Source organism: Lagenorhynchus albirostris, chromosome 11, assembly GCF_949774975.1.
Source record: "Lagenorhynchus albirostris chromosome 11, mLagAlb1.1, whole genome shotgun sequence".
Taxonomy (NCBI): domain Eukaryota; kingdom Metazoa; phylum Chordata; class Mammalia; order Artiodactyla; family Delphinidae; genus Lagenorhynchus; species Lagenorhynchus albirostris.
Genome location: NC_083105.1, coordinates 590078 through 863532, shown reverse-complemented (window position 1 = coordinate 863532; position 273455 = coordinate 590078). Strand labels below are relative to the sequence as shown.

General features: G+C 54.7%; 16 protein-coding genes, 1 long non-coding RNA gene, 1 other non-coding gene and 1 pseudogene across 67 annotated transcripts; 9 read left to right on the top strand and 10 right to left on the bottom strand.

Annotated features, from left to right (window-relative positions):
- Positions 1–1240: 1240 nt before the first annotated feature.
- On the bottom strand, positions 1241–7578 carry MAPK11 (mitogen-activated protein kinase 11). 4 transcript variants are annotated; one of them, XM_060164559.1, is made up of 12 exons: positions 7427–7578; positions 5035–5176; positions 4901–4959; positions 4719–4830; positions 4615–4644; positions 4481–4528; positions 4281–4395; positions 3887–3958; positions 3567–3646; positions 3041–3119; positions 2908–2954; positions 1241–2524 (listed from the first exon to the last, which is right to left on the bottom strand). In XM_060164559.1, exons 1-12 carry the CDS (start codon positions 7540–7542, stop codon positions 2246–2248), a joined length of 1179 nt encoding a protein of 392 aa, XP_060020542.1. In that variant the 5' UTR covers positions 7543–7578; the 3' UTR covers positions 1241–2245. The 4 variants fall into 4 exon arrangements, with proteins under 4 accessions (XP_060020542.1, XP_060020543.1, XP_060020544.1 ...); XM_060164560.1 differs by having other exon boundaries at positions 5035–5164; XM_060164561.1 differs by having other exon boundaries at positions 2310–2524; positions 2781–2954.
- Positions 7579–12028: 4450 nt separating this feature from the next.
- PLXNB2 (plexin B2) lies at positions 12029–41520 on the bottom strand. Of its 6 annotated transcripts, none has more exons than XM_060165061.1 (39): positions 41404–41520; positions 29875–29927; positions 27737–27888; positions 24728–25814; positions 24172–24354; positions 23949–24077; positions 23307–23407; positions 23087–23213; positions 22480–22633; positions 21940–22054; positions 21761–21869; positions 21584–21685; positions 21036–21128; positions 20618–20699; positions 20375–20535; positions 20111–20259; positions 19845–19953; positions 19494–19630; positions 19131–19301; positions 18537–18666; positions 18224–18451; positions 17913–18089; positions 17678–17817; positions 17484–17584; positions 17141–17370; positions 16875–17056; positions 16407–16473; positions 16100–16246; positions 15367–15523; positions 15129–15229; positions 14965–15049; positions 14653–14807; positions 14413–14573; positions 14183–14330; positions 13719–13783; positions 13429–13504; positions 12994–13068; positions 12768–12906; positions 12029–12589 (listed from the first exon to the last, which is right to left on the bottom strand). In XM_060165061.1, exons 4-38 carry the CDS (start codon positions 25799–25801, stop codon positions 12802–12804), a joined length of 5526 nt encoding a protein of 1841 aa, XP_060021044.1. In that variant the 5' UTR covers positions 25802–25814; positions 27737–27888; positions 29875–29927; positions 41404–41520; the 3' UTR covers positions 12029–12589; positions 12768–12801. The 6 variants fall into 6 exon arrangements, with proteins under 6 accessions (XP_060021044.1, XP_060021045.1, XP_060021040.1 ...); XM_060165062.1 differs by having other exon boundaries at positions 12029–12553; XM_060165057.1 differs by having other exon boundaries at positions 12029–12906.
- On the top strand, positions 33549–44816 carry LOC132529230 (basic salivary proline-rich protein 2-like). Its single transcript, XM_060165533.1, has 6 exons — positions 33549–33778; positions 34962–35130; positions 35625–35722; positions 41165–41386; positions 41705–42643; positions 42729–44816. Exons 1-6 carry the CDS (start codon positions 33549–33551, stop codon positions 42748–42750), a joined length of 1680 nt encoding a protein of 559 aa, XP_060021516.1. The 3' UTR covers positions 42751–44816.
- Positions 42662–55701, bottom strand: DENND6B (DENN domain containing 6B). Of its 5 annotated transcripts, XM_060165064.1 has the most exons (20): positions 55442–55701; positions 50428–50466; positions 50314–50356; positions 49598–49710; positions 49078–49158; positions 48424–48529; positions 48223–48302; positions 48072–48134; positions 47752–47807; positions 47113–47235; positions 46935–47030; positions 46748–46842; positions 46569–46634; positions 46371–46435; positions 46183–46272; positions 46036–46089; positions 45586–45695; positions 45378–45480; positions 45162–45236; positions 42663–45058 (listed from the first exon to the last, which is right to left on the bottom strand). In XM_060165064.1, the coding sequence occupies exons 1-20, from the start codon at positions 55601–55603 to the stop codon at positions 44936–44938; spliced, it is 1743 nt and encodes a 580-aa protein (XP_060021047.1). In that variant the 5' UTR covers positions 55604–55701; the 3' UTR covers positions 42663–44935. The 5 variants fall into 5 exon arrangements, with proteins under 5 accessions (XP_060021046.1, XP_060021047.1, XP_060021048.1 ...); XM_060165063.1 differs by having other exon boundaries at positions 42662–45058; positions 49078–49120; positions 50314–50466; XM_060165067.1 differs by lacking the exon at positions 55442–55701 and having other exon boundaries at positions 42667–45058; positions 49078–49120; positions 50428–50458.
- LOC132528902 (uncharacterized) lies at positions 45089–52955 on the top strand. 10 transcript variants are annotated; one of them, XR_009543328.1, is made up of 7 exons: positions 45089–45621; positions 46149–46409; positions 46688–47463; positions 47672–47778; positions 48302–51500; positions 51997–52652; positions 52749–52955. It is a non-coding gene; the product is annotated as an uncharacterized LOC132528902 (long non-coding RNA). The 10 variants fall into 10 exon arrangements; XR_009543331.1 differs by having other exon boundaries at positions 47672–48547; positions 50368–51500; XR_009543332.1 differs by having other exon boundaries at positions 47672–50526; positions 50612–51500.
- Positions 55702–68076: 12375 nt separating the features above from the next.
- On the top strand, positions 68077–152413 carry PPP6R2 (protein phosphatase 6 regulatory subunit 2). Of its 8 annotated transcripts, XM_060164541.1 has the most exons (27): positions 68077–68279; positions 85145–85271; positions 89207–89320; positions 112053–112295; positions 119987–120173; positions 125205–125342; positions 126522–126587; positions 128284–128396; positions 128706–128819; positions 129710–129844; positions 129942–130068; positions 130942–131094; positions 141817–142020; positions 143355–143419; positions 144970–145085; positions 146470–146555; positions 146742–146822; positions 147163–147260; positions 147629–147686; positions 147761–147876; positions 147976–148133; positions 148465–148636; positions 148724–148812; positions 149427–149589; positions 151255–151491; positions 151564–151662; positions 152295–152413. In XM_060164541.1, exons 4-26 carry the CDS (start codon positions 112069–112071, stop codon positions 151613–151615), a joined length of 2955 nt encoding a protein of 984 aa, XP_060020524.1. In that variant the 5' UTR covers positions 68077–68279; positions 85145–85271; positions 89207–89320; positions 112053–112068; the 3' UTR covers positions 151616–151662; positions 152295–152413. The 8 variants fall into 8 exon arrangements, with proteins under 8 accessions (XP_060020524.1, XP_060020525.1, XP_060020522.1 ...); XM_060164542.1 differs by having other exon boundaries at positions 148468–148636; positions 151564–152413; XM_060164539.1 differs by having other exon boundaries at positions 151564–152413.
- LOC132528615 (ATP synthase subunit g, mitochondrial-like) lies at positions 75141–75892 on the bottom strand (annotated as a pseudogene).
- An 863-nt stretch (positions 152414–153276) lies between the features above and the next one.
- On the bottom strand, positions 153277–181535 carry SBF1 (SET binding factor 1). 6 transcript variants are annotated; one of them, XM_060164536.1, is made up of 41 exons: positions 181330–181535; positions 174544–174629; positions 173978–174115; positions 173618–173776; positions 173423–173533; positions 172688–172793; positions 172424–172556; positions 172226–172334; positions 172006–172119; positions 171798–171875; positions 171444–171557; positions 171243–171371; positions 171059–171157; positions 170778–170982; positions 170585–170697; positions 169585–169734; positions 169200–169268; positions 168966–169124; positions 168628–168893; positions 168370–168542; positions 168219–168292; positions 167949–168144; positions 167574–167701; positions 166776–166954; positions 166521–166657; positions 166204–166411; positions 165900–166096; positions 165655–165792; positions 162989–163066; positions 162561–162733; positions 162305–162484; positions 161678–161779; positions 161410–161595; positions 161215–161341; positions 160997–161127; positions 160697–160927; positions 155098–155205; positions 154791–155002; positions 154010–154097; positions 153807–153938; positions 153277–153713 (listed from the first exon to the last, which is right to left on the bottom strand). In XM_060164536.1, exons 1-41 carry the CDS (start codon positions 181382–181384, stop codon positions 153615–153617), a joined length of 5670 nt encoding a protein of 1889 aa, XP_060020519.1. In that variant the 5' UTR covers positions 181385–181535; the 3' UTR covers positions 153277–153614. The 6 variants fall into 6 exon arrangements, 5 of the variants coding, with proteins under 5 accessions (XP_060020519.1, XP_060020517.1, XP_060020518.1 ...); XM_060164534.1 differs by having other exon boundaries at positions 168628–169124; XM_060164535.1 differs by having other exon boundaries at positions 153277–153674; positions 168628–169124.
- A 4171-nt stretch (positions 181536–185706) lies between these two features.
- On the top strand, positions 185707–187047 carry ADM2 (adrenomedullin 2). The gene is made up of 2 exons (XM_060164753.1): positions 185707–185986; positions 186564–187047. The coding sequence occupies exons 1-2, from the start codon at positions 185877–185879 to the stop codon at positions 186880–186882; spliced, it is 429 nt and encodes a 142-aa protein (XP_060020736.1). The 5' UTR covers positions 185707–185876; the 3' UTR covers positions 186883–187047.
- Positions 187048–190563: 3516 nt separating this feature from the next.
- On the top strand, positions 190564–192508 carry MIOX (myo-inositol oxygenase; the record flags this gene model as incomplete). The annotated part of the gene is made up of 9 exons (XM_060165532.1): positions 190564–190671; positions 190865–190945; positions 191023–191185; positions 191339–191406; positions 191535–191644; positions 191722–191789; positions 191877–191926; positions 192071–192183; positions 192260–192508. Coding segments are annotated over 9 exons (870 nt in total), but the record flags the coding sequence as incomplete, so codon positions are not given.
- An 8696-nt stretch (positions 192509–201204) lies between these two features.
- LMF2 (lipase maturation factor 2) lies at positions 201205–209089 on the bottom strand. 3 transcript variants are annotated; one of them, XM_060165625.1, is made up of 15 exons: positions 208945–209089; positions 208146–208399; positions 207966–207994; positions 207609–207823; positions 207356–207534; positions 206735–206876; positions 206456–206581; positions 203228–203333; positions 203058–203154; positions 202794–202976; positions 202489–202657; positions 202218–202329; positions 202049–202145; positions 201722–201973; positions 201205–201360 (listed from the first exon to the last, which is right to left on the bottom strand). In XM_060165625.1, the coding sequence occupies exons 1-15, from the start codon at positions 209036–209038 to the stop codon at positions 201226–201228; spliced, it is 2190 nt and encodes a 729-aa protein (XP_060021608.1). In that variant the 5' UTR covers positions 209039–209089; the 3' UTR covers positions 201205–201225. The 3 variants fall into 3 exon arrangements, with proteins under 3 accessions (XP_060021608.1, XP_060021610.1, XP_060021609.1); XM_060165627.1 differs by lacking the exon at positions 201722–201973; XM_060165626.1 differs by lacking the exon at positions 201205–201360 and having other exon boundaries at positions 201398–201973.
- A 158-nt stretch (positions 209090–209247) lies between these two features.
- Positions 209248–219659, top strand: NCAPH2 (non-SMC condensin II complex subunit H2). Of its 12 annotated transcripts, none has more exons than XM_060165631.1 (19): positions 209249–209472; positions 212753–212854; positions 215198–215253; positions 215336–215420; positions 215496–215564; positions 215664–215743; positions 215825–215958; positions 216050–216136; positions 216596–216726; positions 217464–217535; positions 217737–217803; positions 217946–218053; positions 218143–218196; positions 218347–218592; positions 218679–218750; positions 218848–218903; positions 218982–219083; positions 219178–219327; positions 219393–219659. In XM_060165631.1, exons 1-19 carry the CDS (start codon positions 209365–209367, stop codon positions 219531–219533), a joined length of 1920 nt encoding a protein of 639 aa, XP_060021614.1. In that variant the 5' UTR covers positions 209249–209364; the 3' UTR covers positions 219534–219659. The 12 variants fall into 12 exon arrangements, 10 of the variants coding, with proteins under 10 accessions (XP_060021618.1, XP_060021617.1, XP_060021616.1 ...); XM_060165638.1 differs by having other exon boundaries at positions 209250–209472; positions 218682–218750; XM_060165630.1 differs by having other exon boundaries at positions 216608–216726; positions 217464–217803.
- Positions 219660–219803: 144 nt separating this feature from the next.
- On the bottom strand, positions 219804–221828 carry LOC132529301 (protein SCO2 homolog, mitochondrial). Of its 2 annotated transcripts, none has more exons than XM_060165639.1 (2): positions 221438–221828; positions 219804–220643 (listed from the first exon to the last, which is right to left on the bottom strand). In XM_060165639.1, exon 2 carries the CDS (start codon positions 220629–220631, stop codon positions 219831–219833), a length of 801 nt encoding a protein of 266 aa, XP_060021622.1. In that variant the 5' UTR covers positions 220632–220643; positions 221438–221828; the 3' UTR covers positions 219804–219830. The 2 variants fall into 2 exon arrangements, with proteins under 2 accessions (XP_060021622.1, XP_060021623.1); XM_060165640.1 differs by lacking the exon at positions 221438–221828 and adding an exon at positions 221282–221422.
- A 1241-nt stretch (positions 221829–223069) lies between these two features.
- Positions 223070–224812, bottom strand: TYMP (thymidine phosphorylase). The gene is given in 8 exon segments (XM_060165530.1): positions 223070–223289; positions 223684–223743; positions 223745–223786; positions 224236–224278; positions 224280–224403; positions 224573–224596; positions 224599–224670; positions 224728–224812. Coding segments are annotated over 8 exon segments (633 nt in total). The 3' UTR covers positions 223070–223106.
- A 473-nt stretch (positions 224813–225285) lies between these two features.
- CIMAP1B (ciliary microtubule associated protein 1B) lies at positions 225286–226705 on the bottom strand. Its single transcript, XM_060165644.1, has 6 exons — positions 226597–226705; positions 226318–226521; positions 225948–226052; positions 225741–225862; positions 225485–225649; positions 225286–225366 (listed from the first exon to the last, which is right to left on the bottom strand). Exons 1-6 carry the CDS (start codon positions 226703–226705, stop codon positions 225286–225288), a joined length of 786 nt encoding a protein of 261 aa, XP_060021627.1.
- An 11182-nt stretch (positions 226706–237887) lies between these two features.
- LOC132529227 (spidroin-2-like) lies at positions 237888–239833 on the top strand. The gene is made up of 2 exons (XM_060165529.1): positions 237888–239439; positions 239804–239833. The coding sequence occupies exons 1-2, from the start codon at positions 238375–238377 to the stop codon at positions 239831–239833; spliced, it is 1095 nt and encodes a 364-aa protein (XP_060021512.1). The 5' UTR covers positions 237888–238374.
- Positions 239834–240646: 813 nt separating this feature from the next.
- On the top strand, positions 240647–242780 carry LOC132528897 (kelch domain-containing protein 7B-like). Its single transcript, XM_060165055.1, has one exon. The coding sequence runs from the start codon at positions 240739–240741 to the stop codon at positions 242554–242556; it is 1818 nt and encodes a 605-aa protein (XP_060021038.1). The 5' UTR covers positions 240647–240738; the 3' UTR covers positions 242557–242780.
- A 430-nt stretch (positions 242781–243210) lies between these two features.
- Positions 243211–271424, bottom strand: SYCE3 (synaptonemal complex central element protein 3). Of its 3 annotated transcripts, XM_060165641.1 has the most exons (4): positions 271325–271404; positions 269983–270076; positions 264761–264869; positions 243211–244092 (listed from the first exon to the last, which is right to left on the bottom strand). In XM_060165641.1, exons 3-4 carry the CDS (start codon positions 264867–264869, stop codon positions 243893–243895), a joined length of 309 nt encoding a protein of 102 aa, XP_060021624.1. In that variant the 5' UTR covers positions 269983–270076; positions 271325–271404; the 3' UTR covers positions 243211–243892. The 3 variants fall into 3 exon arrangements, with proteins under 3 accessions (XP_060021624.1, XP_060021625.1, XP_060021626.1); XM_060165642.1 differs by lacking the exon at positions 269983–270076 and having other exon boundaries at positions 271325–271424; XM_060165643.1 differs by lacking the exons at positions 269983–270076; positions 271325–271404 and adding an exon at positions 268623–268671.
- LOC132530176 (U6 spliceosomal RNA) lies at positions 260056–260162 on the top strand. The gene has a single exon (XR_009543727.1). It is a non-coding gene; the product is annotated as a U6 spliceosomal RNA (small nuclear RNA).
- Positions 271425–273455: the final 2031 nt, after the last annotated feature.

Below are 273455 nucleotides of genomic sequence, written 5' to 3'. Positions count from 1 at the left end.
GCTCTTCCTCACTGCACGTCTGGGTGGAGACTGCTCCAGAGATTTGCACGTCCCTCTGCCTGTCCCACCCCTGCTCAGCTGAGGCCCTCAGGCTTGCTCTTCAAAGCCCAGCTCGAACCTCTCCACTCTCTCCAGGGAGATGTGCCTGACCCCAGGGCTGAAGGGGGTCCCTACTGGGGCTCGCTCGGTGGGTGCCCCCTTACCCTTAGGTGGGGACATCATTTCAGGGGTCTGGCTCCATCCTGGACCAGATGCTGCTGGACGACAGAGCCCCCAGCCCTGTGACCCAGACCTGAGAGTGGGGTAATAAGATCCCCAGGGCCCCCTGCCCCGCCCTCTGTGCCTTGCGCCATGAATCAGCAGCTCAGCAGCTCCGGCCTGGCCAGAGCAGCTTTACAGCCGGGGTGCGCGGTGACCTGATCGGGGTGCTCAGGAATTGCAGGCTTGTCAGTGGGGGCAGCCTGCTGTCACTGCAGCCACAACCGCCCATCCCCGTGCCCTTCATGCCCTGGGCCGCCTGTGGCACTCCACCTGCCTCCTCCAGGAAGCCGCCAGCTGGCCCCCTTACTCCCTGTGATGGGGCCCAGAGGTCCAGAAAGGTCGTGCATCAGGCCAGACTCCCAGATGCGTCATGTCCCAGTTGTGCTCCCATCCGCCACCACCCCCCCACAGGACTTGGCCCAGCCAGGTCTCCAGGGGTTCTCCAAGACCTGAGGGCCAGCACCCACACTGACCAGGCCTCTGCAGGCCCAGCTCCCAGATGATCCCCACCCCCACCCCCAGGGCCTAGGGCAAAGGCATAGAAGGTCCCCATCCTGGGGATACCCTGCTTTCCCAGCCTGAGCTGCAGTGAGCGGCAGGGGCTGGTAGCTCAGTGTGTGTCCCGAGGCGAAGCAGCCCTCTTTCCCCTTAACCAGGAGGGAAAGGAAAGCTGCCTCCCTGACCCTGGGGAAGGGCAGGCCTTTGCTCCCAGAGACCTCAACACCCCCGACCCGCGTCCTCGCTGACCACTGAGTGAAGGGGCAGGTCTGGGTCTGGGCCAGATCCCGCCCAATGAAACTCTGAGGGCAGCGGGTTGACTGCTGGTGGCCATCATGCCCTGTCCACCTCAGCCCCCACTGGCCCTCAGGGAGCAGGGAGGGTGAAGGTGGCTGCTCTGACCAGGGACCAGCGGAATATGGCCGCCCTCTCCAGGCGGTGGGGGCAGCGCGGGAGCAGAGCCTAGAGCTGGAGACACGAGCCGGGTGAGAGGGGAACTTTATTGCAAAACCCTGGGGCAGGCACTTAGCATTCAGACCTCCCTGGTCCTGCGAGGTGAGAGGTCACCACCTGACAGACGCCCCTTGACGGAGGACCCACACCTCCCACACGCCTGGAGCAGGGCCCTGTCCCAGAGGTCGCTAGGTCAACTCCACTCCGGAAGGCGGGAAGAGGACAAGGGCTGACCCACAGACTTGAGTGCCCCAGCGCCCGGCCGCAGGGCCAGAGGGTGGGCAGAGGTAGAGTGGGCATAGGTTTCTTCCTCAGCTCTGGGCCAAGGTCCAGGATCCGGGTCCACATCGGCATGTGTGTCCTCAAGGCCGGAGGCCCCCGTGCCTGCCAGCCCCCCGGCTGACACAGTGCCCTCATGCCTCAGAGCCCTGCTGCAGCCCTCACACCCAAGGAGCAGGGGCTTTTGCTCACATGGCTGCCCACGGCCGCCCGAGCCCCTTGCATGCTGCCCAGCAGGATCTCAGCAATGCCCCCTCCCCACCCACACCAGCAACTGAGGGGAGGGGAGGCAACAGTAAAGCCACCCCAACTTGGGCCTCCTGCTGGCCATGGCCACTGGCCCTCAGGGGCCCTCAGGTTCACACGCGTCTGCATCTACTTAGACATGTGAATTCCAGGAGCACATATGTGCCACACAGCATAGGTGAACACACGGCTCCAGGCAGCTGTCCCCACTCTGCCACACCCACGGAAGATCCTTTGAGCCTCAGCACTTTCCAGGGTAGCCCCCCACTTCCAGGCTGAGCAGCTCTGACCATCGAGACCCCTTCCTTTGTCTCCAGGAGGCTCCGGCCCCAAGGCACTGCCCCCCACAGACAGCCCTCTGCGACCCAGGAGATCTGGAAACAGACACCCCCCCCAGGGGGGAGCTCTTACGGCACCCAGGTCCCCCATAGCGAGGTCCCAAAGGAGACCCAGGTTGCTGGGAGGGGGTAGGAGGACCAAGGAAGTCCAGCATGCTCTATCCAGACTCCTACACCCGTGGCTCACACACGTGCAGGCTTCCCACAAGGCGCGGCGTGTAGACAAGGGTCCCAGGCCAGGGGTGTGCGCTGCTGGCCGCAGTGGTGTTGGGAGGTGCCCCTCGTGGGAGTCTGGCGGGCCGAGGCGGGAGGGCAGGCAGGCTCAGGCCCCTCCTCGGGTCCGAGTGCGGCTGGCGAGCCGCGTTCCCCTCACTGCTTAACGTCCAGGCTGCCAGGCGGCTGCGGTGGCTCTGGGGGCTTGAAGCTGAGGACTTCCTGGTAGGTGAGCTCTGCGAGGGGAGGAGGAAGGGTGAGCTCAGGCCTTCAGCAGCCCAGGCCCACCACCCTCCGAGAGCAGCCTTGGCCCATGGGCCCCTTCCCGGGCCTGCCCCGTGCTGCCCCCAAGCCTCTGCTGGACACACCCAACCCCAGCTCTACCTGACCCCCTAGAGTGGGGCTGGGGGGCCGTGTCGTGGCCTCGCTCAGACCACTCTCAAGAGAAACAGGCAGCGCTCAGCCTCTGGGGGACGCAGCCCTCAGGCCCACCCTTCCACTCCTCCACCGTGCGCTCCTTGGCCTCAACGCTTTCGTCGTAGGGCTCGGCCTCGGGCTCATCCTCGGGGTCGTGGTACTGGCTGAAGTAGGCATGGGCCAGGGCCTCGGCTGCACTGACCCTCTGGTCACTGTCCAGCACCAGCATCCGTCCCAGGAGGTCCACAGCTGCAGAGGGGCGGGGTGCAGGGCTGGTCATCTCCACAGCCAGGGCTAGACATGGAGCCCAGCCCGGACCCAGGGCCCATCCTCACCCAGGGGGTTGGCTCCATGGAAGATGCTCCTGAGGTCCTTCTGGGGCATGTGGGGCAGGGACTGGATGTAGGTCCGGGCCTAGGAGCACAGGGGAAGGGCCTGAAGGGCTGCTCGACGCCTGCCTAAGCCAGGCAGAGGCCTGCTGGGAGAAGCCCCCAGACTCAGTCTCTCCAGCAGGCCTGGCAAGGGCATACGCGGACCAGAGACCTCCCCGCTTTGGAGCTGGTGGCTACAGCACCTTGCCTGGCCCTACGTGCCTGCAGGTCCCGGGCCTGGTGCCGCTCCACTGTCCACGGCCAGGACACTGCAGGTGCCGAGGTTTTACCCTCAGTGTCCCTCACGCCTGGAATGTCTCCCCGGTTCACCTGTTTCCCCCTGAAGGGGTCAGCGCCTGCCTTGGGGTCTATTCCACTGTGACCCATGCTCCCCCCGTGGTGCCCCATCTATCCCCACAGCGCCCCCTCCTCCAGAGTGCGGGCGGGGGAGTGGCGGGTCAGCAGAGGGGGCTGGTGGCGGATGACTCACATGTTCCGACGATATCTTTGCCAGAACCTCAGGGCTGGGTGTGCCCACCACCTCCATGATGCGCTTCAGCTGGTCGATGTCTGCCTGGCTCAGGAAGTGCCCAACGGCCAAGCACGGACTCCCCCCGGGACCCCAAACCCCAGACCTTGGGTCACTGCCCAGAACATGCTCTCCTGCCGCTGAGGACGGCAGTGAGCCCAAGGTGGCACGGTGTGGGGCAGAGGGGGCAAGACTGGCCAGAAAGGGCCAGAGCCCACCCCCCTCGACCCCCGCCCCACAGCAGGAGACCCTGGCTCACCCCTAACCTGCACCAAGGATACAGTCATTTCCTGGGAAAAGGGCCTTTCCCTGGAGCAGCTCGGCCATGATGCAGCCCACAGACCAGATGTCCACTGTGGGAGGAGGCGTCTCCATCAGTCTGCCCACCCCAAGTGCCTCCTCAGAGAGCTGGGGGCTGGCTGCACTGCACCAGCTCAGCGGCCCCGCGCTCACGCTCAGGCCCAAAGCCAGCAGCCCCTCCTCTCTAGACACAACCCTGGGCAGGGGGAAGCGTCAGCCCAGGACCCACCGTGCTCTGCCTTTCTGAAGGTCTGTTTGTGGACGCAGGTCCCCCACCTGGCCTGTCCCCCAAGGTCCTTGGCCTCTGGGTCCCAGCCCCACCCCCTCCCCAGGCCCACCGGCCCCAAGGGGCTGCCCCACACGGGCTGACGTCACCTGTCTGGTTGTAGTGCATCCAGTTCAGCATGATCTCAGGGGCCCGGTACCAGCGCGTGGCCACGTAGCCAGTCATCTCCTCGTCCGCCTGGCGCGCGAGCCCGAAGTCCAGGATCTAGAGGCACCGCCAGGCTTGTCAGCGCCTCCAGGTCTCTGCCTCCCGGCCGGCCGACCCGCCAGCCCCTCCCCCAGCGGCTCACCCGCAGCTCGCAGTCCTCGTTCACAGCCAGGTTGCTGGGCTTCAGGTCCTGCAGGGCGGGCGCGGCGTGAGCGCAGGCAAAGCCGCCGCCGCCGCCGCAGGAGCCCCACGCCCCCCGTCGCGCGCGGCACCTACCCGGTGGATGATCCCCGCCGAGTGGATGTACTGCGAGGGGGAGACGGCGGGGGCGTCAGGTTCTGCCCCCTGCGCCCCCGCCCGCCCCCCGCTTCCGCGCCCACCTTCAGCCCGCGCAGCAGCTGGTACACGAGGAACTGAACGTGCTCGTCGCTCAGCGCCTGGCACTTGACGATGTTGTTCAGGTCGGCGCCCATCAGCGTGGTCACCAGGTACCTGGGTAGCGGCAGGGATGAGCACAGAGTCCCCACCCCGACCCCGCGCCCTCCCCGCCACGGCCGCTCACACTTCGCTGAAGTCCTCGAGGGAGGTGGCCGGCGTGAACACGTCCAGCAGCCCGATGACCTGGGTGCAGAGGGCAGTCAGGGCTCGGCGGCCCGCGGGCGCCCCCCTCCCCCGGCCCGGCCGCCCCCAGCTCACGTTCTCGTGCTTCAGGTGCTTGAGCAGCCGCAGCTCGCGGTACGTCCTCCGCGCATGGATGAGCGACTGGAAGGGGCGCGACAGCTTCTTCACCGCCACCCTCTGGCGCAGCCGCGTGTCGTAGGCTGAGCTGCAAGGCGGCCTGTGAGGCCCAGCCTCGGTCGCGAGGTCCCCACAGGCCAGAAGGCCTCCGGCACCAGGAGGCGGTCTGAACACTCCCTCCAAGCCTCTCCCCTCCCTCCTGGAGTCCTGCACCTTCCTCCAGAGTCAGTTCACCCTCCACCCCACCCTCTGACCCCCAGCCTTCCCAGCCCACCTGGGAGCCCAGGGCAGGACCTGGATTTCTCCTGTCTCCTGGGCCCAGTGACTCTTGCCCCCAGCTCAGGGTGGAAATAACAGGCCAGGGAAACAGCCAGTGGCAGACAGCAGGCAGCACCCCCAGCTCCCCCATAGGCCAGGGGGTCTGGGGGGCCCCCTGAGGGGGTTCCAGAGTCACCTCCAAAGCCCCCAAATATCCAAAATATGGAGAAAAACCTGACCAAAGGGGTTTATTGCATCGTTATCTTTCACAGTGAGAAACTGGACAGCAGGAAATACCTAGCAGAGGGTGGTGCCTGGACCCACAGAATATTTCCCCTCGTGCAACCCCACTCCCCTGAGGTCTAGACCCTCAAGCCCCACACCCAGCTACTCTTCACAGGAGATGCCACACTCACGGGCATCATCCTCAAACACAAGTGGCCTGGTCGTCCAGTGGCCCCACTGCCCCTCGGGAAGGGATGCCTTCGCCCAGTGTTCCCTCTGGCTGCTGCCCCCCGCTTCCCTCCCACTTCATCTCCAGGATCCAGCCTCCCTCCAGAGTGAGTGGAGCCTCAGCCCACCTCCCATGCCCACGCAGCCCAGGGAGCAGCTCCTGCAGGACCTGGGGTGCTCATGGGCCCAGGCAGTGGTGGAGGAAAGTCCCTCCCCCATCCAAGTCACTGCTGGGGTGGGAAGTAGGGGAGTGGCTCTTCACGGGGTGCGTGTGCACGCTCGTGTGTGTGTGTGTGTGTGTGTGTGTGTGCGCGTGCGCGCGCAGCAGATCCTTTTGTGTCTGTACAGTCAACAAAGGACTGTGGGAATTGGCACCGGGTCACCAGCTTCCTCAGACATCAGAGGAGGGAGGGAGCCCATCACCGGCATGGGGGCCCTGCAGAGCTAAGTGGTGGAGAGAGACCTCCCCTGGGGAGCCTGACTGTCCCTACGAGTTCCCAGAAGGCACTTCCAGCAAGGGCCCTGTCAGATCCCCCAGGGACCACTCACACATTGGCCCACACCCTCTTCCTGCCCTTGTGGTCTTTGACATGAAGATAGAGGCCTGTGGCTGGAATGGCTGGGATGGCCTGAGGTTCCTGATGGCTGGCCAGTGGCAGAGTGAGATCTGAGGCCCAGGGGACCCCAAACGTCTGCTCCAGGCTCCAGTGCTGGGCCTCGCTCGTAAGGGGGTCTGAGAAGTCCCACTCCCAACCTTCTGCAGGATCCTGGAGCAACACCCTGCCCCCAGGGGCCCTGCCTCCCCACACCCATGACCCCCCGCAGTCACCCCGCATTTCACAGGTTCTGGGTTCTGGGGGGACACCTCTCAACGTCCACACCCACAGTCAGGCTCACTGTCAACACCGCAACTGCAGCCTGGACTGTCCGCAAGCAAGCCCCTTGCCACCCAAAGCCCCCTCCGGCCTCCACCCCACCAGGTCCAGAGGCCTCCCCCGGCCCCACCCTCCCTCCTGTCTGGGCTCCAGGGCCTAACTGCAGGCTGCGTGTGAGCTCTCTTGGTTGGGGCAAAAATGGGGTGGGGTGTAGACGCCCCCTGGGGGGGATGGTAGGCGTCTCTGATCAGGCCTAAGCCCCATTCGGAGCCTGAGATCCCTTGGAAAATGGGGCAGTGGACTGGACCCACGGGGGAGCTTGAGGTCGTTCTTAGGTGAGGGGTCTTGCCCCCCAGCCCCCAATCTGGGCTCTTCCTTTTCAAACAGAGCTACCCACCCTGGGCTGGGGGTACCTGCCGGAGCCCAGGGCTGCCTGGCCCTTGACCGGGGGCACCCCCGATGCATGCTCTGACATCAAGGGTCCCGGGGGACCTGTCCGCCCTTTCGCCAGCTGTGACGCCGCAGGATTCGGGCCCGGAGGGGGACGCTCCGGGTTGGAGGGGCGGGAGGACGACCCCTCTCCCGCCGGGGAGAGGCTCGGGTAGGAAAGTTTCCCTCACGCCCCCACCCCCCATTCATTCCTCGGATCTGCGTAAGGCCCGGGGGCGGAGGCAGGGCGAGCCCCTCCCCACGCCGGGAACCCCGCACGGGCGGGGAGGGGGCGCGCGCTCAATCCCCCCGCCCTTGCCCCGTCCCGCCCCTACCAGACGGAGCCGTAGGCGCCCGAGCCCACCGGGCGCAGCCCTTGCAGCCGCTGCGGCACCTCCCACACCGTCTTGTTCAGCTCCTGCCGATAGAAGCCGGCGCGCGGGCCCGACATGTCCAGAGCGGCCGCAGCTCGGCCCGCGCCCCGCCCCGCGCCCCCCGCCCCGCGGAGCCCGAGCCGGAGGCCGGAGGCGGAGCGGAGCGGGGCGGAGCCGGGGAGGGGGTTCCCGCAGACGAACGCGCGGCTTCCTGCCCCTCCGAGGCGGCGGTCGAGCGGAAACCGGCCTTCCCGGGGCGGGGTGGGGAGGTGGGGGGAAGGGGATGCCGTGGAACGACTTACCGCCCACCTCCCGGGGTCCACGCACTTCCCCAATGTCCGCCGCGTGGGTCCTCGGCGCGGCACCGCCCGGACCAGGCCGCCACCACCTCTCAGGACTCAGCTCCCCGCACCCTCCCCTGCCGGCACAAACGCCGGCACCGCCCCGCTGTCCACCTCCCGTCCCCGCATCCCGCCATCCGCCTAGTCCGGGTCCTGCGGTTAACGCGCCTTCAACCTGCTCTGGTCCGTGCATCCCTACTCTCCTCTCACCTGCACCGCACCTCTCCCCCCAGCGTGCTCCCACAGAAATGAAGGTAGAATCCTCTAAATCAAAGAAGCCAGGGACAAGCCGTGGGAGGTATTTTTTATCAGAATAGAAAATGCCCCCGAATAAAAGCTAGGCATTTGCTTGCATAGGGCCCGTCCGCCGCGGGCAGATGTAAGTGCCTTGGATCCTGGGTCAGCCTGCCTTCCCTCCCCCGTGGAGGCCATCCGGCCTTGGCGGTGTGCTTCGCTTCCCAGTAACCCTTCCACGGTGTGCTGTGGCGTCCTGCACGGGCTGGCTCCGGGGCTGGGCCCTGCTGCCCCTTGGGAGAAGCGTGACTGCCGGGCCAGGCCCGGAGACCAGCCCTCAGGACCAGGGACAGCGGCGGCACCAGGGGCCTTTGGGGTGTTGGGCCCATAAGAAGCTCTCCCCAGATGGGTCCTCTTTGGGGCCTGGTACCTTTCCTCCTTCTGAAACAGCTCCCTCGGCTGTCAACTCTTCGAGGAAGCCCACCCTGACTTTCCTAGGTCCTGCGGGGCTCCCCTAGTTGGAAACCACCGTTCCCCGAGATCGGTGAACTCTGCCCAGCACCGCACATTTCCTCTCTCCACCTGGAAGGTGTAGTTCGCACAGGCGGCAGAAACTGTGAAGGGGCCTGTTCCCTAGTTCAGCATCTGTCTAGAGCTCTAGGTCAGAGTGATTATTCCTACTTCCCACTTAAAGTGACAGTGGTTCGGAGAGAACATTGCCTGGGATATAAATACCTCCTGACCCTCCACCCTGCAGAAGCAGTGGGTAGAGGTTGGGCTGCCCCCTCCCAGGAGAGGGGGAAATCAGGCTGAGGTCCCAACCTTCCACTTTTCTGAAACAAACTAAAACCTGAGTTTTTATGTGAAATCTCCTGATACTCAAATATTGATAACCAAATTAAAATAAAACATGTCAACACAGTACCAGGCAAACGGACACTTCTGCCTGGCAAATCCGGACCCTGGGGGGAGCCCAAAAGTGAGAAAGGAAGCAGGGTCCCAGTCCCAGCTGCTCCGGCCTCAGTTCCCTCTCTGGGAGCCAGCAGAGGTCGGCGGGGATGGGGTGAGGACGCCGGTGTCCCTTCCCCCAGCCGCCCCACCCGGGGCCTCCTCGGGGCCTCACGCTAGGGGCACTTTCCCGGCAGCCCGCCGGGCGAAGCAGCCGAGGTTTTGTGCGGAGTTAATGGAGCTTCAGCTAAAGCAGGGGAAGAGGAGGCGGGAGGGAGCACCGGGCCGTGGGAACCGGCCGCGCCGCAGGGAGGGGCGGCCTTTGTCCCTCTCCCCCACGGGGGCAGGGGTGTCTGTCGACCCGGAATCCCAGCTGCGAGTGGTCAGCGCTGACCAGAGGGGAGCGGCCTCACTGCCCGGCTCAGCGGTCACACACCGCACTGAGACCCTCCCTCAGCGTTCAGCAAACCTGCCCTGGGCACAGGGGCGCCCGCAGTGTGCCCCGCTGCCCCGGCAGATCAGTCTCGGCCAAGTTGCCCTCTGGAGGGGAGGGGGCTGTGATACTGCAGGGGAATGACCAGGGAGGATTCCCCGTGGTGGTGGGGTGGCAGGGGGAGCACAGTCAGAGCCCCCAGAGGTGACAGCAGTGATGCTGGGCCAGCTTCCAGACGGTCCTGCCTCTCAGGACTTAGCCTGACTTGAAGACCAGAATGGAGAGTGGCGGCCATGGGTGCAGGGCCGTGGCAGGCTGGGCAGCGAGCACCGACAGGATTTCAGATTTTTATTCGCACTGTGCTGTGTTTTCACAGCGTTATCCCGGCCGGCAGGTCGAGGACTGAGCCTGGAGGGAGGGTGGTGTGGATGGAGGGCAGCCAGGAGTGGCAGGCCTTGCCAGTGGGTGTGCAGATGGGGCACGGATGGGGCGGCACGGAATAGCCTCCTGTGAGCCCTGGGTCCCCGGAACCCCCCCCCCGCCTCCTTCCACTCTCTACTGCGATTCACAGCTACCCCTAAGTACCGAGATGCCCCCACCGTCCGTGTCCACTGTCCCCTCTCCACAGGTCCGGGCCATCCCCTCTTCAGCCCCACACTGGTCTCCTGGCTGCACTTCTCCCTGAGGTCAGAACAAGCTTCCTAAAATGCTATCTGGCCCTGGCACAGGGGCCCCATGATTTAGGTGAGGTCTCCTGCTCTTAACAAGCAAGCAGGGTGTGGTCCTGGGCTGTTTTCTGCAATTTGGAAGGAAAGGTCATCGAGGTCGCTGGTCACCTCCATCCCTGCATCTCCCCACTCCCACTGCATTGGGAGGAAAGTGGGAAGTGGAAAGTGAAGAAGGCTGGGTCACCCCTTGGTCTGCCAGCCTCCTGCCCACCCCCGTGCACCCAACATCCATGCCCAGTTTCTTCACTGGCCCCATGAAAGCATGGCCCCTGGATCCCTTCACACTCCTGTCCTCCGAGGGGGAAGGGAACCCCACCTGTTAGACCCGCAGCAGAAGGTGGGCTCACTGACTCTTCTCCATCTCATGCCTGGCCGAGGAGCAAGTGGCCCACAGGGGTCCAGTCTAGAAGCCAGGCCTCCAGGTTCCTGCTCCCCCTGCCCCCGCTCCCCCCAGGGTGAACACTCCCAGACCATGCCACCCCTGCTCTGGTTTAGAAGTACCTTGTTCAGATCTCCTGCCCATCTGGGTTTCTGGTCCTGACCATAGCACACTGTCATTTCAGGGTCCCTGGGGTGGGGGACGTCAGCTGTTTGCCTAGTACCCCTTCCACGTGGGAGGGGTGTTCCACGTGGCTCAAAACGGGCTGTCCCTGTACAGAAGTGGCTTATGATCGAGGCCGAGCCCATTGAGACTTCTCAGCCACAATGGTGTGCCCCAAGTGGAGGAGACACAGGCTGGGGTGCCCTGCCACCAGCGTCCCAGGTGTCTGAGAATAAAGGAGCACGTGTTGGGGAGAAGTTCAGATAGATGGAACCCAAAGACATGTGAGCACCTGGATCCAGCCATATCTGAAGCTGGACCCGTTCGCTTGCCTTTACGGAGCCACTAAATCCCTTTTCTGCTAGGGTTGGTATTCTTGGAACACAAGGGCTCCCTCAAGGAAGGCCCTCTCTGCCGCCTTTACTGCTGTGTCCCTAGTGCCCAGGACCACGCGTGTTGAGTGAACGAGTGAGGGGCCCAACGCGCTGGTGCTGCGTGTGCATGCACACGCGCACGCCCGTGTGGTCACGGTACGTGTGCCTGACTGGCCACAGAGGAGCGCATCTCACGGCTCCTGCCCTGTGTGCAACACGGGGGTTGGGAGCAGTCTGCCTCCCCACATGGCCTGCCTCTGGGAGAAGCCCCTCCTTCCTACAACAAAGGTGCCTCTTGCTCTCAGGTGCCTGGGACCCCAGGAGGAGCTGACCCTAATGGCCCCACAGCCTCGAGCAGGGGGACACAGGGCCTCCCTCCAGGAACCACCGTGTCCAGTGGGGTCTGCACCCAGTAGGGCCTTACTAAATGTGTGCTGGGTGGACCACACCTGTGAGGCACCGCACCTCAGGAAGGAGAAAACAGGTCCCCGAGAGCTCGCGCCACGCCCACCCCTGCCACCAGGTGGCGCCCAAGCGGGCCCAATCCCGCACCGTGGGGGGCGGGGCCGCCGCCCTGTGCCCTTGGAACCCCCACCTGCTTCAGGATCACTTTCAGTGCTGGGGTGCACCAGGATGTGCCTCTGGGACAGGTTTGCACCCCAGCGCTCACCTCCCAGCCCTGACCACCATCCTGTCCTGCTGGGGCAGCAGGAAGGCGTGGACTCGGCCGAGCTGGTGGCCGTGGACGGGCTGCCTCAGCACACCCAGCAGGCCTGGCCCAGGGGAGCCAGGGACTGTGGGGTGGGTGCGCGAGGCCACACGGGCCCACCTTCAGGTGAGCATCTGGGGCCAGGAGTGCACAGGAAGGGAGGCCGTGGGCAGGACAGGCCCGGTACCAAAACGGGGCAGGTGTGTAGGGACGGCGGGTCGGCAGCCCCGGGAAGAACCCAGCCAACCAGCAGAGTGAAAAAGACAGCTGTATTTGATTGACAATTAACAAGATTTACAAAAAGGGTTGCGGGTGTCCTGGCGGAGCTGCTCCCGGCCCCCCGGACCTGGGCAGGGCCTCCAGGTCAGCCTGTCTGACAGGCTGGGACCCTGATCCCCAGTCTGCTGGGTCCCTTCTGGCCGCCTGGGCCTCGACGTCTGACGTCCAGCTTGACCTTTGAGGTGGGGCCTGCAGCACGGAGTCCCCCGGGAGTGCCAGTGCCCCGCAGGGCAGGCCAGCGAGGTCAGGAAGGCATCGTACCACTTTTCTGCCCCAGTCCAGGTAGGGCAGACGGACAGAGTCTGGGCACTAGGTCCTGGGGGCCGAGGGCACTCAGACCTCACCCCAAAAGGCCCAACCCAGGTATCTGAGGCGGCTGCTGGTGCCTGGGGAGGGGGGCTGAGGCCCGACTGCCCCCAGCAACCCAGCGTGGCGCCGGGGACATAAGGCACGTTTTCGAATCACTCAGGAGGCTTGAAGGAGACACCCCCGATGCTGGTTCTGCAGGAGGGAACTGGTGCTGGTGGGCGCCCGGCACTATTGCTCAGGAGAAGGGTGCTATGAGGCTACAAATGCTGAGGTGGGGGCCCCCCTGCCACGCACACACTCGGAAGCCCGGGGGCTCTTCCTCTGCCAGAGAGAGAAGGGCTGAGTCCTGCCCGCTTGGCCGTGCTCCCCCGGGGCCGCCCAGCGCCCGGCAGTGGGTGTCACACACCTGTGTCCCGAGACCATGACGGTGGAGGTCGCAGTCAGAGGTCCGTGACCTTGTTCTCAAGCGCAGCCGCGATCTGCTGCAGGCGGAAGGCCAGCTGCATCTTCTGGGCGGCGGGATCCTCCTCCAGGGCGTTGATGATCTGAGGAGGGGTCACGTCAGAGCACAGGCCAGGGTCAGGGTCAGGGTTAGGGTGAGCACGGCCGTCCTGGAAGGACCGGACCCCTACCTCGTCGTAGTACTTCTGCGTGTACTGGTAGAGCTGGTGCAGGGCCACGAGGGTGTTCAGGGAGTCCGTGTGCGCCTGGGAGGGTGGCGGAAGGGCTGCGTGACCCAGGGACAGGAGGCTGTCTCCCAGTGGAGCAGGCAGACGCGAAGGGTCCCCCCGGCAGTCGTGACACGCACAGCCACGGCACACCGCGGACAGAGAGTCTCCCACCCATGCAGACCCACGGCAGGCGGGGCTGGCTCAGAGCTGCTCGCGAGCCCCGCCGCCCCCCAAGCCCCCTCGTCTGCGCCTCTCCTTTCCCCGCCGTGGGCACAACTTTGCCCGCCCCCCGTGCAGTCTCCTGGCCCGCGCAGCAGGGCCTTCCGGGGGGGCGGGGGTGGTGGAGGGCTAATCCTGGGGGGGGCTCAGCTTGTGGGTCCCCTGTGCCACCCTTACCCGGGAAATCTCTGCCAGGTGTGTGTTCATGTCCTGGTCGCTGACCTGCACCATCTGTCTGATCCCCTTGTAGTAGCTGTGAGGGGAGGGGGAGTTACACAGGGTGGGCCGCAGGGGGCGGGTACCGGAACGGTGGGGTGGGGGGCGGTGGCTCCCGGACACTGGACCCGAAGCTACCCACGGGCCCCACCTCCTGATCACAGGCCTGCACCGCCCGGGGGCCCTGCTGGGTGGGGGCTGAGGGTGGGCAGCCAGGCTCTGGCCTCGTTGGGGGGTGGGGGGGGACTCACTCCTCCACCATCTTCTTATAGGTGGAGATCTCCTTGGCGTAGAGTAGCTTGTTGCTGGGAGAGTCCTGTGGGGGTCAGAGCCAAGTGACACCCAGGCCGAGACACCTGCACGCGCTCAGGATACCCAGAGAAAGAGGGGTGTGCGGGGGATGGGGGTCCAACAGCGGTAGCTGCCCTACCTATCCACAGACCTGACAGTGTTTTCGTCATTTTGTGATTAATAGTAAAACTCACTTTTTCTCTCTCACGGAAGGGAAGGAGCTCGGGGTCCCAGGCTGCCACAGGTCCACTGCCCAGGGGGCCTCCCTCTGCCCCAGGTACCCTGCACCTGTCTTTCTACTGAGCTCCAGCCCCCGCTGTGCAAATCCACGCCCCAAAGCGACCTCCTCACCTGCACCACAGCCCCCTCCCCTGATGCTTCGCGCTGCCAGGAAGCGGGCTGGGCCGCCCGCAGCTGCACTTACGCGGCTCAGCTTGTGCTCTGTGCGTGTGCAGGCGTCCATGAAGGTCTGTGCGATGACCGACAGGGAGGCGTCCACCACCTCGTGGACGTGCACGTCGAAGATGAAATGGGGGTTCTTGAGGATGTTCACCCAGAACCGGAGAGGTAAACTGAGGCGGGACGACAGGGTGTGAGGGGCCGCCAAGGCCTGGAGCAGGGCGGGCGGGGTGGGTGGAGGCACGGAGCCCACACCTGTTGGTCTTCCAGATGTGGATGGTGTCCTCGTCCTTGATGTCGTGCTTTTCTGCCTGCTCGTCCAGGAAGTCGAAGAAGTACTTGACTGCGGGCGGCACCGCGTGGCCAGGCGCCAGCACGCTCTGGAAGAAGTTGTCCACGAACTGCTGCAGCGTGCCCTGCGGGACGGGAGCGGGGCTCAGCGCGTCCCACTGGCGCCGTCCCAGGTCTGCCTCCCACACGCCCTCCGCGGCCCACCTTGACCGAGAGCAGGCGGGTCAGGTAGATCTCGGTGATGGCCTTGGTGCGCTCCTTTTCCTTCATGCTGCCACGCTTGGACTTGCCTTCGTCCACCTCGTCCGTTGGCCGCACCAGGTGCCACACCCGGTTCTCCTCCTCCAGGAGGGCGTGGCCTGTGGGGGAGGGGGGTGCTGAAGGACGAGGACCGGGGCCCGGGGCCTGGGTCCCACGCCGGGCTCACAGCTCCCCCGAGACGGCGGCATGGGGCGGACGCTGGCTCACGATGACCTCCAGAGGCCAGAGGGGCCCGGACAAGGGGAAGGGACTCACGCTCCCCAGGCAGGTCCTGCTGGCTGTCCTCAGGCTGCTGGGAGACCCCCACCTTCGACAGGATAAGAGTGGCCCCATCCCGGACCTGGGGAACAGAGTCATGAGGGCGGCCCGCCTGCCCCGCTCTCAGCAGGGGCTTCGGCCCGCCCGGCCGCCACACTCACGTTGTAGTGCATCAGCGTGTTGACGCGCTTCCACCGGCCCTCCCGCTGAGAGGTCAGGTCCAGGTCTGACAGGATCTGGGCTGTGGACCCAGGACGCCACTCTGTGGGAGGACACAGCCCAGCTTCTGGAACCCGGCCACAGCCCACCCTGTCCGGGCCTCCTCTCGCTATCCCCCACCCGACCTGGCCGACTGGGCTTCCACGGGCACAGAGCCAGGCACACGAGGGTGGTGCTCACCGAGGACCACACTGTCAGCCTTGGGCCAGCGGGAGCAAGGCTGCGTGCGGTACACCTGGTCAATGATCTTCTCCTTGACCTGGGAGATGGTGTCACAGTTGAGGACCTTGACAGGGATGGCGTCGACCCCTTCGTCCTGGACGATCACGCTCACCATCTGCCAGGGGACACAGAACGAAGGGCCAGTTGGGGAGGGGCCCTCGCCCTCGCTCGCCCCAAACCGGGGGCAGTCTTGGGGCTCCCCCCGAGTGGCGACACCCTCGGGGGTGGAGGAGTGGTGGTGGGGATCCGGAGCCCCTTCAGCACCCAGGCCTCACCCTTTCCTGCGTGCCATGGCTCAGCAGGACAGAGGGCAGAGGACTGCTCACTTCTAGGTATCACGCAACACACAGGCGTCACGGGGGCACACACCACGTACCACCTCCACACGCGCACGAGTTTACCACCACTCACTTGGTGTGCCCAGGCCCCTCAAATGCCTGCAGCAGGCCCGGGCACCCAGGAGGCAGCTGGCTTGGGGTCATGACACTTAGAGCCTCTCTCCAGTGACCCACGAGCCTGCTGGAGACCCATGACCCAGGCCCCTCCCTGAGCACGGGTGGGCCCAGCACGGGGAATGGGTTCTAATGCAAGTCCACGAAGGAGGCGAGTGGCATCAGCTTCTGGTCCTGAGGCTGGCCTGGAACCCGGCCCCTGAGGTCTCCCAGCAGCCCGCCCAGCCCCAGGGGCTCACCAGGGGTGCATACTCCACATCGTCCCCCAGCAGCCCTGTGTCGTTGAGGGTGTATTTGGCTTTCTTCTGCACAGCATCCACCGGTCCCTTCTCCACCTGATGCTTGATGGCCTTGAAGAGCTTGTACAGCGGCTCCCCTGCGCTGTCCTACAGCAACACGGGGCGGCTGAGCCACGGTGGGACTGATCGTGCCAGGGTGGGAAGCAAACCCGTCCAGGTGGAGCTGGGCCGCAGGGAGGTGGGCATTCGGGGGGTACAGCACCACCTCGTCCCTCCCCACCCCCTGGCAGGGCTGTGTGGGGCCCACCTTGAGATACTGGTACAGGCAGATGGACATCCAATTAGACAGCATCCTCTCCACCACTGTCTCAGACCTGGAGATGCAGAAAGGCCTTGTGTTGAGGGGCCCTTTAGTGCCCCTAGGATCAGCTGGCTCTTCCAAGTACCCAGACCACCCTCAGAGCAGCCCAGCCTCCACCCAGGCCAGAGTCTCCGTCAGTCTGTACATTTACTGCCTGCAGTGACCAATCTCCCAGCCCCCTCAGGGTGGGCCTTTCATCTTCCACCCCATCCTACAAAGGGCTGATGAGAAGGGGGAGCAGATAAGTGGCCAGCACAGACCACATGCCAGCAGCGATGCCCCCCCGCCATCCCTCTGCCCTACTCACTGGCACTGGCTGTACTTGCTGGCAAACCAGGTGCCCCGACAAGCCTGTGCTGCCCCACTGCCACCCCCTACCACCCCCCACCGCGGCCTCTGCCCTTCCCCACACACCTGCGCAGCATCAGCTTGGGGTTCTTGGCCACCACATACTGCTCCATGAGCTCCAGGAAGAGCGTGCGCATGATGTCCGTGTAGTACTCCAGCTTCCCGTGCAGCGCCACCGTCAGCAGCGACGCAAAGTAGACCTTGGCGCGGGCCGAGAACTCCCGCTGGTTCTCCAAGGTGTGGATGAACTGTGGGGGAGGCCAGTCAGAGCCCCGCCCCGCCCCGCCCCCTCGCTCCAGAGGCCCCGCCCCTCACGGCCCCGCCCCGCTCACGTTGATGAGGAAGCACTTGCTGTTGAGCAGGTTGGAGAACTGGTAGAGCGCCTGCTCCACCAAGGGCCGCCGTGACTCAGGGATGTCCAGCTTGCCCGTGATCATCACGTCCTTGTCGCCGTCCTTGGAGGGCAGGAAGAAGACGCGGTCGGTGTAGGTCTTATAGTCCAGCACGGGGATGCCTGCCTCGTGCACGTCGTTGGTCTGGTCCTCCATCTCAATCATCAGGTCTGCAGGGAGGTCGTGGTGAGGCATTCGCCCGCCGGCAGCCCCCCTCCTCCGTCCCTCGCAATGCCGCCTCTTCCGAGCCCTCCTTCCCCGGGACCTGCAGGGCGGCCCCGACCTGTGAACTCCTTCTTGCAGCGGTCACGCACGCTCTCCTCCAAGCCCTCCAGCTGGGACTTGATCTTCTCGTACTCGCGCTCTGCCTGTTGGCTCTTCCTCCTGGGGGCACAGGGAAGCTCCTGGGACCTGGCCTGGATTGTGCTGGCCGGTGGGTGTGGCCAAGGGGCTGAGGCTGCCGGGGGAGAGGCTCACCAGTAGCAGTAGACAGACACGGCGATGACGGCCACCATGGGCACGATGACCAGCGGCAGGATGAGGCTGAGTGGCACGTCACTCACACGCGTGTCATACTCCACGCGGCCCAGCACCCACTCCCGGGAGCCAAACTTCACCTGCGTGGAGAGGCGGAGTCAGCAAGGACAGGTGCGTGGCCGAGACCACGAGAGCCCGGTGCCCTGTCCCCTCCCTGCCCCCACCCTACACGCACAATGAACTCAGGCAGGTTGTGGGTCGTGTCCCGCTTCTGCCGCCGCTTGGGAGGGGGCTGCACCTCTGGGGGCTCACAGTACAGATCGGTCTCCGTCAGTGTCTTCATGACGCACCGCTCGGCACCCACGAAGGCCTCGGCCTCGTGAATCGTCATCGCCTTGTTCAGATTGGTGCCCTGGGGGGCGGGGGATGGGGCCACAGTGCCCAGGAGGGGTTCAGGGATGCCCCGACCAGCTCAGCCCAGACCTTGGGCTGCTCCCCTACACGCACCCGCTCAGGACCTGACCCCGGGGCTGCACTGGTCCTCACCCGCGCGTGAATGAGCTTGTTGACCTGCTTCTTGACGCCCCCTGTGAAGTTCTCGAAGGTGGGGTCAGCAACGTACTCAAAGGCACCAGCCTCAGTCCTGAGCAGGGCTTGGTGCCCATCCATCTGAATGAGCGCTGTGAGGTTGTAGGCCTCGGGCTCCTCGGGGACAGCCGGGGACAAGAACACGACCTTGGAGTCACTGCAGAACACGTACTCCCTGCCCACGACCTAAGAGCCGAGGCAGGACCGTTAGGCCACTTGGCACAGGCTGCATCCTGCCCTGGCGTGTCCCCAGCAGCGGGCGCCGACTGACCGTCACGGGCTGCAGGGCTCCGGCCTCCCGCCGCCGCCTCCAGGACTGCAGGGGCTCGGCTATGACCACCATGGCGAATTTCTGGATCAGGCTGAAGCCCTGTCCTGTGACGTTGATGCTCCGGCCACCACTGGGGGGCAGGGAGGGGGATGGTGCCTGAGTGGGCACACCTGGGCAAGGGAGGTGCCCAGCCAGCTCCAGAGCAGGTGGCCTGCAAGGCTGTGTCCCCGCCCCCACCCTGCTTTTGGATACCCTTGCAGGTGTGTGCAAGCCCAGACCTGCTGCAACGGCAGGGGCGGGGGGTGGGGTGGGGTGTGTGTGCTCAGAGCACGTGACTGAGCACCGCCACCCTGGACTGTCAGAAGCAGGGCTGGGCTGGGTGGCGGGGGGAGGTGGAGGCGGGATGTCGGGCCTGCCCGACCTGGGGGTACAGTGGGGATTTTTGGAGGCCTCCTCCTGTCACCCAGACCAGCTCTGCCATATCCTCACAAGCCCAGTGAGCAGAGGGCACCTGGGAAATAGCTAGATGGGGTGGGTGTGGCCAGCAGTGTGGGAGTGGGGGGCACCTGCCACGGAGGGGGGAAGAGGTCTCACCTGACAAAGCTTCGCAGCGGCTCGAAGGCCCGCAGGACTGGGTTCTCACGGTAGGTGAAGGTGACGCCAGGGCTGGGCACTTCGGAGCCCCCATAGTAAATCTTTAAGGGCAGCTCTCCCGGAGCCGCCTGGGGGCCGGTGACACACTGAAGCTGTGCCCCAAACTGCGTCCTGGGGGTGGGGATCGCCAGTCAATGCCAGCCCCACCCTGGGACCGCCCGCAGCCCCAGGCCAGTGGGTCAGTGGGTCTGGTTGGTTCCACTGCCCCCTCCAGGATAGACACAGGGTCACGGCCAGAGGGCCCTCACCCTGTCCCCAGGACCAGGGCAGACCAGGATTTGGCGGCCTGTGGGTGACACCCACACTTTACAAGGGATGTCATTGAGGGTCACCCGCATGTCTTCCTCAGAGCCTGTGTCCAGGTGGGTACCATTGATGGTCAACATGGTGCCGCCCGCCTGTGGCCCCTGCTTTGGCTCCACACTGAGGGGCTGGGGCTGCTAGAAGAGAAAAGCAGGGACATTTGACTCAGGGCTGGGGCGGCAGGGCTGGGGCGGCAGGGCTGCGGCCCTCCCTCCCGGGCCTCGACTGGGCCATGACCGTTGTCAGAAAGAGGCAGGGGCACAGCCTCGCCTCACCCCGAGTCAGCGCATGGCCCCCCAGATCCCACCCACATTTGTCCTGACCTGCAAGAGCCACCTGCCGGGCGCTTACCTGATAGGTGAATTGGACATGGGGAGGCGAATGGCCGAGCTTCCCGCTGATGTCCACCTCGACGCCCCCCGTGAAGGGCGCCTCTGCAGCCTCGATGGTGCACACGATCCTGCATGGGTGGCAGGCAGGTGGGCACACTCTGTGTGTGTGCAAGCCCTGGGCACCCACGCATACCTGCACCGTGTCCTTCCTCTCCATCCCCCCAGTCCCCCGGCCCCCCAGGGTAGGGCCTGGCCCAGCTCGGAGGGCCCAGGTTGCCCACTCACCGGGTGGACACGGAGTAGCGTTCTGGCTCAAAGGCACAGTTCCGGCCAGCCACGGTGACCCTCTTCACGTCGTCTGCTCTGACCCCCAGATTTGACCCAAGGATGGTGACGCGAATGCCTCCGCCGAGCGGACCGGTCTCAGGCTGGATCTGAAATTGGCAGAGCCCGGCTGACCTGGTGGCTGGGACAGGCCAGGCTGCGCAGCTGGTCCCGGGCCGGGCTGGAGTCCCTCCTGCCAGGGAGGTCAGGGGTAAGGGGGCTTACCCTGGTGATGACGGGCGGTGGGCACTCGGAGGTGGCGTTACCACACAGGGCCGCGTACACACACCTGTTCTGCCCGCTGCACCACACACACCTGTAGACAGGGTCAGCGGCCAGGCACAGGCTGCAGTCGCTGCGGCCGAAGGAGCAGTTGTAGAGGGTCACTGCGGAGGGAGAAGCTGGCCGTCAGCAGGGCCGCCCTGCTGCCCTTGCCCGCCCACCAGCCCAGCTGCCCACCCCACCCACCTTGGAGCCGGCTGTCAATATTCTTGCCGTAGGACTTGACATACAGATGCAGGGGCAGCGTCTCGTTGGCATCGTGGGAGAGCTGGGGGCACACAGGGACACGCTGCACCCCCGCCTCCCACCCGAGCCCCCGAGAGTGACCACCGTGTGTCCCCTCACAGCTGACGGGCAGCAAGGGGAGGCCTCCAGGTGGCTAGAAGCTGGAGGCTCAGAGACTGAGGATGACTTGGATTCCAGGGAGACGGGAGGCCCAGGGATGCTCTGAGGCCACACCTGCCTGCCGGCCCCGCTTCCCCAGAAGGGCAGCTGGTGAGCCTGCCCCCGCCCCACCCCTCAAGCCCCGGAGGTAACTGGGCAGCCCCCGCAGGGCCAGCCCTCGGGGTCCACCAGCCTGGCCCACCCACCCCGGGAGGCGTACCTTTGGGGTCCGAAAGGAGAAGGTTCCTTGCTCCTGTGTGCTGACTGGCTCCTCAAACTTGAGCAGGTCACTGCCCACGCGCAGGGAGGAGCTCTGCCAGACAGGCCAGTCAGGATACCCGAGGCGGGCCAGCGCGTCTCACATGCCCGCCCTGGGCCCCGGGGCCTGCCGTGCCCCACACAGCTCCCGGGCCAGCTTGGGCGCCCCCATCCCGACTGACACCCAGCCGCTCACAGGCCCCGCCACGGTCAACACCCAGACTCACCGCCCTGCTCCCTCCTGAGTGGCACTTGGCTGCCCAGCCCCTGCACGCCCTAAACCCTCGAGGCCCGTCCAGATGTCCCCACGTCCACCCTCTGACCCCTCTGCCTCCCTCACGTGCTGGGCCCTGAGCCGCAGAAGGCTGGATGGGCCCCGGCGCTTAGCTTCTGGTCTGCAGGAGGACGGCTCTGAACAAGCCTGTGCCTCCCCACCAGCCATCACGGCCCCTGCTGGGACCCCCAGGCCTGGCCTCACTGGTTAGCCAGGGCCCCACAAGCCCCCCGCACCTTCACCGTGTCCAGGTTCTTGCCCTGGAAGGTCACCGCCGTCTCGTGGTTCATGGGAATGACCAGCGGGCTGGGGTTCAAGAACTGGGGGCAGTCGTCCTCCTGGGGGGCAGGGCTGGTCAGGTGCTGCTGGCGTCGGCCGAGCAGCCTGGCCCACGTGCCCTCGCGGCCCCTCACCATGTGGGCACGGACGATGCCATCCTCAGGGTTGGGCGAGGCCTCCCGACACTCGTGGTAGCGCAGGTCCCACTGGCAGGTCCAGCGGTTGCTAGCACAGGAGATGCACCTGGAGGAGAGGGTGGTGAGAAGTGTGCGGTCCGCAGCGGGGGCTGGGAGGGGCAGGCAGGGGCACTCACGGCAGGTTCTCCTCCAGGCTCATGGCCACTCGGCAGTCGTAGAAGGGGTACAGGTGGGAGGTCAGGAAGACGTTGCCGCGTTTGAAGAGAAGCTGGATGGTCACAGCCACGTGATCTGTGGACAGCAGGTGGGGCCAGCGTCAGGCGGGGCCGCAGGGGGAGGCGGGCTTGGGCTGGGGGGAACAGGAAGCCGGAACTGGGCCCCCCCGGCCCCAACTCCTCCTTCCATCAGAGCTCCCCACAGGCGACCCAGCAGAGAACGGGAGGCCGCGTGTGGAGACCCTGGTCTGAGTGGGGCCCCGCAGGGCTCAGCAGGACCCGCCGCCGCTATCAGATCTCGGCTCGTGTGTCGCTCCCCAGGGCTCTGCGCTGCTGGGCCCTCGCTCTGTCCCTGCAGGCACCGAGGGCCGTGGTTCCTGGGCATCTGGGGCAGAGCGCCTGCCAGGTCCCAGCCATGTCACCGCGTGGCCCCCATCTTCACCAGTGAGCCGTCCTCCGCTGCCCCAAATGCTCAGGGGACAGGCTCGGGCGGGGCCTCACCCTGGCCAGGCGGCGTGCTGGGGATGCTGCTCGGGGAGTTGCAGACCACGGCGCCCCCCTGCATGCTCGCCACGTGTGGCGGTGATTCACCGAAGAGGCACAGCAGCTTGTCCTCCTCGCTCAGGGCTGGGAGGGGACTGACGGTCAGGTGCACCTGCGGAAGGGCCACTCAGCTCACAGCAGGACTCCTCTGCCCAGCCTCAGGGTGCAGGCAACCTCCCGCCCCCGCCCTGAGCCCCTGGCCTCTGGCCATTCTCCGGCCGCCCTCCTGTATGTGTACACCTGCCCCCTGGAGAACCCTCTAGAACCTGGCTCCATTTCATCTGAATGGGCCCCTCTGTGGTCACCTAAGCCACTCCTGGGACAGGGCCTGGGTCTGCCCTGGATTCTCAGAAGCCCCTCGGGTCAAAGGGGCCAGGGGACCCAACAAAGGATGGGGTCCCTGTCCCCAGGCTCAGCACCGCCGTCCAGGCCAGGAGCGAGATACTACGCGGGTCTCCTGCCGTCCCCACAGCCCCAGGCCAGCAGCGCCCCTGCCTCCACCCCCACCGCACACCTCTCCCTGCGCCCGGCCAGCAGCGCCCCTGCCTCCACCCCCACCGCACACCTCTCCCTGCGCCCGGCGGCTCATGTTCTGCGGCTGGGTCTCGGTGACGGCCACGCAGGCCTCACTGCGGCTCCACAGCCAGTGGCTACTCTCTTCAGCCCGCGGGCACTCAGCCCTCCTGGTGCATCTGCGGGGGCAGGGGGCACCCGTGAGCCCTCAGGGTGGGGCGGCACCCCCGGACCCAGGCTGGGCCGAGCACCCCAGACTCCCGGATGCTCACCGTCCCTCGACGACACACCAGCCGCAGTAGGGGTCCTGTGAGCTGCGGCACTGGGCGCAGGTGGAAAAGCTCTCACACTCCTGCACGGGGAGCCGGAACACCTGGGGGCACCGGGGCGGTGAGCGGGACTACGGCCGCCGCAGGTGTCGGGCCAGCAGCCACGAAGGACCTCGCTCAGACGCCAGACTTTCCCGGGACCACCAGCTTGATCCCACCTTTACCGCTAAGGCTTAGAAGCCTCGACACGACTCAAGGCTGGGCAGTGAGGGCTCCAGGCAGCAGCTGCTGTCCAGGTTGTGTGGGACCCGGCCGGGAGGCTGGACCTGACCCAGGATCGGGTGGCGCAGGAGCCCGGGGCCCATGTCCCCCACCGTCTGAGCTCACAGAAGCTGCCTGGGGCCCTGCGCCTCCCTGTTTGCACTTGGGGAAGGCCCACTTAGAGCACTGATCCTCTGGTCAGGAAGGGCCCAAGGCCGGGCCGGAGATACAGAACAGCGAGAAACGGTTTCAAAGACGGGAAAGGTGCTTGAGAGACACTGTCAGGACCCAGGGAGATGACAGTTGGGCCCCCTCCCAGCATGCTCTGCGTGTCTCTAGGGGCTGGACCACCAAGGCCCCTCCTCCCAGGCTCCACAGGCCAACCTTGTCCTGGGTCATGGCGTACAGACTGGCCAGGTCTGCGGCCAGCACCAGGTCCTTCTTGATTCTCTTGTTGATCTCCACAAGGACAGAGCCATACTCCGCGGAGCTGCCATCTGGAGCGAGGTACACCTGTGGGCACGAGAGCAGGTGCACGGTGAGGGCTGGGGGCCTCGTGCACTGAGGACCCCTCCGGAAACCACCCTGCCCCAGCCCTGGGCCTCACCTTGAGGACCCGGCCGTCCGAGGTGCCCAGGAAGGCGATGGTGTGGCCATTCTCGGTCGTCACTGTCACAGCTGTCAGGTTCAGGCCTCCACGGTGCAGCACGGCTACGGCTGAGAGTCCGTCTCGGCTGCCCAGCGGGTAGGGCAGGTGCTCTGAGCCACACGGGAAACTCTCACTGGCACCCTATGGACCATGGCGTCAACGGTGGGTGCAGACCCCCGCCCGAGGCCTCTCCCCACCACGACTCCCAGCACTCGCGGCCCTGCACACGTCCCCCAGGACCGGCCCAGGCAGGCAGGGCCCCTACCCACGTGCTCACTGCTCCAAAACCCAATGCCCAGCATGGCTGACACCTGGGAGAAGTGGCACCTACATCTCACGCTCACCTGTCCGCAGGGACACACACGTACACGCGCACACACACACACACACACACGCGCACACACACACACCGGCCTTCACAAGCATGTGGGACGTGGACACGGCAAGCAGTGCCACGCGCAGAACCACACGCGCGTGGTCTAAGCCCGTGGGAGAACGTGCTGAGGCCACATACCGACCCGTGGCCACCACACTGGATCTCGCCGTGGAAGGGCTTGTAGAAGGTGTCCCGGCCCGCCTCCCGGGTGCCCGTGTAGCAGGCGTCGCGGCTGGTCTCCATCTTGCTGTGGACCTCGTCCAGTGGGAACAGGCAGAGGCCCGCCCGTGGCCCCCCGCCACCCCGGCCATCTGTGCTGAAGACAGTGTAGAGCACCCCAGTGGCGCCTGGCCGGGCCACGGAGGCCGCCAGGCAGGTGCCGAAGGCGGGGACCCGGGTGTCGTCGGGGCCCAGGCAGCGCAGGTCCACCTCCAGGTAGGAGTAGTAGAACGGGTCGTACTTGCACATACGCGCCAGCAGCGTGCGGTTCCGGGCCGGGTGCTTGTCCTGCTGGTTGAAGACGAAGAAGACGTAGTGGCCATCCTCGAAGGCAGCCACGAACTGCTGTGTGTTTGTGGACAGGTAGCCGGCCTTGTAGGTGGCGTGGTCCGTGTAGGCCTCAAAGGCCTCCCTGCCCTCCGTCCGGTCCAGCAGGCGCGTGCTCACAATGATGCCGTTGTCGTGGGGCCCGTTGCCCTTGCCCACAAAGAGCACATGCTCGCCGCTTGGGCCCGTTGTGCTCACCAGCCCCACGGTGGCCACGCTCTCGTCGTTGCTGGCCACGAAGGACTTCTCGCCACTGCCATCCTCGTAGAAGAGGAGCGAGGAGATGTTGCTCAGGGAACGCAGGGCGCAAATGCCCTTGAAGAGGCTGCCGCACTCGATGAGGCGGTTCCGGGAGGGGTCGAGCAGCAGGAGCTGGTTGACGTTGTCAGTCTGCACGGCCTCGTGGCACTGGCTCGCCTCGATGGGCGGCGTGCACTTCTTGTTGTCCAGGGCCGGGCCCGTGGCCGCCCGCTGCTCCAGCTGCAGGTCGGCACTCAGCTGGTAGAGCGCGTTCACCGCCCCCACGTACACCACGCCCGACACCTCGTCCACCACCAGGTGGTTCAGCTCTGTCTCGCTGCGGAAGAAGTCCAGCTTGCGGGACCGCAGGCTTGCACTTGTGCCCGCCAGGCCCAGGAGGGTCAGGGTCCAGAGCTGCAGCGCCATTGCCCCTGGCACCCTGTGGGAAGGGAGGAGGGTCAGGGGAGCCCCAGCCTGGAGGACCCACCCCACCCCACAGGAAGCCCCCGGTGCCTGACCCTGCCCAGCCCGCAGCCCGCCCGAGCCCACGATCCCTTCCCTGCCTTCCCACCCATCTGGCCAGACACACGCACTCTCATCTCTAAGGAGATCATCTCCCAGCCCTCCTCAAGAAGGAACACCTGTAACCTAACCGCTGAGGGGCCAGGCCACCAGCACTGCAGCTCCAGGCCTGGGTGCAGCCGCCCCCGGAGGACTGCACCCTGTCCTCTGCCCCCAGGTTCGCAAAGCACCTTCAGGCCCACCTCCAAGGCAAAAGAGCACCTCCTCCAGAAAGTCTCCCAGACACTCACTCATGTGCCCACCCTCGCACCCCATGACCCCAAGAGCCCCAGGTGCTCCACACTGTCCAGAGCACAGACCCAAGCTGACCGACAGGCCCTGAACATGCAAACAGGTGGGCCACACACCTGCTCTATGCCTGACTCTCGGCACACACGGTGTAATCTGACAGGCAGCAGCAGAGCCACTGGTGGGCCTGCCTCCCCACCCTCTCACCAAGCCTTCCAGGCCCTGCCTCCAACCCCGCTTCCCCTGATGAACCAGCAGGAGGGCCCCAGCAATCCACCCGCCCTGCCTGTGCCCTGCCCAGGGCAGACCCTCAGACGCAGGCACGCCGGACGCAGGTCCTGGGAGGGTGTTCTGGGGTGAACCAGGTCTCTGAGGGGGGACCCCGGAGGCCGCGGGGGGTGCTGCGTGCAGGGCCGGGGCAGGCCACATCAGGGTGCGGGTGTCCATCCGAGCACACACACGGCCCTGCGTATGTGCGCGCGCCCGTGCGTGTCTCTGGATGTATGGGGGCGAGCTACTAAGGCCAAGGGTGGGCTCAGAGTCCCCAGCATGGAGGCCCCTCCCACCTTGGGGTGGTCCAGCACGATCGCCGCCCTCGGTACCCTGATCAGAATCCCCTAAAGTGGTCTTGGCCGCCACCCCCACCGGCCACCCTCTCACAATCTGTGCGTGAGCCCTCACTCCTGGACCCGCCGGAACCTTCCCTGAGGGGGCCTGTGCCCGGCAGGACATTTAGGGCAGCTGTCCATGCCGCGTGGAGACTGACCCCAACGGCAGAGGGTCATGAGGGGCTCAGGCACAGATTGTGAGAGGGTGGCCGGTGGCGGTGGCCTCCCAGACTCCCCCCACGGCTGCTGCACCTCTACAGAGGAGCTGACACGCCCCCTACGGCCCCCTCAAACACCACCGCCCTGGAAACGCGCTCATTCCCTCAAGAAACAATTACTTTTTTCCCCCCCTTTGACAGCCTGCCCTGCCCCGCCCTGAGTCCTCCTCCTCCAGGAAGGCAGAAGGCTGTCTGCTCTGCTCCATGGCCAGGGGAGACATTTCTTTGGGGGCACTGGCTTTGGGCAAAGCTGTGCTGACTGGAATAGGATGGACCCTGTGATTCTCACATCAAGCCAGCTTCCTTCTTTGCCCGAGCCACTAGGAAGCCCCCCGGCCAGGCTGTGGCTGTTTTCTATCCCCCACTGCATCCCTCTGTTCTGAGTCTCCACAACATTCCTCAAGCCCCTGGAGGAAGCATAACCAAGAAGCAACCAAGGGACAAAGCCCAGTGACAAAGCCAGAACAAGTGTCACAAAGCCAGTGACAAAGCACCCCAGAATCACCACCGGGCACTGACAGGCTGGGGAAGGCGCCCCTCAGCTGTGCACTGAAGCCCCTTGCTCTGGAGTGCTCAGTTCCTGCCGGGCCCCTGGGGACCCCACAGGCCTCCGCACGAGCTGCTGGCTTGACAGTGTCCAGGAGGCAGCGGGGACCTGGGAAGGAGCTGAAAATGGCCTAAGAGAAGGCGGTGGGATGAGGAGACAGGGTGACCCCAGGCCGCACCAAGACGAGGTGATCAGGTCGGGGAGGAGATGGTGCCTTTGGTCAAAGACAGGAAGAGTTCACAGGACCGCGCGCAGACTGTGCAGATCCTGGGCGGAGGCGGGCCTCTGCCACCGCAGACTCCGCTCGTCTCCGCGGGCAACTGAGGCCGTCTAGGGGAGAGGAGGGTGCAGTTCAGAAAATCCCCAGGCGGGAGCCGGGACGCCCGCGACGCCAGGACTGCACAGAACCAGGCGCGCCAGGAGAGGCCCCGGGCGCTCACGCACCCTCTGGTACCTTCGCTCAGGGCCCGGGGAGCGGGGGCGGGGAAGGGCAAGGCGGCAGGGCCCCGCCCCCCGCCGCCCCTCCCCCGCCGCCCCAGCTTCCCTGCCGCCCCGCCCCCGCGCTCGCTGGCTCGCCCGCCGCGGCGCAAAGTCCGCTCCCCGGCGCCGCGGAGGCGGGGGGCGTCCAGGCCCCTCGGCCTCGAGCCCAGGCTGGCCCTACCCACCCCGCCCCGGCCCCGCTCACCCGAGTCCCCGCCGCGACTCTGGTCCCGCTCGGCTTTGGCGGCGGCTGCGGCTCCAGCCACGGGCCGCCGCGGCAAGCGGGGAATGAATGGAATGTTCCCGGAGCCCAGGGAGGGAGCGGGCGGGCGGGGGCGGACCTGCGGGTGCGGACGGACGGGCGGGGGCGGAGCCGCGGCCGGAGCTGGAGCCGCCCGAGCCCAGGCCACCCATGGAAGCAGGCCCCCTGGTCCCCGATGGACCCGTGTCCAGGCCCCTCTGCCGGCCGGCAGCGCGCCTAGGACTTGAACCCAGAACCGACCAAGCGGGGAAACTCCTGCCCCCCGCCTTCTGAAAGAGCTCTGCTGTGACCCTGAGCCCTGCCTCAGTCCTGGTAGCTCACAGACGTGGCAGGACCCAGGAGATGGAAGGGTCACAGTGCATAAAAAAGAATGCTCTGGGGCTTCCCTGGTGGCGCAGTGGTTGAGAGTCCGCCTGCCGATGCAGGGGACGCGGGTCCGTGCCCCGGTCCGGGAAGATCCCACACGCCGCGGAGCGGCTGGGCCCGTGAGCCATGGCCGCTGGGCCTGCGCGTCCGGAGCCTGTGCTCCGCAACGGGAGAGGCCCCAGCAGTGAGAGGCCCGCGTACCGCAAAAAAAAAAAAAAGAATGCTCTGGCCTCCCTCTGGTTGACGCCCACTTGACTGAGCCCTGGGGCAGAAGCCCAGCCTGTCCTTGGCCCCAGGGGCCCCCAGGGCTGGCAGACCACAGGTGCCCTGTGAAAGCCATGTGTGTGGCCACGGAGCGGGGCCAGGTCTTGCTGCTGACAGTAACACTGGCCCGGACTGTGCGGCTGCCCCCGCCCCACCCCCTCAAGCAGGCCAGGGCCAGACCTGGGCTCCCTGGCCCAGGACCCCTCTTGGTGGTGGGCAGAGTGAGCCTCAAGTCCAGGGGTTCCAAGGGCCCCTCACGCTGAGCCCAGGTCACACAGTCTGGCAGGAGGGACTCGGGTGACAATGATAGGCAGCAGCTCCCTCCACTTCGGGACAAACAAAGCCTCAGGTGACCTGCCTGGCCAGGCCCACGGGAGCAAAGGGTGAACCACCTGACCAGAGGCAGCGCTCAGGCCGTCCTTGCGGGAGGTGCCGGGCACAGCCCGGCAGAGCTTCCTGCGGCTGGCGTTCCTGGAACGGGCGCTTCCTGTTTTGAAGGCAGCCTGGGACCCTCCGCTTGCTCACCGGGCCAGCGGGGATTTCCTCAGGGGCATCAGACGCCTCTTCCTGGCCGAAGCCCGGAGGTGCACTTCCAAGAAGTCGCACAGACTCCAGCCTGCTGCTGGCCAGGAAGGCGTCTGGCCAGGCGCCCCCTCCCCCAGCCCAAATTCCCAGCCCTAACGTTCCAGATTCCAGCACTGCAGCCAGCGCCCAAACACACCGCCCCAGCCTTGCAGCAGAGCCCACCCCTCCCAAGCAAATCCTGGCCCCCCCATCAGAGAATTGGGGGGCCTGGCAGCGGCCCCCACAGCTAGGGCACCTGGGTTTGGGCAGACGTTTGCACACCGGGCCCGACCGGACCAGAGCCTCAGGGACACCAGACGCCTTCACTGCGTGGCTGTAGCCCCCCTGCCTTCCCCAGGTGGTGCCCAGCCGTCACTCACCCAGGCTCCAGAAGTCCAGCTCAGTCTCTGCTCCAGGCCAGCATGGAGATCCTCTAGGAAGCAAAGGAGAGACAGTGGTCTCACCACAAGCCTGGCCCCTACCGCCTCATCTCTCCTCTGCTCCACATCTGGGGGGGGCGAGGAACAGCCCATGGGACCCCAGCTGGCCTCTGCCACCCTGGAGCAGGAGAACCTCAACTCCAGCCTCCTCCACCCGGCCCTCACGTCCCCCCCTCAGACACTGGCCTCCCACCCCCTAGCCCAGCACCCCAGTGCACACATGCCCACTTGGTGTGTATGCCTGACACCGCCCTTCTTGCCTCTGCTCAAAAAAGGCAGAGGGAATTCCCTGGGGGTCCAGTGGTTAGGACTCTGCGCTTTCACTGCTGAGGGCCTGGGTTCAATTCTTGGTCAGGGAACTAAGATTCTGCAAGCTGCGCTGAAGAGGAGGAAGAAAAAAAAAAAGGAAGAAAAAAAAGCGGAAGAAAAGGGCAGGGAACAGCTTCTCGTTAAGTCTCTCGGTACTGTCTGCTTATTAAACCAAGACGTTAAAATTAAACTTGCTTTCTGAAGAACATGCATACACACGAGCCCGCAATTCTACTTACTAGCTGTGTGACCTTGGGCAAATTATTTAACTTCTCTGAGCCTCATTTCCCCATCTGTGAAGTGGAGACAGTCATAGTGAGCTCCCCCAGGGGTTTGTAAGAACTAAATTATTCCAGCCAGAAAAGCCTCCGGAGAGCCTGTTACACTGTAGCACTCAGCAACGCTTGCTATTGTATCCTCTCCTGGATAAACACCCATGTGTACCCACAGGGAGAACTAGTCCAAGGATACTTCTCAGCATGGTTCATTATAGTGAAAATTTGGCAACCACCCAGCATGCAACCAGAGGACCCTGAAAAACCATGGTGCTGATGAAGGTGGGTGGGCCATGCCGACCCAACGGAGCCCAGACCTGTTGGGGACGGCTGTGGAGCAGAACTCCAGGTATCACCACACGTGGGTGTCGATACAGACACACATGGTTTAACTGAGAAGTTCTAGAAGCCTTCATCCAAGTTGAAAGTCAAGGTGAAGCCGGTGGGGGGGGGGCAGGGAGGAGGGGACTGGGACAGCAAAGCAACTTCATTTGCCAGTTTTGGAAGAAAAATTGAGAAGGATATATTTACATACTACTTGTCTAAATAAAAAGAGGTCTGTGTAATAATAATAATCAGACCCCCTCCAGCCCCACTCTGCCTCAGGACACGGCTTTCCAGGCACTCAGTGACCACACCCCAGCCATCTCTCCGGGCCTATCCCAGGTCTCCTCCCCAGGTCTCCTCGGCCATGGCCCACTGGCTCCCTGCCTGGCTGCCCTCCCCAGCAGCGCTCCCCCAACACCTCCTCCACCAGGGTCAGGCCCTGCTCCCCCCGTACCCCCCCAGGCACTCTCCCAACGTGGGGAACGACATTGCGAGTAGGGCCCAGGCCTGGGAGGCCCCACGGCCGGTCCAAAGGAGACCAGCAGGGGCAAGGCCTGCGGGGAGGTGGGTGCCACACTTGCGCACATAGGCAGGAAAGCCCTCTGGTGCCCGCAGCCCCTGGCTGAGCAGTGAAGGGTTAACCCAGGAAGAGGGGCTCAGGGCTCCAGGTGTGAGGGGGAGGGGTGTGTTTTGCCCTAGGCACTCAACAACACAGCCTTTGTGAAAGGGGCAAACTCAGGTGCCAAACCACAGGGTGTCAGGATGATGGAGCCGCATGAGAAATCTGGACCAGGCCTGGCCTCGAGGCTGCATCCAGTCCAGGTGGAGGCTGAGCTCGGGGTCCACAGCACACGAGGGCACAGGGCATGCAGACCTGCCACCCTGAAGGGACATCACTCTGGCCTCCGTGTGCCCTGTGCACCGCCCTCCACTGGCCCAGGCCCCTCCCTGGCCGGGGGTGTGCGTGCTGCAGGTGTCGCCAAGGGAGGCTAGCCTCTTCCAAGGGACACCCTCTTCATGAGCCCACACACCCAGCCTCCACAGCCACCACCTCACCCCTCGACAGACCTGCCCCAAGTGACCCACTGGGGTGGACCCACCTCTCAGACCCTCCAATTTCTCCTCCCAGCATCAGGCTCCTCCAGCCAGCACTTCCTCCAGAAGGAAGCTTGACCCCCTCCCCTTCCCCTCTCCTAACCCGGCCTCAGCCACCCTGTCCTGGCCCCCAGCTGCCCCAGCGTGGCCATCCTGCCTCTGCTCTGGAGGGTCACTCCTTCTATCTCAGATGAAGGCCACTGTCCTGAACACCCACAGGCCCCTGAGGCCATGGGGTCCCCCCACCCCACAACCACACCCCCAGTGCTGCTGCCCAGAGGGGCCTCAGGGGCTGCACTCTGGAGCCATATTATGGGGTTCAAACCCCAGGTCTGTCTCCTCCTACCTGGCTTATGTGGGCTCTTTACAAACTTACACTGTGCCTCAGTTTCCCGGGTGTGACATGGGGGGTAATAACAGCACCAACCCAAGTGGGCTGCCGCGAGGTGTAAGTGAATCCGTGTGCAGAAATCCTTCGGTTGTCCCCTCAGTGGAGGAGGAACTCAGGGTGACGCCATGATGTCGCCATGTCTCTGCTTTTGCTGTTCCCCCTGGGAAACTCCTGCCCATCCGTCAGAAGCCTGAGACACCCATCCTGACCTGGCCCTGCAGGACTGTCACTCCTCCGCTGTGGTCTGCGGTCTTCACTGGTGAGCAAGATCTGAACACAGGATTTGAGGCCCTAGGTGGGTCTCAGCCCAGTGAACCGGCAAGGGGGTGACACACAGCAGAGGAAGCTGAAAGTACATGTGCCCCTACAGCTGGCCCCTCAGCCTCACGCACACAGTGGTCTGTCCTCCCCCAGCCAGGGCGCTGACGGGCACCGGGCTGCAGGCGGCCCAGGCCTCTCCTCGCACGTCCACAGGAGTGGGAAGCAATGGGAAGGAGCCTCGGCCACTGGGTCCCCTGAGGCTCCCCCTCCTCGGGTTCCTTTCTTCTAAGCAGTAGCTGCCCCACACACCCGGAAAAGGTAAACAGGAGGCGCCCACTGGGGAAGGGCAGGGTCCTCAGGCCAGGCCAGGGCTGTCAGGGTCCCCCTCCGGTCTTGGCCCCCCGGGGAAGAAGGCCCTGGGGTGCCGGCTAGACCTCCCTGTCGCTAGCGTCAGGCAAACACAGATTGAACAACTTCTTAAAGCTGAAGGCAAAGCAGTGCACAGCACCCAGGGCTGTGGAGGCCCCTGGCAGCCTGTGGGCTCGGGAAGGGGACCCAGAGGCAGACAAGGAGAAACCCACGATTCAGGCTAAGGCTCGAGTCCAAGGCAGGGATACCCTGTGATGGGAGTGGGGGGAGTCTTCGCACCTTGTGGAGGGCACTACGGACCCCCAACGCGGGGGTGGGGTAACCTACACCCGGCGGACAGGGTGGGGGCCGCGTCGCCCCGGGGCCAGGCCAGGAGGCAGCGAGGGTGGCTGTCCCGCCTCGGGCGCCGCCCCTCCCCCGCCCCGCAGCTGGCTGCAGGGGACCGGCCTCTGCTGCGTCCTCGAGGCGAAAATGCAAATCTGCAATTAGCCGGGAGCGCGAAACAAATCAGAGAAAACTAAACAGGCGAGACGCCGGCAAATCCGAGCCTCCGCCGTTTTCAAAACAAGTGCGAGGGAGGGGCGCGAATGGGGCCGGGGGGAGCGTCGGGGCCCCCGGGCCAGGGCGAGAGGGAGCCCCGCGGTCCTACCGCGCCCGCCTGGGGCCCCGGGTCTGAGTTCAGCCCGGGAGGTGGGGCGGTCCCCAGACGGGGAGGACCGGCCTGGCCTCGTAACCCCAGGCGACCAGGTGGCGGCGCGGCCCCGGGGGACGACCCCTCGGAAGCCCCGCCCGCACCCCGCGGCCCCGGGGGGAACAAGTGGGCCTCTGAGGAGCCTCCCAGGGGACCCAGGGCGCACGGTCGGCGGGAGCCTGACCTCCGGTCGCCGTGACGGCGGCGGCCACGTGGGCCCAGGGACCCGTCCCCAAGGAGCCTCGCGGGGCGTCAGGCTGTCCTCTGGCCGAGAAGGGCGCGGTGGCCAGGCCCCCCGCTCCGCGGTCGGCCAGTGATCCGCCGAGGCCCCAGCCGCAGCCGGCATGGCTCCCAACCCCCCTCCTGCCAGACTCACCGGGCAAAGGCCGAGCTCCCCGCACAGCCACCTAGGAGCAGGCGCGGGTGGGGCCAGGCTCTAGGGACAGCCTGACGTCTAGCCTGAGCCTTGCGTCAGCGCTGGGAGAGCCTCCCACAGGACCCCTCCCAGGTGTATAGGGTGTCACCTCCCCACCAGCCCGGCCCACAGCCCGGTTCCTCCGTCAACTGGCAGAGGCCGTGGGCCAGAGCCCATCCCCGCCAGGGCTGCGGAGGCTAATCAGCCTCCCCCTGCAGCCTGGGCTCTGGGCCCCAGCATGAAAATCACCCCTGCCTGGTGGCCCAAGACCCCGGGCCAAGGGGGAGTGGGCGCAGAGAAACCAACCCCAGGGCTTTCTCTGCCACCTGCCTTTGGGGTCTCCGGGCCTGCTCCCCCGACCCCATGGGCCTCCCCCCAGCCAAGTCCATAGCCTCCCACTCCTTCCTGCCCTGTGCTCCCAGGCCGCCTCTCAGCCCCTCCGTCTGATACCCGAGGTCACCGTGACCAGTGTCTCTGCGTCCAGCCCTCACCCTCAGGCGTCGCAGGGGCTCACCCGGCAAAGCCCTAGGGTGTGTGCTGCAGCTGCAGCCGCCCACGCCCCCGTGACTGCAGACCCTGCAGTGTGGGCGCTGACCCAGACTGGGATCCCAGTCACTGCCTCACCATGCGGTGCCTAACCTCGTGGAGAGACGGCTTAGGACGACTTGGTTTCAATCGATTACTGTCCTTCAAGAATACCTGCCTGGGCGCTGCCAGCAGCCTCCTGGGCCTCCCAGACCCTCAGGACACAAGGTGGGATTCAGTAGGTTCTGGTGCCCAGACGCCCCACCATGATGCAAGACCCACCTCTCCTCCTGGCCGCCCCCCTGAGTCCCAGCCACCATTGTGTCCCACCTGGACTCGGTTTGGGCCCCATTTCTGATTCCCCCCCAGGCTCGTCCAGGTCCCTCCTCTGCAGAGCAGTCCTTCCCGTCAGAACACCCTGCAGCTTAACGCCTCCATCGACTTCCCCATGCTCGTGGGGACCCCCCAAATGGGCCCGCTGACCTGCCCCATCTGCTCAGCCCGAAGCCCCCAAGCGCTTCCTGTGTGCCACACGACGGTGCTGTGTGCTGGGGAGAGGGACAGGTCTCTACCCTCCAGGGTCCGGGAGCCCCCGTGGAGCTCCCAGCACTTGTCGGCCCTGGCACACAGCGGCCACAGTCGACACCCAGTGAACAGATGAACGGGGCCGGCACTCAGGCAAGTGCGGACATCCTCCAGAGACCACCTCTCCAGTGGACAGCCTGTCAGGGTCAGGCTGAGAGGGACAGGAAGACGGGGTGAGATACTGGGAGAAGCCAGATGTGGGCTGGGGCCGGCTGAGAGAGGGTGGGCACTGCAGGGCATCGGGAGCACAGATGAGGCCAACGGGAGCGCCCAGCCGCCCAAGCATCGGAGGGGCTCCTGGATGAGGAGCTGCGCCCCCGTTCCGCAGTCCCAGCCGGGAGACTGGGGACATCGGGCTCCACGCAGGCAGGAGCCACTGGTTCTGAGGTCTGCCCCCACCTGCCAGCACCCACCGCTGAGCTGCCCGCACTCACCTCCCCTTTCCAGGCTCACCTCCCACAGCTGGCTGGATGCTGCCCGCCCGGAGCCCCCTTCCTTTCCCAGGCCGTGCGCAAGAGGCAGGAGTGGGACATGGGGGCGGACGGGTGAGGGCCCGAGCGAGCAAGGAGCCAGCCAGGCCTGTAATCTCCCAGTCAGCCTGTCGGCGCCCCAGCGGTCACCCCGAGCCCCCTCCTCCATCACAGCCGAACCCCACAATTAGCCTGCGGCGCTGTGCCCAGCGGGCATGCCAGCCACCGCTCACGCACACGTGAGCACACATGTGCATGCACACACGCCTGCCCCAGACCCGAGCACCTGGGCTGGGTGAGCCTCGGGCAGCCCCAGCACTGCGTCCGCCCAGCACACCCAGAAGGGCCGAGGGGCCTGGAGGAGCTGGGCAGGCCTGGAGCTGGCCTCGCGGGACCCGTGTGGGAAAGGTGGGCCAGGGCCATCTGCGTGGGGGGACGGCTCCAGGCCGCTGGCCCGCTCTCTGTCCAGGTGGGGTCGGGCCCTGGTGAGGTGCAGGGTGCTTGCGGGGCTGGGTAGGGTCTGGAGTCCAGGCTCAGGGTGGGGCGGTGGTCCGGGTTAGGGTTAGGCTTTGGAAGGGCAGAGGGACCGGGAGTTTCCAGCGAGGAAATACCCCAGCTCAGGGGAAGGCAGAGTGGTGAATGGGACAATGGTGCAGGGGTCGGGGGCAGCGAGGTGGCCGGGACTGCATGGGGGGAGGCGGGCACCCGGCCTCCCTGGGACCACACACCCAGGAAGTAGCCCACAGGTCCCTGGGGCCAGGCCCAGCACCCACCCCCTCGGCGGCTCACTCAGTTCAGCAAGGAGCTGTCACACACAGGGGTAGGGCCAGGGGCCACCTGCAGGAAGCGTGGCTGGGTCTCCTGCCCCTCACGTCCCCCGGCCCGTCTGCGGGAGCAACTCCAAGGCTGAGAGGGAGCAGGTGGGCTGTGCTGGGGCCTCTCCTTCCTACCACCTGCTCTCAGCCCCGCCAACTCACCCAGCTCTGGTCCTACCACTGGGTGCAAGTGGGACAGCGGCCACCTTCCCTGGGGAGGGCAGCAGCCGCGCCACGGCAGTGTCCTGGGCCCTGGCCCTCCTCCAAAGTAGGCCCCCCCGCTCTGAGGATGCCCTGGGCTGGGGCTGGGGGCTAGAAGCCACATTCAGGCCCAGAGCCCACACCTCCCATGGCCGGGTCCACACCCCCTGGCCACCCCAATCCTGCCGCTCGTGCCACAGGCCCCCTTGTACCCCAAGACAGACCCATGCTCCCTAACCTATCAGGGCTGTCCCTAGACCCCTTCAGCACCCCTCCCTCCAGCACTCAAGGACCCAGGTGGGCACCAAGCCAGTCACCCTCTTCCCACTGTCACCCATGCTGCACGTCTGGCTGTGGCCGAGGAGCCCTGGAGCCGCCTCAGCCTTCAGCCACCAGCTTGGCGCCGGGCAGGGTGCCTGGAGGGGAGCTGACGGCGCCCCCCAGAGAAGTCCAAATCAGCGCAGGGCCCATGGCCTGCACAGGTGGCATGCTGGCTCAGGGGGCCCAGATCGGAGCAGAAGGCCAGCAGCCGGAAGTGTCCCTGCCTCGGGAGCAGACGCCCCTGCCCTGACTCTGTTCATACAGGTGGCCTTCTGCAAGGCTGACATCAAACCTTTTCCCTTTCTTGCTCTTCCTGAGGAGGGGGTCCAGCGGGGGCTGCGTCACAGAGGTCTGAGCTCGAGATCTGAGCTCGACACGGTGCCCCTCCTCCCAGAACCCCCCATGGGAACTGCCGGCCAACTGCACCGAGGGCTCTGGTCTCCACATCCGGAAGGGACGAGTGCAGGGCGGGGGTGACGCCAGCACTGGGGTCAGGATCCAGGCTGCACCCACAGGCCGCACTTCTGCTCCCACGGTCCCCAGGCCAGGACTCCCCTGGCACCAGGATGGAGAACTGCCAGGTTTCAGAAATCACGTGATCTTAGGGGCTGAGGACGGGGGCACCAAGCTGAGCCCTCTTCCCAGATGCCCCATCCCCAGCCCAGGAGAGCACCTCCTCTGCCTAGCGCACAGGGGAACCAGGCACTCGGGTGGGCCAGTGGCCAGCCCACAGGGTGGAAAGCTGCCAGCCACGGTGGGAGCAGTGCTGGGGGAGACACTCTCCGTGTGAAGGGGGCGCTGAGCTGCAGATGGGGGACCAAAGGGTGACAAAGGGTGGGAAATAGGACCCCAGCTCCAGGGGGGGCCAGCCCTGGGCTCCTCCCTGTGACTGGAGGGGCAGACCGACAGGTGTGCCCCTGGCCACCCTGGGCTCCGTCTGGGGTTCTGGGTCCAGTCACTGTCACAGGTTCGTGAATACCACAGGGGTAGGCACTGGGGGCAGGAGAGCAGAGGCCCTGCCCCGCCCTTCAGAAGCCCCGCCGGATGGGAGGGAAGGGCTGGGAGCAGCTGTGCCCCGGTCTGGCTCGGGGGGGCCCAGGAAAGGGCAGGATTCTTGCCTGGTCAGCAGAGGGAACGAGGTCCTCAAAGCCCCAGGGGCAGAGGGAAGCAGGAGCCCATCAGAGGATGTGAAATCACAGAAGGGAAAACCATGAAGGGACCACACGTGGCCTGGAGAGAAAAAGGGAAGCAACAGTGCTTCCCCCAGCCCCCATGCACCCCAGTGCCCCCCACCAATTACAGGCCACCAACCGCCGATCCAGCCTGTAATCTGAGACCAAAGACATGTAGAGGCCCCATCCACCCCACCCCACCCCAAACACACATAGCCATTAGCCTCGGGTGGGGGGGGGACTCTGCCCAGCCCCCACTGCCAACTAGGGACTGGCCCCCAGTGAACCCGTATCCAGCTCAGCTGGGAGACCAGCCTGGGTTGAGTTCTGGCAGGTCTGATCGCTCACCTCCTCCCCTGGCTGCTTTCCCGACACCCTGGTCCAGGGCAGGCTCTGGGCCCAAGAGGCTCTTCAGCAGGGAAGAAAAGCTTATTCCCCCCACCCAGGAAGCCAAGGCAGGAGGCTGGTGTCTGTTGCTGCAGCAGAAAGGACTGAGGCCTGACGGGAGTAAGAAGGACACAGAAGGAGGACCAGAGGACCTGGCGCCTCAGCGCGGATCTGCCCAGACCGGAGAAGGGGCCATGTGGGAGAGCACTGAAGCCACAGCCTGTCCCCACCAGTTCACTCCCCTGGTCCCAGGGCTTCACCAGCTCCGGCCCCCAGGAAGCGGGTTCAAGGCAGGGAACAGGAGGTTCCCAGAATGGCCCAGGTCCTGAGACAGCTCAAGTGCCCGCAACCAAGCTGTCCTGGGGGAGACGGGCACACGCCATATGGATCCCTCCCCAGGCTGCCGGCCCACCCCAGTGCCTTCCAGTCCAATCTCTTCTGCTCCACTCACCTGGGCTGAGGCCAGGCCCCTGGGTTTACTGCACGCTGCCCCAGCTGCCAGCTCTGCCTCACAGCGTGGTCCCTACAGGGGCCACTGCGTGGGTGGCTGCACACATGCCCACACGGACCTTGGGAGCCCAAGCGGCAGAGGCAGCATCCCAGTCGGCTCCTTGCATCTCTGGCCTTGGGCTCCTCACCTGTGGGACCCCTCCCCTACGGGATCCTTCACCTGTGGGGTGGGGACGTGGGGGTGGGAGCTGGGCTGTCCGAGGGGCTTGGAGGGAAGTGGTGCATCCGTCAGCTGCTGGTTAGTGAGTCAGTCAAGAGGCAGGAGAATGGCCAGAGATTCGGCCCGAGGGAGATCCCAGTGCCCCACCACGCTAAGCAGCCTGAGTCACGGCCCTACCTGCCCCGCCACCCCAGGGAAGCGCCACACAGGTGTAAGTAACCAGCCCAAGGTGTGTCCCTGAACCCAGAGCTGGAGGGCAGCCACACAGGACACCCTGGGTCCCGAGAAAGGAGTCTAGGACTCCTCCGGCCCCACGGCCTCCCCCAGGGGGCCTGGGCCCACGCCAGGCTCACTGGGCGGGGCCTGCTGGGGCCGATCTTGGGCGTTCTCCATCTCAAGGGTGACGCATCCCCTCCCACCCCACCCCTGACCGGTCTGAGCAGCCATGGGAGGTGGTGGAGCTGCCCAGACTTGCCCGTCCCTCCCTTCTGGGGCTCTCAACCCACGGCCCCGGAAGTGGATCTCTCTCCCACGGCTGTAGCCTCCCCCAGCTCTAGCCTCCCCGCCCCCCTTGGGTGACTGGACACGGCTGGATAATCCAAAATAATTCCTTCTTGGCAGGCGGCCGGCGGGGGAGGGGGGACTTGCATTCCAAACCCTTGTTTTTCTCTGTAACTTCCCTCCCCTCCTGGGGCAAGGAGCCCCTGGCCAGACCTCAAGCCTCCCCCTACCCGGCAGACGGAGGTGGGCCCCCTATAGGTACGGCGGCAAAAGGTGACAGGCCCAGATCTGCCGAGACCACCTGCTCGTCCTCAGTCTTCTCTGGGGATCCCTAAAAGCTGACACGCCATAAAAAAACACCCAACAGGCTCAGCCAGGCCGATGCTGACCCTGCCCTCCCAGGACCCTCACCTCAGAGCAGAAGAACGCCTCCCCCACACATACCCCCTGGCAGCTGTCCAGCTCTCAGACTCTCCCCTCTGTGCCCGGGGAACATCCCGAACGGGGTCAGGCTGAGAGCTCCCACCCCTGGGGGCCGTGCTCTCCCATCTCCACGGGGCCCCGCCAGGGTGTGTGTGTGGCACACAGGGGCTGCAGTTAGACATGACAGGGGCTCCCCAGGGCAGGCACGGAGAGCCCTCCGAGCTCCAGAACACTCACTCCACTGGCTTCGGGGGTCAAGCCTCACCCCTAGTCTTGACCCCCACCACAGGCCCAGGGCACGGATAGAGCCCTTCCTTTCTTTTCCAAGTTGCTAGGAAGAGGAGGCCAGTGAAGTGGCAGGAAGCTCCGAGGCTCTTGGGCTCAGGGACCCCCCTCATACCTGCCAAGCACTGAGCACAGATGGGGGGGACGGGCCCATCTAGGAGGGCTTCCTCCGGGAGGCTGCACGCAGAGGGGCAGGGTCCTGGCAGTGAGTAGAGACTTCCTGTACTCACTTCCTGGGTCCCAGAGTGTCCACCCAAACACCGCACCAACAAACACTGGGAACTGTGGGTGCTGGCTCTGTGGCGAAGCAGGCCCAGGGCCACCAGGACTTGCCAGGTGCTGGTGCTGCTGCCAAGCCACCCCTAGTCCCAAGCGGGAGCCCTGCACCCGCCTTCCAGCCTGGCCAGGTGCAGACCAGGGGCTCCCAGGGTGGTCCTGGCTTATGCCCGCCTCACAAGTCCCCAAGGGGTTTAGGGGCTGCCAAGGGCTGACCGCGAGCCCAGCTTCCTGGGGAAAGCCGGGGCTCGGCCACCCCAGGAACCAAGGCTGGGTGGGCGCGGGCCTGGAGCTCTTGTACAACAGGGCCGATCCCCGCCCTGTGCACGGATCTCGGTGGCTGGAGGGGCAGCGGGCATGAGTAGGGAGGGAGGATCGGGAACGAGAAGCGGTCCGAGCGGCTCCGGAGGGACGCGGGCGGCGGGAGAGGGCGCGGCGCCCAGCTAGGGACCTTCTGCTGGGCCAGGCCCGCTGCCCTCGGCGCCGCGGGCCTCGCCCGCCACCTGGAAGAGCGCGAGGTGGGAGCGGCCCGGCCCCGGCCGGCCGGACGCACGGACGGCGGCCGCAGCCCGAGTTTTCCTCCGCCGGGCGGCAGTCGCCCGAGTCCCCGCGTCCCGATCGCCGCAGGCCAGGACGGAGCGGCGCTGACGGCGAAGCCCCCCACTGGCGCGGCCGCCCCGCGGGCCCCGTACCCCATTCCCGTACCTGCTTGTCTGCCGCCGAGGCTCGATGGCGCCCGTGCCGCGATCGGCGCTGCGCTGAGGCCAGCGCGGCTGCCATGGAGACGGGCCTTTGTGTGGCCGCGGAGGGGCCGGAGCGCGCGGGAGCAGCGGCCCCGCCCCCGGCGGGGGAAAGGGGGAGGAGAGGGAGAGGGAGACGGGGAGGAGAGGGAGAGGGAGAGGAGAGAGCGGGGGTGGGGAGGGAGAGAAGGGGGGCCCGCCTGGCGGAGCGCTCCCCGCGCGCCCCCCGCGCGCCCCCCCGCGTCCCCGGCGCCTGGCGGCCGCAGTGGGCGGGTGCGCCGCGTCGCCGGGGAGGTTCGGCCCGGTTCGCGTCCAGGTTCGCGCCAGAGGAGCCCAAGTCTGGGCTCTAGGGGAGAACGCCTGCAAGACCGAGGTCCCCGGCACCCCGACCCTCCGACTGGGGAACATGCCGGCCACACTCCTACCCTTTGGGCGGTTGGGGGCTGCTGCGCCTTGTCCCTCAACTTCCAAGGGGAAGAGGACGCCTGCCCTGGGGCCCCTCGCAACCCGTCCTTGGCCTCCAGCGCCCTCCTTCCCCCGCCTCCCTTCCACCTCCCTCCACCCACACCCAGGACCCGTCAACCCCTGCTGAAGTGCTTGGAGGTGGGTGGTGAGACCGAGCCTCTCCCTGGGGCATCCACCTCTGGACTAGAGCTTGCCCCACTTCTGGGCGCTGCAGCCCCCATCAACCCTGGTCCTGATGCCCCTGGCCACTCCCACCACAACTTGAGCAGAGTTGGGGACCCCTGTGGGGCCAGCTCTCCTGTGTGTCCTGCTCCCCTCAGGACGGTCTGCAGTCACAAGCCCCGCTGTGCTGAGCAGCAGCTGGGGACCCAGGGAGGACGTGGGGCCAGCCCTAACCTGTACTCCCACACTGGGACCCCCCTTCCTTGGGCACCTGCCCTCCACCCAGACGTTCCGTTCCCGGCAGATAGCCCACTCGTTCCTGCCCACCCCACCCAACCCGGGCCTGGGACCTGCCCCCGATGCTCAGGAACGCCCAGCTCAGATGAAGCCACTGGAGAGGGTCAACTCACTAGTTCTTTCTGCTACCCCCCTACCCCCAACCAGCCAGGCCACACCTTCACCCCTTTAGCCCTGAACCCGTCCACAGCAAGGCCCACCCAACGCCCCACCAAGAGGACCCTAAAGTTACCAGGCTCTGATAGGGATGCCAACTTTTTATCAGAAAAGGAAGTTAAAAGGCAAGTATCGTGTCACAGAAGGACATTTTAATACCAAAGATGTGGGAAGTCCACCATCGCAGACTAAAACGGAGTCTTTAAATAGAGTGCAGGAAGCTTGGGGGTGAAGACTGTCCTTCCTGTCCCTGGATCAGCCCACTGCCCTCCCACCCCCATCCCGGCCACCACACCAGGCCCACACACGATCCCCAAAAGCAGGCGGCTTCACATACTGGCCGCCGACCACAGCGCCCTCTTGGACCCCTGGTTCCTGTCCGCCCAGGCCTCCTGTCCACGGGGCTCTAGTAGGTGGTGGGTCTGCCTCTTTTGATCTTCCTGCCCCTTCCTCCCTCCTCACTGCCTGTCCCCAGCCTGGTGGGGGGACAGAGGCTCAGCCCAGCCGGAGCTGACCTGATCCTGAGAGGGAACCCGGGGTCTTATGGGGGAGACGATGGAGTTGGCAGGACTCCACCCCCAGCCCGCACCCTCAGGCCCCTGTCTGGGCAGGGGGGTCAGGCTGTGAGGAGGAGGCCCCCCCCACAGCCGCAGGCACTCCAGGGGAGGGACCTCCTCCCACCTGTACCCTTCAGCTTTGGATTCCACCCTGGGCAGTGTTGCCCACGCTGCCAGGCGTCCCTCCCCCGACATCCCGCTGCACCAGTGTTCCTGAGGACAAGCCGCTGTGAGGGGCTGCTGCGTGGACTCAAGCAGTCCTCGAGGGAGCATGCAAGGATTCGGGGGAATCAGGTTGTGCCTTCCTGGGTCGATGGAGGCAAAAGTCCCTGAGGGCTTTGCGGAGGCCCCCTTGCAGCCGCTCCCCTGCAGCCCTCCATCACCCGCAGTCACCCTCAGAAAGCCAAGGGAAGGGACCGTGCAATGTGCCGGGGCACACCCCTCACGGCCAGACAGCAGGGCAGACTTTCCAAAGTGGCACTGGGGCCACAAAGTCCTTCCTCACTTGAGGGCCTCCAGCTCGCCTCTCCCTCTGCTGCCTCGATTCTGTCCTCTGACTGCGGTCGCACACCAGGCCGAGCTCAGCTGTCTGCAGGCTGCGGACGCGCCGGGCTGTCCTAGGCAGTGGTCAGGGCCAGACAAGACGACGCTGGCAGCTCTGAGGCCAGCGCCTCTGTCATCTGGCAGCTCCACCGAACTCCGCCTGGGAGGAGTGGCTGCGTCACTGCTCCATCCCAGGACACGGACTGTGGGGAATCAGGAGAGAAGGGAAAGCCCCCCGCTCGGCCTGCCTCCCGCACCCCATCGCTCAGCCAGGACTCAGCTCAGGTTGCCTCCAAGGCCCACGCGGGCATCTACGAGGCCTTGTGCCTCAGGTGAGGCATCTGGGGTTGGGTTCGGTGGGACTTACCCAAAGGCCTGCAGCTCTGGGTCCGCGCCTCCCCCCTGCCCTGCCCCCCACCAGCTGCCACTGTGCGCTGAGCTGTGATGGTGCCTTTGACAGCACGTGACTGCTTGGCCCAGTGCTCCAAGGTGTCATATGGGGGCGTGGATCCCTTCTGAGGGGCTTTCACTCCTCGCCGAGGAGCATGGTGCCCCAAGGCCGCGGGCCTGGTCAGGCTAGAGTCCAAGCCCCTCACTGCCTGTGGGGCTGCATGGACACGGGGGTGACTCGAGGGCCTGCCAGCCGACGAGCAGCAGCGCAGGGCAGAGTGAACGGAGAAGGTGCCCAGTGGGGTGTCCCTGGAGTGGAACAAAGACAATGCCCTGGACCCGCCTGGCAGCCACGCGGGTCCTGGCGGCATCCCAGCGAACCACAGGGCACAGCTCTTCTCCGGGCAAAGCGGCTTCTCCCCTCCCAAGTGATGACCGCAGGCGAGGTTCCCCCCTCAGCCCCCAGGCAAGACAGGCGGGGGGCGGGCTGTGTGAGGAGAGGGGTCTGCCTGTCAGCCGCCTCCTTCCGTCCTGAGCTGGGCAGCCTGGTGGGTCTAAAGGACGCATCAGATGCAACGCTTGGGCCTGCAGGGCTTGGGCAGATGGGCTCCTGGAGGGGTGTGTGGCCTTGGCCCAGATCAGATCAGCAGGGCTCACAGCCTGCCCCCCACCCCTGCCTAAGACCCTGGAGAGGACAGGTGGGGCCCAGGGGGAGGGGAGGCTCTGCAGCACGTGATCCGCCAACAGTCAGGGGCCAGGCTGTAGTTCCAAATGCCACCTTGTCTGCTGGGATGATGGTGGTGCCAGGTGGGGGACCAGGGGCAACCGGAAGCTTGGGTGGGGGATCTCATGCTTGACTGGGGGGAGGGAATCTCGGCCAGACCCAGGCCCCGAGGGGCAGCCAGGCCCCGGGCCATGGGCCCCATCCTAGGGAGGGCACAGGACGACCTGCAGGTCCTTGGGCAGGGAGCCGACGACTGTCTCGATGTACAGCCGCGCCCGCTTCAGCGTCGCCTCCTTCACGGGGAGCTGGTGGCCCTGTGCCCGAACCTGCAGGGGCAGCGGTGGTCAGGGGCAGGGGCAGCGGTGGTCAGGGGCAGGCGACCTTCACATCTGGCTGGCCGAGGTGGGGCAGGGCTGGGAGGCATCTCACCAGCCTCTCCCGAAGTTTCAGGACCAGATCCACGACCTCCACCTCGGACTTGTCCTGCATCCAGATCTCGAGGTTCTGCGGGGACAAGATGGGACCTTCCATCGCCGAGGCTCTCGCCCAGCTCTGGGCCTGTGTCCGCCCCCCCTGCACTCTCCTCCGGCCCCTGTGTGGGGCTCGCACCCCTCTGTGCTCTCCCGCAGCCATCGCCCCCCTCACCGCCTCACAGATGGCCTCGAGGTGCAGGGCCTCCAGCTTCTGGGCCATCTCTTTGTGCCGCTGTCGGTACCAGCCATCAAAATGGGGGGACTTGAAAAACCGCCTGTGGGGGGCAAGGGGCAGCAGGTGTGGGCTGACGCTGTGTGTTGAGGGATGGGCACGGCCACCAGCAGCAGGGGCCCCAGGACCCTACCTACTGTCCACCCACCTGTAGAGGCCCAGCCAGTCGCCCTTGAGGAGGCAGGTGAGCTGGGGCCCCGAGCGCTCCAGGCTACGCAGGAAGTCGTCCTGGCGGAAGGGGTGGATCTGGGGAGGGGTCTGAGACAGGGGCTGGGTGAGCCTGGGTGCTGGGGGCAGGCACGGCCTCGCAGGTCCCGCACCTTGGCTGGTCAGGACCTTCCCCAGGGCACTTGGCAGACGGGCCCCTTGTGTGTCCCCCAGCCCCCACCCCGCAGGGACAGATCCCAGGGTGACCCTTCCCAGAGAAGAGGGCCTCGAACCCCTCCCCCATCCGTGTGGCCCGCATTTCTCTTCCCTGTGAGGGCCACCTGCGGGTGTGGGGATGGGCTGGCCCCAGGGGCTCCTGCACACCCACGAGACACCCCCCCCCAAAGGATCGGCATAGGGCCCATCCTCCCAGCCCCTCCCTGGACCACACCTTCCAGGGCGTGATGCTCTTCTGCAGGGGCATGAGGCTGGCCATGTAGTGCTCCTGGGGGGGAAGGGGAGTGAGTCTGAGTCTGGGCCACAGCCTGCTGCCTGCCCCTCCAGCCCGGCGCCCTCCTCCCCGCCGGCCAGGCCCCACCAGAGGGATGATGAAGCTCTGCGTGAGCTCCAGGAGGTGCTGCCTCAGCACTGCAGTCTGCACGTCCGACGGCCGCTTCCTCTGCAGGCCCTGGGGGGCGGGGCGAGGGCTGAGCCACAGCAGGCCGGCTGCGCCCCCTTCACACACCGAGCCCAGCTTCCCCGCCCCGGAGCACCCCCCAGCGGTACCTTAAGCAGTCGTCTGAGCAGGGCCTTGTCTCGGTGGAGGTAGGTCGTGTACGCGGTGTAGAGGCCTGGGGAGGAGGGCAGAATGGCGGCGCGCTCCCCGGGGGCGGGGCACCCCTTCAGCCATGCCAGCACCTCTGCCCGCCCCACCCCGCCCCAAGGCGTGTCTCTGGGTCCCGGGAGGAGAGGAGGGGCACAGACCTGGCTTGGTGTCCAGGGTCTTCAGCCTTGAGGGCTTTTTCAGTTTGATCTGCTTGGGAAGGTCCCCTACGAGACACGCCCCATGGCCGGGCCTCAGGGTCTTGGTTCCGCCTCCGCAGGTGCAGACCCGGAGAGGCCCCGCGTTCCCAGCACCCTTGGGTGGAGGCCGGGGACCTCACCTGGCATCTTGGGCTCCCCGATGCGGAGAACGTGGGGCCAGTGCTGGAGCGTTTTGATAAAGAAAGGGTTTGTGACTCCCAGGACCACGCTTGGTCTAGAGAGAGAGAGAGAGAGAGAGAGAGGGAGGGAGGAGAGGCAGACGCAGGCGGAGGGCGCAGGGCGCAGGGCGGGCAGGGCGGCACTTACGGGGCCTGCGTGCGCGTCGTGAACTCCTTGAACTCGCTATCGTGGACGGTGAAGTAGGGGCGGTAGTCGCAGCAGAACTTGAGGGGCTGCAGGCAGCTGTGGGGAGGGACCCGCAGGGACAGTCAGTTCGCAGGGCTGGTCCGGGGCCCCCGGCCCCTCGCGTTGCCGCCCGACCCACCTGGTCAAGGCCAGCACCATCTCCGAGGACACTGCGGGCGAGGGCGCCAGGACCAGCAGGGGCTCCCCAAGAAGCATGAGCTCCCACAGCAGCTGCACGTGGGCCAGCACGGGCCGGAAGCACCTGGGCCGGCGGGGGCGTTGGGGAGGCCGGTGGGAGGCTCCCCAGCCCTTGCCCACCTGCCCCGACCCAGGCCCAGGCAGGCCCTGTCTGGGTGAAGGCTGGGCCTCACTCCAGAGGAAGGCGGCCGTGAGGCCTTGTGAAGATGCCTGGCCTCGCGCCCCCGCCATGCCTGAAACCAACAGCCCTGGCTCCCGCTGGGCCCAGCACAGAGCCAGAGGGTCTCCAAAGGTGGGGTCCTCTCCTGGCCCCCCAGAGAGGGCCCCTCTGGCAGCATCTCTCACCATAGCTGCTCCCTTCCCTGCTCCTGCCTGCCAGGACCTGACTTCCTGCCCACGGTGCCCACTTCCTCTGGGGGCAGACATCGGGGCACCGGGCTCCTCTTCTGCAGACTCTCCCTCTCAGAACGGGCGGGGGGTTAACTCCTGATGTCCCCCAGCGCCCCCACCCCGATGGGCTGAGCCCCGTGGGATCACTCATCACCTACCGGGGCAGCAGGTGGTGGCCTGCCAGGCTCACCTGAACAGGTCCAGCTCATGGACACTGGTGAGGACGACCGGGGCTGGCAGCAGGTTCTGAGAGGAAGGGGGGTGGGGTCAGGCCGGGGGGAGGATGACGCCTCACAAGCCCCGAGCAGCACAGGTCATCCCGGGAGAGTCCCGGGGGCCGCAGTCCCTACCCACGTGCCTCCCGGCGCCCCACAGCCCTGCACGGAGATGCAGGCCCTGTGTCTGGGGTCTGGCCACCCCCCAGTAGGTGAGGTGGGGAGGCCCAGGCAGGTGGGAGGGTTGAGGGTTGAGGCAGGTATGGGGCCGTCAGCCTGGGAGCAGGGCGCCCACCTTGTGGCTGCACTGCTTTGGAGGACCGGATTCAGGCTTGTCTGCGCTGGATGGGATGTGCACCTATGGGTGAAGGAAGCAGCTGCCAGTGGGGCCGGGTGGCGTGTCGACACGCACTGGGGCCGTCCCACCCCAGCCAGGCAGCCCTCACCTGGAGGACGACTCCCATGACAGGCAGGTTCAAGGTCTGCCCCGGCACAGGGGCCGGCCACTGGTCAATCTCATTGCAGACTGTGAACACAGGTGGCCAGCGTCAGAAGCCTGTCCTGGAGGAAGCTGCCCGCCGGAGCCACCAGGAGCTACAGCTGGGATGATGACGAGGCAGCTCTGGCAGCGCCTGCCGGCCACTCACCCGCTTCCAGGCAGGGCGCCAGCTTGTCGAAGTACTCGGGGGCAACCAGGCTCAGCAGCGCCTGGAACAGCCGGACGAAGGGCAGGCGGGACACCAGCACCAGAGACTGCAGGGCCCAGGGCTGGTGAGATGTCGCCCCAGCCCCTTGGGACCCTGCAGGGACCCCTGAGGCCCAGCTCATCCAGGGTCGCCCAGGGCAGGGTGTCCCATCGACTTCCCAGGAATGGCCTGACCTGGGACTCCAGGCTATTAGAAAACCCCAGGCCTTCAGAGGGAAATGCACGTGGGCCAGGATCGTGGGATGGTCTCCCCGGGGCTCAAGCAGCCTTTGCTTTTGGTGTCTGAATTCAAGACTGAAGTCGTCCTAATCTTGAAAGTGTGACGAGGGCCCCCCTCCTCCCTCAGCGAGGAGCAGGGAGGCCTGGGCTTGAGCCGGGGCTGGGCGAGGGAGGGGCAGCGGAGCCTGTTCTCCAGAGGCCGCCCCCGCCCCCAAGTGGCACGGTGGCCCCCGCCCAGGGCCAAGTGGCTAGGGCTGCCGAGGGGTGGGTGCTCCTGGAGGCTCAGGACCCCCACCCCCCAAGACCATCAGCCTCTCCCGATGGCTGCTGGCCCCCAACTCTCAGTGGGGCTACCCCAGAGCAACCAGCTGCTCACCTTCTGGAAGTAGCCCCTCTTCACAGAGCTGTCCTTCACCTGCCTGAAGTACACGTAGCCAAAGTAGTGTGCGGGCTCCCTCTGGAAGGAGGGGTATCGGCCAGGCCACGCCCACTGCTCACCTCCCACCCGCCCCCTCGGACCCCCACGCAGGCTGCTGCATGCTCTCCCCAGACCGGGATCTGCCTGGGAGTCACGGCCCCGGAAGGCAGGCAACCGCTCTCCAGGGACATCTCCGCAGACACAGTGGTGAGCGGTTCAGGGGCCCAAGAGCACCGGCCTCTGCACACCGAGCCACGCCTGGCGCACACGTGGAGCACAGGAAAAGCCCCAAGGACCCTGGCAAGTCCTCAGAAGCGCTGGCCCACCCCCAGTCGAGGCTGGGGTGCCGGGCCTGGCCTGCGGCAGTTGGAGACCCTGCTGGCTGGGGCTGGCCAGGCGCCTTGAAGGGCCGCTCACACCCGCCTGACCCTGGCCTGCAGGGGCAGGCGAGGAGCGCTGGAGAGGCAGCCCGGCTCACCTGCAGAGACACGGGGGCCCCACTGTCACAGTGCCTGTCATCCGTGTGCCAGGGGCGCCTCTGCCCTCCACACTGACGAATGCGGAAGCAGAACTGAGTATCCCCGAGGCAGCCTGGGGAAGAGGTGGTCCCCTCACTCTGTGTCCGGGTTGGGCTGGAGCCTCTCCTGCCAGCATGTGGGGCGGGGGGCCAGGGAGGGGGCGAAGCCCCTGCCGGGCTGCAAATGCCTCAAAAAAGCCCAGCCCTCCAGTTCTGTGTCTCCCGACAGAGGTCCCCGTGTCTAGATTCCTGCACCTAAGGGTTTAAACTCAGCACACAGAGAAGCACAGCCACAGCCCCGCAGCGCGTGCACTGTGGGCAAGCACGGCCGGGGGCTTGTGTGGCCCGGCGTAGCCTGCCCGGGGAGGAAAACCAGGCCGACCCGGACACCTGAGCCCTGGAGAAGCCGAGGCCAGGACCCAGCTCCTGGTGACCCCTCTGCTGGGGTGAAGGAGACCAGACCCCACTGCCCAGAGACACCTCTTTCCGCGGGAACCGGGGAAACCGGCTGCCGCGGCGTGGGGGCTCTGGCTGTCTCCCCGGAGCGGGAAGGGGGACCGGTGCTTACAGGCTGTGCAGGCCTGGCCGCAGGGGCTCTTGGGCAGCCTCATCTCCCTCCTTCTTCTCCCCACAGCCCCAGAGAGACACCCAGACCGGGGCGGGGCGGGGTGGCCTACCTGAGTGGGAGTCGGGAAAGGACAGGTAGCAGATGCTGCTTTTCTGAAACACAGGAAAGCCAGTGAGGGCCTGCTCCCCGGGTGAGGTCTGCTCCGGAGAGGGCTGGGACCCACCTCCTTGTCCGTGAGCTGGAAGTCGCTGGGGTACACCAGCTGCGGGGGACACAGAGTACTCAGTGACATGGGCTTGGCAGGCTTGGTGCTGGGCTGCAGGTGTGTCCCCCCCACCCCAGCACTGTCAGACCCTCTGGCTCTCCCCCACCTCTGGCTCCCTGCTGACCCCTCCTCCTCTCTTCAGGGCTCCAGCGCCCTGCCCTGCCTCCCCAGGCCCCTCTCGGCCCGAGGCCACTCCTGGCCCCCATCCTTCCCTTTTCTCGGCCAGCGCACAACTGGGTGAGCTCCTGGACTCCCTTCTCACACCCCTCGCCCTCAAGGCCACTCGCCCAGACTGGGCCTCCCTGCCCCACGTCCCGACAGTCTGTCCCCAAAGCCTCCTCTCTCGCCTAGAGCGGATGCAGGGCCCTGCCTCCTGGCCCCCACCTCCTGAACCCTCTCAGCGCTCCGAACCCAACCCCACCCAGCCAGAGGGTCTTAGGCTCTGCGGCTCCTCTGGGCCTGCTCTCCCAGACGGCCTGGCCAGCCTCCCCATCCCGTCTTAACTCAGATGTTGCCTGACACTGGCACCCCTGCCTCTGAGCATCTTCACTCCAACCCCTGCTAGTCAGGGGTCCGGGAGCTTCTGGCCTGCTCCCCGCTTGGAATGTGACCCCTGGAGCACCCAGGCCCCTGGAGTGTATGGTGAGCGTGACCAGCTGGACAGGCTCTACCTGGGAGACAGGCCACACTCTAGGGGAGCCAGTAGCCCTGTACGCAGGCAAATGGCCAGAATGGATTTCTTTGCAGGAAAGGAAAAAGGCAGGGAACCTCCAGAGCCCTCACTCCCTGCAGGCCCCCAAGTGTCTCCTGGGGACCTGGTGCGCCTTGGGCATCACTGCTGCCCTGGCCCGTGCTCAGGTGCAGCAGGACGGCTCTCCCAGGAAGCGGCTATGCCGGGAGCCAGGAGCTGAGGGCCTGCATGCGTGGCCCCCTCCTTACTCTGTCGGCCAAACTCCCACGCGGAGGAGGACTTGGGTTTTGGCTGACATGAGGCTTCCTCTGGGGTGTGCCCCGAACCCCCAGATGGTAAGGTACTGTGCCCTGGGACTTGCACTGTTGTAATAATGTAGCTTCTGTCTTTGTTTGCTCTGGGCTTGCTGCTCTGGGCCTATTACGTCTCCTCCGCTGCCACCAAGTGTCCTAAGGACAGGGACCGTGTCCCACGTACTTCCCAGCCCCTGGCAGGGAGTAGACCCTCACCAGATACTGTACAGTCACACCTCGTTTATCACATTTGCTTTATTGTGCTTCACGGATGTTGCATTGTTTACAAAATAAAGGTTTGTAGCAACCCTACAGGTGCCACTTTTCCAGCAACACTTGCTCACTTTGCATCTCTGCATCATATTCTCGTAATTTTCACAACATCTCAAACTTTTTCACTTTTATATTTGTTACAAGGTATCTACGTTGTTTTTTAAGATATAATGGTGTTTCTTGCATACTTAATAGACTCCAGTCTAGCGTAACCATAACTTTTATATGCGCTGGGAAACCAGCAAATCTGTGTGACTTGCTTTTCTGCAGTGCTCTGGAACCGAACCTGCAACATCTCCAAGGTGTGCCTGTATTTGTGGAGTGCGTGAAAACATGTCTCCAAAGAATAATGGAACAGGTGGGGCATGTGGAAATCTCAAGACGTCAGCTAAGGAGGCGCCAAGAAGGAAGGGCCAAGAGGACGGAGGGGAGCCAGCCAGACAGTATTTGTCTGTGGGGCGGACCCACAGGGCTACCTCGAGATGGCTCCAAGAGAGGAGGGGCCGCAGGACCACTCGGGCCCCTGCGCGTCCTTGCTGGGAAGGGCAGAGGAAAGGCGGGTGCCTGGCAGCTGGCAGGGCCACGATGGGCCCTCGGAGCTGAGGTCAGGGGTCTGAATCTGGTCTGCAGTCACAGGAGTTTTGTAGCATCTGAGCAGGCTCCACAGCCATGCCCAGGGCTCCAAGTTCACTGTTCACAAGCTGGGAGCAGAGATGGAGGGACGGCCCTGCCTGACTGAGGAGAGGAATGGAGCGGACCCTCAGAGAGGGGCAGAGGGCGAGGGTCTGCCGCACGATGAACCCTGTCCCCTGGAACCACAGGGGTCTTGTCCTTTCCACGGGAGCCAGTCTGCAGGGGCTGCAACTCCTGTAACCAAGTCGCCCCTGAGGAAGACAGATGCAGCGAGCCTCGCCTTGCTGGAGAAGGTACGTCTAGGAAAGTGCTTCCTGAAGGGTGGTGTGGGTGCCCTAGGTTCCCAGAGGCCGAAGCTGCCTTTTTCACTCTCTTCTCACTGTGTGCAGTGTGGCTTCCAGAGGCTGTGACACAGGCCGTCAAGGGCAACTGACTGAAGCTGACGTGAAGATACAGCGGCCTTCTATTTGGCCTTTAAAAAGGGACGTAAAAGTGTCAAATAATGCCATTCTCCTCACTGAATTTGTTTCTGAAAATGGTTGTTTTTGTGCAAATATATATATTTTTAAAGTAAGTAAATAAATATTTATTTATTTTCGGCTGCGTTGGGTCTTTGTTGCTGTGTGTGGGCTCTCTAGTTGCGGCAAGTGGGGGCTACTCTTCATTGCAGTGCACAGGCTTCTCATTGCGGTGGCTTCTCTCGTTTACACATGGTATCCGTTGTTTTTTAAAATGGATTAATAAGCATTTTTAATTTTTCTGTTTTAACTTCTAGTATAGGAAACCTCGATAGATACGACGCACATAAAAAGCCCCTTGGGGCCCTCAGTACTTTTGAAGACTAAAAGGGTCCTGAGACTGGGCAGTGCAGGAGCTGCAGCTGGGAGGATGTGGACACCTGGGGGAGGAGGGACCCTCTGGGCCCCGGGCCGCCGTTCACTGCATGGGCTTCTCGGGTCAGCGGGGATACCAAGAGGAGAGTTTCCAAGGGCTGAGGCAGCAGAGCCAGGCCCTTTGCTCAGCTGATGTGCACAGCCTTGCCCACTCTCCCCTCATGTCTGATCCCTGCCTCGCCTGCAGGCTCCAGTGCACCCACGTGGGTGGGACCCCCTCAACATACCTATGCGCTCTAGGGGGTCCTTACCCCTTACTCTCTGTGTCTCTCGCACAGAACGTGAACTCCTGGTGGGCAGGGCCCTGTCATCGCATGCAGCTCTGTGTCCATGTGTCCAGCACCAGTACCGTGGAGCCTGGCTGGTGGCAGTTGCCCAATACTTGATTTATTGAATGAGTGAATGGTTGGCTCCTTGCCTTTGCTTTCGCTGGCTTTTTTGGGGGAGGGGTTACCTGAAACAGCCCCCTCTCCCCTGCCCGGCTGCCTCCTTCTCATCCTCCAAGATATGGCCAAACCCCCATTCCTTCCTCTGAGCTGTATCTGTCCACGGAGTCTCCGTGATCCATGAGCTCCTGGAAGGCAGTCCCTGGGTCTTCCATCATGTCCCAGTGCCAAGCACAGTGCCAGCCAGAGCCTCTGTGGTGCTCGGCCAGGCCAAGCCCGGAATAAGCGAGCGCAGGGCAGATGCTCCATGAGTGATTGTGGACGCAGCTGAAATGACCGCTGACCTTCCTCATGATTTCCAGGGGAGAGGAAGAAAGATAAGATGCAAACCTGATGAGCGTCGTGTGGTTGCACTGCCCGACTCCTGCACAGACTTGATGATTAGTAGGGGCCGTGGGTCCCCCCAACACTCCCTCCCTGAGCTATACAGCCTCAGGAAAGCTCAGAAGCCCAAGCACATGGAGCCTTTAACTAACAAGTTCTTGCCTGAATGGTTAAGTCCTAGAAAATTATACATGAGAATGCCTTAAGGAAACAGACGACTCTCTTGTGATTTTATTGGGAACAATTTGGGCACCAGCAGGAATGTGGGCTCTGTGACGTTAGGCAAATCACCTCACCTCTCTGTGCTCAGGTCCCTGCGTCAAGTTAATTTGGTGCACCACGTGGGGACAGGTGTGGTGGAATGCGGTCTCCACAGCGAGCTGGGCAGTGTCCGCCCTTGCTGTTTGTTAGGACTTGGGCTTCCCACAGCCTCATGGAGTTCAGCAAGGCCTTGGAAAACACCCTCCCCCCCTGACGCTGGCTTTCCAACGATGGCTGCTCAGCCTCATCTCAACCAACTGCAGTCACGGATGCGCCACCTCCTGGGTTCTCAGAAAGTTCCTTCTGACAGCGTGCTGAAGCGTACCTCACAGCCTCCCCTGCCCTGGTCAGCTCCATGGTCTATGTCATGGCCTTCAGGGCCTGGAGAAGACCGTCCCCCCAGGCCTGCATTACTCCAGAAGGCCTTCCTCCCTGAGTCTGTCATGTTTTCATCTACACCCACGCGGGTGGGGGTAGGGAAGAGCCTTGCAGGTAGTGGGGACACCCCAGGCTGGGGGGGCTGGGGGCAGAGTCTGTGAACAGAAAGATGGCTCTTGGGTCTGGTTGTGACCCGCAAAAGGTCTGGATCAGACTCTAAGTGAACAAGGAGGTTTCCAAAGATTTAAGCAAGAGAGCCACAAATATTGGACTTGGGGGTACAGTAGCAGTGGTAATGAATCTGACAGCCCTGCTGTAGGTGGAGCTGTCAGCCTTGTTCCCGGATGGGATGTGGGGTGGAGGGAGGGGAGGAGTCAAGGGTGACCCCTGGGATTTTGGCTGGAGTAAATGAGGGGAGAAGGTATCATAGTGTGGGAAAGGCGGGGGAGAGGAAGGGAGAGGAGACAGCTTTTTACTGGGCGAAAAATCAAGAGTACCACTTTGGGCATCCGAGGTGCAGGGCTCTTCGCTCCTCCACCCCAAAGGGAGGTCTTGGCAACTTAACTTTTTTTCTTCTGCTTGGGAGCGCACCTTTCAGGCAGTGACAGGTGCAGGGTTTCTGAGGAGGAAGAGGCCACCTGGGGGGTCTGTCTGCCCGAGGGTACCTCACCTGCGGAGGGATTCCCGCCGCCCCTCGGCGATGCCTGAGCCACACTAGCCGGCGGCGACAGAGCAGGACCCGCCCTCCCCGGCCTCCCCCCGGCCCGCTGCCCCCCTCACCTCCAGCGCCTGGCCCAGCTCCAGGTCGAAGGTGACCACACACACGCACTCCAGCCAGGCCGAGAAGCGTGCCCAGGGTGCCCCCGGAGCCCGCGCTCCGCAGGACGGCGCGCCGAGGCAGCCGCGAGCCCGGTGGGGCCCGGCGCCCGACCCCTGGTCCATGGCCCCTGCTACTGAGAACGGCCGCGCGTTGCCGGGGGAACGGCCCGAGGCGTTGCCGGGGGAACGGACTGGAGGCGGTGGCCTGGGCGCGCCCGGACGGCTCCGCGGAGCAGTCGAGCGGCCGTCTCAGACCAGAATGGCCCGGACTCGGCCTCGCACGCCCCTGGCGGCCGGAGGACCGCTGTGCGGTGGAGCGGCGCGGAACCCACCAAAGAGAAGGGACCGCGCGGGCCAGAGCGGCCCCAAGCCTGGAGGAGGGACTTCCAGCGGGGCGTGTGAGCCCGGGGGAAGACGGGTTAAGGCGGGGTCGCGGTTCCCGGGGACACCGTGAGGACAGGCGAAGTAGAGACTGGCGGGTCCCTTACCCGGCCAGCTTTCCTAACCGGATTTCGTCGTTACGAGCTCCCATTCTACCAACTATCACACGCAGATTCCAGCGATTCTGGGAGTCCCTCGAGTTTTCTCCTTTGGGTCGCCTCCGGGTGTGGGGTCCTGCAGAGAGCTGTCACGTCCGGGGTTCGTGTCTGACCACTGGGGCATCTTTGTTTCCAATGACTGGTCGTCAGTGCGTGCAGACCCGCCCGCGCCAGTCCCCTCCTCGCTTCTTGCGTCCAGCGCTCTTCCAGATATTTCCGGGCCCCCTCTTGGGCTGCCTTGCACACTGTCCCAGACCTGTCTGTCGAAACCAGACACAGCGTATAACACACATAATTCGAGCCACCTGTGCCGTTTTATTTTCTGCTGCGGCGGCGAAGTGTGGCTGGGGGGGCGGGCAAGCCCCCCTCCCTCTTTGACGTCGCATCTGCCTCCAGCATTCCTCTTGGCAGAGTCAGGCACCAGCCCTTGCTCCTCGAAATGTGGCCGCAGAGTCCCCCCACCCCCCCCCGCAGCATCACACAGCCGATCATGGAAGGGCGACTTTGGCGCTGAGACAATAACTTAACTGACACGCTATATATATTTTACTTTTTTTTTTTTAAACTAAAGCTCCCTACTCCAAAGTTAGGCTAGGCTAGGCTAGGTTGGAGTAACAACCCTCAAGTCTTAAGCAGGTTTTTCACTGTGCATGGACTGGTGGGAGAGTCAGGTGGCTCTCCTTGACTTACCTCTGGAACACATGGCCTCCTAGGTCATTGGCAGTGGAAAAGGGTTTAATGGAGGCCTGCTAGCTATTAATTGCGTTGGCCGACAACTGATATCTACAGCACTTCTGCCTACAGTCCATAGGCCAAAATGAGTCAGAGAAGGCAATGCGATAAGGGAATAAGATAGAGAAACTGGTAGTTGCCACACTGCTGGCTTTGAAGATGGAGGAAGGGACCATGAACCAAGGAATGCAGGCAGCCTCCAGAAGCTAGAACAGGCAAGGAAACGATTCTCCCCTAGAGCCTCCAGAAGGAATGCAGTTCTGCTGACACCTTGATTTAAGCCCCGTAAGACTCATTTCAGATTTCTGACTTCCAGAACTGTAAGATAATAAGTGTGCATTGTTTTAAGCCATTAAGTTTGTGGTAATTGTGCTAATACATACAATATGCAGCCTATTCTGTCTGGTTTCTTGCACTTAGCATAATATATATATATATTTTTTTGCGGTACGCGGGCCTCTCACTGCTGCGGCCCCTCCCGTTGCGGAGCACAGGCTCCAGACGCGCAGGCTCAGTGGCCATGGCTCAGGGGCCCAGCCGCTCCGCGGCACGTGGGATCTTCCCGGACCGGGGCACGAACCCGTGTCCCCTGCATCGGCAGGCGGACTCTCAACCACTGCGCCACCAGGGAAGCCCATTAGCATAATATTTTTGAAGTTTATCCATGTTGTTGTATATAGCAGTAGTTTGTTCCTTTATATGAATCGTAGTTCATTGTCTGGATACGTGACATTTTCTTTAACCTTTCACAGTGGAATTATTTAAAGAAACCTCAGTTGAAGCGGGAGCCAGGACAGGTCGTTAGGGTGTTCTGTCATGCCCACCGTGCATCCGCAATTACCAGAAACAGGAAGACAGGTGCCTCTACTCTCTCTCCAACAGGAGGAAGAAACCCCTCCGGCCCAAGGACATCCCAGCCAATCAGAGACCGTCACAGCCCAAACAATAGGAAGCCTCCAGGCTCCTCCAGCGGCCTCTAGTTAACACAGTACCTCCCAACTGACCCCTTTTCCCTATAAAAGCAAACTCCCTTTTCCTGTTTTTTGGATTTACTTGTAGTCTGCCATAGTTTCCACATCATGAATTACAGTTCCTCTGCTATTCCTGAATAAACTTGCTTTTGCTGGTGAAACAACTGGCTATTATGTTATTAGAGTCAACACACCAATTGATGTTTGGAACGTTTCCAGTTTTTGCCTGTAATAATGCTGCTATGTACATTCCTGTACAAGTCTTTTTGTGGACACCTGTTTTAACTTCTCTTGGGTAAATACCTAGGAGTGAAAGTATTGGGCTGTATGTTCAGTTTATGTTTAACTTTATAAGAAACTGTCAAACTATTTTCCAAAGTGGCTTTACAATTTGACGTTACCACCAGCAATGTATGAAGGTTCCAGTTTTTCTACATCCTTACCAGCATTTGAGGTTGTCAGCCTTTTTAATTGTAGCCATCCAAGGGGTTGTGTAGTGACATGTGGGTAAATTTAGAGTTTCCCTAATGATGACTGATGTTGAGCATCTTTTTTATTTTAATATTAATTATTCGGCTGCACCAGGTCTTAGCTGCAGTACGCAGGATCTTTGTTGTGGCATGTGGGCTCTTAGTTGTGGCATGCGGGCTCTTAGTTGCGGCATGCGAACTCTTAGTTGCGGCATGCCTGTGGGATCTAGTTCGCTGACCAGGGATCGAACCCAGGCCCCCGGCATTGGGAACGCAGAGTGTTAACCACTGGACCACCAGGGAAGTCCCTTGAGCATCTTTTCGTGTGCCCGTAAGTCATTTGTATTACCTTCTTTGGTGAAATGTTTATTTAAATCTTTTGCCTCTTTTTAAATTGGGTCATTTGTCTTATGAGTTGTAAGATTTTTTAAAAATATATATTCTAGAATCAAGTCCTTTATCAGACATACGATTTAAAATTTTTTCCTGGTTTGTGGCTTGTCTTCTATTTTTCTTAATGGCATCTTTTGAAGAGCAAAGGTTTTTTATTTTAATGAAGTCTAAGTTATGAATATTTTTCTTTTTGGTAGTATGTTTATGGTCTCATATCTATAGAGTCTTTTCCTAACCCAAATAATTTCTCCTATGTTTCTTCTAGAAGTATTTCACCTCTCAGATTTAGGGCTGTGATCCATTTTGAACTAATTTTGGTGTATGGTGTGAAGTAACGGTTTAACTTTTTTTTTTTTTGGAATGTGGATAACCAATTTTTCCAATATAATTTTTTAAAAAGATATTGCTTGGGGGACTTCCCTGGTGGTGTAGTGGTTCAGATTCCATGCTCCCAATGCAGGGGGGCCTGGTTCGATCCCCAGTCAGGGAACTAGATCCCACATGCATGCCACAACTAAGAGTTCACGTGCCACAACTAAGGAGCCCGCCTGCCACAACTAAGACCCACTGCAACCAAATAAACAAATAAATAAATAATTTTTAAAAAATCGTTGTAATTCAAAGACTATCTCTTTTAAAAAAAGAAAAGATATTGCTTGGGAGTTCCCTGGTGGCCTAGTGGTTAGGATTCCGGGCTTTCACTGCCACAGCCCGGGTTCAGTCCCTGGTCAAGGAAATGAGAATCCACAAGCCGTGCAGTGTGGTCAAAAAAAAAAAAGATATTGCTTCCCTATTGAATTGACTTAGCACCTTTATAAAAAAAAATCAATTGATCATATTTTTGCTACTCTGTTCTATTGATATATATGCCTATCCTTATGCCAATTCTACTCTGTCTTGATTATTCTAGATTTATAGTACATTTTGAATTCAAGAAGTGTGAGTCCTCTAATTTTCAAAACTGTTTTGGCTACCTCAATCCTTTGCATTTCTGTGTAAATTTTAGTGTTAGCTTGTCAGTTTCTATTAAAAAAAACGACCATCTGCTGAAAAATTCACTGATAATGCACTGAATCTATTGATCAGGTTTGGGGAGAATTGCCATCTTGGCAATACTGAGTCTTTCTTTTTATTTTAAGGAATTTTTTAAAACTAAATTTATTTATTTATTTATTTTTGGATGAGTTGAGTCTTTGTTGCTGCGTGGGGGCTTTTCTCTAATTGCAGCGAGCGGGGGCTACTCTTCGTTGCGGTGCGCGGGCTTCTCATTGCAGTGGCTTCTCTTGTTGCGGAGCACGGGCTCTCGGCGTGCAGGTTTCAGTAGCTGTGGCTCGCGGGCTCTAGAGCACAGGCTCAGTAGTTATGGCGCACGGGCTTAGTTGCTCCGCGGCACGTGGGTTCTTCTCGGACCAGGGCTCAAGCCCGTGTCCCCTGCATTGGCAGGCGGATTCTTAACCACTGTACCACCAGGGAAGCCCAATATTGAGTCTTTTAATCCATGAACATAGCATGTCTCTCCATTTATTTAGGTCTTGTCTGATTTTTCTCAGCAGTGCTTTGTAGTTTTTATTGCAGGGGAGTTGCAAGATCACCCCCAGATTTGATGATTTGTGGGAGGGCTCATAGGACTCAGCATAGAGTCATTTTCATGGCCATGATTTATTACAGGAAAAGGATACAAGGTAAAATCAGCAAAGTGAGAAGGCTCATGCGGCTAAGTTTGGGGGAGACCAGGTGCCAGCTTCCACGGTCATCACGTAGTTACACAGGACAAACTTAATTGTCCCAGGGAGTTGTGACAATGGGTGTGAAATGTTGCCAACCAGGTAAGTTCATCAGAAACTCAGCACCCACGGTTTTATTGGGAACTTATATTTATTTCCTAAGGCTGCTGTAACAAACTGATACAAACCTGGAGACTTCAAACAACAGAAATTTGTTCTCTCACAGTTCAGGAGGCCAGAAGCCTGAAATCAAGGTGTCTGCCTGGTTGGTTCCTTACGGAGGCTCCGAGGGACAATCTATTTCAGGCCTCTATGCTACCTTCTGGTTGCTGCCAGCAATCCTTGTAGGTTTATCACTCCAATTTCTGTCTCTATCTTTACATCGCTTTCTTCCCTGTGTCTTCTCTCCTTTTCTGAGAAGGATACTTGTCATTGGATTTAAGACCCACCCTGATCCAGGATGATCTATCTTGAGATCTTAACTTAATGACATCTGCAAAGACCCTTTTTCCAAAGGTCGCATTCACAGGTTTGGGGTAGATGTATATCTTTCGGGTGGGGCCACTGTTCAATCCATTGCAGGGCTGGCCAGATAGGCAGTCTCTGCCTGGTGCCTAACAAAATTCCAGGAACCCGGAAAGAAAGCAGATTTCAACATAAGTCATATTGTCTGGCTCAAAGAGCCACTCTGATCATTTCCAGGGATGGTGGGAACCTCCCCGAAATCCAGGTTCTCAGATGCCCGTCAAGGGCTAACTGTGTAAGCAGGGGTTTTATTTGCTTGTTTGTTTGGTTTTTTGGTAAGTTGTTAGCCTGCTGCATTGACTCTTTTCTGTATGCACTTCTTTTGTTATATTTATTCCTAAGTATTTTATTCATTTTGATGCAGTTGTAAATGGAATCTTTTTCTCTTCCTTTCCTTTTTTTTTTTTTTTTTTTTTTTTTTGGCCACACCGTGTGGCATGTGGGATCTTAGTTCCCAGACCAGGGATTGAACCCAGGCCCTCGGCAGTGAAAGTGCGGTGTCCTAACCACTGGACCGCCAGGGAATTCCCTGGAATTTTTTTCTTAATTCCATTTTCAGATTGTTTGTTTCTAATTGTAGAAATACAACTGTTGTTTGTATATTGATATTGTATCCTGTGACCTTGTTAAACTAGTTTATTATTTCTAGATTTTTTTGATAGATCCCTTAGGATTTTCTAAATAGATGATCATGTTATCTGTGAATAAAGACAATTTTGCTTCTTCCTTTTAATCTGTATGCCTTTAATTTTTTTCTTGCCTCATTGCACTGACTAGAACCTTTAGTGCAATGTAGAATCATTTCAAATATTTCTTCTGTTTCTTTCTTCTTGTTCTGATATTACCATTATGTGTCTGTTACACCTTTTGTAGAACACAAGTCCTTGGATGTTCTGTTTTGGGTTTTTTTTGCGGTACTCGGGCCTCTCACCGCTGTGGCCTCTCCCATTGCGGAGCACAGGCTCCGGACGCTCAGGCTCAGCAGCCACGGCTCACGGGCCCAGCTGCTCTGCGCCACGTGGGATGCTCCCGGACCGGGGCACGAACCCGCGTCCCCTGCATCGGCAGGCGGACCCTCAACCACTGCGCCACCAGGGAAGCCCGGACGTTCTGTTTTTTTCTGTATTTGTTCTCTTTGTTTTGTTTTTGAAGATTCTATTGAGATATCCTCCAGTTCAGAGATTCTTTCCTCAGTGTTATCCAGTCTGCTAATAAGCCCATCAAAAGCATTCTTCATATCTGTTATGGCGTTTTTTATGTCTAGCATTTCTTTTCGGTTCTTTCTTAGCATTTCCGTCTCTCCGCTTGCATTGCCCATCTGTTCTTACATGTCATCTACTTTATCCATGAGAGCCCTTAGCATATTAATCATAGTTGCTTAAACTCCCGGTCTGATAATTCCAACATCTCTGCCATTTCTGGTTCTGAACCTTGCTCTATCTCTTCAAATTGTGTTTTTTGTCTTTTAACTGTGTAATTTTTTCCTGATAGCCAGACATGATGTACTGGGTGAAAGGAACTGCTATAGATAGGCCTTAATAATGTGGAGGTGAGGTGTGGGAGAGGAGACGCCTTCTACGGTCCTGTGATCGGGCCTCAGTTCTTTTACTGAGCCTGTGCCTCTGGACTGTGAACTTCACAAGTGTTTCTCAGTCCTTTATCTCCCCTTGGTTGGGACGGGCTGCCCAGAGAGGCTGGAGCTGGGCATTTCCCTTCCCCTGGTCAGTTAGGCTCTGATAACACCCCAGCAGGTCAGGCTCTGGTTAACGAGTTTCCCTTGAGCGCAGCCTTGTTAAGGAGAGCAGAGTGCTCTGTCGCGGTAGGAGATGGTTCCTTCCCTCCCCCTGCAGAAAGCTTGAGGGGGCTTTGCTGATATTTACTTGGGAACCTGCTCAGGCTCCAGGGGTAAATCTCACAGTATTGTGTGGGCTCCCTCATGACTGGGTGCCCCGGAATTTTTAACTCTTAACAGTTGCTGACTTTGAACCTCCTGAAATTCATCAATTACAGTTCATCGCCCCCCTTCCCCCGCACACACAGGTTCTCAGGCCGGTTTCTCTCATGAACCTTTGCTCTGGTAAGCTGTGATGACTTGTATTCACCTGCCTGTCTCTCCTACCTTGGGAGCAGTGGTTTGCTCTGTGTCCTCCCTTCTCTCATAGATCCAAGAAGAGTTGCTGATTTTTCAGTCTGTTTAGCCCTTTACTTCTTAGGATGGATTGGTGACTTCCAAGCTCCTTGCATGCAGAATCCTACAGTGTAGAACTGAGGTGGTGAATGCAGACATCCTTGCCTCATTTCCAATCTTTAAAAAGCATTACATCTTTCACCATTAAGTCTGATGTCAGCTACAGACTTTTCCTGGATACCTTTTATGAAGTTGAGGAATTTCCCATCTAGTCCTAATTTGTTGAGTGTATTTATCTTGAACAGGTATTAAATTCAGTCAAATGCCTTTTCTGCAGCTATTGTAACAATCCTGTGGTTTTATCCTCTATCCTATTAATATAGTGTATTACATGATTTGCGTTCTGGATGCTAAACCAACTTTGCATTCTTGGGATAAAGCCCACTGGTCTTAGTAGATAAGCCTTTTACATGTTGCTGAATTTGGTTCTTTGTTCCTGTTGACTTGAGTGAACATCTTATGTCATTTTCTTTCAGCTTGAAGAACTTTCTTTAGTATTTCTGGTAAGGCAAATCTCCTAGCAATACATTTTCTGTTTTGTTTATCTGGCAATGTGTTTATTTCACCTTCATTTTTTCTCCCAGCTTCATTTTTGAAGGATAGTATTGCTGAGTATAGAATTTATTCATTGACAGGTTTGCTTTTTCCTTTAACACTTTGAGTATGGCATTTACGGCCTACAGCCTCCATCATCTCTTGGGAGAAGTCAGCTATTCATTGTATCATTCTTTCCCTTTATGTGATGGGTCACTTTTCTCTTGTGGCTTTCATGGTTTTCTTTGTCTTTGGCATGCAGGAATTTGGTTATGGTGTATATAGGTGTGGACTTCTCTGTGTGTGTGTTTTTTAAATTTATTTTTGGCTGTGTTGGGTCTTCGCTGCTGTGCACAGGCTTTCTCTAGTTGCGGTGAGCGGGGGCTACTCTTCGTTGTGGTGCGCGGGCTTCTCATTGCGGAGCACAGGCTCTAGGTGCACGGGCTTCAGTAGTTGCGGCACGCGGGCTCAGTAGTTGTGGCTTACGGGCTCTAGAGCACAGGCTCAGTAGTTGTGGCGCATGGGCTTAGTTGCTCCGCTGCATGTGGGATCTTCCCGGACCAGGGACCAAACCCATGTCCCCTGCATTGGCAGGCGGATTCTCAACCAGTGCGCCACCAGGGAAGCCCACTTCTCTGTGTTGATCCTACTTGGTTTATGGAGCAGTAGTCTTCTGATGTCCCAGTCTGTGTCCCGCTGCACCGTTGGGGCTCTTGAAGAGAAGAACAGGACAGAACCAGAGTTCCTCCTGTTCTGACTGTGCTCCAGGGGCACACTCATTTTATATCAGAATTTTACATTTTCTAATTGACTGGTGAATAATTTTGCATTTGGTGTTTGTAGTGATAGAATTTATTTTATTTGGTCGTTCTGTGCCTGAAATACTGAATTCAGCCTGCTTTGTTCTAACTGTTCTGTGCACACTATAGGCAGTTTAGAAGAGAACACTGTTAAAGAGCTGTACCTATCAACTACTTCTTGTGACCAATTACAGAGAAAAGGATTGTAGTAGCTTTGCACATTTTCTCTTTGCATATATAATATAGAAACTAACCATTTTGTCCCTTCTGCTTTCCATTTTTTAAAAATATACAAGTTGGGATTGACATATATACACTACTATATATAAAATAACTGAAAACCTACTGTGTAGCACAGGGAACTCTACTCAAGGCTCTGTGGTGACCTAAATGGGAATGAAATCCAAAAAAGAGGGGATATATGTATATGTATGGCTGATTCACTTTGCTGTACAGCAAGAAACTAACACAATATTGTAAAGCAATTATACTCCAATTTTTAAAAAATTTGAGTGAGATGGAATAATATATATTATACTGAATAATAACAAATTTACTTTAAAAATATACAAGTTGTCAGAAGTTAACTTTACTATTTAGTTTTTTTTTTAATTAATTAATTTATTTTTGGCTGCATTGGGTCTTTGTTGCTGCACGTGGGCTTCCTCTAGTTGCGGCGAGCGGGGGCTACTCTTAGTTGCGGTGCGCAGGCTTCTTACTGTGTGGGCTTCTCTTTGCTGTGGAGCATGGGCTCTAGGCACGCGGGCTTCAGTAGTTGTGGCACATGGGCTCAGTAGTTGTGGCGCACAGGCTTAGTTGTTCCGTGGCACGTGGGACCTTCCCGGACCAGGGCTTGAACCCGTGTCCCCTGCATTGGCAGGCGGATTTTTAACCACTGTGCCACCAGGGAAGCCCTACTATTTAGTTTTAAGAGCATAATAGAGTATTCAGTGGGACAGTGACAGAATTTGAGGAGTAATGAATGTAGCCAGTGTCAGATACAATGACTGCTGGGACTGTACATATGCTCATTTGGGGGAAAGTGAGAATTTCTTCACTTGCAATAAGGATGGATGTACCTTGTTAGGTGAAAATATAGCATTGTTTTGTTGTTGTACGGAAGTTCAAATATGCTTGAAAGGCTGCATACAGAAGCTGACTTTCCAGAAGGTCGGACTCTGCCCATTTTCCACTTACTGCCTCAGCTCCAAATCCACTTCTCTTTGCCTGCTCTGCAATAATGGAGCTGGATCCCAGAAGCATTTAGCAGGGAATGTTTTGTCCTTTCTTGAATACAGAGTTCTTTACTCCTTTATAATTAATCCCGTTATTAGTAATTTTAAAAAAATTACTTATTTGGTTGCACCAGGTCTTAGTTGCGGCAGGCAGGCTCCTTAGTTGTGGCATGTGAACTCTAGGTTGTGGCATGCATGTGGGATCTAGTTCCTTGACCAGGGATCGAACCTGGGCCCCCTGCTCTGGGAGCACGGAGTCTTACCCACTGCACCACCAGGGAAGTCCCTCAGTAATCTTTATATCAAACTTGCTCTGAAGTCACTGTGTGCTCTCTGTCCCCTCATTGAACCCTGACTACTGACACAAGGAGGAAAAACCAAACAGGGAAAGGGGCTGTGAGTGTGCCCATGTGCATGCATGTGTGTGCATGTGCGTGTCTGTGCATGCATGTATGTAGGTTTGAGATTTGAAATAGGAAGGCCAGGGAAGTCCTCACGGAGAAGGGGACAATGGAGTAAGATGTAGGAGGTCAGTTTGCATGGGGACAATTAGAGGGTGTGACAGGATGCACATTCAATGGCCTGCGGCAGGAGGGTCTCCTGATTGGAGCTAGATGAACAAGGGGCAGAGCACAAATGAGACCCACCTGTGTAGGACCTGTGGGTGGCAGCAAGGACTGGCTTTCGTGCTGTGTGACATGGGAGCCCCTGGGGAAGGGATGGGATTGGACTTTTTTTTTTTGCGGTACGCGGGCCTCTCACTGCTGTGGCCTCTCCCACTGCGGAGCACAGGCTCCGGATGCGCAGGCCCAGCCGCTCCGCGGCATGTGGGATCCTCCCAGACCGGGGCACGAACCCGCGTCCCCTGCATCGGCAGGCGGACTCCCAACCACTGCGCCACCAGGGAAGCCCTGGACTTCTTTTTACTGGGTGCTCTGCTGACTGCGACAAGCTGGCCTCCAGCAAGTGTGGCAGGATAGAAGCAGGGAGCCTGTTGGGAGGCTGCTGTTGTGAGTCAGGTGAGATAAACCTGGACCAGGGCTGCAGGAGGAGAGCTGGCTGTAGTTAGAAGTTGAGGGACGTGTGGCTGAACCAAGGGTGGGGTGGGAGAGCGGAGGAGCCCTGGCTGACCCCAGAAGAACATCACGATCAGGATGAGGGTTGCAGGCACTCAGAGCAGGACAACGAGTGGGAGCATCTCAAGCACTGGGACTCCTAGCGCTGAGCCCCTGTTCTGCAGCTCTACCCACTGCACCTCCAGCCTTGGGGGTGGGGTCTGCGCTTGCAGGGCTTGTAATCTATTCGCGGTTGAGAGCTTGACGCTTTTTTTTTTTTTTTTTTGCGGTACGCGGGCCTCTCCCGTTGCGGAGCGCAGGCTCAGCGGCCATGGCTCACGGGCCCAGCCGCTCTGCGGCATGTGGGATCTTCCCGGACCAGGGCACGAACCCGTGTCCCCTGCATTGGCAGGCGGACTCTCAACCACTGCGCCACCAGGGAAGCCCCTGACGCTTTTTTTATCCCCACTTCCTGAAAGTTCATCCTACAGAACTTGCCAGAAATCTGCCCTGCCGTTTGCCTGGGGAAGACGTCCAGGGGAAGCTGTCTCCGCAGGAGCCGGACGTGGGGAAGCAGGCGCCTCCCGCCCGCCGAGCAGCCCCGGAGCAAACCTTCTCCCGCAACCTCTCCCGCTCCCTCTGCCGCCAAGGCTCAGCATGGCCAGGGGTCAGATCCGTCTCCGCCACGGACCACGTGCATTGGAAGCTGAGAGGCAGTAAGGGGATGACTGGCAAGAACGTTAGATGTTCCTTACGTGTTCCATTTCTTTTTCCAACGTCTCCCATGGTTCACGCTGCCACCTGAAATAACAATTCTCATTTTAGAGATCAGTTTGATTGAGTCAAACAACTCCGACAAATGCCGAATGGGTACATATTTTAATGTGCAAAATACTACGAGAACCTGGGGGGCACCTGGAAAAACCATGGGTCTGGTGGCTGCTGCTCCGACGCTCCCAGTCCGGGTAGTAGAGAGGACGGAGAGCTGACCACTGCTCACGGTTGCTCTGGCCGTGTCCACGCCACGTGCCCAAGGTGCTCAGGAGACACCCAGCTGCCCCAGTCGCAGAGGCCTTCAGCCTTAGAGGAAGGCTCCCAGGGAGCAGAGATACCCCTGCCCCAGATGTGTGACCCTCAAATCGTTTCAGGCCTCCGGAGGGGTTGTTCTGTTGATGATGTTGTGTTAGAAAATGTATCACCGCAAACGCATTAGCCCATCAAAACTTACTTACGCTCGTGCAGAAATTTTGCGATACCTCAGAAGGACCAGCGGAGGACGAAGCCGCGCCCGCCTCACCCCGCGCGGCCCCGCCCAACATGGGCCCCGCCCACCTATAGGCCCCGCCCCGCTGCGAGCGCGAGCCCCCGCACGAGGCCCCGCCCCCGGCGTGCGCGCGCCCGGCCGCCGCCACCGCCATTTTGGAGTGACCGGAGCGCCGCCCGCGGCCCGAGCCGGTCCCGAGCCGCCGGTCCGCCGGGCTGAGTCTGTAGGCGCCGTATTCGTGGGCGCCTCGCCCGGCCGGGCCCATGTGCGCGCGGCCCGCCCCAGGCCGCCCGGGCTTCGCCTCCGCCCGCGCCCTGGCCTCCACCCGGGCCTCCGAGGAGCCGCCGCGACGCCCGGCCCGCGGGGCAGGTGAGTGCGGCCGCCCCTCAGAGCCGGCGGTACTAGCTGGCCGGGCCCGGAGGGGCCACCCCGTCAGTGTCCTCATGTCGGCGTCCACCCTCTGCCTGTCGCTGCCCCCTCAGTGTCCACCCCTTTGTCAGCGTCCACGCCCCGCCCGTCGCTGCCGCCGTGATGCTCGCCTTGTCGGCGCCCACCCTTGTCAGCGTCCCCCAGGTCAGCGTCCCCCAGGTCAGTGCCCGCCCCGTCAGTGTCCTCTACAACGGCGTCCACCCCTGACAGTGACGTCGTGTCCGTGTCCACCACCAGTGTCTCCCATGACGGTCCACCCGCACCAGTGACCTCCACTCCGTTAGTGCCCCATGTCAGTGCCCTCCCGCCTCCTTTACCCCCTCAGAGTCCCCCAAAGCGGTGTTCACCCCCACCTGTGGTGCCCTTCCAGTCAGTGTCTCCCACATCAGTGACCCCCCCAAGTGCCCTCCTCCCTGTCAGTAACCTCCCCCTAATGTCCTTCCTCCCCCTGTGCTGCCAATGCCCCCAACATCAGTGCCCCCCAGGCGAGATCCCCCATCAGTCCTCCCAAGATTGTCGGTGTGCCCACTCCCCTCCTCACTGCTTCCTCCCTGACGCCTCTCTGTTAGGCACCCTTCCCGGCAGTGCCCTGACCCACCTGCCAGTGCTACGCCTCGCAGTGCCCTCCAGGGCCGGTCTCCTGCCTGTCGATGTGGGACTCTCCGCTGCCCGCTGTCATCAGTCCCCTTATCCACTCACTGGCTCCTCTCCCTGCTACTGTCCCCTTTCCATTACCATGTGAGCTCATGTGTCTCCAGTCACCTACCCCCATTCTGTCACCCCCGTACCCCTCACAGCCCCATTTCTTCCCTCATCTCCATCACCCCTTCCCTTCACACCTGTCACCTTCTCTCATGTACTTTACGGGCCCATTGAATGTCCTCCCACCGTCACCGTGACGTCTTCCACACACCCCCACTTCTGCTTTGTGTCCTTACAGCCTAACTACCTGCATCGTCCACCCACTTGTTACTGACCGCTCCCACTTTGGTACTGGCCCCTGCCCTGTCACCTCCAGCTCATTCAGCCTGTCACTTCCGCTTAGTTCCTGCATTTCACGGTACCCACTCCCCCATTTTGTCCCTGTACCCACCTGTCTTGTCCTTAGGGCCTTTTCCAGCGTGTTACTCTTTCACCACCTGTCACCTCCCCCCATGGCCTCTTCCTGCCATGCCCTTGGCCTCTCAGTGCCCAGGCCCTCACTGGCACTCTCAGCTGTTCACCTCTTCTTCATGTCCCTTCCTTTCTGGCTTCTCTTCCCTTTTGGCATCTCAAACTGTCACGTCAGCTAAGCTCTGGAAGGCAAGAAGCAGCTGGCTATGAGAAGAGTCGGGGACAGAGACTTCTAGACCGAGGGGGCAGCACATGCAAAGGCCCTGAGGTGGACCTCCAGGAACCTAGATAAGACTGATACGTGGCCAGGGTAAGGGGGAGACACACAAGAGCCTTGGTTAGGGCATTGGCCTTCCAATCATGCTGTTCCTTGCAGGCTGTTGAGTCTGAGTTTGAGGGACCCAGGCTGGAGATTGAGTTGGGGAGGGCCATCAACACCTGAATAGGAGGGGGAGAGACGAGGCATTGGGAGTGAGTGTGTTTGTGGTTTAGACCTTGGTGACGACTGAGGGAGTGATTTTGGAGGTAGAGCTATTGGGACGTGCTGATGGATTAGGAGAGGGGTGTGAGGGGAAGAGAGGACTCGGGATGATTTCTGGGCTTATTGATGGTGTACATGGGTGGACTGGGGCACTTTGGATGCGTGGATGGGGAAGCTGGGGGTGGTGGTGGCAGTTGCAGGGGAGTTGTTTTAGGTTGGAGGCGGAAAGTAAGGCTTTCTTGTGGCTGAAAGTAGTGGGAGAAGTCGGACAAGTTAAAGGGCAGTTAGGGAGAAGGAATCTCGCGGAAGAATCTGGAGCCCAGAGGAGAGGTCAGGCTGCAGGTATACGACCTCAGCACAGGATAATGTTTGAACCCTAGGAGATGGCTGTTTGCACACACACGCAGCAGAACACTTTGATCATTTATTGTGTGCTGCTGTCTTAAATGCTTAATATGAATTATTTAATCCTCACAGGAACCCTAGGGTATAGGAACTATTATTTTACTGTTTTATAGATGAAGAAACTAAGATATACAACAAACAAGTGATAGAGCCAGAATTTGCATCCCAGGCTGGCTGATTCAAGCCTCTCCTCCCCTTTTTCTTTTGGTTAAGGAAAAGGCTAACTTTTAAAGTACTGTTTTTACATTTTTGAATAATAACGGTAATCGATTATGTTTTAGGCACTTTGGTGTTCGTGCATGTATGTGTTCCAATAAAACTTCATTTAGAAAAACAAGCCCAGCCACTTTTTAAAGTAGCTCATTAAAAAAAATAAAGTGCCTCATTTAATCTTTATTACTTTTTTTTTTTTTTTTGGCCGCACCGCGCCTTGTGGTATCTTCGTTCCCTGACCAGGGATTGAACCTGGGTCCAGGGCAGTGAAAGTCCAAGTCTTAACCACCGGACAGCCAGGGAATTCCTGATTTTTTTTTTAAGAACAAAGTGCTTTACCTTTTGTTAGCTTTGTATTTTCATGAGACATAACATTTTGACATAAAGTGAGTACGTGACTTGTGCAGAATTTACTATAGACCAGAGAGTGAAAACCAGTGCTAAATTCTATATTTTGACATCTAACCCAGTAATCATTTAATTTTTTTTTTTTTTTTTTTTGGCCATGCCATGCGGCATGTGGGCTCTTAGTTCCCCTACCAGGGATCGAACCTGCGCCTGCTGCATTGGAAGCCCGGAGCCTTAACCACTGGACCGCCAGAGAAGTCCATTTAATTCTTAAAAACAAGTTAATGAGGTCATTACTCTTAATATACCTGTTAATATTCATGTGAGAACACTGAGGCACAAACAAGTAATGTACCCAAGGGTAGCGGTAAATAAATGGGAGAGCCAGGACTCAACTCATGTGGTCAGACTCCAATGGGTGGTTATGCACATGGTAATCTGAACTCAGCATAAAATTCAAAGGACACCAAAATGTGTATCATTCTCACCCTGTCCATCAGCTGTCCTCTTCCTCTTGGAAATCATGTCATGTCCATATACAGCAAGCAGCTCTCTTTTTAACACAGAATGTGCAATCTTTTATTTCTTTAAAAATATTCCACCCTTTAAAAATTATTGAAGCGTATTTTACACCCAATGCAAGGTACAGATCCTAAGTATATAAGTTTGATGAATTTTAACAAATGTATACACCCGTGTGTCCATCACTCATGTCAAGATATAGAACATTTCTGTCACCCCTAAAAGTTTTTCTTTGTGTCCCTTTTCAGGTATTAAAGCCATCCTTCAAAATCGCAAGGCAACAATTGTTCTGATTTCTATTTTTACAGATTCATTTTGCACATCCTTGAACGTCATGTAAATGGAGTCATAAAGTATATGCTCTTTTGTGTCAGTCTTCTTTTACTCAGATAATGTTTTTGAAATTTATTGATTTTGATGCCTGTGTCTATAGTTTTATAGTTTGAGTAGTATTCCTTTGTGTGAAAATATTTTTCTTATTGATAGACATTTGGGTTGCTTTCACTTTTTAGCTGTTGTGAGTAAAGTCACTGAGTTTATTGTACGTTCTTTTGTGGACATATGTTATATCTTTTGAGTAAATATCTAGGAGTGGAATTGCTGGGTCATAGTATAGATATATGTTTAATTTGTTTTTAGAAAATGCCAAACAGGGACTTCCCTGGTGGTACAGTGGTTAAGAATCTGCCTGCCAATGCAGGGGACATGGGTTCGAGCCCTGGTCTGGGAAGATTCCCACATGCCATGGAGCAACTAAGCCCGTGTGCCACTACTAAGCCTGCACTCTAGAGCCCAAGAGCCACAACTGCTGAGCCTGCGTGCCACAACTGCTGAAGCCTGCACACTTAGAGCCCATGCTCCACAACAAGAGAAGCCACCACAATGAGAAGCCTGCACACTGCAATGAAGAGTAGCCCCCACTCACTGCAACTAGAGAAAGCCCATGCACAGCAAGAGACCCGGTGCAACCAAATAAATTTAAAAAACAAAACAAAACAAAAAATGCTAAACAGTTTTCCAAACTGGTACCATTTCATACTCCCATCAGTAATGTATGAGAGTTCTAGTTTCTCCACATGCATACCAACTCTTGATATTGTCAGTCTTTCTAATTTTAATTCAGGTCGTAGTGGTATTTCATTATGGTTTTAATAACAGTGGTGAGCAACTTTTCATACGCTTTTTGACCATTTGTGTATCTCTTGCGAAGCGTCAGGTCTTTTGTCCACTTTTTGTTGGATTGTCTTTATTATTCAGTTTTAGAAATTCAAAAAAATATTCTGGTTGTAAGTCCTTTATGATATTTGTGTGTATGTACATACATACATATACAATGAGGGAGTGGGAGGAGGAGAGGAAGTGAGGGGTGAATGTTGTTTCCTATTTTGTGGTTTGCCTATTTGTTTCTTAATGGTATCCTTTTTTTTTAAAATTTTATTTATTTTTGGCTGTATTGGGTCTTTGTTGCCGTGCACGGGTTTTCTCTAGTTGTGGCGAGTGGGTGCTACTTTTTGTTGCAGTGCATGGGCTTCTCATTGCCTCATTGCGATGGCTTCTTTTGTTGCGGAGCACAGGACCTAGGTGTGCGGGCTTCAGTAGTTGCAGCATGCGGGCTCAGTAGTTGCGGCACATGGGCCCCAGAGTGCATGAGCTTCAGTAGTTGTGGCACGTGGGCTCAGTAGTTGTGACGGGCTATAGAGTGCAAGCTCAGTAGTTGTGGCACACAGGCTTAGTTGCTCCGCAGTATGTGGGATCTTCCTGGACCAGGGATCGAACCTGTGTCCCCAGCATTGGCAAGCGGATTCTTTTTTTTTTTTTTGCGGTACGCGGGCCTCTCACCGTTGTGGCCTCTCCCGTTGCGGAGCACAGGCTCCGGACACGCAGGCTCAGTGGCCGTGGCTCACGGGCCCAGCCGCTCCGCGGCATGTGGGATCTTCCCGGACCGGGGCACGAACCCGTGTCCCCTGCATCGGCAGGCGGACTCACAACCACTGCGCCACCAGGGAAGCCCGGCAGGCGGATTCTTAACCACTGCACCAACAGGGAAGTCCCCCCAATGGTATTTTTTTACGAGCAGAAAATTTTAATTTGGATGAAGTCAAAATTGGTCAATATTTTATTTTTACGTTTTTTATGTGTTGTAAGACAATTGTGCCTGTACCAGAATTGTGAAGATACTGTCCAATGTTTTGTCTTTGTAGAAGCTTTATAGTGGTAGTTTTTGTATTCAGGTTTATGATTCCTCATTTTATTTTTTTAAAAAATATTTACTTATTTATTTTTGTATTTATTTATTTGGCTGCGCCGGGTCTTGTATTTATTTATTTATTTGGCTGCGGCATGTGGGCTCTTAGTTGCGGCATGCAGGATCTAGTTCCCCGACCAGGGATCAAACCCAGGCCCCCTGCATTGGGAGCATGGGGTCTTAACCACTGGACCACCAGGGAAGTCCCGCTCTTTTTCTTTTAAACAGCTTTATTGAGATACGAATGACGTATAATAAACTACACGTTTAAAGTGTAAAATTTTATAACTTTTGACATATGTGTACACCTGTGAAATCATCACCACAGTCAAGATAGGGAATGTATCCATCGTTTCTCAAATTTCCTAATGCCCCTTTGGATCCTTCCTTCCCACTCTTTTTTGCCCCTCCACGTCCAAGCAAATATTGATCTCCTTTATGAATGATCTATCTTGCATGATTTTTTGTGTGAGGTGGAAAAAGTGTACATTTTTTTCCCTGTATGAGTTACACAATCATTCTAGCATCGTTTGTTGAGAACTCTTTTTCCTCCTTTAAATTGCATGGGAGTGTTCGTTATGAATTAATTGAACATGTGTATGCAGGCTTATTTCTGGGCTTTTTGTTATGTTCCATTGGTCTATATTTCTATCCTGTGCCAACACCATGCTGTCTTAATGTCTGTAATTTTATGGTCAGTCTGGAAATCAGGTAGTGTGAGACCTCCACCTTTATTCCTGTGCAAAATTATCTTGCCAGTTTTAGAATAAGCTCTTCAATTTGGATAGGAATTTTTGCTGGAGGTTGGTTGGGATTACTTTTTTTTTTTTTTTAACCAATCACTTGTATTTATTTCAGGACATAATATACTATTTTGACCCATGGACGCTACTAAACGATAATCCTGTTAAATATCTATAGGATATTTTATTTTTGTAAAGATAGGTCTTTAAAAAAAAAGAGATTAATAACATATCAAAATTAGATTGAAAACATAGGTCATTGCTTTCATTCTTTGTCCTAGTGTTAAAGATGTTACAGAGACACACAGAATATCACCTGGCTGGTCTCTTTTGGGGAAGCTATATTCAAATTGACAAAAAGTACCCCTACATTTACAGACACAGCTGTTGTCCAAGGGGTCTTTCTCTGATTTTAGCAAAGAAAAACAGTCCAGGGGCTTCCCTGGTGGCGCAGTGGTTGAGAATCTGTTTGCCGATGCAGGGGACATGGGTTCGAGCCCTGGTCTGGGAAGATCCCACATGCCGCGGAGCGACTGGGCCCGTGAGTCACAATTACTGAGCCTGCGCGTCTGGAGCCTGTGCTCTGCAACAAGAGAGGCCGCGATAGTGAGAGGCCTGCGCATCGCGATGAAGAGTGGCCCCCGTTTGCCACAACTAGAGAAAGCCCTCGCACAGAAACGAAGACCCAACACAGCCATAAATAAATAAATAAAATTTAAAAAAAAAAAAAAAAACAGTCCAGATTGTATTCTTTATACTAGGTGATTTAACTAGTATATACCATGTTTGGCACATGGCATTATTTTTCTCCTACTGGAACAAGTTCTTGTTTTCTCAAAGCCTTTCCCCAACTTCTCTAAAATTAAGCTTAAATGTTCATTTCAAGCCTTCAAAGTAAAATGGTATCCTCATGTATACATGTACCAGGTTGGTATATTCATATCTATCCTTTCCAATAGCAGGCTAAGCAAAGACATGCATTTAGAGCTGTATTAATGTATTAAAGCAAAAGACAACCCAACTTAATATCAAGAAAAATTGTGACCTTCCATGTAGTGCTTGACAGAGAAAACACTGATTTTGGCACATTATCTTATTTTATTCAAGTAGAAGTCTGCTTACACATGGTCCAAGAACACCCAAATAACAAAGCAAAGATTGGTCTTCAAACATAGCCAATGATGCCACGCTTGCCTATGATCTCGCCAACATAAAACCACATCCACATCTCAGTGGCCACCAAACCATTCAATAGAGCTTCCTTAACTGTTAGCTGTTTGAAGCTACCAGTTTGAGCACTATTGATAATTTTTTTCAAGCTTTGAATAGCTGTAGGGATCTCAGCAGGGGTTGGAGGAACCAGCTCAACCTTGGCATAGTGCCAGAATGTGGCCAGTCAAGGCTTCAGAGGCTTCGAGTAAGTCACAGCAGCGCTGACCAGCGCCACGGCTTTCTCCACGAGGTTACGGACAAACTGGGCCATGGTTCCATGATGGAAAGCCCGTCGTGCCGACTGCGGTTGGGATTACATTGAATCTATAGATCACTTTTAGAATTGAGTTATTAACTTTGAGTCTTCTGTGCAAATGGTATATCTCTCCATTCATTTAAATTTTCCTTAATTTTTCTCAGCAACGTTTTGTAATTTTCAGTGTGAAAAGTACACTTTTTTCATTAAGTATGTTTGTAGGTACTTGATATTTTTGATGTTATTTAAAATACTTTTATATTGTTTTTCAACTACTTGTTTTTTTAATAAGTATTTTTAAAAATATTTATTTATTTATTTTATTTTGGCTGCACCGGGTCTTAATTGTGGCACGTGGCATCTTAGTTGCGACATGCGGGATCTTTTAGTTGCAGCATGCGGGCTTCTTAGTTGTGGCATGTGGATTCTTAGTTGTGGCATGCATGAGGGATCTCGTTCCCCGACCAGGGATCAAACCCAGGCCCCCTGCATTGGGAGCTCGGAGTCTTGCCCACTGGACCACCAGGGAAGTCCCTCAACTACTTAATGTACAAAAACACAGTTGGTTTATGTATACTTATCATGTATCTTACAACTTTGCTCAATTCACTTATCAGTTCTCATGGTAGGTTTGTATATTCCTTTGTGTTTTCTGTCTATATAATCATATCATCTGTGAGTGAAGACAGTTTTTCTTTCCAATTATTATGCCTTTTATTTGTTTTTCTTTGTAGTACCAGCTAGAACCTCTAATACAATGTTGAATGGAAGTGGTGATAGTGGGTCTTCATTGGTTGAGGAGGTTGCTTTCTGGTTCTATTTTATGGAAAGTTTTTACCATGAAGCGGTGTTGGAGTTTGTCAAATGCCTTTTCTACATTTGTTGGGATGATTATTTGGTTTCTGTCCTTTATCCTATCAATATGATGTGTTGTATTAATTAATTTTCAGATGTTAAAGCAACTTTGCATTCTTAGGATAAATCCCCTTAGTGTGGGGTGTATAATCCTTTTTAAATGTGGCTGAGGGGGAATTCCCTGGCAGTCCAGTGGTTAGGGCTCCACACTTCCTTTGCAGGGGGCATGGGTTCAATCCCTGGTCAGGGAACTAGGATCCCACATGCCGTGTGCCACAGCCAAAAAACAAAACAAAAAAAAGTGGCTAGGGCTTCCCTGGTGGCGACGTGGTTGAGAGTCCACCTGCCGATGCAGGGGACACGGGTTCGTGCCCCGGTCCGGGAAGATCCCACATGCCGCGGAGCGGCTGGGCCCGTGAGCCATGGCCGCTGAGCCTGGGTGTCCGGAGCCTGTGCTCCGCAACGGGAGAGGCCACAACAGTGAGAGACCCGCATACCGCAAAAAAAAAAAAAAAAGTGGCTAGATTTGGTTTACTAGTGTTTTGTTAAGGATTTTTGCATATATTATATATATTCATGTGATATTTGTATATGACCTTTTTTCCCCGTACGATATCTTTTTTAAAAATTTTTTTTAAATTTATTTTTGGCTGTGTTGGGTCTTTGTTGCTGTGCGCGGGCTTTCTCTAGTTGCGGCGAGTGGGGGCTACTCCTCGTTGCGGTGCATGGGCTTCTCATTGCGGTCGGTGGCTTCTCTTGTTGTGGAGCACAGGCTCTAGGCATGTGGGCTTCAGTAGTTGTGGCACACGAGCTCAGTAGTTGTGGCTTGTGGGCTCTAGAGCACAGGCTCAGTAGTTGTGGCGCATGGGCTTAGCTGCTCCGGGGCATGTGGGATCTTCCCAGACTAGGGCTTGAACCTGTGTTGGCAGGTGGATTCTTAACCACTACGCCACCAGGGAAGTCCCTCCCGTATGATATCTTTTGTTTTGGTATCAGGGTATTACCGGCCCCAGAGAGTGTGAGTTGGGAAGGTCTTCATTTCTTTTTGTAGATTGGATTTCTGTATGGGATCATATTCCTTTGGCTTGAAGCACTTCCTTCAGTATTTTGCATGTTGTGGGTATACTGGGGACAGAATCACTCAACTTTTGTTTGTCTGAAAAAGTCTTCATTTGCCCTTCAGTTTTGAAGGATATTTTTGCTGGATAATTCTAGGTTGACAGCTTTTTTTCCCAGCACTTTGAAAAAGTTGTTCTGTTGTCTTTTAGTTTCTGTTGTTTCTGATGGGGAATCAGCTATCATTCTTACTTTTGTTTACCTGATACACTTTTTCCTGCTGTGTTTAAGATGTATATTTATTTATTTATTTATTTATTTTTATTTTTTTTGCGGTACGCGGGCCTCTCACTGTTGTGGCCTCTCCCGTTGCGGAGCACAGGCTCTGGACGTGCATGCTCAGCGGCCATGGCTCACGGGCCCAGCCGCTCCGCGGTATGTGGGATCTTCCTGGACCGGGGCACGAACCCATGTCCCCTGCTTCGGCAGGCGGACTCTCAACCACTGCGCCACCAGGGAAGCCCCCTGTATATTTATTTTTATTAAATAAATTCTTTATTAAAAACTTTTCAGTTTGGCTATAATCTTCTAGGTATGCTGTTTTTGTGTTTATCTTTCTTGGATCTGTGGGTTGATGTATTTAATCAACTTTGGAAACTTTTTGGCCATTGCCTCTTAAATAATTCTTTTGCCTCATCATCTGTCTTCTCGGGACTCCAATAAAATAAAATATATTTTATTTTAATATTTATTTATTTAGGCTGCTCTGGGTCTTAGTTGCAGCACACAGGATTTTTTTTTTTTTTTTTTTTTAGTTGCAGCCTGTGGACTCTTAGTTGCAGCATTCAAACTCTTAGTTGTGGCGTGCATGTAGGATCTAGTTCCCCAACCAGGGATTGAACCCGGGCCCCCTGCATTAGGCATGTGGAGTCTTACCCACTGGACCACCAGGGAAGTCCCTCCAGTGATATCTATTTTAGATTGTTTGATGTTGTCCCACAGGTTTCGAATGTGTTGGTATTTTCAAAATTCTTCTTTCTCTCTTTGTTTACATTTGTATATTTTCTTTTCATCTGTTTTCAAATCCCCTGCTTTTCTTTGTGCTCATTCGGTTATTTATTCCGTCCAGTGACATTTTAATTTCAGATACTGTATTTATTTATTTATTTATTTTTGCGGTACGCGGGCCCCTCACTGTTGTGGCCTCTCCCGTCGCGGAGCACAGGCTCCAGACGCGCAGGCTCAGCGGCCATGGCTCACGGGCCCAGCCGCTCCGCGGCATGTGGGATCCTCCTGGACCGGGGCACGAACCCGTGTCCCCTGCATCGGCAGGTGGACTCTCAACCACTGCGCCACCAGGGAAGCCCAATCACCATATTCTTATATCCGATCCTCAGACCTTCCTCATCTTATAGCTGAATGTTTGCTCCCTTTTACCAACCTCTCCCTGCACCCTCCTGCCCCCTGGCCTCTTTTCTACTCTCTATTTCTTTGAGTTTGACCTATTTTTCTGCTTGGTTTCTTGGTGTCTCATCCCACCACATGCTGTTTAGGAGTCAGCCAAGGATTTGGGAGGAATTTAATGTAGGTTTGGGGGGGCTCCCTTTTCTGATTTTCCTGTTTGATTTTCAGCCATGCTGGTAGCCCTGAACTCTGGCCTCTTTCCTCCTTGCTCTCCTTCTGACAGAGATCGTGTTCCCTCCAGTTTCTGCATGTTCTTGATTGGTCTCCGGTACCTCCAAATACTTGTTTTTATTTTTTATTTTTTAAAATTAATTAATTTATTTTGGCTGCATCGGGTCTTCGTTGCCACACGCGGGCTTTCTCTAGTTGTGTCGAGCTGGGGCTACTCTTTGTTGTGGTGCACGGGCTTTTCATTGTGGTGGCTTCTCTTGTTGTGGAGCACGGGCTCTAGGCATGTGGGCTTCAGTAGTTGTGGCATGCGGGCTCTGGAGCGCAGGCTCAGTAGTTGTGGCGCACAGGCTTAGTTGCTCCGTGGTGTGTGGGATCTTCCCGGACCAGGGCTCGAACCTGTGTCCCCTGCGTTGGCAGGTGGATTCTTAACTACTGTGCCACCAGGGAGGTCCTAAATATACTCTTAAAATAATGCATTACTTATAGTTATGTAAGTAGTAAAAGAATGAAGTTATGGATACTGCGAATTAATGATTATCTCTGTGGATAAAGGGAGTTGAATAGGTTGTCAATTCTTCAGTGTATTAGAAACAATTTATTTTTTTTAAAGTAGGCGGCATATGTGAGCAAATGGTAACATTTATTAAATCCCAATACATGGATATTTGTTATATTCTTCTCTGGACCTTTTTATATTTTAAATTTTTTCATAATTCAGAATAAATAAAAATATATAAAACTAGATAATTATAGTGTGTTGATTCTCTGGAAGTGCTCTTGTGAGAGCACTGAGAAAGGACTCAGTGACCTGACAGAAGTGGTTTTTGGTGAATTTCGGACTTGAGGAGCAGACAGGAATTTGCCAGGTAGGAAGATGTGACGAAGGGTTTTCCAGGCAGAGGGGACCCAGGTGCCAAGGTGTCAGCTGTATTTAAGAAGCAGCATATTTAAGAAGCAGTGGGTGCTGGTGTGGTTGGGGAGGTGGGTGGGGATGAGGAAAGAGAACTGAGACTGTGTTGAGTGGTGGCCCCACTTAGCGTGGCCTGGTCGAGGCTTGCAGTGTGCCCTCTGTTCCCTTTTCCTCTTTTTCTGCCTTTTTTTGGATTAAGAGTATATTTATGATTCTGTTTGGGTCTTCGTATATCTCTCATGTCTCTAACACGTCTAATATTTCCTCTAGGTTTTTGAACATACGGAGTACGGTTACAACAGCTGCTTAACTGTCCTTGTCTATTAATTTTATCATCTGTGTCTTTTCTAGGTTGATTATGGTTTGTGTTTTCCTGCTTCCTTGCATGTCTGGTCATTTTTGATTGGATGCCAAGACACTGTGACTTTTATCTTGTTGGATGCTGGGTATTTTTGTATTTCTATAAATATTCTTGACCTTTGTTCTGGAATGTTGTTAAATTACTCAGAAACAGTTTGATTCTGTGGGTCTGGCTTTTAGGCTTTGTTAGGTGGGACCAGAGTAATATTGAGTCCAGTGTTGAGTCACTTTGCCCCACCACTGAGGCAAAAGTCTACTGAGTACTTTGTCCAATGCCCCGAAATTAGGAAATTTTCCACTGTGACTGGGAGGAAGAGTAACTCTCCTTGGCCCCGTGTGAAATTGGAGGGTGGTTCCCACTAATCCCTGGCTTGGATGCCTTTCTTACACACTTCTGTTGATCAGTACCTGGCTGGAGCCCGCAGATCCTCAGCGCTGTCTACGACTCTGTCCCTTCCAGTGCTCTGCCTGTGGACTCTAGTGCCTTGGCCTTCCTGGACTCCCAGTGCTGTTTCTTCGCCTCGGGGGACTGCTGGACCCCACCTGGTGTCTCTGCTGTTACCCAGAACTACTTGTCAGGCAGGAGGCTGGGCAGTTAAAGGGCTCCTCTTGTTTCCCTCCTGTCAGGGATCACTGTTCGTCACTGCAGGATAGCCAGTGTCTTGAAAACCATTTCATTTGTAAATCTCGTCCCTGTTATTTCGTCTTGGCCAGAAGCAAAAGTATCAAAAACAGGTATTTGAATGAAGGTATTAGGAAGCATAGAAGATAGTGATGGGACCTATGAGAATGCTGACCCCTTTCTAGTTCGGGATGCCTGGGTGGGAGAGCAGAGGTGGCCTTACCTGGGTGGACATGAAGGGAATTCATGTATTTAGGGAAGGAGGTGGGGATAGGGCTTGGGAGAAAGGTGTCACAGGAGAACCAGGCTACAGAATGAGATCCTGAGGGCCTGCTGAGAAGAAGAACCCGCGGGGTCTGGGCTGGAGGACACTGGTGACAGAACGCTCGTACCTGCAGTGGGAGGACATGGGAGAGGGTGACGCTGCCAGGGAGTGCAAGCACGGGGAGGATGCTCAGAATTCGTGCCCGCTGAGGAGAAGGTGTCACTCATTCCCTGGCTGCGTGTCCGCCGTGATGTCCCGGCTGCTTCGGGTTTCCTCCAGCTCAGACTAAGTAGAATTGGTCAAGAACATGTATGTTATAGAAGCACTGGTTCAAAGTCAGAATGTAGAGGTCTTAGGGCCCTTACAGAGATACTTCCTTATTTTGAAACTGTGTATAAAGTGCTGAAAAGCCAATTTTGAATTATTTAGCTTAATAATTTTGAAATGTTAGATGTGCCAATTTTAAAAGTAAAACAGCCAGTTATTTTACCAGCAAAATGGGTTTCTTTGGGAATAGCAGAGAGTTGCAATTCAGCACAAGCAAGCAATAGCAAAAGCCATAGGCAGGTCTCACGGAACAAAGCAGAGGAAGGTTACTTTGTAGAGAAAAAGGAGGAAGTTGGGAGGGGCTATTTTGAACAAAAGTCCATTGGAGGAAAGTGAGAGTTCAGGGTGGTGATGGTTTCTCACTGGCTGAGTTGCTGGGCAAACGGGAAACCTTCCTCCATGGGGGTCTGTGGTTGAGGCTGAGTAGCAGTGGGTGAGGGCTCCCCTTCTGGCCTCCTGACTCTATTGTAAAGGAAGTTTCCTTTGTTCCGTTTCACAGATGTAAAAAGATTTTCCTATTTTAGGAGATAACACTGATTTATTCCTGGCTTAGTAGCACAACTTCGAGTGCCTTTTTTTTTGCTTGACTTTTATATGAAATTTTAAAATACACAAATGTACAGAAAACATAATGAACACCCACGTACTCATCTCCCAGCTTTATCAGTGATTGGTACTTTGCCAGTTATTATTATTATTTTTTAATCTGTCCCTTTTTCTCTCACACTTTTTTTTTTAATGTTGTGAACTGTCTATTTTTTTAAAAAACATCATTATTGGAGTATAATTGCTTTACAGTGTTGTGTTAGTTTCTGCTGTATAATAAAGTGGATCAGCTATATGCATACGTATATCCCCACATCCCCTCCCTCTTGCGTCATATCCCCACATCCCCTCCCTCTTGCATCTCCCTCTCACCCTCCTTATCCCACCCCTCTAGGTGGTTACAAAGCACTGAGCTTATTATCTCCCCGTGCCATGCAGCTGCTTCCCAGTAGCTATCTATTTTACGTTTGGTAGTGTATATATGTCAGTGCCATTCTCTAACTTCGTCCCAGCTTACCCTTCCCCCTCCCCATATCCTTAAGTCCATTCTCTATGTCTGTGTCTTTATTCCTGCCCTGCCCCTAGGTTCTTCAGAACCATTTTTCTTTTTAGATTCCATATATATGTGTTAGTATGCGGTATTTGTTTTTCTCTTTCTGACTTACTTCACTCTGTATGACAGACTCTAGGTCCATCCACCTCACTACAGATAACTCAATTTCGTTTCTTTTTATGGCTGAGTAATATCTCTCTCACACTTTTAAAATTTGTTTGGTTCTTGTGTTTCGGTGGAGTGTTTTAAAAGTAAATCCAAGAAATAATGTCATTTCATCCATGAATACTTCACTTTTTCTCTCTAACAGATAAGCGAAGTTTTTATTTTTAAAAACATAGTGGTCATGTCACTTTTACAACTAAGAGATTTACAGTAATTCCTTAATACCATCTAATACCAGTCCATATTCAGATTTCCCCAATAGCTTCAAAAATATACTCTTCGAGTTGATTCATTTTAATTGGACCCAAACAAGATCTAAATATTATATTTGATGATTAGGTCTCTTAGGGCTCTTATATTCTAGAACAGTCACCCCTCCTATTGCTAAAGTATAATTTTCAAAAGGTAAAATCATTGGGCTTCCCTGGTGGCACAGTGGTTAAGAATCCACCTGCCAGTGCAGGGGACACGGGTTCGAGCCCTGGTCCGGGAAGATCCCACATGCCACGGAGCAGCTAAGCCCATGCGCCACAACTGCTGAGCCTGCGCTCTAGAGCCTGCAAACCACAACTGCTGAAGCCTGCACGCCTAGAGCCCGTGCTCCGCAACGAGAAGCCAACTGCAATGAGAAGCCCGCGCACCGCAGCGAAGAGTAGCCCCCACTCGCCGCAACTAGAGAAAGCCCGCGCACAGCAACGAAGACCCAACGCAGCCAAAAAAATAAATTAAAAAAAAATTAATTTTTTAGAAAAAGGTAAAATCATGACTTCCATGCAAATACAGAACGAACAGTCCTGTGCTCTGCTGGTCTGTGGTGTTTTTTTTTTTTTTTTTTTTTAAAGCCTATACTCTTTTTTTTTTTTAATATAATAGTGTTTATTTATTTTTACTTGTTGACAGTTTGCTTTATTTATTTATTTATGGCTGTGTTGGGTCTTCGTTTCCGTGCGAGGGCTTTCTCTAGTTGTGGCAAGCGGGGGCCACTCTTCATCGCGGTGCGCGGGCCTCTCACTATCGCGGCCTCTCTTGTTGCAGAGCACAGGCTCCAGACGCGCAGGCTCAGTAATTGTGGCTCACGGGCCCAGTTGCTCCGCGGCATGTGGGATCTTCCCAGACCAGGGCTCGAACCCGTGTCCCCTGCATTGGCAGGCGGACTCTCAACCACTGCGCCACCAGGGAAGCCCTGTGGTGTTTTTTTTTAAAATATATTTATTTTATTTTTTAATTTTTTTGTCTGCGTTGGTTCTTCGTTGCTGCACGCAGGTTTTCTCTAGTTGTGGTGAGCTGGGGCTACTCTTCGTTTTGGCGCATAGGCTTCTCATTGCGGTGGCTTCTCTTGTTGCAGAGCACGGGCTCTAGGCGCGTGGGCTTCAGTAGTTGTGGCGCACGGGCTTAGTTGCTCTGCGGCATGTGGGATCTTCCCGGGCCAGGGCTCGAACCCGTGTCCCCTGCATTGGCAGGCAGATTCTTAACCACTGCGCCATCAGGGAAGCCCCCTGGTCTGTGTTTCTGTTGCATGCCTTGAAGTCAGTCCTTTCGCCAAGGAGTGCTAGTCACGTTATTTGGAAATGGTGTTAGGGATCACACCTGGAGCACTTTGGAGCACTTTTCTTCTAGAAGTTGTGATGGATCATCAGTGAGCCGTCCAGTCATCTTGTGACCGGGATATGTGTCTCTTGATAGTTATAGTGTGTAGGCATGAAACTAGACAACTTCACAGAGGTCCTTCTCATGTCCTTAAATTCCAACCATTGAGTTAGTTAACCAGATTTAAAGTGGGTGTGTATCATTGGTACCAATGTCTGTACAACAGGCATGGACAAGGGAGTTTTTAGATTCTTAATCATGAAATGTTCTGATAATTTAAATACTGAGTAAAGCTAATGATTTTTTTTTCCTTTTCCCTGTCATTTTGGTGAGTTAACTTTACAGAAGTAGAACTTAAAATAAGTTTTTTTCCTCTTATTTTTCAGGTGAAGAGATTATAAGTCTACTGAATGAAAAAATTTTTCTTAAAGTTGCATATACTCCAAGAGAAAATCCCAAATGTTTTTATATTTTGCCTAAATACAAAATTTAAACAAGGAGTTTCCCCAGAAGGTAAGATAATTGTTTTTGATTCTGTCTTATTGTGTAATTTATGCAAATATACTGTATAAGGGGACATTCGAAGATGGATGACAGCACGAATTTTAGTTTTGAAGATGTGCATATAGTGTCCTGACTTTTAGGGATTCTTGACCCTCCTGTGTCTGGTTTTGAGATGCTGTGTTGTGGAAAAGTTACTTGGTCTCTCCAAGCCAAAGGGTAATCCAAATAAAACAGGGACAGTCATGCATATGTAGTGAGGAACATGCCGTGTCTCACCCGTGGGGAATAGGTGAGATAGGCTTATATGTGTCATGGCCGCCATCAGAACACATTCCAAGTAGAAGCTGAAAAGGGGGGGAGGGGCTTGTGCCTCCAGCTGTAGTAGATGCCCCTAAAAGGTTTGCCCATTGCAATCTGATTAGATGCTGGATAAATTACAGTAGGTGCAACTTCCCGGGAGCACTTCGGTGCTTAAAAATTAAGCTAACTCTTCAAAAGCCAAAAGAGAAAAAGAAAAGAAAAGAAACAGTGAGTATTATGATAGCACTCTTTTGCCCCTTGCTGAAGAGAAGATAAATCCTTTTCAGAGCAAAGCATACTCAGTGTAGGCCCTCGGGATTTCTGTAGATTATGTTTAAGCAAGCTTCATTCTATATTCAGGACACACACCATTGTGAGGAGTTGGCAGGTTAGATACCCCAAGGTCTGCAGGTATTGGATAATCAGATGCAGTGTATATAATAATGTATGAAATTTTTGAAGAAATACAAAATAGAATAAAAATTAGTAATGAAAACCAAGGTATCAAAATGATTCCAGGTAGAACTTTCAGAAATGAAAAATAAGTTGAAATTAAAAACAATATATGTGAATTAAATAAATTAAACATGGCTGAAGGCAGAATTAGTGAACTGGAATATATACCTGAAGAACTTATCCAGTGTGCAGCATTGAGAGATGGGAGATGGAAAGTGAGACTAGAGAAGTGGAGGGTAGGATAAAAGTGTGCTGTGACTGTGTAGTTGGAATCCCAGGATGGAAAAGTAGGGAGAAGGAGGAGAGGCGTTATTCAAAGTGTTAATAGTGTTGACTTTTCAGAAACTAATGAGAGAGAAATCTGTAGATTTAGGAAGCACACTATTTCCTAAACAGTATAAGTAAAAGGAAACCCACACCCATACACTGAAATTGTATAACAACAAAGACAAAAAGACCTTAAGCCAGAGGTAAAAGAGAGATTACCTACAAAGGAGTGTCTGTTAGGTTGACAACGGATGTCTCATTAGCATGAATAGAGGCCACTAGAGAGTGGAGTAAGTCCTCAAAGTGATGAGAGAATATAAACTTCAGTATAGAATTGTGTATCAGGTATATTTTACAGAAAAACGTCAGTGTTTTTATGTATTTGGTAATTGTTAGGCTAGATTATTTGGACTACCTGCTATCCTCCCATCCCCCACCCTGTGGAAAACAATTAAAATTGTTGGATTAAAGAAAAAAATCAAGGGCTTCCCTGGTGGCGCAGTGGTTGGGAATCCGCCTACCAATGCAGGGGACACGGGTTTGAGCCCTGGTTTTGGAAGATTCCACATGCCATGGAGCAGCTGAGCCTGGGTGCCGCAACTACTGAGCCTGTGCTCTAGAGCCCGTGAGCTACAAGTATTGAAGCCCCAGCGCCTAGAGCCCGTGCTCCACAACAGGAGAAGCCGCTGCAATAAAAAGCCCGTGCACTGCAACGAAGAGTAGCCCCCGCTCTCCGCAATTAGAGAAAAGCCTGCACGCAGTGACGAAGACCCAGTGCAGGCAAAGAGAAAAAAAAAAAGAAAAGAAAAAAATCAGAAAGACTGACAATATTGCAAGGAAGTTTTAAACCAAAATATAACAAAGGGAGAACCCAGAAAGGTAATTTAAACACCATAGGATGGAATCTGCCTTTGCCTTAAGGACATTTGCTGATTTGGACAAAGTGGGGCTTTGATTTCTGAGTCCTTGCCGGCCTCTGAAGTGAAGTCCTCTCAAGGTAGAGAACCTAAAGGGGGCCCTCCTCATATTAAATGGGCTCTGAAAGTCTGTACCCTCAGAGGCAGGGTGAGCTAGAAGCGTACCTGCCTAACTCCATCTTTGCCCCCAGCTTTTTACTAAATGTAGCAGGAGAAAAGGGGGAGAGTTATGGCTATGGATCGGCCTTTGCGAGGATTTGTAGCCCAGGTTCATATTACTTCGTAGCTCAGGGAAATGAAGCATGAATTTAAGGTTTTCTGGTTTGGTAATGCCTTCAGGCAGCAATGGGACCAAACATAAAACCTCTCTGAAGGAAGTTACCATCATCCTAAAATGCAGAAAACACCTATGACTATTTTTTAAGGATGTTGATTAGCACACAGACAAAACTGGACAAGCACACAAGGGAATAAGGCACCATGCACGAAAACCAGTAGAAAGAACCCTCCCAAGATTTTAGATTTGGGCATTATCAGAAACAGACTATTGGGACTTCCCCGGTGGTCCAGTGGTAGGACTCCACGCTCCCAGTGCAGGGGCGCCCAGGTTCTGATCCCTCGTCGGGGAACTAGATCCCACATGCATGCTGCAAGTAAGAGTTTGCATGCCGCAACTAAGAAGTCTGCGTGCCACAACTAAGAAGTCCGCATGCTGCAACTAAATAGCCCTCGTGCAGCAACTAAGACCCGGCGCAACCAAAAATAAATAGTAAATAAATAAGTATTTTAAAAAAGGACACAGACTATTAAATAAGCATACTCTTTATTTTTATTTACTTATTTTAAATATATTTATTTATTTATTTTTGGCTGCACAGGTCTTCATTGCTGCGCACGGGTTTTCTCTAGTTGCGGAGAGCGGGCGCTACTTTTCGTTGTGGTGTGTGGGCTTCTCATTGCAGTGGCTTCTCTTGTTGCGGAGCACGGGCTCTAGGTGCACAGGCTTCAGTAGTTGTGGCACGTGGGCTCAGTAGTTGTGGCACACGGACTTAGTTGCTCCGCCACGTCCCCTGCATTAGCAGGTGGATTCTTAACCACTGCGCCACCAGGGGCGTCCTGTGGCTATTCTTTTCACTTCTGATTTTAGATTTTTATTCACCTGTTCCTCCCACCCCACCCCCTTCTTTTTGGTCCCCCCCCCCCGCCACCCCCAGTGGACTGTGCCCAGTATAGACATGGTCTTGTTTGTTGTTTGACTGATTGTACAAGTATCTGCTGCTCTCCATGGATTCACATTGTCGCTTTTTTCCAGACCAATAGAATTCCAGTGGTGTGTTGGTAAATGTTTAATATCTGGCTCTCTGGGAGAGTCAAAAACCTCCTGGCCACGGGGCTTCCATGGTGGTGCAGTGGTTAAGAGTCCGCCTGCCAGTGTGGGGGACATGGGTTTTATCCCTGGTCCAGGAAGATCCCACATGCCCCAGAGCAACTAAGCCTGTGAGCCACAACTACTGAGCCTGTGCTCTAGAGCCCGCGTGCCGCAATTACTGAAGCCCACATGCTCTAGTGCTCGAGTGCTGCAACTACTGAGCTCACGTGCTGCAACCACTGAAGCCCACGTGCCTAGAGCCCGTGTTGCACAACAAGAGAAACTACCAGGATGAGAAGCCTGCGCACCGCAATGAAGAGTAGCCCCTGCTCGCTGCAACTGGAGAAAACCTGTGCGCAGAAAGGAAGATCCAATGCAGCCAAAAATAAAAATAATAATAAAAAAATTTTTTTAAAGTCAAAACCAAAAACCAAACAAAAGCACAAAAACCTCCTGGCTTGTAGCATTTGTCGATTTCTACAGTGCTAATGCTTCTGTCATGTCCAACGTGAGCTACCAGTGTGATGCCACTTGAAGGTGGCACCGGGAGAGGCTCACGGTCAGCTCCCATGAGCAAGTGAGCCCATGCTCTGTGGCAAGGTGACCTTGTCTCTGTTTCCTTCTCTCCTTTGCAGTCAGGAGACTGAGGAGAAAGCGTGCCAGCCCCTGTTCTGGGCTCCTCATGGGGTAGCTCAGTTCAGCCTCACAGCAGCTCTACGTGGACGGCGCTCCTGGTCCCCCATTTACAGGTGAGGACGCCAGGACACAAGAGGTCACGTCACACAGCAGAGCCAGGACCTCGGTTGTGAAACTTTTAAAAAGCAATTGGTCAGACAGGTATAGGCTGCATTTCAGATTCTCATTTTCTCTTAGCAACAGTCTCTACTGCAGAATGTTCTTTTCTGGAGGGCTCTGTCCAAGGACCTGCATGATCGTATGGACAGCATTTCTCTGGAAGCTGCCTTGTGTCCGATGGTTATACTAACCAGAAGAAGTAAATGAAGAGGTAGCTCAAGAGGAACTTGAAGTTCCTCTCATTTGGCTGTTGGATAAAAGTCTAGAAGATGCTGGTAATACTTTGCTTGGCATTCCAGACAGACTGTGGAGGCTGTTGTCAGGATGTGATGGAAATCCTTGTGCTGTGTTGCATCTCACATATAACCAGAGACGTCTCAAGTCAACACGCCAGTTCTGTGAGCCAGTAGCTTGTTCTAAAGATGCGCTGTCAGCGGCGGGCCTCTGGGTCATCTAGGGAAGGAAAATTAGCCTTCCTGTAGGTGAGGGCCAATTAAGAGGATGCTAGCATCTTTTTGGAGAGTAGTGCATAGTTGTTGGGATACAAGAAACGTTTGGAAGGGACTTCCCTGGTGGTCCAATGGTTAAGAATCCGCCTTCCAATGCAGGGAACACGGGTTCGATCCCTGGTTGGGGAACTAAGATTCCACATGCTGCGGGGCAACTAAGCCCACACGCCACAACCAGAGTGTAGCCTGCTCGCCGCAACGAAAAGTCCTGAGTGCCGGAACTAAGATCCAACGCAGCTAAAAATGAATGAATGAATGAATAAATAAGTAAATATTAAAAAAGAAAGTAAAGTCATCTTGAAACGTTTGGAAAAGAACTATGCAGTATTACCTGAGTAACAGTTCTAGAACCAGTTTAAACCAGTTCCTTAGGCAGTGAAATTAGCTGCGCCTAAACCAATACCATTGCTATGAACTCTTTAAGGGATGCCACTGATGAGATTACGTATTTCTTAAAATGCACGGAAGCACAGAAATGTTGCTACACAAGAGATTTTTGGTTTAATGGCCTAGGTGTGAGCTAGTGAGGCACACAGTCAATCTAAGTGAATGACTTTGAGAGTAACCTATTTTTATTTCAGGTGTCAATGGTAATGTAAATAGAGGTTCTCAGATGCTGGTCTGTATGTAGTATTGGTGAGATGAGCAAAGGTGAGCTTTTCTTAAAACTGTATTTTTTTAAAGTAAGACATAATCCTCAATCCTGATATTATGGGTTTCTTCTTTTGATATTGGAAAAGCCATTGTTATCTGAATTGAACGTGACTGTAGATGACAGTTTATCCTTTCCTCCTTTTTTTTGGTTTTTTTTTTTTTTTTTTCAGTATGCGGGCCTCTCACTGCTGTGGCCTCTCCCCGCTGCGGAGCACAGGCTCAGCGGCCATGGCTCACGGGCCCAGCCGCTCCGCGGCATGTGGGATCCTCCCGGACCGGGGCACGAACCCGCGTCCCCTGCATCGGCAGGCGGACTCCCAACCACTGCGCCACCAGGGAAGCCCTCCTCCTTTTTTTAAAATATAATTTAATTAATTAATTTATTTTTGGGAAGCCCCTTTGTGTCTGCTTTTCTTTCTCTCTCTTTCCCTCCCTCCCTCCTCCTGGCTTGGGAGAGTGAAAAAGTTGGCAACCCTGTTAGTTTTCTAAATTAAAAGAAAAGAACTTGGGACTTCCTGGTGGCGCAGTGGTTAAGAATCTGCCTGCCAGTGCAAGCGACACGGGTTCAGTCCCTGGTCCGGGAAGATCCCACATGCCATGGAGCAATTAAGCCCGTGTGCCACAACTATTGAAGCCCGCGCACCTAGAGCCTGTGCTCCGCAACAAGAAAAGCCACCGCAATGAGAAGCCTGTGCACTGCAACGAAGAGTAGCCCCCGCTCACCACAACAAGAGAAAGCCTGCGTGCAGCAACAAAGACCCAATGCAGCCAAAGATAAAATAAAAAATAAATAAATTTCTTGGGAAAAAAAAAAAAGAAAAGAACTTAACCAGCCTGTGAAATCCCCGTGTCTTGGAACGTTGAGCTGGGCCGACTTTAGCACACAGGCCCTGGGGTAGATAAGTTGGGGCACCAGATTCTGCAGATGGGATGGGTTCTCAGAGGCCCTTGAGTGTCTTACTCTTTTTTACAGGGTGGAAATCCCGCCTAGACTTTCTCTTTTATGATTTAGGGGTAAATAAGTAGATGTTAACTTAGTTTATTCTTTCAGACTATAAAAGGTATGAATAAGTGAGTAGCATGATGCTGATTATTTGGGTGAAATTTTGGTTTTATTTGTTGGTCAAGATTTGTTCTGTGTGTGCTCTGGTGCTGTCTTGTGGAACACATAAGATGTATGACCATCCCCACCATGAAGGAACCTGCGGCCTGTGGGCTGGTGTGTGCAGACCCAGGCCTGGTGTGCAGTGCTGGCATCACGCAGAGCAGCATAGTGTGGGCGCTCGGCGCATGGAGGCCGCCTCGGTGCTGCTGCGGTGAAACCAACCAGGCTACATGGGGGCCTATCAGTACTTCATTCTTTCTTATTACTGAATAACATTCCATTGTATAGATAGACCACATTTTTTAAAAATTTAATTTATTTTATTATTTTTGTCTACGTTGGGCCTTCGTTGCTGTGTGTGGGCTTTCTCTAGTTGCGGTGAGCGGGGGCCACTCTTTCGTTGCAGTGCGCGTGCTTCTCATTGCGGTGGCTTCTCTTGTGGAGAACAGGCTCTAGACATGCAGGCTTCAGTAGTTGTGGCTCACGGGCTCAGTAGTTGTGGCTTGCAGGCTCTAGAGCACAGGCTCAGTAGTTGTGGCACATGGGCTTAGTTGCTCCGTGGCATATGGGATTTTCCTGGACCAGGGATTGAACCTCTGTCCCCTGCATTGGCAGGTGGATTCTTAACCACTGCACCACCAGGGAAGTCCCTTCATTGTGGTTTTGACTTGCATTTCCCAGATGGCTAATGGTACCGAGCATTTTTTGGTGTGCTTTTTGTCCATTTGGATATTTTCTTTGGAGAAATGTCTATTCAGATCCTTGACTCATTTCTTCCTTAATTAATTAATTTTTGGCTGTGTTGGGTCTTCGTTGCTGTGTGCGGGCTTTTTCTAGTTGCGGTGAGCGGGGGCTACTTTTTGTTGCAGTGTGCGGGCTTCGCATTGTCATGGCTTCTCTTGTTGCAGAGCACGGGCTCTAGGCACGCAGGCTTCCGTAGTTGTGGCACGTGGACTCAGTAGTTGTGGCTTACAGGCTCTAGAGCTCAGGCTTAGTAGTTGTGGCACACGGGCTTAGTTGCTCTGTGGCATGTGGGATCTTCCCAGACCAGGGCTCAAACCCGTGTCCCCTGCATTAGCAGGCAGATTCTTAGCCACTGTGCCCCCAGGGAAGCCCAGATCCTTTACTTGTTCTAAAATTTGTCTTTTTATTATTGAGTTGTAAGAGTTTTTTATATATTCTAGTTACAAGTCCTTTTTTAGATATATGATTTGCAAAAATTTTCTTTTGTGAAAACGTTCTCCCATGGTGTGGGTTGTCTTTACACTTTCTTAAAGGTGTCATTTGAAGTACAAAGCTATTTTTGAGGAAGTCCAAGTTATATTTTCTATTGTTGCTTTTGGTGTCATATCTAAGAAACCATCGGCAAATACATGATTTTTTCTTCTAAGAGTTTTGTAGTTTTAGCACTTAAATTTAGGTCTTTGATCTATGTTGGTAAATCTTTGTATACAGTGTATAAGTAAGGGTCTGCATTTATTCTTTCGCATGCAGATATCTAGTTGTTCCAGCATCATATATTGAAAACACTGTTCTAACCCCCATTGAATTATTTTTTCACCCTTGTCAAAAATCAGTTGACTGTAAATCTGAGTGTTTGTTTATTTATTTTTCAATTAATTAACTTATTTTTGGTTGCATCGGGTCTTCGTTGCTGCGCACGGGCTTTCTCTAGTTGTGGTGAGCGGGGGCTACTCTTCGTTGTGGTGCGCAGGCTTCTCATTGTGGTGGCTTCTCTTGTTGCAGAGCATGGGCTCTAGGGTGCGCGGGTTTCAGTAGTTGTGGCACATGAGCTCAGTAGTTGTGGCTCGTGGGCTCTAGAGCGCAGGTTCAGTATTTGTGACACACGGGCTTAGTGGCTCCGCGGCATGTGGGATCTTCCCGGACCGGGGCTCGAACCCGTGTCTCCTGCACTGGCAGGCGGATTCTTAACCACTGCGCCACCAGGGAAGCCCATGAGTGTTTACTTCTTGTCTCAATTCTATTCCATCAATCTACATGTCGTTCCTTAGGCCTGTACCACATTGTATTGTTTACTGGAACTTCTTAGTAAATTTTGAAATCAGGAAGAATGAGTCCTCCAGCATTGTTCCTTTTCAAGATTGTTTTGTGTGTTCTGGACCACTTGCATTTCCATATGGATTTTAGGATCAGCTTGTCACTGATTTTTAAAAACTATCCTTGATATATTAATTACTATGCTTTATTGTTTGGGGAACACAGTCTGCAAGATAGTGGTCTTTTGGAGTCTGTTGAGGCTTCCTTTATTGGTTTAATATGTGGTTTATATTTTTAAATGTTACATGGTGTTTTCAAAAAGAATTTGTATTCTCTGTCCTTTGGGTGTAGAATTTTGTGTCTCTTTTATAGCTTGAGCTTATTAATATTATTCACCTTTTTAACATTGCAGCTGTAAGAAATAATACAGAGATATCCCTTGTACCCTTTGTCCAGTTTCCCTCAGTGGTAATATTTGGCAGAGTTATAGTAGAAAAATCACAACCAGGAATTGACATTGATACAGTCCGCTGATCTTACTCATACTTCCTGAGTTGTATTTGTATTGTGTGTGCAGGTGTTTAGTTCTATAGTTTGTCATCTGTGTGGCTGTGTATCCACCATCAAAGACAAAATGCTGAACAGTTCCAAAGCCACGAGGATTCTATTGTTGTGCTTTTACGACCACACTAATTTCCCTCTCTCCACCTACCTGCTTCTCATGCCACTAATTTGTCCTCCATTTCTAAAATTTTTCATTTCAAAAATGTTATATATAAATGGAATCATACAGTATGTACTCTTTGGGGATTGGCTTTTTTTAAAAAACAAAAAGTTTATTTATCTATTTTGGCTGTGCCGGGTCTTAGTTGTGACACAAGGGATCTTTGTTGCAGCATGTTTAGTTGAGGCAAGTGGGCTTCTTAGTTGCGGCATGCAGACTTCTTAGTTGCAGCATGTGGACTTCTCAGTTCCGGCGTGCATGCAGGATCTGGTTCCCTGACCAGGGATCAAGCCCATGCCCCCTGCATTGGGAGTGAGGAGTCTTACCCACTGGACCACGACGGAAGTCCCCAGGATTGGCTTTTTTTTGCTCAGCAATAATTCTCTAGAGCAGGGGTCTCCAAACCCCAGGCTGCGGACAGGTACTGGTCCATGGCATGTTAGGAACTGGGCCACACAGCAGGAGGTGAGCGGCAGCGGGCGAGTGAACGAAGCTTCATCTGCTGCTTCCCGCCGCTCCCCATTGCTCGCATTACTGCCTGAACCAACCCCCCCACAATCCGTGGAAAAATTGTCTTCCACGAAACTGGTTCCTGGTGCCAAAAAGGTTGGGGACTGCTGCCGTAGAGACTCATCCAAGTTGTTGCACGTATCAGTAGTTTGTTCCTTTTGGTTGCTGAGTCATATTCCATGGTATGGATGGACCACACTTTAGCGTTCATGTGTCAAGGACCATCTGGACCAATTCCAGTTTTTGACTTTTTATTTCTCTAGAATAAATGCCCAGGGCCAAGGCATTTTTCATATATGGATTTCTCTCAGTTGTTGCAATAAAGTTTATAGAAGTTGAACGATACTATAAAATGCCTCTGTCTTTGTGATGGTTATATATTCTTGTCCTATTGTCCCTTTTACTTGTTTATAACATTCTTTGCATCTCACTTTATCTTAACTTTTAGTTTGTCAGACGTAAAGATTGTGGCTCAAATTTATTTTGGTTCACATTTGCCTTGTGTATGTTTTTCAGTCTTTTCATTTCTACCTTTTTCAGTTTTTTTAAAGTGTGTCTTTTGTTGGATATTGTTTTTTAAAAATTAAATCTGAGAAAACTCTTTTGCATTGATTAGTTTATCCCATATTCAGTTGTTGAAATTATTATTATATTAGTACTAATTTATTTTTTAAAATTTATTTTTATTGAAGTATAGTTGATTTACAGTGTTGTGTATTAGTACTAATTTCTCCATTTTATTTCACATTTTCATTTACTAATACTTTTGCTTTTATTTCTCCTTTCCTGTTTTCCGTTGGATAGATTGTTTTGTTTTTGTTTTACGGCAGATTAAAATTACACATTCTAATTTTTTTGTGTGTGTGTGACCTCCCTGAACTTAAGATCTTTTGTCATGGGTATTTCTTCTTCTCTCTTTTTTTTTTAAATATGTATTTATTTATTTATTTTGGCTGCGTTGTGTCTTAGTTGTGGCACACAGGCGCTTCATGGCGGCATGCGGGATCTTTAGTTGTGGCATGCTGACTTCTTAGTTGTGGCATGCGAACTCTTTTTTTTAATTTTAATAATGGTTATTTATTTATTTATTTTTGTCTGCGTTGGGTCTTTTGTTGCTGTGCGTGGGCTTTCTCTAGTTGCAGCGAGCAGGGGCTACTCTTCGTTGTGGTGCGTGGGCTTCTCATTGCGGTGACTTCTCTTGTTGCGGAGCATGGGCTCTAGGCACGCAGACTTCAGTGGTTGTGGGTGCATGGGCTTAGTTGCTCCGCAGCATGCGGGATCTTCCCGGACCAGGGCTCAAACCCTTGTCCCCTGCATTGGCAGGCAGATTCTTAACCACTGTGCCACCAGGGCAGTTCCACATGCAAACTCTTAGTTGCATCATGCATGTGGAATCTAGTTCCCCAACCAGGGATCGAACCCAGGCTCCCTACATTGGGAGCGCGGAGTCTTACCTACTGGACCACCAGGAAAGTCCCAGGTATTTCTTCTCTGACTTTTCAAGCTTAACAGTATCTCCGCTTTCCTTCAATAAGACAACTACATTAGCATGCTCCTCTCCTGATTGACATGCCACAGAATTCTGACCTCCATTCTGTTTTATTTAAAAATTTGATTAGTGATTTACGGATATATTAGGATTCCTCATCATGTTACTAGATAACACAAAGCTTGTTAATAGCAGTAGAACAGGGATTCTGGATGGGAGTGGTAAGGTGGAGGTTTGCTGCCCCTGTGAGGAAAGCTGGTGGGATATGTGTGAAGACTGAGGTCAGGCTCCTGATGGAGAGGCGGAAGGGGGGCACTGGGCCAGGCTGTTTTTTGTTGATGTTACTGAAATCCTGTAGATTTTAAATTACAGATTATTTTATAATAAGCCTCTCCAATTTATGGATTCTTTCTGAATCTTGCACTTAGCTTCATAGCTTTTCATCAGTAATTATTTAGCCTTAATTATTTGCTCAACTGATTTCTTTCTTTCTGTTGTTATATACAGTATTTTTTTTGTGTTTTTTTTAATAAAGCTTTACTTTAAAAAAAATTATTTATTTATTTTATTTTTGGCTGCGTTAGGTTTTCGTTCCTGCACACAGGCTTTCTCTAGTTGCAGTGAGCGGGGGCCACTTTTCCTTGCAGTGCGCGTGCTTCTCATTGCAGTGGCTTCTCTTGTCATGGAACACGGGCTCTAGGCGCGCGGGCTTCAGTAGTTGCAGGACGCGGGCTCAGTAGTTGTGCCTCACAGGCTGTAGAGCACAGGCTCAGTGGCTGTGGCACACGGGCTTAGTTGCTCCATGGCATGTGGGATCTTCCCGGACCAGGGCTCGAACCCGTGTCCCTGCATTGGCAGGCGGATTCTTTTTTTGTTTGTTTGTTTTTGAACTATTGTTTATTTTCTGGTTTGAATAATGCAAAATGTTTTTATTTTAAAAAATGGGCAAATGCTAAGCAGACAGAACCCCATAGCGTGAAATACATTAGTACATCTAAAGACTGTATTAAATATCTCTTTAAAAGGAGAATCAGCCCCGAATGTATGTACTATATATATATCCTCAAAGCAGATTTTTTTGGAATTTTATTTTATTTATTTTTTTATACAGTAGGTTCTTATTAGTCATCCATTTTATACACATCAGTGTATACATGTCAATCCCAATTTCCCAATTCATCACACCACCACCACGACCACCCTGCCGCTTTCCCCCCTTGGTGTCCATACGTTTGTTCTCTACATCTGTGTCTCTGTTTCTGCCCTGCAGACTGGTTCATCTGTACCATTTTTCTAGGTTCCACATATATGCGTTAATATACAATATTTGTTTATCTCTTTCTGACTTACTTCACTCTGTATGATAGTCTCTAGATTCATCCACGTCTCTACAAAGGACCCAGCTTCGTTCCTTTTTATGGCTGAGTAATATTCCATTGAATATATGTACCACATCTTCTTTATCCATTCGTCTGTCAACGGGCATTTAGGTTGCTTCCGTGACCTGGCAATTGTAAATAGTGCTGCAGTGAACATTGGGGTGCATGTGTCTTTTTGAATTATGATTTTCTCAGGGTATATGCCCAGTAGTGGGATTGCTGGGTCATATGGTAATTCTACTTTTAGTTTTTTAAGGAACCTCCATGCTGTTCTCCATAGCAGCTGTATCAGTTTACATTCCCACCAATAGCACAAGAGGGTTCCCTTTTCTCCACACCCTCTCCAGCATTGGTTGTTTGTAGATTTTCTGGTGATGCCCGTTCTAACTGGTGTGAGGTGATACCTTATTGTAGTTTCGATTTGCATTTCTCTAATAGTGATGTTGAGTAGCTTTTCATGTGCTTCTTGGCCATCTGTATGTCTTCTTTGGAGGAATGTCTATTTAGGTCTTCTGCCCATTTTTGTTTTTGGGTGTTTTTTGTTGTTTTTTTTTAAATTTATTTATTTTTGACTGAGTTGGGTCTTGGTTGCTGCGCGCGGGCTTTCTCTAGTTGCGGCGAGCGGGGGCAACGATGCAGTGTGCAGCCTTCTCACTGTGGTGGCTTCTCTTGTTGCAGAGCATGGGCTCTAGAGCGCAGGCCCAGTAGTTGTGGTACACTGGCTTAGTTGTTCCGCAGCATGTGGGATCTTCCCGGACCAGGACTTGAACCTGTGTCCCCTGCATTGGAAGGTGGATTTTTAACTACTGTGCCACCAGGGAAGTCCCTTCTGCCCATTTTTGGATTGGGTTGTTCGTTTTTTTAATATTGAGCTGCATGAGCTGTTTATATATTTTGGAGATTAATCCTTCGTCTGTTGATTCATTTGCAAATATTTTTTCCCATTCTGAGAGTTGTTTTTTCATCCTGTTTGTAGTTTCCTTTGCTTTGCAAAAGCTTTTAAGTTTCATTAGGTCCCATTTGTTTATTTTTGTTTTCATTTCCATTACTCTAGGAGGTGGATCAAAAAAGATCTTGCTGTGATTTATGTCAAAGAGTGTTCTTCCTGTGTTTTCCTTTAAGAGTTTTATACTGTCCAGTCTTACAGTTAGGTCTCTAATCCGTTTTGAGTTTATTTTTGTGTATGGTGTTAGGGAGTGTTCTAATTTCATTCTTTTACATGTAGCTGTCCAGTTTTCCCAGCACTACTTATTTTTTTTTTATTTTTTGCGGTACGTAGGCCTCTCACTGTTGTGGCCGCTCCCATTGCGGAGCACAGGCTCCGGACATGCAGGCTCAGCGGCCATGGCTCACGGGCCCAGCCGCTCCGCGGCATGTGGGATCTTCCCAGACCAGGGCACGAACCCATGTCCCCTGCATCGGCAGGCAGACTCTCAACCACTGAGCCGCCAGGGAAGCCCCCAGCACTACTTATTGAAGAGACTGTCTTTTCTCCATTGTATATCCTTTCCTCCTTTGTCGTAGGTTAGTTGACCGTAGGTGCGTGGGTTTATCTCTGTTCCATTGATCTATATTTCTGTTTTTGTGCCAGTACCATATTGTCTTGATTACTGTAGCTTTGTAGTATAGTCTGAAGTAAGGGAGTCTGATTCCTCCAGCTCCGTTTTTTTCCCTCAAGACTGCTTTGGCTATTCAGGGTCTTTTGTGTCTCCATACGAATTTTAAGAATTTTTGTTCTAGTTATGTAAAAAATGCCATTGGTAATGTGATAGGGATTGCACTGAATCTGTAGATTGCTTTGGGTAGTGTAGTCATTTTCACAATATTGATTCTTCCAATCCAAGAACATGATATATCTCTCCATCTGTTGGTATCATCTTTATTTTCTTTCATCAGTGTCGTATAGTTTTCTGCATACAGGTCTTTTGTCTCCCTAGGTAGGTTTATTCCTAGGTATTTTATTCTTTTTGTTGCAATGGTAAATGGGAGTGTTTCCTTAATTTCTCTTTCAGATTTTTCATCATTAGTGTATAGGAATGCAAGAGATTTCTGTGCATTAATTTTGTATCCTGCAACTTTACCAAATTCATTGATTAGCTCTAGTAGTTTTCTGGTGGCATCTGTAGGATTCTCTATGTAGAGTATCATGTCATCTGAAAACAGTGGCAGTTTTACTTCTTTTCCAATTTGTATTCCTTTTATTTCTTTTTCTTCTCTGATTGCCGTGGCTAGGACTTGCAAAAGTACGTTGAATAATAGTGGTGAGACTGGGCATGCTTCTCTGGTTTCTGATCTTAGAGGAAATGCTTTCAGTTTTTCACCATTGAGAATGATGTTTGCTGTGGGTTTGTCGTATATGGCCTTTATGATGTTGAGGTAGGTTCCCTCTTTGCCCTCTTTCTGGAGAGTTTTTTTTCATAAATGGGCGTTAAATTTTGTCAAAAGCTTTTTCTGCATCTATTGAGATGATCATATGGTTTTTATTCTTCAATTTGTTATTATGGTGTATCACGTTGATTGATTTGCGTTATATATATATATATATTTTATACGTTATATATATTATATATATAATATATATAATATATATATTATATATATTATATATATTATATATATTTTTTTAATATAAATTTATTTTTTCATTTATTTAATTTTTGGCTGCATTGGGTCTTCGCTGCTGCATGCGGGCTTTCTCTAGTTGCAGTGAGCAGGGGCTACTCTTTGTTGTGGTGCACAGGCTTCTCATTATGGTGGCTTCTCTTGTTGCAGAGCACAGGCTCTAGGCGCGCAGGCTTCAGTAGTTGTGGCACACGGACTTCAGTAGTTGTGGCTCACAGGCTCTAGAGCGCAGGCTCAGTAGTTGTGGCGCATGGTCTTAGTTGCTCTGCGGCATGTGGGATCTTCCCGGACCAGGGACTGAACCTGCGTCCTCTGCATTGGCAGGCAGATACATAACCACTGCACCACCAGCGAAGTCCCTGTTGGAAGATTTTTAATCACAGTTTCAATTTCATTACTTGTGATTGGTCGGTTCCTATTTTCTATTTCTTCCTGGTTCAGTCTTGGAAGGTTATACCTTTCTAAGAATTTGTTCGTTTCTTCCAGGTTGTCCATTTTATTGGCGTACAGTTGTTTGTAGTAATCTCTTATAATCCTTTGTATTTCTGCAGTGTCAGTTGTGATTTCTCCTTTTTCATTTCTAATTTTATTGATTTGAGTCCTCTCCCTCTTTTTCTTGATGAGTCTGGCTAATGGTTTATCAATTTTGTTTATCTTCTCAAAGAACCAGCTTTTAGTTTTATTGATCTTTGCTGTTGTTTTCTTTGTTTTTATTTCATTTATTTCTGCTCTGATCTTTATGATTTCTATCCTTCTGCTAACTTTGGGTTTTGTTTGTTCTTCTTTCTCTAGTTCCTTTAGGTGTAATGTTAGATTGTTTGAGATTTTTCTTGTTTTTTGAGGTAGGCTTGTATAGCTATAAACTTCCCTCTTAGAACTGCTTTTGCTTCATCCTGTAGGTTTTGGGTCGTTGTGTTTTCATTGTAATTTTTCTCTAGGTATTTTGTGATTTCCTTTTTGATTTTTTCAGTGATTTCTTGGTTATTTAGTAACGTATTGTTTAGCCTGCACGTGTTTGTGTTTTTTACATTTTTTTTCCCTGTAATTGATTTCTAACCTATAATGTTGTGGTCAGAAAAGATGCTTGATATGATTTCAATTTTCTTAAATTTACTGAGGCTTGATTTGTGACCCAAGATGTGATCTATTGAGAATGTTCCATGCACACTTGAGAAGAAAGTATAATCTGCGGTTTTTGGATGGGATGTCCTATAAATATCAAATCAAATATTAAATCTATCTGGTCTGTTGTGTCATTTAAAGCTTGTGTTTCCTTATTGATTTTCTGTTTGGATGATCTGTCCATTGGTGTAAGTGAGGTGTTAAAAAGTCCCCCACTATTATTTTGTTACTGTCGATTTCCTCTTTTAGAGCTGTTAGCAATTGCCTTATGTATTGAGGTGCTCCTATGTTGGGTGCATATATATTTATAATTGTTATATCTTCTTCTTGGATTGATTCCTTGATCATTATGTAGTGTCCTTCCTTGTAACATTTTTTATTTTAAAGTCTATTTTATCTGATATGAGTATTGCTACTCCCGCTTTCTTTTGATTTCCATTTGCATGGAATGTCTTTTTCCGTCCCCTCACTTTCAGTCTGAATGTGTCCCTGGGTCTGAAGTGAGTCTCTTTTAGACAGCATATATGTGGGTCTTGTTTTTGTATCCATTCAGCGAGCCTGTGTCTTTTGGTTGGAGCATTTAATCCATTCACGTTTAAGGTACTTATCGATATGTATGTTCCTTTTACCATTTTCTTAATTGTTTTGGGTTTGTTTTTGTAAGTCCTTTTGTTCTCTAGTGTTTCCCACTTAGAGAAGTTCCTTTAGCATTTGTTGTAGAGCTGGTTTGGTGGTGCTGAATTCTCTTAGCTTTTCCTTGTCTGTAAAGCTTTTGATTTCTCCATGGAATCTGAGATCCTTGCCGGGTAGAGTGATCTTGGTTGTAGGTTCCTTCCTTTCATCACTTTAAGTATATCATGCCACTCCCTTCTGGCTTGTAGAGTTTCTGCTGAGAAATCTGCTGTTAACCTTATGGGAGTTCCCTTGTATGCGATTTGTCATTTTTCCCTTGCTGCTTTCAATAATTTTTCTTTGTCTTTAATTTTTGCCAGTTTGATTACTATGTGTCTCGGCGTGTTTCTCCTTGGGTTTATCCTGTATGGGACTCTCTGTGCTTCCTGGACCTGGGTGGCTATTTCCTTTCCCATGTTGGGGAAGTTTTCGACTAAAATCTCTTCAAATATTTTCTCGGGTCCTTTCTCTCTCTCTTCTCCTTCTGGGACCCTATAATGTGAATGTTGTTGCGTTTAACGTTGTCCCAGAGGTCTCCTAGGCTGTCTTCATCTCTTTTTATTCGTTTTTCTTCATTCTGTTCTATGGCAGTGACTTCCACCATTCTGTCTTCCAGCTCACTTATCCGTTTTTCTGCCTCAGTTATTCTGCTATCGAGTCCTTCTAGTGTACTTTTCATTTTAGTTATTGTGTTGTTCATCTGTTTGTTTGTTCTTTAATTTTTCTACATCTTTGTTAAACATTTCTTGCATCTTCTCGATCTTTGCCTCCATTCTTTTTCCGAGGTCCTGGATCATCTTCACTATCATTATTCTGAATTCTTTTTCTGGCAGGTTGCCTATCTCCACTTCATTTAGTTGTTTTTCTGGGGTTTTATCTTGTTCCTTCATCTGGTACATAGCCCTCTGCCTTTTCATCTTGTCTGTCTTTCTGTGAATGTGGTTTTTGTTCACAGTCTGCAGGATTGTAGTTCTTCTTGCTTCTGCTGTCTGCCCTCTGGTGGATGAAGCTATCTGAGAGGCTTACGCAAGTTTCCTGATGGGAGGGACTGGTGGTGGGTAGAGCTGGCTGTTGCTTTGGTCGGCAGAACTCATTAAAACTTTAATCCACTTGTCTGCTGATGGGTGGGGCTGGGTTCCCTCCCTGTTGGTTGTTTGGCCTGAGGCGACCCAACACTGGAGCCTACCTGGGCTCTTTTGTGGGGCTAATGGCAGACTCTGGGAGGTTTCACGCCAAGGAGTACTTCCCAGAACTTCTGCTGCCAGTGTCCTTGTCCTCACAGTGACACACAGCCACCCCCTGCGTCTGCAGGAGAACCTCTAACACTAGCAGGTAGGTCTGGTTCAGTCTCCTATGGGGTCACTGCTCCTTCCCCTGGGTCCCGAGGTGCACACTACTTTGTGTGTGCCCTCCACTAGTGGAGTCTCTGTTTCCCCCAGTCCTGTCAAGGTCCTGCAGTCAAATCCCGCTAGGCTTCAAGGTCTGATTCTCTAGGAATTCCTCCTCCTGTTGCCGGACCCCCAGGTTGGGAAGCGTGACGTGGGGCTCAGAACCTTCACTCCAGTGGGTGGACTTCTGTGGTGTAAATGTTCTCCAGTTTGTGAGTCACCCACCAGCAGTTATGGGATTTGATTTTATTGTGATTGCGCCCCTCCTACCGTCTCATTGTGGCTTCTTCTTTGTCTTTGGATGTAGGGTATCTTTTTTGGTGAGTTCCAGTGTCTTCCTGTTGATGATTGTTCAGCAGTTAGTTGTGATTCTGGTGTTCTTGTAAGAGGGAGTGAGAGCACGTCCTTCTACTCTGCCATCTTGAACCAGTCTCCGGCAGGCGGACTCTTAACCACTGCACCACCAGGGAAGCCCTACAGTATGTTTTTTTTGTTTTGTTTTGTTTTTTTGCGGTACGCGGGCCTCTCACTGTTGTGGCCTCTCCTCTTGCAGAGCACAGGCTCTGGACGCGCAGGCTCTGCGGCCATGGCTCACGGGCCTAGCCGCTCCGTGGCCTGTGGGATCATCCTGGACCGGGGAACGAACCCTTGTCCCTTGCATCAGCAGGCGGACTCTCAACCACTGCACCACCAGGGAAGCCCCCTACAGTATGTTTTTTAAAAAGTAATATTGAGGGACTTCCCTGGCAGTCCAGTGGTTAATAAGGCTCTGCGCTTCCATTGCAGAAGGCACGGGTTCAGTCCCTGGTGGGGGTACTAAGATCCCACATGCTGTGGGAAAAAAATTAAGAATTTTTTTCTTAAAAATTAATTAAATAGAAAAAAAATTAATAATAATAATAATATTGAGGTGTAATTTATATACAATAAATGGACCCATTTTATATTTGTGGTTCTGTGTATTTTGACAAATATACCACCACAATCAAGATTTAGAGCATTTGCATCACCCCCAAAACTCCATCCTGTCACTCCCTCGTGCTGCAGCCCTTGATCCTAAGCAACCACTAGTCTCTTTGTCACCATGGGTTCATTTTGCTTTGTTTAAAATTGCATATAAATGGAATCTTATAGTTTTACTTTTTTGTGTCCAGCTTCTTTTACTTACCACGTTTATTAGATTCATCTGTGTTTACAGATGTGCTTGTTCCTTTTTGCTGAGTGTATTCCATTGTAGGTACACCATCCTTTGTTTATCCTTTCACCTGTTGATGGATATTTGAGCTGTTTCCAGTGTTTGACTATTATGAATAAGGCAGCTGTGAACATTCAATTACAAGGAGTCTTTGTTTAGATTTATGATTTCATTACTCTAGGGTAATACCTCGGACTGGAATTACTGGGTCACACGGTAAGTATGCTTAACTTTATAACAAGCTGGCGAAGTGTTTTCCATCGTGGTCGTGCCATTTTATGGTGCTACTCACAGTGTATGGGAGTTTCAGTTCAGCATCCTCATCAGCACTTGGTATTGATAGCTTTTTAATTTTAGCCCTTCTAGTGGTACCTTATTGTGGTTCTGATTTGCATTTCCTCGATAACAGTGTTGATCATCTTTTCATGTGCTTATTGGCTATTTGTATATCTTCTTTTACGAAGTGTCTGTCCAAATTTTTTGTCCATTTTGTTTAGTTAAGTATTTTTTTTAATTATTGCTTTTTAAAAGCTCATTACACGTTCTTGATAAGAATGCTTTGTCAGAGATAGACAGCAAATACTTTTTTCCTGGTCTGTGACTTATCTGTTTATTTTCTTAATGGTATCATTCAAAATTGAAGTTTTCAGTTTTGATGAAATCCTGTTTATCAGTTTCTTTGTTTGTTTTTAATTTTTATTGGGCTATAGGGGATGGATTGGGAAATACCTCTGCAAGTTGTGCCCCGCTAGAGAAATGTCCCTTCTGATTTTCCTGGGAGGAGCTTTCGGAGCTTTTTCATTTTCTTGGAGCTGCTGCTCTTGCTGGCAGCAGCCTCTTCAGGTCCTCTTTTTCTTGGGGACATTCTTGTTTACTGGCTCTTCAGGGTCACTTACTGGTTCCTCTTTGGGGAAAGATTTCTTCCTTTTGGGAGGACTTCCACTGCCAGCTGTCTCTTCAGGATCACTACTAACCAGCTCCTCTGTGGAAGATTTCTTTTTCTTGGGTTTGGAGAAGGAGACAGATGGGTCTTCCATTCCATTCTCCTGAGGAGCCTCCTGGGGCTTTTGCTTTTGCCTCCTTTTGGGTCTTTCACTTGTCTCCTCACATTCCTCTGGGGTCTTACTGCTGTTCTCTGGAGATGCCAGGGCAATCGCAGCCAGCCGTTTGTTTTCCTTCTTCAAGCATTTCTTCTCCTGTTTCTCCAGCTTCCTAGTAATCCGGCAGCTGCTTCCTCTGCCTGAACTCCTCCTTCATGATATGCAGATTGTTTCGTGGAATCTCTCTAGTCTCACAGAAGGACAGCCACTCCTCAACTTGTTCTCGAAGCTTCTCCCCAAATACACTGGTGGGTACCTCAGAGAAGCAATCAGATTGTGAGGCAATACTGCATTTGCTTGCCAGGTATTAGGAGATGTGGCCAATGAAGGTAGAGTGGAAAATGAGTCCATATTTTGGGGTGTATACCCCTTGTCTTCAGGGCTCTGGAAACTTGATCGCTTTGCTGGGCCCAGAGAATCCCTCAGACACCAGGACTGGCTGTTTATAAGATTTTTTTTTTTAATTTGTCTTTTCTTGTATCTTATGTACCGCAAATTCACAAATCTTATTTTTAATTAAATTAATTAATTTATCTTTTTTTTTTGTGGCTACGTCGGGTCTTAGTTGTGGCACGTGGGATCTTTGTTGAGGCATGCGGGATCTTTCAATTTTTATTTATTTATTTATGACTGTGTTGGGTCTTCGTTTCTGTGCTAGGGCTTTCTCTAGTTGTGGCAAGCGGGGGCCACTCTTCATCGCGGTGCGCGGCCTCTCACTATCACCGCCTCTCTTGTTGTGGAGCACAGGCTGCAGACGCGCAGGCTCAGTAATTGTGGCTCACGGGCCTAGCTGCTCTGCGGCAAGTGGGATCTTCCCAGACCAGGGCTCGAACTCATGTCCCCTATATTGGCAGGCAGATTCTCAACCACTGTGCCACCAGCGAAGCCCCGGGATCTTTCATTGAGGTGCGCGAACCCAATAGTTGTGACGCGTGGGCTTAGTTGCCCCGTGGCATGTGGGATCTTAGTTCCCCGACCAGGGATCGACCCTGTGTCCCCTGCATTGGAAGGTGGGTTCTTTACCCCTGGACTGCCAGGGAAGTCCCCCCACATATTTTTTTCTTAAGTTTTCTTCTAAAAATTTTAGTGTCAGCTTTTATGGTTAAGCCTGTGATCCGTGTATGATGTGAGGTAAGGGTTGAGGTCGTTTTACATATAGATATTCAGTTTTTCAGAATCATTTGTTGAAAAGGATTATACTTTCCCCATCAAACTGCTTAAGTACATTTATTGAAAGTCAGTTGACCATATATGTATTCATCTGTTTCTGGACTTCTCTACTTTGTTCTGTTGAACCACTAGAACCACACTGTCTTGATTAATCTCACCTTACAGTAAGTCTTGAAATAGGTGGTGTTAGCACTCCAAGTTTGTTCTTCCTTTTCAAAATTGCTTTGGCTATTCTAGGTCTTTTTCCATATATATTTTAGTATCAAGTTGTCAATTTCTGTTTTTAAAAATCTGCTAGGATTTATTTGGGGTTGCATTGAATCAGTAGACCAGTTTAATGAAAACTGACATCTTAACAATATTGCATTTTCTCATCCATGAACATAGTATATCTCTCCATTTATTTAAGTCTTCTTTAATTTCTCTCAGCAGCATTTCATAGTTTTCAATGTGCAGATCTCTTTTTAAAAATAAATTTATTTATTTATTTTTGGCTGTGTTGGGTCTTTGTTTCTGTGCTTGGGATTTTTCTAGTTGTGGTGAGTGAGGGCCACTCTTTGTTGTTGCATGGGGGCTTCTCACTGTGGTGGCTTCTCTTGTTGCGGAGCATGGGTTCTAGAGGTGTGCGGGCTTTAGTAGTTGTGGCATGCAGGCTAAGTAGTTGTGGCTTGCGGGCTCTAGAGCACAGGCTCAGTAGTTGTGGCACACGGGCTTAGTTGCTCCACGGCATGTGGGATCTTCCCAAACCAGGTATTGAACTCACGTCCCCTGCATTGGCAGGCAGATTCTTAACCAGTGCGCCACCAGGAAAGTCCCTCAGTGTGCAGATCTTGCGCATATTTTATTAAATTATCCTGAAGTATTTCATGTTTTTGAATGTTGTTAGCAGAAGTTAAATATTTTTTATTTACCAATTTTTATTGCTGGTATATAGAGATACAATTACTTTTTGGATATTGACCTTGTAACTGGTAAGCTAGCTGTTCACTGTCATTAATTCTTGTAGCTCTTTTCCGTATAGATTTCTTAGGCATTTCTGCTTACACAATCATATTATTTGTTAGTAAAGAAAATTTTACTTATTCTTTTTCAATCTGTATGTGTTTTATTTCTTTTTCTTGTCTTATAGTACTACCTGGGACCTTTGCTACAATCTTGAATATAAGTGCTTAGAGTTTGTTGTTCCAATCTTAGGAGGAAAGCATTCAGTCTTTTCACCATTAAGTGTGCTGATAGCTGTAGGTTTTTTAGTAGATACCCTTTATCAGGTTCAGGAAGTTCCCTTCTATTCCTCATTTATTGAGAGTGTCATGAGTGTCCTCATTTATTGAGAGTGTCATGTTGTATTTTTTTCAAATTACTCAAACCCAACCATATTACATGTAAATGATCTAAATATTTTAATTAAAAGGCAGAGAATAACAGACAGAATAGCAAAGCAAGATCTTATCAATCAGTCTTTGCTGTTTAAAAAGAAACACTTTATTTTTTTATTTTTTTTAATTAAGAACTTTATTGAAGTATCATTGACAAATAAAAATTGTACATATTTAAGGTGTACAATATGATGCTTTGATATATATATACATCATGAAATAATTACCACCATTAAGCTACTTAGCATACTGTCTTGATTTTCATTCTATTTGTCTGGCTATTCTTAGTCTGTATTCTTTGCTCAGGACCACTATTAGGCCTTAAAATATTTTAGCTTCACAGATACTATTTTCTTCTCATCCTGTATCTTTTCTCTACAATCTCATGGCTTCATTTATTCTCTGTGGCTTCATTTATTTCTCCACCTCAAACTGTTTCCCTGAGTTTACCATGCATACATCCAATTGCCTACATGCCATATTTTCTTAGATCTTTCAAATGAATATCAAGCTTGTGTACAAAGTCAAAGAAGTTAATGATTTTCACTGCAAACATGTGAATGATGCCTTGTGAAATTGTGCAATGCAATGATCTTTTAAGATTCCTATATCTGTGAACGTCTCCAGCTATGTATGCAGTCAAGAACGAAAATTAATCCTTGACCTTTTTTCTCCCACATCCAGTTAGTCATTGAGTTCTGCCCCTGTATCATATATATACATAGCTCTCTATACCTGTTGTACCTAAAATTTTAAATACTCTATAACTGATTATATATTTGCGTGATTATATCATCATTACGAAACTCCCGTAGTAGGCTGAATTTTCCATGAAGTCATAGACCGTATTTGTTTTGCTCACTGTTATAACCCCTGTATATAATGCAGTTCTGGCTTATAATAGGTGCTAAATACGTGCTTTTCAATGAAGTAACAAAGCATATGAGTAAAATTAAATGTTTTATAAAATATTGTCTCAAGTCTTTTTTAGAATTATGTAACTCTTTTGAGGATCATACTTTTTTTTAAATTGAATTTTATTTATTTTTTTATGCAGCAGGTTCTTATTAGTCATCCACATAATACGCATCAGTGTATACATGTCAATCCGAATCTCCCAATTCATCACACCACTTTAAATATAAAAATACAGGGGGCTTCCCAGGTGGCGCAGTGGTTGAGAGTCTGCCTGCCGATGCAGGGGACACGGGTTCATGCCCCGGTCCAGGAGGATCCCACATGCCGCGGAGCGGCTGGGCCCGTGAGCCATGGCCGCTGAGCCTGCACGTCCAGAGCCTGCGCTCCACAACAGGAGAGGCCACAACAGTGGGAGGCCCGCGTACCGTAAAAAAATATATATATATAAATGTAAATATATATATATATGTATATATAAATACAAATAGTTTGACAGTAAAAGTATGTTAAAGGATATAGCAAATATAAACCACAAGAATGGTATGCTGTAATAGTGTCAGACAAGGCAGACTTCAAGATACCCTATATTCACTTCAAGACACTCACCCACTCTCGCTGAAAACAGGGCGCATAGGAGCCACCTCTAGCTGCCATGTCTGGCAGGTTCTTGTTTGGAAACAAAGCCTTGGCTAGGTGGGGGTCCTCCCTCTGGTTCCCCTCTTTCCCTGGATTGTATGTTAGCCAAGCACATGAGTCATTCTGTAGGGCCTTAGGAGAGAGGGCACCTGATGTGTGTGTGGGGACATCCATCTTTTCCTGAAGGTACATCTAGTAATCGTTATTTCTGGTCCCCCAGAGTCTGTAACTAACACTGGCAAATACCCATATGCACTCCTCAAGAGAGAAATAAGGAAGATATTAGGACCTAGATGGAAACTGAGTGCAGGTCAGCTTGTGGAGTCCCTTGCGCTGCAAGTCCAAGCGGCCCCACCTCTGAGTCTGGTGGAGCAGGTGGGATTTTGTCAGTGAAGGGACTGAGCACAGGAGTGTGTGCAGAAGGGCAAAGGCAGAGAGTGCGGTGTGTGTGAGAAGAGAGACACGGCATCCCTGGGGTCGAGGAGGCAGCGGGAAGTGCCCAGAGGACCTGGAGGCACGTTGGGAGAGGCGGCCTGGTGAGCAGTGGGCATTTGGGGCTAGCACAGGCTTTAAACCACCGTGAGAGGGATGTGAAGACGTGTGTCTGTGTTTTGGGAAAGTGAGTTTGACGCAGCAAAGACAAGAGGCTGTGGAGGCTGTGGCTGGACAGCTGAGGGGCCTGTGTCCGGGACTCCTGGGCAGCTGGGCTTCATGCACAGACACACTGGGGCTCACGTCACGTGAAAAGTCCTTTTCTCTTCTAAATAAAACTATTAGGTAAGTCCCATCTGCTATCACCATGATTTTGCACGTAGTGATCTGTGTAACATTGGAAAGGTAATCTCAAGATACAGGTGTAACTTTGTTGAAGATGCAGGCTTTATGTTTTTCATTTTGTATCCAACAGCGAAAACTTTGTTGCAAACCAACCGAGGCCCACAGACTGACATATGAGACTCACTGAGTGCTTCAGGCCTTGTAGAGTCCAGGCAAAGGCAGCAGGAGCCCGCAGAGGGTGATGTGGGGTGCAGGGGAAGGGGTGGGTGGATCGAGAGTCCTTAAGTGGCGTGACAGGACCTAGGACTCAGTGTGTGCATGTGAGGGAGGTGGGGGCCTCAGGGACAGCCCTGGCTTACTCAGCAAGGTGATGCAAGGAGACGAGGGGCCGAGTAGGTGGGGATGGCAGAGGGGCAGAGGGGCGAGCAGAGGGAGCTGTCCTGAGCGTGGCTTGTTGAGGTTTGTGCTGGGAGCTGCTCTGTGTCCTGTAAGGGATGGCCAGGCGGGTGCGGCCACGAGAGGAGGTGCAGGAGGGACAGGGAGGCAGAGCTCGTTACACTCCCGGGTCCTGGAGGCCGGAGGCACCGACCGCACGAGGGCCACGTGCAGGAAGCCCGAGGGGGGCCAGAGGCAGAAGGGGGAGGAGCCAGGGCAGAGCCGAGGCAGCAGCTTTTATTGGGCTTTCCGCTCCGAAGGCAAGGCTGGACAGGGTGAACAGCCTCGGGTCAGCTTGCTTGGATGATCTCGGTGGGCTCTAAGCCATATGGGTGGCTCCTGGTTGCCTGGCCCCTGGCCCTGGGATAATGAAGGCAGTGGAACGTAGTCCCCTGGGTGTGTGTGGGCCCACAGAGGAGGAGGGCTCCAGGGGGTCAGCCTGCAGGTCACAGGAGTGCTCCTGAGAGCCCTTTGCCATCTCTAGGAGTTGGCCGCCCAGGAGGGGCAGTGTCTCCTCAATCAGAAAGTTTTTTAAAGATGTCAAAACATAATATACAGAAAACTAAAAATATATATGGTACGGAGACGTCTGGGGAGAGATGCCCAGTGTTCACTGAGGAGGGGCTGGACGCTGGGGAGGAGGGTTGTGAGCCTCGCTGTTTGGGTGGAGGGGCATCCCCCGTCAGACATGTGGGCGACCGGCATGTGTTGGCCTCAGAGCCCAGGGGCTAGTGGCGGGAGCCCCGGGGGCCCCCATGGGAGGACAGGAAGCTGAGCTGTCCTGCTGTACATGGGGGAGTGCACCCTGCAGCCCGGGCCCCCTTGTGGGTAGACTTCGGGACCTGGGTGCGGGGGTTGCTGAGGCGGGTTCGCACCTGGTGGCAGCGACCCTCTTGTCTGCTCGCAGCTCTGTGGCCGTCACCATGTTCTGGAAGTTTGACTTGAGCACCACGTCCCACGTCGACAAGCTGCTGGATAAGGAGGACGTGACGCTGCGAGAGTTAATGGATGAAGATGACATCTTGCAGGAGTGCAAGGCCCAGAACCGGAAGCTGCTGGACTTCCTGTGCAGGCAGCAGAGCATGGAGGAGCTGGTGAGCCTCGTCACACAGGACCCGGCCCTGGGCGTGGAAGAGAAGGTCCGCTTCAAGTACGTACCGCGGTGCTGGGTGGCCTGGCGCTGGGCAGCGTGCAGGGTGGCAGCGGGCAGGGCTTGAGGACGGTCAGAGCCGGGCTTTCTGACAGGGTGGCTGACCGTAAACGTTTGCCCCGCCTGACATGCGAGAAGGCCCCTCCGGTGGGCTTTGCTTCTGTGATGTTGAAGATTTGGGGATCTCCTGTGTGTGATTCCTCACTCTGGATTATAGCGAGCTGCACCGTGTTGGAGTGTTTTGGGTGAATATGTGCTGAAGAAAGGCTGAGCTCTGACAGGCCGATGGGTGCAGCCTTGGCCTGACTGGTGAAACAGCCAGTCCCCAGAGACAGGCGGCATCTGACTGCTCGACCGTGGGGTCTTGGGCCTGGAGGACATATTTTGTGTCATTAGTGATCCTGACCGTTCTCAGAGTTTTTCCTAAAATGTTCCATTCAACAGTCTGCTGGGATGTTAGGGGACAACAAAAGGGACAGGGCAAGGACTTAGGACAAGGGTTGGAGTGAGGACAGAGTGTGAATGGGTGGGGCCTCAGGTGACAGGAAGGACAGCAGAGCTGGCCTCTGGCTCTGAGGGTGCCTCTCTGGGCCCGAGCAGGCTCTGGGAAGCGGGGGAGCTGGGGCTAGTGATGCAGAGGGATTCAGGGCAGACAGGGTGCCCTCAGCTGCGCACGTGTCCCACAGGGAGTTGGTGTGTGGTGGTAAAGTCTTAGTTGGGAAACTACGGCCTGAGGTCAGATTCTGTTTTTGTGAGGCCTGCAAGCTGAGAATGGTTTTACATTTTTAAATGGAAAAAATAGAAAAATAATAATATCACATGAAAATGACAAAATTCACATTTCCTTGTCCGTCATTTTCACTGGAAAGTCTTGTTGGACACATCCATGCCCTGTTGGCCGTGACAACATAGGCGTTCTAAAATATTGACTCTCTGGCCCTTTACTTTTTACAGAAAGTCTTTGATGACTTAGGAGGCAAGTAAAGAAGGACGGGGTGATGGGGAGTAGTGCTGCAGTCGTGGTGGTCCACCGCGCCCCTCTGACAGGGAGGCAGCCGGCGCTGGAAGAGGAGAGCTCTGCAAAGAGGCGGGGGCTTGCTTGTTGGGGAGCCAGGGGATTGGGGCCATGGTGATCACCTGTGATAGATCAGAGGCCATCGTCCCTGAGATGTGCCTGGTCAGCGCCTCTTATCTCAGCATCGCCATTAGTGGGCCCCATTCCTTTCACTCTCTCACTCCCAAATGTGTCCTGTTGCTGACCCGTCGAGGGTCTCCCTGTCTGGAGGGTGTTGGCGACAGTGTGACGGGGAGCAGGGCTGGGGCAGCATGTTGTGGTTCTGGGTAGAGGGGTCCCAGCGTGGCATCAGTGAGCCAGGAGAGCTTTATAGTCAGAGTTTGGGAGAGGTTAGCAGTGGGTGAGTACAAACAAAGCAAACAAGGCAGTGAGAATACCTTTAACTCTGAGGGAAGGATGCATGTAAGTAAGCAAATAGAACAGTGTTTGCATGTTCATACAGAGGGCCACACTGGACATGGATTTAACTAATTGTGGTATAATTTTATAGAGAGAGGGGGAAAGGGCAGTGGGGCGGCAGGGCAGGGTGGCGTGAGGTGTGCGAGCTACATCTTCACCTTCCACCATAGGAGGTCAATTTGTAATACCTAAAATTGCTAGATGAAGAAGTGTACTTGTATTTTATTTGGAAACATGGATGTCAGTAATACAGAAAATGCCAGGAGACTGTGGTGACTGTCTCAGGAGTGGGATGTGGGAGTGGGAAAGGAGGGGGGCTGCCCTTCCTCACGAGCCCTGTCATACAGAGTCTTAAAAGCATTTGTGTGTATCACCTGTTTTTGGTTTTTGTTTTGTTTTTTTTAATGTTTATTTATTTACGTGGCTGCTCTGAGTCTTAGTTGTGGCACACAGGATCTAGTTCCCTGACCAGGGATTGAACCCAGGCCCCCTGCATTGGGAGCGTGGAGTCTTAACCACTGGGCCACCAGGGAAGTCCCCATATCACCTGTTAAAAAAAGTAAAAAGCCTTTAATTTAAAAAGTAATTTTAGGGCTTCCCTGGTGGCACAGTGGTTGAGAGTCCGCCTGCCGATGCAGGGGACACGGGTTCGTGCCCCAGTCCGGGAGGATCCCACATGCCGCAGAGTGGCTGGGCGCTTGAGCCATGGCCGCTGAGCCTGCACGTCCGGAGCCTGTGCTCCGCAATGGGAGAGGCCACAGCAGTGAGAGGCCCGCATACCGCAAATAAATAAATAAATAAATAAATAAAATAAAAGGTAATTTTAAAATTAACTTGCTTTTATTAAAAATTTATTTGCTTTTAATTAAAATTAAATCAAAACGTCCTTTTTGAGAAGAAGAATAGGCTGGGTAGATGGATGAGGTAGTAGCTGAAGGAAGAAGTGGAGTCAAGATCATTTTTTTAAAGATGCGAAAGATACAGATAGGCCCTGTTTCAGGCTTTGAGCCGTAGGTCTCCGTCGAGCTGCTCAGCTCAGCCCTCGGAGCGTGTGGCAGCAGCAGGTGACACAGCGGAGAGTGCGGAGCCAGTGCCTGCGCTGCTCTGCCTCTGGATGGCCGCCCCAGGCCACCTGGGCAGGGCGACAGCACCTCCTCCAGCCGCCTTTGTGCCTCTGCAGCCCAGCTGCTGTGGCTTCACCCTCGTGGCTGCAGGCTGGTTACGGAGAGACCCTTCCCGAGAGCAGGGAGTGTGCCCGAGCCACACGGGTCCAGAGGAGCTGCCCTGAGTGGTTAGCTGTTCTGCTAAAGCCAGAAGCTGCTCCATGCAGGTGAGACCTCTGTGGAGCAGCCCTGGGCCGGGAGCTGGCCACCTGGTCCAGCCTGAGAACCCTGAGGATGCTTCTGGCCTCTTTCTTGAGATTCCTGTGCACTTTGCAGAGTTCTGGACCATTTGAGAAATAAGACAGAAAAGCCAGCAGATGGACTCCAAGTTACCACTTCTGTTCCTCATGCTGGTGGTGTGGGGGGATGTTTTAGCTCTGAGTGGAGGGCTTCCTCTTTCCAAATCAGAGTTAGAACTGCTCACCCAGCGGGAAGCAGGGCTAGGTCAGGGCAGGACCCCAGGAAGGACCCCACCCCCACCCCCACCAAATAACCCTGCCTGCCACACTTAGGGGCAGAGCAGAGAGGACAGCTGAGCCCAGTTGCCCAGCTGAGCCCCTGGGGAGCAGCAGGGCAGGGCCCAGAGGGAGGCATGAAGCGGGGGAGAGGGAATGAATCCCTGCCGTTACGGTTCCTGGACTCTCCCATCCTCGCTCTGATAATTCCTGAGTCCACCTTCCGTGCTCCAGGATTTCGTCTTCCTCTTTTTTGTCTCCTTCCCCTGGCAAATCCTATTCTCTGGCAGCATCCTGAGGAGGTCTGCATGGGGGGCAAGGTTGGGGCGCAGCCTGAGTGCATCGTTCTCTTTCCTGCTGGCTCTAAGCTCCCTCTGGTTTCCAGTCAGACTGGACATGCATCTCGTGAAATTTTGAAGATTCCATAGGTGTCTTCGTCAACTGAAAGAAAAAAAAACGCACAGCCTAAAAGCTGAGAATAATGTTTTATTTGGCAGAATTTCTAAGGCTTCAAGCCCTGGAGACAGGACTCTCAGCTCTCTCTGAGGGACAGCTCTAAAGAGTGAGGGAGGGGCCAGGATATATAGGAGTTTTTGCAACAAAGACCAGGTAGTCGGGACTTCAAAAGCTTACTGTTCATTAAAGAAAACCAGACATCTTAAGTTAATTTAGCACTTTTCTGTGTATGGAAAGATGCAAGGGTCTGGGCTCGGGACTTCCCTGGTTGGTGGTGCAGTGGTTAGGAATCTGCCTGCCAATGCAGGGGACACTGGTTTGAGCCCTGGTCCGGGAAGATCCCACATGCCGCGAAGCAACTAAGCCCGTGCGCCACAACTACTGAGCCTGCACTCTAGAGCCCGCAAGCCACAACTACTGAGCCTGCACGCCTAGAGCCCATGCTCCGCGACAAGAGAAGCCACCACAATGAGAAGCCCGCACACCGCAACGAAGAGTAGCCCCCGCTCGCCGCAACTAGAGAAAGCCTGTGCACAGCAACGAAGACCCAACGTAGCCAAAAAAAAAAAGGAGTCTGGGCTCACTGAAATCATTCCTTTGGTCTGCACCTCAGCTGTCTAGGGCCAGGATCCTGTGCTTTTCCCATCCTTGAGGGTGGCTGCTGTGGCTGAGCTGCTTTTCTCTCTCCCGGGTTCTCTCAGGGCTCACGGGGCAGGGCGGCCGGGGAGGCTCTAGTGGCTTGATGGCTGCAGCACCCTTTGTTTACTGACAGGGCAGCAGCATTTTTCGTTCACATCTTCTAGTTCCTAGTTCCAGCCCTGCTGCTGACGCGTCTGATGCCACAGGTGTGCAGCTTTCCTTAGGGGCATTTTAGGGCCTTTTCTAATCCTGTTGCTCTGGAATTTCCCAGTAATGTAACTTTATCCCCTGGGTTAAGGTAGGGGAATCTCAGAAGCAGGGCCAATCATCCAGGAGAGTTTTATAGTCAAAGAGTTTGGGAGAAATTAGTAGTAAATAAGTATAAAACTGAGCAAACAAAACAACCCTCCAGGGCTGACCCTCCACCTGCCTGGTGGGCGCTGTCTCCACCCAGGCCTCTCTGAGTGCTACAGAACGCAAGAGTGTGCCCAAGCACAGTGAGGCCAAGCAAACCGAAACGCCAGAGTTTGGAGCACAGAAAGGTTTTTTGATTGCAGGGACCTGCAGGGAGAATGGTGATTCATGCTCAAAACCCCCAAACTTGGGCTTCCTTGGTGGCGCAGTGGTCGAGAGTCCGCCTGCCGATGCAGGGGACACGGGTTCGTGCCCCGGTCCGGGAGGATCCCACATGCCGCGGAGCGGCTGGGCCCGTGAGCCATGGCCGCTGGGCCTGCGAGTCCGGAGCCTGTGCTCCGCGGTGGGAGGAGCCACAACAGTGAGAGGCCCGCGTACCGCAAACAAACAAACAAAAAACACCCCAAACTCCCCGATTTCAGGGGAGAAGTTTTATAGGGAAAATTTGGGGTGAGGGCTGCGGAGTATGTGGCTGTCTTCTCGTTGGCTGGCAGTCAGGTAACAGAGCAGATGCTCCAGGGATCTTGGGCTCAGCCTGAAGTTACTGTCCTCCTGGATGGAGGCCTTGGTTCTGCTGAAGGGCTCACAGATACTGTTATGTGTATCCCTCGAGGAGGAACCAGGACCTGCACCATTGGTTCTTGGCTGCCCCTCCCTTGTTTCTTCAGCCCTCCCTTCCCTGATTAGTAACTGTTTGAACCTGCCCTTTGGAACGTGCGGAATGTCAGGGAGGCTGAATGAAGCCTATTTCCTACCAACAAGAAATAGTGGACACAGAAAGGCTTTCATGCCCTGGAGGGCTCCACAGGGTCCTTCTGGGTTTCTTGAGCTGTGTGTCTGGTTGCCCACCCTCCTCCCCCAGGACCCTGAGACACAGACCTGCCTCATGCGCCTGGCCTGCTTCCCTCGCCGCCCACCCTCTAGGTTCATTCCGCGGAGTTTCTACCTCTCTTGTCTTTTCTTCTTTGCCTTATGGCCACAAACCTCTATGTTCCGTCTGCCGTGTTTAACTGGGATGGCTATTTCCTGCATAAATTATATAAATTATTAGAGCAGTACCTGTTTTTCTGAAGAGTAATTATAAAATACTGATAGAGATCTCAGTCCCTCCACCTAGATGCAACCTTGTCTAAGTACAACAGCGCCTTGTGGCTCAGCTTGCCACACACGTGCACAATTCGTGTGTGTGCGCGTGCGCACACGCAGAGACTGGATGGGAGCCTTTCCGTGTGCTCTGGAAAAGCTTCTGTGCCTTTCTCTGGGGCATGCTTCTCCCTTGTTGCTTGGTGAGTCTTGTCTTGTTGTTTGGAGTCTGGTGGGCACCTCTCCTCCCGTGTCCTGTGGGGCCTCGTGCCGGCCTTGGATGCTGCACTCCGAGCAGGCTCTCTGGCCTCTGCCCCTTGCGGCCCCGCACTGTCTGCTGTGCTGGTCACTGTGGGCCACGTCCACGGTACGGAGCTGCCCCATCTCATCCTCGCCTCGACCCCATGAGCTGGGCGCTGGCCACACCTCGTCTGGGCCCCTCTGTGTGGATCGGGCGTTCGCTCATACCCGGCTGCCCGCTTGGCTTCAGAAGGCCCTCGTCTCTGGGTGACGGGGAGCACCCACCCCACAGCCAGGCTGAGCTCCTGTCCCCTGCCCTCCATGCTGGGCCGGCCGCCAGGCCCTAGCTGACCGCAGTGACCACCTGGGGTTAGGCCCTTGCTGGGGCCGTGTGGGTGGCTACCTGGAGCCGTAGGGTCACAGTGGCTGACCTTGACCCCGGGCTTACTGTGCGCCAGACGCTGCTGCTCTGCTTTATACGCAGCCTTGTGGGGAAGGCGGACACTCAGACCTCCATGTTCCGAGAAAGCAGCCTAGACACAGAAACGTTAGGTAAGGTGCCTGAGGCTGCACAGCATGTCCCGTGTAGCTTGGTGCCAGGTGTGCTCCAGGGCAGTCAGCCCCACAGGATGCTCCCGCCAGGTTCCTGCCTGCTCTGGCCCTGGGCACCCTCACCTGTGTTCCCAGATGTGCTGAGTGTGGCACCAGGCATTGTCACTGCACTGCTATGGTGGGCTCTGTCCTGGATGCAGCAGGACATTGGGTAGGCCTGTCCCAGGACCACAGCAGTGACCCCACGTCTGTCAGAGGGTCAGGCAGGGAGCATAGTGGTATGGGATTACACGTAATGGGATCAGGATTATTTTGTGTCTGATCTTTTTTTTTTTAAAGTAAATAAATGTATTCATTTATTTATTTATTATTTTTGGCTGCATTGGGTCTTAGTTGCTGCGCGTGGGCTTTCTTTAGTTGCGGCGAGCGGGGACTACTCTTCGTTGCGGTGTGTGGGCTTCTCATTGCGGTGGCTTCTCTTGTTGCCGAGCACGGGCTCTAGGTGCGTGGGCTTCAGTAGTTGTGGCACGTGGGCTCTAGAGCGCAGGCCCAGTAGTTGTGGCGCATGGGCTTAGTTGCTCTGCGGCATGTGGGATCTTCCCGGACCAGGGCTCGAACCAGTGTCCCTTGCATTGGCAGGTGGATTCTTAATCACTGCGCCACCAGGGAAGCCCCTGTCTGATCATTTTTATCAAATGAATAGTACATCGTTTACATATATTGGTATATCTTAATAATAATTTGCCTGCATAACACTTCAGAACTGGTACTGCATTGTAAACTGCTGATGAAGCATCTCTTCAGTGTGGGAACAAGCTAGATCTGTGCTTGTTGACATGTGGGGTCAGGAAAGGCTTGGAGAGGGGAGGACGAACCTGATGGAGGTGAGAGACATGGCAGGTGAGTAGGAGGGCAGAGGAGAAGCCAAAAGATTAGGAAAAGTTCCGTAGAGAATGGAAATAGAGTCAGAAAATGTGGGATGTCAGAGTTTAGGGTATGAGGAGCCAGAAAAAGGTATGATAAAAACATTGAGGTTCTAGTAGTCAAAAATGCCGGTTGGTCACAGAACAATCACATTTTTATTCTGTTCCAAGGTCTAGCCACGTTTGGTTTCTGCCTGTGGATCTGCTTCCTAAGAGGCAGATCATTCAAGTAGCTTCCTGAGTAGTGGGGAAGTCTCATTCACCTCCAGTTGCTTGCACTGTGCCCCTTCAGGTACCCAAACACAGCCTGTGAGCTGCTGACGTGTGACGTGCCGCAGATCAGTGACAGGCTGGGAGGGGACGAGACTTTGCTCAACCTTCTTTACGACTTCTTGAACCGTGAGCCGCCTCTCAATCCTCTCCTCGCCAGTTTTTTCAGCAAGACCATTGGCAGTCTCATCGCCAGAAGAACTGCACAGGTACTCCTCTGCCAAGCCCGCGAGACGTGGGAGGGAGGCGTGGCTGACGCCGTCGCATCTTGCCCTCAGCCACTGCTGTGTGACCTGTGCATCAGGCTGTGGGGGGCAGGCTTCTGACTGTCCTGTGGGACACACGTGGAGCTGTGTGGGCTGCTGCTGTGGGAGCTGGGATTTGATTAAGAAAGTGGCTTCCCAAGAGAGACTTCCTCTGGCCGGCTCTGAAATAAGCAGCACCTCTGCCACCCCTGGGAGCTGCACAGGGCCCCAAACTAGGCCAGCTCGTCCTGTCACTGACCAGTCATGGGTGAGAGATCCAGGACATACCTGCATCATGGCAGGACATTAGGGTGTCTGCTGCTGCATCTGTGTGGGTGGCAGGTGCCTGTATGTCTAGGGCACTTATTGTTTCAAAGCAAATTAAAGGAAATGCCTAGGACTTCCCTGGCCATCCAGCGGTTAGTATTTCGTGCTTCCACTGCAGGAGGTAGGGGTTTGATCCCTGGTCGGGGAACTAAGATCCCACAAGCCGCGTGGTGCAGCCAAAAAAAGAAAAAAGAAAAAAGGAATTGCCTAGTAATATTTTTCTGTAAAGCAGGGAGTGAACTCGTTTCATTCAGCTGGAGCGTGGGCCTCCTGGAGACCACATTTGCTCCACGGTTGTTCCGGCCTTGCATCTGCCCTGGTGTGCCTCAGCACTGCACACCGTAGATGGCACAGGAGGGCCATGAGGTTTGCTGGCGCCTGTGCCTGTTACCTGCTTCAGGAGGCGGCCTTGTCAGTCTTTCACCTTTATCCCTGCTCGCCATCCCCCAGGCACTACTTCAAAACAAACCCCAGACGGCTTGTCGTTTCTTTTGTCAATATTTCAGTGTATCTCTAAAACATAAGGACTTCCTTTTCTCCAGGCATTGTGCCACGTGGTCGTAACTAGGATGTACGTGTGGTCAGCTTGAATGGCTGAAGTGAAAGTGGTTGAGCCAGTTTGCAGTCCCAGCAGCAGAGCATGACAGTTCCTGCTCTTCCACTTCCTCTCCAGCCCTGACTAATATTATCAGTCGGTTTATCTTATCTCTTCTGATGGTGTATATAACAGCATTGTGCTTTTAGTTTGCATCTCCCTGGTGACTAGTGAGGATGAGAACCTTTTCATGTATTAATTGGCCATTTAGATACTTTTTGTGTGAAGTCTCTTGCCCATTTTCTATCAGGCTGTCTCTTCTTTTTTCATTTGTAGGAATTCTATTTCGTGGATACAAGTCCTTTGTTGATTTTTTTTGGGGGGTGGGGGGCGGTGTGCCACGTAGCTTGCGGGATCTTAGTTCCCTGACCCGGTATTGAACCCACGCCCTCGGTAGTGAAAGCCAAGAGTCCCACCCACTGGACTGCCAGGGAATTCCCCCTTTGTTGATTTTGCGTTGCAAACATCTTTTCCCACTCTGCTTGCTAGGTTTGGTTTTGTTTTTTACTCTCTTAATGGTATCTTTTAATGAGCAGAGAGCCTGATTTTCATATAGTCCAAGTCATAACTCTTTTTATTTGTTTGGTTTTTTTTGTTGTTGTTGTTTTGTTAAGAAACTTCTGCTGACTTCGAAATCATAAAGATAATTCTCTTACTACTCTTCTGTGTTATCTTTCAGAAGCTTTATTGTTTTACCTTCATATTCCTACCTACAGTCCACCTGGAATTGATTCTTGTAAATGGTGTCAGACTGAAGTGTTTTTTCATACGATTATTGTCCAGTTGACCCAGCACTGTATTGATAAGGCCGTGCTTTCTCAGTTGCTTCACAGTGTCCCTCTTGTCATAAATCAAGCAATCACGTGTGTATGCATTTCTTTTCTACTGTCCTGTTTGTAATTATGAACACAGCACTATTTAATTACTGTAGCTTTGTAAGTTTTGATGTTCGATAGAATTAGTCCTCTCACTTTGTTTTTCTTCAAGGTTGTTTTTACTATTCTTTGCCTTTTGCATTATTTTAGGATGAGCAAATTTTAGAGTGAGTTTGTCAGTTTCCACATTCTCCCCTGTTCCCCAGAAAAACCTGCTGAAGTTTTGATTAGGCTTGCATTTCCTATAGATTGGGGTTGGCTAATTATGGCCCACAGGCCAAAGCCAGCCCGCCCCTATTTTGTACAAGAAACTTTACTGAAACGCAGCTGCTCCTGTTTACATATTATCTATGGCTGCTTCTGTGCTATAGCAGAAAGCTGAGTAATTAGGGCTTCTTTAATTTCTCTCAGTAACCAAGTTCTTTGAGTAGAGGTCTTACATAGTTCTCGTTATGTTTATCCTTAGGTACTTGATATTTTCATGTTATTCTAAACAGTGTCTTTTTTATTGAAAAATTTTATTGAGATAATTGTAGATTCGCGTGCAGTTTTATGAAAGAACGTAAAGCTACCTTTTGTACACTTTGCCTGGTTTCCTTCAGTGGTGCCATTTTGTAAAATGCTAGCAGAAGATCGCAACCAGGACATTGACATTTCACTTGCAGTCATTTGTGTATGTACGTGTGTTAAGTTCAGTACAATTTATCACTTGTGTAGGTTCGTGTCTCCATCGTCAGTCAACATACTGAACGGTTCTTAAACCATAAGGATCCTTTGTGTTGCCCTTTTATAACTACTCCCACCTTCCTCTGGCCTCTATCCCTTCACCCATCCCTAACCTCTGGCAACCACTAGTCTGTTTCATTTCAGAAATTTTGTTTTCTCAAACTGTTATTTAAATTAAATCATATAACATATAGGCCTTATGGCTTTTTTTTCTAGCATACATCCCTGAAGAGTCATCCAAGTTGTTGTATGTATCAGTAGTATATTCGCTTTTATTGCAGTGTGAGTAGTGTTCCATGGTGTGGATGGAACACAGTTTGTTAAACCATTCACATGTTGAAGGACATCTGGGCTGATTCCAGTTTTTGGAAATATCAATAAAGCTGCTGTTCTAATAATTTATATTCTTTTTACTTTTTTTTTTTTAATTTTTATTTTTAACCATGCCACACGGCATGTGGGATCCTAGTTCCCCACCAGGGATCAAACCCATGCCCCCTGCAGTGGAAGCATGGAGTCATAACCACTGGACTGCCAGCGAATTCCTTATATTCTTTTTTTAAATCTATGTATAAGATCATACCATCTGTGATTAATGACAGTTTTATTTTGTCCTTTATAAATGTTACACTTTTTGTCTCTTTTTCTTGCCTTGTTGCATTGTCTGGAACCTTTAATACATTGTTGAATTGAAGTGGTGATAGTGGGCCTCTGTTTTATTTATTGCCTCTGAGGAAAAGCTTTCAGAACTGTTTTACAATTAAGTATGTTGTTTGTTGTGGAGTTTATTTTGTTTGTTTGTTTTGTTTTTTGGGGTTTTTTTTTGCGGTACGCGGGCCTCTCACTGTTGTGGCCTCTCCCGTTGCGGAGCACAGGCTCCGGACGCGCAGGCTCAGCAGCCATGGCTCACAGGCCCAGCCGCTCCGCGGCGTGTGGGAACTTCCTGGACCGGGGCACGAACCCGTGTCCCCTGCATCGGCAGGCGGACTCTCAACCACTGCTCCACCAGGGAAGCCCCATATTGCTTTCTTTTTAAGAATTTTTGTATCTGTGGCCATCAGTGAGATTGGCTTATAATTTCCTTCCCTTGTTTTTTAATTTTTAATGGGGTATAATTGATTTACAATGTTGTGTTAGTTTCAGGTGTACAGCAAAGTGAATCTATTATACATACACACATATCCACTCTTTTTTAGCTTCTTTTCCCTTATAGGCCATTATAGAGTATTGAGTAGAGTTCCCTGTGCTCTACAGTAGGTCCTTATATAATTTCCTTTTCTTAAAGTGCGCATATCAAGGTTTTGGAATCGAGGTTTTATGTCCTCATACAATGATATGGGGCATCTTCTCTCATTTTATGAGAGAAGGACCCTGGAGGAGTCCTGCATAAGATTGGGGTTATTTTTCTTTAAATTTTGGATAGAATTCACTAGTAAAGCCTTTAGAGCCTGGAGTCTTCTGTATGGGGAGGCTTTTAATTAGAGATTTTGTTTCTTTTGACACTCTAGAACTCCAGATTTTCTCTTTCTTCTTGTCAGTTTATGTAAGTGAGTTTTTCAAAGGAATTTTTCATTTTTCCAAATTTACAGAAATTGGCCTAAACTTGTTCCGGATAACCCCTTGTAATGGTGTTTATATCTGTAGGGTGTGTAGGGATGTTCCCTGGAGCCCTCTCTGCTGTTTTCAGTCTTTCTCTCCAATCACGCTTTTCAAAGAACCCCCGCCCCTGCCCCCCACTCCCCAACCCCCCCGCCCCTGTTGCCTCTCTTCTCTCTCTTCCTCCTCCTTCCCCTCCTTCCCTTCACTTCTGGCATGAGGGTTCTGGCATGAGGGTGGTTGGGATCCCTTGCCTGTTCCGTGTCCCCATTGCCCCCAGTAGAGTCCTGGGTCTGTGCAGTGGCCTGGACTCGCAGGCACCTCGTCTCTGTGGCCAGCTGAGCCGAGCTTGCCAACACGTGTCCAAGAAGGCCTCTGCCTGGGCTTCTCCCGTCCCTCTGCGCTCAGGCACCACACCCTGTGACTGCACACTCAGCCAGCTAGCTGCGTCGTGTCTTGTCGGCTCTGGTTACCAGCCAGCTGCACCCCTCCGCCTCTGCTTTTCTGAAACCTCAGTCCTTTCCCTTCAGCCACCTGTGGGGCCTGTCAGCTTTCCGGGTTTGTGTCCCCCGTCCGGGAGCTGTCAACTCGGGTGCTGGGGCTGCACTTGTGCCCAGTCTCGGTGTGTGGCAAACTCTGCCAGCCCAGGGTCCTCTCAGGCCCCCACCGCCTCGTGGACTCGCCTGTGTTCAGGGCTCTGCCTGTCATTGCTGGGGGGGCGGCGGAGGGGGCTTTCTTACAGCTCTTTCCACGTCTTTCCATTATTTCTGCTCACTGTTGTTGAAAATGAATCTTTCCCATGGCAGTTCTTGGGGGCAGCATCTCCTGGTGGTCAGGGTCTGCCCTGCTCACCTCTCAGGGGCTGTCTGGTTGCAGGTGATTGTGTTCTTGAGGAAGAAGGACAAGTTCATCAGCCTGCTGTTGAAGCACATCGGCACCTCGGCCCTCATGGACCTGCTGCTGCGCCTGGTCAGCTGCGTAGAGCCCGCCGGGCTCCGGCAGGAGGTCCTGCATGTGAGTGTGTGGGCCCCCTCCTCCCTGGAGCCCCTCCCCGTCTGCGCGGGCTCTGCACATTCTCCGAGTGTGGAGTAAGTGCCTCCTGGTATAAGGAGGCTGGAGCTGGTGAAGCAGCACCGGGGTGCCCAGCACCCCAGCTTTCCACCCAGCAGGACCTTCCCCTCCTGATGAGAACCACTCAGGGGTTCTCGTCAAGGCTTGTATTTGAGGCTGGGTCTGGCATCTGCCCCTTTTCTCTTGTCCTGCCTCAGTCCATTCATCAGCAGAGAGCAGAAGTGGGCTTCCTCACTTGTGCCCCACCCCAGGGCTGCTAGGTCTCCATTGGGCGCTGGTCCTGTGCCCGAGTACGTGCCCAAGAGGAAACAGTCGCCGAAGAGGATTCCATGCAGAGACGTTTCGAAGACCAGAGTTGGCCTGTGTCTGTCCTGACAGTATTCACAGCGAGAGGGGCTACCCATAGCTCCCTGAGGGCTTTCCCAGAAGAGGGGAGGGTGCTCAACCCCAAGAAGCCCAGGAAACCAGTGCCGGACAAAGAATCTGCTGCTGTTGGGCAGGTGTTGTTTGTAATGCAGCTTAAGATAGAATAAGTAAACCATTGGTTCTTCTTGACGGTTTTCCAGCTCCTGGAATTAGGTGACAGTTGTCGCTCTCAGATTCATAACCCGCTTCGTTATGGAGCGGCCTCCCACTGAGAGTAAATCATAGTAGCTGATGTGGCACAGTGAGAGCCGCGGGAACGTCAGCCGTTGCTGAACGTTAGTGGGAAGCCTGCCCTGACTACACTGAGCCCATTTTGGGGTAAGGAAGTGCGTAGAGGAGCCGGACTGACCTGGAGCCCGGGCGCTGCAGGGAGCAGCTGGGCTGTGTGCTGGGAGAGCCCCATCGGCGCGGGTGGCTCCAGGCTCCGCTTCGGAGACGTCCTAAAAACAGAGCTCACGTGTGTTTAAGAGTCTGCACCATTAGGGCATGTGGAAGGGGATCCCCTCCTTTACAGTCTTTGGGTCACTCCAGAATTCGGCCACTGCTTGTGCTTTCAGGGTCTGGGTGGACTCACGTGTTGGGTGAAGTATCTCTGTGCTAGAACCTGGCGCGTGGATTTCTGTTGCACTGAAGGACTTTCCTTCCATTTCGTCAGATGTGAGCGGAGTCACTTACAGGCCTCCTTTTCCCTTTCAGTGGCTTAATGAAGAGAAGCTCATCCAGAGGCTCGTGGAATTGATCCACCCGAGTCAGGATGAAGATGTGAGTATGGGCTCGTGGACCCCACCTTTGAGCAGGCGCCCCTCGCTCAGGGCTGGCGGAGAGCGCTCTCCACTGCTGTCTGAGGGGGCAAGTCACTCCTTTCCTCAGATGCTCTTCCTTTAATCAAGCACTGACTTGCAGACTTTTTTTTTCTAAAATATAATACATACATATTATAAAAAAACAGTCTGAATAGAATTGTATGTTATCTATGGCTGAGTAACAGATGACCCCAAAACTTAGTTGCTTATAACAGTAAGTATTTTTTATCTCAGTTTTTATGGGCCAGGGGTCACAGGTCCTCTGCCCAGGGTCTCTCACAAGACTGTGGTCACCTCAGGGCTCAACGAGGGGAGGGTCTGCCCCCAGGGTCACTGGTGGCTTTGCAGGACTCAGTTCCTTATTTTATTTATTTATTTATTTGTTTGTTTATTTTTATTTCTTGGCTGTGTGGCATGTGGGATTTTAGTTCCTTGACCAGGGATCGAACCCACGCCCCCTACCCATACCCCTTGCGTTGGAAACACAGAGTCTTAACCACTGGACCACCAGGGAAGTGCCAGGACTCAGCTTCCTGAGGGCTGCTGGCTGAGGCTACCCTTGGCCCCATGCCCCCCGGGCCTCTCCGCAGGGCAGCTCGCAGCCTGCTGCTGCGTCCTCTGGGGCAGGCACCTGACCTACAGGTGACAGTCCTCGCCGGCGTGCCGCCGCTGTGAGTGCTGGTTCTAGCCTGCGCTCGAGGAGATGGGGTCTACAGGGGCGTGAGCTCCGGAGGGAGCGTGTGGGGTGGCAGTGGGGCTCCTCTCAGCCCCTGCCCGCTCCTTGCGGTATCACAGTTGAGAGTGTGGGGAATATCCCGATAGGCCTTTTCCTACACGTGACAACTGCACACAGCTGCACACGCATGGTCTCCTTAGCACTTTGGAGAGCGGTGGTCCTGACTCATGTCTGAGCCTTTGCTGCTGTCTGGCTGTGCTGTTTGGGGCTCTTTTGGCCCACGGGCCTGGCCAGGCAGCCGGGCAAGGGTGTCTGTGCTCCAGATCTGGGAAGGGAGATGCCCCTCCACCAGTGTGAACGCTGTGAGCTGACTGGCCCTTTCCCAGTCCCCGAGGCAGCTGGGAGGCCGCGGAGGCAACCTGGCTGCTTTCAGTCTTGCCTAAAACAGTCACGAAGCACTTCCTTCAGCTTGGTTTCCCGTGGCGCACACGTGAAGGCTGCTTGTTAGGTGCTCCCTGCGCCGAGCCGGTGGCTGAGTTTCTCTCTGACCCTGTTCATCTGCTCCACAGACTCAGCCCACGTGGCTGGCAAAGGCACCGAATCAGAGGTTCTGAATTTTTATGGGCTTAATGTTTCTCTAGAAAAGTTGAGTCCTTTATTTTCTCTGCAGCAACTGTCCTATTTTCTTGAGCTCACAGGACCCACCCTGTGTGTTAATAGCCACTTGTTGTGTTAGTACCACAGGCACACTCGCGGTGTCTGTCTGAGGGTATAGAACGGTGTCTGCGTGGCGTGCTCGACCGTCAAGGCCCCATGGGAGCTCTTGGGGGGCGGCCAGATCTGCGCCCCACGGTGAGAGGCAGGCCAGGCTGAGACGAGCCGCCTTCGAGTCCAGCGCCTCAGCAGACCTGCCGCAGCAGCCGCTCTGACCGTGCGGCAGGCCGGCCCTGAAGGCGGCTCTTCGTCCCTGTCCTTTCAGAGGCAGTCCAACGCTTCGCAGACGCTCTGCGACATCGTCAGGCTGGGCAGGGAGCAGGGCAGCCCGCTGCAGGAAGCTCCAGAGCCAGACCCCCTCCTCACGGCGCTGGAGTCGTGAGTGTGGGCTGCAGCGCTGGGGGGCCTGGGCTGAGGGCCAGGGACACCGCCACCTCCTCTGATTGTTTCTGAGGAACTCGCCCCGATCCACAGTTAACTTGATGGGCCTCTTTCTCACGGGAGGTGTCTCCTGGCAGGTTCAGAGAATGCGGGCCCCCGGGGCAGCCGTGTCCTAAAAACCCTGGGTGTGTGGCCTGAGCCCCGAGCGGGGCCTCTCTGGGATTCAGGGTGCTGCTCCTTCGGCGGGGGTGGGGGTGGGGTCTGTGCATCCCCCCGCCAGGCAGTGACCTTGCGCGTGTCTGACAGGCAGGACTGCGTGGAACGGCTGCTGAGGAACATGTTTGACGGAGCCCAGACCGAGCTCTGCCTCGTCAGCGGGACCCAGGTGCTACTGACCTTGCTTGAGCCCCGGCGGGCGGGGTGAGTGTCTCCCGAGAAGGAGATGCTGCCATTTCAGTGACGGAGGCCCAGGGGAGTGGCCGGGTGTGCTGTTTGTGCTTTTAATGTTTCTAATGATGCAGGTGATCATGGGGACAGACTGTCCTTGTTGAAAAGATAAACTTGACGCCTGTAAAGTCCCCTTTGACCTTCGCCATCAATCACATCCCCACCTCAGCCCAAAGACACCCCCTGTCGCCAGTTTGCAAAGTGTTTATAGACGTGTGTGCAGAACAGGCACGGCCAGTGGGCTTCCGCAAGGAGTGTCCCGATGAGTACCCCCAGCATGTGTGTGTGTGTGTGTGTGTGTGTCTCTGTGTGTATATGTGTGCATATGTGTATATATGTACGCGCGTGTGTGCGCGAACGCACGTGTGTATGTGTGTTTGCGTGTGCACTTCTGTCTGCTCTGTCCTGTCACGTGCCGTGCTGGTGGTCTGATTCCCAAGGAGACTGCAGTTCCCTCATGTCCTTGCTCTGGAAGGAGCTTCACTGTAGCCCCCAGCACTGATAGCCTGTGCTGTTTTTTTAAAGAAAAGGAACAACCAGAAAATAACAAGAAATTGACTTAATCTCAATGGTGAGATTATTAGCAGTTTCTTTCTTTCCCTCTGGTACCCAATACATATTTATAAGTTTATTACCTAAAAAGAGAATTATGATGTTATCATCGTTTAGTTAGAAACCAGAATATTGCTTATTCATCTTTATGAGCCCAGGAAGGCTGGGCCCTTCCCGCAGGAAGTGGGGACTCTGGTGAGTGCCTCGCCTGCGATGCAGGGACAGTGTGACAATGCAGAAAACAGATGAGCGGTTCATTCTCTCTGCTTTTTTATCCTTTTATGTGGCCTCTTCTATCCTTTTATGGCCAGTCCTGTCTCTCAGCCGAGGAGTGGGGTCGACAGTGAAGGTTTTCAAGGTGGGAGGAGGGAGCAGAGCTGCTTCGAGGGTGTGACGCCCACAGCCCGTCAGGGCCATCACCTGGGCACGGCCCCCACCCCCATACGGTCAGCAGCCTCCCTGGAGACGACAAGTGGGCACTTCGGGAGGGGGTATGGTGTAATGGGACTAGTGTCCCCGTGTCCAGCTGCCTCTGGTCCACAGGATGGAGGGCTTGCTGGACTCCTGCTCTCAGGGACTGGACAGGCTGTGTGCCGTCAGCTCCGGCGTCCTGCGCGGCATCGAGCCACGGCTGAAGGACTTCCACCAGCTTCTGCTCAGCCCACCAAAGGTAGGTGCCCCGAGCAAAGGTCGGGGGCTCTGGAGACCTCGTGGGCTGGGTCGCTTGCAAGGCAAAGACCCCACTCGCCACCCAGGATGACAAGCGCACTCAGACCCCATCTGCGAGTGTCCATCTTCTCTTTGAAGAGTTGGACAGTTCGCCACCCCCCCAGGCAACTCCTGCCTTCTGACGGGGGTGTCCGAGAGCCCGAGTGCACTGGAGACCCGGCCTCTTGAGTTGGGGGCACCCAGCCAAGGAGTGAGGGGGTCCCAGAGGAGACCCTTTGCTCAGCTGAGCAGCGGTGGTCATGGTGAGGAAGACCCAGTCCCTCTGCACCTCAGTGCCCCGGGCACAGCCCCTTTGCCTCTCCTGGTGCCTCTCTTGGGCACCCGCCGTGGTCTACCATACTGTTTCTTACATATATCAGCTTGTGGTCTGCCTTCCCCACTAGAAAGGAGGACTCATGAAGTCAGGGATTCTGGAACATTCTGCTAATGAAAAGGTAGATGCACTGTGCTCCGTGTGTGGGATCACCCCATCTCACGAGGCCACCCTTGTCGTCAGTCTCCTCCGTCTTATACGCTGAGGTCACATCCCTTCGGCTGGCAGGCTGAGACCAGAGTGCCCTAGGCACCCAGGAGCAGCGGCCCACCCTCACTCAGTCTTGTGAGCCCTGAGGGGAGCGGTGGGACTCTTAACCCGACTGACCCCTTGGCTCCTCCTGCAGACCACGTTGCCTTGAGGACCCCTCCCCGGCTGGGCCACGTCATGCAGCAGCGGCCCTGGCGCTTCGACCAGGGTCAGGTCAAAGAGAAGCCCACACATGGGTGGTGATCACACCGGTCACAAGGCTCTAACTGGGCCGTCCTTTTGTGTTTGCAGAAAGCAGCGATCCTGACCACCATTGGCGTGCTGGAGGAGCCCCTGGGTAACGCCCGCCTGCACGGAGCTCGCCTCGTGGCCGCCCTGCTGCACACGAACACGCCCAGCATCAACCAGGAGCTCTGCCGGCTCAATACCATGGGCTTGCTGCTGGTGAGCGGACACCTGCCCCGCCTGGGACCTCAGCGCCCAGGTGAAGGCCTGCCCGAAGGGAGGCTCTGGTTCGGTTCTGGGGCAGGCACAGTCTGTGCAGAGACCGCGTCCTGCCCCCCAGGCTTGAGGCCAGGTCACTGGTGAGGCGCACCGAGTGACGCTGGGACCCGCCTCCGTGTAGGCTCATGCAGGGCTGCCCTGGAAGCAGAGGGAGCCGGTAATATGGTCCCTCCCCTTTCTGATTTCTGCCTTAATAGAGAACTTTGAAGCTCTTCAGCCTAAAACGCCCTAAAGAGCTGCTCCTTGTCCCCACAGTAAAGGCAGAGCCTGTGGGGAGCTCCTCTGGCGGGCACGCCCTGGGGGTCTGAGGGAGGGTCTGCAGGCAGTGACCACAGGGCGCTGCTGACGGGGAGGGGACCTCGCTCAAGCTGTACACGGAGCTCATGCATCCCCAGCCTTCTCCTCAGCCTTGCCCCTGGGCCTCTGCTCCCAGGAAGCTGAAATATCCTTACATTTAAATCTCAATCCCAGAAGGAGCTGCCTTGGACCTGGGCCTGAGACTGCCTGCCTCAGGAGTCCTTCCAGCGTTTGGAAGTCACTGGGCTCTGCTGTGACTGTAGAGCCTGGATGTGGGTCAGAGGGCGACTAGGAAAGACCTCAGTCATTTCTTTTCCTCTCCTCCGAGAAAGTTCTCTCTCTCCCACTCCCCCTTTCTACTTTTCATTTATTGTGGCAAAATATATGTAACATGAAATACACCATTGTAGTAACTTGCAAGCATATGGTTCAACGTTCACGTTGTTGTATAACCATTACCACGATCTCCAGGACTTTCTCATCTTCTCCAGCTCTGAGCATTAAACACTCGGTCCTCATCCCCCCCGCCAGTCCCCAGCCCTGGCACCCACCCTTCTACTTTCTGTCTCTATGGATCCGACTATTCCAGGGATTCCTATGTAAGTGGAATCAAACAGTATATCGCCTTTGCTGTCTGGCTTATTTCACTTAGTATAATGTTCATCCATGTGGTAGCATGTGTCACAATTTCTTTCCTTTTTAAGGCTGAATGATATTTCATTGTATGGATGTACTGCGTTTTGCTTATCCGTTCATATGTTGGTGGACAATTGGGTTGCTTTCACATTTTGGCTATTTTTAATAATGCTGCTATAAACATGGATGTACAAATATCTGTTTCAGCCCTTGCTTTCACTTTTGACTACATACCTAGAAGTGGAATTGATGGGTCATACAGTAATTCTATGTTCAGCTTTTTGAGGCACCCACACACTGTTTTCCCCAGTGGGTACACTGTTTTACATTCACACCAGCAATGTATGAGGGTTCCAATTTCGTCACTAACACGTGTTTTCCATGTTTTTGATAATAGCCATCCAGATGGGTTTGAGGTGGTACCTCACTGTGTTTTGATTTGCGTTTCCTTGGTGATTAGTGATGCTGAGCATTTTTTCATGTGCTTTTGCTGGCCATTTGTGTATCTTCTTTGGAGAACTGTCTGTTCAAGTCCTCTGCCCATTTTTGAATTGGGTTGTTCGTTTTGTTGTTGTTGTTGAATTGAAGGAGTTCTTTATATATTCTGGATATTAAGCGCTTAGATACATGATTTGCAAATATTTTCTCCCATTCTGTGAGTTGTCTTTTTGCCCTCTTGATGGTGTCCTCTGACGCACAAAGGTTTTCATTTTGATGAAGTCCAGTTTATCTGTTTTTTTTCTTTTTTTTAATTAATTATTTTATTTATTTTTGGCTGCGTTGGGTCTTTGTTGCTGTGCGTGGGCTTTCTCTAGTAGCAGTGAGTGGGGGGCTGCTCTTAGTTGTGGTACGTGAGCTTCTCATTGCGGTGGCTTCTTTTGTTGTGGAGCACGGGCTCTAGGCGTGCAGGCTTCAGTAGTTGTGGCTTGTGGGCTCTAGAGTGCAGGTTCAGTAGTTGTGGCACACGGGCTTAGTTGCTCTGCGGCATGTGGGATCTTCCGGACCAGGGCTCGAACCCTTGTCCCCTGCATTGGCAGGCGGATTCTTAACCACTGTGCCACCAGGGAAGTCGCAAGTTTATCTGTTTTTTTCTTTTGTTTCTTGTGCATTTGGTGTCATACCTATACCTAAGAAATCATTGCCAAATCCACTGTCATGCAACTTTCCCCCTGTGTTTTCTTCTAAGTACTTTATAGTTTTAGCTCTTTCGGGTCTTTGGTCCATTTTGAGTTTGTATATCTATGCAGTGTAAGGTAAGGGTCCAGCTTCATTCTTTTGCATGTGGATATCACAGCACCATTTGTTTTGTTTTGTTTTTTGAATGTAAGTTTCATGTGTAGGTTATATTTCTACTTCTTCATACCCTATTGCATGCTCACCACCAAAGATTTAGTTTCCATCTGTCACCATACAGCTGATCCCCTTTACCCATTTCGTCCTCCTCCCTACCCCACCCCTTACCACTGGTAACCACTACTCTCTATCTACATGTTTGTTTTTGTTTGGTTTGTTTATTTTGTTTGTTTTTCATTGATGAAATTATACGGTATTTGTCTTTCTCCATCTGACCTACTTCATTTAGCATAATACCCTCTAGGTCCATCCATGTTGCTGCAAATGGCATTATATCATTCTTTTTTATGGCTGAGTGATACTCCATTGTATATATGTACCACATCTTCTTTATCCATTCATCTGTTTATGGGCATTTAGGTCATTTCCATATCTTGGTTATTGTAAATAATTCTGCAGTGAACATGGAGGGGCATATATCTTTTAAAATTAGTGTTTTTGTATTCTTTGGGTAAACAGGAATGGAATTGTTGGATCATATGATTGTTCTATTTTTAATTTTTTGAGGAACGTCCACACTGTGTTCCACAGTGGTTGCACCAGTTTACATTCCCACCACCAGTGCACAAGGTCCTCTCTTCTCTCCATCCTCGCCAACACTTGTTATTTCTTTCAGCACCTTTTGTTGAAAACACTATCCTTTTCCCACTGAATGATCTTGGCACCCTTGTTGAAAATAAATTGACCATATGTGTGAAGATTTAGTTCTTTGGATTATTTATTGTTAGTGGGAAAAAATGCAACAGAGTTTTGTGTGTTGATCTTTTATCCTGGAACTTGGCTGAATTTGTTTATTTGCTCTAACAGTTTATGTGGAATTTGTACAATTTTCTGCATATAAGATTGTATCATCTGTGAACAGAGATAATTTTATTTCTTTCCAATTTAGATGCCCTTTATTTTTATTTTTTTAAATTTTTAAATTTTATTTTTTATAAGCAGGTTCTTATTAGTTATCCATTTTATACACATCAGTGTACATGTCAATCCCAATCTCCCAATTCATCCCCCACCCCACCCCCCGCCGCTTTCCCCCCTTGGTGTCCATACGCTTGTTCTCTACATCTGTGTCTCTATTTCTGCCCTGCAAACTGGTTCCTCTGTACCATTTTTCTAGGTTCCAATTATATGCATTAATATACAATATTTGTTTTTCTCTTTCTGACTTACTTTACTCTGTATGACAGTCTCTAGATTCATCCACGTCTCTACAAAGGACCCAGCTTCGTTCCTTTTTATGGCTGAGTAATATTCCATTGAATATATGTACCACATCTTCTATATCCATTCGTCTGTCGATGGGCATTTAGGTTGCTTCCGTGACCTGGCAATTGTAAATAGTGCTGCAGTGAACATTGGGGTGCATGTGTCTTTTTGAATTATGATTTTCTCAGGGTATATGCCCAGTAGTGGGATTGCTGGGTCATATGGTAATTCTACTTTTAGTTTTTTAAGGAACCTCCATACTGTTCTCCATAGCGGCTGTATCAATTTATATTCCCACCAACAGTGCAAGAGGGTTCCCTTTTCTCCACACCCTCTCCAGCATTGGTGGTTTGTAGATTTTCTGATGATGCCCGTTCTAACTGATGTGAGGTGATACCTCATTGTAGATTTGATTTGCATTTCTCTAATGATTAGTGATGTTGAGCAGCTTTTCATGTGCTTCTTGGCCATCTGTATGTCCTCTTTGGAGAAATGTCTATTTAGGTCTTCTGCCCATTTTTGGATTGGGTTCTTTGTTATTTTAATATTGAGTTGCATGAGCTGTTTATATATTTTGGAGATTAATCCTTTGTCCGTTGATTCATTTGCAAATATTTTCCCCCATTCTGAGGGTTGTTTTTTTGTCTTGTTTGTAGTTTCCTTTGCTTTGCGAAAGCTTTTAAGTTTCGTTAGGTCCTATTTGTTTATTTTTGTTTTTATTTCCATTCCTCTGGGATGTGGATCAAAAAAGATCTTGCTGTGATTTATGTCAAAGTGTTCTTCCTATGTTTCCCTCTAAGAGTTTTATAGTGTCCAGTCTTATATTTAGGTCTCTAATCCATTTTGAGTTTATTTTTGTGTATGGTGTTAAGGAGTGTACTAATTTCAGTCTTTGACATGTAGTTTCCAGTTTTGCCAGCACCACTTATTGAAGAGACTGTCTTTCTCCATTGTATATCCTTGCCTCCTTTGTCATAGATCAGTTGACCATAGGTGTGTGGGTTTACCTCTGGGCTTTCTATCCTGTTCCATTGATCTGTATTTCTGTTTTTGTGCCAGTATCATACTGCCTTGATTACTGTAGCTTTGTAGTATAGTCTGAAGTCAGGGAGTCTCATTCCTCCGCTCCTTTTTTTTCCCTCAAGACTCCCTTGGCTATTCGGGGTCTTTTGTGTCTCCATACAAATTTTAAGTTTTTTTGTTCTAGTTCTGTAAAAAATGCCATTGGTAATTTGATAGGGATTGCATTGAATCTGTAGATTGCTTATGGTCATTTTCACAGTACTGATTCTTCCAACCCAAGAATGTGGTATATCTCTCCATCAGTTTGTGTCATCTTTGATTTCTTTCACCAGTGTCTTATAGTTTTCTGAGTACAAGTCTTTTACCTTCTCACGTAGGTTTATTCCTAGGTATTTTATTCTTTTTGTTGCAGTGGTGAATGGGATTTACCCTTAATTTCTCTTTCTGACCTTTTGTTGTTAGTGTATAGGGATGCAAGAGATTTCTGTGCATTAATTTTGTATCTTGCAACTTTACCCAATTCATTGATTAGCTCTAGTAGTTTTCTGATGGCATCTTTAGGATTCTGTATGTATAGTATCATGTCATCTGCAAACAGTGACAGTTTTACTTCTTCTTTTCCAATTTGTATTCCTTTTATTTCTTTTTTATCTCTGATTGCCATGGCTAGGACTTCCAAAACCATGTTGAGTAATAGTGGTGAGAGTGGACATCTGTGTCTTGTTCCTGATCTTAGAGGAAATGCTTTCAGTTTTTCACCATTGAGAATGATGTTTGCTGTGGGTTTGTCATATGTGGCCTTTATTATGTTGAGGTAGGTTCCCTCTCTGCCCACTTTCTGGGGAGTTTTTATCATAAATGGGTGCTGAATTTTGTCAAAGCTTTTTCTGCATCTGTTGAGACGATCATACGGTTTTTATTCTTCAGGTTGTTAATATGGTGTATCACGTTGATTGAGTGCATATATCGAAGAATCCTTGCATCCCTGGGATAAATCCCACTTGATCATGGTGTATGATCCTTTTAATGTGTTGTTGGATTCTGTTTGGTAGTATTTTGTTGAGGAGTTTTGCATCTATATTCATCAGTAATGTTGGTCTGTAATTTTCTTTTTTTGTAGTGTCTTTGTTTGGTTTTGGTATCAGGGTGATGGTGGCCTCATAGAATGAGTTTGGGAGTGTTCCTTCCTTTGCAGTTTTTTGGAAGAGTTTGAGATGGATAGGTGTTAGCTCTTCTCTAAATGTTTGATAGAAATTACCTGTGAAGCCATCTGGTCCTGGACTTTTGTTTGCTGGAAGATTTTAAATCACAGTTTCAATTTCACTACTTGAAACGGCAAGTAATTCTGTTCATATTTTCTGTTTCTTCCTGGTTTAGTCTTGGAAGGTTATACCTTCCTAAGAATTTGTCAGTTTCTTCCAGGTTGTCCATTTTATTGGCATAGAGTTGCTTGTAGTAGTCTCTGAGGATGCTTTGTATTTCTGCAGTGTCCGTTGTAACTTCTCGTTTTTCATTTCTAATTTTATTGATTTGAGTCCTCTATCTCTCTTTCTTGATGAGTCTGGCTAATGGTTTATCAATTTTATTTATCTTCTCAGCTTTTAGTTTTATTCATCTTTGCTGTTGTTTTCTTTGTTTCTATTTCATTTATTTCTGCTCTGATCTTTACGATTTCTTTCCTTCTACTAACTTTGGGTTTTGTTTGTTCTTCTTTCTCTAGTTCTTTTAGGTGTAAGGTTAGATTGTTTATTTGAGATGTTTCTTGTTTCTTGAGGTAGGCTTGTATAGCTATAAACTTCCCTCTTAGAACTGCTTTTGCAGCATCCCATAGGTTTTGGATCGTTGTGTTTTCATTGTCATTTGTCTCCAGGTATTTTTTTATTTCCTTTTTGATTTCTTCAGTGATCTCTTGGTTATTTAGTAACGTGTTGTTTAGCCTCAATGTGTTTGTGTTTTTTACGTTTTTTTCCCTGTAATTCATTTCTGATCTTCAGTGTTGTGGTCAGAAAAGATGCTTGATATGATTTCAGTTTTCTTAAATTTACCGAGGCTTGATTTGTGACCCAAGATGTGATCTATCCTGGAGAATGTTCCGTGTGCACTTGAGAAGAAAGTGTGATCTGCTGTTTTGGGGTAGAATGTCCTATAAATATCAATTAAATCTGTCTGATCTATTGTGTCATTTAAAGCTTGTGTTTCCCTGATAATTTTCTGTCTGGATGATCTGTCCATTGGTGTAAGTGAGGTGTTAAAGTCCCCCACTATGATTGTGTACTGTCGATTTCCTCTTTTATAGCTGTTAGCAGTTGCCTTACGTATTGAGGTGCTCCTATGTTGGGTGCATATATATTTATAACTGTTACGTCTTCTTGATCCCTTGATCATCATGTGGTGTCCTTCCTTGTCTCTTGTAACAGTCTTTAAAGTCTGTTTTATCTGATATGAGTATTACTACTCCAGCTTTCTTTTGATTTCCATTTGCATGGAATATCTTTTTCCATCCCCTCACTTTCAGTCTGTATGTGTCTCTAGGTCTGAAGTGGGTCTCTTGTAGACAGCATATATATGGGTCTTGTTTTTGTATCCATTCAGCGAGCCTGTGTCTTTTGGTTGGAGCATTTAATCCATTCACGTTTAAGGTACTTATCGATATGTACCTGTTACCATTTTCTTAATTGTTTTGGGTTTGTTTTTGTAGGTTCTTTTCTTGTCTTGTGTCTCCCACTTAGAGAAGTTCCTTTAGCATTTGTTGTAGAGCTGGTTGGTGGTGCTGAATTCTCTTAGCTTTTCCTTGTCTGTAAAGCTTTTGATTTCTCCCTTGAACCTGAATGAAATCCTTGCCGGGTAGGGTAATCTTGGTTGTAGGTTATTCCCTTTCATCACTTTAAATATATCGTGCCACTCCCTTCTGGCTTTTAGAGTTTCTAAAAAAAAATCAGCTGTTAACAGCTGAGAAATCAGCTGTTAACCTTATAGGAGTTCCCTTGTATGTTATTTGTTGTTTTCAATAATTTTTCTTTGTCTTTAATTTTTGCCAGTTTGATTACTATGTGTCTCGGCGTGTTTCTCCTTGGGTTTATCCTGTATGGGACTCTCTGTGCTTCCTGGACCTGGGTGGCTATTTCCTTTCCCATGTTAGGGAAGTTTTCGACTAAAATCTCTTCAAATATTTTCTCGGGTCCTTTCTCTCTCTCTTCTCCTTCTGGGACCCTATAATGTGAATGTTGTTGCGTTTAACGTTGTCCCAGAGGTCTCCTAGGCTGTCTTCATCTCTTTTCATTCGTTTTTCTTCATTCTGTTCTATGGCAGTGAATTCCACCATTCTGTCTTCCAGCTCACTTATCCGTTTTTCTGCCTCAGTTATTCTGCTATTGATTCCGTCTAGTGTATTTTTCATTTCAGTTATTGTGTTGTTCATCTGTTTGTTTGTTCTTTAATTCTTCTGGGTCTTTGTTAAACATTTCTTGCATCTTCTCGATCTTTGCCTCCATTCTTTTCTGAGGTCTTGGATCATCTTCACTGTCATTATTCTGAATTCTTTTTCTGGAAGGTTGCCTATCTCCACTTCATTTAGTTGTTTTTCTGGGGTTTTATCTTGTTCCTTCATCTGGTACCTATAGCCCTCTGCCTTTCATCTTGTCTTTCTTTCTGTGAATGTGGTTTTCCTTCCACAGGCTGCAGGATTGTAGTTCTTCTTGCTTCTGCTGTCTGCCCTCTGGTGGATGAGGCTATCTGAGAGGCTTACGCAAGTTTCCTGATGGGAGGGACTGGTGGTGGTTAGAGCTGACTGTTGCTCTGGTGGGCAGAGCTCAGTAAAAGTTTAATCCACTTGTCTGCTGATGGGTGGGGCTGGGTTCCCTCCCTGTTGGTTGTTTGGCCTGAGGCGACCCAGCACTGGAGCCTCTGCGGCTCTTTGGTGGCGCTAGTGGTGGACTCCGGGAGGTCTCACGCCAAGGAGTAACTTCCCAGAACTTCTGCTGCCAGTGTCCTTGTCCCCATGGTGAACCACAGCCACCCCCTGCCTCTGCAGGAAACCCTCCAACACCAGCAGGTAGGTCTGGTTCAGTCTCCTTTGGGGTCACTGCTCCTTCCCCTGGGTCCCGAGGTGCACACTACTTTGTGTGTGCCCTCCACTAGTGGAGTCTCTGTTTCCCCCAGTCCTGTCAAAGTCCTGCAGTCAAATCCCGCTAGGCTTCAAAGTCTGATTCTCTAAGAATTCCTCCTCCCGTTGCCGGACCGCCAGGTTGGGAAGCCTGACGTGGGGCTCAGAACCTTCACTCCAGTGGGTGGACTTCTGTGGTATAAATGTTCTCCAGTTTGTGAGTCACCCACCAGCAGTTATGGGATTTGATTATATTGTGATTGCGCCCCTGCTACCGTCTCATTGTGGCTTCTCCTTCGTCTTTGGATGTAGGGTATCTTTTTTGGTGAGTTCCAATGTCTTCCTGTCGAGGATTGTTCAGCAGTTGTGATGCTGGTGCTCTCGCAAGAGGGAGTGAGCGCACGTCCTTCTACTCCGCCATCTTGAACCAGTCTCTGCGGTGGCTTCTCCTGTTGTTTTGATGCTTTTTATTCCTTTTTATTGCCTAATTGCCCTGGCTAGAACTTCGAGTGCAGTGCTGAATACAGGTGGCGAAAGGGGCATCCTTTCTTTGTTTTGGGTCTTAGAAGGAAAGCGTTCAGTCTCTCACCACTGAATATGTTTTCTGTGCTCTTGTCATAGATGCCCTTCACTATGTTGAGGAAGTTTCCTTTATTCCTAGTTTATTAAGTGTTTTTATCAAGAAAATGTGTTGAATTTTGTCAAATGATTTTTCAGTGTCAGTTGAGATGACTGGTTTTTGTCCTTCATTCTTTTAATGTGGTGTATATTACACTGAAGGATTTTCATATGTTGAACCATTCTTGCATTCTGGGAATAAATCCCACTTGGTCATAGTGTATAATTTTCTTCTAATCTGCTGCTGAATTCAGTTTGTTAGTATTTTGTGGAGAATTTTTGCATCAGTGTTCTTAAGGGATGTTGGTCTGTAAATTTCTTTTCTTGTGATGTCTTTGGTGTCAGGGCAGTGCTGGCCTCACAGACTGAATTTGGTAGAAAGTGCTCCCTTTAGTTTTTTTGGGGAGACTTTGAGAAGGATTGGTGTTGTTAATTCTTCTTTAAATGTTTGGTAGAATTCCAGTGAAGCCATCTGGTATGGGCTTTTCTTTATTGGGAGGTGGGTCTGACTGTTGAAGACGAGGAGGCATGGATGAAGCCACCTCCAGTGTCACCCAAAGTCACACAGGCAGGGAAGGTGAAGCCGAGACTGGAGACTGTGTTTCTGTGGGGGAGGAGAGCTGTGTCAGGCAGACGGGCCTCCTTCCTTATCCAGCTCCCCACTCCCTGGTGGGAAAGAAGGGTCCAGACTTACATCCTGGGCTGGAGCCTACACCCCTTTCCCCAGCCCCATCTCCCCATCCTGCGCAGCCCGCTTCCTTCCGTGTAGGCAGCAGAGGGTGTGGGATGCAGGCAGCTGTGGACCCTGCTGGGTGTGAGGTGGCCATGTGGACGTGGCAGGTGTGCCTGTCCCGCCTCCCTGCTGGTGCCGCTCTGCTTGCCTCAGGGGCAGGTCTGGAAAAGGCCATGGCAGAGGGGCTGCAGCTGCCCATTCAGCCTCCTCAGGGGCGTCTGCCTGGGAGCTTCTGTTTGGGCCCCTTGGGGCTCCCTTGGGGAGTGTCCATGTGTGCACCTCCTGATTTCATGGCCCTCCTGGATAGGATCCCCAGGGGTTGGAGAATTGAACACACTCCCAGTAACTTGTGGGTCAAAGATAAAATCATAAAGGAAAGACGATAAAAATACTGCATAGCAAAATGTGTAGAGTGTAGCTGCGGTGGATTTTACAGGGAGGCCTACAGCCTTGTCAGGATGCACTGGAGGAGGAGGGAGGTTGAGGGTCTGCGGGTGCAGCTTCTAACCTAGCACAGAGGATGAGGAAACCACAGGAAGCGGTCACACGAGCAGAGGTTACGGAGCTGGATGGAGATGGAAGGCCCGTGGCCGCCCGGACGTCAGGACACAGCACGGGGAGGTGGGCAGGGCAGCAGGGCCCCTCACGTTCAGCCTGCAGGACACGGGGCTTCCCTCACCCTCTGTCTCCCCAGGACCTGTTTGTTAAGTATGCCTGGAATAACTTCCTGCACTTCCAAGTGGAGCTGTGCATAGCCGCCATCCTGTCCCACTCTGCCCGGGAGGACAGGGCCGTGGCCAGCGGACCTGAGGGCGCGGTGGAGCCTCTGCCTTCCAGCGGGGACCCAGAGACCCCCCAGCCTGCCGCCAGCCGCCCTGAGAGCACAATGGTGACCCACGTAGGTCCAGGCAGCGTCACGCGTGTAGCTGTGTCCTGCATGTCCTGTGTGTCACTGCGTGTCCTGTGCATCCTGTGTATTGCTGCGTGTGCTGAACCCCACCCAGACCATGTGGACATTAACGTTGCTTTGGGCCCTCGTGTGCTTTCTCCTCTAATCCTCCTGTGACACGGGGTGAGCTGCTCTCCTTTCACCCGTGAGACGGGAAATCCCAAAGAAGGTGTCCATGTTTGCCAGGGCCCCAGAGCCGGTGGAGTGGAGGGCCCCGGAGGGGTGTAGAAGCAGCCCCGTTGCTGCCCCCGGGTCAGCTCCTCCAGGCCCTGAGGGCAAGCAGCCCCGTCATGGTGTGAATGCCGTGCCGGGGAGGTGCCGGGGAGGGGGAGCATATCCAGTTCTCACAAGAAGACTTTCTGGGATTTGGAGCCTCTGGAAAGCGTGGCTGCTCTGCACGGCCCGCCTCTTCCCTGACGCTTTCCCGCTCACCCGAGCACACTGTGTGGAGACCCGCTGGGGCCGCCCTTCCCGGGGCCGCAAGCAAGAGCATCCTGAGCGGCCGCGCGCGGGGCTGCAGGGAGTCGGCCTTAGTGGGTGTTCGCTAAGGAAGGAAGGAGGAAGCAGCACGTGGGTGGAGCATGTGGCACAGGCGATCCCCAAGCCGAGGAGCCCACCTCTGCGTGCGGGGCCCTGGGGGTCGGCTCTGCCCCCCACCCCCGGGTGGCTGCAAGGCTCAGACAGGAGGGGCTTGGCAACGGGGCCCCTGACCAGAGACCTGGGAGAGGGTCGAGAAGGGCTGCACCTGCAGGCCTGAGCCGGAACACAGCCAAGGGGGTAAATAGCCAGGAGTGGGCGCTTTCAGTGATGAGAGCCACAGGGGGTGGGTGTGTGCAGCGGCCATGCAGGCCAGCAAGGGACCTCACCCAGATAGTGAGGCCACACGCGGGGTGGGCGTGCGATTTGGGGCCCGGAGCAAACATTCCAGATACGGGAAGCTGCCTGTGTGAGGGCCTGGAAGCAAGTGAGCCCTGGGGCCACCGGCCTCTTCCTCCTGGATGGAGAAGGCAGGAGAGTGGCCCGAGGGGGAGGACACGACCGCCGGGAGGCTGAGGGGACGAGAGTGTCCTGATTCGACCCCCGTCGCCACGTGGACGAGCCTGAGCAGAGCCTCCCTGGGCGTCGGACGGGGACTGCAGGGCTGGGCTGGGATGTTTTCGCCGCCCACAGTGAACTTGGGGCTGACGTGTGCGCCTGCTGCCTGCTAAGCCCACTGAGTCCAGGGCTGGGTGGAGGGGAGCGTGCAGCCCTGCTGGCCCTGACCCGTGCCACCTGTCTGCCAGCTGTTCCAGAAGTGTTGCCTGGTCCAGAGGATCCTGGAGGCCTGGGAAGCCAATGACCACACACAGTAAGGACCACTAGGGCTCTGCGTGGGGCTCCAGGGCTGCCATGGAGGGTTTGTTTTCAAGGAAGGGTCCCACCGCTGTGGGAGCAGCTGCAGTGCTGCTGGTGGGGCCAGGGCGCGGGGCAGGGTAACACGGCCTGCACAGCCCGGCCCCTGGCTCCATGGGCCCCTCACCCTCTTCCTCCCTTGCCCGTCCATCAGCAGAGACCCCAGTCCTGTGCCCGCACTGTGTCCCGAATCCTCCCACGTCCCCATCCCAGCCTCCAGCCACTTCTCTTACTGAAGCCTCAGACCCTTGAAAGAGCATCCGGGCCCCTTTCTGCTTCCCTCTTGCCCCATCTGCTCTCTCGTTGCTGATAAGCTGGGATCTTGCTGAAACCAGCAGGTGGTGTCACTTCCTGCTTGAAAGTCTTGACTGCCCAGGTCCCTGGTGTGACTGCAGGGTCGGGTCCAGTGGGCAGCCCTGTGCCCCCTGTGCTCCTACTCTGCCCCGCCAGGGCTGCTCTGGGCAGGTGGGGAGAGCTCTGCGACCGCACCTAGTTCATCCCTTCTGTCCTGCTGTTACTGAGCCCACAAATCTGCGTCCGCTCCCAAGTAGCAAGAAGCGAGGTGGGGCCGCCCCGCCTTCCGCTGGGCCCGGCGTGCGTAGTGCCCAGGGAGGCCTGTGCTGAGTCTGCTCCTGTATGTGTTTTGTGTGTTGGTGCACAGGTGTGTGCCTGTGTGAGGGGAGGGCTCACTGCTGTCACCGAGGGGTCCTTGGGCCATAGTAAGCCGTGGACGGGCGTGTGAGCCTGGATGCCTGCAGGCCGCGGCCTCAGCGCGGTTCTCCCGCGACCTGGACAGCCGCTCACAGGCCTCCACCCTCAGCCCGGCTTCGCGTCTGGGCCAGTTCTGCCTGCCCAGTCTCTCCTGACCCCCTTCCTCTGCCGGGTGGGCCCACCGATTGGGGACCACCTTCGCTTCCTCTCTGGTTGTCGTCAGGCTCTGAAGAGAGAGAATACTGTTGAAAGCAAGCGCTGTCCACTCTGGGACCCAAGGGCTGTGTTTCTGTAACGGATGCACCAGAGTCTCACAACTGACACCCTTGCTGCTGCATCAGGGATCTGAAGACTTGCTGCTCTGTTGGGTCCTGTGTGGGAGAGATGAGAAGTGGGGGGAGAGCCACGTGTTTGCGGCCGTGCGGGACGCGCAGGTGGACGGGAGCCAGCCCGCTGCCCCTACTGTTCTGCCTACTCCCGGGTCCTGGGTCCACCCTCGGTCTTCTCTGGGGGCTCGGGACGCGCTTGGTCAACACTCACAGCCCCAGCCGGGCGCGGGTCTGGTGGTCTGCGCAGAGTGGGAGCGGCAAATGCCCGCCTCACTTGTAGGCAGGGAGTGGAGCGACGCGGGTGCGGAGCAGGTGCTCCAAAAGTAAGCAGCCTGCAGGCGAGGCCACGAGACGGCTTCGCGGGGCAGTGGGCCCGTGGGGAGGAGGCCGCAGAGCCGAGGCCGGGCCGGCTGGAGGCACCGTGGAGGAGGGCCGGCGGCAGGCCTGATGCCACCCTCTCTTTCAGGGCAGCGGGTGGCATGAGGCGCGGGAACATGGGCCATCTCACCCGGATCGCCAACGCAGTGGTGCAGAGCCTGGAGGGGGGCCCCGTGCAGACCCAGGTCAGCGAGGTCCTCCGAGGTGAGCGCCTCCAGGCCCAGGTGTCGCTGCCCGAGGTGCCCCGCCCCTGACCTTGGCCCATCGGCGGACCGGACCAGCACTGGTGCCACACACTTGGCCCCCCCTTTGCCACGGGGGCTGTCCTGTCAGCTGCGTCTGGGCCTGGGCGGCAGCCTCCTCTGTGCCCTGGGCCGCCCGCGCCGGCCCAAACGCCTGCTCTCCTGCTCCGCCGTCCGGCTCTTCTCTGAGCTCGTGGCTCATCTGGGGAGCGGCCGCAGGGCCTGAGCAGAGGCCATCCTGGCCAGGCTTGCTCTCCCTCATACCCCACGGGCCTCCTCGTCGCGATCCGGGGCCCCGAGCGGGGGGCCGCCGCCCATGCCCCTTGCCAGCCCTCGCACGTTCTGGGCGCCCAGTCTGTAGCTCCCAGGCACTGGGCTTTCTGGCCTGAGCTGGGGAGAGCCCGAGGGATCTTGGTTCAGATGGGAGAAGGCGGGCAGCTTAGAAGGGCCTGTGTGGCCTCTTGGGGAGGAGGACGCCAGGCCAGCCTGAGCAGCACATGGTGACAGGGCTGACAGGGTGACGCAGGGGCGTGCGCTCGGGGCGGCCTGAGGGTGATGGACAGTGACGGCCACAGGGGCTGGGACCCTGAGGGCACTTGGGGGCTCGTGCTGGTTTCACAGCCAAGACAGTTTGTCCCCCGTGCTGTGTAGGGGCCTGAGGACAGGGCTGGCCAGGGGGCAGGGGGACGCGTGTGCTCAGTGAACAGCGAGCGGGAGTGAGCACCGTCTGGGGGGCCCCTGGAGCGCCATGTGTGCTGTCGGGGCGGGTTGATCCCCATCCCTTCTGGGGGCCGTGGTGCCCTGAGTCCGGGGCAGGCAGGGGAGGTGCTGGGTTTGTCCCTGTCCTGGGCTGGGGAAGCTGCCCTGCAGACGTCCAGTTGGTCGTGCAGTGGGCGTGGCCTCCATGGCCCCCCGCCCCCGTGCCCTCGCCTAGTTGCCCCCATGGTGACCTTGGCCATGGCCCCCTGTGGTCCCAGGGCAGCTGTGAGCCAGGAGGCTGGGGGGGGTGGGCGGGGCCCTCTGACACGAGCGGGCTGCTCTCAGTCCGGCCCCCAGCCCGTCAGCACCTGTGACGAGCGTGTGCACCCAGGACGGCCCGGTGTGGGGTTGGGGGCGAGCATGAAGCTCTCTCTTTCTGGACTGTGAACGTCTCTGGGCTCCGACCTCCCCAGAAAAACAGACACACCCAGGCCTGCTGGGTTGGGCCTGTAAGGCCAAGAGGGACGTGCCCGTGCCCCGTGGCTCCTGTGTCCCCGGGGCTCCTCGGTCGGCCTGAGAGCCCTCGCGGGACCAGGATGCAGCTGCTGGCTCCATCCCAAGGGCTCACCGGGCAGCCTTCCCCGCAGGGCTCCCCTCGGATTGCCGCGGGCGCTGGGAGAGCTTTGTGGAGGAGACGCTGACGGAGGCCAACCGCAGGAACGCGGTGGACCTGGTGAGCAGGCCCCAGGCCGGCCGAGAGTGGGGGGCCCTCTGGGCAGAGCGCTGTCCCCACCCTGGTCCCTGCCCGACCTGGGCTTGCGGGACTCCTGGTGCCCGAGGCCCGGCGCACCCTGCAAGGGAGGGTGGGTCGGCACGGCCCCAGACGCTGTCTCATGCCCACCCACCCTGGCCGTTGCAGGTTAGCACGCACCATCTTCACCCCTCGAGTGAGGACGAGGACATGGAGGGCGTTTTCCCTAACGAGCTGTCCCTTCAGCAGGTGCGTGAGGCCAGGCCCCTCGTCCTGAGCTGCTCTCGGCAGCGCTTAGGCCTCGCGAGTGTCCTGCACGCGTCACCAGAGCCTCGGGCGGGGCCGGGGAGGTGCTCATCCCCCCGCTTCTGCAGGGGGTGCAGCCCCACCGTCCTCTACTTAGGGGGCGCCCGCAGGGCCACTTGACATTGATGAGACCCTTGGGGACGTGGTGGGCGAATGGAAAGTCAGAGTCACAGGCTCTTTGGACATGGCTGCCTGTGGGTGCCCAGCCGAGAGGGCAGGACCTGGGAGAAGCCACTGAAGCACCAGGGGGGTTCCTGAGAGCGGCCACGGTCCTGTTGCCCAGGCTTTCTCCGAGTACCAGGTCCAGCAGATGACGGCCACCTTCGTGGACCAGTTTGGCTTCAGCGACGAGGAGTTTGCTGAGCAGGACGACAGCGTCAAGTGAGCCCAGTGGGACGTGCCCACCTGCCCCACCCTCGTGCCTTTGGGAGGGAGCCGGGCTCTGCTCAGTGTGACCAGGTCCCTGACCTGTGGCTCAGCCCTGCCTGGCCTTCAGGGCCATCACACCACTTGCTCAGCTGGAAGCCACATGTGACCCAACGGCCTGGAGACGCCCTCTGGGGCGGCAGAGCAGCCGGGTGGGAGTCACCCCTCGCCGCCCATCCAGAGGTGGGAGGGGAGCCCGTGCACCCACCCGGGCTCGGCCTGCAGCCCTGGCCCCCCGCCCCTGCCTTTGCCTCCCTCGGTGGGCTGCTTCCCCCTTCTCTCCCTCTTGGGGGGACTTGACGGCGTCCCTGTTGTCCTCGCAGCGCCCCATTTGACAGGATAGCGGAGATCAACTTCAGCGTCGACGCTGACGAGGACAGCGTGAGTCCCGTGGATGCCCCTTGGGGGTGGCCGGGCGTGTGGGGGCCATGTGGCCCACGTGTGCTCTCCTGCAGCCCGGTGCCGCTCTGTTTGAGGCCTGCTGCAGTGACCACATCCAGCCTTTTGACGAGGACGACGACCTCTGGGAGGACGAGGAGACACACTGTGTGGCCCGAGTGACCAGAGCCAGGTGGGCCTGGGCGCCACACGGGCACCAGCCCTGTCTCAGCCGTGCCGTGGCACCCTGGGCAGGTGGGAAGGGCTGCTCTGACCGTGGGTCTCCCCCCAGGTTCGGGGGCCCTCACGCTTCAGAGAGCTGCCGGAAGGACGGCCTGGAGCACCGAGGCCAAGGTGGGGAGGAGAGCTCGGAAGCAGACGGGGCTCGGGCGGGCGCCCCTCGGGCTGCCGTCCAGGAGGAAGGTCCTCGTGTTGAGGGTGGCTCAGAAGGTAGATGATGGGGCCACAGGGTGCGGGCCGGGCAAGGGGCTTGGGCGGGAACGTGGGGGACAGGATTTGGTGCCCTGGCCTGTGGGCCTGTGTGTGTGTGTGGCTGGGCTGCTGTGGGCCTGATGCCCACTGACCCCCCGGCACACACTTTCAAACACGCTCATATGCCCTTGGTCTCCCGCCCCGTCACGGTCACTCTTGGCCACGCCGTCACGGCTAGAGGCGGGTGTCCCCCAGTACCGTGGGGGAAGGCACACCCACACCATTGCTGTGGGGCCTCCACCACCGGTCACGTGCTGGTCAAGGGGCCTGGACACCGCGTCTCCCCCAGCAGGCGCCCCCTGGACGGTGTCTGATGAGCCAGTGAATTCCACGGCCTCAGGCCTGGCCCCGGCAGTGGCGATGGACGTGGGTTCCAGTGTGTGGGCGGCCAGCGCGCCCAGCGCCTCGGCTGCGGAGGAGAGAGGCTGGGCCAAGTTTGCCGACTTCCAGCCTTTCTGCTGGTGAGGCGGGGCCGGGGCGGGGGGCGGCCCCGGCTGCCTGGGGGCCGGGTCTCCTGGGCGTGGGCTCAGAGTTGGCCTCGTCTGTAGCTCTGAGTCGGGGCCCAGGTGCAGCTCCCCTGTGGACAGAGGTCACGGCGATGCCCAGGGTGGCCTGAACCGGGGCCCAGAGAGAACCCGTGAGTAGGGGCGGCCCCAGGGGCAGGGGTGTGGGAGGGGGAGGCCAAGACCTCGGGGCCGCTGTATTGCCCTGGTGATGTTGGAGTTTGCGCCACGTGCGGGGACTGGAGTGGGTGTGTGGAGGGGTCAGGACCCCGGCTCCAGGCACAGGACGGCCAGCGAGGCCCTCGGGCTGGCCTCAACGCACAGGTCCGACCAGCCCACACCCGTCTGTGTCGCCAGGACCCCAGCCAGAGCCTGTCTCCCCAGGCCTGGCCGCCTGCTAGGTGTGGATCACACGTGTGCACCACGCCACCCCAGTGCTTGTCCTGGGAGCTGTTCAGGGCCCTGGCCCTGAGCTCCCTGTCAGATGGGCTTGGAAGCCCCCCAGGATATCAGGGCCACACGGGGACGGACTTGGAAGCCAGCCACAAGGCTGAGTGGTGGCCCTCCCTGCAGGGAGGACCGTTCTTCCTGAAGTTCCTGTGAATTCACAGACGCACGTGTGCACGTCACACGCACGCGGCAGTGGGTGTGGGGGACAGGTCTGTCACCAGTTGCAGGCTGAAGTTCCCGCGTGCGCCATACTGGTCGCTCTGTCCTCACCTGGTGTCACCGGCTCCCTGTGTTGCAGCTGGCCCGGCCACTCTGGGTGCCTGGAACGCATGTGTTGCCAGGAAGGCGCCCCTGGTGGCCTCCAGCAGCCGAGAGGACAAGCAGAAGGTGGCTTTGGCCTCGGAGGCTGTGAGGATGGGTCCCGGTCGGGAGGCTCCCCCGCCGCCAGTGTTAGTCCCCAGGTGAGCAGGACAGGCTGGGTGGCGGGCCCCCGGGTGCACACGGAGGTCTGGCTGTCCGCAGCACTCCGCTGGCCCAGGGGCAGGCCGACCCTCCTGTCCTGATGGCCCCGTGACTCCTTGGAGGTCAGCTTTGGACAGGAGGGACACTGCTTTGTCCAGGTGGAAGCTGGGGTGACCGTTGAGACAGCATGGGGCCAGCCCGCCTCAGGCCGCGTCGGAGAGAATGGCCAGGCTTTTGGGGTTCCGGGTGGGCTCTGGAGCTGCCGCTCTCCTGGGGCGGGTGCCTAGTCCCAGACTTGGCGCCCACCTCAGTCGGGCGCCTCGGACACACATGTCCATCACGCTGGACCGGGAGGACGGGGGTGTTTTGGGACTTTGCTTGGGGCCCTGACCTGGGTCGTCCTCCCTGCATGCTTGGCCCGTGCACCCCACCCCTGCGCCCAGGGGGCAGGTCTGGGCCTCTGGGGTCGGCTGGTGGACACATGCCTCCTGGTTGGGCGGGTGGGCAGCGTGAGGAACCGCGTGCGGTGAAGACGGAACGGGGCAGGAGGGCTGGTGGGACGCGAGGGAGAAGGTGGTGCTGGGGTCAAGGCCTGAAGGGGCTGGGGGGGGCCGGGGGGCCAGCCCAGACCCCCACGAGGGGACGAGGAACAGAGACTGACCGTGCTGCTCCCGTGAGGTCCCCACCCAGTGACCCTGGAGCGTCCCTGCTGACGCTGGGGGTCCAGTCTAGCTCCCAGGACCCCAGGGTGCGCCCGTCCCCGCTGGTGCCCTGCACTGGGGCTCGGGGCAGTGGGCACAGCCTGGAGGGAGCAGGGTCAAGCTGCACAGTGCGTGTCGGGGGAGGGGCGGTTCACGCCGCCGCTGCAGGGTGGGGCGAGCTTGACGCCTGGGCCCGGGGGAGAACCTCAGCGCTGGGGTAAAGGTGTACACGCGGCTCCCAAACGGTTTGATTGCTTCTTGAAGCTTCGGGTCATCGAAATTTTTAAAACCTTTTCCTCTTCCTAACTCCCCGTTCCCCCAAAACCCACCCGGCTCCGAGAAGCAGTTGTTGTTCCGAAAGCAAAGCCTTTTGGTCCTCAGGGCGGTCTTCGCGAGCCTTGGCCATTGTGGGGGGACACGCGGGGCTTGTCTCCAGGCTCTGCCCTCACTGGCTCGCGAGGGTCAGTGCCGGGCTGGAGGAGACGTCACACAGCAGAAGCAGGCGCTGGGCAGGTGTGGGCTGGTGGGGGCACCGTGGGCTTGCTCTCTGGGCCCCCAGACCAGAGCTGAGTGCCAGGGCTGGGTGTCCCGAGGCCGCCTGCCTCCCGCACTCAGCCTTTCTAGGTGTGGGCGGCGGGAGTGTTGTGGACAGACGTGGCCTGAGAGGTGTTCCAGGGAAGGGCCTTGGGCCTGTGTGGTCCACAGAGCGGTGAGGGTTGCTGGGAGCACCTAAGGGGCATGTTCCAGACTGGGGTGGGGATGTGGCGAGGGCCGTCTGGAGGGGGCCGAGGGGGACGGGATGCCCGGGATGAGTGCTGCTGGGAAGGAGGCTCAACGCTCTGGTGGACTGACAGGCGGTCTCTGGCGTGTTTGGAACTTGGGGTGGCAGAGGGGCCTGGGCCATCTTGCAGGGTGGAGCCCCAGCGGGGGTGGTCCAGTAACTGGAGCCAGTCTGCCACGCAGGTCTGAGTGCGCCACCAGCACGCCTCCAGACCTGGCCTCCCTTGCGCCTGTGGAAGTGACCTCTGCCCCAGTCGGGGCCGTCCTCCCCGAGGCTGCCGTGGCGGCCACCACAGTACCGGGCAACACCGGCCCCGCCTCAGCCACCCCGGCAGTCTCTCCTGTGCTGGCCGTGGCCGTCACCCCTGCAGCCCCAGCTGTCTCCACCGCGGCCACCCTGGGGACGGTGACAAAGGACAGGTGAGCAGGTCAGACCAGGGGAGGGGCTGGGTGGGGACCCTTGCCCTGAGCGACTCCTACCCACCCCTGCAGGCAGACTGACGGGCCTCCGCCCGCGGGAGCTGCCTTAAATGGCCTCGTGTGATGCTGCCGCCCGCCCAGCCTTGGCGCCCCAACCAAGAAGACTACCTGGTGACGCAGTTTGTCTTTTTTAATTTAACTTAATTTAATTTTAAAATAAATGCTGCATTGGTAAAGCTGGCAGTTGGAACCAGTCAGACGGCCCAGCCTGCATTTCTCCTGCCTGACTCTGGGTGGGCCTTGAGGGTCCAGCCCCACACACAGCAATAAGGCCTCAGACGGGGGCTCTGCCTGCGCCACAGGCTCTGAGCCTGTTTTTATACGTTTTTTAACAAACGCGGAGAGAGCCACGTGTTTGCACTTTTTAATCTAGCGCAGGAGAGGGTCTCCGAGGCTCTGGGGACAAATGTGGGTCTGGAACTGGACTGGCCAGACGGGGTTTTAGCTGCCCGGTGGCCCTGGGAGCTGGCCTTGAGCCAGCCTGCAAACGTGACTGCCTTAAAAAAAACAAGCCCCCCGCGGCCTGGCAGGCTGTCCGCAGTGGGCAGTGGGGGGGGGGGTGCCTGGCAGGAGCTGGCCACGGGCGTGCAGGACGGGGTGCAGAGGGCCCAGCAGTGCCTGGGCATGGGGGGCTACCCTGCGCCTGCCGGGGAGGGCGGGGTATCTCATGTTATTGTTCTGATGATCTGACAGGGCACCCAGACCCCACGACTCCCAATAAAAGTTGTTATTCTCACCGACAGACCCGCGTATTGTTACGCTGCGGGCCCTGGAGCCCCAACCTGGCTGGCAGCGGGGGTCGTCTGCTGCTCCCGGGCCCGTCTTTGAGTCAACTCCTGAGTAAAGACTGAGCTCTTTCTTTTTCCTTTGTGAAACAAGCTCTGCCTGGAGGTTGCGTCTCGGGCAGGGACCCCAGACCCACAGGTTCCTGGGCAACAGGAATGTCAGCCTGACGGCTGTCCGTGGGCCCAGGGAGGACCTGGGTGAGCCCCGCCTTAGCTCCCACTGATGGGTGCCGTTTCCGGCCGGGCCCCCCGCACCACCAGCCCCCCCGACCAGGAGCTGTGGCCGCCACCCTGACCACTCTGGGATGTTCTCCCAGCCTCCGCGGTGCCACATTCCGCCCCACACACCCCACCTGCTGCCCGCCCGGCCCTGCCCTGCCCCTGGTTGGCACCCGTTGCTATTAAGGCCCTAACCTGGGTGGGACTCACGTCTGAATGGGAGAGTGACCTGCGTTACAGCCAAGACTGGGGGGGGGGGGGAGGGGGCGGCGGTGAGGACGGTCAGGACCCCAGGGGAGAGACAGAGACAGGTGTTTGGAGCCAAGTGCCCATAATGGAGGCCGTTGGGTCCCTGTGCCCCACCTCCTCATACATAAGCCCCCCAAGTCAAGTCCTGAAGCACCCTTGCTCTTCAGAGAGCCCACCCTCTTTGGTGTCTCCCCCTCCTCAGGCCCCGTCCCACTCCTCCGTCCATCCCATCCCATCCCATTGACTGACTCTCATCTGACCAGGGAGGGGCCAGCAAGTCTGGACTCCGGACAGCTCCCCTGTACCCCCTTCTTCACAACACACACACCTCTAGGTGGCGTCTTCCACACCAGCCCCAGGATCGCCTCTGAGGCCTGGAGGGATGGGTGGCCGGGCACCAAGCAAAAGCCTGGTGATGCTGGCCCCCGCCGCCCACCCCGGCCCCAGGACACGGAGGAGACGCAGGCGTGCGGCGTGTCCTTAGCGCTCTTTATAGACTCTGGTTCTAGGAACAGGCTGTCTGCGGCTGGCCGGCCGGGGCCAGCATGCTGACAGGGCGGGAGGGGGGATATTTACAGGCCCACCGCGAGGGCTGTACCGTGGCTGCTCCCGGCGGGTGCTCAGCCAGGGCTCCAAAATGAGTTAGAGCTGGCCGGGTGGAGCGGGGGCGGTGGGGGGGGGGCTGTACACACATTTGGGGGCGGGGCCTCAATACTGTCAAGGGCGGGGGCTGTAAACATGGCCGGGGGGCCCTGCCCACCCCTAGTGGTCTGTAACGACTGGACACAGAGCCGCCGAGCAGGGCCGGGCTCAGGCGTCCGACAGGCAGCTCTGGATCTGGTCCACCCACTGCTGGGCTGACGGCACGTCCTGGGCACAGAAGTTGTAAACACGACGCGTCGTCTTCACCTGGGGACGCGGGACACTGACTCCACGGCCCCACGCGGGCCGCCACCCCCCGCGCCGCGCCCCCCATCCCCCGGCGCCCCAGCCGCAGCTCACGTCGAAGAAGGCCTTCTCGTCCACGGTCTTGGGGGCACCCAGAGTGGGAGTGCCAGGCGCCACAGCCTCCACCTCCGCCAGGTCGATGAAGCCCTTGCACTCCGTGTCCACTCGGTGGTCGTAGTAGCGCAGCTGAGCAGGGGCAGGAGGTCAGGGCAGGGCTCCCTCGACTCCCCACCCCAGCCAGCCCGCTGACCACTCACCTGGTGCTTAGTCTTGTCCAGCACAAACCAGCGGGCCTTCCAGGGCTTCATGAAGGCCCCCTTCTTGTACAGGGTGCCCTCATAGGACCTGCGTTTGCAGAAGAACCGGCCAGAACAGCCATCAGGGCCCGGCAACGGCCCCGCCTCCCCGGCCCCGCCAGCCCCAGCAGCAAGACCGAGGCCCCTGTCCCCAAACTGACCCAAGTCCGGAGCACAGGGCAAGGGAACACGAAGAAGCCTGGGGTTGTCCCCGTAAAGGACCCCCTCACGCCCGTCAGAGCACAGACACTTGGGAGGGTCCCACACCAGAGCCTCAGGGTCTCAGGGAAACAGCCCTACATGCAGAGCAGGGGCCCCTGACACGGAGCAGGCAGGTCTGGGGAGGCAACTGTGGCAACGTGACCCCTCCAGGCCCAGAGGGTGGGATGCAGCCTGCCGGGCCCCAGCCTCTACTGGAAGCTGCCCCAACCTCACAGGGCACTTGGCCCACCCTGACAGGTATCCCATGGTCCCTGTCCCTCTCCTCCTCCGCAGCCACCGTGGCCTGGCTGTGGTCGCCAGTTCTATATCCCAAACCCCTTCCAAGCCCACCTGCTTCTCCCCAGCAACGGTCACAGCTTAGGCCACCATCACGGCCTCCCCGGCAAATCAGTCCACCTAAGAAATAACTAGACGCTCCCCAAAGGCACCTGCCCCCACCCATCTGAGAATTGCCTGGGACCCCAGTCGAATCCCCCTAGCTCAGAGGTGTCCGTGGTGCAGAGAGAGCTGCTTCTCACACCTGTTCTCGCTCTCAGCTGTCTGGAACTGGCTGTACAGGGTGCTGGTGCTGCGGCGGGCTGCCTGGCGGGAACCGGACGCACTTGAGCCGCTGCTCTGGTCGCTGTCCAGGCTGAGGCTCAGGGTGGAGCCCACGGGTCCCTCCTGCAGGTACACACCCAGCGAGCGGCGGTGGTGGGGCACACTGGACACCAACAGGGAGCTGGGGGTGCCCTGGGGGCAGGAGGGTGGGCCCGTGTCAGGGGGGTGGCCTCCACCTCCTCCTGGCAGCAAGGCCACCCCAGCCCCCCACACCCACCCCCGCTCACACGTTCGTCTTGCCGGCCTTCAAGGCGCTGGGCAGCTTTCACCCGATCCCAGGCATCCTTCCAACGCTCAGGGGGTCGGCCCAGCTCTGTCTCCAGCCGCTGCAGCTCCTGGAGGAGAATCAGTGAGAGATTACGCAGAAAAAAGTACCCAGACTAGAACACGAAAGGGCAAAAGGATGGAAGACGCAGGACAGGAGACAGGGAAAAGATCTAATGACCGTGTAACTGTCGTCCAAAGGAGGCGGCAAGGGGGAGGGATTGGGCAGAATCAGTATTTGGAGACAACAGTTGAAGAGACATCAAAAATATACTCAAGGGACTTCCCTGCTGTCACAGTGGTTAAGAACCCACCTGCCAGTGCAGGGGACACGGGTTCGAGCCCTGGTCCAGGAAGATCCCACATGCTGCGGAGCAACTAAGCCCGTGCGCCGCAACTACTGAGCCTGCGCTCCAGAGCCTGCAAGCCTAGAGCCTGTGCTCCGCAACAAGAGAAGCCACCGCAATGAGAAGCCCGCGCACTGCGACGAAGAGTAGCCCCCGCTCACCGCAACCAGGGAAAGCCCGTGCGCAGCAACAAAGACCCAACGCAGCCAAAAATAAATAAATTTAATTTAAAAAAATTATTAGGCAAGCAGAATGGCAGGAAAATAAGAAGCATCCTCAGGGGAAAAGTTAAAAGACCCAGAAATGAACTAGACACTCAATTAGCATACAAGAAGTTCAAAACAGTTGTTATAAATACATTTAAGATTTAAAGATAGACATAATGGTTGAGCAGATGGGGAATCTCTACAGAAAAGAAAAACTATAAAGAAAAATGGAAACGCTAGAGCTGAAAAATACAATATCTGAAGTGGAAAATTCATTAAATAGGCTTAAGAGCACATTAAACGTAAGAAAGAAGAGCAGTAGAGTTGAAAACAATGTAACAGGAATCATAAAAATGAACTGCAGAGAGGAAAGATTGGAGGAAAAAACCAAATACAGCCTCAGTGACCTATCGGGCAAAGAAGTCCCAGAGGAAATGAGGGACAAGATTATGCAGAAAAACTTTTTAAAGACATAACGGCCTAGGGACTTCCTTGGTGGTCCAGTGGTTGGGACTCTGCGCTTCAACACAGGGGGCGTGGGTTCGATCCCTGGTCGGGGAACTACGATCCCGCATGCTGCGGGGCACAGACAAAAAAAAAGAAAGAATGGCCTAAAATGTACTAAGTTTGATTAAAACTCTCATCCCATACATCTAAGAAGCTTAAAGAACTCCAAGCAGAACAAACACACACAAAAAACACCATGTGATGGCCAAACTGCCGACACTAAAGATGAAGACAAAACCTTAAAGGCAGGGAAAAAAAGGGTGCTGTTACACACGGTTTACAAGGGTAAGAACGAGCACCAACACTCAGTCAGAAACAATGCAACAAGCAGAAAACACTGGAACGACATCTTTAAACTGCCAAGTATAAAAAGCTGTCAACCTAGCATTCTAAATCCAGAGAAAACACCCTTTAAAAAATAAAGGCATAGATGCGGAGCAACTAAGCTTGTGTGCCACAACTACTGAGCCTGTGCTCCTAGAGCCCGCGAGACACAACTACTGAAACCCGTGCACCTAGAGCCCGTGCTCCACAGCAAGAGAAGCCACCGCAATGAGAAGCCCGTGCACGGCATCAAAGAGTAGCCCCCGCTCGCCGCAACTAAAGAAAGCCCGAGCGCAGCAATGAAGACCCAACGTGGCAATAAATAAATAAATATTCCTTTAAAAAATAAATAAAGGCATAGAAAGAGAAATTAAAGAAACAATCGCATTTACCATTGCATCAGAAAGAATAAAATGCCTAGGAATAAACCTAAGGCGGCAAAAGACCTGTACTCCAAAAACTATAAGATGCTGATGAACAAAACTGAAGATGACACAAACAGATGGAAAGATATACTGTGTTCTTGGATTGGAAGAATCAATACTGTTTAACTGACCACACTACCCAAGACAATCAACAGATTCAATGCAATTCCTATTAAATTACAAATGGCCTTTTTCACAGAACTAAAACAAAAAATTTTAAATTTGTATGGAAACACAAAAGACCCTGAATAGCCAAAACAATCTTGAGAAAGAACAGAGCTGGAGGAACCATGTGCCCTGATTTCAGAATATACTACAAAGCTACAGTAATCAAAACAGTGTGGTACTGGCACAAAAACAGACACAGATCAATAGAACAGGATAGAGAGCCCAGAAATAAACCCATGAGCCTATGGTCAATTAAACTACAACAAAGGAGGCAAGAATATACAATGGAGAAAAAACAGCTTCTTCAATAAGTGGTGCTACGTGCTAAAGAATGAAATCAGAACATTCTCTAACACCATATACAAAAATAAACTCAAAATGGATTAAAGGGAATCCCCTGGCAGTTCAGTGCTTAGGACTCCGCACTTCCACTGCAGGGGGCATAGGTCTGATCCCTGGTCAGGGAACTAAGATCCCACAAGCTGCATGGCACCACCAAAAAAAAACCAAAAGGATTAAAGATCTTAAACGTAAGACCAGATACTATAAAACTCCCAGAGGGAAACATAGGCAGAACACTCTTTGACATAAAGCACAGCAATATTTTTTTGGATCCATCTCCTAGAGTAACAGAAATAATAACAAAAATAAACAAATGGGACCTAATTAAACTTAAAAGCTTTTGCACAGCAGAGGAAACCATAAACAAAATGAAAAGACAGCCTATGGACTGGGAGAAAATATTTGCAAACAATGCTATGGACAAGAGATTAACTTCCAAAATATACAAACAGCTCACACAGCTTAATATCAAAGAAACAAACAACCCAATCAAAAAATGAGAAGACCTAAATAAACATTTCTCCAAAGAAGACATACAGATGTCCAACAGGCACATGAAAAGATGCTCAATATACCTCACACCAGTGAGAAAGTCCACCATTAAAAAGTCTACAGGGGAGGGACTTCCCTGGTGGCAGTGGTTAAGAATCCACCTGCCAAAACAGAGGACAAGGGTTCGATCCCTGGCCCGGGAAGATCCCACATGCCACGGAGCAACTAAGCCCGTGCACCACAACTACTGAGCCTGAGCTCTAGAGCCCGCGAGCCACAACTACTGAAGCCCATGCGCGTAGAGCCCGTGCTCCGCAACAAGAGAAGCCACCGCAAATGAGAAGCCCGCACGCACTAACAGAGAGCAGCCCCCGCTCACCACTAGAGAAAGCCCGTGCACAGCAACAAAGACCCAATGCTGACAAAAATAATAAATAAATAAACGTATATAAAAAAAATGTCTACAAATAACAAATGCTGAGAGGGAGTGGAGAAAAGGGAACCCTCCTACACTGCTGGTGGGAAGGTGAATTGGTGCAGCCACTATGGAAAACAGTATGGAGGTTCCTCAGAAAACTAAAAATAGAACTACCATATGACCCAGCAATTCCACTCCTGGGCATATATCCAGAAAAAACAAAATCTCTAATTCAAAAAGATACATGCACCCCCCCCTCCAATGTTCACAGCAGCAATAGTCACAAAAGCCAAGACACAGAAGCAACAGATGAATGGATAAAGAAGATGTGGCGTATTTATACAATGGAATACTACTCAGCCATAAAAAGAGTGAAATAATGCCATGTGCAGCAACATGGATGGACCTAGAGATTATCATACTAAGTCAGACAGAAAAAGACAAATATATGATATCACGTATGTGGAATCTAAAAATATGATATAAATGAACTTATTTACAAAATGGAAATAAACTCACAGACATAGAAAACAAACTTATGGGGGCTTCCCTGGTGGTCCAGTGGTTAAGAATCCGTCTTCCAATGCAGGGAGCGCAGGTTCGATCCCTGGTCAGGCAACTAAGCCCATGGGCCACAACTAAAGAGCCCACATGCTCTGGATCCCATGTGCTCTGGAGCCCGCGCACCACAACTAGAGAGAAGCCGACGGGCCACAACTAAGACCCGATGCAGCAAATAAATAATAAATAAAAACTTATGGTTACCAAAGGGGATGGCGGGAGGGATAAATTAGGAGTTTGGGATTAACATATACACACTACTATATATAGAACAGATAATCAGCAAGGATCTACTGAATAGCACAGGGTACCATAGTTACATCTTGTAATAATCTATAATGGAAAAGACTATAAAAGGAGATGTGTATATATATATATATATATATATATATATCTGAGTCACTTTGCTGTACACCTGCAACTAACACAACACTGTAAACTATACAATAAGAACAGAAATGGTGAAAATAAAAAAAAGAAAATGAAGACATTTTCAGGTTAAAAAAAAACAAGCTGAGGGAATTTGTCACTAGCAGATTTGGATTACAAGAAACATTAAAAGTTCTTCAGGCTACAGGGAAATGATACAATACCAGATCTACACTGAGAATGAAAAATACTGGGCACAGCAAATAGAAGACGTTTTCCTTGTTTCCTAATTTTTTTAAAACAAAGTGGACCATTTAAAACAACCATAACCCATGCTCTGTGCTGACGTCACAGGTAATAGTAAAAGGGCTGATGACAAAGGCAGAAGGACAGGAGCGGGCAGTTCCCGTGGGGGGTGTGCAATTCAACCCCAGATGCGCTGGGATTGCAGTCACTGACAACCACTACAAATAACACAAACATACAGCTCAAAAACCACACAAAGTAGATAACATGGAAAAGTAATACTCAACTGTCAGGAAAATAACAAACGGAAGAAAGCAGCAAAAAGAAAAGTCCCGTGAAAGACAGAAATGGGTGAGAAGACGCGCTAACCACACGCTGAGCACCAAGCAGAAACTCACCGTTAACTAAAGACACAGACCAGTCAGAAGTGAAAGCACCACAGACAACATCACGCCACACAGACGCTGGCCTAGGGACACCAGCTCCAAGACCACGAGCAGTACCAGAGAGAAGAGGACGGTCCTCTGCCCTCTGTGCTTGTGGATCCCCTTCACCCACAAAACCATGACCCAGGCTCCCCCAAACCCTGCGTGGCCAGTGCCTTCAGCCTGGGCCACTGCTGGGCTGTCAAAACCTTTTCACCTGCTTGTTTACACCTCACCACCTCCCTGAGAGGCAGGAATCAGCCTCCCCACTTTCCCCACAAGGAAGCAGAAGCTCAGGATAGCTTAGATATCCCTCCAAAGACACCCAGCAGCGGGGGTGGGGCGGGCAATGCAAACCTTGCTGTGGTCCGGCCCTGAGGCCCGGGGGAGAACTCCGGCCACTGGACAGCCACCCTCTATGCCATCCCAGCCTCCCCCCAAACCCCAACCCCAAGGGGCTCTCTTCTCTCAATAGGACACGGGGTCCCGTGTCCTATTGAATCCTGATTGCTGAGGCTAAGCAGACACGCCCACTAAGTCTGGCAGAGGGAGTGAGAGAAGCCTGAACGTCAGCCCCAAGCTTCCAGGCCCATCTCTCTCTGAAGGGGGCACCACCAGGCAGGATGGAACCCAGCAGATCACCGTCCACATCGGGGGGCGGGGGGCCGGGGCAGGGCCACCGGACTGACGTGCGCTAGGACCCCCTCTCCCCTTTTCAGGGGCCACACGCACCTCCAGCAGCTGGGAGATGGCGTCGGGCTGGGCTCGGGGGCAGTTGTCGTAGCAGGGCCACACCACCCGGCGCCTGCTCTGGGGGGCACCCCCATCGGGCCGCTCCTCTTCCGGGGGCTCGGGGGGCCCCTGCGCCAGCTCCCAGTCATAGGGGGGGCCCTCGGCCAGCGTCTCCTCGGTGTAGAAGTCCCACACCTTCAGGTTGGACACGTTGCTGTACGGCCGGAGGACCTGGGGGCGGGCCTGGCGTGAGCACCGGGGCGCGGAGGGGCCTGCCCGCCCCGACCAGGCTCTGCTCACCTCCGCGTCCTCGGGCGCGTACAGGTAGTTGTAGAACACCGGCGTCCTCTTGCTCAGCCGCTCCACGTACTCCCACACCGAGCGGCAGGCCGCCTGGCCCCGGCGCTCCCCCTTCTCCTCATACAGCAGCCCTGCAGGGGGCAGCGCTGAGCCCGGCCCCACCCCGGCTGCTGACCCCGCCCCTGTGCCCACCTTCACCGCCCCCGCCCCCACCGTACCCAGCTCGATGCGTTCGTAGTCCGAGTCCAGCAGGAAGGTCCGGAAGCGATGGGACGCGTGATGGTAGCCGAGGAACTTGAGGTAGAATGGGCTGAACTCGAACTCCATGGGGAACTGCAGGTGGACCTGTGGGGCATCAGGAGTCAGCGGCCAGCGGTCAGCACGCACAGCCCCCACCACGGCCGCCCGCTCACCTGGTGCACGCAGTCCAAGAACTGCAAAAAGACTGGCGTGAAGCCGCTGCTTTGCCCGGCCAGGGTGTGGGCCCCGCGGTGGCTGAAGCGATGGCCAAAGGACAGCCACTCCTTCTCCACCAGCAGACGGAAGCCCTCCAGGGTGCGGTAGAAGGGGTCTGAGAGCAGCTGCACCAGGGACACCACCTGCCAGCAGCGCCGTGAGTCAGCAGGGCGTGGGGACTGGGCCCAACACCCGCCCCCGCCCCCACCCCCGGCCACCGCGCACCTGAGTGGTGATGTCCCAGCCGTCCTCCAGGCTCACCAGGACAGAGGAGCCCGAGTCCAGGAGCTCCACCACCAGCACCGACACCTGCAGCAGCTTGTGGATCTGCAGGGACCCGCAGCCCCTCAGCACCTCCCAGAGCCCGTGGCCTAAGACGCCAGCACCCAGCCGGGCCCCCAGGACCCACACATCCACAGGAGCGAGCGGTGGCTGCGCAGGCCCACGCCAGGGGACACCCCGCGAGGCAGCACAGCCTGGATGGACCCGAAATGCTGTGGCGTGCTTCCTCCCACCCGGCCGCCCACCCACCCGCCTATCAGCATCTTCTGGGCCTGAAGAGGCATCCCCTCTCCTTGACGTGCCCAGCCCCACCCTGACAGAGAGCAGAGGGCTCCGACACAGCTGGACCCTGGCCTCCCTCCCCTGTCCATGCACCACCACTGGGAAGTGGCCATCATCCCCTCCCGAAGCCCAATACTATCAAAAGAGCAAGCCCAGACCCCGCCCACCCACGGCTCTAGGTAAGTGGCGGGGCCCGGCACCCAGGTGGGCACCGGATGGCCCCTGCCCATCGCATCTCCTCCCCCCGGGTAGCCCTCCACCACGGTGGGGCAGGGGCAGTGGAGAGACCTGGATCAGCCACTCTGAGTCTTCCAGCGAGCACAGGAAGGAGGCTGAACCGGGCTCGGTGGCAGGATAGCCGGGGACACACGCCTTCAGCAGCTTCTTGAAGCTGCCTTTCACCTGCCGTGTCTCAAATACCTCGATGGGCACCAGCTCCCACTGCTGCAGGGGATCTGGCCGTACACCCTGGAGGAAGCCGGCCGTGGTGAGACGCGCCCAGGCCCCGTGCCCCCACCTGGCCCCAGGACTCTGTCCCAGTCACCTTGAGCTGGGCTTTGTCTCCAATGATGTAGAGGGCTGCACGCTGGGGCCGGAGAAAGCCTGGGTCGGCGGGGGCCCCGTTGGCCTGGGGGGGACCCATGCCTGCTAGCCGGGTGCCTACATCAGTGCTGAGCCCACCGCTGCGCCCACCGGCCCGGACACTGCCCCATTTACCTGCACAGAGAAACCAGGTGAGCACCGGAGCAGGGCCAGGGCACCACTTACCTGGGGCAGAGCTCCCAGGGAGGGCAAGGGTGGGACTCGGGGCGTCAGGCTGTTAGTGGCCGGGGCTGTGGCGAGGGCTGGGTTGCGCTGGTCTGTCACACGGGGCCGTTAGTGCCAGGAGTGGGGGACGTTAGTGCCCTGAGCAGTCACACGGGGCCGTCAGTGCCAGGAGTGGGGAGCCAGCCTGCGCGGTCAGTACGGTACCTCGGGGCGCAGTCCGTCTGGAGGCCAAGGCCGCCATGGGGTTGGACAGCGTGGTGACCCTGGCTCTGGGGCTGGGCACTGGGGGCACAGCAGAGAGAAGGCTCAGGCCTGGCCCCAGGCCCGGGGGTGCGCCCAGCAAGGGCGGAGCTGTGGCCCAAAGGAACTGGGTCCAAGGCTGGGTCACCACCGAACCCCCCGGGGGTCCCAGAGACAGTGAGGATCTGTCAAGGTCCTCTGGGCCCCCAGGGCAAACGAGGGAGCAGAGGACCCGGTGGTGGGTAGGAAGGGTCAGGAGACAGGCAGGACCCTGGGCCGCCTCCTCTGCACCCTCAGCCCCGTGGACCCTGCCTAAGCTGCTCATGACACGCAGCCACCAAGCGGCCCCTGCCCAGCACACAGCAGCAGCAGGAGGTGCCCATGAGGCGCAGCCCAGAGAAGAGGAGGCCCAGCGTGGGAGCTCCCAGCCTGGAACCTCAGAGGGTGGTTCAGTCCAGGACACAGGCAGGCCCAAGCCCCAGCACAGAGCCACCTGTGAGGACCAGGCACGAGGCTTACGGGCTGGGACGGCCCAGCCTGGAGGCACAGGGAGCCCACAGGAGGAGGCCTCTGGATTCCAAAGCCTGCACCTGGCTATGACCCAGGCTCACTCGCCTCTACAGAGAGGGCGCAGGGCACCAGAGGCCAGCACGGCGCCAGCCCACTACGCTGCAGGCAGAAGCATGGTCATCCACAGTGAGGACAGCGTGTCCTCGGGACACAGTCTGGACCGGAACCGGTGTACAGCTGAGGAGAGCCGAGACCTTGTATGCCCCCAGGCAACGAGGGGGAAGGCCCGTGCCCAGAACTCGGGGGACACCCAGAAGCAGCACCAGTGGGCTGTGGGGACATTCAGAGATGCCCAAGCAACACTAGGGAAGACACAGGCACTAGGAGACGAAAGATCCTGCGGGGAGGGTGCTGCCTGCAGGGGCCACTCAGAACCACTGGAGCGGGCAGAAGGCAGGAAGACAGCGCAACCATGAAACACACTTAATGATGGTCTCTGATGTTTGGAAAACTAAAAGCCACTCAAACTAGAGAGCGGTATTCCCAGTAGAGGACCAAGAGAAGTAAGGCCTGTGCCGCTTCAGAAGGTGGCACCGAGCCCAGCGCTTCCTAGGGCAGCATCCCCATTAACCACCGTGAGGACAGCCTGGCCACCCTGTTCCCAGCCCCCCGGCCCCAGGGCCCAGCAAGTGGTAACAACAGCTACAGACGGAGCACTGGACTACAGGCGGCACGGGGACCGGGGGGCTGGTGTGCGCCAGCAGCAGAGGAGGTGCCTGCAGTTGGGGTGCTCCTTAGGCCTCGCTCGGGAGGGGTGAAGGCCCTCCCCTACGGGAACGACTGGCAGCTGCACCAGGCGGCCCTGTGCCACGGGCAGGAGCAGCCTGGGCCAGCGTGGGGCAGCCGGCCATGGGGATGGCTGCAGGCTCGGGTGGTGAACTCAGACTCAGGGTGGGCAGAGAGGGAAGAATCAAGGACGATGCCCGGGCTTCTGGAAGGCTCAGCCCCACAGGTGGCCTGCCAGCCCCCAAGCCCACCCGAGAGCTAGAGCAATGCATCTGCGAGCCAGTGCATCTGGAACCTAGAGCAGCAGCAGAGAAAAACGCAGACAAGTGTGAGGGGAGGGAGGGAATCAGGAAGGCCTGAGCGACAAGTGACCCCTGGTGTGATGGCTGCACAAGCCAGGGTGGGGGAAGGGTCTCACAGAGGGAAGTGACCCTCTTGTGACATCGGCCAACTCTGCACACACAACCGCCAGGACGGCTCCAGGTGTGTACAGATCCCTGGTAGACGCTGTCACCACACCTGCTGAGGTACAGGCAGGGCTTGGCTCAGGCCAGCATCTGGGCAATGGTCAGGCCCAGCGCGGGCAGCCTCCCAGCCCTCGTGCCTCCGGTGGGGTGACGAGACCTCCAAGCACGGACTGAGAGGCAGCTCGCTGATCACCAACGTGAGGACCAACGTGGGCGAGGTGGCAGCTCCGACGAGGCCCAGCAGCTTTCAGGAGGGCCAAGAGGATGAACCGGAAGGGACCAGAGATCAGTGAGGGAGGGTCCAGGAGGGGAGATGAAGGGAGACGCGCAGGTAGGGGAGAGGCTGTCACGGGGGGAGATGAGGGAGATGCGGGGGCAGGATGGGGGCAGCTGGAGGGTAAGCGGGGTGCAGAAGCCATTGCCTTGGAGCAAGGCCCTGGGGTGAGGCTGCCCATCCTGACACAAACCCCCCCCCGCCCCCGCCTGCACGCCCTGGGGCCCTCCTGGGTGTCTCCTGTCTAAAACCCTCTCCCAGCGCCAGGCATCCACATGGCTCACCCTGCCACAACAGGGTCCCCGCCTGTCACCCCAGGAGACCAGACCACCGCTTGTGGACAGCATGCTCTTCTAAGGGTCGCCCTGAACCAGCACCCCGACGGCAAGGGGTAGGGCCCAGGATGGCCCCTGGGCGCATGCCCCAAATTCCTGGGCCTGCTGCCTCCTCTGTAAACCCCCAGAGGAGTGGTCAGAGCTGGGCCTCAGGACACTCACCTGCTCCCACACCCCAAACACTCTGCCCCCTTGTTGGTCTGCTCTCCATAAATGCCATCACTACCCCCCAGGTCCTCCGGCCCCGAGCACCCTCACCGTGACTGCCCATGTGGGCCGAGGAGAAGCCGCTGAGGGTGTTGCGACCGGACGCATCAGCATAGCGCGGCATGGAGCTGACCACGGCCTGCAGGTACTTCTCCTGCTCCAGGCTGCTGGAGTCGGCCTGGGACTGGCCTGCGGGAGGAAGTGGAGCTGGGGGCGGGGCGCCGGGGGCGGGGCGCCGGGGGCGGGGCGCGGGGCGCCGGGGGCGGGGCGGGCTGCAGCGTGAACAGGGAGCCTACCCGGAGAAGGCGCGTTCTGGGCCTTGAAGAGGCCGACGACCCCCTTGCCGTGCAGGCCCCCTGAGCGCAGCAGCACGGCCTTGGAGCGTCCGCTGCGCCAACAGACCACCGGGAAGCGGTTCTGGCGGTAGCAGCGGGAGACGCGCTGCAGGGCGTTGTCCTGGACGCTCTGGGGGACGATTAGCAGCCCCGGATAGCTGCGAGGAGGCGGACGTGAGGCCAAAGGCACTCTGGACCCACAGCCAGGCGCCCCTGGGCCTTCGGCCTCCTGGAGGCCACCAAACCTGCCGCGCTCACTGCTCACCTGCGGCAGATGGCGTACATGCGGTTGACCGGGGAGATCCGGAAGGGCTCGGATTTCGCGCGGCTCAGGCTGCTGCTCAGCGTGCCCAGCCCCAGGCGCTGGTAGTCCCGGCAGCACGCCCGCTCCACCAGGCTACTCATGGTCATGCGGTCCGAGGGCTTCAGGGCCAAGGAAGGGGTCAGCGTGCTGGGCTCCAGCTCCTCTGACACTGGGGCAGGCCAGGCACACGGGGGTCATTACCCAGGGGCTGCCCGGGTCCCTTACCCCTCCACGTGAGGGTCTTCACCCAGACCGCCCACGGCTCCCCACACCCCGACCTGAGATCTCGTCCTCCTGGTCCCCAGGGGGTGGCTGGCCCCGGTGCTCCCAGCTTGGGGGGCTGTACTTCTTCCGGGTGACATACTGCCGCCCGATGGTCCTCTTAGCGTTCTTCATCAAGTTCCGGGACAGGGTCCTGGGGGGGCCCGAGGAGTACAGTTGCAGGGTCAGCAAAGGTGAGGAGATGGACAAGGGGACACACACAGTGGTTCTGCGAAGGGAAGGTGTTCTGGCCTCGGGGCCCAGCTCCCTACCTGAAGGAAGGACCCTTGTCCTTGGTGGCACGGGGCGGCCGGCCGGGTGTGTGGGCAGAGCCCAGGGTGAGCGCGAAGGTGCCCCTGATATCTGGTGGATACCGCAGCTTGTGCAGCTGCTTGCGGAAGAGCTCAGCACTGTCAGACCCCACCTCCTCGTCAAAGACCATCTTCAGCAGCTGTGTCAGACATGAGGCCCTCAGAGGCTGGGAGGCCCGTGGGCCTGAGCCCTGGCCACAAAGGCGGACAGGCCTACGGGACGCCCCGTGCTGCATCACTGGAACTCGGGTGTTTCTAACAGGATGGACGGGTGAGGGCCCTGCGACCAGACGGCCCTGAGAAAGGCGGCTAGGTCTACCGTGGGACTGTGACGGGCCAGTCTCGCCTCTCCATCCGGTGACGGACACGTCCTGAAGGAGCGCCCCAAGGACAGAGGGTGAGCGGAGGGCCTGCTCCCCAGACTGCATGTAGGCGGAGACTCGGGAACCCAGTCTTTGTGTTTCATCTAACCTGTGTAGGTTTCAGCTAGGCCGGGCTCACGCAGCGCGCTGCAGACACGGCCTCTGGGCCCGGGCCTTGCAAGGCAAGCGGGAGAGCCCCAACTGGCACGTGGCGCGGGCAGAGGACCCCAGGCTAAGACACAGCGGCTTCCCCGTCAACTCAGGAGCCACAAGGGCTCGATGCTGGCTCAACCGCCGCGCGTGAGAACAAGGCTAGGGCTCCGACGCTGCATCCTGGAGAGGGCCGCGACTCAGGGGCCCCCAGACCCCACCCAACACAGCCCACACCCCAGCCGACCTGGAAGGTGCAGGAGCGCAGCTGCAGCCCGTCCGGCAGGTACTGGTCACTGGGGGTCTGGATATTAATGCGCTCCTCCTTGGTCAGCGCAGCCACCGGGAAGGAGCGGACCACCACCTGTTCCCCCACTTATAACAAGCCGGGTGCAGAGTCAGGGGGACGGGAGGGGTCGAGGGTCACAGAGTCTCAGGGTCCCAGGGCTATGGGGTAGACCGGGAGGGTGGGGAGGAAAGACAACAGCCTATCTCCCACAGAGACCCTAAACCCCTGAGAAGGGGAGAGGGAGAGGCAGAAGAAGTCCCACTAGCCCAAAGACCTTGGGGGGGGCAGGGGGAGGGGCAAGGGGAGCGGGGGCGGAGGGGTCCAAAGGCTCACCCAGGGGGTCGGTGGGCATCCCCGTGAAGATGACCCGGTACGTGGTAAGGAAGACAGCGCCCTCAGCCGGGAGCAGTGCGGGGCCACCCCTGCTGCCCCCGGCACCCTCCTCACGCCCATCCGGCAGCAGGTAGACACGCAGGCCGTCCAGCACACACTCCTCACCGGGCAGCAGGCGTGGCCGAAGCAGTTTGGGCTGTTTGGGGACAGGAGCAGTGCCTCAGAACATAGCCCAGTCCTGGTGCCCGCCACTCCCCGGCCCCTACTCACCTTCTGGATGGGGGGCAGCCTCTTGCTCTCTCTCTGCACGGCCTCCAGGGTCTCGATGTGCATCTGGACGATGTCTGGGGGAGAGCAGTTCTCATGCTCTGGCCTGCGCCCACCCATCCAAGGGGAGTGTTTCCAAGCCCAGACCCCATACCTGGCACCATGACATGCAGCCCCTTGAGGTGGTCGCTGGTGACCCCACTCTCTGTGCAGACCTTGTCCACGAAGCGGTTGATGAAGCGGACCACGGCCCCGGGCACGTCACAGGTCTCTGCATCCTCGAAGCCGCTCTCTGTGTCATAGCTCTCCGCCACGCTGCCTGCCATGCTGGGCCGGGGAGGGGCACAGTGGGCACAGGCCACACAACCCAAGGCCTGTACTGCTCAGGTCCTGCCCCCAGGCCACACCCCACCTGTTGGTGACCAGGCTGTTGCTGGCGCTCTCCAGGTCGCCCAGCCCTGCGCGCTCCCGGAGCAGCCGACTCTTGCTGCTGTCCAGGGGCAGGAGCAGGTAGCTCATGCGACTGGCGTAGTGGATGGCCTGGCTGAACACCGTGCTCTCCTCCTTCTGCACCAGCTCCTGCTGCTTCTCGCGGCTCAGGGTGGGCCACAGGCGCCTCTGCTCAGATGCCACGTCCAGGGCAGAGCGCTCGTCCTCCTGTGTGAGTGCCTCCCCAACCTGCCCCAGGGGCCGCACGTGAGCCAGAGCCAGGCCAGCCCCATCCCGCGGGCCCAGGGAGTCCCCACACACCTGGGAGGGGTCTCGGTCCTCGGCAGGCTCCAGGTAGAGGGCCCGGATGTGGGTCTGCACATCCCCATAGAACATGGCCTCCCAGAACTGCGGCGTGCTCCACACTACGTGCTCCTGCACGCAGCTGTACGCAAACTGCGTCACCCCTGGGCTCAGCTTCTGCAGAAGCCAAGAGGGTGTCAGCGGGTGCAGCCGGCAGGAGGTTGGGGAGACTCTGTCCGCCCCAGCACTCACCCGGCAGAAGGCAGTGACCAGGGGCAGCAGAGCAGCTGCGATGCCGTGCTCATCCAGGGAGGTGCAGTCCTGCAGTAGGGCCGGGGGCGTCGGATCCCGGCCCCGTGCCATTCACACCCCCACCAGCACCGCCGACAGAGCAGCACCTCCCGTCAGTCCCTGAACCGTCTGCACCAGCTCCCCAGGGCTGCTCGGAGGTTGAGGGCAGGAGGCCCCTGCACCAGCCTCCCACAAGGATTCTCCCCACGCCACCCTCACCGGCAGACCGGGGTCTCCCCAGTTGTCGGCACCGCCAGAAGATGCACCCTTATGGGTAGGCCGGGGAAGCCCTGCCCGGCCCCACCCTGTGGCCACAGCGCCAGCAGGGTGTGAGGCCCGGCCTCACCTGCAGACAGCAGTTCATCATGCGGACCACGAAGTCGAACTGCTGGTGGTCAAGGACCGCCCGGTTCTGTTGCACGTGCAGGTGCAGCTCCTGGGCAAGGCAGCGGCGGGCCGCACGCCCCTTTAGGGCCCTCAGCACAGCTGGAAGCAGCTGCGGACGGGGAAACAAGGGGATGAGGGCACGAGCCTATGTGGACCCAACCGTGCCCTGAGGCACAGGGAAGGCCCGGCCCAGATGTGGGGGCCAGAGCCCAGGCTCTCAGCACAGAGGAGACCGGAAGCCATCCGGTCAGGTGTGCCCAGATTGGGGCTTCACTGCCCAAGAGAGACCAACGCGCTAGTGGAGCCAGCCCCCCGCACACGAACCTCACAACACTGCCAGTGCTCTGAGCGAGACCCCACGGCCGGCCAGGGCCCCAGCGCCTAGAACGCACAAGCCTAACGCAGAGCCAGCAGCCGGCTCAGCACTGGGCGGGCCACAGAAAGGGCTGCACTTGTCCTGTTGATACTCCCGCACACTGTGAAACAACCAGGAACCCGATAAAGGGCTGGTTTAAGAACTAGGTGCTTCACAAAGAACCACGCAGCTGTGAAACACAAGACAGACTCAAACTGGCTGTCCTGAGAGACCCAAAGTGTCAATGGACATCACAGAGGGCAGAACGCTAAATGAACTCCACTTTCTGCAAGTAAGAAAAAAAAGACACGTGTGAGTCGACACTAGTTTCCGTGAGCGATAAAGAAGACACTTAACAGTAGGGACTTTTAGAGCATTCTGACGACTAGAAGTTGAAGGAAATTCCTCCCGCGGAGCCTCCCCAGCAGGCTGCACCCAGCTGTTCTGAGGTGGACCCGGTGTCCACCTGCCCTTCTTGCCAGCCCAGCTCCCTCCAGCCGCCTGCAGGAGAACCAGGGCCAGGGCTCCTCTGAGAGCCGCTGCCCTGGCCCAGGCTGCGCCCACCCAGAGCCCCCAGCGCTCCCTGTGCCCGGGTTACCCTCACCTTCTTGGCCTCAAGCATCTTCCCCTCGAACACGTAGGAGATGCAGTTCCGGACCACCTCCAGCCGGCGCGCACTGTTGCCGTGGAGCCCACTGCTCCGCTCCAGTATGGCGGCTGGGGAGCAGAGAACGTGCTCACCTCTGACCTCACGTCCACCCTCGGCCACACTCAGGCTCCCCCTCCCGGTTACGCACTCATGGGGGGCCCTGAGGGCACGGTGGTCTTCTTCTCGGCCTTCACGGCCGGGGGTGCGCCCTGCATCTTGGCTGTGGCCTGATCCACGATCCATTGCACCATGCCCTCGTCTAGCCGGGGGAAGGGCCGGGGCGCCCGCCGCAGGTGGCTGGCCTCCCCTGGCCTCTGCACCTTGTGCATAGCCACAGCAGGGTACGGGTTCTCCTGGGGGGGACACAGGCAGGATGGGCGAGCAGCCAGGGCAGCACAGTGACCCGCCCCCTCGTGCCACCTGCCTTACGTTCTTGTAGAGCTGCTCTGCCAGTTCCTTGACATGACGCAGGACACGCTGGGGGTGGCTGTCATCCGCCCGCATCCGTGCCACCTCGTGGGCCACCAGCTGGGGGAGGAAGCAGGGTCAGGCGGGCTGGCTGGGGCAGGGAGGGGGGTGATGGCGGCTCCTCCCAGGTGGGGTCGGGGTGCACCTCATCAAATAGGTCCGTAGGACGGTAGGGGACCCCGCGCTCCGACACAAAGCCTGCAAAGGCCATGCCCTCCAACACCTTCATCAGGAAGTCATCCTCCACCAGCCCACGCTGGCCCAGGAAGGCTGCCTGCGGTGCACAAAGAGGTCAGCCCCTCGGGCACTCACCTTCTGCCCAGCCCCGCCCCCGCCTGGCGCCCACCTTATGGAAGCGGATGACAGGCTCCGGGTGGATGCGGACCATGTGCAGACACCAGCGGTAGCCTTGCAGGAGCTGAGCAAAGAGCCGCAGGAAGACGGCGCGCAGCTCCTTATCCTGGGGCATACGTGAGGACAGGTGAGTGCCAGGCCCTGAGCCTTCCAGGCACCTCACCCTCCTGACCCTCCAAGCTTCCTCCACACAAGCCACAGTGCCTCCTCTAAGACTCGGTGCCGACGGCCACTCCTGTGCAGGACCCTCCGAGGCTCACACCCACCCCACGCGGCCCTGGCGACCCCCTGGAGGAGCGCTCAGCACCGGGTGGGCCTGGGCCCCCAGAGGGGCAGCGACCCCCACCTGCATCTTCAGGGAGGAAGTGGACGTCGTAGGTGGAGGAAAGGCGAGATCTGCCAGCTCCAGCTCTGGATCCAGGACCTGTGGAAGCAGCGGGGAGCAGGGTCAGCTGCACACCAGCCCCACGCTCTGGCTTCCTCTGGCCACCAAGTGACCCCACCCCAGCCTGCCCGAGGCACCAGCCTCCCCGAGGCCCCTGGTCCTGCCTCACCATGCTCAGAATACTGTGCGTCTGGCTCTGCAGTGGCTCTGGCAGGGGTGGAATGTGCACACACTCGGGCACAGTCACCGTCCCTCCATCAAGATCAGCTACAATCACATCCAGCTGTGGACCAAAGGGAGCGAGAGGTCAGAGAGCCACGGGCCGGTCAGCAGGGCCTGGGGTCAGCCCAGCCTGGAGCAGCGAGGCAGACGCTGAGCAGGGCCCTCACCAGCTCCTGGGCCTCTGCCTGGAAGGCAGCGTTGACTCCGATGATGAAGGGTGTGGGCGTGCTGAGCACCTCCAGGAGCTGCGCCGGCAGGATGGGCACGTACGTGAAACTGCAATGGGCCAAGGCTCAGCGCGACAGCCCGAGGGCCGGGGTGGGGCAGAGGGACTGCGGGGCAGTGGGCAACGGTAAGGTCAGCACCTGTATCTGAGAGGGAAGAGCAGCGCCAGGAGTCCCCGGCAGGCGTCCGAGAGGCGCTGGTAGCTCCGGGACAGGAAGAGCACCTTGTGCTCCGTGAGCGCCGCACAGAACAGAGACAGCACGTTGGTGATGCCTGAGGAGGAGGACAGGCTTAGAGGGCGCAGGCGCCCGCCCTGCGGTGAAACCTCGATGTCTGTCCGCCAGCCCCGGGAGGGGAGACGAAGGACTGTGTGGGGGCTGTGGGGCTGCGGGCACCAGGCTCACCCAGCTGGCGGAAAAGCAGGGCCACGCTGCAGCGGCTGATGGGCAGCGAGTCGGTGAGTGGGGTCTGGATGACCTGCCGGTCCCCAGCCCCCAAAGAGATGGTTCTCTGTGGAGAGAGAGGGACCAGTGCTCAGCTGCTCCACCCAGACCTGGGTCACCCCCAGCTTCACAGCCTCAGGCGGGCCTGGGGGAATGACAGACCCCGAGGTGGGACTGGCCAGGACGGGCAGCACGGCACAAGGGAAAGGCCACGTCTGGCCTCTGTCGGCCCAAGCAGTGCTGCAGAGAAAACTCTGGGCCTCTGACCTGGGGTGGGGACGGGGCCTGAGTGGGCAGAAGAAACAAAGAATCCGTACCACTCCGTCCTCAACAGAGTCCAGCTGCACGGGACAGACAGGCAGAGAGACACAGTTAGACACACCCACACGCGGGGACACAGACCGGGGGGCTGGACAGATAAGCCAACACTGACACCCAGAGACAGGCACACCCAAGGAGGGAGAGGACAGAGGAACCAAAGGGTGCCAGGTGGAGAGCCAGATGCGACATGGGACACGAGACAGGCAGGGCCAAGAAAAGAGGACAGGCGGCGGCACCAAGACGCAGGACAGTGTCCGAGGCTAGGGCCGCACTCCGCCCAGGCTGGACTCCGAACGCCTACCAGGCCCCACCCCGTGGCCTAGGCACCAGCGGGTCCTGTGGCTGCAGGTGGACAGCAGCTGCCTCCTGACCCACCTGTGAGCCCCCGGCCAGAGGGATGATGCACGTCAGCAGGTTCCCAACCACGTTCTCCAGGCCCACGTTCAGGCCCTCCACATGGATGGTGTAGATGAGACCCAGGCTGTTCTGCAGGGACCACAGATCGGGGAATGACGACCCAGCCAGCGGGAGCACCCCGCATCCTGCCCTGTGCCCGGCTGCCCGCCTCACCCTGAACACCTCCGCATGGTCCAATCGAGACACCAGTACCAGCGTCTTTGGAGCAAACAGCTGGCCGGGCGGGCCAGGAGCTGCGGTTGACAGTCCCACTGGGCCTCCCTCACCTGCCTCCTCTTCCCTCTCGGCAGTGTCCTCGGTGCACAGCCCTTCCTGTGGACAGAAGCCCCATATGCCAGGCTCTCAGGCAGGTCTCCTGAGGCCTGGGGGGGGGGGGGACACGGGACACAGGTGACTCAGACAGGACTGGCCCTCTGGAAACTTCAGCCTTTGTGGGGTTGGGTCACCAGGACCAGACACGCACAGGACAGAGGGAGTCGGCCACAGTCAGAGGCTCGGCCCATGCAGGGTTACCTGTGTGGGCTCCACGGGCTCCCAGAAAGTCAAGCATGCGCAGTAGTGCCGCTCGGAATTGATATCGGTGAGGACAGCAACAAAGAAGGTCGGTGGGTTCCTCTCGGGACACAGCTGCCACCCACTGGGCTGGCAAAACTATCGGGAGGAAGGGGACGGGGGTCAGCAGTCAGTTCCCTCTAGTCCCCTGCCTGCGAGGGACTGCACAGCCAGGGCCTGGAGGCCGGGTTCCAGTGCAGCCAGCAGCACCCTGCTCTGCGACCCACGTGCCTTGCCTCCTGGACCTCAGCCTTCTCCCACACAAAAGGGAGTAAGAGCCTCCGGCCTCACTGTGCGGGGCGAGAACCCTTGTGATGCAGGGCATGGTCCCCACCATCAAGAGGGAGGGACAACAAGACGTGATGTGGGCACCAAGCGTCCGACCAGCCAAGCCTGCACCCCCGCCCTACGTTCTCCAATGCAGCTGATGTCTCCTTGTACCCAGCGGGGTCCTCACGGTGCCTGCCCCCCACCGTCTCAGCGCCCCAGCCCTCGGCTCCAGGCCCTGGGGGAGCGCCCACACTCACCAGCTCGATGCCCTGGGGGAACGGGTTGTCCTCCCAGTCCTTCTCTGGGAAGCGCTGCAGGATCTGGCCCTGGCCTTCCGCACTCCCTGAGGACAGGAGCCAGGGGTCAGAGCACCTCCCACCTCCCACACCTGCACCCGGTCAGGAGCCTCGAGGGTCCGAGTGGAAACATCTCACCCATCCTGGCCCTCAGGTGGCACCAGACCAGCCCCAGCTCCCAAACCTATGGTTTCCCTAAAGACAGTCCTGTGAGGAGGGGCCCCTAGGCAGCCACAGACCCCAGGACCACCAGAGGGCATGGAGAGAAGCCCCTGCTGTGGGGTCGGGGTCCCTGCAAGCCTCTGGCTGGGCCAGGCACCAAGAGCACAGGAGGCCCGTCACAGACGCAGAAAACAAACTTATGGTTACGGCGGGGGGGGGGGGGGGATAAATTGGGAGATTGGGACTGACATATACACATCACTGTATATAAAACAGGTAACTAATAAAGACCTACGTATAACACAGGGACCTCCAATCAGTACTCTATAATGAACTTAACGGGAAAAGAATCTAAAAAAGAGTGGGTATATGTATATGTATAACTGGTTTACTTTGCTGTACGGCAGAAACTAACACAATATTGTAAATCAACTCTACTCTAATAAGAAAATTTTTTTTTAAATGACCTGGAAATTTAAAAAAATAAAGTAAACTAAAATAAACTGTGAGAGCCTCAAAAAAAAAAAAAAAGGGCCCAGGAGCCCCAGCCCAGGGGAATAGGGGGAGATACTCCCTAGTCCCACCCCCACTACCCCCCTCCTGGGTCCCGCCCACTGTGTCAACACCCCCAGCCAGAACCCACACCCAGCCTGCCACAGGCCAGCGTGCCGCCCAACTGCACAGCACCTGCCCCTCCAGCAAGGGGAGCGCTGTTCCCGACTGTTCCACAGCCAGTGCCCAGCTTAGGCACTCGGCCCACAGCCCTGCTCCCTGCCTCCGCCTCACCTGCCAGCCCTGGGCCCACTTGAGAGGTGCAAGGGTCTCACACCTGCCACCTGTGCCAGGGGAAGGACCACCCGTGCCTACAGCCCCAAACTGCGGCTTGTCCCTGCTACCTCAAGAGGCAGACGCGACAGCAAAGGTCCCAGAAGACAGCCAGAGAGGGGTGGGGCTGGCAGGAAGGACAGGAGCGCTCTCCGGAGCCCTGAAGGTGGTGGCACACAGGCCTGCTCCCTGCCTGCAAAGGCCGCCTTGCACACAGCCACAGAGCAGGTTGCCCTGTGCAGCCCTGAGGGTCCTCCAGACCAGGGAGAAGGGCATGGCCCTGCACCCCCAGCCTGCTAGCTCCCCATGTGTTCCCCAGAGAACCCCCTCCACTCCCAAAGCACCCCCTCCGGTCTGCTTCCCCCACTCCATGCCCAGGGCAGTGCTGCCAGGTCCAGTCCACACTGGCAGGGCCAGCTGGAGGCCCCTGCCTCTTGCCCACCCTTTGTGGAAACAAACCTGGAGGCACGATGAGAGTCAAGTCGGGGAAGCACTCACCCGGGCGTCGTGGAGGAAGGACGGGGGTCCCTGTTCTGCCCCCAGCTCCCACCCAGCATGGCAGCAGCTTGAAGCAGGAAAGACAAAAGCTCTCCACCTTCACCTCCCACACTCGACAAGCAGGTCCAGCCCTCCGCTCAGACCAGCCTCAACACTACTGCCCACACCAGCAGAAGAGCAGGGGCAGATAGGGAAGGTCCAGAAAGCCCCCGTGTGCAGCCTCTGAGGACCTGTGAGATGCAGTCCCACGTCCAGCCTGCCTGGTCCACCTGTGACCTGAGTGGGCACAGGAGCCTCAGACCGAGCTGGGGGCCTGGGCACAGGCCTGGACCCAAGGGCACTGGCAAACGGACCCCAGCAGCCCAAGAGCACACACTGCCCAGGCCCCCAGAGGCAGAGGAGCTGGGCTGCAATCTTAGGAACCCGCCACTCTCCAGGATCACGGAGGCAATACCAAAAAGGTCAGCAGCAGGCAGGTCGCTGCTGGCTGGGGGAGCAGGGGTAGTGAGGGGCTGTGACTCTGACTCACCAAACCTCAGCTTCCTGCTCCCCTCCCCCTCCCACCACTGACACTGAGAGGAGGTGGCAGACAAGACAGGGTGGGGGAGGACAGGTGTCTGCTGGTGCCTCACCTACCTACGCGCGCGCGCGCGCACACACACACACACACACACACACACACACACGCGCACACACACACACCCCCCGAAGCCCCCAGGGTCCATCCAGGCCCACTCCCAAGGGCCACCCTCAACAGGCCCAGGCTGGCTCACCCTAAACTGTGGCTCCTCCCCCAGGGCCAACGTGTGCGCAGCCCCAAACCACCATCTCAGCTCAGCCCTGGCTGGCACCCAGGGCTCACCCAGTTCTTGCCACGAGGCAGCAGGAGGAGGAAGGAAGGGAGGTGTGTGCGGACGGGGACAGTAGCCTCTGCCCCATCTCCCTCCCGAAGCCAGTGGGCAGGTGGCCTTCAGGGGGCTGCTTTCTACAGCCTCTCCCCCAGGGAAGTGGGCAGAGTGGCTGGCCACCGGCCACTGCCCACCCTCCCTACCCCATTCATCGTGGGGAACGTCTACTCCCACGTGCAGGGCTCCACCCTCCAAAGAACTGAGCGCAGGCTTTCCTGGAGGTGTCCAGGCCGCCTACAGAGGGTGGAGGGGGGGGCGGGGAGGATGGCACTAGGCTGGGCAGGTGAGCATTCCCCCGCCAGCTCCTCCTCTGGGCCATGATGGTCCCAAACTTGGCCCTCAGGTCTCAGCCCAAAGAGCGTCACCTCCTCTAGCCCGCTCTCTGCACCCTGCCCAAGTCTGGGGCCTGCAGTGGGACCCCAAGAACCTCCCACCCTCTAACACAGCCTTCTGGGATTCCTGGTGCACCTGTTGGCCAGCTGAGCCAGACAGGAGCTCCACGAGCAAGAAGCTACATCTCCGCGTCCAGCGCTGCACAGCCCTCGGCCTAATTAGGGCTTGCTGATCACAGACAGCCGCTGCACCACCCTCCCGCCACGATCAGCCCCGCTCACACACCACAGGCAAACAGGTTCCTCAGTAGGAAGTCCAGGGCAGCTTCCGGAGCCCCAAGGCACACCAGCGCTCGCCGGCCCTCCCTGGAAGGGCGCACCGTGGATGTGTCCTGACTCCCTCACCCTTCCCTGAGACCCCAGCCCATGCCTCAGCTCTGTGCCAACAGGGGCCGGGCTGCAATCTGGCTGCTGGCCTGAATCCTGGGGGTGGGGGTAGGGCTCTGCCACATCTCCCAGTGTCCCCCACCCAGTCGAGCTCTTGAGGCCGTGAAGGGGACCTACAGCAGCTGAGTCCCCCGCCCCACCCTGGGGTAGACAAGAGAGAGGACACCTCCACCCCATGGTGACAGGACTAATCCAACCAGCACAGCTGTGCGTCACAGGGCGGGACTTGGGGGGGCCCTAGGAGGAAGGGCACAGAGATCCCCTGAGACACAGATGGGGACAAGAGCTGTGTCCCCACAGCCAGCCCCGGGGCAGGGAACACAGAGCTCACGTCCGTCATCTGCTGGCAACGCCATCACCAGTGCCAGGCTCCGATGCCTGGGCCGGCCCAGGCCAGCATGTGCTGTGGGCAGAGGCGAGGGAGGATGGCACCCTCCTCTGCCCGCCCCTCCCCACACCCAGCACACACACCCTGAGACTAGCCGGGCCGTACGAAGGACGGCAGCGTCCTGCTGCAAACCCAACCTCCCACCTCAACACAAACCTCCACACACAGGCCGCTCCCAGCTGGCCACAGCACAGGACAAGTGCAGAGGGGCTGCAACCTCTCCAACCTCCCCGGTCAGGCCCGACTGGCTCTGACCCAAGGACTTGGACCCTCGGGCTCCCAGGGTGGGGCTGGGAGCCAGCCAAGGCCATCCCAAACAGCCCCAACCTGCTCCAGAGAGAGGGCAGGAACATGGGTGGGGAGAGTAGATGGGGCCGAGGAATGTGGCCAGCTCAACATGGTCAGGACCAAAAGAGGCCAGGCCAGGGATGGAAAGTCTTCTTCTCAGATGTTTGGGGGTGGAACCCCCAGCAGCAGGAGGGGTCCAGCCCCTCCTCCCTGGCAGATACGCACTCGGCCATCTGGTCAGATCAAAGTCACACCCCGGCACTGGTCACACTGTGTAAAGTCAGCTGACCACCATCAGGGCACTCCCTGGCCAGGAACTGGCCCCCACGAAGTCCCCAGGGCTGGGCCAGGGTGCAATACAGGCTAAACCCATGTCCTTAGTGAAGGAGCTCCTCCAACTCACCAAGGGAGGAGGCTACACCTTCTGAGATGAATGGCAGGGAACCACCCAGTCCCCTCCCTGCCCTCCTGCCTGGAGCGGTCTGCCAGGTAGTAACCATGAAAGCAGGGTGCTTCCTCAGGTAGGACTCCGGGACTCAGCGCCCAGAAGGTCCGCACAGGGTGTGCAGATCCAGGCCACGGACAAGCCTTCCACCACTCGGCACTCTCCACTCAACCCAAAAGACTGTGTCTTGCCCTAGCGTCCTAGGCCTGCCAGCACGCACGGGTGCCTGCGTGCCACCTCCCGCAGAGGTGCCCACTGTCTGTGCCAAGTGCTGTCCACACACTGGCTGCTCAGCATTAACAAGACACTCATCACTTCCTGGAGCCTTCTGTGTGAACAGCTCCATGTGTGTATGTCCACCTTGTGCTCAGAGCAGCCTGGGAGGTCTGTGTCACTCACCCGACCCCCAGATGAGGAAGGTGAGGTGCGGAGGGCCGAAAGACTGGTCCAAGGTCACAGAGGTATCAAGTGGCAAAGCAGGGACCACTGAGCCTCATGCGGTGCTCCTCTGCTTCAGACTCCCCCCCCACCTCGCTCTGCCCTCTGTCCCACAGCCGGGACTCCAGCTCGTGGGCTTGTTCCTCACAGGGATGGACCAGTCATGCCAAGGGAGGCCCTGAGGCTGGGTAGCCAGCCAGCAGCTGACCAGCTCCAACCCCGGAAGACAGTGGTTAGGGGGCTCCGTGGCCCCCCAGCCCTACTGAAGGGACATCTTGAGAATCACTCCTTCCGGTCACTTGGGGTGAGCAGGCACTCCTCACCGGTGGGCGCCAGCCTTCTCCCCTGCTCTGCTCAGAGGCCACACACACCTGGGGTGCCCGCCGCCCGTGTGGCCCCAGCCCGCCTGTCACGGAGCCTACCCATGCCTCCCCTCACCTTCCGCACATTCGCTCCAGCTGCCACCACCATCAGCATGCCTCCCACACTGCCCTCGGCGTCCTCAGCCTCCAAGCTCACTCTGCAGGCAGCCCCGGCCCTGGCACGCAGCCTGGGGGCCCTCACGCTGGGGCAGCACCTCGGCCAGCCTTGTCTCCCTGGATCCAGTGCACCCCGCTGCTGCAGCTGGCATGTCCTCCTCACTGCCCCCTCCCCACATGCCTTGGAGCAGACAGCTCTCCCTCTGGGCCTGTTCAACACTGACAGTGAGCCTGCCACGTGCAGACTGCAGGACGAGGACAACTGGTCCTTGCCTACAAGAACGCCCTCCCTGAAGGGAGAGACATGCTCGTGACTGAGGGTGTCGGGATGGATACGACAGGAGGAGTGGAGAGGAGGAGCGAGTGTTGAGCGAAAGGGCGCGAGGAGGGTCTGGAGAGTGTGGAGTCCAGAAGGTATAGGCTCAGCCAGAAGAAAAGCAAAGAGGAGGGCAAGTCCGGGTCCTGGATGGTGACAGAGGCAGCTGGGGTGACAAGAAGCAGGGTAGACTGGGGGTCTCGACCCCACTCTCAGGCTCAAGGTTCAGCCCCAGCCTGACCACACAGCCACCCCACCCCCCAGTGACACACGTGCCCTCCTGCAGTTTGGGATCTGAGACCCCAGCTTAGCTCTGGGGTAGGCTGGGTGCGAGTCCCAGCCCCTCTGGGGGCTCAGACCAGGCACTCAACCTCTCTGCCCTGACTGCACTCTACACATGGGGGCAACGACAGGGAAACCTCGGTGGGCTGCTGGGAGGAAGAAGTGAGATCACACACACAAAGGGCTGTGCAGGGCCTGGCACGCTGAGTGCACACCCCAACGCCGTTGTCTCCACGGCTGTTGCTGATGTCACTGTCAGGCTGTTTTCTCCTACCCCCTGGGCTGAAGGGCTCTCAGACACGGGCGCTGACCCTAGACACAGACCTCCTGGCCATCGGCACCAGTCACCACACCACTCTCCCACCCAGGGCTTGGCTGCAGGCATGAAGTCGGCAGGCCCTCTGCCAGGAACACTCTTCTCTCTCCTCTCCACAGTTCCCTCTGAAGTCCTCCGAGTTCCAACTCAAACACCACCTCTTCAAGCAGTAGTCCCTGAACCCCACCCCTTTTCTGCATGCTCCCCAGCCTCCTGTACCTGAGACACGGCACAGAGGCACTGGGGGTCAGAGGAGGCGCTTGCAAGTGAACGTTCCGTGCCCCTGGAAGCAGAGCCGCCCGGCAGTCCGCCAAAGCAGAGAGAGCCCATCCCACCCAACTGGGAGTCGGGAGGCCGAGCCGCCCCAGGGCCCTCCCACCTCCGGGGCGACGCCGAGACGCTGTCGGCCCGGTTCTGCCCTGACTGGGGTGGGCAATCTCGGCCCGCCCCGTCTCGCCGCGCTGCCCACCTCGGGGAGGTCGGCCCTCCGTGACCCCCGACCCCGGACCCCAAACCAGGGCGGCAGGTGCCCGGCTGACCCTGGGGCTGCCCCGCCGCCCCGGCTGACCCTCCCCGGCTCCCGGTCCCCGGCCCTCAGCCCTCGGCCGCGCGCCGGCACTCACCGCGCGGGTGCGGCCCGAACGCCACCAGCACGAAGTAGTCCGCGAGCCGCGCCATGGCGAGGGGCGCGGGCGGGCTCCGCGGCTCGGGGACGCGAGGACGGCGCTCTCATGGCCCGGCCCCGGCCCTGGCCCGCGCACCCCGGACGCCTCGGGCCCGCTCCACGGCGGCGGCCAGGGCTCCAGCCGCCATCTTCCCAGCCAGCCGGCCCGCCCGGCCGCACCGTGCGCCTGCGCGGCCTCGCTCCGCCCCCCCCGCGGGCGGGGTCCGGAGCGAAGCTCCCTCATTGGACCAGCGGCGCGGGCTCGGTTCCCGGGGGCGGGATTCAGCCGCTCACCACCCTCAAGCGGTGACAGCGACGGCGGCTCGGGCGGGTCAGCGGCAGGCGCGGGCCGGGTCAGAGCGTGCCTCGCCGTTGCGGCTCCCACGCAGGGCGGAGAGGGGTCGGGCCCCGCCTCTGGGAGCTCTGTCTGGGGTCCGCGCGGCTCCCGGGGCTCTCTACCCCGGCGCTGTCAGTCTGCAGGAAGGCTGGAAGGCCCGGCCCTACCCACAGGTCTCCCAAACTGGGGCCCTAAGCCATCCCCTGGGGCTGCCAGCCTGGTGATAGGGGGGAGTACCCACCCAGGCCCTACCCTTGGGGTTCCCAGCCTGAAGAGGGCTCTGGCCCCACTTGGAAGCCCAGTCTAAGTGAGGTGAAACGCTTAACACATGTACTTTTATTTTTTTAATTTCTATTTATTTATTCGTTCATTCATTCATTCATTTATTTATTTTTAACACATGTACTTTTTAAAAGGCGCGCTGCACGTCCTGCTGTAAAGAGCTGCGTACTAGGCCGTGAGGCGCCGGGGCCCGGGTGCGCTGCTTGGGAGAAGGCTGCACCACTCAGGGTCCCTGACAGTGCCCACCACCCTCAGCGCGGGGGCCGGCCAGGGCCTCCCCCGCAGTGACACAGGGATGGGCAAGGGGGACACAGAGTCTAGAGCAGAACACGCTAGGAGAGGAGATGGGGTGGGGGGCGGGGCAGCCTCAGGGCTGCTCGCTGACAGGCTGGGAGGGGAAGGCAGGGTTGAACTTGTTTTGGGGTGACTTTGGCTGCTTCAAGAACCTACGAAGGAACAAACTGCTGGCGTTCCTCCTCCATCCCCTCGCAGGGGCCCGCCTGGAGAATGAGTGGAACACAACCCAGAGACAAGCACTGAGGGGGAAGACCACCAGGCTCCCCTCCCTGCCTCTGGGCACATGCCCAGCCACAGCCTCCTCTGCTTCTGGACGGTACTGGGTAGATAGGCTGAGAACCCCTCCTTTTTGCCCCAGCTGTCTTGAGTTAGCTTTTGTCACTTACACCCAAAAAGGTCCTCACCACCACATTACCACACCACTGAGCTTGTGCACGGGCAGGCAGTGTCCCAGGGAAGCCCTCTGGCCTAGCACATGAGCCCAGGGCTGGCTCTTCCACAGAGATGGTGGGGACCCTGCACTCCATTTTCTTCCACTCTCATGCCCTCCTTGCAAGGAGCCCATTCCTTGAGCACCTTAGGGTCAAGGGTAGGTTTGGGGTCACTTCTAGACCATGATAGCCCCACTCAAGTTCCTTGCTGCCACACTGTCCATGTTACCCTCAGAGGCACTCGCCGCTGCCCGCTTCCTCTCAGTGTGGCTCCAGTCACCTGCCATCCTGCCAACACCGTTGCCCCCCCCGGACAGTTTCCACTGTCCTCACCGGGCAAACCCCAGCCACGCACAGTCCTGCCCATCCGTCTCCTCGAGGCCTGCAGCGCCAGCTGGTGCAGAGTAGCCACAGCGACTCCGCGGCCCCAGCTGTGGATGCACTCTCGCCACTGCCCATTCTGCTGACATCTGGTCAGCTCTGTTCTCTCTGCAGTCTCCTCTGACCCCCTTCCCGTGTCTCAGAAATGACCCCACTGCCCTCCTTCACAGAGAAAACAGACTTGCATCACCGCAAGTCTGCCCCCCTCACCCCCGCCTCCCCCTCCACAGCGACCACAGAGGCTCTGCCCCTCCTGCCCCCTCCCCGCCTCTGGCTGTTTGCTAGGTACCCGCATCCTCAATCTTTCCCTCTCTGTGGATTCTCGCCATCGGGATTAAACTCGGTCTCTCCCACCTTAAAACACTCAAGCAAAACCTCCCTAGATGCTGTCTGCCCAGCCAACTGCCACCCTCGCTTTTCCTGCTCCACGATGGTTTCTCTCTAAAGCATTCCTCCAGGGGAACCTCTGGTCTGCTTCTTGTGTGTTTCCATGGGTGAGCGGTGCTCTGAGTGGCTCCGCAGAAGCGGCTCCTCCACTGAGGATCAGTGGGGGAAGCCCATGGATTTCCCCTTGGGGGGCACGTGGACAGTTACAGAACACAAGTGCCACGAGCCGCTGTGCAGGGGCTGTGGGATCACAGGGGGTCTCTGATCCAGTCAAGAGGGATAGGGGTGAAATAAGCTCCCAGGCTGAAGCCTGAGGCCAGAGGACACCCTGCCCGTGGGCTGTCGGGGGAATGAGCCCCTAGGCCTGTGGTGGCAGCCAGTGTTCTGAGAGAAAGAGTGCAGTGGCCGAGGGCCTAAGAGACTGTGAATTTTTATCTATTTCTTCTTTATTGGTGGGGTGAGTGATACGGTCACATGTGTTTTGGAAAGACGGTACTGGCAGCACTGTGGAAGGCAGATTGAGGGAGGACGGGGGTGCTGGTGGGAGAAGCAGCAGCTGCAGAACCGGGTCCACTTGCCTGCCCCTTGGTCCCTTGCCTTGGGGTCCCTTGCCTGCCCCTCTTCCCACGCCGGGTTCTGTCCTCTCTCTTCACTCTCTGTGGGTGATGGTCACCACACTCCTCACCTCTCAGAGCCTTGCCAGCTCCAAAACTACCCAGACTGTGTTCCAGGGCTGCCTTCTCTTCAGCCCCAGGCCCAGGACGCTGGAGGCCAGCAAGACATCCCTACTGGGATGTCCCCCAGGTAGCTAACCCCTCCCCCCACTCTCCCTGCATCAGCAAACAGATGGGTGGACTGACCCTCCTCATCTGCCCCCCTGCTCTGCTCTGTTTCTCTGACCCATTCTCTCTGTCCCCACTGCACCCTTCCTGCCAGCCCTTCAGCACCCACCTCCCTGCTGAATTCCACTTTTCTAGTATAAATGTGATCACATCACCCACCCTCCTTCCAGCAAAAATAAATAAATAGAAACGGGAATACCTGCTGATGCTTCCCTTCCGCTCTTTCACATGGCAGGTGCTCACCACTTGTTGATTTATTCATCCAGCTAATGTTTGCTGAGCTCCCACGGCGTGTGCAGAAGGAGGGACGGAGAGTGACCAGGTCACTCATGATGACCCGCTAAGAGGGGGCAGGACCGGAGCAGGGAAGACAGAAGAGGAAACACAAGTGGATGCAGAGATGCTCAGATGACCAGAATGTGTGAGGGTGCGATGGGGTAATTGTCCCCTCCCAGAGGGACACAGGGATGAAGAACCCCGGCACCAAGTCCGTTATCGGTGGACAGGGCATCAGCTTTGTGGAGAGCAGTTTGGCTCCATCTGTCAACACAAACACGGGCTCACCTTCAGCCAGAATTCCCGTGTCTGCAGAAGGATCCTATGGAGACACATCCATGGGCTCATGAAGAAGGGTTCCTGCTCTTGGAAAGCTTGGAAATCACCTAACTGCTTCCCAATAAAGGATCAATTAAGTCACAGAACACCTACATTTTGGTGTAAGATCAACCATAAGAAAGAATGGCAGTCTCTATATTTACATATATTTTTACCTATGTATGCATAGGTGTCTGTATATAGTGCACACACACAGGATGCAACCCCCCCTCAACAAAACGCACACAAGAGAAAGTCAAGAACGGGGCGCCCATCCGGACCTGGGAGAGGAACCCACTGGATGGCAGTGAGAGGTTCTCACTTCCTACTTATTTAAATTTCTTACAAAAACCAGTTAATACTTCAGTAATGGTGCGGGGTGGGGGGAGGGTAGAGTTTTTAGGAATAGAGCTGCTAGGACCTCTTAAGGAGGGGTCTCAAAATCGCCTCTGTCCAGGCCCCTGCCACTCATTGGCGCGGACATTTAGGAGGCGAGGCCCAGGGACCTAGAGGTGGTGGGCGGGACACAGCCCCGCCGATTGCACGCCGCAGCACCCAGTTCTTTACCCCTCCAGCCTCAGGGACAGTGTCCCCCACCAGAAGGTGGCGGAGGTGAGGCTGGCCTGCCGGGGTCTCTGGCCAGCCGCCCGCGCTCCCTACGGCCGCCGCCCTCTCTCGGGAGCACCCCGCCCCGCCCCGCCCCGCCGGCGCGTCCGGCTCCGCCCCCCTGGAAGACTATTTAGCCCCGAGGCGCTGAGGCTCAGGCCCCAGCAGGGCCCCGACCGCCAGCTGACCGAGGAGGTTCACGCACCACTTCGTGTCGCTTTGTGTTGGAGACCCTCGCCGACTTACCGGCGCCAGCCCGCGCGCCCCGAGGTGCGGGCGGAATTGGTGGCTCAGCCGAGGGCCGCCCCCAACACCTGCCCGGCTCACTGCCCCCTCCGGCCCCGCCCTCATGGTCCGGCTCTTGACGGTCACCCTCGGTTGCATCAGCTTCCTCTACCTGCAGCTCCCAGGCGCGCTGTCCCTCGGCCTGGCCCGGAGCCGGCCGCCCGCGCGACCCAGGTGAGCAGGTCTCAGACCACCCTGGCTGCCGGGGCAGGAAACCAGGGTGCTCGGGGGAGGCCTCCCTCCGACCCCGACCCCTCCCCAGTTCCTCTAGCCCCTGGTTGGGGAAACCCCCCACCTGCTGCTGGGGCCCACCCCCTAGATCAAGGGCCAGCCCCAGGCCCTAAGCAACCCACCAGCAGGGCAAGAGGTTCCTCTTTCTCTGCGTGTCCTCCGAAGGCATGCCCACTCCTCGACACTGGCAGAGCAGACCCCTCAAAAGGAAAGGTCAGCTGTGGGAGGGGAGGCTGGAGGGGCCTCAGGCCCGCCCACCTCCCCCCACCCCAAGGGAAGGGCTGAGAGGGAGTCACCTGAGTCCTGAGCTTAGTGGCCCACAGAGGCCAGGGCTGCCCCTTGCCCAGGGAGGAGCAGGTAAATGGGGCTACTGAGTGGCTGAGGGCCAGGCCCTGAGCCCTGAGCTCAGTGGGCTTCCCCTGCCCGTGACCCCAGGCCTGTGTGGAAGGGAAAGTGGGTGGGTTTATGGGTCCCTGAAAGGCTGGCCCGCCGGGCTTACTTCCTCCATCTCCCTCTGCAGGGAGCCCCCAGCCCGGACTCCTTACAGTGGCTTGCAGTCCCGGCACCCTGCAGCCCGGCCTGTGGTCTGGAAGCTGCACCAGGCCCTCCAGCCCCAGAGGAGTGCCAGCCTGGCCCCTGCTATGGGTCAGCCTCTCCGGAATGGCCCCCGCCGACACTTGGGTCCCCGCAGGCCCCGAGCCCAGCTCCTGCGTGTGGGCTGTGTGCTGGGCACCTGCCAGGTGCAGAACCTCAGCCACCGCCTGTGGCAGCTTATCGGCTCAGCCGGCCCACACGACTCGGCCCCTGTGGACCCCAGCAGCCCGCACAGCTACGGCTGAGGCGCGGCAGGCCATACCCCTGCCTGTCCCAGCTGGGATGCCGCGCCCTAATCCCAGAGCTGCAGCTGAGCCCCCAGCCCAGAACTAGCCCCGAAGCTCCTGCAAAGAGCAGTCACTGGAACAGCGGTGCAGGCCCCTGAGGACACCCCCGCCCCACCCTCCCCCCACCAGGTTCTGCAGCAGCCAACCTCGAATGACTGTGGACACAGAAGCCAGTGCACGTGTGTGGACCCAGCAGATCCTGAACACCCAGGGGCTCTGCCCCTGGGGAGTGTAACACTTGGAGGCGGTTGGCAGCATTAGAGGACAGGGTCTGCCCAAGGACGTAGGGCAGATGCCAGGGACCTGAACACCCTGGGCCACCTCTGGGCAAGCAGGAGAGAGGAGGGGCCCAGAGGTGGCCCAGCATGGCCTCTTCCCTGCTGGTCCTGACATGGTAGGGTTAAGGCTGGACTGCCCTGTTCCAGCTGGACCCAAGGTCACGATGCAGACTCCCTGCCTGGGTGCCCTGAGGGCAGCTGGGGAAAGGGTGCAGGGGTTCTGGGGCAGAGCAGGGCAGAACACCCTTCCCACTCCCTAGGGCAGGGTGGGAGTGGGGCGGGGCAAATCTCCCAGCCCAAATCTCTCAGTTAAGGCGGAAGCACCACCACCTCAAGGTGGGTAGGGATGGCCGAACAGGGGTTGGGGCCCCGCAGGCCACAGGGGCTCCCTGAGCCCCATCCTGCCCGGCGTGGGGACAACAGGAGGCTGGAGCAGGCTTGCCAGGAGCCTGGGGGAGGGGACTGGCCTCAAATTATCTGAAGAACAAGTCCACAGCCAGGGGGCGGAGTTCTTGGTGTGTGTCTGCCCCCACCCCCCACCCGCCACGGGGGAGGGGGAGGGGCTTTAAGTGCTGTGACACCAGAGCCTTTTGCTAGTCCTGTAGTACTGGCGCCCAATGCCTCACGGGTTCAGAAATGTGGTTTCCGTTATTTAACAAATGTTCATACAGCACTTAATTTGTCGATGTTTGCCATGTCACCCTCTCAGCCACCCTGTGAAGAGAGCATGCCTTTATCCCAGCTCTGCAGCCAGAGATCAGGGAGGCGCCTGCGGTCCCTGCAGTGCCCACCCACAGAGCCCATACCCTGGGTCGCTGGCAGGCCTGCCCCTCAGACCCCCGGGGGCCCCCTAAGGGCGGGAGGCTCCTGGACGCGCCATCTGGCCTCCCACCCTTGCGCTTGCTCTTCCAGCTCAGGGCTCCCCTTCCTTCCACCAGGCCCCGTGGGAATAGTTCAGGCTGGGGAGATGAACTGAGGACAGCAGGGGCCCCGGGGGAGGAGCCGAGAGCGCCCAGGCCCTGAGCCCAGGGGAGGCGTGGATGTTGGGGGGAGGCTGGAACAGGTGTGTGCGTGGGGGCTGGATGGGCGGCAGGCTGGGCCTCAGAGCTGGGAGCCTGTGGCCACCGAGGGGTGTAGAGCAGGCAGGGAGGGTGGGCTATGGCACAGGGCCAGGGGGACTGGGGGGTAAGGAAGAGGAGGGCTCCGGGAGGGCCGAGTCAGGGAGAGTCAGGAGCTCAGCTCGGCCCAGATCCTCCCTGGCCTCGGCCCTGGGGTAAAGTCCCTTGCGGTCTGGTTCTCCACGCGGGATGCTCCCCCTGCCAGAACACCACCCCACACTGCACCCTCCTTGTGGCAACGCAGACTGCCAGGAGGCCCCCAGGATTGCACCACCTGGTGCCCTTGCCCAGGTGCTGCCTGAGCCTTGGGCTGTTTTTCCTTAGGGTCGCCCGCTATGGTCACAGCATCGCACTGTGGTCCACATGGCCCCTGAGCTCCAGACCGTGTCCTGGCTGCCTATCTGACACCCCACTTGGAGGCCTGGTGGCAGCCCCCCAGCTCCCCCACCCGCTGCCCCTCTCCTGCCTCATCTGGATCCACCGGCCGGCCCTTTCTCCCTTCTCTTGGTCCAAGCCACCACCTGCTTTGGGGTCATGGTTCCAGCCCCCACCCCACCTCCCCAGGCCCCTCTCCATCCTTGCAAGCCACCACCTGCTTTGGGGTCATGGTTCCAGCCCGCATCCCACCTCCCCAGGCCCCTCTCCATCCTTACAGCCAGTATTTTCTGAGCACTTGTGGAAACAGCGAATAAACCCTGTCCCCCGCCCCCAGGGACCGAGATTCCAGCGGGAGGAGGCAGAGGAAACCAACCTCAAAAGTGCGTGAGGGATGCACGTGCACCTGGGAAGCTGGAGGCGCTATGGGCTCACACGGGCCAAAATCACTTTGCCGTTTTAAGTGGGGCCTGGTTGATTCTCAGCGTGGGCAGGAGGCGCCTCGCGGAGTGCCCAGCACCTCGCCCACTGCCCTCTCCCGTCCCACTCACCCTGACGGCGCTCGGTGCCCGTCCTTCGCCAGAGCGCCGGCCTCTTTCCAGTGACGGGACCGTCAGCTCCAGGTGGTGCGGTCCCTGCTGTGTCCTCACTGCCTAACTCAGCCCGCACATGACCAGCGCTGTGAATTCATCTCTGCCCTGACTCGAGATGGAGCCCCTCGCCCCAAGAGCCTGACAAAGACCCCCTGGACCAAACGTGAGCCCAAGGCTCCAGCCTCACCCAGTATTAGCAAGAATCACACCCTTGACAGAATCCTGGGGTTTAGCAAGAGCGCCCCCACCCTTGATGTCTCTCCTCTGGCTATCTTCCCTCCGGACCCCTGCCCACCCAGCCCACCCCAGGCCCCCTCCCTGCCTGGTGGCTGTAAATCCCCAGCTGACTGTGCTGGGGATTTACTCTGTGTTCAGAGTGGAGCCCGACCTCTCCCTTCTAGGAAAACGTGAATAAAGTCTTCTATCCCATTTTAACAAGTGTCAAAATGACTTTCTGAAATAAGCCCTGCCCCGCCCCGCCCCAAATCCCAGGTGCCTGGGGATGATAGGGTGTTGGGAGGGGCCTACCGCCTGGGGCATGGAGGTGTTTAAAGCTTGGGAAGCAGGAGTGGGAGTCTGGCTACAGAGCAGCCTCGACCCCCCAGGCAGGTCAGTTGCTCCAGGGACGCTGAGGTTGGCTGGCGGTGGGGGGGGGGGGACCGGGCCGCTGGGGGGTGGGGGGGACCGGGCCGCTGGGGCTGCTTCTGTGCTGACACATTAACTCTCAGAGGCCAGGAGGAGGGTGGATGGTCACTCATTACCGAGGGCCAAGGCCAAGGGGCTGGGTGGTGTCCGGTCACTTATGTAACCTGTGGGCATATATACGGGCACCCGGGCCTGTGGAGCTCTGCCCCCTCTCAGGATGAAGGTGGCTGTGGTGAGTACCCCGGACCCCGCACGGGCTGCTCCCCCGGGGAAGAGGCAGCAGCACCATGCCCTCTCCCAGCGGGTTTCTGCCGCCAGCTCATCTGGGTCAAAGGTCTCCCTCCTTCCTGTCGTGGTCTAGCTGGGGCAAGGGTCGTCGGCCCAACCCCTGGGCTCCCTGCGGACCCAGGTCTTGAGAAGGAGATGCCGGGTAGGGGTGCTGCCAGAGCCGTGCATCACTGGGGAAGCAGGCATCCTCGGCATCCACCCTGCAGATAAGGACACCAGGAGCCTGGAGCACCCACGCGCCTGTGCTGGGAGGGGCTGTGCCCTGGGGCGCCCACTGCGTCTGACAGCCTCGTACCCCCTTGGGGATGTCCTCCCTCCCTCACGGGGCTGGCATTGTGGTGAAATGGGTTCACTCCCCCACCCAACCAGGACCCAGACCCTTCCCTGGTCTACCGGCCTGATATGGGGCCAGAGGCGGCCAAAGACAGGGGCAGCTTCCGAAACTACATGGTGAGCACCTGCGGCCGCCCCTAACTGCGCCCCTGGGAAGGGCAGCACCTGTCCCCTTGCACAGCTCCAGGGGCCACCCTGGGGATACCCCGTTCACGTCTCGCGGGGCCAGGCCTGGGATTGGGAGGCAGTGGCCCCCTGGGTGTGACGGGCAGGGGTTGGCGAGCTGCCTGGCTGACCTTCTGCCTTGCAGTCCGGCCCTCTCCTGGACCGTGTCTTCACCACCTACAAGCTTATGCACACGTGGCAGACCGTGGACTTCGTCAGGAGGAAGGTAGCTGGAAGACTCCCAACCCGAACCCCCCGAGGGCCGACGCTGGGGCTACGCTGACCTCTCCCTTACTGGCCCAGCATGCCCAGTTTGGGAGCTTCTCCTATAAGAGAATGACTGTCATGGAGGCTGTGGACATGCTGGATGCGCTGGTGGACGAGTCGGACCCCGACGTGGACTTCCCCAACTCCTTCCACGCCTTCCAGACGGCCGAGGGCATCCGGAAGGCCCATCCCGACAAGGGTGTGCTCCCCACCCACCCCGGCTGGTGGTGGGGGAGGGTGGAGGTCCGGCCCTCTCCCAGCAGGCCCTGCCCCCCACCCCAGCCCCAAGGCTGTCCCTCTGCCCTGGCCCCTGCACCCCCTCTAGCCTGCCCTGCCCCTCTCTCTCCCCCAGACTGGTTCCACCTCGCCGGGCTCCTGCATGACCTGGGGAAGGTCCTGGCTCTGGCAGGGGAGCCCCAGGTGAGGAGAGGGGTGGAGGGGGTGGGCAGGGCGGGGCCCAGGGCAGCCTCGGCTCTGGGCTCTGCTCTGGACACCCACTTGGTGGGCAGGCCAGTCAGGCCCACCCACCGTTGCCTGTCCCTCCCCAGTGGGCAGTCGTTGGAGACACCTTCCCAGTTGGCTGCCGTCCCCAAAGCTCTGTGCTTTTCTGGGACTCTACCTTCCAGGACAATCCTGACCTCCAGGACCCTCTGTACAGGTATGCTTCCCTCGCCATTGGCCCTCCCCTCTGCAGGGTGTTTCTGAGCCCCCCTCACCCTCTGTCTCTCCCTGCAGCACAGAGCTTGGCATGTACCAGCCCCACTGTGGGCTCGAGAACGTCCTCATGTCCTGGGGCCATGACGGTGAGGCCAGTTAGAGACAGCAACAGTGGGGACTGCGGTGGGGGCCACGCCTCTGGGTGCCTGGTGGTGACACCCTCTCTCCCCCAGAGTACATGTACCAGATGATGAAGTTCAACAAATTCTCCCTCCCACCGGAGGTAGGTGTGGGGGAGGAACCAAACCAAGAACCCCGCCCAGCCTAGCCCAGTCCAGCCCGGCCTGGCCCAGCCTAGTCCAGTTCACCCCAGTGCAGCCCAGTCCAGCCCAGCCTGGAGCGTGGGGTGTGGTTCCTCCTGCCCCAGGCCTTCTACATCGTCCGGTTCCACTCCTTCTACCCGTGGCACACGGGCGGCGACTACCAGCAGCTGTGCGACGAGCAGGACTTGGCCATGCTGCCCTGGGTGCAGGAGTTCAAGTATGGTCGTGCCCGTGGGGGGGAGGCGGGGGAGGGGACCCGGGGCTTCATGAGGCACTGTCCCTCTGCGCTGCAGCAAGTTCGATCTCTACACCAAGAGCTCTGACCTGCCAGATGTGGACAAGCTGCGGCCCTACTACCAGGGGCTCATTGACAAGTACTGCCCCGGTGTCCTCCACTGGTGACCGGCCTGCCCACCCTGCCCACACCCAGCTGGGTGCCCTGGGGTGACAGCCACTGTCAGGCACAGTGACGACCCACCCTGGCCTTTCTAGGGGACCCCACATACCCACCTGCATTCCCTGCCCCGTTGGCCCCTCTCCCTGGTTGCAATAAAGACTTTGAAGCAGCTCGTGAGTCTGACCCTCAAACCCTCACTGAGACCGAGGCGTGTCGTGGCAGGGCAGTCACTTGGGGGGGCGGGGGGCGGGACAGGCAAGTCCGCGATCTCGTGGACACGCGTGCCCGGCCATTTCTGCCGCCATAAGCATCTTGCTCGTCCTCCAGCTCTGGCGTCAGAACCTGGGGTCACCCTGCCCACCTCCACATTCTGAAAACAGCCACTGAGTCCTCTGGGCTCAGTCCCCTTAAAGATGACAATACAAAATACCTGATAGCTAGAAGAACGCACTACAGGAAACATCATGATAAATGCTCAGGTTAACTGCCATGAACACGACCCACGAAAACACGCCAAGAAACCCTCCGTGGGCCCCAGGGTGCAGCCCTCACCTTGGCCGACAATCACCTTCTTTTCCTTGTGGTTTCGTCCCCCAAGTGTGCACCCCTCATGCTGCAGTTCAGCGTCAGCCTTCCCTCTACTAGCGGTTTATTCCTTTGAAGAAAGTGGCTCATGTGTCTAGGGACTTCCTGTTGGGATTTGCTGGTTGCGTCCCCATGGTATCTATCAGTATACTTTCCTCGGTCTTTCTTGCTAACTGGTAAATAAATTTAGAGGCTTAGTCAGATTCAGGTTTGACTTGTTGAGGGCAGGGGTGCCCTAGAGGCGGGGGCTGTGCTTTATCAGGAAGCCCCGCTGTTTCCCGTGTTGTCAGAAGCTGCTGTGCGGCAGTTCAGGTCTAAGAACACCCTCCACCGGATAGAGTGAGAACAGCAAGGCTCCAGTTCCATCCTCACTCACCTGGTAGAGCCCCGCAGTGAAGAGCAGCTCCCCTGGTGCTGTCTGGTTCCTGTTTATGGAGGAAAGAGAAGTAAATGCTCCTGTCTCTCTCTTAATTTACCGTTCTGCAAGAGCTGGTTCCCTAGCATCCTTCAAACATGATCAAGTTGTCTGTTTTTGAATCAAGAACGCGTAGATTTCAGCATATTTGTGCCTCAGTGAGTTATTCTTACTGGTGCTCAGACAGGGTTGGGGAGGGTCTTTCCTGTGGGCCCCTGGCTGCTTCTGACCATCGCAAGGGTCTCTGGGATGTCTTGCCGCGTCTGGTGTAACAAGACGCCCGACTCTTTCCTGTGTCTGCTGTAACAAATTATCACAAGCTTGGTGACTTAAAACAACAGAAGTTTATTCTCTCAAGTGCTGGAAGGAAGCCAGAAGCCTGAGATCAATGTGTCAGCAGTGCCCCCGCCGGAGGCTCCGGGAAGATGCAGCCTCAGGTGACACCAGCGCACCCTGGCTGGTGGATGGCTGTCTCTTCTCTGTCTTCACGCAGCTCCGTTTCGGTGTGTCTGTCTCCCTCTGCCCCTCTTATAAAGACACCTGTGATGGTATTTAGTGCCCACCCAGACTATCCAGGATGACCTCCTCATCTCAACGTCCATAATTATATCTGCAAGATGCTTTTTCCAAGTAAGGTTACACTCACAAGTTCCAGGGATCAGATGTGGACATCTTTGGGGGCCATTTTCCAGTTTACCACAGAGGCTGCCCTAGACGTAGAATTGGCCCTTTCTCCAAGGAGCCTTGATTTTGCTGAGTGGGAGGTGGTATTACAAATCCACGTGCTGGGGCTGAAGACCCAGTCACTTCTTGAATGTCCACTGGTTGTAGCCACGAAAGGTGGCACTGCCCGCTGCCCCCCCTGCCTTGTCCAGGCTGCTGCATGGTCAGACCCTCCCGTTCCGCTCAAACCCCACCCAGGCCCTCCCTGTGTACCCCAGCCCCTCTGTGCGCTGGTGTCAGGAGAGGACGGGCTCGAGTGTGTCAAGAGGCTTTGCCCAAGCTCTTCTCCACTCGCTGTGCTTCCTTCTGGAGAATTTCTGCCTGCCCTGGGCTCCCTCGCAGCGTCCCTGGGCAGCCTTCCCAGCCGCGGCCCTCTCTCAGCCTTTGAGCTCAGGCAGGGCAGGTGCAGGGTGCCAAGGGGGTCCCTCCCTAGAGTTGCTTGTGGGGTGCAGGGGGCTCTGAGCCTGGACTGGGTGTGGGCAACGGGGCCTCTCAGCCTTCCTGGGAGCAGGGAAGAGGCTGGGGTGGGGAAGAGAAGCATGAGTCCCAGAGCTGGGCAGGGGGATGTTGGACAGATGCCCCTCTGGGACCTGAAACCCCCCGGGGGAGCCTCCCCAGTGCAGAGCAGGAGTGGCCACCTTTGCCCCTGCTCCTGGGTCCCCAGGCCTCTCTGTGGCCCTGCAGACCCTAACCTGGCCATCTCCAAAAAGGCCCCAGCGTGGGGGAAGGGCAGCGGGGGCCAGGGCTCCCGTATTTCTGTCTACCAGGGCCCCGCTGGGAGCCTCAGGGCACTGGGGCAGCTGAGGAGCCCGCAGAGAGGAGGAGGGGCTTGGCCCTCCCTCCAGCCTGCTCTGCTTTCTGTCACCGGACCGCTGCCTCACTGCACCCGCCCCTCCTGCAGCCCACCAACTCCCACGGCCTGGGTCAGGCCTTCCAGCACCCTTCTAACTAGCCACGTAGCGGCTGATTATGGCCTTGTTACTCTGGCCAGGCCGAGGGGACTGTGACCATAGAGGAAGGTGGCTGCTTCCAAGGGCACTGATGGCCTAAGAAAATACAACAGTAAGTTCAAACCCCTACATTTCAGGCTCAAGCCTGGACTGAAAGAGAAACAGTCTGTGGCTATACCCAGACCGCAGCCCTTAGGGCTTGGTAGGCAGCTGCCTGGCGGCCCCCGAAACTCTAGGCTGTCAGGGGCCTGTGAGGTCACTGCTATTTTCACCCAGAGACGTCATTGCCTTTTCACTGAGCCCACATTCCCATGGTGACAAAATGTCACAATGGGGGCAACGGTCGTGGCCCTGTCCGTCTAGTCCTCACTCTTGCAGTTTAAAAAAAGGTAAGTTTTACTTAAGAATATCTTTTTTTATCTTTTGGGCGGCGCCTTGTGGCTTGCGGGATCTTAGTTCCCCAACCAGGGATTGAACCCAGGCCCTCGGCAGTGAAAATGCTGAGTCCTAACCACTGGACGGCCAGGGAATTCCCAAGAATGTCTTTGATGAAGTAGTAAAAGCTATTGATACTGTTAAGTCTCCCCCTTGAGTGCAGCTCTTTTTTAAGCTGGGGGGGGACAGGAAGTTCTGTGCGGGCAACAGCAGGACGGCTGCCTAGGGAGAGCGGGTGTGGGCCCAGCTGCCAGCTCAGCGGGTCAGTCTTACTCGGGAGAACAACTGACAGACACACCCGAGTCACTCAGCCTTGGGGATTTGGTGATCATTTCCTCAAAAATGGACAAACTCAGGCTTCCCTGGTGGCGCAGTGGTTAAGAATCCACCTGCCAACGCGGGGGACATGGGTTCGAGCCCTGGTCCGGGAAGATCCCACATGCTGTGGAGCAACTAAGCCCGTGAGCCACAACTACTGAAGCCCGCGTGCCGCACTGAAGAGTAGCCCCCGCTTGCTGCAACTAGAGAAAGCCCCCGCGCAACAATGAAGACCCAACACAGCCAAAAATAAACAAGTAAATAAATTTATTGTTTAAAAAAATGGACAAAGGAAAACGATGACAGCATTTATTGCCAATGATAACATTTAGCTTTCAAGAAACAATTGGGATTTGGGAAAACTTGTGTCCACCACCGTGAACTTGACAGCTTCCTCATACTTAAAGATTTGTCTGATAAGGTGGATGGTGAAATTAATGAGTGTGATTTTTTTTTAGACTGTACGATGGAATGTGTCAACATCTGGAAGATTTGCATAACTCACTGAGCCAAGATTTTCCAAATGACCAATATGTGACCCACCAAAATCACACCTGAGTGAAAATATCCATTCAGAGTGCAAGAGGCACACATGGATTTTCACGTGGGAGAGGACAGAAGGCTCACTGGTAAGGTTTCAGATTCCAAATTGCAGTAACCCCCAAGAAACTACCACTCGCACCCCACGACCCCGAATCAGCGGTCCGATGGAACGGTGAGCCCCCAGCCGAAGCCCTAGCCATGGTGCCAGCTTGGGGACGGCGCCTCTGGGAGTCGGGCTGTGGAAAACGCCGTGTCTGGGAGCCATCTGGTGCACGTGGCTCTCACTCCTGCACCCGCGACCCCTGGAGAAGCTGCTGCTGCCTGCCCCAGTGACCGGGTGACGCTGCATGTGGAATGCACTTCTCAAGGAAGCAGTGCTTCCTCCCACAGACAGCCCTCTGAGCTGGGCAAGGCCAGCCACGTGGCCCTTCTGAGCACCTCGGCAGCAGAATGAGCAGAAGGCTGAGGGGCGTGACCAGGGCTGACCTCCACTGGGAAAGGGCTGCTGGTGCAGGGCTGAGAGGCCAGGAGGACTGGGAACAAGCTCCTGGAGACCCATAGAGGTGCAGTGCTGAGTCCAGCAGCCAGCTTAGTGGAAGACGGCAGCGCCCTCTGCAGACGGGCCCGAGGGCTCAGCTGCCTCAAGACGGTGGGCGTGGAGGCCCGACCAGCCCTGCCTCGTGATTGTTGCAGGACCAAGCACAAGCCGTATTTTTCCCTTGCTGTCCTTCAAACATCTTCTGGAGGCTAACTTCACCGTTCAATGAGATGTGAGATGTAGAATTTCGAGATGCGACTGTACTGAGCTCATGGGTGGGTGTCCAGCTGGAGCCTGGAAGTGATGTGGGTGCCTCCCCATCTGGCAGGAGCGAGGGGTTTCGAGTGAGATGTAGAGTGGCTGCCTTGCGTTAGTGGAACGTTGTGTGGGTGTGGGGAGGGAGTGTGAATCAGAAAGATGGACTTATCAGGGGCCTGGGTACCCAAGCGGGTGGGTGTCGGAACTCTTCCTGTGGACAGAGGCTCTGCCTTTCCACGAGTCTGGGTGGGAGGCTGGGCTGCACTTCCTCTCCCACCTTTCCTTTTGGAAGCCAAGAAGGGGAGAAACTTGGTGCTCGCCCAGGAGCCATGGGGCCCACATCCCAGCCCCACTGGACTCCGGAGTCAGCCCTGGGACCCGGCACTGTGTGTCCTCACCAGGCCAGGCTATGGTAAGGTTTTGCCTCTGGTCAATCTCAGTAAGTTTACTCTTGGTAAAGGGAAGTTCACGTGAATTACTGGCTCATTGCATTTGTATGTTTATTCATTTATGGGGTTTTTTTTGAAGCTTGGGAAGATTGTGTTGCGTCCGATGACTGAACAGTTAGAAAATAAATTAAATTTATAAAGCACTTAGAATATTTTAGGCATTTAAAATTCATAAATGGAACCCTTCAGAGTTGTTGCTAAAACCTGCTAGAGTTAAATAGAAGAGAGAAAATGAAAGTACAGGGATTGGGAGACTCACTACTGTTAAGAAGACAATACAGTTAACCCTCGAACAACTCCGGCTTGAGCTGCACGGTCCACTGGTATGTGGATTTTTTTTCACGAAATACATATTACAGCACCACATGACCCTCGGTGGGTTGAACCTGTGGATTTGGAACCTCGGATATGGACGGCAAACTGTGAGGTTATCCTCGGATTTTCAATTGGTTAGTGTTGGTGTTCCTAACCTCAGCGCTGTTTAAGGGTCAAACTACTATCAAAGTGATCTACAGATTCCATGCAATCTCTATCAAAATTCCAATGGCACTTTTTTTTTTGCAGAAATAAAAACATCCATTCTAAAATTTCAAGGGATCCCAAATAGCAAAAAAATCTTGAAAAACAATAAAGCTGAAGGACTCACACTTCCCAATTTCAAAACTCACTATAAACCTACAGTAATCAAAACAGTGTGAGGGACTCCCCTGGCAGTCCAGTGGTTAAAACTCCACAATTCCACGGCAGGGGGAGTGGCTTTGATCCCTGATCTGGGAATAATGATCCAGCGCACCACATGGCGAGGCCAAAAAAGAAAAGGGGTGGGGGCCAAAGGACTTGGATAGACAGTTCTCCAAAGGAGATATACAAACGGCCAATAAGCACATGAAAATATGCTCAACATCATTAGCCATTGGGCAAATGCAAATCAAAACCACTTTGAGGGCTTCCCTGGTGGTGCAGTGGTTAAGAATCCACCCGCCAATGCAGGAGACACGGGTTCGAGCCCTGGTCCAGGAAGATCCCACGTGCCGCGGAGCAACTAAGCCCGTGCACCACAACTACTGAGCCTGCGTTATACAGCCCGTGAGCCACAACTACTGAGCCCATGTGCCACAACTACTGAAGCCCACGCGCCTACAGCCCGCACTCGGCAACAAGAGAGGCCACCGCAACGAGAAGCCCGTGCACCACAACGAAGAGTAGCCCCCGCTCGCCGCAACTAGAGAAAGCCCGCACGCAGCAACGAAGACCCAACGCAGCCAAAAATAAATAGAGAAGACAAAACAAAACAAAAACAAATCACTTTGAGATACTATTTCTTACCCATGAGGACGGCTTTTATCAAAAACGGGAAAAATAACAAGTGTTAGTGAGGATGTGGAGAAACGGGAACCTTGGTACACTGCCAGAGGGAACGTAAAATTTAAAAGATGCAGCCGCTGTGATGAAGGCTGGCGGCTCCCCAAAAAGTTAACCATAAAACTGCCACGCGATCCTGCAATTCTACTTCTAGGTATACACCCGAAAGAACTGAAAGCAGGGACTCAAACAGATACTTGTGCACCCACGCTCACAGCAACATTATTCACAACAGCCGAAATGTGAGAATAACCCAAATGTCTAGTGATGGATCAATGGACAAAATGTGGCATAAACATACAATGGAATATTATTCAGCCATAAAAAGGAATGAAGTTCTGACACAGGCTACTGCACAGATATACCTTGAAAATATTATGCTACGTGAAAGAAGCCAGACATATAAGGGCACAAATTGTATGACTCTATTTACACGGTGTCCAGAATAGCTAACTCCACGAAGACAAAAAGTAGATCGGGGTTGCTGAGGTCATGGGAAGGAGGGGTTGGAAGACGCCAGCTAGGCAGAACAGGGTTCCTTCTTGAGATGATTAAAAGGTTTTAAAATTGACTGTGGTGATTGATGCACAAGTCGGAATCTACTGAAAGCCACTGAACTGTGTCCTTGAAGTGGGTGAGTTGTATGGCACGTGAATTACATCTCAAAGCTGTTATGGAAAACAAAACACCTCCCCCACCCCACTCCAACAGACATTCATACACTGAGCTTAAAAGCCTAAAGAACAGATTTTTAAATTTTAAATATATTACAGTTTAAATATATATATAGTTGAAACTGTTATATTACAGCTGTCCCTCCGTATCCAAGGGGGATTGGTTCCAGGAATCCCCCCAGATACCAAAATCCACGGATGCTCAATTCCCTTACATAAAATGGTGCAGTGTTTGCGTAAACCTACACACATCCTCCATACACTCTAAATAGTCTCTAGATTACTTATAATACCTGATACAAGGGAAATGCTATGTAAATAGTTGTTGATTGTGCAGCCAATTCAAGTTTTGTGTTCTGGAACTTTCCGGAATTTTTTTCGATTATTTTCAACCCGAGGGTGGTTGAGTCCGTGGATGCGGAAGTTGAGGATACAGAGGGCCAACTGTACTGTCTTTGTTTTGTTTTGTTTTCTTTATTGCTTTCTATTCCGTTGATTTTTGCTCGTTTTAAAAAATATTCATTTATGGCTCTGTCGGGTCTTACTTGCGGCATGCGGGATCTTTTGCCGTGGCGTGCAGGCTCTCTAGTTGCGGTGTGCGGGCTTAGTTGCCCCGTGGCATGTGGGATCTTAGTGTCCGGACCAGGGGTTGAACCCGAACCCCCTGCGTCGGAAGGCGGATTCTCAACTATCTGACCACCAGGGAAGTCCGCGGGCTGTTATGTACCGTCTTAAGCCAAAGGTCAACTTACAGGTCATTTAATTGTGTCTAGGAGCATCCGAAGGCTCAGGTCACAGGTCCCCTTGAGCCATGTGTGACAGTGGGCACGGGCTGAGCGTGGAGCACTGTCTACCTGGGTCAGTCGGGGGGGCTCAGTGACTTGGGGGGAGGGGTTGGGCACACTGGGGGGCTCTCCAGGGGTCTGTGAGGTGAGAGCATGAGGGGTAGGGGCTGAGGGCAGAGCCAGACACAGGGGAGGCAGTGACTTCCTGATTGACAACCGATCTCCAAACCAAAACCTGGACAGTGCCTTCATCTGCTGCTCCCAGGAAGTGGTCAGAACACAGGTGGTCATACGCATCCTCCCTCTTCCGCCCCCGGTCCAGGGCCTCTGTTCCTCCTTGCTCTCCCAACCCACGCCCCATTCCGCTGTCACGGGCCTGACGAGTTCCCTCCCTCATGTCTCCTCCACCCCTGCCTAGGCAAGGGCCAGTGTGCTGACCCTTCAGTTCTGCCCTGAGATGAGGAAGCAGGAGCAGGAGAGTGGGAAGGGGCTGCGTTCTGGTGAATTCTCCAGTCCTCAAGATGGTTTCAGGCCCCCACATTCCAGCACCAACCTCGCGGCCTTGACACGTAGAGCTGACAGGCCGGCCAGGCTGTGCGGCACTGAGGCTCAGGGCCTCAGGCAGCACCAGCTCACACACTTGCGTCCATTTTATAAACGAGAATGTTGAGGACTGCACAGCAAAGGCACCCAGGAAGACTGGTCAGCGATCAGCCGGACAGTATCTGGCCCGTGTCCACTGTCAAGGGCAGGGACGGCCCACTGCCCTCAGGCTCCCCAGTGGGAAGGAAATGGCAGGCGCAGGATCAAACACGAACTGCCTTTATTCATTCACGGATCCAAATGACAGGACAGGCTGCTGTGGAGGTGACCTCAGGGTCATCTTTCCTCCTCTCCCGCAGCAGGGCAGCCTCATCCCTTCCTATGCAGGAGCTCGCGTCAGCGGCATCAGGCTCGGACCCCTACGGTGGGAGCAAAAGGGAAGGACCTCCCACAGCCCTGATTACAATGTCCTGGGAAGGACCCTGGGCCAAGTCACACACGGGCCTCCTGGGCCATCCATCAGGCCAGAGAATGCCCTGGGATGGGACGTGGTTAGCGTGGGTGGACGAATGGGCCCTCGAAGCAAAAGGGCAGCCAGCGCCTGCCCCACAGGGCAGCACCCCAACCTGCGTCTGCGTGGCAGCTGGCTAAGGCACGGTGGCTGGGCCACACCCTGATGCAGAAGGCCAGAGACGAGCCGGGACCCTGACCCTCTCCGGACGTGTGGCTGACAGAATGGGCCTACTTTTTCCGCCGAGGGGTCTGGGAACCGCTGCTTACGTCGGGGGCTGGGGAAGCTTGTTTGCTGGCGGCCACCGAGTCCTCCGTGGGGGCTGGCCTGTGCTTCTCCTCCTTGGCCCGAGGGGAGGACTGGGGGCCCAGTAGGGCCTGCATGACCCTAATGGCCCCCACGGTTCCGAGGAGCCCCCAGAGCAGGGCAGGGGCCTCCAGGGCAGACAGCTGTTTCCGCATCCAGCGGAGCGCCTGAGCCAGGGTGCTGCTGGAGCTGCGGGGCCGGGGCGGGCTCTTGTCCTGGGGGGCGGGGGGGTGGAGTAAGGCCTGGGCCCACCCCTGCCGCCCACCCCAGGCTGGGTGACGCCTTCCCACCTGAAGGCCAAACTGGCGGAGCAGCGTGTCCAGCGTCGGGTCCCCCAGGGACACGGACGGGAAAAATTCCTCCACCCACTGGCGTCGCCACCACCGGCTGCAACAGCACGGGGCACTCAGGCGGCGCCAGCGCGCAGGCCCCGCACCCCCGCCTGGCGCCCGGCCTTACCCCTGCTCCCCGGGCTTCGAGAACCAGTACTTGTAGCGCTGGGCTCGCACGTAAGTGGGCGGCTGCTTGTGGAAGGGGTACCTGGGCGCGTGGTTCTGGATGAGGCGGATCACTGCGAGGGGCGGGGAGCTCGCTCAGCCCGGGCCCTCCCCGCGGCCCCGCCCCCCAGCCCCCACCAGGCCCCGCCCCTCCCGGCGACACCTCCAGCAGCCCTGCCCCCGCAGGTACCCCCAGACCTCCCTATAGGTTCCGCCCCACGGCCCAGCCTCACCTGGCTCTTTGCCCTGCAGCAGGCGGAGGACCAGGCTTGTGAACCAGGGACTGTGCGTGTGCGGGCCCAGGGCCGCGAACCACATCTGCCAATCGAGGCGCGGCTGGTGGGGCACCACAATGGGGGGCGCCCGGCTCACGTTACCCGGCTTGTACATGAACTCGATTTCCTGCTGGGCAGAGTGAGGTTTAGCATGGTCAGCAGGACATGGTTCCCGGCTCTTGCCCCCAACGCCACGCCAGTGGGCTCCCCAGCCCCGTGGAGCCCGCCAGGTGCCCCAGACAGCGGCCCCAGGGAGCTCTCACCGTCCAGTGGTGCCCGTCATAGCTGCCCTCGAGCACCACCTCGGGACGTCCACCCAGACCAGTCATCCGGCGGAAGAGGCCGTAGGCGTGGGCCAGCTGCAGGTGCTCCACGGTGCCAAACAGGCGGTGGGCCCCCGTCCAGAGGCGCCCATGGGTCGAGGGCTCCATGTAGGAGTACGGCACCTAGACACAGGCAGGCAGAGGCTCAGCGACGACCTTCCCGCCCCTCCCGACCCCCTACCCCGGCCGCAAGGGACTACTCACCAGGCTGATCGTGAACAGGGCCACCGTGGCGGCGCCGAAGATGGACAGCTGGACTGCGGCGCAGAACTTCCGCAGCCACCCTCGCACTTGGGTCCACCTGGGGGGCAGGGGGCCGAAGCGCAGTCAGGCCTGCTCTGCACGGCCCTACCCCACCCCCTTAGACCACGTACCTCCAGAGGGCGGTCAGCAGTTCCCAGGCAAGGGAGGCTGCACCCAGCCACATGGTGGGTGGGGTCACCATCTTCAGCCACTGGGAGAACTGGTGGAAGGTGAAGGCTGCGGAAGGAAGGAAGGGGGCGTGAGGAGGGATGGGAGAACTGGTGGAAGGCGAAGGCTGCGGAAGGAAGGAAGGGGCGTGCGGAGGGATGGGAGAACTGGTGGAGGGCGAAGGCTGCGGAAGGGAGGAAGGGGGCGTGCGGAGGGATGGGAGAACTGGTGGAGGGCGAAGGCTGCGGAAGGAAGGAAGGGGGCGTGAGGAGGGATGGGAGAACTGGTGGAAGGCGAAGGCTGCGGAAGGAAGGAAGGGGGCGTGCGGAGGGATGGGAGAACTGGTGGAAGGCGAAGGCTGCGGAAGGAAGGAAGGGGGCGTGAGGAGGGATGGGAGAACTGGTGGAAGGCGAAGGCTGCGGAAGGAAGGAAGGGGGCGTGCGGAGGGATGGGAGAACTGGTGGAAGGCGAAGGCTGCGGAAGGAAGGAAGGGGCGTGCGGAGGGATGGGAGAACTGGTGGAAGGCGAAGGCTGCGGAAGGAAGGAAGGGGGCGTGCGGAGGGATGGGAGAACTGGTGGAAGGCGAAGGCTGCGGAAGGAAGGAAGGGGGCGTGAGGAGGGATGGGAGAACTGGTGGAAGGCGAAGGCTGCGGAAGGAAGGAAGGGGCGTGCGGAGGGATGGGAGAACTGGTGGAAGGCGAAGGCTGCGGAAGGAAGGAAGGGGGCGTGCGGAGGGATGGGAGAACTGGTGGAGGGCGAAGGCTGCGGAAGGAAGGAAGGGGGCGTGCGGAGGGATGGGAGAACTGGTGGAGGGCGAAGGCTGCGGAAGGAAGGAAGGGGGCGTGCGGAGGGATGGGAGAACTGGTGGAGGGCGAAGGCTGCGGAAGGAAGGAAGGGGCGTGCGGAGGGATGGGAGAACTGGTGGAGGGCGAAGGCTGCGGAAGGAAGGAAGGGGGCGTGCGGAGGGATGGGAGAACTGGTGGAGGGCGAAGGCTGCGGAAGGAAGGAAGGGGGCGTGCGGAGGGATGGGAGAACTGGTGGAGGGCGAAGGCTGCGGAAGGAAGGAAGGGGCGTGCGGAGGGATGGGAGAACTGGTGGAGGGCGAAGGCTGCGGAAGGGAGGAAGGGGGCGTGCGGAGGGATGGGAGAACTGGTGGAAGGCGAAGGCTGCGGAAGGAAGGAAGGGGCGTGCGGAGGGATGGGAGAACTGGTGGAAGGCGAAGGCTGCGGAAGGAAGGAAGGGGCGTGCGGAGGGATGGGAGAACTGGTGGAAGGCGAAGGCTGCGGAAGGAAGGAAGGGGCGTGCGGAGGGATGGGAGAAGTGGTGGAAGGCGAAGGCTGCGGAAGGAAGGAAGGGGCGTGCGGAGGGATGGGAGAACTGGTGGAGGGCGAAGGCTGCGGAAGGAAGGAAGGGGGCGTGAGGAGGGATGGGAGAACTGGTGGAAGGCGAAGGCTGCGGAAGGAAGGAAGGGGCGTGCGGAGGGATGGGAGAACTGGTGGAAGGCGAAGGCTGCGGAAGGAAGGAAGGGGGCGTGAGGAGGGATGGGAGAACTGGTGGAAGGCGAAGGCTGCGGAAGGAAGGAAGGGGGCGTGCGGAGGGATGGGAGAACTGGTGGAAGGCGAAGGCTGCGGAAGGAAGGAAGGGGGCGTGAGGAGGGATGGGAGAACTGGTGGAGGGCGAAGGCTGCGGAAGGAAGGAGGGGGCGTGCGGAGGGATGGGAGAACTGGTGGAGGGCGAAGGCTGCGGAAGGAAGGAAGGGGCGTGAGGAGGGATGGGAGAACTGGTGGAGGGCGAAGGCTGCGGAAGGAAGGAAGGGGCGTGCGGAGGGATGGGAGAACTGGTGGAGGGCGAAGGCTGCGGAAGGGAGGAAGGGGGCGTGCGGAGGGATGGGAGAACTGGTGGAAGGCGAAGGCTGCGGAAGGAAGGAAGGGGCGTGCGGAGGGATGGGAGAACTGGTGGAAGGCGAAGGCTGCGGAAGGAAGGAAGGGGCGTGCGGAGGGATGGGAGAACTGGTGGAAGGCGAAGGCTGCGGAAGGAAGGAAGGGGCGTGCGGAGGGATGGGAGAAGTGGTGGAAGGCGAAGGCTGCGGAAGGAAGGAAGGGGCGTGCGGAGGGATGGGAGAACTGGTGGAGGGCGAAGGCTGCGGAAGGAAGGAAGGGGGCGTGAGGAGGGATGGGAGAACTGGTGGAAGGCGAAGGCTGCGGAAGGAAGGAAGGGGCGTGCGGAGGGATGGGAGAACTGGTGGAAGGCGAAGGCTGCGGAAGGAAGGAAGGGGGCGTGAGGAGGGATGGGAGAACTGGTGGAAGGCGAAGGCTGCGGAAGGAAGGAAGGGGGCGTGCGGAGGGATGGGAGAACTGGTGGAAGGCGAAGGCTGCGGAAGGAAGGAAGGGGGCGTGAGGAGGGATGGGAGAACTGGTGGAAGGCGAAGGCTGCGGAAGGAAGGAAGGGGGCGTGCGGAGGGATGGGAGAACTGGTGGAGGGCGAAGGCTGCGGAAGGAAGGAAGGGGCGTGCGGAGGGATGGGAGAACTGGTGGAAGGCGAAGGCTGCGGAAGGAAGGAGGGGGCGTGAGGAGGGATGGGAGAACTGGTGGAGGGCGAAGGCTGCGGAAGGAAGGAGGGGGCGTGCGGAGGGATGGGAGAACTGGTGGAGGGCGAAGGCTGCGGAAGGAAGGAAGGGGGCGTGAGGAGGGATGGGAGAACTGGTGGAAGGCGAAGGCTGCGGAAGGAAGGAAGGGGGCGTGCGGAGGGATGGGAGAACTGGTGGAAGGCGAAGGCTGCGGAAGGAAGGAGGGGGCGTGCGGAGGGATGGGAGAACTGGTGGAAGGCGAAGGCTGCGGAAGGAAGGAAGGGGCGTGCGGAGGGATGGGAGAAGTGGTGGAGGGCGAAGGCTGCGGAAGGAAGGAAGGGGGCGTGAGGAGGGATGGGAGAACTGGTGGAGGGCGAAGGCTGCGGAAGGAAGGAAGGGGGCGTGAGGAGGGATGGGAGAACTGGTGGAGGGCGAAGGCTGCGGAAGGAAGGAGGGGGCGTGCGGAGGGATGGGAGAACTGGTGGAAGGCGAAGGCTGCGGAAGGAAGGAGGGGGCGTGCGGAGGGATGGGAGAACTGGTGGAAGGCGAAGGCTGCGGAAGGAAGGAGGGGGCGTGCGGAGGGATGGCCCAGCCTCCGCCCTCTGAGCCCCCAGCTGGCACTCACTGGCCTTGGAGTGAACAGTGCGCTGCTTCCAGTCCACCTCCAGGCCAAAGCAGTGCACCACACCGCAGGCCAGCAGCCCATAGACGGTCAGCTCCAGCAGCAGGGCCAGCAGGGCCTTGGGCCAGGCTGCAGGGCAAGGAGGTCATGGGTTGGTCGGGAACAGGGCTGGAGGGTCTACGGCCAGGGGGCTGGGGCGGAGCTAGAGCAGGGTCACTTGCGGGGGGCTGGCAGGCAGCAGGGGTGAGGATGGCTGTCTGTCCGGGACAAGCTGACACTCACAGGTGGGCGTCTTCTTGCGGCGGCTGTTGCCAGACGCGGCGGCCAGGTGTGCATCATCCAGGAGGGCAGTGGTGAGCACCAGCGTGAGCAAGTTGAAGAAGTTGTAATTGCCAGTGACGATAATCAAGACTTGCAGCAAGACCTGGGGAGGGGCTGGACTCAGAGCTTGCAGGCGCCGCCCCCTTCCTGGGCCCTTCAGAGCCTACTTCCAGGCCTCTCTGCACCATCCCCCCCGCCCCGCCCCACCTAGATCTTTCCTGCAGGCCCCTGTGCCCTCCTCGTCACCGCACGCAGACCTCTGTTTTCCCACTCCGCCTGTCCTCCCCCTGGGCTCACAACTTCCACGGCTCCCCACCACCACCTGGAGAAAACCCGAGCTCGGCACGCCTCGTGCGGAGGCCCTTTGCCACCTTCCCCTGCTGACCCAAGATGGACATCCTCCAGCGAGGCTGCAGCCCCGCCCCACAGGCATACCTTCAACCTCAGGCTGACTCGCTCCTCTGCCCATGAGGCCTTTCTGACTGCTGGCAGCAGACACCCCATCCCCAGTGGGACCCTCTGGGCAGTGCAGAGGAAGGCCACGTCCTGCCTGGCTTCCTGACGGCTAAGGACCCCACCCACCTGGGAGTAGAAGGCAGCCAAGCGCAGGCGGCGAACTGGAGCGAAGAACAGAGGGGGCACTGCAATCTCGATGAGGAAAGTGGCCACCACGCCGAGCTTGTGCAGCCAGACGGGCAGATGGTGGGCAAACCAGGAGGCGGGCGTGGGCAAGCACTGAGTCTCGAAGTGGTAGGTGAGGGCTGCGGGTGACAGGCGGGTGGTCAGCGCTGGGCAGAGCCCCCAAGGCTGCCCCACGTCCAGGCAGGGACCTCACCGGTGAGCCCCCACCACGCGGGGCAACGGCTGGTCAGCTTGACCACACCCGAGGCAAACATGAGGCGAAAGAGCAGCCAGCGCACGAGCCAGAAGGGGAGGTCCTCGTGGGGCGGGACCCCTGCCAGCCTGCCCTGGGCCTGCTTGTGGCGCGGGGGCAGCCTCAGAGCGGCCACCAGCAAGGCCAGGAAGCCAGTCTCCAGCAGAAGGGAATCCCTGTGGGGAGAAAAAATAGCACAAAGGACCTCCTCCCCATCAAGGCTGCCCCCCTAAGGGGGTCCTCCCGGGAGAGACAAACACACCCCACCCCATCCCACCCACCCAGCCTCCTGCAGCCCCACACCCAATAGTCACTCACCACTGGAAATAAAGAAACACCTGGCCCACCTGCAGGGAGAAGGGCTGTCAGGGAACAGGGGGTGTGTCTGCAAAGGCAGGCAAGGCAGAGGCACGGGTGGGGTGGAGAGCCCACGGGCCTGGAGCGAGCTGGAGATAAGGGTCCCAGTGGTGCAGGGGGCAGCAGGCAGCCCTCACTTGCCTGGTAGGCAGACAGGTAGGCAGCCCAGAGCAGCAGGTAGACGAGGAGGTGGCGCAGCTGGTGCAGCAGCAGGGCTCCCAGGGCCAGCAGTGTGCCCAGCAGGCTCAGCAGCTCCAGGCCTTGTGCTGTGTCCAGCCCCAGTAGCGGAGTCTCCCACAGCAGCGTTGGGGTCTCCCACAGCTGCGGCCAGCGTCCCTTTCCCTGCGGCCGCAGTGTCCTCCGTGCAGGCAGGATGCCCTCAGGGCCGTACAGGCCTGTGAGAGGGCACGTCAGGGCCACTGCCCTCCAAGGCTTGGACTCCTCCCACCAGTCAGGGCCTTCAGGCCCGCCTCCCCAGGTCAAGCCCTGCAGACCCCCGCCCCCCAAATCTAGGTCAGGACCTGCTGACTCTACCCGCTCACAGGTCAAGGCCTGCTGACCCTCCAGACCCCCCCACCCAGGTCAGGCCCCAGGCCTACCCGACTCCCCCAGGTTAGGATCTTCCACCCAGCAGGGCCCTGTTCCCCCTTCCTCCGCGCCAGAGCCTGTTCTCTTACCTGCCCACCAGGTCTGGGCCCAGCCCCCTCAGGGCTCTGCCCCCCCGACCCAGGTCAGAACCCAGAACCCTACTGAAACTGGACCCTTGCACGCCTTCCCACTGCCCACACCCCCGCGGCCCGCAGGACACAAACCGCAGCCCCCTACCCCGTGCATCAAGGCCTGGACCTCACTCCCGCCCCCAGGCAGCGGAGTGTCGGGTGGGGAGATGAGGGGTCACAGGGCGCGGGTTGGTGGGGGGGTCCGCCTTCGGCGCCCTCACCCGGGATCTGCATGTAGAGGGAAGCGAAGGCGAACATGAAGACGGCGGCCACGCCCTGGAGAAAGAGCTGCCGCGGGAGCCGGGAGCCAGCCATATCCGCTACGCTGCTGCGGGAAGGACTGGATCCCAGGGTCCGGTCCAGTCCTCCCCGCCCCGCCCCGCCGGCGACAGCTGCAAGCCCCACCCCGCCCCACGCAGACGCAGGCCCCGTCCCCACGCATGCCCCGCCTCCGGGGCGTCCTGAGACCCTTCCGGCGCGATTCGGCAGCCTCACGTCAGAGATGTGCGCGCGTCGCTGCGCGCTACGTATTTTCCTGGGCGGGGACAGTAAAATGGCGCCAGAACTAGTGGCGGGCTGAGCACACTGGGTCATTCGAAGCTGGCCCTGCGGTCCCCGGGCCGACCCGGCCCCTCCCGGACATGGAGGACGTGGAGGCGCGCTTCGCTCACCTCCTGCAGCCCATCCGCGACCTCACCAAGAACTGGGAGGTGGATGTGGCGGCCCAGCTGGGCGAATATCTTGAGGAGGTGAGGGCGGCCCCCGGGGAGTGGCGCGGGGCGGGGGCTGCCGGCGGCCCCGCCGCCTCCCGGTGTGTATCCATCTGGCGCTCTGATCGCACTCATCCTCAGGCTCGTTTCTTTTTTCCCAGCCCCGTCTCTGCCCCTCGAAATCCTCCTTTATTAGATTAGCCTGGAGCTGTCCTTACAGCTCCTGTAAACTACCCGTTAGCGAGCCTTGAAATCGACTTAGTGAGTGGCGACCAGCATTTTTCTCTGATAGAGTAGAATACGATTTGTGGGTGTGTGAGAGGTCTGGATCACGATGTAAGAGGGATCTCTTATGTTAGATTTTCAAACCAGTTTCAAGTGACTGCCATGTTCCATCTCGTCAGCATTTAACCTTTTTTCAGTGTTTGACAGCTGTGTCTAGACGTCTTTAAGGATCTGTCCGCTCCATTTCTGCACTTCACTTTCACTCCTCAGCCCGCTTGGACTGCTCTTGTCTTGATCAATAAAGATATCCCTCTTACCAAATCCAAGGGTCACCAGAAGTGTCATCTTATTCAACTCAGCAGCATTTGGTGGGTTGAGCACATCCTCTTTTGTGAAACAGGTTTTGGTGTTCTGATTTTCTTCCGATTTCGTTACCTACTTTTTCTCTCCTATCCAGTCTCAGTGTTGAGCTCCTCAGGGTGTGGCCTGAGCCATCTTTTTACACATTTCCCCTAAACCATTTCATTTATTTCCCTGATTTTAAGTATCACTTGTATGAGAACAACCCCTAGGTTTATTTATTTATTCCCCCCTCCCTCGATTTATATTTCCGTTCCAGGTCTTTTTTCTCAATCAGTTTTGTGTATCCAGCCGCTCATCTTGACATCCCGCTTAGATTTCACACAAGCAGCTCAGGTTTACTATATTATAAAGGGGAGCTCCTTGTTTTCCTGCTCGAATCCCAGCCTTCCTGATCTTGGCATATGGCACTACTGTTCAACCAAGGTGAAAGCTAAGAGCTAGTGAAACCCCACACTGCACACCAGTTCACCCGTGGATTCTATCATGCCACCAGAATTTCATTTCAATTCATCTATTTTCCATTTTCTCTGATCCAGGCCACCATCTGGCTCCCATTCATGCTAAAACCTTCCTTCCTGGCCTCCCTACTGTTGTTTTTGGCCCCATCCAATTCATGCTCCACCCAGCAGCAAGTGTGATGCTTAAAGATTAAAATCAGGCTGCAGCACTGCCCTGCCTGAAACCCCTCAGTGGCTTTCCATTGCTCCCAGAAGAAAATCCACATTTCCTTCTCTGAACCGGGTCCTGCCCACTGTCTTAGCCTTGTGGCAGGCTCTCCACCTGTTCTTTTTTTTTTTTTTTTCTTTTGGGTCCACCTGTTCTTTTGAACCTGTCTGTCGACAACACCCAAGTTCATTCTTCACTGAGAGTTTATATTTTCTGCACTCAGTGGCAAAAATTCTTTGCCTAGTTCTTTTTATGACTAATTCTTTCTCATCCTGTATCTCTCAGTTGAAATATCAGCTGATCACCAGGTCTAAAACAGTTCTCTGTCATAGTACCTTCTGTATTTTAGAATGTTCATCGTAAGCTGTTCTCTAACTTGCTTATGGTCTGTTTACACCCTAGAATGTAAGTTCTGTGAGGGCAGGGACTATGTTCATGCTCTCTCCCCTTTGCTTAATACAATGCCTGACACATGGTAGGTGCAGAATAACTGTCTGTGAAATGGACACTTGATCTGACAATTGACCTCTGCTTGGACGTAGAGTCTCCTGAGAACATGCAGAGAACTATGCTAGGTGGGGCTGCGGTGGATTCAGGCTTTCACACTGAGCAGGGTGCTTGTGGATGCCTGGGAAACCTGCTTGCTCGGTCAGCTCCCCTCCTGCTCCATGTGTCTGCTTTTCCAAACCTTCTCTGCCCCCTGAAGTTCTGATTTCTCTGCCTCTAGTTTTGTCTTTCTCCTTTCATTTCCACATAGCTACCAGAACATTCTTTCTTTCTTTTAAACACGTTTTATGTTGCTGTCCTCTTCACAAACTTCCTCTGTCTTTTCAGGAATTAGCAGAAGTGGTGGCATGGTGGCTCCTCTCAGACTCTCCCCCTTTGTTGTGCCACCATAGTACCTAATGTCTCGCCTTATTCCCCAGCACACCCTCTGCTTTGGACATGTTTGCACAGTGCTCATCTCCCTGAGTCGTTGAAACCTGTGTCTGCTAGCTGCCTCTGTGTGGGTGCCTGTGCTTTCCTAAAATGCCGTTCCCTTCATCTGTCTGGGAGCATCGATCTGTCTTCAGGCGTAACTCCGTTGTCACCAGCTTGCTCATCATGCATTTGCTGAGCACCGGTGTCGGGCACTGAGCTGACGGCTGGAATCACCCTAACGTTGATCACAGTCTACTGGGGGAGGAGAGCCTCGGTGTGACAAGACCACCCTAGCGGTGGTGAGGCCCCAGGCACGTCCTAGGGAGACTGCTGCAGAGGCCAGTCTGAGCGCGTTGGGGCTGGACGTTCCAGGCAGATGGAAAGCGAAGGCAAGGAGCTTGAAAACCATGTGGAGGATTCAGAGTACTGTTCCCTGAGAGGAGCAGGGGAGGCGCCGGGCTGTGGGGAAGATCCTGAGTTAAGTATGGAGAGAGAGTTTGGGGACTTTGGATGTCTTGGTGGACATACCTAGTGGGCAGCTATAAACACAGTTCTGCAGCTTAGGAGAGAGAGCTGGTCTAGATGGGTTTGGGGACACAGATTTAAGGGGTGGTAGGAATTGGGGCTCACGAGGGGCTGTGGGGTTGGTGGTTGCAGAGGAAGGAGGAGGATGTACTTGGAAGTGTTTCCTGACTTTCCTGCTCAAAGGATTGAGACCCCAGCATTTTGTCTCTGTCTCCCCCACCCCTGAGGGTCCTCAGTCCTTCTCTCGGGGTGGGCGTCTTCCTGCTGGAGTCTGGCTGAGTTGGCCCCGACTAGGATGGGTGAGGTGTGAGCACCTGCGGAGAGGAGGTGGTGTGTAGTTCTGGCCGTTCGTGGATGATACACTCTAGGGGCCTCCCTCTTCCAAAACACTAGGTCTCAGAGGTTACAGGAAGTAGGGAAAATCACAAAGACCTGTCTTTTGCCTCTAAAAAAATGCACAACCGGTGAGCCCTAAGCAGAGTCAGAGCTGTCATTCTGAGGGGCTGCTTGTGGTGATGGGTACTTTGGGCCAGTGGCACTGGGAGAAGGTGGGGTGGCGGGTGGGCCGCCGGCGAGAAGGGTGCATAGACTTCCCGCTGCCCTGCGTTGTGTCTTGCAGCTGGACCAGATCTGCATTTCTTTTGACGAAGGCAAAACCACAATGAACTTCATTGAGGCAGCACTGCTGATCCAGGGCTCCGCTTGTGTCTACAGTAAGAAGGTGGGCCCCTCCTGACTACTGGTCTTGGAGTTGTAGTGTCTCGTGAGACCGAGGTCTGCTGTCCTGCCGGGGCAGGTGGCAGGCTCACCAGCGCCTCCCACCTCCTCCGCCAATTCCTCGCCACCTTTTAACACCAAAGAACAAACTTGGATTTAATAATTGCAGGGTTGGGACTTCCCTGGCCGTCCTGCGGTTAGGACTCCGCGCTTCCAGGGGGCATGGGTTTGATTCCTGGTTGGGGAACTAAGATCCCACATGCTGTGCAATGTGGCCACAAAAAAGAAGAAGAAGAAGAAAAAGAAAGAAAAACATTTTATTGTAAAGAGAAGGAAAGAGATTGGTCAAATACTAAATCGGTGGCTCTCAACCCAGGCTACACTCCAGTTAATCACCAGTGCCTCGGCCTAACCCAGACTGATTAAATCAGGATCCCCAGGTGGTGGGGTGGAGGGGCAGGCAGGTCACAGGATTTTCTGAACTACCCTCTGACAACCAGAATTGAAAACCACGGAGCTGGGGTGGCCAGCCGGGGTGGGGGGAGGGGAAAGGGGAGCTGGGGGAGGAAAATGGATGAAACAGAGAACCAGAAGAAATAGGTAAGGAATGGGTCAGAAACATGGGCTGACGGGCTTACCTTGAAAAAAAGAAAAGACAGCTCATCTCAGGAGACTGCAGGGAGAAACGCTGATGCAGAGAAGGTGGGCCCAACGGTTTGCAGAGTTCAGACCTAAGGCCCCAGTTTTCACAATGGAGCATGTAAGTCAGCTACTGAGAATCAGCTACTGGATTGGAAATTTGGAGAGTGAGGTTTGGCGAAAGTTCAAAATATTTGCTGAGGGGAATGCAAGATAAAAGATTAATTGAAAGCATTGGTAGTCTAATGAAGATTAAATGCTGGAAATTCTTCTCCAGCAGTAATAGTTGTCCCCTAGTGGAGGAGCGTGGAAAAGTGGACCACAGCACTGATCCCAAATTGGTGGTTTAGCGGGAGGGGGGAAAATAAAAAGTGCACAGGAGGTAAGAATTCAGAAGAAGTGTGTTGAGGAGCTCAGTAATGGGGTCCCAACCAGACAGAGGAGGGGGAGTAACCTACATGCAGGTTAACGGGCGCAGGGTACAGTGGACCTACCTCTGGGCACCGTAAGTTATTAAGATGGTCTGAGATTTCATTGGTTTTTGTCCTAGATGATCCAATTAAATTGGATTCTTTTGTCCTGCATTTGTCCTAAGAAGGAATATCTGCAACTGACTTTGAAAGCACAAAACCTAAGGTGAACCGATACACAAATACGTGGACAGGTAGATACGTGATAAAGCAGGTGTAGCAGAATGTTAGCACGAAGTCTGGAAGGTGTGAGGGGAGCATTGGCTGTAGTGAGCGCCGTCCAGCCGGACCTTCCGAGGTGATGGGAACGTTCTATGATCTGTGCTGTCCAAGACGTGCGGCTCCTGAGCCCTTGAAATGTGGCAGGCGTGACTGAGGCATCTTGCGTTGTATTAACTTTTACTTACATTTAAATTGATCGCGCCAGCTGCGGCTCACGGCTGCCGTGTTAGACGGCGCAGCACTGGATTTCTATATCCCTGGCGCAAGTCCTGGACCCGCCACTGACTGAGGTTACTTTGATTCTCTGAGTCTCAGTTTATCTCGTATACAGCGAGAATAGCGATGGTACCTAATTCCGACAGAGTAGATGAGATGAAGCATGAAGCACAGTCCTGTGTGTATGACAAACACTTAAGAAAGTTAATGTTTATTATTCCCGGTGAGTGGGATCCATGCGATCGGGGCCACCACCTGTTTTGCTCACCACTGCCTCCTATCGGGTGCTGTCACCCCAGAGGAAATGGCCCAGGGGCAGCGCGTGTATGTACCCTCCTGGTGGGTGCTTTGCGGTATCTGCAAGATCCCAACCCTCACCCTAACAGTGGGGCCCCACGGGTTGTGGCTGGAGCTGTGACGGGCCGGCAGAGACCCCCAGGTGCTCCTGCAGGTTGGGCACGAATTGGAGCAGCAGGGACATGGGCTGCAGGCAGGCTGGTTGGTGTGCTAGCAGTGAAGGCAGACAGGGCTGCGTGGGGCACAGGCTGGGTGCCACCGCGCGGGGGTGGCCAGAGCGGGGAGGGACGCAGAGCGGGCTGGGAGCTGCGGCTGTTAGGTAATTCTGGGGAAACATACTAGTTTGATTGGACGAGTATTTCTGGCAGCCACGTTGGCAGGAATTGCGCTGGGGGTTCTGGACAGGACATCTGGGCTTCTCTGTGTACTTGGACGACTAGTTGGAAAGGCTCTGGGGAGGGCCCCTCCCTTCTGCATCCTCACTGCCCGCTTCTGGTTGCCAGGTGGAATATCTCTACTCGCTGGTCTACCAGGCTCTCGATTTCATCTCTGGCAAGAAGTGAGTACTGGAGGTGGGGCCTGCATGCGGCTCCGGAGGCCCCGTGGCCTCCCGTGACGCCCTTGCACTGATTCTCTCTCAGGCGGGCCAAGCAGCTCTCCTGTGAGCGGGAAGACGGGCCCATTGGGGATGCCGGCTCCAGGGCCCCCCAGGAAGTGGAGTATGAGGTGAGGTTTCCTGGGTGCCTGGCATTGCCCCCTGTGCTCGCCAGGCACCCTCCTGAGCTCTCCACTCCCCCGCAGTTCCTGTCGTTGGATGACCTCTCTGATTCCCGTGCTAACGTGGATCTGAGGAGTGACCAGGCCCCTAGTGTGAGTGCCCCTCTCCTGCGTTTAGCTGATGGGGGTGTTGGAAGGCGGTGTCATGCCATGTGGGTTCTCACGGTTCACCCACTCTTGGCCTCTGTTCAGGAGACCCTCATCGTCCCCCTCCTGCCCATGGCCCTGGTAGCCCCTGATGAGATGGAGAAGTGTAATAACCCGCTGTACAGGTGCGGGCCTTCGCCTGGTGGGTGGCGGGTGGGGTGCGCTGGGGAGCGGTCACTGTAGCGCCTGTGTTTGTACCAGCACAGCTGCCGGGGGGAGGTCCTGGCCAGCCGGAAGGACTTCAGGATGAATACGTGCGCCCCCCACCCCAGAGGAGCCTTCATGTTGGAGCCGGTGGGCATGTCCCCCACGGGGGCGCTGCTGCCGAGGAACCAGAAGGGTGAGGGTGAGGGCTCGGATGCTGGTGGGAAGGAAGGGGCCTTTTGCGGGGGAAGCGGGGCTGACCCCGTTCAATCCCCCGTCTCTCCCAGAGGCCTCTGGGAGGGCTGAGGAGCAGCCAGTGGAAGTCTCTGTGTGCAGGAGTCCAGTCCCGCTGCTCAGCGCCTCCCAGGAGCCAGGTGAGGAGAGAGCTGCCGCGTGGAGCTGCAGGGGGGGGTGGGGGGACGGGGCCCTGCACTCCTCTGCCGCTCTGCAGCCTGTGGAGGGGTGAGGCATGGGGAGCAGGCCTCTGTGCTCAGGGCCCACCTTGGCCAGCCGTGCTGTCTTGGTCCAGTGACCACCCCCTGACCATTCTGGGGCTCTGAGGTTTGGGCCCACCCCCTCCTCTCTGGGCAGACAGAGGTGGCAGCATTTAAAGAGAAAAATTACTAAGAAATAAAATGAACCAACCAAAGCAGCAGTACGATGAGCGTGTAAAACGCCCTGCTGCATCCTCTGGTTCCAACAAACAAGCTGAGAGAGGAGGGGCCTCTCAGGCTCTCCTTGGGGTCGGCCCTCATCCCCGAGGGGCAGCCCCCCTTCTGCTGACTGGTCTTCAGGCTCCTTGGGGCTGGCTGGTTTCTTCCTTCCCTGCCCAGGCACCACTCCAGAAGGCCCAGTGCCCGGAGGTGGGGGTGAAGAAGAGGATACAGAGTGGGCAGCAGAGCCCCCCGAGGCCTCGGCCCCTGAGGTCCCGATGGAGCCGCAGGAGCCCAGGAGCCCAGAGCAGGTGGGACCCACAGTCCGGCCTGCAAAGCTCTAGCCCTCAGCCCTGGCGGGGACAGTCTCGCTTACACAGGGAAGGCAGTCCCCTGGTCTTTGCTCCCTCTCTGGTCCTTGCACACCAGGGCAGTGGGTGCGTCCCCAGCCAGCCCTAGACCTGGCCCTGCACCCTGCCCGTTTGGGCAGCAGCTTTCACGTCTCTCCCCTCTCTGAGCAGAGCAGCTGCTGCTCTCAGGGCGGGGCGGCTGGTGTCCAAGAGTCCAAGGCCCACGGTGCTCAGGGTTACTACCCAGAATGGCAGCTGGTCTCCAGAGCTGACTCTCCCAAGGCCAGGCTGGCAGGAGTGGACAGGCCGGCCTCCCTCACCCCCGAGGGTCAGCTCTGTGCTCCAGCCTAGAGCTAAGAAATCTTCTTTTGTAAGAAAAAATCCTGACGTATAGGAAAAAATATTAACATTTGTCAATTTTGGCTGGTAGATACTTGGATATCATATCGTTCTATTCTTTTCTCTGTTTTTTAAAGAAGAAAAAGTACCCCGTGACCACTAGTTTACTGATTTGTATGTTCTCCTAAAGTTTTTCCTACAACTTTTGTTTTACTTTTTAGTCATTAAACTATTTGAACTTCCTGCCCCCAGAGAAGGTCCCTGCAGGGTTCTTGGTGTCTAGCCCCGGAGCAGGGCTGCTGGGGGGCCTGGAGCCTTGGGTGGAGGAGGAGAGGGGAACCCTCAACGTTGTTTTGCAGAGTGCGGCCCAGCCCAGGAGGTGTGCACTACGGGAGCAAAGGGAGGCCCTGGAGCCTGCGTCCCGGCTGAAGGTGAGGGCTGGTGGGGCCTGGACCCCCGGCAGGGAGGGTATGCTTGAGGCCCCTCTGCAGTGGCTGTCTTTCGAGCAATCTTCTTCCCCAGAATTGGACCTCTCTCCTGCAGCCCCAGGGCACCTCCCTCCCTATGTCTCTCGACTGGGGGGAGGGTGCACGTCCTCCACTCTCCTGTGTCTGCTTGTGCTCTGTGCTCAGGAGACCCCAGACCCCTGGCAGGGCCTGGACCCCTTCGACTCCCTGGACGCTAAGCCCTTCAGGAAAGGTAACTGGGGGAGGGGCACTGCCCCTGGGCATCCGGGGCTGGGCTCACCTGGCTTGAGTGGAGGCTGGGGCTCCAGGGCCCGTGGGCACGGTGATCTGCCCTGGGCCACGGTTGTGCTCCGAGACCGTCTGTTTGCCCCCAGGTAGGCCCTACTCTGTGCCCCCCAGTGTGGAGGAGGCTCCAGGACAGAAGCGTAAGAGGAAGGGTACCGTCAAGCTGCAGGACTTCCACCAGTGGTACCTGGCTGCCTGTGCGTGGGCCGGGGGTGGGCCAGGGCCAGAGGGCCCGGGTGTGGCTGTGGGACTGGGCTTGACGCCTGCTGACCCAGTCCCCTTGCAGATGCTGACCACGCTGACAGCAGGAGGCCCCGGCGAAAGGGCCCTTCCTTTGCAGGTGCGGCCGGGGCCTGGTGGGCTCTTCTGAGGGATGATGGCAGCACGCTCTGCCACCCCCCCTCAGCCTGGGGACACCTGGGGCCCGGGGTGGATTCGGGCGGGCCTGGGCAGGATGAGGGAGCCCTTCTCACAAGGCTTTCGTGTGCAGACATGGAGGTCCTGTACTGGAGGCACGTGAGGGGGCAGCTGGACACCCTCCGGAAGCTGCAGAGGAGGGAGGCAAGCACCGGCCACCGCCTGGACCCCGCTGGGCCCCTTGGTGGGAGACGGCAGTGCCCCTCAGATGCTCTCTTTGCGCAGGCGGCCGAGCGGTGGCTGCCGAGGGCTCAGGAGGAACCGTGGCCCGCGGAGGAGGACCGGCTGGAGGACTCCCTGGAGGACCTGGGAGCGGCAGGTGGGTGCCTACGGGGGCCAGGCTGGGTCGGGGCTCAGCGCCGGCTGTGGGCTAACCTGCCTTCTGCTCGGGTCCTCCCCTCCCAGCAGGTGACTTTCTAGAGCCCGAGGAGTACGCAGAGCCTGAGGGGGCCGAGCCTGGGGAAGACGCAGACCTGGGTAGGTCTGGGAGTGGGCTGCTGGCCAGGGGACCCTGAGGGGAGGAAAGAGAAGGTGAGGCTCACGGCCGCAGCACCTCATGGCTGCCCTTTTCCAGAAGCGGAAGCCATGCCGGCCTCCCTAAGCTACGAGGAGCTGGTCCGAAGGAACGTGGTAGGCCCAGGTCAGAGTGGGTGGGGGAGCCGGGCGGTGGGCCCTGCACAGAGGTGATAGCCCCTGCTCCTCCCCCAGGAGCTCTTCATCGCCACCTCGCAGAAGTTCGTCCAGGAGACAGAGCTGAGCCAGCGCATCAGGGACTGGGAGGACGTCATCCAGCCCCTGCTCCAGGAGCAGGTGAGGTGGGCTGGGCCAGGGCCTCTGGTGGAGAGCTGGAGCGTCCCGCTGCCTGCCTTGGGCCAGCCCCAGGACCTGCCCCTCCCCTTTGCAGGAGCAGCATGTGCCCTTTGACATCCACACTTACGGGGATCAGGTAGTCTCAAGGTTCAGCCAGCTCAACCAGTGGTGTCCCTTTGCGGAGTTGGTGGCTGGCCAGCCTGCCTTTGAGGTGTGTCGTTCCATGCTGGCCTCCCTGCAGCTGGTGAGTGGCCTGGGAGCCTGGGAGGGAAGCGGTCTCTGGTCTCTGCTGACGATCTGTCTCTACAGGCTAATGACTACACAGTGGAGATCACCCAGCAGCCGGGGCTGGAGGCGGCGGTGGATACCATGTCCCTGAGACTGCTCACGTACCAGCGGGCCCACAAGCGCTTCCAGACCTACGCTGCCCCCTCCATGGTCCAGCCCTGAGTGGGGAGCACTGAGACTGGGGTTGGGCCCTGGAGCCCTGTCCCCAGCAGGTGCTGGGCATGCATCTGCTCACTCCACTTTGCTTCCTGGCTCGCCCAGCCCAATAAAGTGTTGCCACCCCGCCAATCCCTTTAAAAAACCTTTACAAAACTGTTCCGTGTGGAGGAAAGGACTGTCCGTCCTCTGCACCCCAGGAAGCTACCACGTCTCCAGCCCCTTTCCTGCCGTGGCCTCCAGGGGCTGCTGGTATAGATCTCAGGCACACACAGCTCCACCACATCCTTTTAATGACCCAGCTCAGTGCAGGACGCTGCGGAAGGCAGCCATGTGGCGCCGCACACTGTCTGCGACCTGCTCGGCCGACCTGGCCCTGCCGTAGTAGTCTGTGAAGAGGCCGTCAGGGCTGAGCAGGTAGATGGCGATGGAATGGTCCACGATGTAATCTTGGTCCTCGTCCTTGGGGCCAGCGCTGTAGTACACGCGGTAGCTGCGGCTCACCTGGGCAACCTGCTCAGCAGAGCCGGTCAGGCCCAGCAGCCTGGGGTGGAAGTCCTGCACATAGTGGGCCATGGCCGCCACGTCATCCCGCTCGGGGTCCACCGTAATGAAGATGGGCTGCACGGGGGGCAGGCCAGGCTCCGCCTCCAGCTGCCGCACCACCTGCACCAGCTTCTCCAGTTCCTCGGGGCAGATGTCGGGGCAGTGAGTGAAGCCGAAGTACATCAGCACCCACTGGCCCCGGAAGTCAGCTTTGCAGCGAGCCTGGCCCCGGTGATCCAGCAGGCTGAAGTCACCCTGGCCCACGGCAGCTTGGCGCAGGGCCTCTGTCCGTCGTTGCTGCTGCCACCGCTCCTTCTCGGCTCTCATGGCCAGCCAGACCCCACCCAGCCCAGCCCCAATCAAGGCTGTGATCAGCAACCTAGTTCGTAGCCCAGGGCCCTGGGGCTGGTCCTGCCTTCCCGTCTCTGCAGGGCCCCGCCTTGATAGGAGCCGGTACCTCACATGCTGGGCCTCTCCTCCTGGGGTCCTAGGGAGAGCTGGAGGCTTGAGCTGAAAGAGCCTGTGCCAAGCCTTGGGTGCCTGAGCCAGCAACAGCATGGCCTAACGCTCCTGGAAAAGAGCAAGGGTGTCAGGAGCCAGAAGGTGCCTCGGCCTCCCGGGTCATACCCCATCCTGGAGATGCTGCCATCTGAGGGACCAGCCCTACACAGGCTCTGCTAGCAGCAGCTGCTCACCTGGCGTCAGAACTGCTTCACCTCTGAAACCTCAAACTCCAGCTTAGGTGTCATCAAGCGTCCACCCCTGTCCGCCCTGTCCTTTAGCCTGAGAGCCTCAGTCTATCGCATCCCACCCGGACCCTGCCCCCCGTCGTGTGCCTGCAGCTCTAACCAGCCCAGCCCTCGCCTGCACCCGAGCGTCTGAGCTGACCAAGAGCATTCCAAGCGCATGCCTCGCCCGGATTCCTGAGCATATTTATCTGTTTGCAATAAACTCCCATTTCTTGAAAGGAGGTAGGTGAGTCTCTGGCTTCAACCCCCGCCCCCCAAGACTGACTCCTCCGGCCCTTTTGCAGCCTCTCCCCTCTGAGGCCGCTTCGATCGTGGTGCTTTGGCCTCCAGCCCCGCGGAAATCCTGTGCCACCCGCACCGCAGCCTGCAGCGCCTTCCCGCCCCCTCCCCACGAGCCCCTCGCACGTAGAACCTTCCGGCCGGCAGTCACCCTGTAAGAGAAACAAGGTTTCCACTTGCCTCGAGCCCACTCTCTTCACGGCCGGGTACCCGACAGCAGCTCTGAGCTCGTGGCCCACGCCCTGCTGTTGCTTCGGTGACCTCTGCGCCTTTCTCAGGGCCCTATGGAGGTTTGCTAGGCGGAGGTCTTAGGACCCCGCCCCCCCCACGCCTCACCCGTTCAGCTGCTGCTGGGAGGACCCTCTAGAAGACTCCTAAACGTCCGGCCTCCGCCCCGTCCGACGATTCCTGGGCTGAAAGACCTTGGATACGCCCCTCAGCCTGCTGACACCAGCTTCCTCCTTTACAAAATGTGTTCTAAGCGGTGCACAAGATGGACCTGCAAACGGAGGCAGCCTGCGAACGTTTCCAGGGCCCCTCTCCGGGAGGCCCTTTTCCTCCAGGAGCCCCGTTCAGGGCGCCCTCTCGGAACGCGCCTCGCGGGCCAGCTTTCCAAGACCCCGGCACGCCGGGGTCGGTGCCAGGAGTCTGGGGACGCGACCTGGCAAGCTGCGGAGACCATCCGCCTCGCGCCACGCCAGCGCGCATGCGTCAACGGCGCCCCGCTCGCGCACACTGACATGGAGCTGGCCGGCGCTGGGCCGTGCGCGTGCGCCGAAGGTGGCGGGTCAGCCAGAGGTCACGTGTCGGAGGCGGGGCTTCCCTGCGCCCCGCCCCCCGCGGCGGCGGCTCCTTGTTTGGCGCTGTAGCTAGTCGCTGGCTCTACCCGCCCTCTCGCTTACGGCCCCGGCGCACCAGGTATCTGCACGGCTGCGCGCCTCTCGGGCTTCGTTGCTGCGTGTCGGCCTGCCCGCGCGGTGGGGCGGGGAGTGAGGAGCCGGGCTCAGGAGGGGAGGGCGTCTCTGGGCGTAGGGCTGAGCCAGAGCGGATGCCCCTTTTCCTGTCCCGTCACCGAGCCTGGTGATGGGTGACCGGGTCCGCCGGCCCGGTGGCCCCAGGCCGTCCAAGCACAGCAGCGCTTCCTCCACTCCAAAGCGTGGCCTACGGCGGGGTTGTTCCTGGCGGTCAGAGCGGCTGCCCCATGCCAAACTGCGGAGACACGGTTCAGCGTGGACCCACCCCGCGTCTCGCGTGCAGTCAAACTCCAGCCCCTGATGCACCCTTGGTTGCCAGTTCCCCTGGAGTGAGGAGACGGGGGAGACGTGAAGCGGCAGTGTGCCTGACTTCAGCGGTGGGGGTCAGGAAGTCCTTGTATTCGGCCTGGGCGGGAGGGCCGTGAGGGTTTCCCCAGACCCGAGGCCAGGTCAGCCTTGCTTAGATAAGGTCACTGGGTGGGAGTTGAAAAAGTGGGGGGGGGACTGCCAGCGGTGAGGCCGGTCCCAGCAGAGGCAGGGTGAGACAGGGCTGCTGAGGTACTTGAGGACCAAGGCTGCGGGAGTTATGAACGGGAGGTTGGGGCCACATAAGGAGATCCACGCCAACAGACATGCCACAGCCACATGGGGACCCCTATGGAGAGGCCACACAGGCTCCAGGCGCTCCGGGGCCTGTCCTGGCTGGGGAGGACTGCGGCCTCTCTCAACCTCCTGCCTACAATCAGAGCAGACAGGCTGTCCTCTGCCTTCTTACTGAGGATGAAGGCTGTGTGGGGGAGGCTAAGGTGATGGAGATCCTGCAGCTTCCTGTGAGATGCGGGGGATGCTGACTCTCGGGTCAGTCATGAGAGGTCAGGGACCCTGAGCATGGAAGGTCAAGTTCTCTATGTGATGGGATGACAGGTGCATCAGTCAGGTCACCTTCTTGAGTGGCTGGTCAGGCATCCTGTGATGTGGGACACTGACCCTGGGTTTGGGTCAGATCACCTGTGGTTGTGTGTGTTCATAGGTCAGGGGTCTTTCACATGCAGGAGGTGGACCCCAGAGTCTGGGGTCAGGTCACACGTGATGAGTGGCAGGCTGTCGACAGTGGCTGTCACATCTCTTGCTTCATGCAGGATTCCGTCTGCAGGAACAAGCTTCCTGCTCTGACCCACAATACAGCGGCCCACTTGCCCTGGCAGCCCTTGCATCTGGCCAACCTCCCCTGCATCAGGACTCCCAGTGACCCTCAGTGGCCTCTGATCAGTGATCGCATCACTGACCCTGACCAAGGACTCATCAGCAACCTTGACAAATGTCCAAAATAATGACCAGTGACGTGAACAATTCTGGTAAGTCCTCACTAATGACCCATCAAAGATATGGATCAATGTCCTATGGCCCATTAATGATTGATCAGAGGCCCATCAGTTATTTTGACCAAGTCCCTATTAATGACTCCAATCAAATTTCCGTTGATGATCTTGACCAAAGTCCAATGACCCATGAATAACTGATCAGTATCCTCCCTAGTGACCCTTCAGAGATTCTGGCCAATGTTTCTACCAAACCCAGATCAGTGACCACTCAGTGGCCCACCTATACATGCTCTGGGCTCTGGGTGACAGTGAATCCATGAATAGACTCCAGTTTACCCCAAGTGCCCTCCCACGTGCCCCAGACCACGTCTGCTGACTATTGGTACATGCTAGGCAAGGATGCTGTTCACCTGCACAGTCACCTCCCCACCCCCACATGTTTCCTCACCTTCTTTGGTTAGGACTCATCTGGAGTTAAGTATTTACTGAGCAGTGTAGTGGGTGTCTAGCTGGAGAGGGAATGGAAAATAAATTATCCTCGTTTGGGATGGGGGGTGTCAGTGGGGGGATGAGGCTGGTACCTATTGCTGGGGGTACAAGTCTGGGGGATGGAGGGAGAGCAGCTCTTCCCTTGGGAACCGAAGGGGAAGGGGCAGCTGGATGATTTGGTCCTGTTATTGGGGGCTGATGGGAAAGGAGATCCAAGTTCTGTCCTGGGGCTGAGAAGCCTGGGCCTTTGGGGGCTCTGTCTGGGTCAGGCGTGAGGTTAGGAGCTGCCTGTGGCTGCTGGCCTTTTTGAGGTCAGAGGTTCTGGTCTGGAGAGGAGGTGTCTTCTAACCTTGCAGCCACAGGCAGCCAGGGCAGGTGGCAGGACTCTGCCTCAGGGCATGTTTGTCCCCAAGGTATTGGCACCAGGCTTCCGGCCACTCCAGCTGCTGCCCAGACTTGGCCAGGGCCGCGGTCTCCTCCAGATTCATGCTTCGCCAGATGGCCAAGAGCATGGCCCCTCGGCATGGGTAAGGTGGTGTAGACAGCACAAAGGGGGCGTTCCCACAGCAATGGGTTATCCTCAGTGTCAGTGACAGTGGTGGGGCGCTGTGGCGTCCCTGGGGGCAGGCGGTCTCTGGGCCTGACCTCTGGGTCGGGGTCAGGGGCAGCCAGCCGTCCCCACGCACGGATGTGTGCGCCCTGCGCGTCCGGTCCAGCACAGCGCGCACGAAGCCTCTGAGGTACCCTTGCTTCAGGCTGATCAGCCCCGGCAGCTGCTTGGGCTCTGGTTCCCGCCCCGGGAGAGATCAGCAGGTGCGACAGGGGTAGGTGGGGCCGCCACCACTCCGGGCTGCGACACACATCTGGAACCTGTCGCCGTCCTGTGTCCGTGTCACTGAGGCGAAGTGCCCTTGTCCCGACCCCATTCTCGTTTCTCTCCCGTGTCCGCCCCTCAGTCCCGTGTCTGTGTCGCCCGTGTGCATGTCTCCGTGTCTGGCTCTCACGTCTCGGTCTCACAACTTGATCCGGGGCCGTACCTGTCCTGCACAGCGGCGCTCGCCGGTCCTCTTCGGATCCCAGCCGGTTTCCGTTCCGTCTTGCGGGAGGCCACAGGGTGGGAACAGTGGGACTGCGCGCCTGGCCGGAGCCGCGGAGGGGCGGGGCCTCCCGACAGGCAGGGTTTTAGGCCAATCGCCGCCTCGGAGGGGCAGGACGACCCGGCTCACTTCTGTCCTGGCCAATCACGAGGGCCTGCGGGAGCTTGAGAAGTCCGGGACTTCGCGGGCCCGCCCACCTGTCCGTTTTGCCCGCCTGCCTCGCCGCAAGCACAGAGAGGCCGACAGGCTGCTGGATCCAGAGATTTTAAGAAACATTCGTGGGGCCGCGCCCGGCCGGCTGGTCAGTCATCCACGTCGATCACCATCGGGGCCAGGTAGTCCGAGTGCCGGATCCCGAAGCTCCAGCCGCGAGGCTTCCGGTGCTGCGGACCCGGGAGACGTCGCTGGCCTGGCGCTGCCAGCCGGCCCAGGGCTCCCGGGTCCCAACCTCGCACCTCAGACCCTCGATCCAGACCCGGACCCCTTTACCCCGCCTCTGACCCTTGACCCTGAACTGCAGAGCACCTGGTCCACGTTGTAGGCTGCAGGCCCGGGATTCAGGCTGTTGCCTTGGGGGAGCGAAGTCCGCGCCAGCATCGAGAACTGGGGGGCCCGGGGCTTGTAGATCCCAGGGCTCACCACATGGTAGGCGCAGGGCCCGGGGGTCTGCGGGAGGGCGGGAGGGGCGCTGTGTCCGGCTTCCAGGACCGTCGACCGCTGACCCCTCGCCGCGCGGTGCGGGCAGCCCCTTCCCCACCTTACTGAGGTCCTCGCAGACGCTGCCCACCGCGCTGCGGCCGTAGATGGAGTAAATCGGCGCCGAGACTTTACCGACGACGCGTGGGCCCAGGAGCGAGGGCACAGTGTAGGTCCCGGGGCCTGGGGGAGCCAGCGAGGGTGGGTCTTTGAGGACCGGCCGGTCTGCCCGCCGCAGCCAGTGCAGGGTGGGCCTTCCTGGGCTCACCTGGGGTCTGCGACTCTGCGCGGAGGCCCCAGTTTCGGGGAGCGATGGTGTGCCGAGGCGCGCTGGGGTACGCCGCCTTCCCCGCTCGCTCCGGAAAGTACCTGCCTGCGGGGCGGACCGGAGTGTGGGCCGGAACTGCACTGGGGGCCTGGTGGGTGCCCGGGCTGGAGTCCAGGGATTGGGGGGAATTCGAACCACGATTTGTCAAAGCCTGGTGAGGCTTGGAGCTCTTTTGAGATCCGGAGATGGGGGGACCGAATTTGGAGTGTTAGGGTGCCCGAGGGGGACTCGGGCTCAGTGGGGGTGTTCCCGAGTGGGCGTCCCTGGAGGCGGCTCGGCGTTGGGGAGGCCGGGGTCCCAGGGTCCTGACCCGGTCCGGGAGTGAGGAAGGGCGCTGCGTGGCGCGGGCGGCCGAAGATGGAGTAGGCGGGAGCGCCGTCGCGGCCGCGCACTGTCATGCGAGCGGGCACCAGGTGACCTGGCCCTGGGCCGCACGAAGTCTGCTGCGTGGGGAGGCGTGCGCCGAAGGTGAAGGCGGGGGCGCGGGGCCGCGACGGGTCGTGCAGGATGTAACCTGCGGGGCGCCCCAGCATCACCAGGGTTAGGGTTAGCCCCTGTGTGCCCCCCTCCCCCGGCCCACCGCTGGTACCAGTGCTGGCTGGCAGCTTGTACTTGGGCCCCGGGCCGCTGTAGAGCGCTGCGATGGGGCCGCGGGGCCGGTGCGGCCGCCACGGGCCGACCCAGACTTCCGAGCCCATGGTACGGTGGGAGCGCTTGCTGCCGGCAACACCTGCGGACACAAGGTGGCGGCCCCGGCCCCCCCACCCTGACTCGCGAGGCCGCACTCCCTATCCCCTCCAGACAGGCCGGACTCCGGGGCGGGGCCCGCGCCTATCCCAAGTACCAGGGAAACAAACGGTAGCTTTCCCAGCTCCAGAGAGGCGCGGGTCAGGGACAGAGCTTCGAGGCCGTCTCTTGTCCCCCACCCACAAAATGAGTTCAGTGGAGGTGTGTGTGCGCGCTCCAAGGTTGGACTCAACACTGCGGGAGAGGAATTCCCCGGGGTTCTGGAGAACTGGGATATTTTAGGGATATTTGGGGGAGGATACCGGGGCGAGGGAGCGGCGTGGGGGACCTGGTGCCGGAGGGGGGCCCCCGAAGTTGATGCACTGACCTGCTCCTGTGTCTCCTGGCTGGGAAGGTAGGGTTGGGTGTCTGGATTTCTGCCCCTGCCCGGCCCAGCTCCCAGACCCCATTGTGTCCAGGTCGCGCCTCCAGGCAACCAGACTGACCGTCCCACCTGGCTCCGCCCCTCCCCTCCCCTTGCCTCTCCTCCTTGGAGTCCATGGCAATGGCAGGCGTCCTGCAGGCTGTGCCACAGACCAGAACTCTGTCCTCACCCTTCCCCAGGCTTCAATACACCCATTCCAGAAATGGACAGATATGCAGACAAAAAACAAGTGCGAGAATAAAGAAATCAAGCTTAATTTAATTGTTATGTGTAGGGGAGAGAACTTTGCATCTATTTAAACCCATGGAATATTTGCAGAAAATAATCATGTACTGGGCCACAAGAACGTCCATACAATTAGCAGATGTAAACTATTACATATAGGATGGATAAACAACAAGGTTCTACCGTATAGCACAGGGAACTACATTCAATATCCTGTGATAAACCATAATGGAAAAGAATATGAAAAAAAAGTGTCTGTGTGTGTATAACTGAGTCACTGCTGCACAGCAGAGATTGACACAACATTGCAACTCAACTCTACTTCAATTTTAGAAAGACGCCCATACGAGTTGAATAAAGAGATATAATAGGACACATGATTGATCACAATTCAAAATAATTCTTAGCAAACAGTAAAATGTGGGTTTTTTTGAATTTTATTTATTTTTTTAATGCAGCAGGTTCTTATTAGTCATCCATTTTATACACATCAGTGTATACATGTTAATCCCAATCTCCCGATTCATCCCACCGCCACCCCACCCCACCGCTGCTTTTCCCCCTTGGTGTCCATACGTTTGTTCTCTACATCCGTGTCTCTATTTCTGCCCTGCAAACCGGTTCATCTGTACCATTTTTCTAGGTTCTACATATATGCGTTAACATACGATATTTGATTTTCTCTTTCTGATTTACTTCACTCTGTATGACAGTCTCTAGATTCATCCACGTCTCTACAAATGACCCAATTTCGTTCCTTTTTATGGCTGAGTAATATTCCATTGTAAATATGTACCACATCTTTATCCATTCGTCTGTCGATGAGCATTTAGGTTGCTTCCATGACCTGGCTGTTGTAAATAGTGCTGCAATGAATATTGGGGTGCATGTGTCTTTTTGAATTATGGTTTTCTCAGGGTATATGCCCAGTAGTGGGATTGCTGGATCATATGGTAATTCTATTTTTAGTTTTTTAAGGAACCTCCATACTGTTCTCCATAGTGGCTGTATCAATTTACATTCCCACCAACAGTGCAAGAGGGCTCCCTTTTCTCCACACCCTCTCCAGCATTTGTAGTTTGTAGATTTTCTGATGATGCCCGTTCTAACTGATGTGAGTTGATACCTCATTGTAGTTTTGATTTGCATTTCTCTAATAATTAGTGATGTTGAGCAGCTTTTCATGTGCTTCTTGGCCATCTGTATGTCTTCTTTGGAGAAATGTCTATTTAGGTCTTCTGCCCATTTTTGGATTGGGTTGTTTGTTTTTTTAATATTGAGCTGCACAAGCTGTTCATATATTTTGCAGATTAATCCTTTGTCCGTTGATTCGTTTGCAAATATTTTCTCCCATTCTGAGGGCTGTCTTTTCGTCTTGTTTATGGTTGCCTTTGCTGTGCAAACGCTTTTAAGTTTCATTAGGTACGATTTGTTTATTTTTGTTTTTATTTCCATTACTCTAGGAGGTGTATCAAAAAAGATCTTGCTGTGATTTATTTCAAAGGGTGCTCTTCCTATATTTTCCTCTTAGATTTTTATAGTGTCCAGTCTTACATTTAGGTCTCTAATCCATTTTGAATTTATTTTGTGTATGGTGTTAGGGAGTGTTCCAATTTCATTCTTTTACATATAGCTTTCCAGTTTTCCCAGCACCACTTATTGAAGAGACTGTCTTTTCTCCATTGTACATCTTTGCCTCCTTTGTCATAGATTAGGTGACCATAAGTGCGTGGGTTTATCGCTGGGCTTTCTATCTTGTTTCATTGATCTATATTTCTGTTTTTGTGCCAGTGCCATACTGTTTTGATTACTGTAGCTTTGTAGTATTGTCTGAAGTCAGGGAATCTCATTCTTCCAGCTCCGCTTTTTTCCCTCAAGACTGCTTTGGCCGTTTGGGGTCTTTTGTGTCTCCATACAAATTTTAAGATTTTTGGTTCTAGTTCTGTAAAAAATACCATTGGTAATTTAATAGGGATTGCATTGAATCTGTAGATTGCTTTGTGTAGTATAGTCATTTTCACAATATTGATTCTTCCAATCCAAGAACATGATATATCTCTCCATCTGTTGGTATCATCTTTGATTTCTTTCATCAGTGTCTTATAGTTTTCTGCATACAGGTCTTTTGTCTCCCTAGGTAGGTTTATTCCTAGGTATTTTATTCTTTTTGTTGCAATGGTAAATGGGAGTGTTTCCTTAATTTCTCTTTCAGATTTTTCATCATTAGTATATAGGAATGCAAGAGATTTCTGTGCATTAATTTTGTATCCTGCAACTTTACCAAATTCATTGATTAGCTCTAGTAGTTTTCTGGTGGCATCTTTAGGATTCTCTATGTATAGTATCATGTCATCTGCAAACAGTGACAGGTTTTTTTTTTTTTCCAATTTGCATTCCTTTTATTTCCTTTTCTTCTCTGACTGCCGTGGCTAGGACTTCCAAGACTATGTTGAATAATAGTGGTGAGAATGGACATCCTTGTCTTGTTCCTGATCTTAGAAGAAATGCTTTCAGTTTTTCACCATTGAGAATGATGTTTGCTGTGGGTTTGTTGTATATGGCCTTTATTATGTTGAGGTAGGTTCCCTCTATGCCTACTTTCTGGAGAGTTTTTATCATAAATGGGTGTTGAATTTTGTCAAAAGCTTTTTCTGCATCTATTGAGATGATCATATGGTTTTTATTCTTCAATTTGTTAATATGGTGTATCACGTTGATTGAGTGCATATATCGAAGAATCCTTGCATCCCTGGGATAAATCCCACTTGATCGTGGTGTACGATCCTCTTAATGTGTTGTTGGATTCTGTTTGCTAGTATTTTGTTGAGGAGTTTTGCATCTATATTCATCAGTGATATTGGTCTGTAATTTTCTTTTTTTGTAGTGTCTTTGTCTGGTTTTGGTGTCAGGGTGATGTTGGCCTCATAGAATGAGTTTTGGAGTGTTCCTTCCTCTGAAAATTTTTGGAAGAGTTTGAGAAGGATGGGTGTTAGCTCTTCTCTAAATGTTTGATAGAATTCACCTGTGAAGCCATCTGGTCCTGGACTTTTGTTTGTTGGAAGATTTTTTTTTTTTTTTTTTTTTTTTTTTTTTTTGCAGTACGCGGCCCTCTCACTGTTGTGGCCTCTCCCGTTGCGGAGCACAGGCTCCGGATGCGGAGGCTCATGGGCCCAGCCGCTCCGCAGCACGTGGGATCCTCCCCGACCGGGGCACGAACCCGTGTCCCCTGCATCGGCAGGCGACTCTCAGCCACTGTGCCACCAGGGAAGCCCCCTGTTGGAAGATTTTTAATCACAGTTTCAATTTCATTACTTGTGATTGGTCTGTTCATATTTTCTATTTCTTCGTGGTTCAGTCTTGGGAGGTTGTACCTTTCTAAGAATTTGTCCATTTCTTCCAGGTTGTCCATTTTGTTGGCATAGATTTGCTTGTAGCAGTCTCTTAGGGTTCTTTGTATTTCTGCAGTATCTGTTGTAACTTCTCCGTTTTCATTTCTAATTTTATTGATTTGAGTCCTCTCCCTCTTTTTCTTGATGAGTCTGACTAATGGTTTATCAGTTTTGTTTATCTTCTCACAAAACCAGCTTTTAGTTTTATTGATCTTTGCTATTGTTTTCTTTGTTTCTATTTCATTTATTTCTGCTCTGATTTTTATGATTTCTTTCCTTCTGCTAACTTTGGGTTTTGTTTGTTCTTCTTTCTCTAGTTGCTTTAGGTGTAAGGTTAGATTGTTTATTTGAGATGTTTCTTGTTTCTTGAGGTAGGCTTGTATAGCTATAAACTTCCCTCTTAGAACTGCTTTTGCTGCATCCCATAGGTTTTGGATCATCGTGTTTTCATTGTCATTTGTCTCTAGGTATTTTTTTATTTCCTGTTTGGTTTCCCCAGTGATCTCTTGGTTATTTAGTAACGTATTGTTTAGCCTCAGTGTGTTTGTGTTTTTTACGTTTTTTTCCCTGTAATTCATTTCTAATCTCATAGCGTTGTGGTCAGAAAAGATGCTTGATATGATTTCAGTTTTCTTAAATTTACTGAGGCTTGATTTGTGACCCAAGATGTGATCTATCCTGGAGAATGTTCCGTGCACACTTGAGAAGAAAGTGTAATCTGCTGTTTTTGGATGGAATGTCCTATAAATATCAATGAAATCTATCTGGTCTATTGTGTCATTTAAAGCTTGTGTTTCCTTATTGATTTTCTGTTTGGATGATCTGTCCATTGGTGTAAGTGAGGTGTTAAAGTTCCCCACTATTATTGTGTTACTGTTGATTTCCTCTTTTATAGCTGTTAACAGTTGCCTTATGTATTGAGGTACTCCTATGTTGGGTGCATATATATTTATAATTGTTATATCTTCTTGGTTTGATCCCTTGATCATTATGTAGTGCCCTTCCTTGTCTCTTGTAACATTTTTTATTTTAAAGTCTATTTTATCTGATGAGTGTTGCTACTCCCGCTTTCTTTTGATTTCCATTTGCATGGAATAACTTTTTCTGTCCCCTCACTTTCAGTCTGTATGTGTCCCTAGGTCTGAAGTGGGTCTCAAGACAGCATATATATGGGTCTTGTTTTTGTATCCATTCAGTGAGCCTGTGTCTTTTGGTTGGAGCATTTAATCCATTCACCTTTAAGGTAATTATCGATATGTATGTTCCTATTACCATTTTCTTAGTTGTTTTGTGTTTGTTTTTGTAGGTCCTTTTGTTCTCTAGTGTTTCCCACTTAGAGAAGTTCCTTTAGCATTTGTTGTAGAGCTGGTTTGGTGGTGCTGAATTCTCTTAGTTTTTGCTTGTCTGTAAAGCTTTTGATTTCTCCATCGAATCTGAATGAGATCCTTGCCGGGTAGAGAGATCTTGGTTGTAGGTACTTCCCTTTCATCACTTTAAGTATATCATGCCACCCCCTTCTGGCTTGTAGAGTTTCTGCTGAGAAATCAGCTGTTAACCTTATGGGAGTTCCCTTGTATGTTATTTGTCGTATTTCCCTTGCTGCTTTCAATAATTTTTCTTTGTCTTTAATTTTTGCCATGATTTTTGCCAATTTGATCACTATGTGTCTTGGCGTGTTTCTCCTTGGGTTTATCCTGTATGGGACTCTCTGTGCTTCCTGGACTTGGGTGGCTATTTCCTTTCCCATGTTAGGGAATTTTTCAACTAAAATCTCTTCAAATATTTTCTCGGGTCCTTTCTCTCTCTCTTCTCTTTCTGGGACCCTATAATGCGAATGTTGTTGCATTTAATGTTGTCCCAGAGGTCTCTTAGGCTGTCTTCATTTCTTTTCTTTCTTTTTTCTTTATTCTGTTCCGCAGCAGTGAATTCCCGGTCACTTATCCATTCTTCTGCCTCAGTTATTCTGCTATTGATTGTTTCTAGTGTAGTTTTCATTTCAGTTATTGTATTGTTCATCTCTCTTTGTTTGTTCTTTAGTTCTTCTGGGTCTTTGTTAAACATTTCTTGCATCTTCTCGATCTTTGCCTCCATTCTTTTTCCGAGGTCCTGGATCATCTTCACTGTCATTATTCTGAATTCTTTTTCTGGCAGGTTGCCTATCTCCACTTCATTTAGTTGTTTTTCTGGGGTTTTATCTTGTTCCTTCATCTGGTACCTATCCCTCTGCCTTTTCATCTTGTCTGTCTTTCTGTGAATGTGGTTTTCCTTCCACAGGCTGCAGGATTGTAGTTCTTCTTGCTTCTGCTGTCTGCCCTCTGGTGGATGAGGCTATCTCTAAAATGTTTTTTTGAAAGGGTTAAATACTTAGAAAATAACAAATGCTCTTTTAAAACCAGCAACCACTGAGGTAGAAGGAAAACAAAGGGTAGGGGCACTGTGAAGGCTGAGAGCGCATTTCAGGAAGCTGTTGGGTCTCTGTTTAATATTCTTGAGAAGCTGAGGAAGGCCAGTTTCTTGAGGCTAATGAAATGGGACTGCTCATGAGGAAAACAGCTAAAGTCCCAAGTTAAAAATGATGAGAAGACACAAGTGCAGCCTGCACACAGACATGCTAAAGTATACAACTATACTTCAATTTAATGTTTTTAAATAAATAAAATTCTTTTGTTTCCCTCTGAAAGATACCCCCAAGTGTAATTCCTGCATCATATGTTCTATTTTTAATTTCTCGAGGAACCTCCATACTGTTCTCCATACTGGCTGCACCAGTCTCCATTCCCACCAACAGTGCAGGAGGGCTCCCTTTTCTCCACACCCTCACCAACACTCGTTATTTCTTGTCGTTTTTAAAAACATCTTTATTGGAGTATAATTGCTTTACAATGGTGTGTTAGTTTCTGCTTTATAACTGTTGTCTTTTTGATACAGTCATTCTGATAGGTGTGAGGTGATAGTGTGGTTTTGATTTGCATTTCCCTGATGATTAATCATGTTGAGTGTCTTTTCAGGTGCCTGTTGGCCATCGTATGACTTTTTTTGGGGAAAATGTTTATTCAGTACTTTTGCACATTTTTTCATTTTTCTTTTCTTTTTTAATTTTTATTTTTTTATTTAAAAAATAGTTATTTATTGGCTGCGTCAGGTATTAGTTGCGGCGCGCAGGATCTTTTGTTGCGGTGCATGGGCTCTTCGTTGTTGTCGTGGGCTTCTCTCTAGTTGTGGCACTCAGGCTTAGTTGCCTTGTGGCATGTGGGATCTTAGTTCCCCGATGCATTGTAAGGCAGATTCTTAACCACTGGACCACCAGGGTATTCCCTAGGTCCATCCATGTTGCTGCAAGTGGCGTTATTTCATTCATTTTTATGGCTGGGTAATATTCCATTGTATAAATATACAACATCTTCTTTACCCATTCCTCTGTCGATGGACATTTAGGTAGCTTCCATGTCTTGGCTATTGTAAATACTGCTGCTATGAACACTAGGGTGCATGTGTCTTTTGGAAATAGAGTTTTCTCCAGATATATGCCCAGTAGTGGGATTGCAGGATCATATGGTAGTTCTATTTTTAGTTTTTTAAGGAACTTCCGTACTGTTTTCCACAGTGGCTGCACCAATTTACATTCCCACCAACAGTGCAAGAGGGTTCCCTTTTCTCCACACCCTCTCCAGCATTTATTACTTGTAGACTTTTTGATGATGGCCATCCTGACCAATGTCTGTTGCACTTCTCTACACTAACAATGAACTATCAGAAAGAGAAATTAAGGAAACAGTCCCATTTACCATTGCATCAAAGAGAATAAAATACCTAGGAATAAACCTCCCTAAGGAGGCAAAAGACTGTACTCTGAAAACTATAAGACACTGATGAAAGAAACTGAAGTTGACAGAAACAGACAGAAAGATATACTGTGTTCTTGGATTGGAAGAATTAATATTGTTAAAATGACCACACTACCCGAGGCAATCTACAGATTCAATGCAATCCCTATCAAATTACCAATGGAATTTTTTTTTTTCAGAACTAGAACAAAAAAATTTTAAATTTGTGTGGAAACACATGGTCTCTTCATCATTCCCATATTGTTGAATGCTTATGTGTTTTAATTTTTTCCACTTTAAATCACATTGTATTGTTTGTCTTTTTTTTTTAAATTATTTATTTATTTATTTTTGGCTGCGTTGGGTCTCCGTTGCTAAGCCCGGGCTTTCTCTAGCTGCGGTGAGCAGGGGCTACTCTTCGTTGCAGTGCGTGGGCTTCTCATTGCAGTGGCTTCTCTTGTTGCAGAGCACAGGCTGTAGGCGCATGGGCTTCAGTAGTTGCGGCACGCATGCTGAGCAGTTGTGGCTCGCGGGCTCTAGAGCACAGGCTCAGTAGTTGTGGCTCACGGGCTTAGTTGCTCTGCGGCATGTGGGATCTTCCCGGACCAGGGATCGAACCCGTGTCCCCTGCATTGGCAGGCGGATTCTCAACCACTGTGCCACCAGGGAAGCCCTGTTTGTCTTTTTTAAATAACTTTTTTCTGCATAAACCTTTCCCCACCTCTGATGGATTCCTTAAAAGGTATCCCCTGTTGGGTATACCTATATAACTATTAAACCTGAGATTTATATTTTCTAAGGCTTAAACAGTATTCTAGATTTATTTATACATATATAAAAGTACATATATACTTTTAACATAAACATGATTATATAATATTATATTCTTTGTTTTATATCATTTCTGATTATGCAATCTTTCTTGCCTTTAAAAAATTCCAATAATAGAAAAACCCTACATTTAGTGGAGTTTGCAGCTCTCTACCACCTTTTTTTTTTTTTTTTTTGCGGTACGCGGGCCTCTCACTGCTGTGGCCTCTCCCGTTGCAGAGCACAGGCTCCAGAAGTGCAGGCCCAGCGGCCATGGCTCACGGGCCCAGCCGCTCCGCGGCACGTGGGATCCTCCAGGACCGGGGCACGAACCTGCGTCCCCTGCATCGGCAGGCGGACTCCCAACCACTGCGCCATCTTATTTATATTAGCTGTCCATTTGTATTTAGCTCTCCATGTGGAATCATGTCTTCATCACACTAGGCTTTTCCTCCACCAAATGCTTCAGAAAGGCACCATGGGAGCTAGTGTAGCTGGGGCTTGGTGACCAGTTAGTGAGGGTCTTCCTGTGGGTGCTGCAGTGGATCAGCTCATGTGGATGGATTTCCCCACCTCCCGGACTCCCAGCTGCATTGGTCATGGTTGCTGGCAAGCAGGTGACTGCCTCCATTCCTGTGTTGCTTGTGTTGTCTCTGAGGAAACAGGATCTCTGGGTCCATAGGCCCAAATCCCTCTATTCCTTGGAGGGACTGGGACAGGGGTCCTGCCTCAGCAGGCAACTGGAAATGGAGCTCTGAGGAGGCTGCTACAGGTCAGACTTTCCTGGGACCCATATTTTGATCTTTATTTTTACCTCAATGGGAATCTGTGATATTTATGCCATCAGAGCACAACCAGAACCATTACTCATGTTTCACAATTTCTGTGGGTGATCCTGTGTGCTTCTGAAGTTCTGTCACCTTTTCAGCAGTGCCACATTTTTACTCTCTATGGAAAGAGGGCAAAACTCCCACTATTTTGGGCGGTAACATGTCTCCAGTCACCTTCCCAGTAGGGAGCTGCTCCACGAAGGGCAGGGTTTGCCCTTGACAAAGTCAAGGGTTTTGACAAAGTCAGGTGTTTCCTTTCCACAGAGGAGGGGACTAGACCCTTCCTTGGTCACCTGTGTGTCTCTAGGACCTGTCACGGTCCTCAGCACCTTGTGAAGTTGGTGTCCTAAGGTACCCCTAGTGGACACCTGTTCTCTGGCCGCAGCCTGGTGCTCAGACCGACGACAGGGGTCTTCAGGTACTGGGTGGAGATGCGTGGTGGACACCACATGGCCGATACAGAGGTGCAGACGATGGTGTCATCTCCATCCTCTCAAGGTTGTTGGACCCCAAACTTAACCAAGAGGCAGAGCCTGGGACCAGGACAGAGAATAAGGGTGGCATCCAGAAAGCCTGCCACCAGCTTGAGGTCCACCTTAAGGCAGGGCCCCCTTCCATCCTTCCTCTTACTGTCACTTAATACGCTCGGGGAGGGGGGAGGCTGGGAGGGGACAGGTGGGTGAGATACCTGAGGCTCAGCAGAACCCAGGCTGGGTGCCAGGGACATGCCTTGGCCATCTCGCTGCCTGAGTCAGGGAGAGTCCTCTGTCCCTGAAGAAGGAACAAGTACATGTCGTGGGGGCCTGCCTTTGTCCCAGGAGCTCCAGGCTCTTTTTCATGTCTGGGTCCCACATGGCACCTGTCCTGACACTTACTCCTCGGCTTAAGATGGAGGAGACAAGGCTTGTCCCCTGAGAAGCCAAGTGCTGCAGGGCACCTACACGCCGGCCTGTGAGGGGCCTGAGTCCTGGCGAGGAGGGAGGGGGTGGATGAGGGAAGGCTGAGGCCTGAGATGAGGCACCAGAAGTCAGACTGATAGAGCCCCTGGGCCAGAGGAGGGTTTGTGAAGTCTCCCAGGGCTGAGTGGTGATGGGAGATGGAGCTGGCGGGGGCTCAGGGTTCTCCACTGCGTGAGAGTGGCGTTTGGCAGTCAAGATGGCCCAGAGGGAGGCCCAAGGGCTCTAGAAGGTTGTGATAAACCAGGCCAATAAAGAGGAAAACACAACTTTTGGATTTTCTTTACTTTGTTCACTCTTTATTAGTGATCGCTTAAAAATTCCTTTTGACAACCATCCCATCTCTGCTGAACTCAGGGTACGGAGAGTCCAGAGGCTGCTGGAGGAGGGGAAGGGAGAGTCGGCCTTGGCCCCCCCCAAGCACCTGCGTATCTGGGAGGGAGAAGCGCCAGCCTCTGCTTCACACCTGTGCACCTTCCCGGCAGCCCATCTGTGTGCTGGGCAGTGTTTAGGGTCAGGACCCCCGCCCCCATGGTCCCCCTCCTCAGGGAGACCCCCCCCCCCACCCTGGCCAAGAGTGGAATAGTCTTCTCCGGTTTCTGGTAATTTCATCAGGGCCTCATCGTGTTGCTGCAGCTACAGATAACATCTTCCTGTGGGTAACTCTTCCCCGCCAGAGCCCCCTGAGGCTGGCCCCGAGCTCAGAGGAGGGACGCGGGGGTGTGGGATGAGTTTGGGGGTGTGAGGGTCTCTTAGGCAGAAGTGGGTCGGCTGGGATGCCAGAATAGCGCTGAGGAACGCTGCCATTTGCCATTGGAAGCTATGGAAAAAGGGAAGGGGCAGGAGCTGGGCAGGGGCCTGGGGAGGCCCCTGAGCTCCTGGAGCTGCCGTGGGTTATGCTGTCTCCTGATACCTCCAGCTAGGCCCTCCTAACAACACCCAAGCCTGGGTGCAGACACAGAGACCCACCCCGCCCAGGTTGGGCGGCGCACTGGCCCCAGCACAGGGCCACCTTAACTGGGCAGCCCTCTGGGCGGGGCACGTCACGGATGCCATCTGCGCGACACCAGGTGGCACCCAGGCCTGAAGCAGGACCTGGTGTGCGCAGCACATAGCTCCCAGCCTGCTGCCCAGCTCCTCACGCTGGGTCTCCGCCCAGACCATGACCCAGGGCGTCTTGGAGGCTGACAGCCCCGGCTGGGGCTGGGACGGGGATGGGGACGAAGACTGGGATGGCGTCGTGCTGACCCTGCTGGCGCTGGCTGTGGTGGCCGCCACGGCACTAGCTTTGCACTGGTTTGGCTCTGGGCAGGACCAGGAGGCGGCAGGTCCAGCATCCACAGCCCCTCGACCTTCACAGGTGGGAGGACCTGGGCCAGCCCTGCCCCCGAAATCCAAGGTCAGTGGTGGTGCCGAGGGACACAGCCCAGGGCAGGAGAAGCCACACCCTCCAGGACGTGGCCAGGGGAGTCCAGCTGCAGCAGGGGCCCAGGATCAGGAGCCCCCGCGAGGTGAAGGTCTGGCTGCTACAGCTACACCTCCACTCAAGACACCTGGTGAGGTGGCCAGCGGAGGGGCCTTGGGACAGCAGCGTGGTGATGCCACTCCAGAAGCCCCCCGAGGAAAAGGAAGGGAGCCTCGCAGGCCAGGTGCTGCCCTCCTGGGTCAGAGCAAAGCAGAGGGGACGTCTGCCCCCCTCCTGATACACTTCACCCCCCGGAGTCCTGGCGGAGAAGTGGAGGTGCAGGTAGAAGCAGGAGGCGTCCAAGCCAAGGCACCAGCTCACCAGGCCCTCGTCCACATGGTGGAACGGGACACCAGCCCCTGGCAGCAAGGTGTGGCGTCACCTGGCTCACTGGGGAGGGGCCCAGGCAGCCGCCGGTGGCAGGTGGACCGCAGCTCAGGAGAGAGAACCTGCCGCTCCCCAAGGCTGGACCCCCTGTCCCTGGGCACTGTGGTGAGTGTGTGGGATTCTGTGGGTGCAGCCAGCAGCCTCCCCGCGGGCTCCCAGGGGCTCCCTTTGCCCCAGGAGCTGCCCCCATCGTACACCCTGAAGACTAGTCCCCCGATGGATGTCTCAGAGAGGGGGCCTGGGAAGAGCAGCCCCCAACAAGCCCCAGTCCTAGCTCTGGACTCAGGAGCCAAAGCTACTGAGAGCAGGGAGGCTGGGACCCTGGCCCCCAGGGAGTCTCAGAGGTCCCCAGCCTCCGTGGAAGGTTGGCCCCGGGTGAGGAGGGAGGTCCTTGTCACCGGGAGCTTCAGCGAGGCCCCAGGCTCCATGGGCCTATCACAAGAGGGGCCACAGGGGGGACACCGACTCTTGTCCCAAGGGGAGGGGACCACAGAGGCCAGCACTGCGGGTGAGGCTGGGGCTAACGGCTCTGGAGACCACCCTTTCTTCAGTTCAGGGCCTGAAGGGACAAAGGAGCAAGGGGGCCACAGTGTTACAGAAGGGAGAGGATCCCTGCAAGGCCAGGTGGCTGGCGGCTCTGACAGAGGGAAGCGAGCTGCAGAGGTTCGCAGCTGCGTGCCCTCCCCAAGCCCCTCCCTCACGTCCTCTTCACACACCCCTAAACCCCTCCCACCCACAGCACATCCCCATCCAGGTCTCTTACCTGTAGCCCCAACTCCTCTGAACTCCTCTCTGTCAGTCTCTTTGCCCCCCAGAGTTGGCCAGGGTCCTGCTGAGGATGAAAATCTCAAAGCAGGCCCATCCCCTGCCCCAGGCCCATCCCCTGTCACAGCTGCAGCCCCTGCCCCAGGCCCATCCCCTGCCCCAGGCCCATCCCCTGTCACAGCTGCAGCCCCTGCCCCAGGCCCATCCCCTGCCCCAGGCCCATCCCCTGCCCCAGGCCCATCCCCTGTCACAGCTGCAGCCCCTGCCCCAGGCCCATCCCCTGTCACAGCTGCAGCCCCTGCCCCAGGCCCATCCCCTGTCACAGCTGCAGCCCCTGCCCCAGGCCCATCCCCTGTCACAGCTGCAGCCCCTGCCCCAGGCCCATCCCCTGTCACAGCTGCAGCCCCTGCCCCAGGCCCATCCCCTGCCCCAGGCCCATCCCCTGCCCCAGGCCCATCCCCTGTCACAGCTGCAGCCCCTGCCCCAGGCCCATCCCCTGTCACAGCTGCAGCCCCTGCTCCAGGCCCATCCCCTGCCCCAGGCCCATCCCCTGTCACAGCTGCAGCCCCTGCCCCAGGCCCATCCCCTGTCACAGCTGCAGCCCCTGCTCCAGGCCCATCCCCTGCCCCAGGCCCATCCCCTGCCCCAGGCCCATCCCCTGTCACAGCTGCAGCCCCTGCCCCAGGCCCATCCCCTGTCACAGCTGCAGCCCCTGCCCCAGGCCCATCCCCTGTCACAGCTGCAGCCCCTGCCCCAGGCCCATCCCCTGCCCCAGGCCCATCCCCTGTCACAGCTGCAGCCCATGGGCCTGCTAGTGGGTCAAGGCTTGCACCTCAGAAGCCCAGTGTGGTTCTCTGCAAGGGCAGTCAGGAGGGGCAGTTCTCAACTAGCTGGGGAAACCTTATTTCGATGGTTCTTAGGAGTCACCCCTTCCCCAGGCCAGAGAGGCCCCAAGGGACAGTCCCAAGGGCAGCTCTGGAGAGCCCCAGAGATCCCAGCACTTCCACAGCCTCTGAGAACAGAGAGTCTGGCTCTTCCCCTGAAGAGGCCGTCCCCAGCCGTGAGGACAGGCATGGCTCGGCTGGACTGGTCACAGGGGCAGGCACAGGGGGCCTGGCTGAGGCTGGAGCTCGGCCACAGCAGAGCAGCACCGAGACCAAGGAGGCTCCCACCGCAGGCCCTCCCTCAGGCCCAAGAGGGGAGAGAATTGAGGAGAAACATCCAGACTCACTGCCGTCTGGAGCTGCAGAACCCAGGGCCCCCTCACGGCCACCGGAGCAGACCCAGCCTGGCTCTGCACCCTCCCCAGTTACAAGGCAGGACTCACAGCCTGTCCCCCGGCCACGGAAACGCAGCTTGTGCGAAATATCCCAGAGCTCTGAGCTTGAGGCCAGCCCAGCGGCCCCAGGGCAGCGCCGAGGACAGGAGCCCGGGGAGGGGCCCAGCCCTGCAGGCAGCAGGCAGGTCCTCACTGAGAAGCAGAAGGAGGCCCGAAAACTCATGGTGTTTCTGCAGAGGCGGGGGGGCTGGGGGGTGGTGGAGGGGCCCCAGAAGCCCAGATCCTCGGCGGCAGGGGCTCTGCAGCGATGGCTGGACCTGGGCAGCTGCCTGGAGGCACTGGCCTTTGCCCAGCAGCACGGGGACCCCCGCCTGGCCCAGAAGACCTATGCCTGGATGAGTGACAATCTGCTACACGTGCTGGGAGACCCGAGCCTCTACCGGCAGCTGAGTGGCGCTGACCGGGAGCGTATCCTGAGCCTTCGGACCAGCCGGGGCCAGGCGGTGCTGGGGGTCCTCGTGCTGCCCAGCCTCTACCGGGTGAGCCGCTCGGGGCTCACAAGGGACCCTCGTGGGGTGGAAGAAACTCACGCGGTGCGGCCCGTGCCCCCGCCTCCCCGCACGTTCCTGTACGTGTTCCACCCCCGGGAGAACGCGTGGCGGCCCCTGACCCAGGTGCCCCAGGAGGCCCCGCTCCGGGGCTGCGGTCTCTGCACCCTGCACAACTATCTGTTCCTGGCGGGGGGCATCCGTGGATCCGGTGCCGAGGCCGTCTGCTCCAACGAGGTCTTCTGCTACAACCCTCTGACCGACATCTGGAGCCAGGTGCGGCCCATGCGGCAGGCGCGTGCCCAGCTCAAACTGGTGGCGCTGGACGGGCTGCTCTACGCCATTGGGGGCGAGTGTCTGTACAGCATGGAGCGCTACGACCCGCGCACGGACGCCTGGACCTCCTGTGCGCCCCTCCCTGCAGGCAGCTTCCCCGTGGCTCACGAAGCTGTGGCCTGCCGGGGGGACATTTATGTTACCGGCGGCCACCTCTTCTACCGCCTGCTCAGGTACAGCCCCGCGAAGGACGCGTGGGACGAGTGCCCCTACAGTGCCAGCCACCGGCGGTCCAGCGACATTGTGGCTCTGGGGGGCTTCCTGTACCGCTTCGACCTGCTGCGGGGCGTGGGCGCCGCGGTGATGCGCTACAACACCGTGACAAGCTCCTGGAGCCGGGCCGCCTCCCTGCCCCTGCCCGACCCCGCCCCGCTCCGCTGCGCCGTGCTGGGCAACACCATTTACTGCCTCAACCACCAGGTCACAGCCACCTTCAAGGTCTCCGAGGGAACCGCCCAGTTCCAGGCCAAGGAGCTAAAGCCTTTTCCCCCGGGGGCCAAAGGGGTCCTCTGCCCATTCATCCTGACGCTGCCCCCCGTGGACCCGCTGCAGACTGCCCTCTGAGTGGCTGCTGGAACGCCAGGGACTTCAGCACTGCTCTCCGGGGAGACCCTGGGGCGGAGTCTGAGGGCAGGAGGGGCACAGGGGCCCCTTGTTCCCGGGACAACTTCCCTTTTCTGTTCTAATAAGGCTCCTGACTCCGCCTTCCACCCGCTCCCCTCCCCTAAGCCTGTCCCCTCAGAGCCCAGGCTCCCCGCACCTGGGAGCTGGTCGCTGGGTGTCCCTAGCCTGGTATCCTACCTCCCACCACACCCAAGCTGCTTCCTTCCTCTAGGACTTAATTCCCTCTCTGGTTACCCAGCGCCTCTGCTGGCTCACCCACCCTCCTCCAGACAGAGATCCTCTCTCACAGCACCACCCCACTGCCTGGGAATTACCTGCCTGTGGGACTCCCTGGGCTCCGAGAGCCTGACGTGTCCCTGGGCACCAGGACTTGGCCCACTGAGGAGCCTGGCAACCCCTGAGCCGAGGAAGGAGATGGCTGGGAACACATTCTGCTTCCTAGGGTCTGTCCCTGGGGCTCCAGGCCAGGCAAGGAGCCCTCAAGGGGGTGGGAAGGGGGACCAGGGAGCAAACAAGTCCCCAGGAAAACATCCTTGCCTCTGGGACTTTCTACCTGTCCTGAGGCCTCTGGGAGCCTGGCTGGCTCTCCCCTGGAACAGCTCTGAAGCCCTCTTTTGTCTGACTGACCTCAAAGGCCTAGAACCCTTGTCTGTGAAAGCGCCCTGCTGGCTCTAGCCCCTGCCCAGACCCCAGCCCAGGCCGTGCAGGACCACTCAGCTCATACCCCTCTGCAGCCTGGTGGGGTCTCTCCTGCCGGCTCAGCCCCTCCAGAAGCCCGCGCCACTTCCCGCCAGCCCCCTTCCTAGGTGAGGCCTGGGTTTCGCCCTCGTTCTGCCCCTTATTAGCTGTGTGGATTGGAAGAGACATCTAACATTGCTTTTCTTGTCTGAAACGGGGCTGTGAGAACATCAGGACACACTCGAGAGTGCCCAGCCTGGTGCCCCAAATACACAACTGAATAACTAATGTTCCCCCTTATTCGCTTTGGAACTCACTGTAGGAAGGTAAATAAATCTGACTGAATACTGCTGCCTGTCCCACGCTCTGACCTGGTTTGTCCCCATCTGGCTCCCTTTTAGTTTCCTTATTCTAAGTTCGGCACCACTGGCACTGAGTACGTCTACTTCATCGAGAGCCTCCGCATCTCGCCCTTCTCATGTGCTGTCCACAAGGTTTGATGTGCAGCTGGGTGGGACGGAAAGGGTCCTCAGGTTGTGCTCGGAAAGAAGTTTACTGAGTAACAAGCTCTGCGCACAGCCCTGCTCCGGGGCCGCTGCTACTCTGCCAAGGCTGCTCGGGCCGTGTGGGGCGGGCGGGCCTCCTGCACTCGCTTGGTCTCGTCGAGCAGCTCCTGCCAGTTCTTCTCCACCTCCTCCTTGCAGTTGAGGAAGGCGTCCTCCAGCCGCCGCATGGACTCCGCCAGTGTGGGGTTGGTGCGCATCACCACCATGTCGTAGGCCATCCACGTGGCCTGCACTGCAACAACCAGACAGGCCCTGGTCAGGCCACAGGGGGCTGCCGCAGCGCTGGAGCCCCCCAGCGAGGGCTGGGCACCTCCACTCATGCCCAGCATCCTGGGGACAGGACGTGCTGAGTCACCCAGTTACTCGAAGGAGAGAAAGCGGGTTGGCCATGCGTTAGAGGGCTCATGACAACCCTATTAAAACTCCTCTCTAGGAAAACCAGTAATGAACCTTCCCTAATCTCACATAAGCCTTAACTTCTGGATACACCAGCCCACAATACTAAAAGGTTGGAGGCCAATCTGACATGAAATGTTAGGAAAAATGAGAGTAAACACAGGTCCTTACCTATCTGCAGTTCACAGCTAGTGGTTGCCGGGTGACCCCCAAGAAGTCATAACCCTGCCCAAGCTCACATACTCAGGTAGGGCTGACCACTCCCACTCCCCCAAGGCTAGAGCCTCAGGTTATCTCATGCTCATTGGCCTGGGATGCCTGCCCACCTCCACCTTGGCACCTCTCTGCTTTCAATAAGGCCAGCCAGGGGCTCCTCCTTCTGGGAAGGTTTGCCGAGTTCCATGTTAGGTGTCCTTTGGTGCTCACCACTGCACTGACTACCTTTCTTGCTCCTTCCCTTTGAGAGCAACTTGAGGGCCGCATCCCCTGGGCCTATAGGTGAACATGTGCTTCCTGTACAAATCCAATGGTGTGTGCAGAAGCCCCACCTCCACCTCTTCCCTCTGCAGCACCCGCCTCCCACTGGTGTGGTTCTCCCCTTTAGAACTATGAAGAACAGGGTTGTCTCTCTGTGCAGTAAATACATCTCCTTAGAACTTCTCCTGTCTGGGTTAAAAAATGCTGGATACTTTGGGAAACTATGTCCTTCAGGAAATTAACCAAAGAAGAGATAGGCAGGGAATTCCCTGGCAGTCCAGTGGTTAGGACTCCGCACTTTCACTGCTGAGGCCGTGGGTTAAATCCCTGGTCAGGGAACTAAGATCCCGCAAGCAGAATGAAAAAAAAAAAAGAGATAGGCAGAATGATTAATAACAAATGCACATGTATGTCTACACACAACCGAGGTCAGCAGTGTGGCAGACTTGAAGTTTTATAGAAAGTGGCATCTGTTTGTTTAGGGAAAAATTGTTAGAAGAGATACGTGCAGTACACCTCAACAGATAGAGGGCATATGATATATAGCTAGCACAGGGATTCTCGATCTTCTGGAAGTATGAGAGTCACTTGGGACACCTGTTAAAATGTAGACCACTGGCCCCTCTCAGAACTCAAAGAAGGTTCTTGTGTAGCAAGTTGGGAATGGTGCCCAGGAACCTGCATCTTGACAAGCATCCTGGGTAATTCTGGTGCAGGAAGCCTGTAGACCACCATGTGAGGCCACCTGGGCAGCAGGTGGAGCATGGACTTGAAGCCAGGGCAGAGTCTGCTTCCCAGCTCTCCACTCACTGGCTGTGTGACCTGGAGTAAGTGATTTAAACTTACTAACCTCATCTCCTCTTATGTAAAGGACGGAAAACGTCCGGATCTCATGGCTTTGGTGTGAAGATTAAACCGATGATGTATGTAGCCTGTCTCCAACATATTAGATGCTCAAGAAAGGAGAAACTCTTACTATAAAATAAATAATTCAGGTATTCAGGACAAAGAACTAGGGTGGGTAAACAAAACAAAACAAAACAGCCCACAGAAATAAATCTCATATAGTCCTACATAGCAGCTGAAATTCTAGTCCTGAGTTTCCTGAGCTCAAAGCAGAGAAGGAAACATGCTCGGTTATAAGATTCAGTGACCATAAAATAAAAACAAACCCATTGTTTAAGACACTTTTACCCCAAGAAAGAATTTCCTTATAGGTATATTTCATGAGAGGTGTGTAACATAATGGAAAATGTCCTTGACAACATCCCTACTTTAAATACAAAGACATTCTTCTATGTCTACAGTTGTAGGCACTGGTAAAAGAAAGCTGGTGGCACAGTACCAAAGCACACTTCAGAAAAGGCAATTCAGTGAGACACTAAAACACTATATCAAGTGCATAGCCCTCTTATGATTTGATCCAAGGGAAAAAAAAAAAGAAAATATAGAATAGGAAGGACTCACAATCATCTGAAAATCCTTTGGAAATATATGTCGCCTGAGTTTTTCATTCATTCAATGTTTATTGCACACCTGCTCTGTGTCGGCGTTTTGCTAAGGCAGCCCTGATGATACAGCTGTCTACTACAGGACAGACACATCCCTGCCCTCGTGAGCTTCTATACTAGTTGCAGTGGGAGGAGACAGATAATAAACATATAAGACAATTACACATTGTGAAAGGAGCTGCGAAGCAACGTGTATTGTGACAGAGAAATGGGATAGGAAGAGTCTTATTTTAGACCAGGTAGTGAGGGCAGGCCTTCTCAGAGGGTTTTTGGTAAGGCCTATGCAGTAGCAAAGCCAAGGTCCTAATCTCTCGAGGGGCCTGAACAGCAGATACTCTGAGAGGCTAATTAGGACTCGCCCCACAAACTCTGATAAACTGCTGGGTAGGGCCAGGTCCTCACACAGAAATTTAAAAACTGGTCAAGATGTGCACTAGATGCAGGGTTCAGTAAAGGATGAGGATAAAGTGTTCCAAAAATCTGTGTAGGAGAGGGAGGACTAATGAGGGATACAGTGAGTAGATTTATTCTGACAGTAGAAGAGGCAGAAGCAGAGAACAGGAATGACAAGGCTAGTTGAGCCAGGCGATCAAGGGATGAAGATAAGCCTGGAGTTTACAGCCCACAGGCTAATTCACATCACTGGCAAAATAGAAGAATCAACATTTTAAAATGTAAATGGTGAAGGTCTAGCTCCTCAAATCTCAGGTCCCAAATGGTTTTACAGATGAGTTCCACCGAACTGTGGAAGAACAGTTAATTCTTATCTAACGTAAGTGATTCCAGAAATTAGAAAAAGAGGGAAGACTGATAAGCTGACTGTATGGACTAGTGTTAACTTTTTAAAAATTTTATTATTATTATTATTATTTTTTTTTTTTTAAATTTTTTGGCTGCACCACGTGGCATGTGGGATCCTAGTTTCCTGACCAGGGGTTGAACCCGTGCCCTCTGCACTGGAAGCTCCGAGTCTTAACCACTGAACTGCTAAGAAAGTCCCCTGGTGCAACTTTTTAAGAAAAGCATTTGATAGAAGTATTCCATTTACACTGTAGAAAATTTGAGAATAGAGATAAGCAAAAATAAAAACATAATTTTCCCTAAGCTGGTTTATTTTAAAACAAGACAAATATTATATAAAAAAAATTATAGGTCTGTCTCACATGAAAATAGATGTAAAATCCTAATATATGATCTAACCAAACCTAACAATGTGTTAAAATAATATGTTATGATCAAGTAGAGTTTGTAAAAGAAATTCAAGGATAGTTGAGTATCAGAGAATCAATCAGCATAATTAACCACATTAATAAAAGGGGAAATCATAGTAATATCTCAGTTAATGCAAAAAAAAGCAGTTAATAAAGTTTAATACTTATTTGTGATTTCAGAAAATCAAAACTAACAAATTAGGAATAGAAGGAGACATTTTAACCTAGTAAAGGTGATACACCAAAAACTTACAGCAAACATTATACTTAATGGAGAAACTGTGGATAAATTCCTTTGGGAATCAAACAAGGATGCCTCTAATAATGTAATGGGTATTGAAGATGTTGGTAAATGGAATTTAAACATTTAAAAGAAATAAGAGATATAAGGTAAGAGATAAAACTAACAGTATTTGTAAATTATAAAAGTGTATATGAAAGAATAGAGGTCCAATAGTCAAGTCAATCTTAAAAAAATAACAGCTAAAAGGGGGGAATATACCCTATTAGATATCAAGACATCCTATAAAGCCCTGTTTTATTTATTTAGCCACACTGAGTGGCTTGTGGGATCTTAGTTCCCTGACCAGGGATTGAACCTGTGCCCTCAGCAGTGAAAGTGCGGAGTCCTAACCACTAGACCGCCAGGGAATTCCCTAAAGCCCTTTTTTAAAAAAATAGTGTGGTACAGACAAACAGACCAATGAAAGAAAATAGTATGCTCGGAGATAGACCTAAGTTTATATGGAATTTAGTATATGATGAAAGTAACAGTAAAAAATCCTTCAGAAATATACGTCTCCTGAAAAAAGGACAGTATACTCCAGATGGATTAAAGACATAAATATGAAAGATAAAATAACATTTATAGATCAAAATTTAGCAGAATACCTGTGATCTAGGGACTTCTTAAAAACCACAAACCAAATGTCATGAAGAACCTAGGGGTAAGACAGGAATAAAGACACAGACCTACTAGAGAATGGATTTGAGGATATGGGGAGGGGGAAGGGTAAGCTGTGACAAAAAACAAAACAAAACAAAAACAAAACCACAAACCATAATGCAAAATATTGGTGAATTTCTTTTTATCAAAAAATTTTTTTCTACTAAGGACAACATGGACAAAATTTTCATACAAATGATAGAAGAAATTTACAATCTTAAAACTGATAATGGGTTAATATCTAGAATATACAAGAAATTACTTCAGGGCTTCCCTGGTGGCACAGTGGTTGAGAGTCTGCCTGCCGATGCAGGGGACGCGGGTTCGTGCCCCGGTCCGGGAAGGTGCTGCCGGGCGGCTGGGCCCGTGAGCCATGGCCACTGAGCCTGGGCGTCCGGAGCCTGTGCTCCGCAACAGGAGAGGCCGCGACAGTGAGAGGCCCGCGTACCGCAAGAAAAAAAAAAAAAAGAAATTACTTCAAATCAATAAAAGAAATTCAGTAACAACAAAACCCTGGAAAATAACAAGTGTTGGTGAGGACGTGGAGAAACTGGAATGCTTGTGCATTGCTGGTGGGGTTGTAAAATGATGCACCATTGTGTAAAACAGTTTGACATTCTTCAGGAAGCTAAATATAGAATTACCATATGACCTAGCAATTCTACTCCTACATAGTGTCCCAAACAATAAAGAATGGGCACTCAAACAAATACTCGTATACACATGTTCATAGTGGCACTATTCACAATAGTTAAATATTGGGACACAACCCAAATATCCATCAGTGGATGAATACACGGAATATATTTTAGCTATATAAAGGAATAAAGTACTCAGAATATGCTACAATATGGGTGAAACTTGAAAATACTATGTTAGGCGAAAGAAGCCAGAAACAAAATGTCACATATTATATGATTCTCTTACATGAAATACCCAGAATAGGTAAATCCATAGAGAATGGAAACAGGCTGGTGGTTGCCAGGGGCTGGGAACAGAGGTATGGGAGTGACTGCTTAATGGGTACGAAGTGTCTTTTTTGCGTGATGAAAATGTTGCGGAACTTGACAGAGTTGGTGGCTGCACAAAATTATGAATGTATTAAATGCCACTGAATGTATACTTTAAAATAGTTAATTTTATGTGAATTCACTTTGATAAAAATTTATTTAAATATTAGATGTAGATATTATAATTATCTTCATTTTTCAAAAGTGGAAACGGATAGAGAGGTTAAGCAGCTTGCCCAAGTCATACAGCTAATAAGTAGCACAGGCAGGATTTAACCCAAGTAATCAAGCACCCGTGTCCATGTTTTTAGCTGCTTATGGTACACTGCTTCTTACATTCCCTAAGAAGAAACCCAAAAGACTAACAAGCATTTGAAGAGAATCTGGAATTCATTAGACAAGTAAAAATGAAAACAATCAGATATCACTTTACACCTATTAGTCTGGCAAAATTAGAAAGCTGGATAATATCAAGTGTCTGTGAGCTCGTGGGATCTAAGAACCCCAGGCACTGCTGGTTGGAACAGAGTCTGACTCAGCCGTTCTGTGAGGTCATCTGGTAACCCCTAAAATGATTACACAGGTCCTTGAGCATAGATGTGTGAAGATGTTCATTGTAGCATTGTTTTTGGTGACGAAGAGTTGTAGGCAATCTAGGTGTCCATCACCAGGAAGAATGGAGAAGCAAGAAGTAGTGGCTCACCATGGAATAAATACTATATTGCAGTTAAAAGTAATAGATAACATGTACACATGGCTACTCAAATAGGTCTTCATAACATAGTCGTGAGTTTAAAAAGTAAGATACAAGCTGGAGATATAAAACAAAAAGTATGAATTTTACAGAAACACATAAAAAGGGATATACCAAAAAAAGGAATGAAAAAAAGAGCATAAATAAACAAATAAGTGAGGATTGTTACATGGGCCAGTGACGCTAACACGCTATGAACCGAGAAGTATGGTTGTCAACCTTTCTGCCAGAGAACCATAAAGAGAAACAAACTAACAAATAAACCAGACTCATCAGGAAATAACAAGTGGGGATACACTGAGGCAGACAGGCATGGAAGAGAACAAAGTCAATCACAAATATAGAAAACATACTATATTCTCTTCACTGTGCCAGGCAAGTGGGTACCAAGGGAAACAAGCACATTCCAAATACGATTTCACTGTTAGCACTGAACTAGGCAAGGGAGATGCCAGGAGGCTTAAGACACAAGCTTTCTCAAAATGCATAAAAAGTCAGGGAGTTAAGACACATCATTCAATTGAAAAAATACCTATCAAGCACCTAGTATGGGTCAGCACCTGTTTAAGTTCTGGGGACAGAGCAGTGAGAAAAAATGTCAAAAAGTCTTTGTTCTCATGACCATTATATACTAAATAACAAGAAACTTACATAGTGCCTATAGTAAACTTACACAGTGTGTTCGAAGGTTAACAGGTGCTAAGGAGAAAAATAAAGCAGTGAAGGAGGGTTGAGGATGCTAGGAAAAAAGGATCTGCAATTTCAAGAAGGGTGCTCGGGAAAGACTTCACTGAGGAAGTGACCTTTAAATTAACTTTTTTTTTTTTTTTTCCCCGTTACGCGGGCCTCTCACTGTTGTGGCCTCTCCCACTGTGGAGCACAGGCTCCGGACGCGCAGGCTCAGCAGCCATGGCTCACGGGCCCAGCCGCTCTGCGGCATGTGGGATCTTCCCAGACTGGGACACGAACCCACATCCCCTGCGTCGGCAGGCGGACTCTCAACCACTGCACCACCAGGGAAGCCCTAAATTAACTTTTGATGAATAGAAGTTCTTAACATTAGTGTAGTTCAATTTCTCAATCTTTTATTCTGTATTTAGCACTTTTTGCCTTTTGTTTAGAAAATTCTACCCAACCTTCAAAGTTGCAAAGATATTCTCCCCTATTTTCTTCCCAAACTTTAAAATTTATTTTCGATAATTAAGCTCTCATCACTCTGAAGCTACTGTGTGTTTGTGTGTGTGCAGGGATCCGTTTTAAATTTTTATTCTTATTCATAACCAATTTTTCCAGCTTACTTGTTAAACAGTCCCTTCTTTCCTCCACTGATCTTCCATGTCACCTGTGTTACGTATAAAACTTTGTGTGTGTGTGTATCTGTTTCTGGGCTCTCTGTTGTACTCCATTGCTCAACTTGTCTATTCTTGAGCCAATATGACACTGTCAATTATATAGTTTTATAATAAACTTTGCTAACTGTAGGGTGAATCCCCTGTCCTTGTCTTTCTCAGAAGTATCTTAGCTACTTTTGGCTCTTAAGTCTCCAATAAATGTTTTATTTTTTTTTAATTAATTAATTTTTTAATTTTTGGCTGCGTTGTGTCTTCGTTGCTGTGCATGGGCTCTCTCCAGCTGCCGCAAGTGGGGGCTACTCTTCGTTGCGGTGCGCGGGCTTCTCATTGTGGTGGCTTCTCTTGTCGCGGAGCACCGGCTCCAGGCACGCGGGCCTCAGCAGTTGTGGCACGTGGGCTCCAGAGCACAGGCTCAGTAGTTGTGGCACACGGACTTAGTTGCTCCGTCGCACGTGGGGTCCCCCTGCACCGGGGCTCAAACCACTGCAGGCGGACTCCCAACCACTGCAATACCAGGGAAGCCCAAGTCTCCAATAAATGTTTTAGAATCAACCTGTCAAGTTCCATGAAAAACCCTATTAGGATTTTTATTAGAACTACTTTGAAGCCTTGGATGGAATTTGGGGAGAATGAACACATTTATTATATTTTCTTTCTACTCATGAAGGTAGCTATAGCTCCATTTATTTTGGTCTTTAATATCTGTTAGTCAAGCTTTGTAACTTTCTGCATATAGGCCTTGCATATTTCTTGTTAAACTTCTTCCAAGGTAATTCATAGATGTACGTGTTTGTGTTACTGTTATTGTTGCTATTATAAATGGTGCCTTAAAAAATATGTTCTAATTCTTTGCTGCAGGTATAGAAAAATGCCATTAACTCCTGTACATTGATTTTATATTCAGCCACCTTGCTAAGCTTTATTATTTCCAATAAGATGTGTTTTACGTTCTACATAATAAATTCGGTAAGTAGCTCCACGTTGGCCCCAGTAGCGCCCCTTCTGGCAGTCGCACCCTCTGTAGTTCTCTCACACTGTACCAGAGTTGATCCATGTGACCAACAGATTATGGCAGAAGCGATGGTATGTCACTTCCAAGATTAGATGATAAAAGACTATCTTCTGTCTTGGGTTCTCTCTCTATTATATATATAAATATTTCTTGGATCACTTGCTCTGAGGGAAGTTATTACATGAGCAGCCCTGTGGAGAGGCTGCATAGAAAGCCTCCTGCCAACAGCTACGTGAGCTTGGAAGGAGACTCTCCAGCATCCAGTCAAGTATCCAGAGATTGAAGCCATGACCTACAACTTGACTGCAAACTCATGAAAACCACATCCAGAACCACGCAGCTAAGCCATTCTCAGATTCCTGACCCTCAGCAATTGTGATAATAAATGTTTCTTGTTTTAACCTGCTAAGTTTGGGTTAATTTGTAATGCAGCAAATAGATAACTAATACAGATTTTGGTACTGAGAGTATGGTGCTGCTGTAACAAAAACCTACAATGTAAGAGTAGCTTTGGAATGGGACAGTTGTTGGAAGCTAGAAAACTGTAAAGATTTTGAGGAGAGCATTAATGAAAGTTTAAAGTGCCTCAAACTCACTGTTCATAGGATTTTGGATTTTGAGGAGGCTGCATCCGACATCATCTATGGTCCTTGGAGATGTAAATATGTTGACTCTTGTTTCTGTGGACTTTCACTAACAGTGGCTTATCATCTCATGTATTTATTGGTTAGGTCATTGCTGAGCTAGCTCCCAGTGTCCTCTACACTGCTACAGAATCTTTCTAAAACACTTATCTCTTCATGTCATTCCACTGCCTAACTTTCTTCAGTTATTCCCGTTGCCTGTAGGATGATTTCTTGGTGTGGCACACGAAATCTTTCATGATCTGACCCCAGATGATTCATTTAGATTTACTCTCTATCACTTCCACTTATAGTGTATTCAACAGTAATTGAACCCTAAGTCCAACCAGCTTTCTTATTCTTTTGTTCCTTGGCACAAACTGTTCTTTTTGTCTGAAAGCCTTCCCTGCCACCTGTCTATCTGGGGAACTCCTCACAATACTTCAGAGAAATGCTCCATACCTCCTCTTAAAAAATTCCACAATTTACTACACAGATTTCAGCCACTCATCCAAAATCTCATTGAAATTTTAATATCCTTTTATTATAGCAATTAACATAGTATATTGCATTTATGTGTCTGTACATTTATTTCTCCATTAGATTATAAGCAATTTGCGCTCAGGGCTTGGCATAGGTGGTTATTTAGAAAGTGTTTGTTGGGACTTCCCTGGTGGCCCAGTGGGTAAGACTCCATGCTCCCAGTGCAGGGGGCCCAGGTTTGATCCTTGGTCAGGAAACTAGATCCCACATGCATGCCGCAACTAAGAATCCACATGCTGCAACTAAGACCCAGCGCAGCCTAAATAAATAAATTAATAAATATTTTTTAAAAATAGTGTTTGTTGAACAAATGAATGAATGAATGAACAGTGCTTTAACCCCTCAGTCTTTGAGCTCTGGGATTATATTTTTCCGGCTTTACTGAAGTATAATTGACAAATAAAAATTGTATATATTTAAAGTGTACGATGTGATTTTTTTTTTTTTTTTTTTTTTTTTTTTGCGGTACGCGGGCCTCTCACTGTTGTGGCCTCTCCTGTTGCGGAGCACAGGCTCCGGACGCGCAGGCCCAGTGGCCATGGCTCACGGGCCCAGCCGCTGCGCAGCATGTGGGATCTTCCCAGACCGGGGCACGAACCCATGCTCCCTGCATCAGCAGGCGGACTCTGAACCACTGCGCCACCAGGGAAGCCCCGATGTGATGTTTTGATATTGTATGCATTGTGAAGTGATTATCAGCATCAAGCTAATTAACATTTCCATCACCTCACAGTTATGTGGGTTTTTTTTTTTTTTTGGTATGGAGAGAACACTTAAGATCTACATTTGTAGAAAATTTCAAGTATACAATATCATATTAGCTGTAGTCATGATGCTGTACATCTCCAGAATGCATTCTTCTTGCATAATTTCCTGGATATATACCCAGAAGGGGAATTGCTGATCATGTGGTAGTTCTATTTTTTTTTTTTTTTTGCGGTACGTGGGCCTGTCACTGTTGTGGCCTCTCCCGTTGCAGAGCACAGGCTCCGGACGCGCAGGCTCAGCGGCCATGGCTCACGGGCCCAGCCGCTCCGCGGCATGTGGGATCTTCCCGGACCGGGGCACGAACCCGCGTCCCCTGCATCAGCAGGCGGACTTTCAACCACTGCGCCACCAGGGAAGCCCCTCGGTAGTTCTATTTTTAATGTTTTGAGAAACCTCCATACTCTTTTCCATAACGGCTACACCAGTTTATATTGGTACATTATACCGTTTGCATTGGCTCTGTGATTATATTTTTGACAATATATAAAACTGGCCCTGGGCTTCCCTGGTGGCGCAGTGGTTGAGAATCTGCCTGCCAATGCAGGGGACCCGGGTTCGAGCCCTGATCTGGGAAGATCCCACATGCTGCGGAGCAACTAGGCCCGTGAGCCCCAACTACTGAGCCTGCGCGTCTGGAGCCTGTGCTCCGCAACAAGAGAGGCCGCGATAGTGAGAGGCCTGTGCACCACGATGAAGAGTGGCCCCCGCTTGCCACAACTAGAGAAAGCCCTCGCACAGAAACGAAGACGCAACACAGCCAAAAATAAATAAATAAATAAATTTAAGACATATGTCAATATTAAAAAAAAAAATTGGACAATCTCTTAAAAAAAAAACAAAAAAAACCTGGCCCTTCCCACTCAGCATATTCATAAGTGAACTCACTCTTCCCCACATCCTTCTAAACCTGCTATTCTTTCTGTATTCAGAAACTCTCATCTCTTTACTTTTCTCCTTTCCTCTTTCATTCAGCTAACTCATGTTCATATTTTAGTCTTAGCTGAGAAGTAATTTACTCGAGGAGGCCTTCCTTGGCTCCTTATATCAAATTAGGTTCCACTTTTGGCTACCCATAGCACCACGTAGATTATTCAGTCCTAACACTCATAGAAATCTATTGTAACTACTTGTTTAGTTATTTTTCCTCTTCACATGATCGTCAGCTTCAGGAAGAGGCACCCTACAACAGTGCAGCTGGAGGGCTGCCCATCGCGGGAAGGGAAATTATCAGATATTTTGGGGACTATTAGACACTGGCTCTGAACTGACATTAATTCCTGGTGACCCAAAACATCGCTACCAGTGTAGTGATCTACCAGTCAGAAGAGGGGCTTATGGAGGTAAGGTTATCAATGGAGTTCTAGCTGAGGTCTGTCTCACAGTGGGCTTAGTGGGCTTCTGAAGCCACTTTATGGTAATTTTCTCAGTTCCAGGATGCATAATCGAAATATATATACGCAGCAACTAGGAGAATCCCCACATTTGTTCCCTAATCCACAGAGTGAGGGCTATTTGGTAGGAAAGACCAAGTGAAAACCACTAGAACTGCCTCTACCTATGAAAGCAGTAAACTAAAAGCAACACTGTATTCCTGGAGGGATTGCCAAGATTATTACCACCATTAAGGACTTGAAAGATGCAGGGGGTAACTCCACCACAGTCCCATTCAACTTGCCTGTTTGGTCTGTACAGAAGACAAGTCTGAGAGAATGACAGTGGATTATTGTAAACTCAGTCAGGTGGTGACTCCAATTGCAGCTGCTGTTCCAGATGTGGTTTCGTTGCTTGAACAAATTAACACATCCCCTGGTACCTAGTGTGCAGCTATTGATCTGAAAAATGCTGTTTTCTCTATACCTCTTAGTAAACACCACCTAAAGCAGTTTGGTTTCCACTGACAAGGCTAACAATACATTTTCATTATCCTAATTCAGGTATAGCGACTCTCCAGCTCCTTAGTTGCCTCTCCCTTCCACAGGACATCAAGCTCTTCCATTATATTGATATTATGCTGACTGGACCTGGTGAGCAAAGGAAGCCAGACACAAGTGTATACACTGTGATTCCATTTATATGAAACTCTAGGCAAGTATATCAGTTGTTGCCTGGTGCTGGGGAAGGAAGAGTGGGAATTAACTGGGGAGGGGCAAAAGGAAACGCTTTGGAGAGATAGAAATAATTTGTACTTTGACAATAGTGTTAGTTATACTGGTGTATACATTTTGCAAAACTCAGTGAACATTACACTTAAAATATTTATTTTATTATTTATTTATACCTAAATAAAGGTGACTTAAAAGCAATAAAAAACAAGAACACTATTTATCAGTACTTATGGGTTGCAATGACATATCTAGAGATAAATGCACAGCTCCAAATGTTTTCATAACTTAAAAAGGAATAAAAATAAATGTATAAAGCATTTAACTCAAAGTTTTACTAAAACAATAATAAAATTTAGGGAAGGCAGGATGAAGAAAGCCCAGAAATCCAATTAATTTAGAATGTAAAAAAAAACAAATGCATATTAAGATGCTTTCCCTGCCCATATGCCCTTCTCTGAGACTCTGTCTTCATCCACAGGTCCTACAGATGCGTTGAGCTTAAACTTCCATATTATCACCCATGTGGCCTAGCCTAGCCACTCATGAATGATGTACATTATTGCATACTTTGTAACCTTTAAAAGTAACAGACTGGATGTATACATAGCATCTTGGAAAGAGCTGACACACATAATTCTGAATGAAAAAAAAGTATGAAAAATATATAATCATTTATAGAAATTTAACATAAATTTACCATTTATAGAAATTTCAAATAAATGTATAAAATAGCAATATACATTTCACAAGAACATACACACACAAAAAATACACATTAGAATTGTTGCCTACGGGTGGAGAGAGGAAAGGGAATGGAGCATGGGGACTGAAGGGGATAAATAAAAAAATTAAACTAGTAGTGCCCTGCATGGACCAATGATCATAATGTATCACAAACTGAGAAGTATGATAAAATCAATTCTCTACATCTGAGGTTGAAAATAAAGAGACAAGAAAATTGTTATACAACAGCATAATCAGGGAACAGGGCGACAGTCTTGAGGCACTGACACAAAGTAAAATGGAAAATAACAAAGAAATAAAATGGATTACAGAGATGATGATGAAGATAAGACAAAAAGAGACAGACAATATGGATAACTGGAATTTCTGAAGAAATAAACCAAATAAATAGAATTAAAAGTATCCAAAGATATGATAACTGAATAAGATCTTATAAAAATACTCAAATCAGGCTTCCCTGGTGGCTCAGCGGTTAAGAATCCACCTGCCAATGCAGGGGACACTGGTTCGAGCCCTGGTCCGGGAAGATCCCACATGCAGCGGAGCAACTAAGCCTGTGCGCCACAACTACTGAGCCTGCGCTCTAGAGCCTGCAAGTGACAACTACTGAGCCCGCGAGCCTAGAGCCCGTGCTCCACAACAAGAGAAGCCACCGCAATAAGAAACCTGCGCACCACAACAAAGAGTCGCCCCCGCTCACCGCAACTAGAGAAAGCCCGCGCACAGCAATGAAGACCCAAAGCAGCCAAAAATAAATAAATAAATAAAATAAATAAAATAAAATAAATAAATAAAAAATACTCAAATCTACAGCTCTAGAGATCTAACATGTCCTAGGAAATATGTCAGAGGGTATTAACACCAATCTTATGCTGGTGAAGTATAGAACTCCAAGAATAAAGAAAGAATCTTACAGGCAGAAAAGTCATTTTTAAGAGGCAGAGTGTTTCACACATCTTCACAGTGCCACTAAATGCTGAAAACATATTTTACGTTATAAAGAAAATAATTACATACCTAACCAAGTTACCATCCAGATATAAACATAGATATATTCTTAAGCATTTATGAATTCAAGGAATACAATGTCCAACGCTATAGTTACTAGGTTTAACTCTTTGAATTATTTGAATACAGAATGTGCGAGTCTCAACAACCTTAGGAATTATGATTACAGAATAGAGTGTAAATGTTCTAAATGTTATTGTTAATGTAAACATTATTTGTACTTGATAATATACAAATACAGGTAATAGTATAACGAAGGACAGTTGTGTCTCAGTTTCTTTACTTGTAAATAGGGATAATAACAATCCCTATATCTCGAAAATTGTTGTGAGGATTAAATAAACAAATTCATATAGTGCTTAGTATAGGATATAGCAATTAATAAGTAAGGCATAAATACTACTGATTAGTGTTATTAGATCCTGAATAAAGATAAAAGATACAACTAAAAATAAAAAAAAGATACAACTGAAGAAATAACACTAATTTCCTTAATGTTTCCCCACAAACTTTCTTAATTTTAGTATAGTTTTTATGGTGAAGAAATATTTATTTTAAGTAAAGAATTTCTTCAGTTTAAATTCTTAAGTAAAATTAAAGGTAGTACTCTTTATTTTAAAAGTAGCTTGTACAGTATGATTCCATTTTCATTAAAGTGTATCTGTCAAAAAAAGATTCCTCTATGCATCCCGTATTGTTCCATTATTCTGTTTTTGCATAGAGAGAGACTTGGAATCATGTTTGCCAGTGTTAACAGTAGTTAATTCTGAGTGGCTGGATTTTGCTGATTTTAAACTTTTCTTGTAATTTTCTATCTAATTTACTTTGGATTTTAAAAACAATGTACATGCAACATTTCTTTTAAAAATCATTGTTTATTTAATAATTATCAACTTATGAATTATTAATAATATTTATTAAATAATAAACATGATTATTCATTACAATCATCTAATAATGGTTATTTATTTTAAAATGCTAATAATGCTATATATAGCAGTAATCTAATAAATTAGAAAATACTGATGAAATGGATGAAGTGGGAGGATAAATGAAATACACAAACTGACACAATCTTGAAGCATTAACCAAAGAAGAAATTGAAAAAGTTATCAGAAGTTATCTCTAGCAGTTTCACCATTAACTGTTCAATGAAGAGTTGTTTCCAAATACTATACATATAATTTCAGAATACAGAAAAAGATAGAAGACTCTAGAGGCTGAGTAGAGCTGGATATTACTCCAGTTTGACCATGGGCCTTTGAGCAAGTTATTTATTTATTTATTTATTCTGGCCGTGTTGCACAGCCTGTGGGATCTTAGTTTTAGGATTAGGATTGAACCTGGGCCCTGGCAGTGAAACCGCTGAATCCTAACCATGGGATCACCAGGGAATTCCCTGAAAAAGTTATGTAAACTCTGTAAGCTCTAATTTCCTCCTCATATGTAAAGTGGAAACAATAATAGTGTCTCTCCCCCATAAACTTGTTAGGAAGAATAAATGAGATAATGTGTGTAAAGCATATGGTAAAGAGACCAATACATGGTAAACAATAAACATAAGCTATTAATAATAAAATTACTACTATTATTATTATTAGAATAATACAAAATATCCAAGAATCTACAGCCTTCCTGTACACTAGTATTAATTATGTAGTAAATAAAATAGAAAAACACCCCATTTATAATAGGAACAGAAACACAGAAGTAAATGTACTGAAAACTCTGGAGAGTGCCCCCTTTGACGGCATATATACTAAAATTGGAATGATACGGAAAAGATTGGCATGGCCGCTGTGCTAGGATGACATGCCAATTTGTGAAGTATTTCACATTTTTGTGTAATGAACAGCATGATGACTATAGTTAACCAGACTGCATTGTATATTTGAAAGTTACTAAGGGAATAGTATCTTTAAAGTTTTCATCGTAAGGGAAAAAATAACTTGTAACCATGTGAGGTGGTGGATATTAACTACATGCATTATGGTAATCATTTTGCAATATATACATATATCAAGTCATTATGTTATACAATCTAAACTTATACAATATTATATGTCAATTATATCTCAATAAAACTGGAAAAAATAAAATAAAATTGAAGGCAAAAAAAATCTGGAGAAAAATATTGCAAAACCCTTTGAGACATGTTAAAGACATGTTAAAGAACACTGGAATAATTGGAGAGGAATAGCACATTCCTACCTGAGAATGCTTAATGTTAAAAACATATCATTCTTGGGCTTCCCTGGTGGCGCAGTGGTTGAGAATCTGCCTGCCAATGCAGGGGACACGGGTTCAAGCCCTGGTCTGGGAAGATCCCACATGCCGCGGAGCAACTAGGCCCATGAGCCACAACTACTGAGCCTGCGCGTCTGGAGCCTGTGCTCCACAACAAGAGAGGCCACGACAGTGAGAGGCCCGCACACCGCGATGAAGAGTGGCCCCCGCTTGCCACAACTAGAGAAAGCCCTCGCACAGAAACAAAGACCCAACACAGCCAAAAATAAATAAATAAATAAATATTTTAAAATATATATATATCATTCTTTCTATATTAATGTATAGGTTTAACACAATTCCAAATAAAATATTAAATGAATCTATTACTCATCTGGAGAATAAACATGTGAGAATAGGTATAAAAAGAAAAAAGGAAAGAAAAAAGAATAATGAAGGGGAACTCACTGATTAATAATAATGAAACCAGTGTGATAAGCCATAAAACCTAACATATTATATAACAGGTTAGCTATCTCTGCTCTACTATATATAAAAACTTCATGAGTAATAAAGAAATTACTTCTAAACTAACAGGACAGGATGGGATAGATTTGGAGATGAGGGAAACCAAGTTAGAATCTCTCCTTCTACCTGAGAAATTTTACATTCTCAAGGCTCACCCCCATAAGGCATTCTACAGCTAAATCTGTACTGTATCCTAGGTCATGAGTTGACTTAAGCTCAAGAGAACAGAAAGAGAAACTTTAAGCCTTGGAGTCAAGATGATTTGGCTTTTTAATATTGCTTAAGTTATGCATATATACTTAATAGTTTAAGCACATATATTTATATAAATACATATAAATATGCACACTTACATTTATTTGCTGGTTGGTGCTTTTGATAGTTGATGACTGCTTGTTTGGTGATTTTCCTTGCCCTGTGTGGTCACTGGAAAAATTGGGCAAGAGCCTTCCCAGGGGCAACAGAGGCCAAGAACTTACGTGTTGGGCTTCACTTTAAATTTAACCTAAAGGGTAAGGGTGTGAGATTCATCATGGCCCCAAATCATGCTACTTCTGTCAACAATATTTATCCTAACTTGACCTAGAGACACTATGACAAAATAGTTCTGCTGCTTACACTTCAGGTAGAAAATATTTTATTGTTCTCAACCGTTGGATTTGAGTCCGTGGACCCAAGAACGTACTGTTTACTTAAGAAATTACAAAAGGTAAACTTTACAAAACATTTTAATACTATTTAACCTGTGGTTGCTTATATGTTGATAAAAACATATCTTCACCAGCTGATAAACTGCTAAAGAAAAAATTTGAAAGATGTATATTGCCCCCCAAATTAGACAACTGTGCAGAACATTTATATAAAAATAGAATAATAAAAAGAGGAAAATATGTGCAACTAAAACGAAGGAAAGAATAAGCTAAAGGGGAAATAATGGACCTTCCATCAACTCAAGGAATGTGACGTGGAAAAGCACCAAGGGGAGGGGATGTGGAATCATGCACAGCAGAAGCCTCATTCATGCCAAGTAGATGCAGGCTACATTTGTTTTATTTCTGTGAGAAAGGAAGTACACAAGCCTTCCAGGATGTGCAGATGCTTAAATACAATAGTTGAATCTATCAAACAATTTCAGGTTTACTTAGAAAACTTAAAAGACAAATTTTTAAAATTGTCAAAGCTAAGTCTTTTATGTGACTTGTTTCCATATAAACACCTGTCAACCTTGTCTCTAAGGTGAGAGAGCATTGTTTTTACAACGCTACTACCTTAGTAATATCATCTTAGCAATATTAACTTTTATTATTACTTAATAACTTACTTAACTATTACCTTAATTACTGTTGGAATTATTTGCCAAAAAGAGAGACTCTAGTGAATCTAAATAAAAATGCAGTACACAGCCTGGTTCCTTTGGCACACCAGATAGTTTAGAATTAAATGTTTAAAAAAACAAACAGGATTTCCCTGGTGGCGCAGTGGTTAAGAATCCGCCTGCCAATGCAGGGGACACGGGTTCGAGCCCTGGTCCGGGAAGATCCCACATGTCGCGGAGCAATGAAGCATGTGCACCACAACTACTGAGCCTCTGCTCTGGAGCCCGTAAGCCATAACTACTGAGTCTGTGTGCCACAACTACTGAAGCCCACGTGCCTAGAGCCTGTGCTCCGCAGCAAGAGAAGCCACCGCAATGAGAAGACTGTGCACTGCAACAAAGAGTAGCCCCCGCTCGCCACAACTAGAGAAAGCCTGTGTGCAGCAAAGAAGACCCAATGCAGCCAAAAATAAATAAATAAATTTATTAAAAAAAAAAAGAAAAAACAAACACAAAGTAGAAGAAAATATAAATGACTATTTCACTGATCTTGGATTAGGGAAAGGTTTTCTAGGCATCACAGCAATGGGAATAAATCAGAAAAGAAAATATTGATACATTTTTACTACATATGACTTCTGTTTACCAAAGCTTCGTATACAAAATTAAAGGAAAATAACAAACTGGGAAAAATATTTACTACAATTTTGAACAAGTCTTAATACATAAAGAGCTCTTACAAATCAATAAGAGATGCTATCACAGAAATCTGTTATTCTCTTATTGTTCTCAGTGCCAAGCCTGAGGTAAGGCTAGCCCCTTTTTAAGCCTTTAGTTCTGCAAAACATTCCTAATTGGCCTTCCTGCCTCTAGTCTTCCCTCTCCGAACCATCTCTCACACTGCTACCAGAGGTATCTTTTCAAAAGGCAAGTGTCTTCCTTGAAATCCCAAATGGCTCCCTATCACCTGAACAAGAAAGGTAAACCTCTTTAGCTTGGCGCTGAAGACCCTTCTTCTCACCTTTTCAGCCTCTTCTTTCTTTGGCCTGCCTCCTTGTGAATCTCATGCACTAATATGACTTCTTGACTATGCCAGTCTTTCCCACACGGGCACACAGCCTTGGCTATCTCCTCCTACCCATGGGCCCTACCCCATCTGTCCAATCCCTGCTGCTTCCCTAGTGCTCTGCTCTGTTCAAAGCCTCACTTGCTTCCCCAGGCAGTCAGCCTCTCCTTCTTCTCTGCTCCCTCCCTGGTACTTGGTATACACCATTATTAGCATTTCCCAGGTTATAATTTTAACATAAAGTTAAAATGTGCTTTACTTTTAATTTATATATTTAAATTATAATTAGTCATCTTGATGTCTGTTTCTGGCCCCTGCCCACTTCTTCTAATGAAGGAGCATCTCTATTCAACTTTGTATTCTTAGAAAAGCACATAGTAGGTGCTTAGTAAATGCTGTTAAATAAGAGACTATTTAATTAGATTGAAGGAATTAAATAACTTATAGTGGAAAATGAATTATAGAACATTTTAGCAAGGTATATATAAGACTTTCAAGTACATGGGCACAAAATTGCAAACATTTCTAAGCAGAAATTTTCTGAAGACTGTTGTAATAAATGGAGATTATTTATAAACTAATAATGTCCTTAAAAATAATGTGTTTTCATTTGAGTAGAGTATGCAGGCTTTCTAAAATTTGTTCTACATTATGGTTTTCTCTAGCAAAACTTAGGCTCACACAATTATAAGAATTACACATATTCTGAACTAGTAAAGAACAAATTAAAAACTTATAATGGTATCACTACCACTGCTAGTTACCGCTTAGTGGAAACATGTTGAATAAAATAACAGACAAACATTTTTTTCCAAAAATGGAGAAATTTGTTGAACTCTACTGCTGCTTCATTACACTGGCTGTACCTCCCATTTCAGCACCTCGCCAGTCTTAGCACTATTTCTCTGAACTCTTCTTATTTAAATGATTCACAGAAAGTATGTTCCAACTTTGTTCACAGGTGTTATATTAACATAATTTGTCATTTGCTGAGTACTTGAGCTTGGGTATGGTACTGTGTGCCCAGTTACAAAAGAAGAAGTCACTATTTCTGCCCTCAAAAAGATAACAGCCCATTTGCAGAAATAAGATGCAAACGCACATAAAATAATCAGAAAACGAGTCAAGGCAATATTCAGAGGTTCGTGTAAAATCTTGTGGTACAGCAGTTATATGGTGCAGAAGTTGAAAAGTAGTCAGGCAAGACCTGGTTGAGAAGGCCCTTGATTTGAGCTTAGAAGTGTAGGGAGGATTTGAGCTCTTGGAAAGAAGGGTGAAGGTACCCTGCCTGGGAAAACATCTTACCTGAGATTTTTTCCATCTCTTCCAATAGCTTTTCCAAGTCTTTATTCAGGTCTGACAGCATTTTCAGCATGTTTTCATAGTTTCTTTCACCAGGGTCAGAATCAGCCATCTAGGCAGTGCACAGAAAGAAGATGCAGTGAGACAAACCAGTGTTTCAATTCTAGCTCCACTACTCACAGCTGGGTAGCCCAAGCCGGAAAACTTAGGTCATCTTTAACTCCTCTTATCTTCCTGACCTAAGGGGTCACTGAAACTCACCAATTTTATTTGTTTATGGAATAAACATTAAATCATCTATGGGTCAGGAAGGGTCAGTGCTTGAGAGTCACCAGTAAACTGAATCCTGCCCTTGTGGAGATCATAGCCTGGCCCAGCTCTTTAAAGTCTCTCCTATCACTGCCTTCCTCCCTCTCTCCAAGGTTGCTGCTTTAATTGAGGTCCATTCCATTATCCACCATTGATTACAGATTTACTGGGCATCTACTATGTGCCAGACATCTACTATGGCTCTGGGGACACTGCAGCATATCTGAGGATCCAAATAGACTGGATGCTGTCATGGAGCTTCCATTCCAGGGAGAGAGACTGATAATAGCCAAGTTAACAGTTTCATAAAGATACCTTCAGTTTGTGGTCACTGCTACAAAGAAAATAAAAAGGATGGTGTAATAAAGATTTTTCATGGGGAGAAATGCTTTGGCTTATAAAGTCCAAGAAGTCCTTTCTAATGAAGTGACATTTGAACTGCCATTTGAATGACAAAAAGGAGTTGTCATGTGAAGATCTAGGGGAAGAGTTCTAGACAGAGGGAATGGCTCAAGAAAAAGTGGGAGTGTCCCTGGTGTGTTTTAAGGAATAGAGAATGGGGCTGAGGAGAAGAGTGGTAGGACATGAGATCAACTAAGTAGGCAAGAACTTTGGTTTTATTTTGACAGTGCGGAAAAGCCACTGGAGGTTGAGAGAGCAGGGGATTATGTGATTATGTTTTAAGGTAACAGCAGACTTCAGCTGCTGTTTGGAAAATGGACTGCTGCAGAAGGCTGAGAGGAGGAAAGAGTGGGAAGACCAATTAGACAGGAGAGCACTAAAGTGGTCTAGAGATGACAGTGGCTTGGACTTCGGTGATAATGTGAATAGTGAGAAGTGAAGTGTTCTGGTTATATTTTGGAAGATAAACCAACAGAATTGGGTACAGGACTTGTGTCAAGGTTTGCAGGGGCAAGTGATGGGAAGAGAGAAAGTAAAATGACTTCTAATTTTGGTGAGAACAACTTAATGGATGGTGGTGTTATTAACTGAAATGGGGAAGAGTAGGAGAGGAGCAGATTAGAAGGTAAACCAGGTGCTTTTCTTTTTTTTTAGGCTGTGCCGTGTGGCATGTGGGATCTTAGTTCCCGGACTAGGGCTCAAACCCGTGCCCCCTGCAGTGGAAGCTTGGAGTCTTAACCACTGGACCACGAGGGAATTCCCAGGTGCTCTATTTTGAACATGTTACTACTATGAGATGCCTATTAGGCCTCCAACTGGAGATACAAATAGGCAGTTGAATACATGGGCCTGGAGTTCAGGAGATAGGTTGAAGCTAAAAATATAAAGTTTGGAACTAGTGGTACAAGCTCTCTTCATCTTTCACTTGGACTATTGTCATAGACTCCTAACTGGTCTCCCTGCTTGTAGCTTCCTCCTGTCCAATCTATTTTCCAGTTCACTCCCAGAGTGACCTTTCCTAACGTACAAAACTAACCATGTCACACTGTTTGAAATCCTTCAATAGCTCCTATTTCTTTCAGGATAAAATACAACCTCTTTACTATAGATACTTTAAGATCCTTCATAAGCTAGCTCCCGACTGCCCCTGTTCTTATCTAGTTCCAAGATGTGACAAAATAGCTGAAAGTCTTAAGAGATCCAAAATGTAATGAGATATTATTAAATATAATAATAATCTCTTGTAAATAGAGATTATTATTTACAAGAGATGTAATGAAAAGATATCCATGAAAATAACACAAAACTCTGGAAAGTTAAAAATCTCTACAGTTTTCTTACAAAAGAGCTAAGGAAGTACAAAATGGAGTAAAATAATTCTATCACGTGGGTGGTTACAAAAATCTACGTGAAGGCAAAGAAGTAGGTAATTACATACTTCATATCTAAGTCGTGTGGACTGCTTGCTCAATTCATTAAGTTATAAAGTTCCACTTATATTATTTTATCCATACATTCAACACTTATTTATTGAGTACTATTTTAGATCTGAAGATACAGCAGTGAACAAAACATTAAAATCCTTGAACAAGATTAATGAGTGAAATAAATATAAGGAGGGGATAAGTACTAAAGAAAAAAAGTTAACTGAAGGTGGAGGGTGGGAGAGAGTATGTACAGGGTAGTGGCTGTACTTCAGATAAGTGTGCAGGGAAGGTCTTGCTGAAGTGATTTTGACTAGAGAGCTGGAGGAAGTGAGAGAATGGTGAGCCATACAGATATGTTGGGGAAAGTGCATCCCAGGCAGAGGAAATAGTAAGAACAAAGGCCCTGAGCTAGGAGCCTGCTGGATGAGCTGGAGGAAGAGCAATAAGGGTGGTATAGTTGGTGTAGAGAGAATGAAGTGAAGAGTAGTAGAAAATAAGGTCAAAACTTGGTGGGTGAAATTGAGGTGGGCCTTAGAGACCACTGAAAAGACTTTGGTTTTTTCTTTGAGTGAGATGGGAGCCTGGAGGGTGATAATCTTATTTACATGTTAATAAATCACTAGATTGAGAATAGCTATATGGACATGGGTGGAGGCAGGGAGACTAGTTAGGAGGAGGTCACTGGAATAATGCAGGTGAGAGATAACAGCTCAGATCAGCATAGGACTGATGCAAGTAGTGTGAAGGAGGACCGTTCAGGGTATATTTTGAGGGCAGGGCTGACAAGATTTGCTGATGAGTCAATGTGAAGTCAGGGACAATGCTAGGGTATTTGACTGGGCAACCAGAAATGGTGGTACAATTAACTGAGACGGAGGAAGACTGGAAGAAGATAGTTTGCATGGGAAAGAAATAACTCAGTTTTGAACATATTAAGATACTTATGAGGCATCCAAGTGGGAATGGTGAGTAGGCAGCTGAATAAATGAATTCAGGGGAGAAGGTAGGCTAGAGATAGAAATTTGGGAGTCATCAGCATATAGGCGATATTTAAAGACATGAGAATGGGAGAGATCAAGGGAGAAAACACAGATGGAGAAGAGGCCCAACATCAAGACTGGGGAGATGCAAAGGAACCAGCCAAAGAGACTGAGGAAGAGGGGCCAGAGAGGCAGAAGGAGAACCAGGAGGGTCATGTTTCGGAAGTCAAGTGCAGACTGTTACAGAGTCACTGAACCCCAGCCACTGTCCTCTGATCATTATGAAATCTCAGCAAGCTGAGAAGACAACTCTAAAAAGCACAAGACACTGGGAACTATACTCAATATTTTGTAATAACCGATAAGGAAAAGAATCTGAAAAAGAATGTAAATATACATACATAAAATTGAATCACTGTGCTGTACACCTGAAACTAACACGACATTGTAAATCAACTATACCTCAATTTAAAAATAAATAAATAAAGTAAGAATAAAAAGTACAAGAGAAGGAAACTCTAAAAATCATATGGGTGAATAACTTATAATTCTGGGAAGGTAGGGAATAAAGATAGGAAATATTAAGAGCATAAAAACTAGAATTACAGGTTTCCCCACTATCCAAAAGTAGAGCGTTTGTATAAAACCTTTCATAAGCCAAAATGGCATAAGGCAAAGAAGCAATTACCTTAACACATCTTGCTAATGAACGCACAAAATAAACCAAGATAAAGCACAGATGCTCACAGACAAAGTTCAAAGCTGTGGCAGCCTGATGCTGAGATGCAGAGTGTAGTTCCCCGGGAATGCGCTTGGCGGTGCTACTCTCAGTGCTGGGGTGCACACTGCCTCTATACGGCTCGCTGCAAAACAAATGCAGGACGCTATTTTCATTTTTTACCTTTTTTTTTTTTTATAAAAGCCAAAATCCTCTTCATATTTCTTTTGGTTAGTGAAACAGGTACTAATGTAGGTTTTTCATAAAAGTGGAGTGGTGTAAAGTGAACTTTCACAAAGCAGGGGATACCAGGGAAGTCCTGACTATCTGTTATTATATGCATTTGAATGTTTAAGAGAATCGGGTCTACCAGAGTAGCAGCTCAGCTTTGTCATTGGAGTTTAAAATGTGAAATTGATTATGGGTTGTAATTTTAAGTCACAGTCTTAGTAAGTTTATAGGAGTTCTAGGACATTTAAGAGAACTTGAGGTTTACAATATTTGTAAATTTTACTTATAATTTTTATAAGAATTACATGGGGACTTCCCTGGTGGTGCAGTGGTTAAGAATTTGCCTGCCAACGCAGGGGACATGCATTCGATCGCTGGCCCGGGAAGATCCCACATGCCGTGGAGCAACTAAGCCCGTGCGCCACAACTACTGATTCTGCGCTCTAGAGCCCGCGAGCCACAACTACTGAAGCCCACTTGCTGCAACTACTGAAGCCCACTTGCTGCAACTACTGAAGCCCGCGCACCTAGAGCCCGTGCTCCGCAAGAGAAGGCCCCACTTGCCGCAACTAGAGAAAGTCCACGAGCAGCAATGAAGACCCAACGCAGCCAAAAAAACTTTTTTTTAATTAAAAAAAAAAAGAATTATATAAGAAGGTAGGATGGTTTGTTATTAAGACAACTGAGGTACTTAAAGAAGTAGAATACATTAAGTTTATTATTAAAAGTTTAAGTTTGTAAATGGAACAAAAACACTGTTACTATTAAAAATATGCTAGACCTAGAATAAGATTAAAAGTTTAGAATAAGATAATCCTATTTAGGGACTTCCCTGGTGGCGAAGTGGTTAAGACTCCACACTCCCAGTACAGGGGGCCCAGGTTCCATCCCTGGTCAGGGAACTAGATCCCACATGCATACCGCAACTAAGGAGCCGGCGAGCTGCAACTAAGAAGCCCACCTGCCACGGCTAAGACCTGCCACAACCAAATGAATAAAAAAAATAAATATTAAAAAAAAAGAACTGATGGATCACTAGACAAAACAGATAGGGCATGCAAACTTCGACGTGGAGGGTAGAAAAAAACAGGAGATAGTGAGAAGGTGGTACAGAGTAAAAGTGTTTTGTTTTTTAAATTAACAAAGGCAGAGACTTGCCTGTCTTTGGTCTGTGTGGAAAGGATTAGCTGTACAGAAGGCTGAAGAATCAGGAGAAAGGGTTGCGGATGGCGCAGGGACTGGTCACCTTACCCTACGGAGGGAAGGGAAGGGAAGGAGGTACGGGGGGAGTCAGGTAGGTAAAGGGCCAGGTAAGTCCCTGTTCAAGCTCGAGGGCCCCAGCTTGCCTGCGAACGGCAATGAAAAGGTTTTTTCCTGAGGACAGACGGTCGGCAGAGGAGCAGCAGAGGAGCAGTGGTAGTGACGGCTGAGGCCGCACGGCTGCTCGTATTCTCAGGACCCTGGGGGGCGCAGAGCCCACGGGCGGAGTGTAACCGGCCTGGGAACTGAAGCGTGCGCGCGGCGGAGGCGCGACGAAGGCGCGAGGAAGACGAGAGGTGGGTACGGAGCGGAGGCCCCGAGGGGCAGGGAGCTGAGGGCGGGGCGTGTGGGCTGGGGACGGAGCGCGAGCCACCTGGAGGGATGCAGGCCGCGGCAGGGCCCCCGGGATCTCGGGGGGGCGGCCCCGCAGGCGGCCCCGGGGAAGGGTGAGCTGAGTGAAGGCGGGAGGCCACGCCATCTGGGCCCACGGCCTTCTCTCTCTCCACGCCATCTGGGCCCACGGCACTCCCGCCTGTGGCGCTGCCGAGGCTGACCGCAGGGCGAGGGCGGAGAGGACGCCTGGGCCAGCGCGGAGCCAAGGCAGCGAGGGCGATGGCTGGCTGTGGGCGAGCGGGGCACCTTGGGGGGTGAAGGTCAGGTGCTGGGGCTGAGGACTCCAGAGGCACGAGAAACGCCAGGGCCTGGGGCCCTCTCTGTGGGCTGAGGGTCTCGCCCGCCCAGTGCGGAGAGCCGTCACGGAGGCCGGGATCCTTCCTGGGGTGAGAAACGTGAGGGGATGCGAGGGGCACCCGGGCCGGCGAGCCTGCGGGGCGTGCGCGCGTGGTGGTGTGAACAGCACGCGAACAGAATGAGTGTGTGACGCCTGCGGTGGTGCGCCTGCAGTTGCGCGCTGAGTCTCGGACCACGCCTGGTGTGCGGATGGGAGGGAATTCGACGTGTGTCACGTGAGTCCAGGAGGGCGCGAGGCTGAGAGGTTCAGGTGTACAGAGTTCCGGACGTGCGGTGTGAGGGGTCTGGAGGACGTGTGGGTGACGGGCCGGGGGTGCGGCGTGAGGAGCACGGCGTGACGAGACCGGGCTGAGGGCCGGGTGGGTGAGGAAGCGGTAGGCGCCCCACCGGTCTGGCGTGAGGCGGTGAGCACCGCCTGGGGACGCCGTGACTCGGGGGTCGGGGCGCCAAGGGAGGGTCCGGGACCCCCAGGCGGGCTGGCCTCTCTCACCTCCAGCTCCCCGGCGCCCGGGTTCCGCTCGGCTACCCTCCTCCGCGGCCTGAGGCTTGAGGCGGCTCCTCAGAATGACGCCCCTCCCCTTTCCGTTACCAGACCCGCCCCCGGAGCTTGCCTCTGGCCCTCATTGGCTGGTCTCCTGGAGCGGAAGGGGCGGCGCTGCGAGCACCTGACTACACCCGCCTCACGCTGGTCCCAAGTCCCGGCCTTGAGGTCTCATTGGCTGGTCGCCTGGAGCGGAAAGGGCGGGGTTGCTCCCGGCTGGTCCCACGTGGTCCCGCCCTTGGGGCTCTCCGTCTCAGGTGGGCCGAGTACCTGGATTGAAGAGTGGCTGAGGTTGAGGGATGGTAGAGCTGAGATGAGGGGAGACACCCTCGTCCTTATGGGAGTGTTCTCCCCCTTGCACCTGGAGCGTAAATTCGTGCACGGCGGGGGTGGGGGCGGCGGGGCGTCTGCTTGGCCACTGTGTCTCCAGTATACCGGACAGCAAGTGCTAGTAACCATTGTTGAGTGAGTAGCTGAAGGCCCAAGTATTTTGTCTCGCAGCTGCCGTGGGTGGCCGACATTGTTGCAGCTGTCTCACAGAAGAGGACGCTGAGGCCCAACGAGATGAGGCAGGGGCCCAGGTCCATGCACCTGCGAGGTGCGGGCCTTGGTTACAGCCGAGGTCTGCCAGGCGGTCTGGCCTCCAGGCAGTAAAGCACAGATCACCAAGCAAGGCCACGTGAGCGTGCTGCTCAGCCCTTAGAGAGGCTGCACATAAAACTCTGGTCAAGAGGAGGCTAAAGAGATCACTCTGGCCTCTATAGGTCAGTCCAGGGAGCTCGGTCTTTATTTGGAGGGCGATGGGCACCTTAGAAGGTTGGGAAGCAGAAGAGGGGCATGGCGAAGCAGTCTCTCTTGCCGGAGGGAGAGTAGAAATGGGGCTGTTGCTGGTTTTTGGGTGAATGATGGTGGAGCTGGGGACAGGGAGGCAGTGGTCGTGGCGGAGGGAAGTACACGGAGTCAGAAGCCATTTAGAAGGTCGCCTTGACAAAGCTTCGTAATGTGGGAAGGGAGGGAGAAAGAAGGAATGGCTGAGTCGCTGGAGGGTGACACCACCGGCTGAGATGGGGAAGAGTGGCAGAGAAGCCAGTTTGGGAGGTTGTTAACTTCGGTTTTGAACACCTTGAACTCTTTGAGATTCCTGACAAACCTGGGACCCACTGCATTTTCCCTCAGGGATTCCGATCCTTAGCAAAGTGATGGCAGAGTAGGAAACACAGCTGGAGCTGAGCCAGACAGTTCTGGGCATAGAGTGCGGTCTCGTCTCTCTCTTGAGGAGTCTGCTGTCTGGGCCACGTCCCCTCTCCAAGCTGCCAGGCTCCTTCCCCTTCTGAATCTGGTTCTCCAGCTGTTGCTTCCTACCTCTGAGCCACCTGCACACTTCCAATCATTCCACCATTTGCTTAGACTTTTCTAGAGCTGATTTCTGTTATGGCATCCCAGAAAAACATGAATCAGGAATAATTCTGAGGGGTAATGAAGGCAGCTTCAGGGAAGAGTAGGAGTTTACCAGGCTGAGAAACAACGGCACAGGATTCCATGGAGGAGGTTCGGCAAAGGCAAGGGTGTGGAGGTGCCTGCCTCCTTTAGGAATTGAGAGTGAAGCTGGAGCTCAGGGTTCTTGTGGAGGAGCGAAAGATACTCAGAGAAGATCAGTTGGTCTGGAATGTGAGGTCCCAGCAGGTGGAGGTGGGCGTCTGAAACACCCTGCAGAGCCCAGGCCAAGAAGGATGGGCCCTCAGGGAGTCCAGAGACATGTGTCTGGTCTGCCCATCCCCTTGGGCATCCGAAACTGGCTAACTGTTCATCAAATGTTTCCTTTATGTCCTGGGCACACAGCTAGACTACATTTCCCAGCCTCCCTTGCAGTATGAGTCCTGGCTGGTGGGATGTGGGTAGAAATGCTCTGTATCACTACCAGGCTGAGTCCATGTAAGCCTCCCATGAGTGAGCCCTCTCTCTCCTCCGTGTACTTGCGGGATGTTGAAGTCCAAGGCAAATTGGGAGCTACCTGAGGAAGGTAGGTCTTCTAACAGCCAAGTCTTTGAATAATGGTATGGAGTAGAGTCTTCCTCTCAGC

Coding starts and splice junctions, on each gene's coding strand:
- PPP6R2 (XM_060164540.1), top strand. CDS start 112,069: ATGTTCTGGAAGTTTGACTTGAGCACCACGTCCCACGTCGACAAGCTG. Junction 120,174..125,204: donor TCGCCAGAAGAACTGCACAG/GTACTCCTCTGC, acceptor GTCTGGTTGCAG/GTGATTGTGTTCTTGAGGAA. Junction 147,877..147,975: donor GCCCGAGTGACCAGAGCCAG/GTGGGCCTGGGC, acceptor GTCTCCCCCCAG/GTTCGGGGGCCCTCACGCTT.
- CIMAP1B (XM_060165644.1), bottom strand. CDS start 226,705: ATGGGCTCGGAAGTCTGGGTCGGCCCGTGGCGGCCGCACCGGCCCCGC. Junction 226,522..226,596: donor CAAGCTGCCAGCCAGCACTG/GTACCAGCGGTG, acceptor GGCGCCCCGCAG/GTTACATCCTGCACGACCCG. Junction 225,650..225,740: donor TCTGCGAGGACCTCAGTAAG/GTGGGGAAGGGG, acceptor GCCCTCCCGCAG/ACCCCCGGGCCCTGCGCCTA.
- MAPK11 (XM_060164559.1), bottom strand. CDS start 7,542: ATGTCGGGCCCGCGCGCCGGCTTCTATCGGCAGGAGCTGAACAAGACG. Junction 4,645..4,718: donor AGCTGCTGCGCGGGCTGAAG/GTGGGCGCGGAA, acceptor TCCCCCTCGCAG/TACATCCACTCGGCGGGGAT. Junction 2,955..3,040: donor CCATGGAGCCAACCCCCTGG/GTGAGGATGGGC, acceptor GCCCCTCTGCAG/CTGTGGACCTCCTGGGACGG.
- ADM2 (XM_060164753.1), top strand. CDS start 185,877: ATGGTCCGGCTCTTGACGGTCACCCTCGGTTGCATCAGCTTCCTCTAC. Junction 185,987..186,563: donor CGGCCGCCCGCGCGACCCAG/GTGAGCAGGTCT, acceptor CTCCCTCTGCAG/GGAGCCCCCAGCCCGGACTC.
- LOC132529301 (XM_060165639.1), bottom strand. CDS start 220,631: ATGCTGTTGCTGGCTCAGGCACCCAAGGCTTGGCACAGGCTCTTTCAG.
- LMF2 (XM_060165625.1), bottom strand. CDS start 209,038: ATGGCTGGCTCCCGGCTCCCGCGGCAGCTCTTTCTCCAGGGCGTGGCC. Junction 207,824..207,965: donor GTGTTTCTTTATTTCCAGTG/GTGAGTGACTAT, acceptor TTCTCCCCACAG/GGATTCCCTTCTGCTGGAGA. Junction 201,361..201,721: donor AAGCTTCCCCAGCCCCCGAC/GTAAGCAGCGGT, acceptor CTCCCACCGTAG/GGGTCCGAGCCTGATGCCGC.
- SBF1 (XM_060164534.1), bottom strand. CDS start 181,384: ATGGCGCGGCTCGCGGACTACTTCGTGCTGGTGGCGTTCGGGCCGCAC. Junction 172,794..173,422: donor CTCTGGCCGGGGGCTCACAG/GTGGGTCAGGAG, acceptor CTCTCTCCACAG/AGAACCATCTCTTTGGGGGC. Junction 172,335..172,423: donor CTCTTCCCTCTCAGATACAG/GTGCTGACCTTA, acceptor GGCCCATTGCAG/TTTCACGTACGTGCCCATCC.
- SYCE3 (XM_060165642.1), bottom strand. CDS start 264,869: ATGGCTGATTCTGACCCTGGTGAAAGAAACTATGAAAACATGCTGAAA. Junction 244,093..264,760: donor AGAGATGGAAAAAATCTCAG/GTAAGATGTTTT, acceptor TGGTTGTTGCAG/TGCAGGCCACGTGGATGGCC.
- DENND6B (XM_060165063.1), bottom strand. CDS start 55,603: ATGGACCAGGGGTCGGGCGCCGGGCCCCACCGGGCTCGCGGCTGCCTC. Junction 46,843..46,934: donor ACGACGCGCACGCAGGCCCC/GTAAGTGCCGCC, acceptor CTCTCTCTCTAG/ACCAAGCGTGGTCCTGGGAG. Junction 45,696..46,035: donor AGAGCATCACGCCCTGGAAG/GTGTGGTCCAGG, acceptor CCCCTGTCTCAG/ACCCCTCCCCAGATCCACCC.
- NCAPH2 (XM_060165628.1), top strand. CDS start 209,365: ATGGAGGACGTGGAGGCGCGCTTCGCTCACCTCCTGCAGCCCATCCGC. Junction 218,054..218,142: donor CCAGTGGTACCTGGCTGCCT/GTGCGTGGGCCG, acceptor GTCCCCTTGCAG/ATGCTGACCACGCTGACAGC. Junction 218,593..218,678: donor GGAGGACCTGGGAGCGGCAG/GTGGGTGCCTAC, acceptor CTCCCCTCCCAG/CAGGTGACTTTCTAGAGCCC.
- LOC132528897 (XM_060165055.1), top strand. CDS start 240,739: ATGGTTCTTAGGAGTCACCCCTTCCCCAGGCCAGAGAGGCCCCAAGGG.
- LOC132529230 (XM_060165533.1), top strand. CDS start 33,549: ATGGGGCCGGGGGGAGCGTCGGGGCCCCCGGGCCAGGGCGAGAGGGAG. Junction 41,387..41,704: donor GCGGCCGCCCCGCGGGCCCC/GTACCCCATTCC, acceptor TGGCGGCCGCAG/TGGGCGGGTGCGCCGCGTCG. Junction 42,644..42,728: donor TCAGAAAAGGAAGTTAAAAG/GCAAGTATCGTG, acceptor GTCTTTAAATAG/AGTGCAGGAAGCTTGGGGGT.
- LOC132529227 (XM_060165529.1), top strand. CDS start 238,375: ATGACCCAGGGCGTCTTGGAGGCTGACAGCCCCGGCTGGGGCTGGGAC. Junction 239,440..239,803: donor CCGTGGAAGGTTGGCCCCGG/GTGAGGAGGGAG, acceptor TCCCACCCACAG/CACATCCCCATCCAGGTCTC.
- PLXNB2 (XM_060165057.1), bottom strand. CDS start 25,801: ATGGCGCTGCAGCTCTGGACCCTGACCCTCCTGGGCCTGGCGGGCACA. Junction 22,055..22,479: donor CAGCACGCCGCCTGGCCAGG/GTGAGGCCCCGC, acceptor TGCTGTCCACAG/ATCACGTGGCTGTGACCATC. Junction 20,700..21,035: donor TCTCCTTTCGGACCCCAAAG/GTACGCCTCCCG, acceptor GTGTGCCCCCAG/CTCTCCCACGATGCCAACGA.